This window comes from Cololabis saira, chromosome 21 (assembly GCF_033807715.1).
Source record: "Cololabis saira isolate AMF1-May2022 chromosome 21, fColSai1.1, whole genome shotgun sequence".
Classification (NCBI taxonomy): Eukaryota; Metazoa; Chordata; class Actinopteri; order Beloniformes; family Belonidae; genus Cololabis; species Cololabis saira.
The window spans coordinates 29,225,403-29,456,706 of NC_084607.1; the positions used below are offsets into that span (position 1 = coordinate 29,225,403).

At 42.3% G+C, this 231,304-nt stretch overlaps 9 protein-coding genes across 14 annotated transcripts in view; 4 read left to right on the forward strand and 5 right to left on the reverse strand.

Moving 5' to 3' along the window:
• The window catches only part of LOC133422240 (WW domain-binding protein 11), a 6,826-nt gene extending 1,724 nt beyond the window's left edge, over positions 1–5,102 (forward strand). Inside the window, exons 6-12 of the mRNA XM_061712189.1 lie at positions 88–221; positions 324–490; positions 584–802; positions 1,366–1,491; positions 1,584–1,862; positions 1,957–2,142; positions 3,936–5,102. Of these exons, the coding sequence (XP_061568173.1) occupies positions 88–221; positions 324–490; positions 584–802; positions 1,366–1,491; positions 1,584–1,862; positions 1,957–2,142; positions 3,936–4,561 (1,737 nt within the window). The 3' untranslated portion in view covers positions 4,562–5,102. The remainder of the gene's footprint in view (positions 1–87; positions 222–323; positions 491–583; positions 803–1,365; positions 1,492–1,583; positions 1,863–1,956; positions 2,143–3,935) is intronic.
• A 1,848-nt stretch (positions 5,103–6,950) lies between these two features.
• On the forward strand, positions 6,951–14,909 carry ddx47 (DEAD (Asp-Glu-Ala-Asp) box polypeptide 47). Its single transcript, XM_061711514.1, has 12 exons — positions 6,951–7,121; positions 7,322–7,415; positions 8,451–8,639; positions 8,729–8,800; positions 9,523–9,641; positions 10,731–10,802; positions 11,179–11,295; positions 11,391–11,537; positions 12,328–12,465; positions 12,554–12,624; positions 12,758–12,887; positions 14,551–14,909. Exons 1-12 carry the CDS (start codon positions 6,990–6,992, stop codon positions 14,737–14,739), a joined length of 1,470 nt encoding a protein of 489 aa, XP_061567498.1. The 5' UTR covers positions 6,951–6,989; the 3' UTR covers positions 14,740–14,909.
• A 536-nt stretch (positions 14,910–15,445) lies between these two features.
• LOC133421757 (myosin-10) lies at positions 15,446–95,905 on the forward strand. Of its 2 annotated transcripts, XM_061711512.1 has the most exons (42): positions 15,447–15,618; positions 17,542–17,919; positions 24,901–25,057; positions 45,135–45,162; positions 48,418–48,517; positions 50,219–50,248; positions 55,416–55,508; positions 57,035–57,098; positions 57,612–57,710; positions 59,575–59,718; positions 59,852–59,947; positions 64,553–64,671; positions 65,403–65,555; positions 65,683–65,856; positions 65,939–66,112; positions 67,202–67,316; positions 70,544–70,737; positions 71,681–71,802; positions 72,193–72,262; positions 72,413–72,573; positions 73,442–73,550; positions 73,636–73,767; positions 74,267–74,473; positions 74,641–74,778; positions 76,808–76,931; positions 77,031–77,202; positions 78,741–78,953; positions 79,030–79,174; positions 80,500–80,706; positions 81,901–82,005; positions 82,096–82,248; positions 82,326–82,574; positions 85,894–86,106; positions 86,196–86,408; positions 86,522–86,683; positions 87,581–87,709; positions 87,793–87,881; positions 88,709–88,832; positions 90,656–90,864; positions 90,975–91,083; positions 92,120–92,292; positions 94,501–95,904. In XM_061711512.1, the coding sequence occupies exons 2-42, from the start codon at positions 17,575–17,577 to the stop codon at positions 94,652–94,654; spliced, it is 5,967 nt and encodes a 1,988-aa protein (XP_061567496.1). In that variant the 5' UTR covers positions 15,447–15,618; positions 17,542–17,574; the 3' UTR covers positions 94,655–95,904. The 2 variants fall into 2 exon arrangements, with proteins under 2 accessions (XP_061567497.1, XP_061567496.1); XM_061711513.1 differs by lacking the exon at positions 50,219–50,248 and having other exon boundaries at positions 15,446–15,618; positions 94,501–95,905.
• Positions 95,906–97,441: 1,536 nt separating this feature from the next.
• Positions 97,442–101,447, forward strand: LOC133421525 (serotonin N-acetyltransferase-like). The gene is made up of 4 exons (XM_061711178.1): positions 97,442–97,745; positions 98,177–98,422; positions 98,815–98,969; positions 99,577–101,447. Exons 2-4 carry the CDS (start codon positions 98,266–98,268, stop codon positions 99,943–99,945), a joined length of 681 nt encoding a protein of 226 aa, XP_061567162.1. The 5' UTR covers positions 97,442–97,745; positions 98,177–98,265; the 3' UTR covers positions 99,946–101,447.
• A 2,497-nt stretch (positions 101,448–103,944) lies between these two features.
• LOC133421527 (envoplakin-like) lies at positions 103,945–124,339 on the reverse strand. The gene is made up of 23 exons (XM_061711184.1): positions 124,122–124,339; positions 120,232–120,331; positions 120,001–120,155; positions 119,792–119,915; positions 119,570–119,698; positions 119,448–119,489; positions 119,199–119,360; positions 117,984–118,091; positions 117,798–117,893; positions 117,610–117,720; positions 116,413–116,559; positions 116,177–116,331; positions 114,507–114,604; positions 114,254–114,426; positions 113,999–114,177; positions 112,307–112,445; positions 112,004–112,197; positions 111,776–111,926; positions 110,377–110,460; positions 110,155–110,280; positions 109,987–110,079; positions 105,722–108,727; positions 103,945–104,660 (listed from the first exon to the last, which is right to left on the reverse strand). The coding sequence occupies exons 1-23, from the start codon at positions 124,160–124,162 to the stop codon at positions 104,199–104,201; spliced, it is 6,075 nt and encodes a 2,024-aa protein (XP_061567168.1). The 5' UTR covers positions 124,163–124,339; the 3' UTR covers positions 103,945–104,198.
• Positions 124,340–128,854: 4,515 nt separating this feature from the next.
• On the reverse strand, positions 128,855–134,795 carry ddx5 (DEAD (Asp-Glu-Ala-Asp) box helicase 5). Of its 2 annotated transcripts, none has more exons than XM_061712647.1 (13): positions 134,634–134,795; positions 133,699–133,882; positions 133,485–133,581; positions 132,852–132,985; positions 132,683–132,748; positions 132,287–132,428; positions 132,035–132,195; positions 131,745–131,917; positions 131,527–131,637; positions 131,378–131,439; positions 131,238–131,297; positions 129,744–129,965; positions 128,855–129,591 (listed from the first exon to the last, which is right to left on the reverse strand). In XM_061712647.1, exons 1-13 carry the CDS (start codon positions 134,687–134,689, stop codon positions 129,212–129,214), a joined length of 1,848 nt encoding a protein of 615 aa, XP_061568631.1. In that variant the 5' UTR covers positions 134,690–134,795; the 3' UTR covers positions 128,855–129,211. The 2 variants fall into 2 exon arrangements, with proteins under 2 accessions (XP_061568631.1, XP_061568632.1); XM_061712648.1 differs by having other exon boundaries at positions 129,425–129,591; positions 129,731–129,965.
• Positions 134,796–136,224: 1,429 nt separating this feature from the next.
• On the reverse strand, positions 136,225–191,348 carry smurf2 (SMAD specific E3 ubiquitin protein ligase 2). 2 transcript variants are annotated; one of them, XM_061711031.1, is made up of 19 exons: positions 190,890–191,348; positions 167,101–167,139; positions 165,583–165,691; positions 160,288–160,427; positions 156,624–156,689; positions 156,260–156,344; positions 155,965–156,048; positions 155,351–155,565; positions 152,206–152,290; positions 148,697–148,855; positions 148,555–148,602; positions 144,396–144,597; positions 143,038–143,141; positions 142,746–142,860; positions 141,806–141,984; positions 140,491–140,749; positions 140,210–140,411; positions 138,798–138,873; positions 136,225–138,698 (listed from the first exon to the last, which is right to left on the reverse strand). In XM_061711031.1, the coding sequence occupies exons 1-19, from the start codon at positions 190,939–190,941 to the stop codon at positions 138,599–138,601; spliced, it is 2,319 nt and encodes a 772-aa protein (XP_061567015.1). In that variant the 5' UTR covers positions 190,942–191,348; the 3' UTR covers positions 136,225–138,598. The 2 variants fall into 2 exon arrangements, with proteins under 2 accessions (XP_061567015.1, XP_061567017.1); XM_061711033.1 differs by having other exon boundaries at positions 136,226–138,698; positions 160,294–160,427.
• Positions 191,349–195,616: 4,268 nt separating this feature from the next.
• kpna2 (karyopherin alpha 2 (RAG cohort 1, importin alpha 1)) lies at positions 195,617–198,727 on the reverse strand. Its single transcript, XM_061712837.1, has 11 exons — positions 198,696–198,727; positions 198,362–198,473; positions 198,138–198,278; positions 197,687–197,775; positions 197,320–197,588; positions 197,142–197,236; positions 196,759–197,022; positions 196,429–196,662; positions 196,158–196,340; positions 195,922–196,071; positions 195,617–195,834 (listed from the first exon to the last, which is right to left on the reverse strand). Exons 2-11 carry the CDS (start codon positions 198,416–198,418, stop codon positions 195,745–195,747), a joined length of 1,572 nt encoding a protein of 523 aa, XP_061568821.1. The 5' UTR covers positions 198,419–198,473; positions 198,696–198,727; the 3' UTR covers positions 195,617–195,744.
• A 2,253-nt stretch (positions 198,728–200,980) lies between these two features.
• On the reverse strand, positions 200,981–230,072 carry bptf (bromodomain PHD finger transcription factor). Of its 3 annotated transcripts, none has more exons than XM_061712431.1 (31): positions 229,248–230,072; positions 227,209–228,031; positions 225,493–225,713; positions 224,003–224,182; positions 223,636–223,785; positions 221,470–221,682; positions 221,282–221,361; positions 218,936–219,288; positions 218,682–218,813; positions 218,453–218,582; positions 217,291–217,426; positions 216,907–217,167; positions 215,398–216,817; positions 215,123–215,247; positions 214,768–214,896; positions 214,362–214,515; positions 213,419–213,542; positions 213,077–213,332; positions 211,930–212,060; positions 211,765–211,840; positions 211,462–211,676; positions 209,516–210,626; positions 207,146–208,518; positions 206,986–207,068; positions 206,665–206,890; positions 204,930–205,444; positions 204,654–204,833; positions 203,792–203,984; positions 203,443–203,527; positions 203,036–203,222; positions 200,981–201,822 (listed from the first exon to the last, which is right to left on the reverse strand). In XM_061712431.1, exons 1-31 carry the CDS (start codon positions 229,765–229,767, stop codon positions 201,783–201,785), a joined length of 9,822 nt encoding a protein of 3,273 aa, XP_061568415.1. In that variant the 5' UTR covers positions 229,768–230,072; the 3' UTR covers positions 200,981–201,782. The 3 variants fall into 3 exon arrangements, with proteins under 3 accessions (XP_061568415.1, XP_061568414.1, XP_061568416.1); XM_061712430.1 differs by having other exon boundaries at positions 216,907–217,170; positions 229,248–230,071; XM_061712432.1 differs by having other exon boundaries at positions 200,981–202,622; positions 216,907–217,170; positions 229,248–230,070.
• Positions 230,073–231,304: the final 1,232 nt, after the last annotated feature.

Genomic DNA, 231,304 nt, shown 5'->3' on the forward strand with positions numbered 1-231,304 from the left:
CGGACTTAATATTCTAGTTTATTTACGTTATTTAGTCTTAGCAGTGTCTTTACTCACTCTAATATTGCAGTGTGTGCTCTTTTCCAGAATGCTGAATCAGTGGAGGTTGATAGTATCCCTTTACCTGACATGCCTCACGCCCCGTCCAACATCCTCATCCAGGACATCCCATTGCCGGGGGCTCAGCCTCCTTCTATTTTAAAGAAGAACTCCACTTTTGGGTAAATTTAGTATATTAAATGTTTTTGGACCTGAAGTCGGTAGGTGATGATGCAAAGAGTTTCCGTGCTGATGAGGTGATGTTGTCCTTCTCTATATTTTAGAAAAGGAGCTTTGACCGCATCGTCTAGACCGGCTGTGATAACAGTGCCAGGTGTCCCACGCTTGCCTCCGGGGAGGAAGCCCCCGGGGCCTCCACCCGGCCCCCCACCTCCACAGGTCCTGGCGCTGTACGGGATTCCTGCTCGACGAACTTTTGGTTCAGATGCAGGTAACGCATGCACTCAGTTTCCAATCAATTTGACTCTCCACTTTTCTACCTGTCGCCCATTATCTTTTATTTATGTATTTTTTCCCTGAACAGAGCCTTCCATTCCTGGTTTGGAACGTGAGCTAGGAATGGATTTTGGAAGAGACCGGGACAGTGGTAGTGACAGCGACAGAGATCGGGACGATGTGGATGATGACGATGACAGTGACTCTCAGGAGGACAGTGAAGAAGAAAGAGAGGAAGGAGCCGATGCCAAACTGAGAGCACGTGTAGACGATAAGAGAGAAGATGACAGAAATGAAAGACATTCAAGTCAGTGTGTCACAAGCCCTATGGCATGTTTATGCATCATTTCTGAACTTTATACTTTACATGCTCTTGGTTTTGTCCTTTTTAGTAGTTTCATTTTGGATAAGATAAGATAGTCCTTTATTACTCCCTCAGTGGGGAAACTCACATGTTAGCAGCCGTACACTTAACACACACACACACACACACACACACACACACACACACATGCAGGGATGGAGGTAAAAAAGTAAAAGATATATATAATTACAAGATATAGACAGTATATACATTGCGGTGGAAATAAAAAATAGTGCGAAGGGGAAAAAAAGAACAGTGCAAAAAAAGCAGGTAGAATGAGTGTGAGGTAGAAAGACAGATATTGCATAGATATGCCACATTCTAGATAACTGGGTTAACTTTTGAATTATATTATTTTACTCTTCTTTTGGACTGTTGTGCCATTTTTATCTGGCAAATGTTTTGGCACTCTTGAGCATCTTTAATCAATTTATGAATTGGATGTACATATCACATATTTTGTTAACTCATTATTGTATTTCTGAATGTGTTGATGTCTACTGCAGGTCGTAGTGTACGTTTTGCAGACATGCCTGCAGAAGCAGGACAAGATGGAAAAAGAAAGAAAAAAAGACTTGTGAAGAAGACCAAGGCCATTACTCCTCTGCAGGCTATGATGTTAAGGATGGCAGGTACTGTTGTGTGCTTATGTCACTGCAGCATAGCTCTCACACTGTATTATCTAGTCTGTTAATGATGATGCATGCCATCGTTTTTCATCCAGGTCAGTCTATTCCCGAGGAGGAGGAAGAGGAGGTGGAAGAAGAGTACACGGATGAATCTGACACCTCTGACACTGAGGACAAAGGGCCACCGGGCGACACTCAGGCCAGTGTTATGGCCAGCCAGCGTATGCCCCCTCCGGCTGGGCCTGTGGTCCAGCAAGGACCTCCACCTTTGCAAGGTCCTCCAATGACCGGGCCTCCCCCGATGGGTCCACCCCCAGGTCCTCCCATGAGGCCTCCTGGTCCTCCCTCGGGCCCGCCCCCTGGTCCCCCACCAGGTTTGTTACATTTATTAGAAGTATTGGTGTTTCAGTTCATCGTGTATGGGGTGATTTCTTCAGAATATGAAGTTAATAAATGTGTTTCCATTAGGTGCTCCTCCATTCCTGAGGCCTCCTGGTATGCCTGCAGGAATAAGGGGTCCAGTGCCTCGTCTTCTTCCTCCTGGTCCTCCACCCGGTCGACCACCTGGTCCTCCACCAGGTCCCCCTCCCGGCCTCCCGCCAGGCCCTCCCCCACGGGGACCTCCTCCAAGGCTGCCCCCTCCTGCACCTCCAGGTTGGTACAGTGGCAGAGACAAAAATAACAATAATAATAATGCAAACCTTCTGGAATTAGGATTTTTCCTGCATTCATTTGATTCAAAATGCGTTAAAATCTTTATCCATGTCACAATATTCTGTATAATATAATAACACATAAACAGTTGTATGTGTTGAAGGAGTTTTTTGCTGGTTGAAGCTGCTTTGGCAGCAGTGATGTAAAAAATGCTTTTAGTAGCTCTGGTTCTGGACTGTTACAGCATCTAGGAGGAGTAGTTTAAGGCACTTCTTCTAAAACACGTTTGTAAGTTATTTTGTGTGAACGGGTTGCCTGATTCCACACAGCTCCTCGGGGGTTTAGGTCTGCAGTTTGACCGCAAAGTTTGATTGTTTTTTTTCTGAGGCCATTCTGTTATAGATTTACTGGGATCATGCTTGGCGTAAATCTCCTGGTGCATCACCCAACTACTGCCACCCTGACATTATACTGTAAACTATTTTAGCACACTTAAGCCTGAATTATGGTTCTGCGTTAAATCAATGCAGAGCCTACGCCATAGGGTACGCGGCTACGCGGGAATCTCTCCGTAGCCTACGCCATAGCCTGACGTGCACCTCCCAAAAAATGTAACTACGCTTCGAAGCGACGCAGACCCAACGCAGACCAAGAGGGCTGTGATTGGTTCGCTTGGAAGCAACGCATTTCCGGTTCCGGTTCGTGAAGCAGTAGTGAACTTTCAGAAATCAGTCCTTTCAGCGCTCTTTTCTTCGTATGTGTGTGTGGTTTTGGATTTGTTAGTTGTCCTTATCTCTTTGATTCACTGTGACTGGAAAAGCCGGAAACTAAACAAAGTATCAACTAGCGCTCTGGGGGGGTATTGCATCGCGGCGGAATGGAGTAACAGAGAAGTAGGGTTCACGACGGCGTCACGGCAACGGCGTATGCTCTGCATTGGTTTAACGCAGAACCTTAAATCAGGCTTTAGGAATTCCTGTTCTCCTCAAGTGTTTCCAAGCCCAGAGGCAGCAGAACAAGCCTCGAGCGTGATGGTCCCTCCACCATACTTCATTATTGAGATGAAGCTTTGGTGGTGGTTGGCTGTCGTTTTGCACCAGAGGTGTTGTGCTCAGTATACTTCTCAAACAGTCTGATTTCTGTTTCACCCCTCCAGGATCTTCACAGTTAATCAAAGTTATTTAGCAAAATTTACATGTGCAGCAGTGTCTGTTGTAGAGCAGCAGCAACCTTTAACCATGAGCACCCTGTCTGTTCACTGAATTAAACATTGGTAGATTTGAGAACAGAGATGTTTTAATATTATCTTTAAGCCTTTAACTTAAGTATGAAATCTATGGGTTCAGTTTTAACTCTAGCACTTTCAATGTATAATAAGTGTCTTCAGTGCAGTCACACATTATGTATTTCTGAACGTTAATGGTTTAAGCACCTCTGGGTTTTTTTAAATTGTAAACATCTGAATTCCAATGGTTCAAGTAGTTTTTTTTGACACTGTAAATGTTTTATTTTTAAGTCTTCATAGTTGTCTAAAGCAAGCCAAAGATGCAAGAGAATTTTGTTATTTAAAGTATCCATAATGGCCCGGTTTCCCAGATCAGTTAAGTAGTTCTTAACAGCGAAAGACTTCTTTCACAGGCTCCTTAAGATGGTTTGAAAGAAGTCTTTCGCTGTTAAGAACTACTTAACTGATCTTGGAAACCGGGCCAATGTCTTTTCATAATATTTAGTTTTGAATTAAAGTCTTTCATAAATTCCTTGTTAAAATATATCTGTTTGGTGATTCCTTGCAGGTATCCCACCTCCTCCGCCGAGAGCAGGGGGCCCTCCACGCCCTCTCGCTCCACCACTCTCCCTGTTTCCTCCACCCATCAACTCCAATGTGCTCAGTGCTCCACCCAGCATTGTCCAGAGGCAGAAAGGCCCGGGATCCGGTCCCGATGTTTCTCAGAACAGCATGCCACCCCCAGCCATACCCATGCGACCGGGTGTCATGCAGATGCCTCCTCCCCCCGGAACGGCAGCTGCGAATCCCGCCACCATCGAGAAGCGCGCCAACATCACTTCTGTCACAGCTGCTGGAGGCGGCTTGGCAGCAGGTGGAGCCGGTGGCGCTACCATCTCTGCCAAACCTCAAATTATCAATCCCAAAGCAGAAGTCACCCGCTTTGTGCCCACGGCACTGAGGGTACGAAGGGACAAGATGCCAGGACCGACTGCTGGGTCCCTGGAGAAAGCAGGGGGAGGAAGGAGGGGAGATGACGGTTTGGGACCGGGCCAGTGGCAGAAACAGCAAGCAGCTGCAACCACGATGGGATTGCCCAACGCAGTCCAAATGGGTGCCGTGTCCCAGTCTAACATGAAGACTAAAGACCAGGTTTATGAAGCCTTTATGAGAGAAATGGAGGGACTCCTCTGAGACTGAGAATGTCGCTGGATGTAATGGTTTTCCATGGGGCTCTGTGAATAACGAGTATATTCCTTATGTGTTTTATGTGCCGAGTTATAGAAGTAGCAGTTTTCAGTTTCTCTCTAGCAAAGGACAGGCTGCTACACCTTCAACACTGGCTTCAGCTGGCTTTTCTACATTTGTGTCAGGCTGCTTTTTTTCACAGAAAATGTGAATTTGAAAAAGGTAAATGTCAGTATATATGTTAATTAAAAAATGTTTAATTGGCCGATGTTTCTCAAGAAGACTGAACACTATGCTCTGTGCAGAAGTGTGTTGTGGGTGTTTTTTTTTATATATATAACTCAGCAACCCTGTTTTTTTTCTTCAACCAAACTGTATGTCACTAGGCCATAAAAAGCATTCAGTGTTTGTTTTTTTTCGGTGACATATTTAGATTATCAAATAAAATATAAATGAAAACAGCATTTAGAATGTTTTCTTGAGCAGAGAAAAATCCATGTTTGAGACTGGTGGATCCGAAATAAATACTTCAATTTTTGTAACTTTATCTATCTTCATGTTTCAAATTCAAAACACTTTATTAGTCCCCCAAAGGGAAATTAGTTGTTGCAATAGTCATGATTTCAGTCTCCTCAAAATCCTTGTAGAATTGTAAAATTGGTTTGATTCACCGCACTAGTCGGCACACATTACTTTTGTAATACTGTATATTGAACCGGTCTTTGTACATTTTGACCGTATAGATTTTTTTTTTTTTAACACTAGAAATACAACTTTTATCCATTTGCCATTTAAAGAAAGAGAAATTTAAATGCAGGTAAGCTACAGCCAGATACTGGTTAGGTGTGTTGACACCTGGAGTGAAAAACAGGCAATTGTTTAGAGGCATTTATTGTTTCACATCAATGTGGAAATCCTTCCTGAATAATTTCCAAACAATTTGGAGGTTCAACATTCATACAACGTGATTGGGGGGCACGGTGGTGCGGCTGGTAGAGTAGCCGTCTCACAGCAAGAAGGTCCTGGGTTTGATTCCCTGTGGGCGCTGAAGTGTGTGTTAGTTCCCCCATGACTTCAGCGCCCACACCCTGGGTGGGGTTGGTGAAAGGGCCTTTCTGTGTGGAGTTGGCATGTTCTCCCCATGTTCCCTTGGGTATCAACGTGAGCTACCCTCACAAAAATATGCAGAAATCCTGGGTTACACAAGTCCCATACTGTCATTGAGTCAATGAGTGGATGTGCCAGAATTTTCTCCAGCTAAATGCAGAAAAGACAGGGGTGATCATTTTTGCCCCTAAAAATGAAAGGGAAAAGATCAGCACTCATCTTGGCTCCATGTCATTGACAGCTACAAATCAAGCCAGAAATCTTGGTGTAATTATTGACTCCAATATAATGATGATGTATATAATAATAATGACTCCATTATTAACTTCAACAGCCATCTAAAGTGTATCACTAAATCTGCCTATTATCACCTGAAAAACATTAGTAGAATTAAGGAGTTTCTTTCTAAACAAGACATGGAAAAACTTATTCATGCATTCATTTTCAGTAGGTTGGATTATTGCAATGGCATCTTTTCAGGCCTTAACAAGAAATCAATCAGGCAGCTGCAGCTGATCCAGAACGCTGCCGCCAGAGTCCTTACAAACACCAGGAAACTGGACCACATTACACCGGTCATGAAATCACTACATTGGCTCAATCAAAGGATAGAGTTTAAAATCTTACTGCTGGTCTACAAAGACCTGAATGGTCTTGGACCAAAATACATGGTTGATCTGTTAGTTCCTATGAAGCTCCCAGACCCCTGAGGTTCATCTGGATCTGGTTTGTTGTGGTTCCCAAGAACCAGAACCAAGCAAGGTGAGGCAGCGTTCAGTTATTCTGCTCCTCACCGGTGGAACAAACTTCCTGTAGACCTGAGGTCTGCTCCAACTGTAGATCCTTTAAATCAGGCCTAAAAACATTACTGTTTACTGAAGCATACTTTTAAATTAAGTACTCTATTTTTTAACAACTTGTGCTTTTATTATTTTACCTCTTTTATCATTTTATTTCATTTTGTTATTTAAGCGTACTCTTAAATTAAATACTTATGATTTTTTGAAAACCACGCAAAGTTATGGATAAGCCCTGAATGCAGGCATTGTGATGTAGGGGTTTGTGATGTATTTACTGTGATGCGGTACAACAAATGATATGCATATAAACAAGGTAATTTTATATCTGGGAGGCTTCATTGATATATTAAAGGCCATTCCATCCGTTTTTAGCTGAAAACTCATTTTATTTATTACGCTTTAGCAATATTAGCCACAAGGGGAAAGAGAGTCGTCTCTACGAAACTACAGTTCCCATGATTCCTTGCGACTTTAGCCTAATTTCCGCGTCTGCGCGTTCCAGTGCCGACGACACGTTGGGAGGAAGCATGGCGGACGACTCTGAGCAGAGCGAAGAGAAAAACACAATAATAACTCCTGAGGAGTCCGGTGATGAAGATGATGACACGTTAATTAACAGCGGAGAAACCCAGGAGGCAGCAAAGACCTTTAAGGACCTGGTAGGTTCAAATCCCAGAGATCTAGTTAGAAAAGCGGCGTTAAGAACATTCACCGCAGCAACAACACTGTTTGAATTTTGTAAAACTAATAAAACTAGATGTATTAACTGAAACACGTTTACTTCCTAGTCGGTGTTAAATCCGATGATGTACATTTGTAGCAATCATAACCATTTTACAAATGCGTCTTCCTCCGGTAGGGTGTTACTGAGGTGCTGTGTGAGGCATGTGATCAGCTGGGATGGAAAAGTCCGACAAAGATTCAGATCGAGGCTGTACCTGTGGCCCTGCAAGGTGAGACTTTCCTTCACTGGCAGTTTTCTCTCTGTACAGGCCACGTGGGGTTTTGTAATGGCATTTAAAGTCGATTTACGGATGTGCAAACCTCCCACTCTGTTCCCACTAACATGTCTGCATACCATGAGAGATGCAGCCCCTTTGGCTGAGCTCTGATCACCTGGTTAAGTCTGGAGGATGCAGCATCCATGATTTTCAATATGAATTTCAAATTTCTATTTGTCTGGCCATCAGACTTTTTTTTTTAAACTTTCCCCCAGTCCGTTTTAACTACAATTTAAGGTCTTACTTAAATCGTTTCACACGTGGCTTCTTCTTTACACAACATATATTTAACCTGCATTTGTGGATGACATCAAATTGTGTTTTTAGACAGGGATTTTCAGAAGTATTGAATAGCCTATGCAGTCATTTCCAACACAGAATCATGCACCCCCCAAAACACTGGAAACTAACATCGATGTTCAACCTTGTCTGATGCACACAAAGATTTGGTCAGGTTCAGGGAATCCTTTTATGATACATTTGAACTCTACGGGATAAGATAAGTATTCACAATTTTATGCTTAGGTAAAGCATTCCGAAATGGTGTCTAAATGTGTAGAAGCTGCTTTTTGCAGATCTGCAAATTGCTGCATTCTCTCTTTATGACTATTTTATACCTCATCTCAAAGTTTAGGCCCTAACTCAAGGATAGGGCCTGTTAGAAATATTGGTGTAAAAAAAAAAGTGCTTCCAAGCTGCTGTTATTAGATAACTGTTTGCTGGATTGTATGTTTTTGTAATATTATGGCTATTCTATGAAGAGTTACACTTATATGATCGCCTATGCGCTGTATTTTTTTCTGATTCGGAACATGAAACACTGTTGTATTTATCACTTGATTGTATCCGCAGTTAAATGAGTGTGCTGGATTCAAAAGAGTAGAGCTCAAGTACATTCTTCATAAAGTCCCTAGTAAATTCAACTCCTTGTAATATCTAACTACAGGACTCTGTGGCTTATTTCGTGCTTTTCTCTTTGCGCTGCAGGCAAGGATGTCATTGGCCTGGCAGAGACTGGATCAGGAAAGACGGGCGCGTTCGCTCTGCCCATCCTGCAGTCGCTGCTGGCTTCCCCTCAGCGGCTCCACACTCTGGTCCTGACCCCCACCAGAGAGCTGGCATTTCAGATCGCTGAGCAGTTTGAGGCTCTGGGCTCCAGCATCGGCGTCAAATGCGGTATGTGTGGAACAGATGTTATCTGGTCCGCAGTCGGAGCAGGGACTATTTATGCTTCTGTATTTTAACTTTTCTCACCTCTGTTGCAGCTGTGGTCGTTGGCGGGATCGATATGATGTCCCAGTCCTTGGTTTTAGCCAAAAAGCCCCATGTCGTTATAGGTAAGATGTTATAGATGCACGTTAACTAGAGATGAGTGGTTATAAACAAAAAAAAAACATGTCTATCTTTTTAATATATGGTGGTAAAATATTTCTGCTTTGTTTCTGACATAGATCAGACAGTTATTAGCAGATAAAGACTGAAAACAAGAGAAAATATTCCTTCTACTTGAGCAAAATGCTATTTGAAATAAAAACAAAAATCAGATGGTAATAATTGTCATATTACCAATGAAGCATCTTAAACAATTTGTCCATCATTAATCGGTCCACAATTTTCGTTTTAAACTGAAACAATGTCAAAATTACTTAAATTTTTTTTTTAAAGCAAATATATTAGTAATAAATTATATAAATATAAATCCAGCTGCAGAGTCTGACGCTGCAACTGGTTTTAACCTCAGTTCATTTGGGTATTTTTTACTTATTTTATGCCAATAATCAGTTTTCCTTATTTAAAACCACCAAGAGTCAAATCAATTGAAAGTTTTTATTTATAATTGATTCAGAACATGTGAACAGATTTCCTGGTAAATAGTGCTTTTTTCATGTTTTACACCACACAAACGAAAACTGACTGCAGCTGTTTCAGACTCGTGATTTGGTAATATCAAAATCTCAAATGTTTACTCGCATCAAGAAGCGATTAGAAATGCCACATTTTTCTGTTTTTGTGAATTATAAACGACTTTTGTAACAAGGCTAATCGATTGCATTCACAGCCACCCCCGGGAGGCTGATCGATCACCTGGAGAACACGAAGGGCTTCACCCTGCGAGCGCTGAAGTTCCTCGTCATGGATGAAGCCGACAGAATCCTCAACATGGACTTTGAGACTGAGGTTGGTAATCGGAGCTGGTGGTTTCCTCAATCCCGCTGCACCGGAGCGTTTCATCACTAACGGTGTTGGGTTATTTAGTGCCGGCACACTCTTCAGGGTTTCAGGATCAGCGAAGAGAACCTGCAGTGCATAGTCAGGGTGTCTGGTTAGAGTACTTGTGGTAGTGTTATAAGCCCGGACCATCACCCCTCCACCACGGGGCATGACAGTTGACATGACTTCAGTACGCTGACCTAACCCTCAGTTGCAGGTGAAATCTGGTCACTGGGAGTGTTCTCACGTTGAACGACAGGGTTGATCTGTGTTACATGACATCACAGTTAGTTTCAGGAGGACCAAGCCAATGTTGTAGTTTGATACTGTAGCACGTCTCGCTGCTACGGGGTCACCAGACAGGACAGCGGACACCGGGTTTCGGGGAGAATTCGTCTTTTATTTATACTGATCAGACATGCTCGGTCTCAGCCAGGCACACAGCACTCTCAGCTCTCTTCCTCCAGCAGAGCTCCGCTCTGCCTCCTTCTTTTCCCGTCTCCAGGCCCTGCACACTACTGAAATACACAGAGAGTGATTAGACACACCTGTGTACCATCAACTGTTCCAGCCGCGTCACCTGTGCACCACTCCCCCGCACTCCCTCTCTCCCCTGCAGACCCTGCCCCAATCCTGCACCCTGCCACAGATACCATGGAAAAAAAGATTTTTATCAGTTAAATGTAGCTTGTACAGTCAGACAAGATGCTCTGCTTCTGAAATGCGTCCAGTGGAGAATGAAGGGACTCCAGGGCCAAACGAATTGCTGACCGTACTTCAGATATTTGCAGAGATTCAGTGGAATCTTGAGTAAATGGACCGTGAATTGACTATTTATATAGGACTTATCTAGTCTTGTTGACCACTCAAAGCTCCGCTCAAAACTTAACACCATGAGCCACATTCACTCATCCACACGCACACACGTCAGTCTTGTGGCCGAGATCAAATACTGATTTCTTTTCTGCACAATGCTCATATACGGTGGGAAAAACCTAAGTACCCACTTGTGTGGATCCATTTTCCTTCCTGAGAATGTATTTGTCCGTTTCCCAGGTGGATAAAATCCTGAAGGTGATTCCCAGAGAAAGACGCACGTTCTTGTTCTCTGCCACCATGACCAAAAAGGTAGGCAAACCTTTCTCAGATCTTCTGATCAGCTGGAGCGCTCAGTGCTTAAAGTCCTGCTTGGATTTGATTTCCAAGTGCCTTTCCTGCAGAGATATGTTACCATTTTTAACTGTATTATTTTGATCTGATCTCAGGCTTCTATTTTTTTCTTCCAAACTCGATATTCCGTTCTTTTCCTCCAAAATTCATACTTTATTCTCAGAAAGTCCTTATTGCTTGCAAATATGCTGTGACATAAGTAAGAGTGAAAACGCAGCAGAGCACATTTCCATGCAGCCTGTTCACAAAAATAAGCGCTTTATCAAATAATTAAAACCTGTAGCTTCCTCTAAATCCTCTGGCACTAATATTTTTTTTTCTCTTTATCTATCAGGTCCAGAAACTACAGAGGGCAGCTCTGAAAGATCCTGTGAAGTGTGCAGTTTCAACAAAATACACCACGGTAGAAAAGCTGCAGCAGTACTACGTCTTCATACCGTCCAAGTACAAGGTGGGTTCAGGGTGTAGAGTTCACGAGTGTTTGTTGCAGAGTTCTGCTTGTACTGGGTTAGTTTGGATCTGAAACAGTGATCTGCTCTGCCGCAGGACTGTTACCTGGTGTCCATCGTGAACGAGCTGGCCGGCAACTCCTTCATCATTTTCTGCAGCACGTGCAACACCGCCCAGCGGGTGGCGCTGTTGCTGAGGAACCTGGGCATCACCGCCATCCCTCTTCACGGACAAATGAGTCAGGTAGAGCTGGAGAGCACCAGTCCTCACCTACTGTTCTGCTAAACCTCAGTCGTTTTAGCTCTCAGTATGAGATGTTGGAGTTTGCAGTCGTCCTCGGTACGAATTCAGATGTTCTGCAACTCGCTGTTTCACATGTTCCAGTAAAAACGACCTAAACATTAAGATCTTTTTACTCATCGTCCATCACGATGACACTTGCTGTCTCAGTGTTTTGAGCTGCATTCTTGGCGTAGGATGATGTTATTTTCAAATCAGTGTTTGGTGCCAAGAAATGTGATTGTTGTTCCCTTTTTTCCTGCAGAGAAAAGTCACTGGTTTGGTTTTAGGTTTATAAAAGCAGACAAATCTCTGCTTGTTCATTGTAATGATGCCACTGCATATATTCTGCGTACACACTCAAGCACTCTGTTAAAGGAGACGTAGGATGAATAAATTAAAAAGTGACATAACATTGTCCTGACACTTTGTTTGGGTCGGGTTTTTCAGTGAGATGTTCAAATTAGCAGGATAATGAGACATAACAGACCTATATTAGGATTAAACCTGTGTTTATTTTGATCCAGTTTCTCTTGCTGGATGATGTGAAAGTGTTGAGAGGCTGAGCCCGCGCCTGAAACCATGAAAAGGGGTCTTTTGACCCTGAGGGGTTTTGACCAAAGCAGTTCACAAACTTTTCATCAAGATCTCATGAAACTGTGTCAACTTTGGAGTAAAAGGACAGGATTTGCCTTTTTTTCAAGCTTGCAGGACATTGCATCACTTCAACACTCTGTGTCCATCTGTTTCTAAGAATAAACGTCTCGGAGCGCTGAACAAGTTCAAGTCCAAGTCTCGGTCGGTGCTGCTGGCCACTGACGTGGCGTCCAGAGGACTGGACATCCCTCACGTTGACTGCGTCATCAATTACGACATCCCCACTCATTCTAAGGTACCGTAGAGCCGATAAGCACGCTGCTGGTGGTTCAGGGGTTTCTTTCACTCTTTGTGATTCGAATGATTTCCTCCATCTGTCGTAGGACTACATCCACAGAGTCGGCCGGACAGCCAGAGCAGGGCGCTCTGGGAAATCCATCACATTTGTCACCCAGTAAGAAAAACTTGTTTATCTTTTGCTTACATGATTGGTTTCTTTTGAATGTATGAATGGCTGAATGTTGCTTTACGATGGTGCGCTCGGTGATTGCTAAATGTAATAAAGTAACACAACTCTGTCACCCAAGGTATGATGTGGAGCTTTTCCAGCGAATTGAGAGCTTAATCGGGAAGAAACTTCCCGCGTTTCCGACGCAGGAAGAGGAGGTGATGATGCTGGTGGAGAGGGTGAGCGAGGCTCAGAGATTTGCCCGTCTGGTAAGTCGTCAGCACTCACTTTTCTCAGTTTTTCTATTTAGATATTACCTCAAACATATTAAACAAATTTGCTTTAATTATCAAAGAGATTCTAACAGAAAAGTGACTCATGGTCAGCAGTGAAGAAACCTCCTTGTTTCCATCATGCAAGATGTTGCCTTTTTCATTTTAAAGCCAAGGCAAAAAAACTCATCTGAGTTGATCGCCTGAAGTAACAGAAAAATGTCAGAATAGGTTAAGATTGGATAAACAGCAAGGTCCAGTATTAAGGTCAACGGATTTGAGAAGAGATTAAAATAAAGTCATGTCAAAATAAAAAGTACACCCTCTTTAAATTTGAAGATTTTCATGTCGGGATCATCTGGTCTTTACAAGGTCTTAAAAGTAGGTAAAGATGGTGTTTTAGTTGGATTAGTTTTAGCAGATATTCCTTTCTGCACCGCTCTCTCAAGGTCCCTCCACAGCATTTCAGTCCGGTTGGGGTCTGAACTTTAACGTGCAAGACAATCTGTTGTATATTCGTTGGTTTACTCGCGCTCAGTTTCTTGTTTTATGACTCTGTTATGGACCAACTTTAGATTTTGGACATTCACGTTTGACTCTAGACTGTTCTGCTGTGCAGACGAGATCAGAGCTGACTGCAGGCTGTCCAGGTCATGTAGCAACAAGACAAGCCCAGACTATCAACCCTCCACCTCCGTGCTTTACGATCCCTCTGATAAGCTGTGTTTGGTTTCCTCAAAATATATTTCTGTGCGTTTAAAGCCAAACCTCTTCACTTTGGTCTTGTCTGTCCAATGAGCTTTATTTCAGAAAGTATTTGTTTATTCTAATGCAGCTCTTTAGAGATGAGAGACTGTCTCCTGGAAGGGCTTTCAATCAAGCTATACTTGTTTTTTAATGATACCCACACTAACTTTGACATTTAATGCTAAGTGAAGCCTGTAGCTTAAGATGAGCATTGCACAGGCATGCACCTGGATTTTCTAGACCAGCAAACTAATAAAACCTTCTACTTAAATCAAGGTCTGCACGTCAGACGATGATCAGTTTATCGGGTGCATTTGATTAGCAGCACCTGGCTGTTTCTTACTCTCGTAAAACCTCTGGGAGCAGGAGGAATGTGCGGAGTCTTTCAATGCACCGATTCTTCTTTTTCTCTCAGTTTTGATCTAATTTAACCTTCATTTAGGCAGGAAGATTCCTTCGTGAGGAAATCCACCAGGGCAGTTAACAAAATACATGTGAAAAAAACTTTTTTTCAAAAAGTGAAGAAAAAAAGTCAATCAAAACATGTATTTTGCTTTGATTTTGTGAAATAAACATCACCATGGTGAAAAATACAGCCGACATTTAATAAAAGAAACTATTGCTCCGCATCCAGCAAAGGAAGACAGTCAAAGAGATTGCTGAAACTACAATACTCCCAGGAAGCTTTTATAAGCTGTATTTATCATCTACCAGGGATAATTTAAACATTTATTGAAATGGAAGGAAATCACCAATTTGAAGTTAAAGGACTGTTTAATGGGGAAGTTAAGAGCATTTCCATAAGCACAGGGTGAAGAGAACTCTGTGTAGCTTGAAGAAAGCCAGTTATTTATGAGACTAATCAGGGGAGAAAAGGCTTTGAATGTTAAAAATGATTGACTCTCTTCCTTAGGAAATGAAGGAGCAAGGTGAGAAAAGGAGGAGACCCAAAGGAAGAGATGCTGATGATGATGACACAGAACAAGCGAGCGGAGTGAGGAAAAAAGTCAAAGGAGGACCGGGAGGAGGAGTTGTCCTAGGAGGAGCAGGAGGAGGAGGGGGGAAGAAGAGGGGTGGAGCGGCCTGGAGGGGAAGACGCTGATGCATCTACCATTAATACCATGTACATAACCACATACCCACAACACACAATGCCTCCAAAATTCAGTTTTAAAGTTGATGCATATTTAATTATGGAATAATGCTGTATTTGCTCTTTTGTGACACCCCCTCTTCCCCCATTTGTAATAAAACTTCACTGTTAAACCTAAAGCTTTGCATTTGTGTGAGTTATTGGGCTCCAAATGCTGCAGTTTTTCACACATACAGGGGAGTTAATGGCATGGAAATTGGCTCAAACTTATCAATAAAGCAAAGGTCTCTTTTTTTTCTTTCTTTCTTTTTCTGAATCAAGAAAAAGTTTAGTATTTTTTTCTTTTCATGCATGTTACGTGTTTTAAATAAATTGAGGTGTTGGTGTCCTCCAGCCTATCATGAACTAGGAGTGGGAAAAGACCGCAAAGTGTGGGGGCCAATTGTTTCTAGGCTTTTCCAGCGGGGGTGTGGGTGATTCCTAGATATTGGAGTGATAGATTTAAAGGGACATCTACCAACAGCAACGTGTCCTGTATAAGCTGCAATGCTTATTTCTGTCCCTTGTTTATATGCAAGAAAAGGTCTCCGACAGAGATATCAGTTTGCAGGGGCTCCTATTTTGATTCCCGCTGAGTCACCCGCGGCAGTGTGGTAATGTGGTAATATTGATCTGCATGATCGGTATCTAGGTGGGCGGGAGCGCGCGGCGGGCGGGAGCGCGCGGCGGCCACTGCGCGTCCAGGAGGAGCTCCAGTCCCGAGCAGCTGCGGGAGCGCGCCGGAGCCCACATACATGCCTGCATCTCCGCCGCGTGGAGCCGCACACAGGGTCGATCAGGGGGAGCTCGGAGAACAGGATCTGACTGCAGAGTCACTGACAACATCAGGTCAGTGGTTTAGGACTGTTAATATTATTATTCTGGTGATTATTATGGGCGCCGGAAGGATGGAGCGCACTGGAGTAGATGAAGGGACCAGTGTCCAGGAGGGACCAACTTACTTTCACCACTATTTTGCTTTTTGTTTTCTTTACTGAAGAAGCAACATTTTGGTATATTATAAATTACATTGTTGACATATTTTTACCTGGGCAAGTGTTTATAATGAGGGTTTACTAGGGCGACCGAGTGACTGTCAAGCCTGAGTTATGGTTCCGCGTTAAATCGACGCAGAGCTACGCACCGTACGGTGCGAGTCGCCGCGAACCCTACGCCGTAGGCCAACGCGGAACCATAAATCAGCCTTACTTCGCTTGTTGTCAGCTCCGTCTACCAACATCATTTTTTCAAGGTGTAAAAACAAAAAGGTCTGACTCTAACATTATTGCCTCTGATAAATATTATACCGTCTCTGAACTTTTTAGTGCACCTATACCTTTTCTGCAGCCGCCGTGTAACGGCCGACTCATTCCTGTCACCTACTTTAAATCAGCCTGCGACGTCATCTGCGCACGTCCACATATAAGCCCAATGCACGAAAGCAGGACCTGAGCAGGTTTATTTTAACGTTAAAGTGATCATTTTCTATGTATCCCAGTATTTGCGGGGGGTGAATTTATAGGTGGGATCTGTATGAATCGATCCCGACGTAATTTAGAGCCGCTTGATCTGCTGCAAGAGCGCCGAGCCTACGCAGTATGCGCATTGCTGAGAGTCCAGCAACAAGCAAAGATTGTGTGGTTTTTAAGTCATGCAAATTATGAGAAAAAGGACCAGACCCGTCAGAAAAATGTCTTCCAACTGTTTGATATCGGGTCGACTGTGCCCTCTGTATTTTGCCTGCATGACGTGTGTCTCACATGATTTTATAACTGTTATTCGAGCTGTTGTCTGGTGCTGGACAGATTATTGAATGGACCTAATATATCCTGCACGAAGAGCTCTGAAAGTCATAAAATAGCCATCACGAGAAGCTAAATAAACCTAGTGAAATTACATAATGAGATTTAAAAACAAAGTCACAAAATGCCAACAGCTACAAATAAAATGAAATTCAAAATAGGCACATGTAGGGTGAATGAGTGCAGATACATACAAATGATCAAAAATGGGGTTCAAAATGATTTCAGACACACACAAGGGCTACAAAGAGGTGTCAGTCCTACACTACAAATGTATATAAAAACCTGTCTGCACTTCACAAGGACATATAACAATCATCTCAACAATCACATTTTGTGCAGACTTGGTCTTCAGATGGTTCTAGATGAGAGTTTAGAACCTGTAATGTGTATGTGCATTCTATTGTATATTTTTTGACCAAACAACAGTTATTACATGGGAAGAAGCACAGAAATGGAAAAAGACCAACAACAGACACAAACAACCAAAATGAACAAAAGAAAAACAAAACAAAGCTATGAACCCTAAAATAAGAAATATGACACATGCAAAACAAGACACATGATAAAAAATACACTCGAAGCAATAAAAGTGAAACCCAAAATGATGCAAAAATAATCCCAAACACAAAGACTCACTAAATGAATTTTAAAAAGAAAATACATTTTTCCGGATACATGACTGGAGAACCAAAACAACCACAAATGTGGCATTTATTTTTTTTATTTTATTGTATTTTTTTCATTCTTCAGTGTTGAATAATATAAGTAATTTATATATGCATATACAGTAAATAAATGCAGCTATAACTGGATAAAGATGAAATCTTAACTTTATTCAAATGTGTGAGTGAAACCACTTAAGATACATTTAAGATGCACATCATTTATTCTTCAGTGACCATGAAGTGGATAAGAAGTAAACTCAGATATGTCTAAACTACTAACCCTGCATTCCTGTCTGTTGCAGGTGGCCACATTGCTCTGGTAAATCCCAGGTAAGATGTCTCATCGGAGTGGGCAAGAGGACCCAGAGCGGTACCTGTTTGTGGACCGGGCTGTCGTTTACAACCCGGCCACGCAGGCCGACTGGACAGCCAAAAAGCTGGTGTGGGTCCCGTCGGAGCGCCATGGCTTTGAGGCCGCCAGCATCCGGGAGGAGCGCGGGGAAGAGGTTCTCGTGGAGCTGGCAGAGAACGGAAAAAAGGTGGTGATCAACAAGGACGACATCCAGAAGATGAACCCACCCAAGTTTAGCAAGGTGGAAGACATGGCTGAACTCACGTGTCTGAACGAGGCGTCTGTGCTGCACAACCTGAAGGACCGCTATTACTCTGGACTCATCTACGTGAGTGCTTGAACCTAAAACTGCTCGTTTTGAAAACATCTTAAACTTCCCACTCTGGAGCATGATTAACCTTAAACCTCAAGAGTTTCCGTGGTTTACATTTGACCTTTACATCTGTTCTAATTTCAATATAATGAACAGATATTTTACTTGTGTGCAAGCAGTTTTCTCATCTTTCACCATCTGTTCTTTGCATGAAAGTTTGTGTGAAAGTGAGATCTGATATACATGAATGTTTGTTTTTGGAAAGTGGTGGGGGGGGCTCCCGACCACAAAAGCACGCAGAATGACTGGCAGATATTTTAACCATTGCCAGACCTGCTCTCCTTAGTGCCCCCTGGTTACATATCTATACCTCCCCTATGATTTGTGTCTCACCTCAGGCTCAGGCAGCTCTACCTGTTTGTTTGTCTTGACATATTCTCCTACTGGCAGAGCTTGTTTGATCACATAGATGACATGACTCCTCTGTTTAGCACTGGAGGGGAAAGAGGAATTATTTTGTCAACTTATCTTTTAACCTTAAACTTGATTTACTTGAGTTACATGAACAGAAACGATACAGTTTTGCAGTGAATGTTCAGGATTTCCAATCCACAAGGGATCACCTTTTCTATTTTAAGTATTCAGTAAATTGGTAAAGCATTAATATCGTTATCTCAAACTTTAATCCTGAATATTTTTATACATTTAAATGTATTTGTATTATTATGGATAGGCAAGTTTTTTATCTTATTTAAGATTAAAAACTTTCAATGTTATACATTTAATACTAGTGGTTTTCATCACCGTGTTGCGTCTGCCCCCATAATCTAATTTTAGTTGAGACGACGCTGCTCTTTGATGTTTTTCTGCAATCCCGACCCATTTAGTGACATGTTTTCCAGAAATAGAAAGTGGGTTATCACCTGAGAGACTCTGGTTGACGGGGGGCAGCGTGAACGGTTGCACTTATCCGTTTAACTTCCAGAAGACGTGATGAAACATTCACACCGACCGTGAAGAAGTCATGAACTATGTTACTACGTTATTACAGTAAATCGTAGAAAAGTGCGCTGCTTTCACATGTGAAAATGATTATGAGGACTTGTCAATACTAAACTGGAAGAATAGATCGCAGCAGTTTCCCATATGGCTTGAATTTTAGTCTCATTCCAGCAGCTCACTATTTTCCTCTTCAGTTTCTCTCTAATACCATTGTGTCATGGATTCTTATTTATTTATTTATTTATTTTTTGTTCAAAATTGGCCGTAGAGCTTGTTAATCGCCCCCCTTGCTTTAGAGTAATTGAAAGCATGTGTCTGAGCGTGTTGATTTTCTACCAGCGAGACAATTTCCCCCCACTTGGTTCACTCTTAAGAAGCCCTGTGTATTCTAACACCCCCCTGCCCCCCAGAGCTCCACCACATCCACTGCAGAGGTGATATAATGCTTCCCTCAGGCTGGGCTCTTACTTCAGACTTTTGGGGGGGGGCGATTTTGATTTTTCGAAGTCCTGTTGCGATCACCATGGATTTCTAAGAGTCTCCTTTAAGTTAATGTTGTTGCTGCGGTTGTAAACCCGTAAAATCTTTTTATAAGGGCTGGTTTTTGCTGGACGTGGCTACCATCGCCCACAGCTCCCTCGCTTTTTCTCGCCATTAAATTAATTCAGTACTTCTCAGGCTTCTAAAATAATAGCACATTTTAAGAAGAGAAAACATAGATTACTGGATATGATCCAGGATTCCTGGCGCTAGAATAGACAAGTTCAGTGCCGTCCAGTTAAGTGCAATCCAATCAGATATTCAAATCAAACCCAATTTGTTATAATTCACTTCCTTCCAGTTTAATCTTATTCAAATGAATCTAAAAAACTGAAGTGACTGTATCATGTTTCCAATTCAATCCCCGATCCCTGCCATGCGCTAGAGCAGGAGAGAGGACAGACGTTTTATTAACAGGACCAAACCTTCACCACGAAGGGTGGCCGTCGTCTTCCATGGTTGGACGGTGAGGCGTCAGGAAAGAGGTGCCAGCAGACGTAAAGGGATTAGTCCAGGTTTACTTGCAGCACAGTTGATGATAATAATAATTGTACATGCTCACAAGAGGAGTAAATCATAGCATCATAGCAGGTCCCCAAACGTAATAACCCTATAGAGGTATAACTAAAGGACTGACCCGTTCATTCAGCGTCATCTCAGTTCACCCTAACTATAAGCTTTATCAAAAAGGAAAGTTTAAGCCTAATTTTGTAAAAATGTAAAGCAGGTGTCAGTATCCAGCACACAAACTGGGAGCTGGTTCCACAAGAGAAGAGCCTGATAACTGAGAGCTTTGCCTCCCAATCTACTTTTAGAAACTAAGATCTCTAAGAGATCTTGCAGTCTGAGAACTGTTAGGATAATGTAGAACTATGAGATCTTTAAGATAAGATGGAGCTATCCCCTTAATATATGATGATGGATTTCATATTCAATCCTGTATTTCATGGGAAGCCAATGAAGATAAGCTACAATGGGAAAAATATAACCTCTTGCTGGGCTTAATCAGAAATAGTAATAATGCTGATAATAATAATTACAATGGTAAAGTTCCTTACAGTAGTACTAGATGGCAAATTATTGTTACCCAAGCTACTTTATGTTTAATACACGGTATATCTTACTGAAGCTGTCAGGGTTAATAACAGCAAATTACAAGATATCCAGGCTTGTATGTCACTAAGAAATGCTTGCTGACTGTACTAATCTCTGTGTATGTGGATAGTTATAGTCGAGTATCATCTGCATAGCAGTGAATATGTATGCCTTGTTGCCCAATAATAGTATATAATGGAGGCAAATACTGAAAAATATTGGTCCCATCACAGAACCCAGTGCAACACGGTGACTAACTGTTGTATGAGGAGTCTGTGTTTCTTTCTGCTAATGTTGTCCAGAATGGTGCTCATGAAGGCTGTAGCACTGTCTACAAATCACACAAAAAAACAATGACAAGGCAACCGCTTGTTAGGTACCTGCGTTATATAGGATGCCAAGTATTTATAAATGTATCTTACTACTCACATCATTTGCCGGAGAAAAAGCTTAGCTGAACTTTACCTTTACCATGAATTTCCCTAAAAATAGTATGTTCAGCAGCAGCAAAGTTCAGGTGAGTCAGTGGATCAGTAAATAAATTACTCTTTTAACTAAACAGTCTCTCACAGAAAAGAGATGTAAATATTTGACTTAAATGTTCAATAACTGCTTGAAAATAATATGAAAAGCACAATCACTCATCATTTACTTACCAGGAAGTCCATTAGATTTGTGATATTTCTGTCATTTGCTGACTTATTGTCTAAATCTCTTCCCATTTGATGACTTCATCCGTGTGAAGTCGTTCAGTCTGTTGGGCCGAGTCATTTATTGTTACAGCTTTCTGTGTGTGAGGTTGTGAGTCACAGACAGGCCGCGGTGCTGCACACTGGGCCACAGGCGAGTGGTGGGGCTACAAGCAGGCCTTTGTGTTGCTAGATAAGCTTCAGCTGTTAGAAAGCCTCAGCATTCTTCCACAGCAAAGAGACCGTCCGTCTGTCTGTCTCCTGCCGCCCACTTCAGCTCTGGTGCCGCTCAGCGTCTGTCCCATCTTCATCACCTCTATTCCCCCCCCTGCCTCTGTGGCTCTCCTCCTTCCTGACTCACTGGTCCTGCAGATAGTTCAGCAGCTTCCTTTCTTCACATGCATCTTCACATCTTCATATTTTGGCTTTTCAGATATTGCTTCCTCAGTTTCTCTGCTCTAGGTTTGGTCTTAAAATGGATCCACTGCAGGGCAGACAAACAAACATGCACAGACGGATTTCTTGCTTATATTGTGCACATACAGGACTGTCTCAGAAAATTGAATATTGTGATAAAGTTCTTTATTTTCTGTAATGCAATTTAAAAAAAAAAAAAAAAATGTCATACATCCTGGATTCATTACAAATCAACTGAAATATTGCAAGCCTTTTATTATTTTAATATTGTTGATTATGGCTTACAGTTTAAGATTAAGATTCCCAGAATATTCTAATTTTTTGAGATAGGATATTTGAGTTTTTTTTAAGCTGTAAGCCATGATCAGCAATATTAAAATAATAAAAGTCTTGCAATATTTCAGTTGATTTGTAATGAATCTAGAATGTATGACATTTTTGCATTACAGAAAATAAAGGACTTTATCACAATATTCAAATTTTCTGAGACAGTCCTGTATAGTTTCATGTGTTTATTTTAAAGGCTCCTACAGAATAAGAACTTAATTATTTTAATTTTCTTTAACACTGTTGGGGTTTTATGTCTATAAATATGACAGAGAAAGGAGGAAGACAGTCATTCTTATAAGGAATGAGATGATCTTTGCAAATAAACTGGACCGCTGATGAGGACACGTTGAAAATAACAGGAATACCCCTGTTTTAATGAGAAATGCCTGCAAGAGGGTTCAGCTTGTCTCAAACAGGCTTCTGGACAATACAGGCAGACAGAAAATGAGAGAGTAGTAAGAATAAAGCAAGAGCAGTCTCTGTTAACAGCACAAGTTTTAATCATTGGTCACGTTACTCAGCATCTGTGCGGTACATTTGTTAAACTGTTAGCTTTGAGCTTTTGTACATGATTTCTAACAAAAGAGTTCACCTGTGTTACCTGCCAAAGCAGCTCGTAACTTCATCAGCTGCCTTGTTGCCAGGTTACCAACACAACAGTCCAATGGAGATCTCTGGAGATTTCAACCACACTTTTCTCTGCTACTCTAAATGCAAAATTTTAATTCCTTTAGGGCATATATAACATTTTACTGAAATTCAAGCAACAAATCTAAAGCATATGTTAGTTTTCACACAGATCCACAGCGCCATGTCAGTTGCTGCACGCCTGGGCGGCCTTTGGCGCGGTGACTGGTCCCTCACAGTCGGCCCGCTGCCTGGCTGATCAGAGGCAGCATATGGGCTCGGCTGTTGTGTCTGCTGTCGTCTGTGTGCCTCTCAGCTGTTAGCGGGTCATGGCATACCCTTCCCGAGATCTGATTTCACAGTGGAAATATCACTATCTCTTTCCTGGACTGGGCAGGCAGGCGTTGGTGTTCAACAGGCGCCGGCGAGTTAGTAATATGTTCTATTTGCTGGCATCAGGGTTCATGAATCTAGCTGCAGATTCTCCAGCTGCTTGCATTTTTCCAAGCTGCAGAACTGGACTCAGAGAAGAGTACAGGCTTCCTATTTATAGCAGCACCAGTTTTTCTTTTAAGTGGGAATCAATTTTTCATCAGGGTAAAAAAAAAAAGGAGAGTGGGGAGTTTGAATTTCGGCTTGTCCTCTGTTCCTGAGCTCTCTGCGTCTCAGGTAGTGAGCAATTTAGAGAATGGCTGAGAACATGATTCAGTGTTTGGTATACCTCTTCCCCTCCACTGAATTGGACCTCGGGGACCTCCGTCAGCTGGATCCACTCTCCTCTTTTGTCAATCTCTCTCTCCCCCATTAACCTTCTTTTTTTTTTAAACTCCTTTTTTCTGTATCAGCAGTTCAGCATCAGTTGCTTAGTGCTGACGGAGGGCCCTAACTGAGCTGTTACGTAACGGCTACGGTACGCTCGTCTGCTCTCCGGGGCCCCTTTGTGAACCTATGGCTGCTGAGTCACGCTCTTGTTCCAGTTCCTCACTCGGCTCTGACTGCAGTTTTAATTATAAAGACTGATGTCATTACGTTTCATGCTTTGGTGTGAAATAATCAATGTAATGCTTTTAGAGTCTACACATGTAGCTATTGATTTTACTTTTTTACTATCATGGTAGTATCAGAGTACAGAGCTCTAGTTATAGTTAATTCAGTTTTAAAAAGAGAGCCTCAGTTATTTATAGCAGATGAATGAATTCCCAATACCATGTTGAACCTTACTGCCAAAGAGGTTTTTTTTTATTAATTAGCTTAAATAGATTCTCATTTACTAACTTTAAGTTTATTCTTCTTAAGTTACTTAATGAAACAAAAAATAAATGTAAATCTACCTTGTAGGTGGCAGAACCTGCCTGTATAACATCCTTGATTCTTACATTCATATTGACCTGTCTGACTGAGTTGTAACAGATGTTTTACACTTGTTTGTACGTGTGTTTTTATTTTATTTGATTGGTGACAGTTTAAGATCTCTTTTACATCCAAATATTAGCATTCCTATGCATGTATTTGTTAGTAATGGTGCAGATATTTGCTGTATGTTCTCTGTGTCAGGCTCACTAACAGGCCAGAGATGGTTGCACTAGTACCTGCTTTATATACGTGTCATCTACAGGGACAATATACAAGCCTGTATGATGAGAAGAATGAGCCCTTGACCCTCTCAAAACTAGCTGCGTTGTTTTGTTTCAGTCTGCAGTCCAGTAGAGAAACCTTTCTACCACACACTTTCATTCCCACATATTCTACAAGTTAGATAGTAAATAAACCATTTTTTATAAGCACGTTATTTGTTGCTTGTACACATAAAGAGACCATATCATGACAAAAAAGATACAAAAAAATCTGAAAATGTCTAATTCAGTGAGGTGGGCAGATGTGGTTGAGAAAATAGCTGTTGTTTTTTTGTTTTGTTTTTATTTTATTTGTTTTACCAAAGCATGATACAGACATTTCATTGAGACTTCAAGAAAAAATATTTGATATTTTTTGCATTTAGTCCCTATTCTCAATCTCTCACAGTGTTTCATGGCTGTTGTTAGATCATAAAAAGTAAGATAATAAAAAGTGTGCAATCATAAGGGTCGTTAAACTCCTACAGTTATTTACAAGGATGGTGCATGAGTGCTTTAACATCTAAAAGACACTTGTGTTGAATATATTCTGTTGATATATCCTTCACTGTTGCAAACAGAACTGGATTAACAATGTTTTCTATTTCTTAACCTTCCATTGCTACTTACTCATGTTCATTTACCATATTTTTGTTTGTTTTTTTTATCTTGTAAAATTGCAGACATACTCTGGCCTTTTCTGTGTGGTCATCAATCCCTACAAGAATCTGCCCATCTATTCAGAGAACATCATTGAGATGTACAGAGGGAAGAAGAGGCATGAGATGCCTCCACACATTTATGCCATCTCTGAGGCAGCATACCGCTGCATGCTTCAAGGTAAAATTAAGACATTAACATACCTTTATAAAGTGCTTTATTATCATTCTTGGTTTTGACAAGTGCAGCAAAATATCACGGGATTCAACACTGAGGTTATGTTCAAGTCTAACATCTAAAAGTAACGAGTCATCTTTGTTTGGGATTATTTATAACTCTGGTTCCAAAAACATTGGGAAATTATGTAAAAGTTACAGTATGTGGTTTAACGTTGTCTTGCTAAAATAGAAGATGCAAACAGCATTGTTCAGGTGGGAGAATATATAGCATTTAAACTTGTACCTTTTAACATTGATATTTCCATTCCATATATGCAGATGTTGTCACTTTCTTGAGTCCGGAGAATGTGGCAGTCACTGTTCCCAAGAAGAATTTTACATTTCTATTTGTCCGACCACTGGACAGTTTCTTTCACTTAATCTCAGTCAATTTTAATTGAGCTTAGTTCAGAGTAGACACTACAGTTTCCGGATCACTTATGTCTTCCTCTGTGCTTTAATTTGCATATGTAAGTGACACCGCAAACTCTGTTCTCTGGTAATTCCTAATCTATTACTGAGCCACTGCCTTGATTTCCAGCCCAGAATAATGTCTTTGTGTGATCCATTACTGTCTGAAGGCCTAAGGATCACACGCATCCAAAACTGATTTTCAGCCCTGTTGTACATGGCATATTCCCATCCCTTGCATTTTTAAGCTGAAGAATGGTACCGGTATTCTGTAATTATTTTGTAATTTTTACATGCAATTTTCTAAGGATTAGTGGAGGAAAATTGACCAATAATGTAGCTAATATTAAAATAGCTGATAAAACATGTCTCACTTTAAACATTTTCTACATTTTCCGTGTCATTTTCTTATTGAAATATGAGTTTATGAGATTTCCAAGTCATTGCATTCTGTTTTGTATTTACATTTTGCACAGAATTCCAACATTTTAGATGGTAACATGCTCTTGCTTCCATTAAAATATATCTGCCATTAACGTGAAGCAGAAGCTGAACTGAATGTTTACTTCAGTTCGGCATGGGTTTAGCTGACTTGCATGCAGCATGAGGTTTGACAGCATGACACAGGAGATTAGTGTGTGAAGGGAGTGTGTAAAGTGTGTGAACGGTCTTGAGGTCAGAGAGGATGTACCGTGTCTCACTAAGTCTGAGAAATCAGCTGTCATTAAGGAGGTCAAGTAGCAGATTAACTATCTGGCAGATCTCCCTGCAGTAGCACCAGTGCCATGTGGTTAATTACGAGGAAACTAAGCACATGGTAATGGTTTATGAGCTTGCTTGTCACAAACGTTACCTCTGCATTATAGGTTAATGTGGAATTGAAGTGTTCACTGACACTAATTCTGAACTTGTTTTCAATATTACTAAGGACTGCTGTAGCTTGATTGGCATGAAGGGGTGGGGCTGGACCAATTAGGTAATCTGGTAGGTGTGGCAAAGAGCAGGAGAGACACACGGTGGAGCAGGTGCAGGCCCGACTCCTGCAGGAGGTTCTGCACATATGAATTTACATTCATAATAATCTGGACCAGCAGAAGGGAAACAAGGAAAATCATCGGCTGCAAAAGTTGGCCAGTGGTGTAGTTAGATAATTGTTTGGCTCTACTGTGTGCAGTTATTTTTCCAAACCATGCTGATTTCAACTGATTTGTTTCCTAAACCCTTTCAGCTTTTTATTTTTCCAAGCAAACAAGTTCAGTTTAAGACAGAAGTCTAGTTTTTATTGATGGTAGCAATGTATACCTACCGTATTTAAGAGGTATACATTCATTTCCCTCTCAGAGTTATCTTTTATATTTATATACGTTTTTTCATGTCGGATTTGTTTATCCGTGAAGCCTTAAGGACACGTGTTCCTATTTTACATTTGTTTCTGCAGTAAATTAGCACATTATACCAGTAAAGAGAGAAAACGATGGAGGATAGCTGTAACATGCTGTATGTGGAGCATCCTGCGATGAATAGATCATAAACTGACTATTACGCAGACCTTGATAACAAGCTGATGGTGATCTATTTGAATCAGGTGTGTTCAAGCAGGGAAACATCTGAAGCATGCAGAGCATTTATTAGAGACTCTCAAGGACCTGACTGGACAACGATGTCTTATAGCATGCATATTAGAGGAGAGTCGTGCAGTTAATTTTGGTGGACTTTCATTGAAGCCCACACTAATCTGAACCTTGAATTCAAAAAAATGCCAACATGTGAGCATGATTAAAAAAAAATATAGATCCACAAGACACAGGACTTTGACCCACTTGTGATACTGGCTGCAGATTGTTTTGAATCTCTGATGTAGAAGAACCGCTGTGTTAAGCAGAACCTTTATTTGAGTGTATCAGTGTTTAGACAGCTTTAGCCTGTCTGCTGTGTGCCATCACTGTCACTAAAGCCGCAGCTTTGGGTTCTTCCTTTTGTTTCTCCTGAATGCTCGTTTGCATGTGTGTGATTGGAATGTTTAGAAAACAGTTTGTTTTATTTGTAGCAATATATGCACTGTCTGGCAAAAGTAAGAAAAAACTCCTCCAGTCCACCCTAAAGGCTCTCAAGGGCATTAAAGTGTTGGAGTCTGGCTCTGGATACATGTATGAAGATTATGCTGTCATCATTTTATTGGGGGAGATAACGTTGTTGAACCTAGACATGAACTCCAGCTCATTATCCTACCACCACAGCCCTGCACAGTAGACAGCAGGATAATGGTGCATCACGTCACCTACCACTCATGCTATACAAATTGAGGGCCTTTTTTAACTATAGGGTCAATGATGAATAGTTTCCTTAAGGCTAAACATCTGTTAAGTCGCAGTTTCTTCAGCTCTCTTTATAATGTCAGAATATTGTTGTATTGAAATAATGTGGACTATTTAACATCGCTTCAAGTTCAGTTGTTTATTTTCTATGATCAGATATTCCCAGACATTTAAGTGATCTCTGATAATGATCATTCAAGATTTTTTTTTCCCAGCCATATGTTCTCAAGGAAGATGATGGATCACCTCCGTTCTTCCAGGGTCAATTATCCGGCCCTTCTGAAACAGAGTAATATCTTTTCCAGAACCACACAATGTTTGTTCAGACATGGTTGTTTAAGGAATTATAAGCTACTCACTGCATCATGTAGGGTTAAGTAACTTTGTGACACATTAATGACTCTAGTAATACTCAATGGGATGCTCTCACATATTTGCTTAGTTAAATCAAGATAAGTTTTCCCCCTAAGCATTAAAGTTGGGCCTTGGTGGGACTCGCTGTCTGTTCCAGGGTTTGTGTATCTGTCTGAATCCGTGGGATTCCTATCATTATTTGTCTCTGGCCATTTCTGCGTAAAGCTGGGACCTGTTGCGCTTAACTGAGCAGAATGAAGCACGTTCCTCAGGTTTTTCAACAGCTTTAAGATGTCTAAAGGGACATTATTCCCTCTGGTTTATTCACCTTATGCTCTAGATCAGGGATATTCAATTGGCGGCCCGCGGGCCACATGCGGCCCGCCAGGAGCTTTTATGTGGCCCCTGGTCATATTTCAAAAAGGGGGTGTTTGTTGAAAAAAAAAAAACTTTTTTTTTTATTTATTTTTTTTTTTATAATATTTTTTATAACTGGCTACTATGGACTAAAATGGTTATTCTCAATGCTTAATATAATATTCAAATAAGGAAATCTTGGTGTTTTATTAAAAGTAGGTCAATATCAATTTCATTAAGTTTGCACAATGCATGGTTTCAAAATGAACTTGCATTCAAAATAATATTTCTTTATCTGAATATTATATTTAATATTCACAATTACTAAATCTGGAGACAATTAATACATAATTCATATGTAAACTAGATATATTCAAATGTATAATACAAATTAGGGCTGTTCGATTTTGCCCAAAAATAAAATCTCGATTTTTTTCTTTCTAAATCCGATTTTCGATTACGATTACGATTATTTTGTGAATTGACAAAAGGCAAAGAAATGATTTAAAATATGCTGTTTTTTTATTGAACATTTGCCCCAAAATGAAGATACACAATATTCTTCACTGCAAATGCAACTTCAGATGAAACCGCAGATACACAAAGAACAAATACCCCCGGTGTACCTATTATCACTGTGGAAGATTTTGTTCTTGGTATTTGGGGCGTCTCTTTTGTGCCACCATTCCCGTCTCTGACCCCCTTTCCCCCTCTCATTCTTTCGGACCCCTCACAACAGGCAGGTTAAAGCAGCCAGTGGAATGAGGTCACCACTGTTCCCGCTTTCCATACCACACTGTGCTAAATTCAACAAGCTGAGTAATTGTCAGGTTGTCATAGTTGTCTAAGCAGCCTGTTACCCTCCGCCGGACTGCTGTTAGTCAGGATCCATCACTATGGATACCTATGTGTGTATCTGTGTGCCAGACCAAAATAACCTTCCCCATGGGTCTTGAATAGAAGTGTCACTTGGTGAGTGACTGTATCCTAGCTAAGGACAGGGAGGTACTTTTAAATTAGGGATTGTTTCAGTTTCATTGACTCAGCTTGATATGGTCTCGGTCTTGTTCAGATTGTATCCTTGAACACTTCGCATCTATTGCAAACTATTTGGGATGTCCTACTGTTTTGTAATTGCTTTCTTTCTTCTCTGAGTGAGTAGAGCTACTGGCCTCTCTCATTTCCACAGTTTCCTCTCCTTTACTTTTGAGCTCATGTCTTTGTCCTCATTTTGGTTCTTTCTCTCAACCAGAATGTTCTGGTTTGAACGACACCAATTCTAAGAAGACATTTTGGTCACCTTTCACTTCACATAAAAAGAAACCACAGTGCTACTGGAAGCTCTGCAGTAGTTTGTGTTTCTTTTTCTTAGTCTTTGTTCAGAAAACACAAATTGACAAGTGTGTGGGAATGTTCCCCTCCTCGTCATTTTATAGGTAGGGTTTATGTATATAAAATCATTTATATATATTTTTTATATTTTTTTATATATGTTTATATATATATATATATATATATATATATATATATATATATATATATATATATATATATATATATATATATATATATATATATATATATATATTCCACACACAATGAATGTTTAAAATCAATCCCAAAAGTTTTCCAATGGTTCTGCAAAAAGAGTTTAATTCTTTAATTTGTTTCTGTCTTGCAACACAAGCTACAGAAAAACTCCTAGATATGAAATATCTATCCAGCACAAAAAGTGAATATAGGAGACAAGTGATGAGTCAGAGAAGGGGTAAGAGCATTGTAAAAGGCCGAGCAAAGGTCTTACACATAAAAAGAAAAGAGTTAGAGTTAAAAGCAAGACCCTACTGACATCAGCAGGAATAAGAGGGTGCAGAAGGGAAAGAGTTTTGGGGGGAAAGAGTAGAGGGTGCAGAGGAAAGGCAGAGGGGACGGACAGTATTGTGTCTTACAATGGGGGCTTTGTGCAGTCTGAAGGGGGCTGGGACTGTGTGTGTGTGTTTCTGTGTGTGTGTGTGTGTGTCTGTGTGCACGGTTGCAGACACAGTGGGCTGCAGCTACAGAACACTTCCTAGGGAAATGAGGCCGCTTGTTGGGGCAGTGAGGGCTGGAGAGCAGGGCTGGTGAAGGGCGCACCCAGGATCTGAGTGACATGACAGGTGTGAGGGTGCTCGTGTGTGGGACTTTTTCCTGTAATGTCAGAGCCTGTACATTCAGGGTATGGTTCAGACAAATGGGAAGTGTGTCCAAACAGCAGGCTTTTATGAGTGTACTGCACATTCAGTCTGTCTCCAAGAAAGACACATGAACAGATTCATCTTTAACAACTGGCAGTTGTAGAGTTCATGGAGGGAAATAAATCATATTTCTCTTTTTGGATCATACACCAGTTCTGGTTTATGGTTAGGGTCCCTGTCACAGGTATTTTCTTACCTAAAATGGTCAGGAAGTTGATCAGGATAGCTTTCATGAGTCACTCATTGAGCCATTTGTGACAGGTTCATAGAAATACTTAATATAGATAACGGGGCTTCACAAACTCCAGGATTTCAAAGGTGAAGGCCTACAATTATCCAGTTAGCTCATGGTGCAGTCAGTAAGTTATGTTTGTGGACCTCCTGGGTGTCTGTATCCATATTTGTGTCGTCAGTCATCATTGGAACACTTTTCAGCATCACAGATCAGAGTGTGATCTATGGGATTAGATGCATATCTGAGGCATAACACATAGAGACTGTGAGGACATGAGTTAATGTGCAGTCATTGTCATGCATTGCTCTTATTCTTGGATGGTGTTGTCATGGGAAACACATAGCAGGGATGCCAAAAGCCTCAGCACATCAGAGATTTACCTTGGTGATGCTATCAGTCCTCTCACTGAAGGTCAGGAAGGAAAACAGCAAGCTGAGTGACTCCCTCATCCGTTTTGTCAGTGATGATCCACTGATTAATCTGTTTGTTTAAGGATCATTAAATGACTATATAAACAAAACTCTGTATTGCATATCCTTGCTTTATTTTGGAGGCAGTTATTGGCTTCATAAATTGTTAAGATGGGCGGTATGAACTAAAAAATGTATCACAATAATTTCTAGCATTTATCCCGATAACGATAAAAATGATGATAAAAAAAATACCAATTCAACTCCACCTTTGTAACTATTCATCTATCACCACATTCAGTCTTTGGAGCCCCCAAATCACTGCTCTAAAAGAATACTAAATGTTACTAAACTACACCAATTAAATTGAATTGATGAAAACCGATTAAATGAGTCCACCTGTACTGCAAAACTGGAATGACTCAGATCCGCCATGTTTGTTACACAAAAACCTCATCAACGGGAATTTATCTTTCTTTCTTTCTTTCTTTCTTTCTTTCTTTCTTTCTTTCTTTCTTTCTTTCTTTCTTTCTTTCTTTCTTTCTTTCTTTCTTTCTTTCTTTCTTTCTTTCTTTCTTTCCTTCCTTCCTTCCTTCCTTCCTTCCTTCCTTCCTTCCTTCCTTCCTTCCTTCCTTCCTTCCTTCCTTCCTTCCTTCCTTCCTTCCTTCCTTTCTTTCTTTCAGGCTCATATCTTTCCTTCCTTCCTTCCTTCCTTCCTTCCTTCCTTCCTTCCTTCCTTCCTTCCTTCCTTCCTTCCTTCCTTCCTTCCTTCCTCCCTCCCTCCACAAAAACGTCATCAACGGAAATGTATCATTTTTACAGCGAGATGACAAATTCTTACCGTGGGGAATTTTTTTGTTTATCGTGAACGGTAAAATATCACCCATTCCTAGACTACGTTCACCTTTACTTGTTGGTGCTTCTGGCTTCAGTTTGACTTGTATTAGTCATATAAACTAGATAATGTGTACAACATATGGTATTTAGTGAATAGCATAGCATCACTGTGACACATTTACCTCCTCTGACTAGTCCCTGCTGCCCTTGTGTGCCTGGAATTCCTGTGGGGCTTCAGAGCTTAGCACCCTGATGTTAGAGGTGCCGCAATAACACTCACACCGATTTACAGAGGGAAATCGCCTTGTCCTGCTGGATTACAGCAGGTCTATGGCTCACAAAGAACAACTATAGACCAAACAAGTCACCCGAAAACCGACATCTGTAGTCAATTACGCTGCCAAATACCTTCTGTCATATCTCCCGCTACAGCTCTCTCCCCCTTTCATCGGGGTGGAGGCAACGCCCAGCAGCACACGGCTAATTTCACCCTTCCGGCACATTTTCAGCACCTATATTTTATTAATACAAACAAACCTATTTTACAATGTGCTGTACAAGATATCCAATGTCTGCATTGAGTTTAAGAAAAAAACAATAGGCTAGAGGAGGCACTTTATAATGCGTATTGTATCCCCATATGTTACCTTGGACAGGTCATATTTTCTGACAATGGCAAGCAAGCGGAGTGGCGTTGAAGCAAAACAGCAGCAATGGGGGAGTTATCCATGATGCAGCACTGGGGAACTTTGAATTAAGAGTGACAGATTTGGGTCTTTTATTGTTTTCAGAATAATCGCTGAAACATGAATACAGAATTTGGCCAAAAGAGTCCAGTGAGTCTCTTATATCAATATCCTAGTGTATCATGTATACTTGAATTGTAAAGAAGTGTGGCTGATGCATGGAGACTCAACTTATTTCATTGGTCCTCCTAGATTTCTTAATATTTAGGATGGTGATCAGTGTGTTCATCACCCAAACCCAAAGTAATAGAGACTGTCTCTCATTTCTTTGTTTTTAGCACATGAACACGTTTGTTTGTAGTCTGCGTTTGTTTCGCATGAATAATGACAAGAAGTTGTGAGGATGTTCATTTATGTCATTTATCTTTAATCAATTTCCAATCCATTATCAACACAGGTATCTTGTCTCTTTGCTTTGCTGCAACAAGTTAAAGCAGGAAAATAGAATCACTAGATTTCAAAGCGTGCTTTAATAACAGCAAGGATCTGCACCTCACCAGCCTAGCACCCCATGTGGTTCTCGCTCCGCTCTCTTACTCCCTCTGTTGCTCCCTCTGTCTTGTATCCCCTCTTTTTTCCTCCCAGACTTTTCTCATTTCACCCCTGCATGAGAAGCATGTGAAAAATGTGCTTTGTGGGACTTGAGCGGGGAGCGACTCCAAAAACATACGTGAATGTGCTCTAGACAGAGTACGGCTCAGGCTTACAAGTCAAACTCAAGGCGACAGAAATGAATGAACTCAACATGCCAAAGTCTCTTTCTGCCATGTGTGCAATAAATCTTTTCCTTATTCTTTTGATTAACTCTTAAATTGTGCTGCTTTTTCAAGAGAAAGTTCAGACCCAGCATCACATTTCCATTTGTACCAAATTAGTTTTTCTTCCCTCTTGCTATGACATTACACTGTTTTTGCAGGGTAATAGAATCTGCATTTCTTATGTAAAAGTCTAATTGATTCTGCTTGCTGTGACATGTTCACGAAAGCGTAGATGGTAAATCATCAGTAATAGTACTGATTTTTCTTTGCTACCAATATATCACATAAAGTTGGTACCCACAGCTACAAGCTGCTATTTTCTCTGATTTCCCTTTTTTATGCTCAAAAGTTTGAGTCTGTATTTGATAGATCGACCCCGTGACCCTGCAAAGGATAAAACGGGTGGAAAATGGATGGATGGATGAAAGATCGGATCCTGGGAGTTCATTTTTAGCAATTTTACATAATACTCCTCTCTCTTCCTGTGTTTCCTTTTTACAGTCAGCCTTTCCAGTTAAAACAAACATACTTGAAAAAAAGATGCTTTAAAAAAAGCAAGGCCCAAAAAAAAGATATTTCCCTGATTTATATGGTTCTAAGGAGAAAAGAAAGGGAAAAGTGAAGAAAGGCACACCAAAAGAGGTGAAAAAAGAGGAAGCTGAGGGTGTAAATGACAATAAAAGCTTTTTTCCTGCCTCTGTGTAAGAGATCTATCCCTACAAATACACACACACACACACACACACACACACACACACACACACACACACACACACACACACACACACACACACACACACACACACACACACACACACACACACACACACACACACACACACACACACACACACACACACACACACACACACACACACACACACTCTCCCAGGTGGTCCCTCAAGCTTTGCTGTCATTTCCGATGGGGTGGAGACATTCCATGCCCCACCATGACATCTATTTATGTGTGTGATCTCAGCTGCCAACTGTTATCACTGCCTCGCAGCTGAATCAGAATCCCTGGAACATCCCTAACGGTAAAGCATGTCAGCAGTCGGACTTGACAATATCTTGCTGGAAAATTGCTTTTTCAACCTGGGCTTTTCTCTTTGCATCAGGGCTTAAATTCCCCACTCATACCTGTTTTACGCCTCTTATCTCCTCTTTCCCTCTTGATTCTGCTATCGGATCCCTTCCCACCACACCCTTCCCCGTGCTCTCTTGGGAAGTATTCACTTGGCTGTCGGTGGGATTTGTTGCAGCCACCAGCCATTTGTTCCTTAGCTGATGATGTGAAAGTGATCCATCACCCCAGTCCCAGCATACACTGCAGCTACTTCAGACATTTCTCTCCTAATTGGCAAAGGGGTTACTCTCTCTCTTTAATATCACCTTTGTTTTTAGTACCAATAGCCTGCTGAAAACATATTATGTTTCACATAAATGCCACCAAACACCTAGCCTGCACACATGCAACCACACTTGTGCACAAACTGGTTCCTGCAGAGAGTCAGGCGTCTCTGTGGGGCTTCCTGCCCGTCTGTTCCTTTGCATGTGAATGCCCATTTGACAGGTGTTTGGACAGTGTTACAGTGAATGCAGCTGAGCTATTTAGTCACTCAGTAGTTGCTTATGAACACACAGTAAGTGAACACATGTACAATGTTGTACCTCCTGGGTGAGCCAGCACATCTTTACATGCTGCAGTTAGCTTTTTTCCCTCAAATGATATTATAAATGTTTCTAGTCTTCTGAAAATTAACAGTTTCCTGGTATATATTGTGTGGTTTGTCCAGATTAAAAGTAAAAGTCCTTTTTCAAGTGTAATCTCTATTTTAGAAATGTTGCTGACACGGCTTTCACCCATCCTGCAAAGAACAAAGTCCATATTCATCTTTATGTTAATGTCGTGACGTTGTAGGCGACAAAGACATTTACTCTCATGTCCATGTTTAATTTGAAATTATTAAATAATCTCTAATCCTCTAAAAGTTGTGTTCAGAAGGAGGGCAAAGCCGATTTCCAATGTTTTGGGACTGCATATTGTGTCAGTGAAATGTGCTGATTAGCTGTAACCCCCGGGTCGCACCAGCCCCAGCAGCAGCTGAACTGCACCAGCCACTGTGGCTCACGGATCAGTTCTGAAGTATCCCAGAAAACCAATTAGAGATCTATGTTGCTGTTGGGCTGTGGCTAAGCCGTGTTGATTTACCCACAGTGGAGCGAGCTGGCAGGAAGTCATGCACGAGTGTGACATCGTGAATCCAGTGTACTTTCAAAATAAAACAACATGAACAGGGTCTGACTTATACATTGACATTGCATTAACCTGAGGAGGCTTTTTCAAAGCTCTAAACCCCTCTGAACTGTTTTCACACAATGTACAAGGAGAATTCAAAATTATTTTTTTAATCCCCAAAGGGATTGCACTTGCAAAAAGTATTTGTACTTGTAGATACAAAGCTACAAACCTTTTTACAAAAGCTACAAACTTTTTACAAAGCTACAAACTTTTTTTACAACTACGAGTTATGGCAGTGTTTTGACGTGCCAAAACTAAGAGCCAATCAGCGATCTTTAGCACGGGTTTCAAAGCGTTTCTGGATAGCCAATCAGCACATTGCATCACTTACTGACGTCACCGCCATATTGGATGTGGCAAGACTGGGCTGCAAAGTAATACAAGTAAATTGACTTATTTTCATAAAGCACCTTTCTACAAAGAAATGTACGTTTTACATCTCATTTATTCATTCATTCACGCACGCACTAATATACTTGGGAAACAGTTAGGCACCAAATATAATATATTTAATTTTCTCAGACGGCAAAAATAAGAACTTTATTGATCCCACATAGGAGTAATTCATGTCAGCTATAGAGAACAAGGTAGTGCCCGAAAAACAATATATATCCCCCCTCACAAAAATAGAGACATATTTTTTCATCAACAAAACAATTATTTCAGTAGTTTTCAGTATTTCTTTCTGGAGGTTTATAGCTGTGGGTGGGAAGGATTCCTTGTAGCCGTCTGTGTAAGTCGAAAAGCTGAAAAGCACATTTAATTTAACACCACTCATCCTTTTTACATATGTAATTCCTGAAAAGACATGACCTGTCCAGCTATATCTCTTTAAACCAAGCTACTCACTATGTGAGTCTCATGCGATCTTGCAGCCTTCAGGTAAACTCATAATGTCACTAATTCGTCAAAGAAAGCACTCTGCCTTTGAAATGAGGACGGAGCAAAACCATCCCACTCCCGGTGGGACTCGGGGCTATATCTGTGCATACTTGCAGTGATAATGTTGATATGGAAGAAAAAACATTTTAACACTTTATAATCTTGCATCATAAACCTTCAGAGGTCAAGAGGAAAAGTTGACTTATTGTAGAGAAATGACAGAAGTATCTGGATCCATGAGCGATTGAACTGTTGACAGAGACATTTAGCAAGTCTGTTTCTTTTCTGTCTTACAGCTACATGTAAGGTCTGTTCATTTGATGCATTAGCTTTAGTGAGTAAAACAACAGAGGTTTCAAAGATGGATGATTGTTGAACACTGTAGACTGCTTTTAATCAGTACGTCACTGCAATAATGAAGGTGATATATCATCCAAGTTTGTTCAAGTTCTCAAAACTACTGCAGGAGGATGTTATGTATTACCCCTTAACCTGAATCTTATCTCAGTCAGAGACTTTAGGTTGACATTTATACAAGGCAGGTATCCACAGACCCTCGACACTGCCCAGATCACTACTTCCACTGTCTGGGAATGTGAATGAGCTCGGCCGCGCTCACACATATGCACAAACACACACTCACAGCTTTGTTCCTCTGGGTTTAAGTAGCTCTGGGGTCTGGTCTGCCTCTGCTCCAGCTCTTTATGGGTAATCAGGGCACCATTGTTGTATCACCGTTGCACTAATACAGCCATCATATTCTGCTGTGGCTGCAGAGTTGTGTTTGTATGAACGTGGGTGTTTGTGCAGAGGTGTGGGTAGCCCTAACTATATATATAACAGTTCATAAGAGGGCGGCCCACTGGCTATCGCTCAGGATTTCTCACGTCTGTGAAGTGGTTACCATGACGCCTGAATTTTTACTGAGCGCTGTTGCCTTTTAAGACTTCTTCCATGAAGCAAATTGTGAGTTTGAACCTCAGTGTGGAAAAAATGTGTTAAATCCAGTTTCAAAGATCCCAAAAGGCTGAAAGTAAAAGTAAAGGCAGCTTCAATTTCATATGTATTTTTAAGATGTATATTCCTGCGCAGAATACAAGATTTCTCTTTTCTCTTTATCATCCACATAGTTACGTTTTTGGTTTTGTTTTGCTAATGTGATCACAGGTTTAAGATAAATGTAAATCAGTGAATATGGCTGTGGGTCAAAGGAGGCTCATTTGCATCCACAAAGCTAAGTTTGCAGTTTGCAGCAATTAGAAGTACATCGAAGTTGGACTGCAGCCATGTTGCTGAGGATCATTGACAATAAATGGATGTAATTATGGTCCTTGCATTACGAAAGTTTTGCACACTAGGGTCCAGTTACAGCTGGAGATGTGGGGGGATGTTTTTGGTGCCTGTGGTTGGGAACCCTCAAACCTTTTCAGCCTGGAGCTTAAATAAGAATATTTGTTCCACACAAGTGGCTATGACCCAGGCCGTCCAAAAATTTCAGTCCCAGCATTTATCAACAAATCAAAAGCCATAACACATTACCAACAAATCATATATAATTTAAACCACTTCCAACTAAATGCTTTTGCTTGTTTAATGTTTCCATCTGCAGCGGTGTTGCATAGTTTTAAGAATATAGTCAATTTACCTTTTTGTTAAGCAATGCCATACTTGTTTGAACCAAGGAGGTATAGGCAAATATGTTTATAAATAAAGAACTACAACATACTGGCAAAGTAAAAGTCTGCTACGGCTGACCAAGGTTAAATCAGGTTGATAAGAGGGGGCTATGGTAATGATTGGGGCTTTTGTGGAGAGGCAGAGGAGGGGGATGCTCTGGAATTTGAAGAATGAGGGTTTGTTTAATCCTCATGGGGGATAAATTATGAGCAGAAAAGGAATCCCACTGTGCCAAACAGGCCCATTTTGTGTCACAGGGGCCTGAAGTTAGATTAATTCATGTGTACAGCTATTGTACGTCCATGAGACATGGGGCTCGATGGGAAGTGAAGCATTTCACAACTCAGTTAAGTATGATATGTCAGTGCCGAATTTTGGATTTGGAACGATTTTTGTTTTATACCCATTTCATAAAATAAATAATCTGTAGGGAGGTGTTGTGGAGGAAAATAGCAACTAAAAGTCATGGTGCGATCGTTAAAATGCCCCATAACTTACAAAAGAAGCCAACAAACCCTCGGGGGAGTAATCTGGCTTTGCACTATGGATGAGGTGGGAAAAGGGGGGAAATTAGAGCAACTGAGAGGAAGAGGGAAACAAAAAAGGGTAAAGATTTACTGAGGCAGTAACAAGCTGCTAGACGGGAAGAGCACGTACAGTTTGACTGGCCCACCTAGGCCGAGCCAGCGTGGCATCCTGGGTAAATATGACCTGGAGTGAGTTGCTGTGGAGATATAGGAAGCATCAGCTGCCAAGAGGTGATGCCACAAACCAGATGGATCACACACTTGTGTGCTCTAAAAGCTCATGTCACATTAAAAAGTTTTATAGAACAGTTCCCCTCAAAAGCCTTTACAATCAAAAGTTTTCACAAATAACACACCTACAAAATCTACACGCCCAAAACAGTTCCCAATAGCAGGATGATGCATACAACCACTGAACAGCTAAAACTACAAGTTTGCTCGTTTAACCCTGAGAAATATGTGAGATGTGAGGCCCTTTAAAGAGCAACATCACTCTGCTTAGTGTACACCCGATGAAAGGAGACTTTTTACAAACCTAATTTTCACTTCTGCGGAGTGAAGGAGTTGAACTCATATTTACTCACTTCCACTCTCCAGAGGGAATAAATCATGGGGGCAGCGGATGAAAAGAACAATTGTCAGTCAGGCTGACAGTTGAAGTATTGGCTATTACAGAATATAAAATTGGTCAAATGAAAAAGTCCAAGAAGGTATGATGGGGAGATAGATGTATAATGAGCAAAGACTGAGGCGATTGAGAATCTAATAGAAGTTCAAAGGTGTAGGAACTTCTATTAGTGTGTGTGTAGTTTGTGGATATGGAGTAAGATAACTTCCAAAAAGATGTGTCCATGTTATAACTATTCGTATTCGTAATTATAAACATTTGTATGTAAATAAAAAAGTTTTACCCAAAATTCTGCTGTCACACACATGAGTCTGATAAATTATTAGGGTTAGGATTGTTTTTATGTGAGTATGAATCTAAAAGCTGTGAGTGCAAAGTCTTGTGAATACATAGGCTATATATTGTTTTTCGGCACTACCTTATTCTCTAATATAACATGAATTACTCCTATGTGGGATCAATAAAGTTCTTATTTTTGCCATCTGAGAAAATTAAATATAATATATTTGGTGCCTAACTGTTTCCCAAATCAGTGCGTGTGTGAATGAATAAATGAGACGTAGAAGGTACATTTTCTTTGTAGAAAGGCACTTTATGAAAATAAGTCCATTTACTTGTATTAGTTTACAGCGCAGTCTTGCCACATCCAATATGGAGGCGGCGTTGACGTATCGCAGCAGCGGGCAAGAACACTCGATGCGATGTCTACGTATATATGTCTATGATTTCAACAGTTTTTCGACTTCGTACCCATAGACTTGAATTTGTGTTCACAGTGAAGACTCGTAGTCGTAGAAATTAGAGTTGTATTCACAAGACTTTGCACTCACAGCTTTTAGATTCATACTCACATAAAAACAATCCTAACCCTAATAATTTATCAGACTCATGTGTGTGACAGCAGAATTTTGGGTACAACTTTTTTATTTACATACAAATGTTTATCATTACGAATACGAATAGTTATAACATGGACACATCTTTTTGGAAGTTATCTTACTCCATATGTGGACAGCATGCGTTGCTCCCTCCCATCACAGGCCTGTGCACTTCTCACTTCTCTGAGAAAACACCTTCACACATGTCAATCACCGTTTCAGTTCCCTAGTTATTCTTTTCTTTACTTTATATAGACATTTGCTAGAAAAGCCTGTGCACTGTTTTACTATATCAGATGGGCTCGGTGTGCAGGTGCTGAGATCATCTTATTCTTCAGCGCTGACAGGGGCTTTGTTTGTAACCGTAAGCAGACTGGAATGTGTTGGATATATGACAGCTGCGGCCAGAGGGTCAGGAAATAATTCCAAGTACCTAAGGTTTATTTTTTGTTTGTTTCAGGAAAGACTTACCTCTCACATGCTGTTTATTACCAACTGTGTTTGTATGCAGTCATTGTGTTCTAAATACATCGTTTGAATAGAAATACAACATTTACATTTGTCCAAGGCTTTTTTTTCTTCCTTTGAATATTGGAAACAGGTGTTAATATCAAAAGGATGAAGTCACAATACTCTGCTTTATCACGTATTACTGACCTGATGGAGCTCAGAAGCCCTGAGATAAATGTGTGTTTGGTTTTAATGTTCATGGTGGATTATAGTGTTTTGTGCTTTTGTTCACTGGACGTTGTGAAAATCCATCTTGGGTACATGTGATAAGCATCAGATCTTAGCAGAACTGGCTGAAATATGTAAATATGAAGAGTAATCGTGCTTTCAGAATGAAGTTTCCATCATCAAGAGAGACCACATCATTAAAAATGAATGATAAAGAACAGCTCTTTGACATTTCACACTGTTAAAGTAAATATAATCTGTACAAATATGCATACACTTCATTTATCCCTGCATTTCTGTGAATAATTAACCATGTCTGTCTTACAGCTGGAGTCTAAACTTTTAAATCAGTAAAAATAGACTTTCACTACGAAAAAGATGCACAAACTCAGGCGAGATTACTCACCACCAGCTTTGGACATTTAGAGGAATTTTACGCCTGAGTGCACAAACAAAGGTAATTTCCTTGGTGACAGATCACACCTTAAAGGTTGTCAGTTTCCATCAGTGGAAACTGATCCAACGCAGCGCAGTGTTAACACATTTTTGTGGCAAGCCCCTTCGGCCTAACTCTTCATCAGTATAGAATGCAAAGCTTTTACAGAGCAGTCTGCGAGAGGAAGTTTACATCTGGACCAAACGTTAGTCTCCACAGGTGTTCGTCTGTGTTCATACCCAGACTGTGTTACAAGCAGCGTATCCGAACACACACATCTTTAGCCTGTGGTATTTGTTGTTAACACATGCGATGATTTCATTCCCACTTATCTACTCAAATATGTGATGATGTCAGGCTCCAGTCATTACACCGAGCATAAGCAGAAAGGCTTACAATTTTATGTCATGACTTCAGGTTGCAGTCATACTAAACACCGACTACCAGACATGGTTTATATCGGGCGCCTCCACTCACATGAGCCACTTAATGTACAAATGATTACTCCAAGTTCATTTATGAGGAAATTGGTGTAATATTAAGTTGTTTGTAAGCCAAACTCCATCAATGTTAATGGAGAGTTGCAGCATGGCCAAAGATTTTGGTGGGGATTTCAACATTTTCCTAAAAGTTGGTAAACATGCTGGCTTGGCATTGATGGATGTAATTCCTGGGTTCACTTGTTCTGAAGGTGCTTTGAGTGTAGAGCTGTTAATCCCAGGCAGTTGGCTGACCTCCCTGAGCCTGGCTCTGCTCAGGGATTTCCTGGTTGCTGGGAGTTTTCCTCTCCACTGTCACCTTGTACTTCCTAAGTGGGGTAAATGCATCGATGTGACAATTCACTTCATTCTGCCAGGTTTCTTAGTCAGGCTTCTTTTTTTACAGCTGTCTGTGTATACAGTATGTTAATAGTTTAAAACCTTTTAAAATTAAATCAATATGCATTAGATCCATTTTGAAGCCAGACTCAATTAGCATAAATGAGATCATTATGTTTTCCCTGTAATATTGTTCATCTGTTTGGCATTTTTACTTTATTTTTCTTTTTGTTTTTAAATAGCAGGCCAGATTTCCAGCCTCCCAAGGTTACCTGCCCCTGCTAGTTCACGAAAATGTCAACTGAATTATTAAAAACTAATATAAACTAAATAAATTCTCAGTAGATGAAACATGTAAACATTGTTCAGAATTATTACAGGTCACATAAAGAAAACCACTCAGTAAATTATTAAACTTTAGCTTTTACCACAACATCTGAAGCTAAGATTAGTTTCAGACACAAAAGTTTATTTGCAAAACCGTTAGATATAAAAATCTGACCTTCCAAACAAACCTTTAAATACCGTCAAAACAACACTTACCATCATTCAGACTCGTTTGTACTAGTTGGGAAACCTCAGATCACCTGTTTCTGTGGCCTCTTCTATATTCTCTGGCTGCTCCTCTCACCTGTCTGGCCAGCTGGCGCTTCTCCATATACAAGTGCACATTTCAAATACATCCAGCTCTGTCACCTCCATCTTTGAGATATTCTCTATGATTTTATTTTTTTATACTTTACTTAGAAATGACTGATTGTTAAATCTGCATTGCCAGCTTAATTGCATGACCTGTTCAGGTTTGACTGATGTTTTGCTGTACCAGCAAAGATGACGGATATTCTCAGAACCTGGCCTTCAACCTGGCCCTGAACAATAACGTCATGTTTTTCTTTTCCTGAAATCATTTAAATCTATAAATCACTTTCAATTTGCCTCAGTGCAGTAAATGTCTCTTTTGTGGAGGATTTCAACAAGTCCGTCACCGATGACAATGTCCTGTACAATGTCAATGATCTGGAGAGAAAATTCATGCTCAGCAACACCAGCCAGTAGTTCATTGATTTCATTTCACTGACATCTCTTTTTCCACATCTGCTGCATTCCTGAATAAGCGCTTTTACAGATTGTGATACTTTTATGTCAGTGATCCATGGCATAGCGATTATATTGATATTTATGTTACCACACCATCTAGTGTCAAACTGCCAAACCATCTGCTTCGTTTAAGGCTCGACCTTGAACTCAAGCAATTTCCGATTTTCTTTGATTCATTCTCAGTAAAGGATTATTTATTATTACCGTACTTTTGTCAGTTTCAAGTTATTTCTGTGACGATTGTGGGCTTTTCTTCCTATAACGGAAGGGGACAGACATTTGTCCACATGTGTGGAAATGGGATTTTTCCGCGCATAAAAAAAATCACGACATCTAAAGTGGGGAATGCTTTGATTGTAGCAACATGATAAATAATATGGAGATGATAAACCTGTCAGTTTCTTGCTGGTTCTCATCTTTAAGATTCTCTGTTGCGCGTGGGAAGAATTTCAAAACTGAGAGGTCGTCAACTTCAGCATGTCATCTGGACCTGGACCCAACTCCTCAGTGATGAAGCTGTTGGAGCCTCGGTTCTTACTGTAGGTGTCAGTTTCAGGCCGTTACACAGCACGGTGCAGGAGTAGCTGTGAAATAGACTTTGAACACTCAGTAATTTGATTTTGGTGCACAGGAAATGACGTTTTCTCAGGAAAAATATTCCATGTTGGTCCTGTGAAAATTACTCTCATGTGCTATAACCAAGTACCTGTTTTTTTTTTTGTTTTTTTTTTAACAATATCTTTATTGATTTTTCATTCACACACAGAATATTGTAATAAAGGACATTTCACATCTATTTCTGACTTAACAGTTTTAACCCCCCCCATCCCATCCCACATCCCTTCTCTCTTTACATCTTTCTTGTTTTAAGATCCAAAATTGGTACAAAATAACATACGGTACTATTGTAAATATAGTCAGATGGTACCTCTAGCAAATTAAAGATATACATAAACTAAACAAATAACCAAAAATTACACTTTTACTGTCGCCCTCCAAAATCCTTCCCCTTCCTCGGTTCACCACTACTCTGAAATGTAGGTATCCTGCCCTGCATTTTCCTCCCGTAGAAGCTCCCCTATATCTCCTTTTTTAATAAATTGATCAAATGGTTTCCAGATTTCCACGTACATCCCGAGTTTGTTTTTTAATGTAAAGTTATTTTCTCCATTGACCTACATTGTGCCATATCCTTGACCCAAGCACCGATTGTAGGTGCATCCGTTTTCTTCCAATTGAGAGTAATAATCTTTTTTGCCTGCAATATAGCGAAATCAATAAATGTATGTACTTGGGTTTTCAAATTGAGATCTGTTGGATATAAATGCAGCAATAACAAGGCAGGCTCCAGTGGAACCCAGTACCTGTTGATGCAGAAGAACTGATGAAGTTGTGAACTGTTACGGTAAAGCAGTGGTATTTAATAATGCTGCTTCCTCTTCTCTTTTCTCTGGACAGATCGTGAGGACCAATCAATCCTTTGCACGTGAGTACTCCTGCTCTCATTTTATTTCCTCCACCCTCATGGTCATATCGAGGCTAAGTGAGCTGGGATGTGAAACTGATGCAGGAAAAAGATTACACCCCTCTTTAACAGGATTATTTGAATTCTTCCCCTTAAATTGGTTATGTTTGGAAATCGGTTGTAATAAAAGCACTTGACAAAGCCCATAATTCATAGCCTTCTTTTAAAACAACTTTTTATTTTCCAAAAGCTGCTTTGTGCTGCTTTAAATAAAGTTTCCCTACTACTTTTATCTTTTCCGTTTCCCTCCATGTTTTTCTCATCCTCAGTCATTTCCCATTATCCTGCCTGTTTTATTTAAAGACTCGTTCCAAAGAGTTTCTTTTTTGCGGATGTTGGGCTGTATAGCGGCTCAGCCCAGCGCTGAGGGAGTTATGAGTGTGGTTTGTTGGCCTGCCCTCATCCTATGTGGCAATGTGAGCCGTTAAGTGCCACTTTCCTTCAGCTTGGCGAGGGTTTGATGTTGCCAGCAGAAAGAAAGTTGCATAATCCTTCTGAAAATTACATCCCCTGTTGGCAGGGCTCCAATTGCCGTAGCACCAGTGTTTGGAGCACCAGCACATCATTTTGGAGGAGCAATTAAATTAACTTCAAAGCTGCAGTTTCGGATCTTTTCCATTCTAGCTAACCGTCTTAACAGACTTTGGTAGTAAACGGTCGATTAAAAAGGGAAAAAAAGAAGAAGAAAAAGCCCTTTAACGTTAAATTTAAAATCTAGGAAGATTTAAGTAGAATTTTAAGAGAAAGAAAAACAAAGCATTAAGTTTAACAGTACTTCATTAAGAAATATGGACACCAAACTCTTAAAATGCTGAGATGAACCACAAGTTCTGGGAATAGTCTGCTCTGAACATTATCATTCAGAATCAACAGTGCAGAGAAAAGCATGTATGTGTCCAATTCGTTTATGTTTTACATGGATCAGCTCATACTCTGTTTCTGTAAACAACTGGGGCTAAATGTGCACTGTGAAAGTTATGAATGGCAGATCTTCCTTAACATTGTGGTAAAATAAGTTAAATTATATTATGTCCATATTTCCTGCAGATTGATCTGTAGGGTCCACAGTAACTAATTCAGCCTGTAAAGAGTTTGAGAAAGATAAACTTGTTTGCAAGAATGATCTTCTTTATGAGTCCGTCTTGCAGCAAACCCAAAAAAGCCCCTAACTGAGGGCACAGTTGTTTAAGCACTGTTACTGTATGCTAGAGTATGTGCATTGTTTTCCATTAGGTTTTGCATTTTTATGCAACATTCATCTTTCACAATCAGTTCCAGTGAATCCAGAACAGTTCCCAGCACAAACCCAGCCTTTATTCATTCGATATCACCTCTGATGCTGCTGCACTAACAAATGACTCTCCATCACAGACTTATATTTGCTGTAGATTGCAAAGGACCAACACTTCCCTAAGAATTTTTTAAGGCAAGCTTTTGAAAAGGTTAGAAAATTGAAGGGGGGAGTCTATATAGTTGTTTTTAGTGACTCCTTTCATTATTGGACTCACCAAACCATTTACATGTGTTTTAGGTGCAAAATGAACGTTTCTCGCTGAGATATGACCAAAAAGCGGATTTCTGTGATAACACTGTTTGACCTTCTGATTTTTTAAGGCAAGCTATTGAAAACGTCAGAAAATTGAAGGGGGGACTCTATATAGTTGTTTTTAGTGACTCCTTTCATTATTGGACTCACCAAATCTTTTCATAAACAGCATTAGTCTTGTTGACTCCAGCAGATCCCCGTGACCCTAGATAGGAACAAGCAGGTATAGATAATAGATGGATATTTGTGGCTGCACTTTAAATTTAATTTCTAGTTGTATTTATGCAATAGATATGCTTTATTATTTAAAGGAGCATGAGGCTCCTTTTAAGAAATGAGACTCTCTAGCGCCACCCTTCACCACGACGGCCGTCGGGGGTACTGCAGCCAACAGCGAAGCCGGCACGGGAGAACGGGGAGAACGCACATGCAGCGTCGTGTGACGTCACATCCGCAGGACAGCGCGAGAAATTCGGCCCCAGAATTGCAGCACATTTTGCAGCACACAGCCTGTTCAAGGCAACGGAGAGATACACTAGAGGGCTCATTCTTTTTGGTTTGGAACGCTTCATCTGACATTATTACTAGAAAACTTAAAACGTATACACATTTTTTTCATAAATCCTGCCTCAATCCTGCCTCAAGCTCCTTTAAGAATGTTTAGTTTGTTTATTTAAAAAGTGTAAATGAAAAATAACGCTGGTCTCTGATCAGTACTACCTACTATAGACTCCTGGACCAGAATAAGACTGAAAATGGATGGATGGAAACAACAAACATATTACCAAGTTTGAAAATGTAGATACAGTCTCTCTAAAAAATGGCACCGGTCTGGAGCCCTGCCTGTTTGTGACAGTGAGGCAGTTTTAAAACCACAATTATGGTGGTTGAAAGTTCAGAGACGCTGTTAAACTCATTAAGAATAACAATTTCTGGAGAAATACAAATGAAAAATATTATTGGTTTCATGCCGTAATCGCAGCTTCTAGTTGCACAGGTCTGCAACTAATTTGACCAATCCTCCTTTGCTTGTATTCATGTAAGGAGTCACTCTGTGGATTCTAGTGCAGCATCTTAATCTACAGGGAGCAGCAGAGCTAATAACCAGCTCCACTAAAGCCACTGGTATGCAGCCCAACGTAGTGTTGCTGGCCTGCTTTTGCATTTTGCCCTTGTTTTCTGGGCTGCAGGACCTGGCTGTGGGATATGTGGATGGCCCTGCCTGAACACAGCTATCATTAGATACAGCCCGAAAGCGGGGCCTGGAAACTTGGGAGACTTGCCCACCAGACCACAGCATTCTCTGGTGAACTCACCAACAAACAACTGGATAGATGTAACGAACGACAACAAATATACCAGCTGTCGTTCACCCCCTCCATCTTTTGTCTCTATTCTTGGTGTTATTGGACGTTCTCCAATCACTTTCCACCGCAATGGTAATGAGTAAGAGTTACTTTGGTTATGGTTTTACAGAGTTTTGTCTTTATCCTGTTAAACTGTAGTCAGCTTACATGTATTATGTCTTGTAATGTGGCTATGCCTCCCCACTAAAAAACGTGTGACTCAAATCAGGAACAAAGGCTTTTATTTCCCTCTGACTCATCTTTTATTGGTCTTTTTTATTTTTCCACACTGCTTAAGTTACTGTCTAAATGCTTTGTTTGCAGAGGTGAATCAGGAGCTGGGAAGACTGAGAATACGAAGAAGGTCATTCAGTACCTGGCCCATGTTGCCTCGTCACACAAAGGACGCAAAGACCACATTCCTGTGAGCCCCACTGCTTGGATTTCTCCTTGTCTGTCTCTTTACAGCCCCAGACCTCCGGGCTTCTCTTCACCTCTCCTCTCCTTCCTTCAAAGGGGCAGATTTACAAAATCCGGGAAAATTAGAATGGGTTGCAAAAATAAAAATAGCAGCGATGAGAATGTCCAGCTCTGTGGGTGAGGTTCCCAACACTGATCCACAATCACAGGGCAGTAATGACCAGAGCAGCGTACCAGCACGGCTTACACTCGTAAACCAGCAGAACTGTTTTAATCAGCGGCCTGCGTTTCAACAAAGAAGCATGCATTTCTCTTCGTGTCGTGTGCCGCAGAAGCAGGAAACTAATTACCTCCTTCATGGGTCGTTCACTTTTATTCTTGACTATATTGAAATGATTTATTTTTTTATTTGTTTTAATGGCTCAGGAAGACTATACAGGACACATGTGAAGAAGAATCATTAAAGCCTCACATCTGGCCGAATAACAGAAATGAGAAAAACCTTTTGTTTTTCCTACCAGTGAGCCATTAGTGCAATCCATTATCCGCCGGTGGAATATCATAAACAGCTTATGCACCAGAAAATAAAGCCTTATGAATAAGTACAACTGCAATACGCCACTTCCCCTTTGGCTTTTGGTAGAATTATGTTCATCTGCCCACAGGGGAAATGTGGGCAGTGATATCCCTGCTGAAAACAAAGCAAAACCAACAAAAAAGAATCAAGAATAGCTGCAGAAAACCTTTGTGGCAGCAAATACTGAGTAAAAAAAGTTAGAGATTCCTGATCATCCTGAATTTCCTCTTTAGTTTGACAATTTCTTCAGGCTTTCTTTGAGAATTTTCATGAATGGAGAGTCTCCTCTCTCTGCTCCCAGCGGTTTTACTTGGCATGTGTGCATCCTCCGCGCAGCATCTGCCAGTCACCACAAGTGCAAGATGTAAAAAGTGACGTCAGTTGATACAATTATCAGTCAATTGCAAGTGCAAAGCTTAATAAATCACTCTAGTGATTTGTTTTTAATAATCTCCTGGAATTTTGTTCATTTAAAGGAACACGTGCAAACAGGACCAGGTTAAAAAAATAAGAAAATAAAAATGCTTATATCCAAGCCTTTCCGTTCTTACCACCAAAACTAATATGCAGTAGGTACGTAGGAATTGTAAATCTGCCCCTAAACATCTTCCTATTTGATCTATCTTTTGTTCATTAATCCTTTTTCCCACCTTAAATGGAAAACTGAATGTTTTTATTGCTATTTTGATAACATTTTCATATTATTATTATTATACCCGACCATGAGAAGACTGATACCACTCTCATGAGATTAAATTACCTTAATTGAAATGAGCAGTCAATTAGTTTAGTGTTGTAATTTAACAACACTCTTTGCATCGATGGATTCTGGCTATAACTTCATATTTAAACATGAAAGTTGTGTCAATCTTCTCATGTAACTCCCAGCTGAAAGTAAAGAAGCTTCAGGTGTTGAAGTTAAACCTGAAAGACCAAGCTAGGTTGATAATAATTGTCATAGAAAATGTTTTGTATTAATCAACACCTAGTCTAACCCGTGTTGACGTAGCCTGGCTGGACACTGATGCTCCATGCACTGCAGGGCTTCTCCTTTTAGACACTTGTGCTTGTGTTTGACATATGCGCTTCAGGTTTTAACCCTTCAATTTGTTTATCCATAACAAACAGCCTGAATCTCCCAAAGCATTCAAGCTCCAGGCAAGTGTACCTCCCTCTTCCTCTAAAGAAACTGTGTTGTCCATTTTGATGTTGTGCGTTTGCATGTCCCTCGCTCTAAACCTATGCAGCTTCCATAACATGATGACAGACTAATCTGAGCGTCTTTCTTTATGAAGTATTTGTTTTTGCTGGCTCAATCGTCTCACAGGATTATTTAAAACCCGGTGAATCTGCCATTAAACCAGCAGGCTCTTGGTAATAAAGCCCTTTGTTTTATCAGATGATTCGGGTTTATTAGAGCAGTCAAAGATTGAGACATTTTATTAAAAACACATGTCAGTCAAAACCCTGCTATGAAAACTGTTCATTGAGTTGTAATGGAGCCTGCAGCTTTAGTTTTCCGCTATGTGCAGATCAGATCACATCTTTCCTCAGGTTTGATATTTCTCATCATTGGCAAGTGAACATTTTTCACACATCAAGGTTTAAAAACCAAATATTTGACATAGTTATGCATGTTTTGTGTTCCAAAAACATTTCCAATGCATGTTTATGTTGTTGCTGAAGAGCATTCCAACTGATTTTGTTGTCTTATTTTTTTTTATCACATATTACCTTAGGTAAAGCCAACCAACTTCTTCTGACACTTTTCCATCTTGTGATCTCTACAAACCTAATCTGCCCAAATCCGTGTCCAAATATTTTCCTGTCAGCTGTAAATCTAATAACTATACACACACATGGAGTCTTATGGATCTTATAACCTGAAACTTTGAGTAAATGCCAGTTTGATACGCTTTGTTTCAGTAGCTGAGAGTGAAAAGCTGTAGCTCAGTAACTCAGGGCTCTTTGAACCAGAGTGCAGCATCCACGCCGACCTCCTTAATGCTGCTTTCCTTCTGCGTTGCATTACAGCTGCCTCTGGCACAGGCCAGAGGAATGCAGGGCCTGGGAGCGAGGGAAAACAAAGATATAGTGCAGGAGAGGTGATTGGAAGAAGGTGAAAAGGACAAAAAAAGAAGTGGAGAAGGCTTGAAGCCCATAAACAGCATTAGGCTATGCCATTTTTTCTCTGACACTTTACGTGATTTACTTTGGTGTTACAGTACAACCAGTACTCGAGTTGTAAAAAAAGATCAGGGGGGATGGTGGATTTTATCATATGGGGACAGATAATTTGTGCTGATTACAAATAATATAATATATTACAAATAATAGCAGTGACCAAAACACCTGCAGAAATACTGCAGGAATGACATAGCAGCAGTTAAATGCAGCCTTCTGTAAGCTTTAAATATCCACTGGGCTTACATCAAATACATCAAAACACAACAATAAAAAACACTTTTCTGAACTTATCAATATGCCTCTGTCCTTAAAAGGATACGTAAAATGGATCACTGCAAAAACTCAAAATCTTAACAAGAATATTTGTCTTATTTCTAGTTAAAATGTCTCATTTTAGTAAAAAAAATCTCATTACACTTAAAACAAGACTCATCACTGGAAAAAACAACAATTTTCACCTTTTTTTAAGTAGATTTTCACTTGAAATAAGTAGAAAAATCTGCCAGTGGAACAAGATTTTTTTTGCTTGTAATGAGAAGATAAATCTTGTCCCACTGGCAGATTTTCCTACTTATTTCAAGTGAAAATTTACTTAAAACAGGTGAAAATTGTCAAATAAGTTATTTTTCTGGTATTATTTTTCTGGTGATGACTCTAAATGTTGAAATAGCAGTAAAACCACATTCATTGATGAAATGACATAAGGGATGAAAAGGCGGGATGGCAGTTTTACAGGGGGGATGATTTGGACCGTTTTTATTTCAGGGGGGGATGCCATCTCCCCTCATCCCCCCTCATCCCCTCTCAACTCCAGTACAACAGCTCCCTTTTCAGCCATGTCTCCACACCTCCACTCAGAGCAGCTGGTTTTAGTGGGAGGAGTCAGGTGGAGACACTTGGCTCAAGGTCAACTCAGTACCCATGATATGTGTCATTATAATAACCAAAAGCATTAGTAACCAGCCTGTGAGCTCACACTGGGACACACAAGGCACTTGCTTACTGGCGGTCTGTAACATTTACATAAACATATGCCACCATGTTTTATTTAGTTCCTCTTCAGCTCAGCCATAGTCAGCAACTCAAAACTTCTCTACGTGTAGTTTATGTGTCCTTGTTGAACACACTTATCAAACACTCCAGTTGCTGGAGTAGTTAGTGAGGGAACTTTTGGTTATTCTTCCTTTAGCAGTAATGACTTCAGTCAGGCATTTCTGCAGCACATTCAGGATTATTTTATATCACAGAGCTTCCTCAGCTCAGTCACGTTTGTGTGGTGTCTGCTGTGCAGCTCTCCTGATGTTTTTGCTTTCTCTGCCCTTCTGTGATAGATTTACTTTGACACTTGGGGTCATTGTCCTGCTGCATCACTGGACTTGCATCAGCAGTCCTTCTGCTGGCCGACGGCCACCCTGACTTTATTGTGCAGGATATTTGGGCAAATTTGGGAATTCGTTTTCTCTTCAATGTAGGCAATTTGTCCTAGTAGTGCTGCAGTGCAGAGCAGCAGCTCCTTCTGTCGGGTTCCACCACAGACACCCTGCCTGTTCAGTGATTTATATGGTAGACTCGTGCCTGAGGTTTTAGGAGGAGCAGGCAAAGTACCAAACTGTCTCTATTAACATGTGAACCTGTTATACGTTCACAAAAACATAAGTTGAGCAGATAAACAAGCGGTTGGTTCTGACCGGTTGACCCACGTGATCAGGGACATCTGAGGGAAAACTGTGGATATTTTATTTGATACTATTTATCCCAATTTTTTATAAACAGGCTCTTTTTTGTTTTGTTTTACAAACTCAGGAACCTTTTTTTTTTTAATCTGTAACCTGTGAAAGAGAATTTCTGGTTTCATTAACTCACAGATCTTCAAAGGAAACCTGAGAAGTTCTGGGTTTTTACTCAGGTTCTTTACCTTTATAGATTTTACAGTTTGTAACAGTGGAATAATGGATGCCTTAACTCTTTGGCTTTTTAACTCTTTCCAGTCTTATGCAGATTAACCACTCTTGATTGTATGTCTTTGGATATCTATATCTATATTATCTATTACATGAGCATGTTTTGGTCTGAGTGCCTTTTATCAATCAAATAGACTCTAAACTAACCTCTTGATTGCACTCCAGGCGTGCAAACTGCTGATACCAATGACATTTCATTTAATTGATTTGTCTTTTGCTTGACCCACTTTTTGTCCACCGTTGTGGATGTTTGATGTGTTCAATAAGGAAAAGGTTTGCATCTTATCAGCTTAAGTAGACGGTCTATTATTGTGGGTTAGATACAGACACATACTGATGAGAATTTGCTGTTAATAGCAAAGCAAAAGAGTTTAGACTTCACCCTTATGGGGGTATGGATGATGGAGGTGAAGATGAGGAGGCTGAACAGTTCTGTACAGATCTGAAGTGACAGCACCCTACAAACCTGAAGGGCTCTTTAAATTACATATATGTCAGCAAACCTTGACAACCCCAAACAAAGGGATGATGTTGTGTTATGACGGAGTTCAGACACCCAAATATATCCTGCAAATATGCTGCATAGAAAGGAACTAACCTTGGTAACTGAGTCTGTGAGAAAGTCAAAGGGGAAAGCTATGTGTGCAGGCAGGTTTGCACTGCTCTCTGTCTTTGACAGCCTGCGATAAAAGGAAGTAAAAAACAGGAAGAATGAGTTCATTCTCCAAGTTGGGAGATGATGCTCCTCTTCATTTAAGAATAAACACGTTTAGATAAAGTACACATAAAAACAAGGATGGTTGTTAGTAATCTTTTTATTAATAATGCTGCCCACTGTATTTCCATGGGTGGCCCATGGAGTATCTTTGTATTTAGAGATGTAATACAGGACTGTCTCAGAAAATTAGAATATTGTGATAAAGTTCTTTATTTTCTGTAATGCAATTAAAAAAACAAAAATGTCATACATTCTGGATTCATTACAAATCAACTGAAATATTGCAAGCCTTTTATTATTTTAATATTGCTGATTATGGCTTACAGTTTAAGATTAAGATTCCCAGAATATTCTAATTTTTTGAGATAGGATATTTGAGTTTTCTTAAGCTGTAAGCCATGATCAGCAATATTAAAATAATAAAAGGCTTGCAATATTTCAGTTGATTTTTAATGAATCCAGAATGTATGACATGTTTGCATTACAGAAAATGAAGGACTTTATCACAATATTCAAATTTTCTGAGACAGTCCTGTATAGCTCAACATCCATCATTTTTAAAATAAATAAAAAACTGTGGTATCTACATCTGGAACATGATCAGACATTGACACTTTTTCTTTTGTAATAGAAAGTTATTTTTTTATTTACTCAATAGGGTCACTTGAGATAGATGCAAAAAAAAGAGTAGAGGTCGTGCAACAAGGTTTGATGGCTGGGAGCTGCACGGTGGGCGTTGCACTTATGTGGCCTGGGCCTTCACCGTCATGGTACTGAGCACACGTCTCACTCTATATCACAATTATTTTCTGGTATTCTGTTGAACAACAGATTCAAAGAAGAAAAAAGGAGATACCAGTTTTGTGATGACGGCCAGCAGAGTTCATGAAAACTTACTCTGTTCCCGCCGGTCAGTCTGAAGAGTATCCTCCTTCACTTAAGGACGGGATCTGATCCGCACTACGGGCTATTTCCGTACTGCCAGTGGCCTGGATAGAAGAAAGTGTGTCATGTGCTCAAGAATTTCATGTTGCAGAGGCCAGAACGCTGCATCTGCACATCGTCCCAGGGTGCTGGATTCTGCAGGAAGGCACCAGGCCACCATGTGGATTCACCTTTTGGGGATGTTATATGGGGTATATTATCAGAACCAGAGGAATGTTCTTACTCACCAGTCCAAACTAAACACACCTATAAGACATGTGGCAAAACACATTCACTTCGGTCCTTTTGTGGTTTCACAAGATTTACCGAACTCTTCAGAAGTCTTGACCCCTTTAAATTGTTGAATCACATAGCCAACTGAAAGATTGATATAGCATATTGAGTTTACTGTAAATGATTTTGCCTTGTTGGCTTGTGCATGTCTTGGAAAAAACGGTGGAATGTGAAAATAGTGTTTTCCATGTGTGTTACCTGGAATTAGAAACATCCCCTTACCTCTCCATCTTTCTTACAGGGCGAGTTGGAACGCCAGCTCCTGCAAGCCAACCCCATTCTTGAGTCATTTGGCAACGCCAAGACAGTGAAGAATGATAACTCGTCTCGCTTTGTGAGTGACCATACTTTCTTTAAAGGATCATTCTCTTAATCAAACATTGGCCCAAATACTATCCACAAGGGACATTGATTTATTTTGACTTCACACTAGGTATGCATCTGGCATACCTAGTTTATATAAACAAGTAGTCATAATCCTGACCCAATCTGTACTACACAATGTAGTATTTGTTAGTAGGCAAGGTTTGTTTGGACTGTAGTTATAAAATGTGTTCAGTTTATATTTTCAAGTTATCAAGGTTAGAGCTTCAGAGTAAAAATCTTTGATTGGGGAAGCTTTGTCCTGCAGTGTTTTACTTTTAAATCATTGTTTTTGCATTTGTGTTTAGCATGAGTTAAACTCACTTAGATTAAGTTATAAAGAATCTGAACTCTGGTTAAACAAAATCATGACCTATTATGAAAAACTTAATATAAGGTGAAATTGGAGCTGCGTCATTCTAGCAAACTTTTGTATCTCATAGAGACATTTTATTTATTTGTTTAAACTTCTCCTATAGTTTTACTAATTGATGTCTGTCTCAGTTTGGTAGCCAGCAGCTAGACGTTACTGCTCCCTTCAAAGAAATAGTTTGGCACTTAACTCCTGCAGCATGTCATTTTGTATTGATCATTAATGGGTAGTAAATTAAAATGACCTTTTAATTTGTAAACTTCTGCCAAACAGATGTAACAAAGTCTGTTCAACAGGCAGATTTAGATACGTTAAAACCTTGCTTTGGGGCTATATTTCCTTATTTAACCTTTAAAGTTGCTCTGTTCATGGGCCTTTTTAGCATATGCTTCTTATAAATTAGACTAATCCAAATAAGAGACCATGCTTTTGATGTTATCTTTGATCACATTTTAATCACAATAATTCATTCTCAAAGCATTTAAGATGTCTCTGTGACTGAATAAACCATGTGGTTAATGTTAAGCACCATGATCATCAGGCCCTCATGAATCACTGCTGCTCCAGAAGGGAAGTGGACACGACCAGCACACAGATGGGCACTTGTGTTACCACACACTTGCACACATTCACTGCCAGGAAACCGCAGACATGCCTCAAATTCTTTCTGACCTGTTAACCTGGCACTTCCTAATATAGACATGTTGTTCCTCCCTGCATTTCTGTCATCTGCAAGAACCCACAAGGTGGTATGTAAAATGCAGCTGAGCCCAAATGGAGGATAAAAAAAGATGACAGTTGCAAATGCATATTCACATGCATACATGGGTGTGACTTTGGCTTGAAAGTGGGGGGAGGGGGTGCACAGGATGGAGAGTCGGGCTTCTCTGGAAGAGGAACAAAGTGACTTAATGCATTTTTACGCAGTTTTGTTGTTTTTGTGTCACTATAGTGACAGAAAAACAACAAAATAATTAACCATGACATAATCATACAGGTGCCAAAGAGCATGGTTCAAGCAGGATTTTGAAAAGTCCCCAGTGGAAATTACTCCTGTGCACGCACATGCACAAAGGTGAAGGTATCAGGTTGTTTTTAATCTGTTTTCATGTTGTGTTTTGCAGGGGAAGTTCATCAGAGTCAACTTTGACGTGACAGGATACATTGTCGGAGCCAATATTGAAACCTGTATCCTCATAATCAGGTCATTCAAAACAGCAGGGGTGATGCATCAGTCTTTAATACACATCAAAGAGAGATAAAAAGAGAATACGGAGTTTAGAGAGCAGAGGGGTGGTTGGACAACTCACCACAGCTTGAGCTTCACCACAAGAATTTCATTCCCGTTCTGCATGTTCAGCTAGAGGGCACCGAGCTGTAAAGAAACAAAGCTCTCTTTGTTAATACTCATTTGTATTCTAGTTGTTATTTCTAAAACATTTTTATTATTTTATCTGGTGAGGAAAAGATTAGGAAACATTTCCATGATGGAATTACATTGTCGAAACGCGAATTGTAATAGCGCAGATTGAATTTCCACCAATTTGTAGGGTTCTATGGGCATCTCCACTTTGGCTTCAGCAAACCTAAAATACATTTTGTGTTTGTCTTGATTTGGCACCTATGTTTACTTTTTTCAATACAGATTTTTTTTAAATTAATTCTGCCACTTCCTTGTCAGTCCTTAACCTTTGTTCTCAGATCTCCTGGAGAAGTCGAGGGCCATCAGACAGGCCAAAGATGAGAGGACTTTCCATGTTTTCTACCGGCTGCTGGCGGGAGCGGGAGAGCATCTTCGGAGTGAGTGCCTGGACACGCTACACACATCAGTCAGGATCAATAAAAATATCAAGGCCATGACAGCGAGAGTTCATTTGTGAGCTAATTTGTTTCAGGCAGAGAACAGAGCTTCAGAGCGCCGGCTGGATCAGAATCAGTGCAACAAATCTTTCTGTGTGGTTTGCTTTTAATTGACCTCATTATGACATTGTTTCAGCATGATGCAGAATAAATTCAGACACAAGTCCTCGCTGCAGCAGGTCCACACTACAGCATATTTATTCTTTAAACTAGAGGCTATTAAAGGTGATGTAATCCCTAATTGTTCCAAGTAAACAGTAAAGGTAAACTGTAAATGCTTTAAAAAAAAATGGCTCTTAAACTGTTTCAACCTTCCCCTCTTTCAGGGAAACACATTTTCAGAGCTGGCAACCCAAAAAGGTTGTTATATTTAATTTAATTAAATATAATTGTAATTTAATTACAAAAAACAACCAGTTTTTATGATATTTTGCTAAATTCAATTCAATTTCAACTCAGTTTTATTTATTATTTATTGTATTACAGTTTCTACTGTTAATTCTTCAGGAGTGAGAAATTCCATCACAGCAGCTCTGTCAAAGACAATCTGCTGTCCTATTTCTGACCAGAAATGTAACAAATGAGCATGCCATTGCGTTTGCTAAGTTGAGATGGAGAGCGTTGAGGGCGTGAGGTGTGCAGCTCTGACTGTACCGTCCAGGTACTTGCAGCTCACTTCACCACCACAGTGTTCTCAGTGTGAACGCACTTATTTATTTTTTTTATTTTTTATTTTTATTTTTTAAGATTTTTTTGGGCTCTAGAGGCCCTTTATTGAGATGCAGACTGGAAAGGGGTAGAGAGAGAACGGGGAAGACACGCAGCAAAGGTGCGCGGGCTGGATTCAAACCCGCGACCGCTGCAGGAGGAGGACTGTAGCCTCAGTATATGAGCCACCGCTTAACCCACTGCGCCACCGAGCAGCTCGTGAACGCACTTATTATACTCAAAATAGTAACTGTAAGTGCACAACTGGGCGGTTAGGGTTATAACCATTTGTGCCGTATCTCACCGTTTTCTGTCTGTTGATGTAGGATATAGAGCTGATGGAGAGCTCAGGCTTTATGATTAAAACATGTTCCTTTTGCTGAATGTGATTATAGAAACATTCAATTCAATTCAGTTTTATTTATATAGCATCTATTACAACAGAAGTTGGTGCTTTCCAGAGACCAGAACATGATCCCCGTGCAATTATTACATAAACAGGTAAAAAAAAACAAGTAAAAAAAGATTTAAAAAAAACTCCCTTAGTGGGAGAAAAACCTTAAGCCAAACAGTGGCAACAAAATCTCCCCTGTGGGAGGGAAGAAACCTTGAGCAGGAACAGGATTATAAGGGGGGACCCTCCTGCCGGAGGCCAGCTGGGTAGACCAGGAAAAGAGAAAACAGAAAGAAAGACAATATATATTACTATTAATAACCCAAGAGCTGGAAAACTAAGAGCTCATGTATGACTGATACATTGTTAGTTGGTGCACTGCAGGGATGACTGTATAGACAGATGTAGACAGCAGACACTATGATGATACAATAACATGACATAAAAATGATACCAATAAACTAGACTGATTAATCATTATATGTTCTTCCAAGTTAGAGGAAATAAAATAAACTTTATAATCACTCTTTTAGAATGACATAAAAACAATGTAATCTGTGCAAAACAAAATATTGAACACCGTTACTCGGTAGTGCTCAGGTCACTGTCTCACAATCGTAGTGGCTTGACAGGTTTCCCACTGCACATCGTCTTTGGTTAAAAGTTCTATATAAAGGCATTTGTATTCCTCTCCTTCTTCAGCGGACCTGCTCCTCGAGGGCTTCAACAACTACCGTTTCTTGTCAAACGGCAACATTCCCATCCCAGGCCAGCAGGACAAGGATAATTTCCAGGAAACGATGGACGCTATGCACATCATGGGCTTCTCCCATGAAGAGATTGTCTGTGAGTACTGGTTCCAGATGTGCCGTGAAGAGGAGTACACACTCCTCTAATACTTCGTCTTCTTCTCCTGCATCCACGTTGCTTTATGGCCTCTGTGGAGGAATAAAATTAAACCTTGTCCTGTTTTTGCCAGGCATGTTGAAGGTGGTCTCCTCGGTGATGCAGTTCGGCAATGTCGTCTTTAAAAAGGAGAGAAACACGGATCAAGCCTCCATGCCTGAGAACACAGGTAGAATACATGAGACAAGAGACGTGTTTACACTGAAAACATTGTATGTGTCACGGCTCAGACAGGACAGAGAACCCAAATGCACAACACCAGGCAGGATCAGAGTCCAAGAGGCTTTAATCTTTGTCAAAAGGCAGGCAGGGGTCAAACCGGGTAGTCAGGCAGATCAGGTAAACAAAACCAAAAACGGACAGGCAAAAATCCATACCCCAAGAATCAGGCAGGCTCAAAGACAGGCAGGCAGGCAGAAACAAAACAGGATATGCAGGCTGGAAAGCGAGGCAAAAACACACGACAATCTGGCAAACAAGAAGGTGGAAATGGGCCGGTATATGAGGGGAACTGCTGATGAGGGAAACCAGGTGTGGAGCTGGGTGGGGAAGCACAGGTGAAGGGAATGAGTGGATCTCTGGCTGATTAGGGTGGCAGGATCTGGAAAAACAGGGGAGTGAGTAAAACTAAAAAACTACACTGGGAAACCATGACAGAACCCCCCCCTCAAGGGACAGATTCCAGATGTCCCAAAACCACCCACCCAGGGCGGAAGGAGGGGGTCCGGAGGAGGGCCCCGGCCAACAAACGGCCAAAGCTCCGGGGCCCGTCCTCGGTGCCGGGCAGACCGGTGAGGCAGTTCGGGGGGTCGCCCTTGGGGCGTAACAGGCGGATCCGGGGGTCGGTCTCGGGGCTTGGCATGCTGGTCAGGGGGTCGGTCTCGGGGCTTGGCATGCTGGTCAGGGGGTCGGTCTCGGGGCTTGGCAGGCGGATCCGGGGGTCGGTCTCGGGGCTTGGCAGGCGGATCCGGGGGTCGGTCTCGGGGCTTGGCAGGCGGATCCGGGGGTCGGTCTCGGGGCTTGGCAGGCGGATCCGGGGGTCGGTCTCGGGGCTTGGCAGGCGGATCCGGGGGTCGGTCTCGGGGCTTGGCAGGCGGATCCGGGGGTCGGTCTCGGGGCTTGGCAGGCGGGTCAGGGGGTCGGTCTGGGGGCTTGGCATGCTGGTCAGGGGGTCGGTCTGGGGGCTTGGCAGGCTGGTCAGGGGGTCGGTCTGGGGGCTTGGCAGGCTGGTCAGGGGGTCGGTCTGGGGGCTTGGCATGCTGGTCAGGGGGTCGGTCTGGGGGCTTGGCAGGCTGGTCAGGGGGTCGGTCTGGGGGCTTGGCAGGCTGGTCAGGGGGTCGGTCTGGGGGCTTGGCAGGCTGGTCAGGGGGTCGGTCTGGGGGCTTGACAGGCTGGTCAGGGGGTCGGTCTGGGGGCTTGGCAGGCTGGTCAGAGGGTCGGTCTGTGGGCTTGGCAGGCTGGTCAGAGGGTCGGTCTGGGGGCTTGGCAGGCTGGTCAGGGGGTCGGTCTGGGGGCTTGGCAGGCTGGTCAGGGGGTCGGTCTGGGGGCTTGGCAGGCTGGTCAGGGGGTCGGTCTGGGACTGCGGCAGGCTGGTCAGGGGGTCGGTCTGGGACTGCGGCAGGCTGGTCAGGGGGTCGGTCTGGGACTGCGGCAGGCTGGTCAGGGGGTCGGTCTGGGACTGCGGCAGGCTGGTCAGGGGGTCGGTCTGGGACTGCGGCAGGCTGGTCAGGGGGTCGGTCTGGGGGCTTGGCAGACTGGTCAGGGGGTCGGTCTGGGAGCTTGGCAGGCTGGTCAGGGGGTCGGTCTGGGGCTGTGGCAGGCTGGTCAGGGGGTCGGTTTGGGACTGCGGCAGGCTGGTCAGGGGGTCGGTCTGGGATTGCGGCAGGCTGGTCAGGGGGTCGGTCTGGGACTGCGGCAGGCTGGTCAGAGGGTCGGTCTGGGACTGCGGCAGGCTGGTCAGGGGGTCGGTCTGGGATTGCGGCAGGCTGGTCAGGGGGTCGGTCTGGGACTGCGGCAGGCTGGTCAGGGGGTCGGTCTGGGACTGCGGCAGGCTGGTCAGGGGGTCGGTCTGGGACTGTGGCAGGCTGGTCAGGGGGTCGGTCTGGGACTGTGGCAGGCTGGTCAGGGGGTCGGTCTGGGAGCTTGGCAGGCTGGTCAGGGGGTCGGTCTGGGATTGCGGCAGACTGGTCAGGGGGTCGGTCTGGGACTGCGGCAGGCTGGTCAGGGGGTCGGTCTGGGACTGCGGCAGGCTGGTCAGGGGGTCGGTCTGGGACTGCGGCAGATCCATCCAGGATCGCCTCAGGAACAAGAGCCGGGGCTGACAGGAGGTGGGGAGCCGGAGTCGGGGCAGACAGGATGCGGGGGGCCGGAACCGGGGCAGACAGGATGCGGGGGGCCGGAACCGGGGCAGACAGGATGCGGGGGGCCGGAACCGGGGCAGACAGGATGCGGGGGGCCGGAACCGGGGCAGACAGGATGCGGGGGGCCGGAACCGGGGCAGACAGGATGCGGGGGGCCGGAACCGGGGCAGACAGGATGCGGGGGGCCGGAACCGGGGCAGACAGGATGCGGGGGGCCGGAACCGGAGCAGACAGGATGCGGGGGGCCGGAACAGGAGCAGACAGGATGCGGGGGGCCGGAACAGGAGCAGACAGGATGCGGGGGGCCGGAACAGGAGCAGACAGGATGCGGGGAGCCGGAGCAGGAGCCGGAGCTGGAGCAGGAGCCGGAGCAGGAGCCGGAGCAGCAGCTGGAGCTGGAACAGGAGCCGGAGCAGGAGCTGGAGCAGGAGCCGGAGCAGGAGCTGGAGCCGGAACAAGCTGGGGCTGGCGCTGACGCCGTCGTCGTTGCCTGCCCTGAAGGCTCCTGGGCCCACCCAGAGCCAGGCGTGTTCCCCAAAAGGGGTCCCAATACTCCTCCTCCTTGGCCCAGCGCATGTTATCAGCCGATTCTCGGGGAGCAGGAACAAGCTGGGGCTGGGGCCGACGCCGTCGTTGTCTCCCCTGAGCCTGCAGGCTCCTGGGCCCACCCAGAGCCAGGCGTGTTCCCCAGAAAGGGGGAAGGGACTGGGGTGGGTCTGGGACCACCTCGGGAACAGCAACAGGCCGGAACTGGGGGCATGTCCCCGTCCCCTTCACCGTACGGTGGTAGAACTCCACTTGGTCCCCATAAAAAAAATCCCACAAATCCTCTTCCCTACGTGGTAGATCCATGTTGGCTGGGTTCAGTCTTTGGCCAGATTGTACTGTCACGGCTCAGACAGGACAGAGAACCCAAATGCACAACACCAGGCAGGATCAGAGTCCAAGAGGCTTTAATCTTTGTCAAAAGGCAGGCAGGGGTCAAACCGGGTAGTCAGGCAGATCAGGTAAACAAAACCAAAAACGGACAGGCAAAAATCCATACCCCAAGAATCAGGCAGGCTCAAAGACAGGCAGGCAGGCAGAAACAAAACAGGATATGCAGGCTGGAAAGCGAGGCAAAAACACACGACAATCTGGCAAACAAGAAGGTGGAAATGGGCCGGTATATGAGGGGAACTGCTGATGAGGGAAACCAGGTGTGGAGCTGGGTGGGGAAGCACAGGTGAAGGGAATGAGTGGATCTCTGGCTGATTAGGGTGGCAGGATCTGGAAAAACAGGGGAGTGAGTAAAACTAAAAAACTACACTGGGAAACCATGACAGTATGTTTCTCTTTCTATAGGAATGCTTGGAATATTTGGATGGTGTCAAAAAGTCAAGTCAAATGCATATCATAGTTAATATTATTGAATTAGCTGTTTCTTTGGCAGATGCAGTTAACGTGCATATTTTAAGAATTCAGTTACAGAAAGTTCTTGACCCATCCTGGGCTGCCAAGATTTGCAATATTTGGGTATATTCCCTAGATGATTAAAACATTTGGAGACATCCATTGTAATTGTAACTGTTTTATTGGATCATAAAACATGGATTCATTAAATAATGTAAATATATTGTATTAAATGTTATCTAGTAATCTGTTGAAGTTTGGGGAAATGCCTGTAAAACATATATTCAATCAATTTTCATTCTGCAAAAAAGAGCCATAAGAATAATCAGTAGAAAACGATATAGAGATCCAACAAATCCATTATTCCTTCAGTTAAAATTGTTGAAATTTCATGAATTAGTAGATTATAGTATTCTGCAAATTATGTTTAAAGCTCATAAAAAAACTTTACCAATCAACATTCAGAAAAGATTTGAAAAAAGAGAAAGCAAGTATAACTTAAAAGGAACACAGATTTTTAAAAAACCAAGATTCAGGACTAAATTGATGGAACGTTGTGTTTCTGTGAAAGGAATCAGTTTATGGAACAATCTGAATAAAGAAAACCAAGAATCCAAATCAAACATTACATTCAAAAGAACAATTAAAGCCTGTATGTTAAGTAAATATAATGAAATGTGTTAGTTAAGTTTGATTGACATACCCATAGACGGCGATCATTTTATTTATAGTTTTTTATTTACTTAGTTGTTGTTTTTTTTTTTTTTTATTTGTAATTTATGTCATTTGTGAAATTATTTCTTGGAAAAAGGGGCAGATTAGATAAGATTCTTCTTCTTTCTGCTCCCTTTTCATTCACAATTTATGAACATTTGTATTTGTATTGAATTGTTTGTTTTATTTTTTGAATGAAATAAAGAATAAAATGAAAATGAAAAAAATGAAATAGTATCTACTGGTAAAAACTATTTTTTATTTGTTGTGTTTATTCGTTACTAAATAAAGCTCTCTCCTCCTCTCAGCGGCACAGAAGCTCTGCCACCTGCTTGGGATGAACGTGATGGAGTTTACTCGGGCGATCCTGACCCCGCGGATCAAAGTGGGGCGAGACTACGTTCAGAAGGCACAGACCAAAGAACAGGTGAGGCGTCATGTCACCTCGTTGTTTGGGTTCAGATCATCTGCAGAGATTAGCTGAACCCAAATCAAGATTCAAGATTCAAGATTCTCTTTATTGTCATTGTAACAAGTGCAACGAAAAGTAGGGTGCAGGCCTTCAGTACAACAAAAAACAGAGTGCAATATTAACAATAAATATATAAAACAATATAAAAACAATATACAGACTTACAGAATGTTTGAGGCATTTATGGCTCTGACAGCGCCACGCCAGCCAAATGGTCCTGAAATTATGAAAAACACCCTCTGAAATGTTCTAAATTCACATTTATATCTTGAAATGGTTTGTTTTGTATGACAACCTGCCCAAAACCCCCGAATGACACAATCGAACAATTTTCACAAGAGGATGCTGGAATGTTTTGATTGGAAAAAGTTCCCAAATCAGTTGTGAGTTTGGTTGAAACTTGGATTGTGATTTTTTTTTTTTCTTCATCTGTTAAACTCTATTTAGGCTTTTTCTTACGCTAGATGTTGGAAACTCTCAACATATCAGGACAGGTCATCTGCTCCATCTGGTTATTAGATTTTCCATTGGAACCCTGCTGACTGATGTCATACCGGCACAAATTCAAAGCTCCCTGCAGACCGAGGCAACATCACAACCTTTAGATTTATATACTGTGCTAGAATCTCTTGGGGTTAGGCATTATTAATGGTGTCTTACATCTGCGGCTCTTTGTTTTACTCCAGGCTGACTTTGCCATTGAAGCGCTGGCCAAAGCCACGTATGAGCGTCTGTTCCGCTGGCTGGTCCATCGCATCAACAAGGCCCTGGACAGGACCAAACGGCAGGGGGCCTCCTTCATCGGGATCCTGGATATCGCCGGCTTTGAGATCTTTGAGGTGTTTCATGTGGTGCTTTGACCCTGACTGGAAACTGTTGTAGTTGCGTTGCTTTACACGCACAAAGACAAGACTTGTCTGAATGCTTTATCGTCTCCTGACTTTAGCTTTTCTTTTTCCCCTTCAGCTGAACTCCTTTGAGCAGCTGTGCATCAACTACACCAACGAGAAGCTGCAGCAGCTCTTCAACCACACCATGTTCATCCTGGAGCAGGAGGAGTACCAGAGGGAGGGCATCGAGTGGAGCTTCATCGACTTCGGCCTGGACCTGCAGCCCTGCATCGACCTCATCGAGAGGCCGGTTAGCACGCGCCGTACAAACGTCTTACCATGGGTTTTCTTGATGAGTTGTCCTTCTTTGATGAATGGAAATGTCCCCTTAGAACAATCCTCCAGGAATCCTGGCTCTGCTGGATGAGGAGTGCTGGTTTCCCAAGGCCACAGACAAAACATTTGTTGACAAAGTGCTGCAGGAACAGGGCACACACACCAAATTTCAGAAACCACGGCAACTCAAGGACAAAGCTGACTTCTGCATCATGCACTACGCAGGACGGGTGTGTATGTTTTTCTGTTTGTTTTATTGGGAATATTTACTATTCACAGGGGACACATATATAATGAAGGAAGGTTTAATAAATGATGATTAATTCTAAGATATATTTATACTGTGTAGGGTTCTTCCAGGGTTTTCATGTACAGCAGCATGGACCTGTGTTTCTCCCAGACTCTGCTCCTCTTGTGGTGTCATTAGCCAGATCACAGCATAAAAACAATAGCCCAGTTGTTGCACTGCTGCTGCAGGAAAGCCACATCTGGTTCAGATCGATGCGAGTCTTTGAAGCCTGGCGGTTACATAACCACATTTTTGCAGCGTTCACCTACAGTATGTGTGGGGATCTGGTTTTTGGAAAGAAAAACGATCCACCTCAACATTCCTGAGGAGATGTCTGTCAGTCTCAGCATGTAATCTAATGTTACCTGCATAATTATATTTTAGGTCAGGCTGTATTTGCCTCTCGGTCTTTACTCAAATGAACATATTTGTGAAAACAATCATTGATGGATCCGTACCATTTCATATGTGAAAACTACAGGATCAAGAATTATTTCTGAATTTATTTCACTAAATAATTCCTGCATGAAAGTCAGCTGAAGAGGAAAATAAGTATAGATATTATGAGTTTCCAGGACTGATGAAATACACATGCAGATATTCATCTCGTCTTACTGAACATGTCGGGTACTTCATTTCCAGTCTGTCCTAATCTAATGATCTTCTTTGCAAGACAAATATTTGAAAAACACATACATCATCATCATATTTCAGAGAATTAACCCCCCCACCGCCAATCACATAATCGTTTCACCAGTGAAACATCTAACTTTTTACATTTGTCAATGCCAGCGTTTGGCACTGAAGAAAGTTTGTCCTAATGAAATTCTGTACTGAGTTGATTTACTTTCCTGCTGTCAGTTTGCCATCTCTTGTGTAACCAATTTTTTTTCTTATTCGGGTCGCTGTCCTAGTAATTTTTGCCATTTACCGCAATTCCGTCTCCGATTTTTGTGGATAATGGAAACGCTGGAGAAAATGTTTTGCTGAATAACTGCTGAAATTGTCCTGAATCCCCGTGTTTCTACAGGTTGATTATAAAGCTGATGAGTGGCTGATGAAGAACATGGATCCTCTGAACGATAATGTGGCCACGCTGCTTCACCAGTCAACTGACAAGTTTGTGGCCGAGCTTTGGAAAGATGGTGAGTCTCATCACTTTTTCTTTTAAATTTGACAAGAATATTAAGATTTTAGCTGTATACAAAAGCTTTGTGGTGAATTTAAATTATGATTTTACTTTTTTTGTTTTGATATTTTATCGTACAAAGCATCCACACTTCCTGGTGTGAAACCAAGACACGAATCCCTCAGAACTGGAGGACTTTATTTATAGTCGCTCTGCTATGATGGTCTTTAAAATCTCTATTTTGGTGTAGACTGGTTGAATGTTTACAGAACACTTTTCAAACTAATATTTTACCCGATTAATGAGAGGCTTTCAGAGCGTTCGCTTTTAAAGATGCACATAACACTATAATGTTGTAGTCAATGAACTAACATCTACTCTTCTGTCTTCTTTTCAATCTGCTCACTGTAATTAATATTGGTGTCTGTGGGAGTTTGATTGACGGGTTTTATGTGTGTGCATGCCTGCTTTCTTTTCCTTTCTCACTCTTTTGTCTTCTTTCTGTCACCATAGACATTCAGACGTTTCAGAGAGCTTCTTTCTATGACAATGTGTCTGGGCTCCAGGAAGCTCCAGGTGAATGATACTAACAGCCTTCTTGCACCACTGACTGCTTCTCATCTTCTGCACTGTCTCGTCATAGCTGCACTCATCTGAAAGCTCTAGCTCTGCATGGCTCTGCTCTTGGTTTATTTAAACTCTCCAAAACTAAAAATACACTTTCTTCGGTTGATGATGGTGGTTTATTGCCTCCCTGATTATTTCAGCTGCTGTTGATTAAATATCAAGACTAGTGAGGTATTTATGTCATTGTTCCTTGAAAGGTGGAACTAATGATGAACAGATTCATAGCATAACTGCCAAAAGGCTAAAAAAGGCTGTAAATATTTGTGATGAATGTTTAATCGGATGGATGCTTTTTAATACTGATTGTAGGTTTTAATATTTCAAGGGTGACGCGCTCAGCAGCAATGTCCATCTCCTTCTGTCGCTTCTCAGACTCATTGGATCCAAAAATGATCCCTTTGCAAGAACATTTGGGATGTTTTCTAAGATGTTGCAAAAATGTTATTGCATTCAAACATTAAAAGACAAATTATGTGAAAGTGTGTAGAGAATTCAAGCACTACTAGATTGTAGATTGATTAGTGCCGGGTTGAGACGTCAGAACTGGATATTAAAGTTTTAAATTAAAGTTTCCTTCAAAGACGTTGGGGTTGCGGTTCCCCTCTCAGCGCCACAGTGGTAGAGAATTATTGATTAATTAAAAAACGAATGCGGCGATGCCTTCCGGGTGCATATTATTGTGTGAAGACTTGAGTTCTTCTCTCTGCCGGAGCTTGGTAAGTAAGACTGAATGCCATCTTGATGAGTGCAGACAGAAAATGCGTGTCACTCAACAGAATCCACTGCTGGATCCAAAAATGTAAGCTGAAACTGTGCTGCACAAGAGGGTAGACATACATCAGCTCTGCACATAAACGCTCCCTACCTCCCTGAACAAGGCCAGCTCAGACAGGGAGACAGTGGACACTTGTTCTGGGGTCGGAGGAGTGCACAATTCAGCTTTCTCGTGGGAGAAATGGGTGTCCGGTTCTACGTGACAAAGTCCATACATCAAAAGGGGCAAAAGTCAGGATCTGTGATGGTATGAAGGTGCATCAGTATCTGTGTATGTGTAAAGTTAGCACTGATGCAAAAGTATTCACTATTAAATTGGCATCTTTTCCCAGTAGGTCCGTGGTTATTTCAGCAAACATGCCAGACTTTACTCCACATGACTTAACAGAGTTCTTGTTTTTGATCTGACAGTCCAGACCGGTCACCTATTGACTGTGTCTGGTATGTAATCAATTTCAAAAAGTATTCTCAATTCATAAACAATTTAAAATAACAAAAAAAATACATAAACATCTGATTTGTATATTTAGATAAACTAATGATAAACATCTTTTTCACTCAAATGATGAAGATGATGAATGATGCTCTGGGTGCACAGCTCAGTTAAGGATCCACTTGCACATGTAGATGTGACACAAAGATACAAAAGAAATCCACCGATGAATAATTTGACATCATTAGCACACATAACACAAACAAAGGAACTATCAGACGATCTTTAAAGTTCAGCATCCCAAATAACTTGTGTGGGAGAGAAAATTACTTTGAGAGCTCAAAAATACAAACAAAGTAATTTTAAACACAGAATGTCATAAAAGAGGGACCTTTTATGTTGCAGTTATTGTAGCATTGTTGGATAGTTTGCAGGTAAGTAGGCAGAAAACCTGAAACTTTGGATGGCGTGTGGAACTGTACTGAACAAAATGGACAAAGAAACTCAAGATGGTGTAAGATATCTCAGTAATTTAAGTAGTTTAAGGGACCATTATGTAACTTTTATGAAGTACACTGTTGTTAATACAAACATCAGGTTTCTGCATCTTCGGACTGCCAGATTTGCTTTGAACACTGATAAAAGATGTTACCTTTTACTGTTGCCATCGTGCTCATGTTGGCACAATGAATCACTTCTATCCAGAGGTGTCAAGTAACGAAGTAAAAATACTTTGTTACCTTACTTAAGTAGAAATTTTTGTTATCTATACTTCACTAGAGTAATTATTTTTCAGACGACTTTTTACTTTTACTCCTTACATTTTCACGCAATTATCTGTACTTTTTACTCCTTACATTTTAAAAACAGCCTCGTTACTCTATTTCATTTTGGCCTTTAAAAATAAACTATCCAGTTAAATTGCTCCATCCAGATAGAGTGAATTTGGTTGTGGTTGGATGAGAAGTATAAACATAATACCATTCCGACACCCTATTGGTTTTTACGCGTCTTCTCTCTGAAACACATGTTAATGCTCAATAGTACACTTATATGCTTCTTTAATATATTTGCATTATACTAAGATGCATTCATTTTCAATGGCTTTTGTCCTTAATGGCTTTTTCCCCCTTACATTACTTTTACTTTTATATTTTAAGTAGTTTTGAAACCAGTACTTTTATACTTTTACTTGAGTAAAAAACTTGAGTTGATACTTCAACTTCTACAGGAGTATTTTTAAACTCTAGTATCTATACTTCTACCTGAGTAATGAATGTGAATACTGAAGACACCTCCGCTTCTATCCACTGTGTCAGACCAGCATCAGAACAATAGATCTGTTTGCTCATCTTATCCTGACTGCTCCGTCACCTGTCGTCCTTGTCGTACAACTCTCCTCCAACCAGTTGATCGGATCGTGGGTCTGGACCAGGTCGCGGGCATGAACGAGACAACATTCGGAGCCGCCTACAAGACCAAGAAGGGCATGTTCCGCACCGTGGGACAGCTGTACAAGGAGCAGCTGTCCAAGCTGATGGCCACGCTCAGGAACACCAACCCCAACTTCGTCCGCTGCATCATCCCCAACCACGAAAAAAGAGTGAGGCTCCATGTAGAAAGTGACTGAGCTGATCCTTTATATCTGTTCACCAGACACGTACAGTTCCCACCTCATTATACACCGTTCTTGTTATTCACACCTGCTTACATGTGCACTGGAGGTGTTATGAAAGTACTGACCACAAGCTGATATTCTCTGTAGGAGCCACACATGTTAGTATCATTATGGCACACATGAATGAATGAATGAATGAAGTTTATTCAGTCATGACAACACAAAACACAACACCAAAAAACATTGTGCACAGCATTAACATTTCATACAAAAACCAAAAAGGTATTGAACAATAACTGAAAAGGCATAGGCTGAAGCAAACTGCTTATAAAAGCCTATCCTATTACCAACTTTCTTTTTGTGGCTACCGACCTCCAGAAAACCAAAAAGAAAATAGAAAAGCAAAGAAACAACAAAAGGCAAAGAAACAATAGAAAAGCAAAGAAACATTTACAGATAGTCAATTGCACTTATAAGCTTCAAAAATAGCTTTACAAACCATTTTCTTAAAAACGAAAAGAGAATGACATGTTTTTAAATTTATGTTGGCGTCATTCCAGAGTTTAACTCCAGTAATGGAGACACATCTCCTTTTCATACCTTTTTTAGCTTTTTGTACAGTGAAATTGCCTCTAAGATTATAGGGAGTTTCCTGAATTGAAAAAAACCTCTGTATTGAGTCAGGGAGCATTTTTGATTTTGCTCTGAAACATAATTTGCATGATTTTATAATAAAACAAATCATAAAATTTAATAACGTGAGAATTTAGAAAAAGTGGATCTGTGTGAGCGTAGTAATCAGCCTTATTGATGATACGTATGGCTCGTTTTTGAAGTTTTATTATCATCACTTAAACTGAACCCCTGCCTCAATATAATCATATTTTTCCTGAATTGTCTTCCTGTTTCCTCCTCCCTCGTGCCGTAGGCGGGTAAACTGGACCCCCACCTGGTCCTGGACCAGCTGAGGTGTAACGGTGTGCTGGAGGGGATCCGTATCTGCAGACAGGGATTTCCCAACCGCATCGTCTTCCAGGAGTTCAGACAGAGGTAACGTCCATCATCAAGTTCCCTGCTGCGGCTTTGGCTTGGACGTAACAGTTTAACTGACCTTCATGTCTTCATTTATATCACAGATCACACACAAAAAAATCACAATGGATTTTATAAAATTGAAACTGACATGGATAGGTTTAACAGTTAGGACAAGTGTTTCTTAATGATGGTGTATGATGTATGGATGTTGGAAGCCTCACTGTGTCCTTTAGCACTTGAGCGAGTGTTTTCCTGGTTTTAATATTCTTTGTGAAGGTCTGGTCCATCTCAGCCTGTCAGTCAGGCGTCCTGGCTGAGCTCTGGCCTCTTTTTTATGTCAAATCCAGTGCAATTTTCCACTCTCCTAATGTCTCCCTCTGTCCTGACACCAAAAACTGTGTCCAGATATGAAATCCTGACTCCGAACGCCATTCCCAAGGGCTTCATGGACGGCAAGCAGGCCTGCGAGAGAATGGTACGGATTCATTCAGTGTTTTGTCATGGCAAACAGCAGCCTGACAGTTAAAGTCACTCAATAAAATCATCATTTCCTGATAGAAAATGGATTTTCGCAAAAAAATGTTCACATTTGAGTCAAGCGTTCCCATCTCCTCCTCTTGCGTAGATTCAAGCACTGGAGCTGGACGGAAACCTCTTCCGTATCGGTCAGAGTAAGATCTTCTTCAGGGCCGGAGTCCTGGCCCACTTGGAGGAAGAGAGGGACCTGAAGATCACCGACATCATCATCTACTTCCAGGCCGTCTGTCGGGGATATCTGGCACGCAAGTGAGGGGCTTATTTTACACAGATATTCCTATATAACCAGTACTCGAGTTGTAAACAAAAATCAGGGGGGATGGTGGATTTTATCATATGGGGACAGATAATTTGTGCTGATTATAAATAATATAATATATTACAAAGACGCTGACCAAAACACCTGCAGAAATACTGCAGGAATGACATAGCAGCAGTTAAATGCAGCCTTCTGTAAGCTTTAAATATCCACTGGGCTTACATCAAATACATCAAAACACAACAATAAAAAACAGTTTTCTGAAATTATAAATATGACTCTGTCCTTCACAGGATAAGTAAAATGGATCACTGCAAAAACTCAAAATCTTAACAAGAATATTTGTCTTATTTCTAGTTAAAATGTCTCATTTTAGTCAAAAAAATCTCATTACACTTATTATTAAAACAAGACTCATCACTGGAAAAAACAACAATTTTCACCTGTTTCAAGTAGATTTTCACTTGAAATAAGTAGAAAAATCTGCCAGTGGAAAAATATTTTTTTGCTTGTAATAAGAAAATAAATCTTGTCCCACTGGCAGATTTTCCTACTTATTTCAAGTGAAAATTTACTTGAAACAGGTGAAAAATGTCAAATAAGTTATTTTTCTGGTGTTATTTTTCTGGTGATGACTCTAAATGTTGAAATAGCAGTAAAACCACATTCATTGATGAAATGACATAAGGGATGGAAAGGGGGGATGGCAGTTTTACTGGGGGGATGATTTTGACCGTTTTTATTTCAGGGGGTGATGCCATCCCCCCTCAACTCCAGTACTGTATATAACTGAAAACCTGCTTTTACCACTGTTTCACCGTCTGTTTGTCCTCTCCCTGCCTGGTGGTGATTATTCAGGGCATTTGCTAAGAAGCAGCAGCAGCTCAGCGCTCTGAAGGTCCTCCAGAGAAACTGTGCTGCCTATCTGAAGCTGCGTCACTGGCAGTGGTGGAGGCTCTTCACAAAGGTTTGCATTTGTGGTTTTTGTCATAGTCCGTGGCAGCGCCAAGATTCAGGATGAAAAATAAACATCTGTTAATTCATGTGTGCAGGTGAAGCCCCTGCTGCAGGTGACCAGGCAGGAGGAGGAGATGCAGGCTAAAGATGAAGAGCTGGTCAAGGTGAAGGAGAAGCAGACGAAGGTGGAGGGAGAACTGGTGGAGATGGAGAGGAAACATCAGCAGGTCAGCCACAATTACACCTATATTCTGTTTTTAAATGACAACTAACTACACAGATTTGTTTGCACTGCAAAAACTCAAAATCTTAATAAGAATATTTGTCTTATATCTAGTTAAAATGTCTCATTTTTAATCATAAAAAATCTCGTTACACTCAAAACAAGACTCATCACTCGAAAAAACAATAATTTTCACCTGTTTCAAGTAGATTTTCACTTAAAATAAGTAGAAAAATCTGCCAGTGGAACAAGACTTTTTTGCTTGTAATGAGAAGATAAATCTTGTCCCACTGGCAGATTTCTCTACTTATTTCAAGTGAAACAGGTGAAAATTGTCAAATAACAAGTTATTTTTCTGGTAATGACTCTTGTTTTAAGTGTAATGAGATTTTTTGACTAAAAATGAGACATTTTAACTAGAAATAAGACAAATATTCCTGGTAAGATTTTGAGTTTTTGCAGTGTGGGTGTTTATTTGAGACATTAACATTGTTTTTCTGCAGTTAATGGAGGAAAAGAACATCCTGGCGGAGCAGCTGCAGGCCGAGACAGAACTGTTCGCAGAAGCCGAGGAGATGAGAGCTCGCCTGGCGTCCAAAAAGCAAGAGCTGGAGGAAATCCTCCACGACCTGGAGTCGAGGCTGGAGGAGGAGGAGGAGAGGAGCCAAGGCATGCAGAACGAGAAGAAAAAGATGCAGTCCCACATCCAGGTGTGTCCCGAAATCACCGACACAAATAGATGCAGTACAGTAACACTACGTCTGTGTCTGTACAGCAGCTAATACCAGATGCTTGAAATGAAAAGGAGATTTTTTTAGATATATACTTGATACAGATGTACGGTAGTCTTGATTGCTGCTTTGATTGGTTGTTGTAGGATCTGGAAGAACAGTTGGATGAGGAGGAAGCTGGCAGGCAGAAGCTGCAGCTCGAGAAGGTCACAGCTGAAGCAAAAATGAAGAAGTTCGAAGAGGATATTTTGCTACTAGAGGACCAGAACTCCAAGTTCCTGAAGGTAAGAGGCCGTAAATAGTGCAGTTTTTTTTAAACTGACACTGAGCTGAAAGTTTCAGATTATTTTTACAGTGCTACCTGCCAGAGGTGTCAAAAGTATTCACATTCATTACTCAGGTAGAAGTATAGATACTAGAGTTTAAAAATACTCCTGTAGAAGTTGAAGTATCAACTCAAGTTTTTTACTCAAGTAAAAGTATAAAAGTACTGGTTTTAAAACTAATTAAAGTATAAAAGTAAAAGTAATGTAGGGGGGAAAAAAGCCATTAAGGACAAAAGCCATTGAAAATGAATGCATCTTAGTATAATGCAAATATATTAAAGAACCATATATGTGTACTATTGAGCATAAACATGTGTTTCAGAGAGCAGGAGATATGATGACTAGTTGCCTATAAGTATTGTAATGGTGCAAAAAGTCAAACTTCAGAGGCATGTTATCATTTATCCTAACCTTTATTGGAATGTACATCCAAGTTTAGTTGCAGGAATCTGAGGGAACGAATGTAAGAACAAAACTGGACAAGAACATCTGAAACAACCACAACCAAATTCACTCTATCCGGATGGAGCAATTTAACTGGATAGTTTTTTTTAAAGGCCGAAATGAAATAGAGTAACGAGGCTTGTTACAACCAAAAACGTAATAACGGCCAATAACGTAATAACTGCCAATAATGTAATAATTTTCGCCATTTCAAATGTAATAAAGCCAATAGTGTAATAATGTGCCAATAATGTAAGTTTTATTACATTATTGGCAGTTATTACGTTATTGGCCGTTATTACGTTTTTGGTTGTAACAAGGAGGAACAGTTTTTATTTATTTTTTTCATGTTTTTGCTGTATGTATATTATATATTGCAGTTCAGATTTTTTGATTGGAAATAAACAATAATAAAAACAAGAAGAAGAAGAGAGAAGAGAGTTAACCAGTCAACAAATAGATCACTACTGAGACCAGCTGTTGGAGAGAATGCTCTACAGGGTTCATATGTCTAACTTTGTTTTTCATGTTTGAAAATTAAAAACTACATCAACACATTGAGCTTACAGGCCCCATGTTGGCTAAAGTGACGTTTCAAAGTTGTTGTTGTTGTTTTTTAGTTTTTTTACAGTAATGATAAAGCAGCTGTGTAGATTTTTGTATTGCTCCATATTTTGTGAATATGAGTGAAAGCTACTTTTCATTTGAGAAGGAACAGTTTTAATTTAGTTCTATCCTATGTATTGTACACTGCAGTTCAGATTTTGGGATTGGAAATAAATAATAATGCAAGTCCAGGAAAATATATGGTGAATTCATTTGACACCTCAACACCCTCAACGAGACACTGATTTTATGGTATATGCATGATGGTACACATGAAAAATTGCCTGTTTAGACAAGAACATCTATGAATATCTATTTGGCTAAAGAGGGGAAAGACCACACAATTATGAGAGAGAGACAGAGAGAGACATATCTTGGATGAATAAATATGGCGACTATATGTCATCCACTAACTGCCCAAAAACTGCAAAAAAAAACCTTTATTTCCAAGACCTGCTGTCATATTTATGTGTTATTACATTATCGGCACCAGTTATTACATTTTGAAAGGTTTTTTTTAATGCCAGGCCAATAACGTAATAACCAGCCAATAATGTAATGCCTTATTACATTATCGGCAAAAAGTTATTACGTTATTGGCTCAAAAGTTTTATTACATTATTGGCACATTATTACACTATTGGCTTTATTACATTTGAAATGGCCAAAATGATTACGTTATTGGCAGTTATTACGTTATTGGCCGTTATTACGTTTTTGGTTGTAACAAGGCTGTTTTTAAAATGTAAGGAGTAAAAAGTACAGATAATTGCGTGAAAATGTAAGGAGTAAAAGTAAAAAGTCGTCTGAAAAATAATTACTCCAGTGAAGTATAGATAACCAAAATTTCTACTTAAGTAAGGTAACGAAGTATTTGTACTTTGGTACTTGACACCTCTGCTACCTGCTAACCTGGCTGTGCCTTTGTCCTCTTAAGGAAAAGAAGCTGCTTGAAGACAGAATCAATGAGATGACGGTGATGTTAGCTGAAGAGGAGGAGAAGGCCAAAAACCTGGGGAAGGTCAAGAACAAACAGGAAATGATGATGGTCGACTTGGAAGGTAAATGAGTGATCTGAAATTACGTAAATACATCTTTTAACACACTGCTTTGCTCTTTCATTAAACCATTATAATCTGTTTGTTTTTTTTTCGATTTAGAGAGACTGAAGAAAGAGGAGAAAACCCGCCAGGAGCTAGAAAAGGCTAAGAGGAAGCTGGATGGAGAAACATCGGACTTCCAGGACCAAATAGGAGAACTGCACTCTCAGATAGAGGAGTTTAAATCTCAGATGAGCAAGAAGGAAGACGAGCAGCAGATGATGCAGGCTCGGTAGGAGACGCTGGCACGACCACACAGATGAGAATATCTCTGCTTTCAAACCACAACAACTTACATAACTGCATGAGCTGAATGTGATTCACTTACTCACTTTCACTTAACTTATCAACTTATTACAATGTGAATCAGTAAGAAACACATTTATCACGGAACAGCTTTTCACTGAAACTTCATACTGAAGTACATTTATCTGAAACATTTTTCTAAAATGGAATCACTGTAAATAAATGTGGTGATTTAATGATGTAGAAAAATAGTTGTAATATTTTGTGCTGAATTGTGGCTGAAATTAACAGCCTAAAATAAACCGACCTCTGCTGCCACCCAGTGGAGACTTTGTAGAACAGCACGTGGTTTCCCAGGGAACTGGTTTTATTTTCATTTTATTGTTTGTCTTTTGTCTTAAGGGATAGTTTATTAAGTTTTTAAGTCTTTTTTAGTTTTTTACTAAAATATAGTTGTTTTTGTTCTGTGTTTTTAACGTATTCAGGACTTTAATATTATACATAGCTTTGTTTTAGGACATTATATGTCCTAAAACAAAGCTATAGTTTGATACATCTATAAAAAGAAAAATAGTTCAACTTTACTTTAGCATTTCTTTAAGAAAAAAATACAATATATAAATAAAATAAATGTAATAACAACATATTTTTTTAACGCAGTAGAATTACATGTCATCAATCCATTTTCTATTCTCATTCTTCATTCTGTCCAGGGTCACAAGAGTCTGTCCCAGCTGTCAAAAGCCCACACGAAGACAAACAAAACAAACACTCATAAAAAAACAAAAACAAACACTCATATCTCATTTCAATTTAATTAAGCCACGTAACAAATAAATCCTCAAAATAAATGCGTAATGGAATACAAATTACAGTATCTTAAACGATGAAATGTAATTAGTAAATGTGCAACAAACAGTCACAACATTAAAACCAGGGTGAGCTCTCTCTTGTTTGAATGACTTGGTCTCCTCTGTGGAGAGGGAAAAAGATCCAGCTGGAGAAAGACTAACTATATCATTATGATGGTTTGAACAACTAAAATGTTTATTTGGAACAGGCCAAATATTCAACTAAACTTTACAATAAAGGTTGAAAAAATTACATTTATAACTGCCAATATTTGCTAAAAACCTCTGAAAAAAGCTAAAACAATGTTGCTTATCGTAGGCATACCTGATGACATCACACAAAACTAGTCCTTTCTTTGAGTCTTTAGAATCAAACTTTAATCTCTTTTTGCTCGGTGATAAGACATGTGTACACACCAGTTTTTAACTGGATATTTGATAGGATTAAAGCAAAGCCAGATATTTTTTTCAAGTCACACAAGTGGCACCAGAATATGAATTATTGACACTGACTCAGAAAACGCCTGGTGATCTGATGTAAGTGAGTCACCAGACTTTATATTTATGATTCAAAATATCTCATATTGTTCTGTGATGCCATCGTACCAATATTGTTATGAGCCCCGGCTGTGATGCTGGTGACGTGCTCACCAGTGTTTTCTGGTGTAAACAGAGGAGAGGACGAGGTGACCCAGAAGAACAACGCCCTGAAGCAGGTGAGGGAGCTGCAGGCCCAGCTCTCCGAGCTGCAGGAGGACCTGGAGTCAGAGAAGCAGTCCAGGAACAAGGCGGAGAAGCTCAAGAGGGACCTGAGTGAGGAGCTGGAGGCGTTAAAGACAGAGCTGGAGGACACGCTGGATACCACCGCAGCCCAGCAGGAGCTCAGGTAGCGCACCCTGCTGTTCACACATTTTCATTGCAGACGCTGAGCCTTTTGCAGATCCTGTTATTGTTCTCTGCAGAACCAAGCGTGAGCAGGAGGTTACAGAGCTGAAGAAGGCCATCGACGAGGAGACTAAAACCCACGAGGCTCAGATCCAGGACATGAGACAGAGACATGGGACTGCTTTGGAAGAGTTGTCTGAACAGCTCGAGCAAGCAAAGAGGGTATGAAACGTTTCTTTTGTTTTTTTGTTGTAACTTTTGTATTGATTTTCCATCACTTGAACAAGCAATTCACATGTCCATAATATGACCGTTTACAGCAGGGGTGTCAAATGTGCGGCCCGAGAGAGGTTTTCATGCGGCCCGCGAGAAGTTTCCAACACAAAAAAACGAAATGTTAATTTACTAAAAAGGAAGGCATAAATAATTGCCATGAATCGCAGCATATCCGATAATATATTTCTTCTACAAATCCATCGTTATTCCACAAATAGAGCAGCCAATTTTTAAAAATAAATACACTTAATTGTACTGGAAAAATCTGTAAATCACAAAGAAACACTCTCGGATGTAATAAGAAAGATTTAGCTTTTAATTAAATATCCTATAAAAAAGTGAAAATAAAAAAAACATACTTGTTTCTGTTTATCTTTGTAAAATTATATTAAAAGTATCTTACATAATTTGAAAAAAAAACGAGAAATTTCAAGAAAAGATCCTGAAGAAATATATTTTACATAATTAGAGTGTAAACAAAGTGCATATTTCCTTTAAAATTAACTAAACTGATATTGGATTAGATAACAATAGTAAAAAAAAAAAGAATTAGAGAAAACATTTTCCGCACCGTTTTTGTTATTTTGAACGTGCGAGAAAAAAATTGGTCAAATCCGGCCCGCCAAGCAAAATGAGTTTGACACCCCTGGTTTACAGCAATACAAAACCAAGCTGTGAACACAACGAGAAAAGAAAAGACAAAGAAACCATACAAAACAGAAAACCAACAGAAAACAGAGAACATGCACATTCCTCTTGACACCATATGCAACACCGCATTTCCTCATACAACATTGCACTTCACATTCATCTACCGCACATTATATAATAATACACATACATCAGGGATATGACACACAGATTTCAATTATCATGGCTAACCTCTCCAATCATCATTTCCAGATAGGGGTCCCAGACTTTTCTGAACACACTTAGACTGTTGTTAACTCTGTGAATAAGCTGCTCAAATGCAGCTATTTTAGCCAACTCATCTCTCCATTCCTTAAAACTGACCTTCTTTCTTGACTTCCAATGCCTAAGTTTTATCCTGCTTCCTGTTAGAAGGGCCAGTTTCACCCAAGAACACTTATGTGCAGACAAGTTAGCTTCTGTTGGTAAGATGTCTAATATACATAGTGCTGGATCCTCTGGGGTATGAAACTTTTCTAAAAACAACAATCGAATATCGCAGCTTTATCAGAGAAACCAAGCAAAAAGAATAATTTCACAATCATTTTATATGTCAAACATGTATTGTGGTGTCTATCTAGTTCAAGGCTAACCTTGAAAAGACCAAGCAGAGCCAGGAGAGCGCCAACAAGGAGCTGGCCAGCGAGGTGAAGAGCCTGCAGCAGGCCAAGACGGAGTCTGAGCACAAGAGGAAGAAGCTGGAGGCTCAGCTGCAGGAGTTCATGGCCAGGGTGACGGAGGGGGAGAGAGCCAAGGGAGAACTGGCCGACCGCTCACACAAGATCCAGGTGAGGAGAACCAGCACGACAGCTTCTCTGCTTTCTCCAAAGTTACATGAAATGCATATTTAATAACTGCTTACTGAGAAGGGCTGTTCTTATCAGAATTAACTTTGGCTTGTTTTCAAGAAATGTCAAGACTAGCAGGAGTGTTTGTTGAGGTTAGAATGGTCTTATCTTTGATTTATACACCCTTGTACACACATTTGAGATGGACTGCAACTAAAAATCCTGTAATGGATCATGATTGCAGCTTTTAGGTAGATTTAAATGCAGAATAATCGTCTTGTTAATGTTATGTTTGTATTACTATCAACATTATAGTTTGATCATATCTAAATGGAAGCTCTTTCTAATTAGGGCCCGAGCACTTACAGTGCGAAGGCCCTATTGTATCTGTAGGAGTTCTCGTTGTTTTTATTTTTCCGACGAAATGAGGGCCTTTTTGCCCCCCTAAACTTGCCCCAAAAGTCACCAAATTTTGCGTGCAAACCAGGCCTGGCGAAAAATGTGATATTTAATGGTTTGCATTAATGGGCGTGGCCTAATGGCTCAACAGCGCCCCCTAGAAAACTTTGTGCCTCAACCCCCACAATACGGTTTGACGTACATGCACGAAAATCGGTACACACCTGAACACACCTGAACAAGTCTCTTGGATCCATGGCCGAAACCGAACAGGAAGTCGGCCATTTTGAATGAATTGTGTAATTTTGGCGCAATTTATGCCATTTCTTCGGCAGTTAATACGGCCCGAACCGTAACGTGCACCCAGGTGTGTTATACATCAAAATGTGCGTCTAGATCCTGCGAAGATGCGCATTACTTTTCTCAGTCAAAAGCGTTACCGTGGCAACGATAGACGCCAAAAAGCTCGCCCCCCCTTCATCTGATTGGTCGATATTTGATAGTTCCTACTTTCTGCCATAACTTTTGAATGGTTTGACATACAGAGTCGTGGGTGGTGTCATCGGACTCGGTTTTGTGTCCTTCACCTTAATTGGTTCAAATTATCCCCGCCCCTTCTTCTGATTGGTCGATATTTGATAGTTCCTATTTTCTGCCATATTTTTTGAATGGTTTGACATAAAGAGTCATGGGTGGTGTCATGGGACTTAGTTTTGTGTTGTGTTGTTTCTTATTTAAAACACGTATTATTATTGAATTGTTTGATAAATGACGGCTCTGAACCTCTTCGTTCAGACTGAGTTGGACAACGTGTCCTCCATGCTGGAAGACGCAGAGAGGAAGGGCATCAAGACGGCCAAAGATGTTGCTGGATTAGAAAGTCAGCTGCAAGACACACAGGTGACGTGCATTATTTCTTTGCATCAGTTATTTCTCGTTTTTCATGGTTTCAACCTTTTCATGTAACCAGAGCCGCTCATCTTCCTGCAGGAGCTGCTCCAGGAGGAGACCCGCCAGAAACTGAACCTCAGCAGTCGAATCCGCCAGCTGGAGGAGGACAAGAATGCTCTGCAGGAGCAGCAGGAGGAGGATGAGGAGGCACGCAAGAATCAGGAGAAGCAGCTGGTGACCCTGCAGGCTCAGGTAAACACGACCACCGCTGCACAGGCCGCCGTTCGTTCAGGACGTGACACTGACTCAGCGTCTGTGTGTGTTTATAGCTGTCAGAGAGCAAGAAGAAGCTGGAGGATGATGTTGGAACAATAGAAGGCCTGGAAGAAGTGAAGAAGAAGCTGCAGAAGGACCTGGAGCTGTCCGGCCAGCGTCTGGAGGAGAAGACCATCGCCTTCGAGAAGATGGAGAAGACAAAGACCCGTCTGCAGCAGGAGCTGGATGATCTGACTGTTGACTTGGATCACCAGAGGCAGATCGTCTCCAGCTTAGAGAAAAAACAGAAGAAGTTTGACCAGGTCAGAATCCTGCCTTTAATATATAAATACAATAAATATAAAATCTCTTTACAGTTTAAAGAAGACAACACCACTGGCTCCAACTCATATTCAAATGTATCCACTTTAGTTATCCTTCTTACTTAAAACAATATCTGATTCCATATACATCCTCATATTCTCTCAGAAACACTCAGCAACCCCTCTTTTTCGTTCCTTTAACCTTTAAAGAAATTGGCAAACGTGCTTTTAAGTTTAAAGCCCCATCAGACTGGAACAACTTACCCATTAATATAAGAAAACTTAATTTGTTACACGTCTTTAAAAACTCACTATATTCCAACCTCAATAAACCATGTAGTTGCCTCTAGTGGTATTGCCTTCTCATTTTATTCTTATTTATTTATTTTATATACAATATATCTATTTCTTCATATACTGTATCATAATGATGATGATAATGACTATTATTAGGGCCCGAGCACTTGCAGTGCGAAGGCCCTATTGTAATTGCAGGAATTCTTCTTCTTCTTCTTCTTCTTATTGTTCTGACAAAAGGAAGGCCTTTTTGCCCCCCTAAACGTGCCCAAAAAGTCACCAAATTTTGCATGCAAGTCAGGCCTGGCGAAAAATTTGATATTTAAGGGTTTGCATTAATGGGCGTGGTAAAATGGCTCAACAGCGCCCCCTTGAAAACTTTGTGCCTCAAGCCCCACAATGCGGTTTGTCGTACATGCACGAAAATCGGTACACACCTGTATCATGGGACAACTTAAAGAAAAGTCTCTGGGCGTCATGTCGAGAAACCGAACAGGAAGTCGGCCATTTTGAATTAATCGTGTCACTTTGGCGCAATTTATGCCATTCCTTCGGCAGTTAATACGGCCCAAACCATAACGTGCCCCCAAGTGTGTTATACATCAAAATGTGCGTCTTCATCCTGCGACAACACGCATTACTTTTCTCTTTCAAAAGCGTTACCGTGGCGACGCTAGACGCCAAAAAGCGCGCCCACCCTTCATCTGGTTGGTTCAGACCGAAAAAACTTTGCGCCTCAAGCCCCAGAATACGGTGTGACGTACATGAACGAAAATCGGTACACACCTGTATCATGTCGCAACTTAAAGAAAAGTCTCTTGGCGCCATGGCCGAAACCGTACAGGAAGTCGGCCATTTTGAACATTCTGAATTAATCACGTAATTTTGGAGCAATATATGCCATTCCTTCGAGAATTAATACGGCCCGAACCGTATCGTGAACCCAGATGTGTTATACATCAAAATGTGCGTCTCCATCCTGCGATTACACGCATTACTTTTCTCTTTCAAAAGTGTTACCGTGGCGACGCTAGACGCCAAAAAGCACGCCTCCCCTTCATCTGATTGGTCCATATTTGATAGTTTCCCAAAAGGCACCAAAATTGGCACGCAAGCCAGGCCTGGCGATAAATTTGATATTTCATGGTTTGCATTAATGGGCGTGGCAAAATGGCTCAACAGCGCCCCCCGGAAAACTTTGTGCCTCAAGCCCTAAAATACGGTTTGACGTACATGCACGAAAATCGCTACACACCTGTATCATGGCACAACTTAAAGAAAAGTCTCTTGGAGCCATGGCCGAAACCGAACAGGAAGTCGGTCATTTTGAAATCTGATTGGTCCATATTTGATAGTTCTCCAAAAGTCCCCAAATTTGGCATGCAAGACAGACTTGGCGATAAATTTGATATTTCATGGTTTGCATTAATGGGCGTGGCCTAACGGCTCAACAGCGCCCCCTAGAATACTTTTCTCTGCCATAACTTTTGAATGGTTTGACAAAGGAAGTTGTGGGTGGTGTCATGGGACTCTGTATGGAGTCTTTGAGCTTCGTTGGCCTTAATTAGCCCCACCCCTTCTTCTGATTGGTTGTCCCGATTTTCTGCTATAACTTTGGAATGGTTTGACATAGAGAGTCGTGGGTGGTGTCATCAGATTCTTTATGGAGTCCATGACCTTCATTGGCCAGAATTAGCCCCGCCCCTTCTTCTGATTGGTTGTCCCTTTTTTCTGTTATAACTTTTTAATGGTTTGACATAAGAAGTCGTGGATGGTGTCATGGGACTCTGTAATGAGTTTTTAAGCTTCGTTGGCCTTAATTAGCCCCGCCCCTTCTTCTGATTGGTTGTCCCGATTTTCTGCTATAACTTTGGAATGGTTTGACATAGAGAGTCGTGGGTGGTGTCATCAGATTCTGTATGGAGTCCTTGACCTTCATTGGCCTGAATTAGCCCCGCCCCTTCTTCTGATTGGTTGTCCCTTTTTTCTGCTATAACTTTTGAATGGTTTGACATAGGAAGTCGTGGGTGGTGTCATTTCTGATATGCTTATGGGGGGCGGTGGCCGTGAGTGCGAGGGCCCGTTCATCGCTGCTTGCAGCTTTAATTAATATTAATATTGTTGTTCTTGTTGCTATAACTGCATTATATGCAGTGTTTACCTGTGTTCTTCAGGTGTGTACGTCTTAGGGACTGGTGTGTGAGAGCCTTATTTATTATCTATGTTGTAGGGCTGGGCGATATGGACCAAAAGTCATATCTCGATATTTTCTAGCTGAATGGCGATACTCGATATATATCTCGATATTTTTTCTGTGCCATAATTGAGGTTTCCCCCAAAGCATTATAGCATAGCATCTCTGTTAGCTTAATTTTTTTCTGAGGCAAACCCTTAAAAAAACAGTCAGTTTTAATACAATGCCTCGTGCCAAATGTCACACAGGTACATTTATTAACAGAGGTCTGCACAATATCAAAATGTATAAAACAAATGAAATGAAAATAAACTACCTGCATATATAGAATAAAAATGCTTCTTGAATAAAATAAAACAAATATCCCTTTCCTGCATAACAATTAAATTAAAATACACTGTGCAATTAATACAATGTAGACAGTAACAGGCAGACTTTTCCACTGAGGTTGACAGTTGTGCAAATAACAAAACCTTTGTGCAAATCTCAAATAAAACATTCAAGTCAATTTGTAAAAAATAAGCTATATCAAAATCATTTTTAAAAAAAATGTAATTTTTTTTTTTTTTTTATCGATATAAACGATATTGTCTCGTACCATATCGTGTTTGAAAATATATCGATATATATTAAAATCTCGATATATCGCCCAGCCCTACTATGTTGTATGGAACTGTTTTGTATTGTGTTGTATGTTTTTTGTCTGACCCTCTCGAAAACGAGATGATTCATCTCAAGGGGCTATCCATTAATACATTTACATTGATCTTCAGAAGTCACAGATGAATATCCTTTGGCTGAAACACCAGTGTGAACTCTGCTGTGCAGATGCTGGCTGAGGAGAAGAGCATCTCAGCTCGATACGCGGAGGAGCGAGATCGCGCCGAAGCCGAGGCCAGAGAGAAGGATACCAAAGCTCTGTCCATGACCAGAGCTCTGGACGAGGCGCTGGAGGCCAAGGAGGAGCTGGAGAGGACCAACAAGCAGCTCCGTGCCGAGATGGAAGATCTGATGAGCTCAAAGGACGACGTGGGCAAGAATGTGAGTGTCACTGTGATCACGCCGGCTCTGGAAGACCAGCTTTCTCCAGCATCCTCATCTTTTTCCATCCCTCCTCATTTTCTGCTCAGGTCCATGAGCTGGAGAAGTCTAAGCGTACTCTGGAGCAGCAGGTGGAGGAGATGAAGACTCAGCTGGAGGAGCTGGAGGACGAGCTGCAGGCCACCGAGGACGCCAAGCTGCGTCTGGAGGTCAACATGCAGGCCATGAAGGCCCAGTATGAGAGAGACCTCCAGGGCCGGGACGACCAGAACGACGAGAAGAAGAGATCGCTGGTCAAGCAGGTGCAGAATAAAGCTTAACATTCTTCTTTAAGTCCTAATAATTGAGAACTCTAAATCCCACCTGTAGCTCTCTGTCGTGTTTGCAGATGAAGTGTAACACCTCTTCCTTTCAGGTGCGAGAAATGGAGGCGGAGTTGGAGGACGAGCGGAAGCAGAGGGGCTTGGCCGTCGCTGCTAAAAAGAAGCTGGAGATGGACTTGAAGGACATCGAATGTCACATAGAAGGAGCCAACAAGGCTCGAGACGAGGCCATCAAACAGCTGCGCAAGTTACAGGTACGCATTCCACTACGTCAGTTTTGATTGATTTAAATTATTTTTTGATTGAAATTCTTTATTCAGTCACATCACTCTACAAACATTGAACACAAACGTTATCGAAAAATAGTGACTGAAAAGGCACAGGCAGAAGCAAAGTGCTTATATTAATGCCTGCCGTACATACAAACAATAGCAAAACTAAACCAGAAAACCGGAAAAGGAGGACAAATAAGGTTTACACATATAATAGTAAAGACTTTTCATATATATATATATATATATATATATATATATATATATATATATATATATATATATATATATATATATATATATATATATAAATATCAAAGAACAGCAGCAAACGAAAACAAATAAATATTAACCTTTGTAGCTTTGAAAGATTGCTCTACAAATCTTTTTTTTGTAAACTGAAAATGTACATTTGTAAATCTAGGTTAGCGTCATTCCATAATTTAACTCCCACAACAGATATACATCTCCTTTTAGTCTCTTTTCTAGCTTTTTGTATAACAAATTTACAAACATCACGCAAATTATATTTTGACTCATATATTGAGAAAAACCGTTGTACACAGACAGGGAGTAACTTTAATCTAACTTTATACATTATATGCATTATTTTATAATAAACCAAATCATAATATTTCATAATATGGGATTTTATAAACAATGGATTTGTATGTTCATAATATCCCACCCTATTAATAATACGTATGGCTTGTTTTTGTAAGAGAACTATAGCATTTACTGTTGTCTTATACGTGGAGCCCCAAACTCCCACACAATACGATATATAAGGTAATATTAGTGAACAATAAATTAAATTCACGCCTGACCAGGTGTTGCACTTTACTCTGCTCTCATTGTGTCTGACGTCGGCTCCTTCAGGCCCAACTGAAGGACTATCAGAGGGAGCTGGAGGACACCCGCGCTTCCAGGGACGACATTTTTGCCATTTCGAAGGAGAATGAGAAGAAACTGAAGAGTCTGGAGGCCGAGATCGTGCAGCTACATGAGGTCGGGGCGGGCTGATGTTCCAGCATTTCCTGGTGATTGTTGGGGTGTAGATTTTATTTATCGTGGGTTTTTCTGTTCAACAGGACCTGGCAGCGTCTGAGAGAGGCCGGCGCCACGCTGAGCAAGAACGAGACGAGCTGCAGGATGAAATCTCAAACAGCACTTCTGGAAAGTAAGGCGAGATCCTCAATGTGCTCCTCCCTGATGCTTGAATTATTTAAAGCTGTCTCTACGTAGCAAAGTCCCCACTGATGGACTAAGGTGTCAATTAAAATTCAATTCATAAATCAAGAATCCAATGATATTGGATATATATATATATATATATATATATATATATATATATATATATATATATATATATATATATATATATTAAATTCATAGACCAACAAAATAAATATAGAAATTAATTAATCAACTAATCTAAATACATAGATAACTGATATAAATAGGAAAAAAAAATTTTGTTAGATGCGTTTTTCCAGCCGGCAACTTAAATTTATCTTTAGTGGCTTCTGCTCTCATTTTCTCAGTTTATTTGAGGAAAGTTTAATTTTTTCTATCATTTTTACATCTCAGCTCTTTTTCATTAGGGGAATCTTGTATTCAAATAAGCTTCAAATAATAAAATGATGAATTAAAAAGAGGAAATTGGTGGTGTTTTTAATTTTAAAACACTTGAAACTTAAATAAAAAGTAGATTTTCTGAATATTTTTTTATATGTCAGGCATTAAAGGGTTAAGGAGTTTAGATAAATGGTTGCAGACTCAAAAGTGGAGGCTCGCTGCTGCAGCGCAGAGAGCAGTGCAGTCACAAGTTACCCAGCTCAGCGGAGACAGGTGCAGTTCCTCTGGACACCGTCTGGACGCGACTGTTCGGCTCCATGGGAAACTTCCAGCCCTCCTGCACGATAAATTGTACATATCTGTCCAAGACAGTGGCCTGTGTTTACAAGCCTGAGTCTTCATATGTTCCTCTCATTGTGTGCGTGTCAGGGCTGCTCTGATGGACGAGAAGAGGAGGCTGGAGGCTCGCATCGCCCAGCTGGAGGAGGAGCTGGAGGAGGAGCAGGGCAACATGGAGCTGGTCAACGACCGCCTCAGGAAGACCAACATGCAGGTGTGACAGAAAACTGGTTACTGACGCTCTATTCTGCACTAAAATGATGTCCAGTGTATTTTTTTTTTTTTTTTTTTTTACTTATTTTTTATTGAAAACAAACAGATTAATACAGATTTACACTCTTCATCCATATTAACAGATACTAACAGAACAGGTGCAATCGTGTACAATGAAATAAAAGACATGAAAAGAAATAAAAAATAATAAACCGAAAAAATAAAATAAAAGACGAGAGAGAAAAACAAAACAGGAGGTGTTCATAGCTTTGTCAATGCTTCTGTTTACTAGCGACCAGCGGCCACTGAACTGGTTAGTGTTTAGCCTTAATCTTGCTGTCATTTTCTCCATCATATACACATGTCTTATCCTCTCTCTCCAGTGTGTCATGCTTGGGGACTGTGGTTTCAACTGTTATCATTTTCAGCAGAATTCAGAATTCAGCAGAATTCTCAGTAGAGAAGCCAGATCTCTCTCCGTTATATCATCTGGAAGTATAGCTAGCATGACTAGGGCCGGCCCCATCGTAAAATCAACATGCAGAATCAGTTTAATCTCCAACTCAACCTTCTTCCAGAAATCAGCGAGCTTTGGGCAGTCCCAAAATATATGTGTAAAGTCTCCAATCAGACCACAGCCTCTCCAACACAGCTCAGACATATTGCTATATTTTGATGTGATGACAAAGGCGTCAAAGTACCACATCTTCACCTTCCAGTTAAATTCCCTCCATAATGGGCTATTAGTCAATCTATGTCCTTCTTTAAATGTTTCCTCCCATTGGCAGAGGTGGGTAGAGTAGCCAAAAATTGTACTCAAGTAAAAGTACTGTTACTTCAGAATAATATGCCTCAAGTAGAAGTAAAAAGTAGTCATCCAAATAATTACTTGAGTAAAAGTAAAAAAGTACTTGGTGAAAAAACTACTCAAGTGAGCAACTGAGTAACTGTTGAGTAACGTCTGATTTATTTTTTTAACACAACCATTCAAACAGACAAAAGTACAAAATAATCATCTTCAGGAAAATTAAATCAATAAAATAATAAAATAAATTTAAAAATAGCTTAAATTACAATAATCTTAAAGTAAATTCAATTACTTTAATAAATAATAAAATAAATACAATAATAGAATAAAAAAATAAATTAAGCACAAAATTTCAAGCCTTTGTACTTTTCTTTTTTAAGAACAAGCCCATGAACTCATAGAAACTCTGTGTGTGTTTGAGTCTGTGTAAATGTGACAAAACATGCAAAAACAAACATTTTTCCCAAAGAATCACTCAGTGATGTCATGCGTACGTGGATAAAAGGGATAAAAGAAAAGTAACAGCTCAACGTAGCCTAATGTAGCGGAGTAAGAGGAACAGTTTCTTCTTCACAAATCTACTCAAGTAAAAGTAAAAAGTATAGTGATTCAAAAATACTCCTAAAAGTACAACATTTCCCAAAACTTACTCAAGTAAATGTAACGGAGTAAATGTAACTCGTTACTACCCACCTCTGCCCATTGGTCATCGGTTATTATAACGTTCACTTCCAATTCCCATTTTTCTTTGACCCCCATATTATCACCATCTGATTCCCGGTTTAGGGCTTTATAAATCCTTCATATAATCCCTTTTTTAGTCTTTTCTTTTGTAAAGGATATGAATATCTCCTCTAGTTTAGCTGGATCTCCACTAATAACTGTCCATTTCTCATGTTTGTCCAGTGTATTCTTAAGTTACCTTTTAAATAAAGATGCTGGTTCTTGTATTGGCTCACCTGCACCTCCCAGCAGATCCACTTCCTAACCCTCCTTTCCCTGCTCCCTCCGTCCAGATGGACACCCTGACCACGGAGCTGAGTGCAGAGCGCAGCTCGGCACAGAAGAGTGACAATGCCCGCCAGCAGTCGGAGCGTCAGAACAAAGACCTGCGGTCCAAGCTGGCCGAGCTGGAGGGTTCTGTGAAGAGCAGGTTCAAGGCCTCCATCGCCGCTCTGGAGGCCAAGATCGGTCAGCTGGAGGAGCAGCTGGAGCAGGAGTCCAGGTGAGGAGAACCAGTCACACTTCCGTGCTTGCCGGAGCTGAAGATCCTTCCTGGAAGATGGTTTGATAACGGTTTGAGCCATGAAATGTTTATAATCTGTCCACCCGAAGGGAGCGAGCAGGAGCCAACAAGATTGTGAGGAGGACCGAGAAGAAGCTAAAGGAAGTCTGCATGCAGGTGGAGGATGAGCGTCGCCATGCCGACCAGTTCAAAGAGCAAGTATGTCCATTGCAAAGTTCTGTGAAGTTTATAATTTGCGAGCTTTCCATGGAAATGAGTAGAATATATGGGAACTAATGTGAATAATATGTAAATTTGTAAACTTTCAGGTAAGACTGTACCGAGCAACTTAACTGTAGCTAAAGGAAAAACCTTATTCAGGATATTCTTGGTGAAAAGAGTCAGTTTTGATAATAAATTCAGCTGATTTTCAACCTCAATCACATGCAGATACTTTCCAGAATTTGACATCAAAAATATTTGAGCCCAGAGATTAATTCCTGATTATCTTTCATCATTATTTAGGACAAATACATTTAATTTATGGTATTAAAGCTTTTTTTTAACAAATACAAAATGTTTGTTTACAGGACTGTCTCAGAAAATTAGAATATTGTGATAAAGTTCTTTATTTTCTGTAATGCAATTACAAAAACAAAAATGTCATACATTCTGGATTCATTACAAATCAACTGAAATATTGCAAGCCTTTTATTATTTTAATATTGCTGATTATGGCTTACATTTTAAGATTAAGATTCCCAGAATATTCAAATTTTTTGAGATAGGATATTTGATATTTGTAAGCCATGATCAGCAATATTAAAATAATAAAAGGCTTGCAATATTTCAGTTGATTTTTAATGAATCCAGAAAGTATGACATTTTTGTTTTTGTAATTGCATTACAGAAAATCACAATATTCTAATTTTTTGACACAGTACTGTACAGTAGAAAGCAAGACAGTAAAACGAACATGTCAAATGGAAACTACCTAAAGATTTTTGACAGTTTGAGTCTGGTTACCGTGGTAGCAGTTCATCATATCATTTAGTATTCATTATGCTGATTCAGGCTCATCTGCTGAATTTATAGTCATTTTGAACTTGTTAAACTAACAACACAGTTGCAACGAGGAGATTACCTTCTCAAGGTTTACCAACCCCACCCCCTTTTCCAACCTTTGTCTCCACCTGTCGCCCTTGTTGCGCTGAACAGCAACTTCCAGCCGTGTTTTGTTTCTCTGTGTGTGAAGGTGGAGAAGGCGTCGTCCCGCATGAAGCAGCTGAAGCGTCAGCTGGAGGAGGCTGAGGAGGAGGGAACCAGGGCCAACGCCTCGCGCAGGAAGCTGCAGAGAGAGCTGGACGACGCCACCGAGGCCAGCGAGGGTCTGAGCCGGGAGGTGCACACGCTCAAGAACCGTCTCAGGTGCAGCACAGGGGACTCAAACACCCCGTACACGTTCACCAAACTCACCGTTCACCTGCAAACATCTCAAACATTGTTTCATAAAAAATACAAAACGGATGTCATACATACAGGTTTCTAGCCAGAGCTAATTTGCAACGCCTGTCCCTGGTTAGTCTTTGGGTCAAAATGACCTAATTCTCCTGTCCTTCTTTCCTCCTGCTCTCTCCTTCCTTTTTCCTTTCCTCTTTTCTCCCTTCCTTCTTTCCTTCCTTCCTTCTTTACTCCTTTCCTTCCTTCTTTACTCCTTTCCTTCCTTCTTTTTTCCCTTCCTTCCTTCTTTCCTCCCTTCCTTCCTTCCTCCCTTCCTTCTTTCCTCCCTTCCTTCCTTCCTTCTTTTTTCCCTTCCTTCCTTCTTTCCTCCCTTCCTTCCTTCCTTCTTTCCTCCCTTCCTTCCTTCCTTCTTTTTTCCCTTCCTTCCTTCTTTCCTCCCTTCCTTCCTTCCTTCCTTCTTTTTTCCCTTCCTTCCTTCTTTCCTCCCTTCTTTCCTTTCTTCCTTCCTTCCTTCCTTCCTTCCTTCCTTCCTTCCTTCTTTCCTCCCTTCCTTCCTTCCTTCTTTTTTCCCTTCCTTCCTTCTTTCCTCCCTTCTTTCCTTACTTCCTTCTTTTCTCCCTTCCTTCCTTCTTTTCTCCCTTCCTTCTTTCCTTACTTCCTTCTCTCTCCCTTCCTTCCTTTTTTTTCTCCCTTCCTTCCTTCTTTTCTCCCTTCTTTCCTTCTTTTCTTCCTTCCTTCCTTCCTTCCTTCCTTCCTTCCTTCCTTCCTTCCTTCCTTCCTTCCTTCTTTCCTTCCTTCCTTCCTTCCTTCCTTCCTTCCTTCCTTCCTTCTTTCCTCCCTTCTTCCCTTCCTCCTTCCTTGACCCGAAGACAGCACAAGGGTTAAAATACGAAAGCAGAGTTAAAACAGTACAAAACCATTAAAATACAAAACATGCACAACAGAATAAACAGAATAAAGACAATACAAAGACAAGAAGCAAAAACACAAACCAGTTAAGGACAGAAAACTAAAATAATACAGTGGTACAGTTATGTTAAAGTCAATGTTCACAAGCTTGTTTCAGTTTCAGCCATTGTTTTACTGTGTGCTAAAAACCTTGAGCTCTGTCAATATTTAGATTTCAGGTTCAGTGTATTCCATAATTTGGTACCTATTGCCGAGAAGGATGACTGTCCAAATGTTGTTCTGCGTTTTGTTATCCTACAATTACTGCTTGTTGCACCCCTAGTTCTAATTCCACTGTTTTGTTTGTTTACCAATTGGCAGAGTATTTCTGGGGCAAGGTTATTCACACATTTGAAAATAAGTTTTAAAAATGAGAAGCCTACAAAACTGTCAAAACTTAATAGATTGTATTTTTTGATAATTTGGCAGTGATGCCATGTAGCACCCTATAATGTAATAATTTCCTGAAAATGTAATAACGCCTGAAAATGTAATAAAATTTGCACTTAACTCAATCGAAAATGTAATAAAACCCAATAATGTAATAACTTCACCAATAATGTAATAAAATATCCTGACTGATATTGTAATAACATTCTTATCAATAATGTAATACCTTATTACATTATTGGGATTTTATTACATGGTACTCAAAGTCTGCAATTTAACCCAATAGTCATTCTGGTGTTTTAAACCCAGCATATATAACATTCTTAGATACTTAAAACACAAAATGTAGAACTCTGGACTAAAGATGAACATATATATTACATTATTTGTCAAGTATTACATTATCAGTTTTGGAAAAAAAAAAAAAAGACCCACCTGAAAATGTAATAAATTCCCAATAATGTAATAAGGTATTACATTATCGGTAAAAATGTTATTACAATATCAGTCAGGATATTTTATTACATTATTGGTGAAGTTATTACATTATTGGGTTTTATTACATTTTCGATTGAGTCAAGTACAAATTTTATTACATTTTCAGGCGTTATTACATTATAGGAAATGATTACATTATAGGGTGCTACATGCCATCTTACAGGTTTTCGATCCATTACTTTCAGTGCCTGTTTATATAACGACCTAATAGGTGTAAGTGTTGTCCGATTAGCTTGGCCCCAAAAAGTTATACAATATGATAAATGATAAAATATCATTCATGGATTGATGTCTGACGAGGGCTCCTTCCTCTTGTTTCCTTCCGTTTTTCCTCCGCAGGCGCGGCGGGCCCATCAGCTTCTCCTCCAGCCGCTCCGGCAGGCGTCCGTTGCAGGTGGAGGGAACGTCCTTGGACCTCCTGTCTGACGACGAGCTGGAGAACAAGATCACCGACAACAACGCCAATGAGACCCCTGCCCCCCAGCCGGAGTAGAGGAGCAGAGAACAGGAGCGCTCAGCCCCAGCAGACACCCCCGGACCCCTCCCGCTTCTCCCTTTCACCGAACTTCATCCCTCGAACAGACCCGTCTCCTCCGACTACACGCAGCTGGATCGCAGCCACGTCTCCCCTCCCCTCTCCACCCTAGCAGCCACCAGCACCCGGACTCCCATCAAGCACCTCTCTGCCTTACCCCTCTGTGTCCAGCTTCAGGGCGCTTTAGAAATGAGTAACCCTGCTCATAGCGCAGCACGTGCATGTGTGTGTGCGAGCGATAATTATCCTCTGCTGGAGCTGCAGTCAGCCGGTTAAAACGCTTCCAAATGCTACAACAATAGCCCTGCAATATGAAAAGAGCAGATTGGGATGAAAGCAGACGAGTTTCTGACTATTTTTCCATCAATCTACAATATCCCGTTTGTGCGTCATATGAATCAGTTTAGTCGTGTTTGCTAAACAGTAACTGAATAGTATTTTTCCGGCCTCACGCTTGCATATGAATCTAGTAATGTGACTGTGAGCCGCCTCGTTGCCTCAGCGCTGCAGAGCGCCGCTCTCTTGACCAGTGTTGGTTTCTCTAAAGCTCGACTGAAGGGTCAGTGTTGACTTGTCATTTTCCGGTGTGACTTCTGAAATCATTCTCCAGTTAATTTGCTTTCCTTTTTCTCCTCCTGTGCCTTTCTTCTGCTCACTTTAAACCGAGAACCCATTTATACGCCGCATTTATTGTTCATATATTGAATCATGCGTAAACTCGAAATTATATTTTCATTTAAAAGATTAAACATTTGCATATTTGATGAGATATTAGAGGAAAGCTGATGTTCTTTGAAATGTGTGTCTTCCTCCAGCTTTTATGTCGGCGTGAGAATGGAAACGTCAGCAGGGCGGGATTCTTTGTAGATGGGTGCTATGACTTTTCTTATTGATAACTTTTGTACTTTTTGAGTTGTTAAGATTGAAAATCCAATCCAATAGACGTCAAATGTATTTATATCTCTGCTATTGTATACAATACAAACTCCATATCTGAAAATCCTCAGTGTTGGCCAGTGATCCTCTGTACCTCTGTCATCATCCTGACGTGTAGGAGTCTCTAGATCTCTAACACATTAAAGTCTACGGAGCCCTGTTCCCTCCACAGGTTCATCGCTGATGTCTTCATTCTGAAGTTTCTGAAGAACAAATCTAAATTAAAGCTTTTTTTTTTATTATTTCTTTTAACATTATTTTGGTCTTTTACCAAGGACGGTGAATTGATCCACCGATCAAACTGCAGAGGCAGAAACAACAGTTTTAACAGTGAATCTTATTAGAAAACGTCACTCTGATCCTGGTATTGATACATCTGCCTTTGAAAAAGCTGCTACATCAGAAAACACAGTTTAAATGCCGCAGAGGACATGTACGACAACGTGGTTTATTAAGCTAGTTTAAGAATGAGTGAATGCTTAGAAATTAACAGTAAAACATTAAAGAAGTAAAAACCCCACTACAATCATTGAAATAACCTGAAACCGACAAAAGTAGTCATCAATTATACAGTAGTTTTAGAAATATATAGATATATAGTTATAGAAAACTGATTACTGAAAAAAAGACAATTATTTTGAGTTGTGGTTGGAAAATAAAATACTAATAATAATACATAAACCGGCCTGGACAAATAAATTGGTATCCTCAACGTAATATTTTGAGTCACTGCAATAAAGAGATGTCTGTAACTCATGAAATGCCTCCGGCTGTAGACGGGTTTGAGGAGTTTCTCCTCCAGACGTCATGTTTCAGATCTCTGCAGATGTTCAGTAGGATTTAGATCAGGACTCGTCATGATCATGACACGTCAGAATAATGTGTTTTGGGTCATTATTCTGGAGGACCTGTGACTCACACCGAGCTCTCTGAACCCGGGCAGAACATTCGTCTCCAGAATGTCTTGAGATTTCTTTGCACAGATTCCAGACACCCTGAACCAGATGCAGTAAAGCAGCTCCAGAACAGAACCGAACCTCCATGTTTCACAGGAGCTGCAGTCTTTTCTGTGAAGGCTTCGTTTGTGCATCTGAACATGGAGCTTATGTGACTCGTCAAAGAACTTCTCTCCTGGCTCATCTATCCAGACGACGTTCTCCTGCTCTGTGGCTCCAGTCTAGCTTGTTTATGATTTTCACCCAACAGTGGAGTCCTCCGCGGTCGTCCACTTCGGCTCAAACAGAGAGCGATGGTGTGATCTGACACTGATGGACCTTGACCTCTGAGCTCACCTTGACCCTCTCTGGTTGTTCTGGGCTCTGGGGTCACCACTCACGTTCTCCACCTCTTCAATTTGGGATCAGTTTTCCTCGAGTGTCCACGTCCAGGGAGGTTGTCTGCAGACCTGTAAACCCTGAACTTCTGGATGAACTTTCCAGCTGCAGTCAGAGGAAGATCCAGCTGCTTGGAGATGTTTTCTAACCTTCACCCTCGACATGCTGGTCTGGGATTTCCTTTCTGATCTCCTTTTACTTTCTCTGGTTCAGAGTGGTGAACACCACGATACCAAACAGCAGAGTGACGACCTTTAACCCTTTAAAGAAGCAGACCGAAGACTGGAATCAGCTGTGGTTTTCATTACATCACACACTTTGGTTCAACACGTCACCAGACCATGGTGACATGTTGAACCAAAGTGTGTTTTCTAGGGACCAACTAAAATTGTCTGTTTGTATAAGAGCTTATGCAGTCATGATTTTTATTATAAAAAGATTGCATGTTGCTATATAATAATGATATATAATATGTAGGCTACTTCACAAAAACATAAAAACTGGGTTAAAATAGGCGGGTAGTAAAGGTTTGCAGGTCTGTAGGACCCAAACAACTTGCATGACTCCCCTGAGGAGCGGAGAGCAGTGAGAGTCAGAGAGGAGATAAGGCGTCTAATGCGCCGAGTTGTGGAAACAACTTCTGTAATCCTTTATCATGTGACTCATAGTAATAATCAGCACATAATGAAGAGACAGGTGTGTGGTGGAGCAGGAGAGACGCGGAGACAAGCGGAGCTGCTGCTGGAAAAGTCCTGTCTGCCATTCGCCTCCTATCTGTGGTAAGTTTCCCCGCGGCCTCGATGCTTTTGGAAAGTTGCGAGCGGCACTTTTCCCTCCGGTGAGGCATTTGATTTCATTATCCGGTGGTAAACATGTGTTTATTCCACGCGTCGTATCATTTTGGCTTGTTTAATTGTAGTTCAGTATAATTAAAACTGCTGCCACGTCACATAAAGCCAGTATAAATAGGGCCGGGAGTGATGGCTCACTGTAATTATTGTCCATTTATCAGTTTTTTTTATTTGCTGAAACCAATTTGGCCACGGTGCACATGATTAATTGCAGGGCTCAGAAAACTGTTGTGACTTTCATTCATTCACTCCACAAATCATTCAAATGCAAATCAGCCACAGTAGAATAGCAGCCGGGGGAAATGTGCGCCATAAAAGCGCACACTCTCTCTCACGCGTCCTGTGCTCCCGGCATGCAGGGCCCGCACAGGTGATCCTGCTGAGCGGGGGAAGACGCGGAGCCAGCACCAGTTCCTGATCTATCCTGAGACGAGCCTAACACCGGAGGATGTCAGTCGTGGGCGCGCAGACTTTCATCAAGCCCATGCAGTCGCCCTCGCCGTCGGTGTCGCCGGGCATCCAGCGGAGACACACGCTCCCCGCCAGCGAGGTCCGGCCGCTCAACACGCAGGACGCCATCAGCGTGTTCGAGATCGAGCGAGAAGGTGAGTGAATGAGCCATTCTTAAAGGATGATTTATGCTTCTGCGTCAAATCGACGGCGTAGGGTACGCGGCGACGCGCACCGTACGGTGTGCGTCGCCGCGTACCCTACGCCGTCGCTTTAACGCAGAACCATAAATCAGGCTTTACAGGTCACATATTGACGCAGCAGTCGACTCTGCCCTGGCGCGGAAATCCGCTCACAAGGAGGTTTTTTAATCCAAACACCCGAGTTGTCGTGTCATTTAGTCAGACACATTGTGTTAGATGTATTCTCTGCATTCAGAACCATTTTACTGACAGCAACTAGTCTGGTCGAGCGTGCGTAAAAGCGGTGCCAAAGCGTTTTTACGCACGGGCCAACCTCTCTCCCCGTGTCTCTGTGTTTCTCTCAGCGTTCATCTCGGTGTCAGGTGAGTGTCCCCTCCACCTGGATGAGGTGCGGCACTTCCTCACGCTGTGTCCGGAGCTGTCCATGGGCTGGTTTGAAGAAGGAAGGCTGGTGGCGTTCATCATCGGCTCCCTGTGGGACCAGGACCGGCTCACCACGGTAACCCCAGGGGCCGCCGTCCACATTCACTGCTTAAAGGAGTTAAATGAATTAATGAATTATATTTATTTTTTTGTCTTGTACAAGTTTTTTACAAAACAAAATGAAAAAGTAAAATAAACATTGCTTTTGCCGAAAAGGTGTAGGCTGAAGCCGTAGCTTATACCCTTTTTATCTTATGATCAGCTTAAATATGAAACATTACTCCATGGAAACAAACAATGCATAAAGAAGACAAAAAATAAAATTGACGTTTCACATTCTAGAATGTTTTTGATAATATAGTTATAGTGTTTTATATTTATTTACAATATTTTCTTTAAACATTTCCTTAAACTTGAAGATAGAACTGCACATTTTTAGGCCGTTGTCACAACTATTCCATATTTCTCTTGCCTTAATTGATATACATCTCTTTTTAATATTTGTTCTTGCTGTCATCATCTCAAACATGAGTTTCTCCCTCAGGTCATAGCGGGTTTCTTTTATTTGGGAGTAATATAGTCCTTAATGCAGTTTCTGCTGGGCTTTAAAGGCAAATAAAGTTAGTTAAAGCCAAACTTACTTCTAAACTTCTTATTACTTCTTATTTTTCTGTCTTTTCAAGGACGCGTTGACCCTCCACAAGCCCCACGGCTCCACCGTGCACATCCACGTCCTGGCCGTGCACCGCACCTTCAGGCAGCAGGGCAAAGGCCCCATCATCATGTGGCGCTACCTGCAGTACCTGCGCTGCCTGCCCAACGTGCGCAGGGCCATGCTGATGTGCGAGGACTTCCTCATCCCCTTCTACCGCAAGTCCGGCTTCAAGGTGATGGGCCGCTGCGCCATCACGGTGGGCAGCCTGACCTTCACCGAGATGTGGTACCCCATCAGCGGCCACGCATACATGCGCCGCAACAGCGAGGCCATCCGCTTCCCGCAGCACCCCCTCACCCTCCCACTGACAAAGACTGATGAGCAGGTTGATGTATGACTTTTTTTTTTCCTTTATTTATTTTTTAAAAGTGAAATCAGACACCAGCACGGGTTGTCTTGGATGTCTGTCCCTTTTTTTAATCCATGATCCGGCTTACTCCGATTTATTGGACTATTTTCTCACATCTCTACTCAACTCCATCAACTGATCTTGTGTGAAATCTTTTAAGTGTGAAATAAATACAGTCGTAGTCTACTATACCTGGAATGTTAAATGTTTCTGTGTAGTCGTGACTAATAGCGTCTTTCTGGCTATAAGTGGAGCTGCATGTTTTATCTGTGGTGGATCTGTGGTTTTACAGTAAGCTGTGTCCTGCTTAACACCTTTTGGAACTTCTGGCAGTATGAACTGACGTCAGCCAGCAGGCTTTAGCAGCTCAATAACAGCTCCTCCAGCTTTATTAGGAGGTGTTAGCTGTAGTAAACGGTGGGGGATTTATTTCCACTCATCAGTTAGCCTGCACATCCAATGACCTCACTTAAACCTGCACGTACATGGACGGCACGTTTTGTGTTGTTGTCACAAAATTTCAATAAAGGGTTTTGTACTTTTTTTTTTTTAATTTCTTTTATTTTTAAATATTGATGAAAATTTCTGTTTTTGATTGTCCTTTTGCCAAAATGATTAAAGTGTTGCACTTGCACTCACTGACATGGTGATGAAGTCAAAGCGCTGCCCCTGATTTCCTTGACTGCCTTGTTTGTCGTTAGCAGTGTGTCCAGATCTCCCTCCTGTTGTGATGGATGCGTTCAGCCGTCTCTGAAACTAGGCTGGAAACACGCGGCGCTCCTGAGCGGAGCTCTAATCCATGACACAGTCTCCGACTCAGGTCTAATCCACTCACTGGGTGAGCAGCGGCTGCTCCCCTGAAGGGCAAACTGGGCAGTTAATGATCACCGCAGATATGACCTCAATTAACTCTAAATTTAAGTTCAATTTCAGTTTAGTTGGATTCAGCTTTATTTATAAAGCTCCAAATTGCAACAAAGGTCATCTTTCAAGAATCCAACTTAATCCAGTCCAGTTAATACAAAGCCAATGCAGAAACGTGACAAGCACAAGGCGACTGTGGGAAGGAAAATCTCCTTCTTAAAGGAGCATGAGGCTAGGACAGGGGTCGGCAACCCAAAATGTTGAAAGAGCCATATTGGACCAATAACACAAAAAACTAATATGTCTGGAGCTGCAAAAAATGAAGTCTTGTATACATTTTAGAATGAAGGCAACACATGATGCATGTATCTATAACTATAACTTTTTTATCATTATGCATTTCGAGAAAAAAGTCGAAATGTCGAGAAAAAAGTCGAAATGTTGATAAGAAAGTCGAAATGTCAAGGAAAAAGTCAAAATTTCGAGAAAAAAGTCGAAACTTTTCGGACACTGTTTTTTTTCCCCTGTTTGTATTACGTATTTGTTGTTGCTTTTTTCTGTATGTTTTGAATTTGTTTAAAAATGTTATATTTTTTTTCCTTATGTGTTCGAAATAAACAATTCAATCAATCAATCAAAATCAAAAAAGTCAAAATGTCGAGAAAAAAGTCAAAATGTCGAGATTAAAAAGGAAAGGAAAAACGAAGAAGAAAAAAGGAAAAGAAGAAAAGAGAAAAAAGGAAAAAAAGGTTACACATTTTTTTAAAAGCTCCAGGAGCCACTAGGGCGGCGCTAAAGAGCTGCATGCGGCTCTAGAGCCGCGGGTTGCCGACCCCTGGGCTAGGATAAGAAATTAGACTCATTAGCGCCACGACGACCGTCGGGGTTCCTGCAGCCAACAGCGAAGCCGGCACGGGAGCGCCGTTCAAATCAAGCTCTAAATATGATTTACAATGTTATCTTACCTGGTCAGTAGGAAATGAGCCATGTCAGCATCTGTTTTCAGTCCCAATTCAAGTTGAAGCTGCCTCCATGACTCAAACGCGTATCCAATGTTTACTTGTGCGCCGCCGAGAACGCGCATGCAGCGTCATTTGACGTCACATCCGCAGGACAGCATGGGAAATTCCGGTCTGGAATTGCAGCACATTTTGCAGCACACAGCCTGTTCAAGGCAACGGAGAGATGCACTAGAGGGCTCATTCTTTTTGGTTTGGAACGCTTCATCTGACATTATTACTAGAAAACTTAAAATGTATACAAATTTTTTTCATAAATCCTGCCTCAAGTTCCTTTAACAGAAAGAAAGGTAAGCAAAGTCTTAGTCCGAATTCTCCTGCAAACGTTCCCTTAAACACGTTCTCACCTAGAAATGTGCGGAACAGAGATGGCTTGCAGTGTTGCTGGTTTGGGCTGATGCAGTCAGCTGGGATCAACATGTAACTCTGAACTTGAGTTGTTTTCATCTGGCAGAAAGTCTAAACCAAGAACGAGGCAAAGAGAGTGAGAGACATTGAAAGGTTGATGTCATTACTTCATTAAAGTGAAGTAAAGGTATCATGGGACATTGAAGAGTCCACGCTTGCTGTTGATCTGAGGTATACTGGTGCTTTAATGTGATGATCCGTGGTAGTACTGACCATCTACCTGACAGATACTTATGTGTGTGTGTACAGGGTTATAGTAGCTTAAAATAGTTGTGGTTTTTGGCATCAGTTTGGTTCAGAAGGCGCTGTCCTCATCGATCGTGGTGCGATTCAAAGACACAAAAGTGCAGGTGGAGGTTTGAACCATCAGCACTGCAAGCTACAATGATGACAGTAATTGCGCAAAACCAAACCAGACCAGTCAGTTTTGAGCCTTCATCACTCAGGTGAGGCAAATGTGCCATGGATGGATCATTCAGAAGACTCCACCTCAGAACAGAACACACAGCAAACAGCGTCCGTCCTTCGCTGGAGTAATTTGACCTGACCATCAGGGGACACCCCCTCCTCCTCCTCTGGATGCAGTGGGGCGACTTCAGCCTCCAGACAGGCTCATGGCCAGTAATCCTGCAAAGTCCTTTCAGCCAGCGGGTAATCTGGCAGGCAGACATCCCAGAGCAGAGGCCACACATTCCTCCCACTCCAGGGTCTTTCCCCCTCAACTCCTCCGATGATCGGCCGGGCTGCTCCGGACACGTCCTCCACCAGTAACACACTTGAACCTCTATCAGGTGCACTGTCACCGGGACAGTATTTGTTAGTTTTGTCCTTGTTAACCTCATCACACCAGTCTGCCTGTGAGTCATATCTAATCTGCATCTTCAATCCATCATTTCCAAGCACTTGCTTCTACTGGACTGTATCACGTGCACTTATGTTGCCATCAGATGAGTTTGTAGTGACAGAGGAGGAGTTGTTTAAAGGACAGGTACCAGAGAAGAGACCCGTCACACTGATATTAATGAGTAAAAGTCCTGCTGACAACTGCATCGTGTCTGCATTCAGCAGCTGTAACACTAACACTGTAACAATTGTTTTGTTTAATCTGGTTTGGATGCTGAGATTTCCATCCAGACATACAGGACTGTATCAGAAAATTTGAATATTGTGATAAAGTTCTTTTATTTTCTGTAATGCAATTAAAAAAACTAAAATGTCATACATTCTGGATTCATTACAAATCAACTGAAATATTGCAAGCCTTTTATTATTTTAATATTGCTGATTATGGTTTACAGTTTAAGATTAAGATTCCCAGAATATAAAGATAGGATATTTGAGTTTTCTTAAGCTGTAAGCCATGATCAGCAATATTAAAATAATAAAAGGCTTGCAATATTTCAGTTGATTTGTAATGAATCCAGAATGTATGACATTTTTGTTTTTGTAATTGCATTACAGAAAATCACAATATTCAAATTTTCTGAGACAGTCCTGTATACTCAAAGCCATAAATACTAAATTACTAAAGGATCTTTTCTGGGCGACACGAGTGCAGGTTTTAGGTTTCATGACAAAACACTTGATGCTGCAACAGTTGCTGACCTTATCTAGTTTCTATTTCACTTGATTTATTAAATGGAAATGTTTATAAAAATGGCAAAAAAAAAACAATCGTGAAGCTCTTGGGATTTAATAAAACACTTCTGAGTGATTTTAATTTCACAACGTCAAGAAGTTTATTTTGTGGAACAAAAATTACCCATTTTTTAACAGCAGACCCAAAATAGTACAGAGAAGAAACATCACAACTTTAATTATCTCCATTAAAAGGTTTTTTACTTCAAAACATGAGAACCAGGAACCTATTTTCCTTCAAGCGTAGCACCAGTGAGTTGAAGCAAACAAGGCATTTCCCATCTCCACGTGTGTCTACATCTTGTAGGAGGATCAGAAGCGGTATTTGGAGTATGACGGGGCGCTGGCGGCGTCGGTGGAGGCGGCCGGCAGCAGCAGCAGCCCGGTGCTCACGTCCTTCCTGCAGCGCTCCATGGCCTGCTTGTACGACATCTTCTCCCCCGTGACGGGGTCCCGCAGCTCCTTGGAGTGGGACGCCTCGTCCTGCAGCTGGTCGGCCGTCTTGCTGTCGATCAGGTGCTGGGCGGCGGCCTCCTGCACGGTCAACCGGCCGGCTTTGGCCGGGTCCACCAGCCCGCCGGTCAGGTACTGCACCTCCATGTACCTCCGGGCGTCGTCCCGGGTGATGTAGCCCTTCTGCGCCGCCTGGCCCACCGCCAGCCGCACTTTGGTGACGGGGTCCTCCACGCCGGTGAAGGCCTTCTGGGCGTTCAGGAGCTTCCTCTTGTAGCTGGAGTCGATCAGGCCCTGCTCCGCCGCCTTGTGCACCGACACCTGGCCACATAATATTATGTTACAATAGTGTATTAGAAAACTACGTTAAGGGAATCCATTCATGTTAATATTTCTATCAATCAGGTTACTTATTCATTTACCTTGTACTCGGTACATTACATTCTACTCTGTAATTTACATTCATTTGCATTGTATTATTCAATGTTCATATTATCATTATTAGTATTATTTAATGTTCATATGCACTGAGAAATTCATGTTAATATTTTCAGGTTAATTGATCCATGTAATTCTTTGTATAAATTAGGCCTGTGTTGAAAAAATTGATTTCCCAATTTTAAATCGATTCTCATATTAATTCCCAAAAATCGATTCATATGTCTAAAGATCGATTTTTTTAATTTTTTATTTATGTATATTTTTTTTTTCATCATTACATTAAAACTTTTGGTTATTTTTTTGTTTATTCCCAAAAAAGGAATGTTTTGTTGGATACGAGAATAACTGGTGCCATGTTTTTGCCTTTAAATATGTTTAAAGGTATAAAAACATTAAAGTAGTAGGTTATAATTGCATAAATTGTCTATATTTCATTACTTTATTTATTGCCTTGGGGTTACATTTGCAAAAAATGCTAAAAACCAAATGCTCAAAAACATATAACAAACAAATAAAAATGGAATGTGGGAAAAAATAAAACCGATTTCATCCGTCTCTGTTTCCTCCCTGGATCTGTTTGGTAATTCTGACCCACATGATGTTTCCTAAAGCAGTTCCATCAGCATTCTGGGAGCTGATTGATCCTTACAGGATCATTAGCTGCCAATACTTACTGTTTAATCTCAATATAATACTAGTAGTAATATTTTGCATAACTACAGTCATATAATTCATGCAACAGCTCAAAAAACAATTTTAATAACACTAACCCAAATCAATATCGGAATCGGATCTTGACATTTGAATCGATCCCCAGCCCTAGTATAAATGCTGTATTGTTGATTAATTGTTTGATTTAATGTGGACCCCAGGAAGAATAGTCTTCATATTTATGAGGACTATTGGGGATCCAATAAATGATAAACAATAAATAAACAAACCTTGTCCTTGTTTCCGATGTCCACGATCCCGCCGGAGGCCGCCTGCGCCTCCAGCAGCCTCAGCGCCGTGTCGGCGTCGATGAGCTTCCGCGTCAGCGCGCTCCTCACGGACATGCGGCTGTCGGTGGTGGTGTCGAACACGCCGGAGATGGGGAAGTGCTCCTCGGCCGGCGGCACGCTGAGGTTGCTCAGGCTGCCCAGGCTGCCGTTGTGGTGGGACCTGAGGTTGCCGTAGGACGACCTCAGGGACGAGGGCGTGGCGTTCAGGGGCGAGGACGGCACGGCCTTGGTCGGGGACAGTGGGGGGAGGTACGGCTTACTGACGTCGCCCGCGACCATCAGGGCGAACTCGGAGATGGGCATCTTCCCCTCGCGGTAGCGGGTCAGGTCGTGCGGCGTCAGCCGACGCTCCTTCAGCGCGTCCTTCACCGAGTACTGCTTCCCGCTCTTCCGGTCCTGCAGGATGGTGCTGTCCCCGTCCGGGCCGGTGGACGTGATCTCCTCCCAGTCGCACTCCAGCTCCGACAGGTGCAGGTAGTGGTTGCGGTCGATCAGCCCCTGCAGGTACGCGTCGTACGGAGACATGTCTCTGCCGGTGTCCGGGTCCAGGATGGTGATCTTGGTGGACACGTTGGTCTCCCGGGTGTGGGTTTCCGAGTGGTCCTCCTTCCTGATGCTGTCCTGCAGCTCGGAGATGAGCGTCTCTCTCTGGTGGATCCGGTCCTTCTCGTTCAGGATGTCCTTCTCCAGCCGCTCCATCTCCGTCGAGGCTTTCAGGCTCCGGGTCCGGGCCAGCTGGTTCCTCTCGCTCATCAGCTTGGACTGGTGCTGGAAGGTCACGCTGATGTCTTGCCTCTGGGACTCCAGCGCCCGGAGCTGCTGGAGCAGGTCGTCCTTGTCCCTCTGCAGGGAGTCTCTGCTGAACATGAGACTGGTCTCCTCCTGGGACGTCATGGTCTTTGAGGTTTGCAGGTGGTTCAGCCGGATGCTGGTGTTCTGAATGCTGTCCTCCATGTCTCGCCTGACGTTCCTCTCCTGCGTCACCAGATCTCTGAGACGGTCCCGCTCGGCCTCCACTGCCGGGTCCTTCTCCACCCGAACCACCTCCCGGTACACGACCTTCTCAATCGACTTCTCCCTCTGCAGGATTTCCAGCTTGATCCGGAGGTTTCGCACTTCTCTCTCCAGGCGGCTGATGTCGTTGCTCTCCGTCTCCAGGTTGGTGCGGACGCCGTCGGTGAGTCTCTCCAGCTTGGGGTCCCGTTCCACCTTCAGGACCTCCTCGATGATGATCTTCTCCTGGACGGGCGCCGGAGCGTTCTCCAGCTCGAGTATGCGAGCTCTGATCCGCCGGAGCTCCGCCTCCACCTGGATCTTCTTCTGCCGGTCGTCCATCTGAGCCAGGTTGGCCTCCTTCTCCTGCACCAGGCCCCTGAGCTGCCGGACCTCCAGCTCCAGCTTCCTGCGCAGCTTCACCTCATCGTCCAGGCTCCGGTTCAGCTTCTCGTGCTCCAGGATCTGCTTGGGGTCCTTTTGGAGACGAACCACCTCCCTCATCACGATCTTCTCCTCGGGCTTCTGCCTCTCCAGGGTGATGTACTGGTTCTGCAGGTCGAAGACGCACTCCTCCAGGCTGCGGCGCTGCTGGATCTCCTCTCTGACGTCCCTCCGGAGCCGCTCGGCTTCCTTCAGCAGGAGAGGGTCGTTCTCGTACTTGATGACCTCCTTGGTCACGAGCTTGGTCTCCACCCTGGACTTCTCCGCCTTGAGCAAGTCCCTTTCCCGGCGCAGACGGCTGAGCAGGTCCACCGTGGTGTCGTAGTTCACCTGCAGACGGCTGACTTGGCTCCTCAGCCGCTGCAGCTCCCTGACCACCTCTGGACTCTTCTCCTCTTTGATCACCTCCTGCGTCACCTCCTTGTACTCCACCTTCGGCTTCTGACCTCGCACGGTCGTCAGCGACGACGTCACCGCGTAGATCTCCTTCTCGAGGTCGGTGCGGTTCCGGCTGGAGTCCTGCAGCTCTCTCTTCAGACGGACCAGCTCCACTTCCGTCTCCGGGTCCACTCGGTAAATCTCGTTGATGATCTCCTTGACCTCCACCTTGGGCCGGAGCCTCTCCACTTCCCCGTAGCGCAGCTGGAGTTTGGTCAGGTCCTTCTTGAGGATGATGTTCTCGTCCTTCTCCTCTTCCAGAGACATCTTCAGCTTCCTGGACTCCTCCAGCGAGTCGGGGTCTTGCTGCACCTGCTTGAGCACCTTGGTGACGACCTTGGGGTGGATGGTGGGGATGATTCTCTCCAGGGCGTTGATCTGGCTCCTCGTGCTGAAGATGCTGTCGTTGAGAGACTCGCCGCGCAGCTCCTCCTCGGCGATGTCGTTCTGGAAGGTGAGGACCGCTTTCAGCATCTCCGGATCTTTCTCCAGCCTCACCACCTCCTTCTTCACCACCATCTCCCTGATTTTGGGTCTCTGCTGAGCCAGGACCGTGAGCTCGGTCTTCACGTGAACCTTCTCCGTATCTCTGGTCTGGAGCTCCTGACGAATCCGCCGCATCTCGTCCCTGATCCTCGCCGCCTCCTTGTCCAGTTTGGGGTCTCTCTCGTACTCTGTGAGAACTTTAGTCACCAGCTTTGGCTCGATCTTGGTCCGCTGCAGTTCCGTCTTGACGATCTTCTCGTTCATCACGTGTATCTCGGACTGGGTTCTCGACCTCTTCGAGCCTTCGTCCTGGATGCGGTTTTTCAGAGACTGGAGCTCCACCTCCAGTTTGGGGTCTCGGTAATACTGCACCACCTCCTTCTCCTCCAGCCGCTCCACCCCTCTCCTGCTCTTCAGGGACACAAATCTCTTGCGGTAGGTTTCCAGGTCTTTCTCTGCATGAAAGCGTCTGCTGGCCTCCTCGTTTAACTCCTTTTTCAGACCGTCGGTTTCCACCTGGTCCATCTTCTGGCTCTGCAGCTGCCGCTGCTGCCGGACGACCACCTGACTGACCTGCTCTTCATTCTGCACGTGGATGAAAGGACGAAAAATAACTATACACGCGCACACACATCAAGATGGTCTTAGGCCGTGTCCCAATACTATCACTACCCCTCCTTTTCATCACTACCCCTAAATTTTGTGCGTTCCCATGAGGGTAGTGGTGTCCCAATTCCTCTTTTCACCTAGGGGGAGTGGAGAAAAGTAGTGTAGTGGCTATGAATCTGTCACTACGGATGTAGGGATTTCCGATCCTCACTAGCTGATCTAGGGACAAAAAAAAATTTCCCAGAATGCTTTTCGTCGTCATTTGCGGACTGAATCCAAAAAAAAAAACATGGCGGATATTTCTAATTTTTTAGTGAATAAAATCAATATTTTGAGTTAGTTTCTGCATAAAAATGCGTTTTGATTACATTTCTAGTGAGAAATATATATTTTACTTTCATAATATTCACTCAGTGAATGTACATAATCACTCGTTTGCCCGTTGTTGCAAAGATCACGCCAGAATAAAGGCTGATTTATTGTTCCGCGTTACACCAACGCAGAGTAGGCTCTGCGTCGATGTTACGCGTCGGCGCGCGCCGTACACCGTACCCTACGCCGTAGGCTCTGCGTCGATTTAACGCGGACCCATAAATCAGCTCCCGAAGCCGGCAGGCAGGCAGAAATCTCAAAATTTTCGGAGCAAATTTCTTAACAGGCGTAGCTACAACTGTTAAGAGTTCATCTATTAAACCAACATTTATCTTCCTAAAGGATTTATTTCAGCCAGCGATAATTCTCCACAGAGCTGCAGGTTTCTCCCCGGGATGACGGCGCAGGTTGACCTGGCGATCACGTCTGTACGTGACCTGCTGCTGCTCCAAGCCGGCGGCTCTTCTCATCTCCGAAAACATCGGGTCAAATTTCTTAACAGGCGTTATTTGGATAAACTGAGCCCAGGTTGGGGATCTTAACGGTTACTTTTACACCTGAAAAAATATTAAAACTTAATAAAGTGGCATATTAACAGCGCTACAGCTGAAATTAAAACAGCTTTTGGCTCTCAGCTTCCTGATTTTAGGGGTGGTGCTGAAAGTAGGAGTAGGGGGAGTATTGGGACAGGCCCCTGGGAAGATTTCAAGTGCCCTAAAATCTGTCCCTTCTTTTTTAGGGGTAGTGGTAGTGAGGGAGGGCTAGTGGTAGAAAGTAGGGCTAGTGAAAGAAAGTAGGAGGAGTATTGGGATTGGGCCTTAGTAGTAATGGAAAACACTAAAAATGATCCGGGACGTGCGTACCCTCGCCATCATGTTCTTTGCCGTCCCCAGCTGGTTGAGTCGCTGGTTGTTCTCTGCAGAAACCTCCGAGAAGAGGTTCAGCATGTCTTTCTCCTGCAGAAAACATTAGTTTAAAACTAGTTTTGTCATTTCTTTGTGTTTTTTTTGGAGTGTTGCCTAAAACCTTACCGTCCTCTGTACGCTCTGAGCCAGAGGGGAAGCTTGACTCTTCTTTGGGGCTGTTTCCTCATCGCTGTCATCGTCCTCATGACCATCCAGAGTGCTGCGGTAGGTGATTGACTCCCTCTCATATCCCTGAGAGTAAATGTGTTTAAAAGTAGAAGCATAAATCATCTACTATGGATGGATGGATGGATGAATGAAGGAATGAATCTCATTCCCCAAACTCACGTTTAAAACACTCTGCAGATCTCGGGACATATCCTTAATTCGGTCTAAATCATCAGACTTCTTCTTGATGTCCTCCACCACTTTCTAAACATGAAACCAGAAACACATGAAATGTTAAAAGCGAGACATTTTATCATTTCATGACAAAAATGTGCTACTTTGTAATTTGATGGCAGCAATATGTCTCAGAAAAGTTTGGGAACGGGTAACAAGAAGGTTTGAAAAGTAAATGGAACAGAAAAAGACACATCTGGAGGAACATCTTGCAGGTCTACGACTTGATTGGGTAAAAAAAGGAGCATGTTAGAAAGGCAGGGTCTGTCTTTAGATACTGTTTCTACAAATTAGTAAATTTCAGAATAAAGTTCCTCTGTCTCAAATTGTGAAGACTTTGAATATCTTGTAATCTACAACGTGCAACATGAAAGCACTATTCTGAGGATCAGAAGAAATCTCTGTATGCTGTATGTATTCCTTAAATAAGCAGTATTTATGAAATAGTAAAAGTAAAGTTTGACCGTGGCCTCTACTGGAATGAACTAACTGAACTAAAGTGAATGAGTCTCTGACTGGACCGTACTGGACCTGTCGTTAGGGTTGCCACCCGTCCCTTGAAATACGGAATTGTTACGTAATTGCAAATTAAAATTTGCGTTACGTAGTGAACCAATGACATCTTATTTATTGATGTGAATCTACAGGTGAAGGTTGGAAAAGTTGAATATATCGCAAAACTTCATTCGTAGTAAATTCAACTAAGGTGAAACAAATATCTTATTTCCCACTACATTCAAAGTGAGATATTCCAAGCCTTTATTTGTTATAATTTTGGTGATTATGGCTCAGTTTATGAAAACCCCAAATAAAAAATCTCAAAAGATTTGAATATTTTATGAAATCAATAATTAACAATTCAACTGATGATATGAATGATAACACATTTTTGCTTTGCATGTAATGAGACTATATAATATATTACTTTCACCTTTTAAATTGAATTATTGAAATAAATTAACTTTTACACCATATTCTAATTTTCCGACCTTCACCTGTAACTATATTCTTCATCTTGCCTGATGAGGACATACGTAGCATAGGAGGCTAGTTCAGTTGCTATATGGTTGGCTGTCTGTACAGTCGTGCAAGTTCGATGCTATTAAAGCACTTTAAACTTTAAAACAAAGCATTTTGTTTTTTCATATAAAAAAAGGATGTCCCTATTTTTGGCGTCTGCGCTGCTGAAATCAGGCGTTCCTTATTTCTATTTCTGAAAGGTGGCAACCCTATCTGTCGTCTGTGAGTTAATTAACTTGGAGGTTATAACAAACTTTCCAGTGTCACATGTTTCTTTGGTAAATAGGGTGCAGAGGTCAGAGAGAGAGTGTGTGACAGTAATCACCCTCTGGGAGCGCTGCTTGGCCGTTATCTGCGCCGGGTCATCCGTAGGCTTCACCGTGTTGTTCGGCACATTCAGCAGGAAAAAGTCCAGCGACTGAGTTGCGTTCTGGAAGTCCTGGGTCTTGTTGGTTGCTTGCTTCACCAGGGCCGACCTGAGGCAGAAATCAGATGTTTACAGTAGCACCTCGGCTCCACCGGTGACAGGTTCAGTCGTGTTTCTTCTTCTCACCTCTCCTGGAGCTGGTTATTGACGTTTGCGTAGCGGTTCTTCAGGTGCTTCACCTCCGTCTCCTGCCGGCGGATGTCGGGGCAGTACTCGTTGAAGTTCTGCTTCAGGGAGCTGCACACTTGCTTCGTCAGGTCCAGGTCTTTGCCCAGTTTATTCAGCTCTTCCTTCTTTGAAGCAGCGTCCTTTTGCATCGCCTGTCAGACAACATAAAGACGAAGGATTAGGATAAAAACGCTCGTGCAGCTGCGAGGAACCTCATGTTCTTCACCCCCTCTAGTTTCTCTGTTTCTTAAAACACAACACCTGCAGGTTTTGCTGGCGACTTTGGAGAGCGCCGGGTTCATCCAGCACGGCTCCATCCTCAGCCAGCTGCTCCTCAAACCCAGAAACAATCCCCTCCACCTTCTGGATCTGTTTCTCCAGGAACATGGAGGTCGTTGCTCTGATGAAAGAAGACACACCATCCAGTTAAATAACAACAAAACTGTGGATAGAAATATTCTTCAGACGAGGACAAATGTGTCGGTACCTTCACAGATCATTGAAACAACTTTCCCAAAAAGTGATCAGATCAAAACTATTCGTCTCGTTAATATAAACACTTATGTGTCTTAAAGGAGCTTGAGGCTCCTTTTAAGAAATGAGACTCTCTAGCGCCACCCTTCACCACGACGGCCGTCGGGGGTACTGCAGCCAACAGTGAAGCCGGCACGGGAGAACGGGGAGAACGCGCATGCAGCGTCATGTGACGTCACATCCACAGCCCAGCGCGGGAAATTCGGAGTCCGAATTGCAGCACATTTTGCAGCACACAGCCTGTTCAAGGCAAAGGAGAGATACACTAGAGGGTTCATTCTTTTGGGTTTGGAACGCTTCATCTGACATTATTACTAGAAAACTTAAAACGTATACGAATTTTTTTCATAAATCCTGCCACAATCCGGCCTCAAGCTCCTTTAAGTGTGTGATAAAGTATGATAAGAAAGGACTAACTGTTTATTTTTCAAGGATTCTATAAAATAGTTTGGACAGATTTGCTGTTACATCTAAAAAAAATAATTTTATTATTGTCATGAATATAAATGTTAATATACAGGTCTATCAGCTATTTGACCCATTTAAAGGGACTGTGTGTAGTATCTGTGTCATGGACCAGAGAGAAAAGGAGAGAAACATTTAGATGAATATGTTAAATGTTAGACCTCATGTTAATAATATTTCTAAGAAGTATAATATCCATGGGGCGGAGGAGGAAACTCAACCCCAGCGTGGTAGCTAAAGCTATGAGGATAAGATCCAAATGTCTGAAAACTGAAGCTGTTTCAAAGACAATCAACGGAGAACCAAATCTGAGACGGGTGGAGCAGTTTGTCCAGGAATTGGAAATAAAACACCTGCAGGCTAAAGCAGAAGACACATACCACAATTCACCTGCTGGAGCTGTAACTGCTGCTAACGCCTTTTTATATTAAATATTTACTTTGGTTTGTGTTAAACTGAATAAATACACTCAAAATCTTACCAGGAACATTTGTCTTATTTCTAGTTAAAATGTCTAATTTTTAGTCAGAAAATCTCATTACACTTAAAACAAGAGTCATTACCTGAAAAAATTACTTATTTGACAATTTTCACCTGTTTCAAGTACATTTTCACTTGAAATAAGTAGAAAATTCTGCCAGTGGGACAAGATTTATCTTCTTATTACAAGCAAAAAAATCTTGTTCCACTGGCAGATTTTTCTACTTATTTTAAGGGAAAATCTACTTGAAACAGGTGAAAATTGTTGTTTTTTCCAGTGTAATGAGATTTTTTTTACTACAACATAGACATTTTAACTAGAAATAAGACAAATATTCTTGTTAAGATTTTGAGTTTTTGCAGTGTAACACCAGATGTCAGTGTCTTTGGTTCATTCTGGGTTCTTTCATCTTCACGGTACCAACACAATTTCCATGTTGTGTATTTTCACATTTCACAAACTGAAATTCTCACTTCTTGTTATAAAGATCCATGAGCGCGTTGAGGTTGTTGATTTTGCCGTCGGTCTCGCTGAGTTTGGGGGGCAGGCCGGAGGCGGCGGGTCTCAGGGGTTTCCTGGCCAGGATGGGGTCCATCTCCCTCTGGACGTCCGACTTCTGCGACTCCAGCTTCCTGACGGTGCGAGCAGATCTCTGCAGGACAGAGTTGGCGTTCAGAGGAGGGACTGGGTCGTCTAGTGAAGCCCACGGAGCGGCGGCTCCAGCTCACCTCGTTCTCCTGCTGCCTGCTGGCCAGGTCCTGCGTGGGCTTGCGCTGGTCCAGCGGGCTCCTCAGCCGGTTCAGGACCCCCGTCTCGCTCTCATCCAGACCCTCGTTGATCCTGTTGAGCTCTTTGACTAGCTCCGCAGCTTTGACATCTTCTGGAGAACTCTGGAGGACGGCTGATGCAGAGAAAACAAACATCTAGTCTGAACCTGTAAACGGACCAGAAGAGACGTCCGGCTGGGTTTAGTCCACTCACCGGCCTTCTGGGGGAGCGCCACCTCCACCACGGGGGTCTTCACAGACGCCAGCACCTTAGCTCTGCGGCTCTTCAGGTCCGCCAGCTTCCTGTCCAGGCTGAACACACAGACACGTTTACATCCCATAATAACCAGTCAAAGCTTAGACTTCATCAGAAGAAGGGTTCAATACCACCAATACCAGGGGAACAGTATCAGTTCTGTATGTACAAATACTGCAGGCATCTTATAAACTAATGTCAATTCAAACATATTGGCAAAGTGCATTTAATTGGGAGGAATTCCTCCCTGCATTTAACTGCAGGGAGGAAGGACCTTCTGTAGCGCTCCTAAATGTGTGAAGGAGCGCTACAGAAGGTCCTTCCTCCCTGCAGCTGTGAGACTACACAACCAGCACTGCTCACAGTAGACCACATACAACCTGACAATAAAGGTACATAAGAGAAATAATGTGCAATATCTTTCACTCACTGCAACGTGCAATTATGTAAATATCCATCTGTAAATATCCGTCAGTTATCTTTTTCATATACTAGTATTTCTTATTATTTATCTTTCTTCTTATTATTATTATTGTATACCAGTTACTGCTTATAGTGTGTTATTATTATTACTGTGTTATTACTTTTACTTTTTCTATTGATGCCTCTTGTTTTTGCACTATCCCCTTTGCTGCTGTAAACTGCAAATTTCCCCTCTGTGGGACTATTAAAGGTTTATCTTATCTTATCTTATTCTATTACTTCTGAAATAACATGGAAGGTAGTGTGGAATAATATCATTCAACCTTCAAAAAATCCTAACCATCAAACTATACACCTAAATATTGTTGACAGAGCTTACTTTACTCCCAGACTTAGACATTCAATGAAGCTGGAATCATGTCCCCTCTGCCAATTATGTACACAATGTTGCTTAGGTACTTTTACACGTATGTTGGGAATGCCCTGGAGTACAGTTGTTTTGGTTACAAGTCACCAAATATTTAATAAGGAGGTTCCATGCTGCCCCGTACTTTGTTTGCTGAATGATAATTCTCGATTCTCGATGTCAATACAAGAAAAAAGAATTTGGCTTTCCGGCCTAACTGCTGCTAAAAAAATGTTGGTAGTACGGTGGAAACCACCACATAATCTATCACTGGATCACTGGTGGATCTTCTGATGGATATTTTAACCCTTGAGCTCTCTGTTGCACAGTCTCATGGAGCAAAAGAAAAGACCTTCAAATCCTGGTCAGAAGCATCAGAGCTGTGAAGTCTTGCCTATAAAGGGGGGAACGGGGAGGGGATGGTGCAGATCACTCACTGGTGTGGTGTGCTACTTTTCTTTTTGTTTTGTTGATTAATTGCTAGTATTGGGATGTGTATGCGAGGGTGTGTGTGTGGATGTGAATGTGTGTTTGTGTGAGAGCGTGTATGTGGGTCAAGGTGGAGACAGACAAGTATAAATATGTACAGTATATGAAATGTTTATGTTTTGTTCTAACTTGTAATACATTTTTGCCCCTGTTTTTTGCGTTTGTTCTTTTCAAATGTATAGTGGACATGCTGCTACAACAAAATGTATAGAGCTGTGCCTGTGACTGTCTGCCTTTTTTTCAAAAGTTGACATAAAATTAATAAAAAAATTGTTACCAAAAAAAGAAGAAGGGGAGAAGAAGAGCGTACCTGCTAACCGTGTCCAGCGCCTCAGCGTCGGGCGGCGGGACCATGAAACAGGCCCCGGGGAGGGTCCTGGTCCGGCCCCCGGGGTCCTGCAGCTCCCAGTTCCGCGGGTCAGAGGTCGACTTGAGGGTGAACTTCTCGCCGCGTCGCACCGAGTCCTGAAACAGGCGGAGAGGATGGTGACTGAAACATTGTCCTCATCTCGGTGCGTCCTCTAAGTGACCTTGACAAGCTCCCACCTCTTCATCCGCCCAGTCACACAGGGCCACGGCGGGCGTGCGTGGGGGGGGTTTGGTCCTGCGGAGCTTCAGAGGAGCCACCTCGCCGCTGCTCTCCCTGAGGGCCGACAGACGCTGCTCGTTCCTGCGCAGCGCCGGCTCGTCTCCCTGGAGGTTTCAGGGAGTTACAGGGGTCATTTCTCATTTCTCAACGTCTTTTTTACTCCTTCTCAGTGTAAGTTCATTTAATTCATCGTCCTGTCTTGAATGAAGTGTTTATTTACTAACGACTACCTTAGAAAAATAGAAACTGCAGATTGGATTCTTTTCATATTTACATCTTTCAAGATTTCTGTTCAAAGTCAGGAGTTAACGCCCACTAATATAACTGTGGTTTTCAACAGCTTGGAGGTAATGTTTAATTATAACTGGTTCTGTTTATCTACGTGACGTCATGAGAGTTCGTTTGAGCCTCACACGCGGATTAATCTTAAGCCGCACCTTTAAATACATAAAACTGTTGGACGACATCATGGGAAAAAGCCAAAGCAATAACACATTAGGAAAAGTATTAAGGAACAAATCTGATTTACTCTGTGTCCCCAATAAATAAACATGATTTGGTGCAAAATGTCCAAATGAATCCAAGAACCCCAACTAACCATCAACTTCCAACAAAACCAGCATAAAAAAACCACACACACCCACAGATTACAGTTTGTAGCTGCAGATGGGGACACAAACCTAGAGATATCTAGAGATAATACTAAAACAGGACTGCAGATACTTCAATATCAGCTGTAAACTGGTCTACGGACGACAAAACAAAGGTCAAACCCTGACCTCGATCATCTGGGAAATTTGTATCACCGAAAAGATGTGCCAGTAGGAAGACTAGAACCGGACTCCACCAGTCCTGTCTGGAGGACTGGGCCACAAATCCAGTGAGATGTTATAGAAACTGGTGAAAAGGCTGAGCTTCCTTCTACAATATACTGACCAGGAGAAAGTAAAGTTCTGACTTTAAAGACACTGATTAATCAATCAAAATGATGTGAGTTCAGCTCTTCATCAAAAACATCATCACCTTGAGTTCTCCAAGTTGTTGAAAACCACAGTCACCTTAGATTGCAGCACTAAACTCTGTGGGGAGCTCTCTCTCTCAGTATTTTGACATCTGCACACACTGATAACTGATAACAGATAAAGGGTCCGAACCTCGATCGCCAGCACGATCTCGGGGTTGCTCTTGTTGCTCAGCGACTTGGGGTCCAAAGTGGATCCGAGCCTCTTCAGGGAGTCGGACAGCGTCTCTGCGTCCAGCTGGAACTGGATCAAACAACGCAGGCTTCAGTTTCACTCAGGCGGGAGGATTATTTCAGCAGCTACTGCATTCTGGCCTGTACCTTCCTGTAGTCGTCGATGTTGTCCAGGTGAGACTCCTTGGCCAGACACAGGTTGAGGAACACCTGCCACTCGGCCTCCACGGTATCCCTGTGTGCCTGGGGGGGGTGAAAGGTAAGCCGTGGTTCCTGGAACTAAATCCTGCTTAAGTGGGTTCCTACTGACGTGTCACAGCTGCGGTCGTGTACCTTGATGGTGGGGCTGCCGGGGTGCTTGGCTTCCACCAGGCGATCGGCTTCCTCCAGCAGCTGGTTGATCTCCCGCTCGTGCTGCTGCAGCCCGCCGCTTTTGAATCTCTGGTGACACACATACGGGATGAAGAAATCACGAGGGATTCATCCTGATTTCTCCCTGAAGTCAGCAGGGTTGTTTCTTTACAAAGATTCAGATTCAGACGTCTTTACACTGCAAAAACTCAAAATCTTAACAAGAATATTTGTCTTATTTCTAGTTAAATGTCTCATTTTTAGTCAAAAAAATCTAATTACTGGAAAAAACAACCATTTCCACCTGTTTCAAGTAGATTTTCACCTAAAAGAAGTAGAAAAATCTGCCAGTGGAACACGATTTTTTTTGCTTGTAATGAGAAGATAAATCTTGTCCCACTGGCAGATTTTTCTACTTATTTCAAGTGAAAATTTACTTGAAACAGGTGAAAATTGTCAAATAACAAGTTATTTTTCTGGTAATGACTCTTGTTTAAAGTGTAATGAGATTTTTTTGACTAAAAATGAGACATTTTAACTAGAAATAAGACAAATATTCAGATTCAGACGTCTTTACACTGCAAAAACTCAAAATCTTAACAAGAATATTTGTCTTATTTCTAGTTAAAATGTCTCATTTTTAGTCAAAAAAATCTCATTACACTTAAAACAAGACTCATCACAGGAAAAAACAACAATTTTCATCTGTTTCAAGTAGATTTTCACCTAAAATAAGATTTTTTTGCTTGTAATGAGAAGATAAATCTTGTCCCACTGGCAGATTTTTTCTACTTATTTCAAGTGAAAATTTACTTGAAACAGGTGAAAATTGTCAAATAACTAGTTATTTTTCTGGTAATGACTCTTGTTTTAAGTGTAATGAGATTTTTTTGACTAAAAATGAGACATTTTAACTGGAAATAAGACAAATATTCCTGGTAAGATTTTGAGTTTTTGCAGTGTATTTATCCTTTTGGGAGGTTCCATCGGGGAAATTGACATCTCCATTTCACCCACTCAGCACTGTCATATATAAATAACCACCCCCCCCCCAAAAAAAAAAACAAAACACCCATATAAAGATAAAAATATAGAAAAATAAAAACAAAAATTAAAAAATAAAAAGCTCTCCACTCTGAGCTCCTCAGATGCAGCAAAGGCAGGGGAACACCGGCCTGACCTCTGACCCCCTCTCACCTCATACTCCATGCGGACCCCCGGGGGGTCCACCATGCGGTCGCTCCAGTCCCTCTGGAGAACCCTCTCCTGCTGGCCGGACAGGTACACCAGCTCCTTGCTGCAGCTCTGCATGTACTCGTACAGGGAGGCCAGGTGGAGGCGCCGGCGCCGGGAGTCGTCCTGCAGGTGGAATACAGGACTTAACGTTTATTTCTGGAGTCGCCAACAAAACAATGTAAAAAAAGAAATAAATAAAGAAAGACTCACGAGAAGTTGGGCATATTTCTCCCTGAGGGCGGCGTACTGCTCCTGGGAAGAATCAAGATGAAGGAGCAGGTCAGTGATGAGGCCTGACGGGGGCGTGTACGTGGTGCAGGGTGGGGGTTTACCTTGGAGCTGACGGTGCTGGGCTGCAGCTGGTCGCTGTACGCCTCCACCTCCTGGTGGTGGATGTTATGAGCTGCGATCTGCTTCTCCACGTCGGACAGGTTGGGCCCGTACGGCCCGGTTATCTTGCTCTGCAACAGCACAAGACGCAGCTGGTTCAGCCTCATGTGGGTCAGAAAATAGAGACCTGTGAAGGAAGGAAGGGACGGCGGGGATCAACGGACCAGCTTTTCATCCAGCAGAGGGCCCCAGTCGATCTTCTGGGTCAGCTCCAAGTCCTGGACCTGGTCGTACACGTCCCTGTAGCTGGCGCACTCCTGGGCCCAGCGGTCGTGGAGGTTGCTCACGCTGCAGACAGAGACAGACACGGTTCCTCTCCAGACAGGACTCAACCTGTCTAGTTTAGGTGGCAGACGTTCATGAGGAAACTCACTCTTTCTCGATCTCCTTGGCCTGCGGGTGCTGGAGCTTCTTGGATTTGGCCACGTCTATGAAGAGGTCCTTCAGCAGCCCCTCGGCCTGGGCCAGGTTGTCTGCGTTCTCCTGCTGGTGGACGGACTGCTCTCCCCTCTTCTCTCGCTCTTTGTCCTGCAGGAGACCACAGATCAGGATCATTTCCCAGCTCACAGGAGTGAGTTGTGAATTCCCTGTTTTTGGTTCTCACCAGATTCAGCAGCTGCTCGGCCTTCAGGATGTTCTTCTCCACCTGATCAGCATTCTTCTGCATGCGGAGGATCAGCTGAGCCATGTCGCCGGCTTGACTCCTGCACACAAACACACACGACCACATTCACCATATGGAACCTCTGTGGACACTCCTGAATCCTTGCAAGCATCTTTGTACGATGTACACACTTCTTAAATACTCATAGACAGTACTTGAGTTGTAAAAAAAAAAAAATCAGGGGGGATGGTGGATTTTATCATATGGGGACAGATAATTTGTGCTGATTACAAATAATATAATATATTACAAATAATAGCACTGACCAAAACACCTGCAGAAATACTGCAGGAATGACATAGCAGCAGTTAAATGCAGCCTACTGTAAGCTTTAAATATCCACTGGGCTTACATCAAATACATCAAAACACAACAATAAAAAACAGTTTTCTGAACTTATCAATATGACTCTGTCCTTCACAGGATAAGTAAAATGGATCACTGCAAAAACTCAAAATCTTAACAAGAATATTTGACTTATTTCTAGTTAAAATGTCTCATTTTAGTAAAACAATCTCATTACACTTAAAACAAGACTCATCACTGGAAAAAACAACAATTTTCACCTGTTTCAAGTAGATTTTCACTTGAAATAAGTAGAAAAATCTGCCAGTGGAACAAGATTTATTTTTGCTTGTAATGATAAGATAAATCTTGTCCCATTGGCAGATTTTTCCTACTTATTTCAAGTGAAAATGTACTTAAAACGGGTGAAAATTGTCAAATAAGTTATTTTTCTGGTGTTATTTTTCTGGTGATGACTCTAAATGTTGAAATAGCAGTAAAACCACATTCATTGATGAAATGACATAAGGGATGGAAAGGGGGGATGGCAGTTTTACAGGGGGGATGATTTTGACTGTTTTTATTTCAGGGAGGATGCCATCCCCCCTCATCTCCCTCATCTCCAGTACTGCTTATAGCCTTTAAAGACATATCTAAAGTGTTGGCATTTAAATATGACGTTATACACTCACATGAAAATGAAAGTACACTTTACAGTTTTACGCTTCTACTCGTCAGGACATAATAAAACTAATCATCTGCTCCTCTCAGGTGCTTTACTTGTCTTCATAGGACTGTGCTTAAGCTGTAGTGATTCTCAACTGGGGACCAAAAGGTCAGGTTCAAGTTCAAGTTCAACTTGACTTTATTAGTACCCATAGGTAGATTTGTTTTGCAGTAGATGGAAGAAGGTATCTCACACACAATCTTTACAGTCATTAATTTGACACAGGACAAATACAGAGAACAGGTTTACGACAGCACAAGACAGACATTGGCAGGTACTCACAATACTGACTGGACAGGATAAAAGTAGATGTTGCCCACAAGGCAAAGAACAATAAATAAAGGTAGAATCAAATAAGTTAAAAGCAGGATAGACCTCAGCAATAAATAAAATGCGTTAGGATTTGTTTAAAAGAGAGGCAGCAGCAGGGACGAAGCTGTTCCTGTAGCGTGTGGTCCTGGTTCTCAGGACTATGACAGTGGGTCTTTTTCAGCAGGTGGCAGGACTTTGGCTGAGATCAAGGAAATGCCCTCAGGTAAAGCTACATATCTTTTATTCTTTTTGAAAGCTGTTGCCCTTTTTTATTTCATGTATTTTGCAGAAAAACACAGAAAGAGAGTAAATATGTAATGGCTGTTACACAAATGTTTACAATATTATATCACTTTATAAGCTTGATTAAGTGACTATTTTACTAGTATGGCGCTTTTTATATATTCAGTGAGTGGATATTCAGCTAAAGCTGTGTATTTTTGAGTCCTTTTGAAACTACTCAGTAGTTGCACATTTGTTTTACATTTATATTTGAAGAAACAGTTAATTTAGTGCAGTTTGAGGTTCAAACTGCAGCATCTTTTCATGAGATGTATTTGAGAATTTGAAAGGTGTCCTGGATTGAGATGGTGGCTCTTCATTGATGGTGGGTCCTGTAACATCATATCTATGTTCATTGATCATCAAAATCATTAAAAGAAAGTAATTTGATCTGACTATATGCTTAAACAGGAAATATTTTAATCACTTGTGTAAAAGAACGCCTCCCTCAGTCATCGGCACCCCGGACCAGTTTGGCCACTCCTGCGGGTTTGTTCTGAGATTCCTCCTCCGCTGAAAAACGACAGACAACTATGTGGTGCCACGCCCGCCTGACGACAGGGCACCCATGGGTGCAGGGAGTGTCCCCCTGTCCCCTTCACTGAGCACAGGAATGCTGCAGGAATGAGGTCACATGACTCAGGAGCAGCAGGTTTATGGCCGGTGTTAGACATTATGGCTTTCTGGAGGCGCACTGATGCAGGATGATTAGATCCTATAGGTGAGTTAGTTTTTATTGCTCCCACGTCACTAACTCCCCAGAGAAAATACATGTTTGCTATGAATTTATATTTATCCCAAAGCAATAACTCTGGACCAGAAGAAAGGATCAGAATAGCTGCTTTAACACTGATTTTTATTTAAAAATCTCTTTACTCAAACAGGATCTTATCTCTGCTCCAGAAACGCGTAAAAGTTGACTCGAGTGTCACATCACAGACGCACAGGAGCCGCGCGCCCCCGAGAGCAGGCGCGGCCCCGCCGCTCCCTCGGGTCCACAAACACACCCAGCCGTGGAAGAGAAGAAACACCTGATTGTAGCCCAGGGACCATTGCGCAACAGTCCACACATTTCTGTGTGCAAAACTTCATATCCCTCAGCTCCAGTCAGTCAGCTCCAGTCAACTCCAGTCAGCTCCACTCAGCTCCAGTCAGCTCCAGTCAGCTCCTGCTGCACCGGGCTGGGGCGTGATGATGCTCACATCAGTTCATTCACTCTTACACAGAGCCAATCCACGGCAGATGTCAGTGACATCCCACCTAAACAGCCCACAGCTGCATCCATAATGTGCTATATCCATTTTATCCTGTTCAGTGACGCCACGCGTCAGAATCACCTGTAAATCTACAGGTTTGTGTTGTTGGACTCTGGGAGAAGGCTGGAAAGCAGGAGACAAAACAGGAACCAACTACAACTACTGGGATCAGCACCAGGAACCGCCCGTGGGTTGAGAGTGGACACCTCTCAGTCCCATCCACACATCCCTTACTGGGTCACGAGGGTTCCTGTTCAAACCCCATTAATAACCCTCTGATTGCTGTTTATCACACAATACCATCCAGTTAAATGCCAGTTTGTAATAAAATAATATAAAATAAAATAAATGATTTCCAACTGAATAAATCTGGTCTCCACTTTGATTGGGTGTCCGTGGACAACAAATGTCCCCGTCCCTCTGAGCAGGCTGAGATCTATCAGGTCAGGGCCACTCAGCTGATGTGATGTTGACCTGCAGCTTCATGACTCACAACTTTGACTGATTCAGTGGCACCAAGTGGATTTAACAAGTCAATAAATATCAATGACACACCCCGTGGGCAAAGAAGGGACAAAATAAGAGTAATGTGGTTATGTAAAGGTCCAGTGAGGAGGCAGAACGTGTACATGCACTAACATACATGAGGGTAGTTATTATGAGTAAACAGGAAAACGTTTAGAAATGTCACCAGACTTCATTCATGTATAGAGTCCCTCGGTTTAACTCTCTGTTATAAGTCACTTTGATTGTTTTTGCCTTCATGTGGCGCCATGTGACAAGTTTTATTTGTCCATAATGATATAATAGTCCTGCGCAAACACAGATAGGATCATAGTACACACAAACACAACTTCGTGGCTGGTTGCGAAGGAAAACATCATATGAGAGATTAAAAAGAAAAAGAGACAGAAACACAGGAGGAGGAAATCTGACACGCACTCACTCACTCATATATTCAGACTCACCTGCTGATCTTGGCCGGGCTGTATTCCCTCCTCTTTGACATCTTGGGACTGTTTGGACCTGTTCGGGTACTAATGTGGGTGCAGGTGTTTCTTCCAGCTCTCCTCTCCCTCCCTCTCTCCCTGTGACGGGCGGCTCGGCCAGATAAGCAGCTCCGCCGCCGCGGCTCCTCCCAGGCCGGCAGGTGTGTCGTCAGCGGCGGCTGCAGGGCCGGTGTGAACAGGTGTTCTGACAATTTCTGCTACCTGCCGAGAAATGCTACTTTGTGGTTCTGCGCATGCGCACAGTCGATATTCAAAGTTTGATTGCCACGCCAATCATTTCTTGCACGATGTAAAATGGATAATATGGGATGTTGAGTATTTGCTCCTTCAAATACATTACCCATGACATGAATTGCATTACACTTTGTGAACATTATACGATAAAGAGAAAAAAAACAATATTAATAATAATTATTATTATTATTATTATTGACTGAATATTCATTCAGTCATTCTCCTTTATTTAGCCAGGCAGGTCATTAAGAAAACATTCTTATTTACAATAACGGCCTGGCAAGAGACAAGGACCACTTGGGGCAAAAGGAAGTGGTTTAGGGAGTAAAACACAGTAAAATTGTACCTCTACAACGGCCCTTTCCCCCCAAGTGGTGCTTGTCTCTTGCCAGGCCGTTATTGTAAATAAGAATGTGTTATTAATGACCTGCCTGGCTAAATAAAGGCCAATGACTGAATGAATATCAACTAAAGCCATATAATAGTTTTTTTTCTCTCTTTATCATATAATGTTCACAAAGTGTAATGTCATGGGTAGTGTATTTTGAAGGAGCAAATACTCAACATCCCATATTATCCATTTTACATCGTGCAAGAAATGATTGGCAATTAAACTTTGAAAATCGGCTGTGCGCATGCGCAGAACCACAAAGTAGCATTTCTCGGTAGGTAGCAGAAACTGGCAGAACACCTGGGCCAGACCGGGCCGACCTGTTCCTGCCGGATCCGCTCTCCTCTCTCTCTCTCAGGACCCACTTCTGGGTCTTCCTTTATAAACCTGCCAGGATCTTTTTTTTTTTGAAAATTATATTTATTGGGTTTTCAGATTTAACATGGCATATACATTAATGATGGTTTACATGCCCACATTCATAGAGAAAAGAAAAACCAAGAACTACTGAAAAAATATATAAATGAATAAATAAAAATTCAATAAAATAAAATAAAAACATAACCCTGCGTTTCCTATAGAGCTGATGTGTTGAATATTACATTTTCTTTATACACTTCCTGATTGGTGACTTTTAAGATATTCAATAAATTGTCCCCATAAATAAACTTTGTATTTTCCCCTTGGTGGTAGGGTTAACTTCTCCATGGCTAAAACGTTGGAAAGACTGTTAAACCAATGTTTAATTATGGGAGGTTCAGTGCTCTTCCAGTAAATTGCTAAACAGTGTTTAGCCTGAAGTAAGCACAAAATGACAATCTTTTTATTCGCACCGGATACTCCTAACTCATCTGAAAATAGTCCTAGGATAAATACCCGAGGTTAGACCGGTAGTTTGATAGAGATAATATCAGATACAGTTTGTATGACCTTTTCCCAGAATGTTTTAATTTTGGGGCAACTCCATATGGCTGTGTAATAAAGTTCCTTCTTCTTGGCTACATTTAATTAAGAAATCAGGATTATTGTTATCAAAGCGATGTAACAGGGCAGGAATAATGTATGTGCGCATAATCCATTTAAATTGTAATAGTTTCAATCTGGTGTTGATAGTCTGACGTTGTGCATCATAACAAACTGTCTCCCAGGCAGTTTGAGAGATTTCTGACCTGCCAGGATCTTTGATTAGTTTATGGATCTGAGAAGTGGCAGGCAAATAAAACCCTCAGATTAACAGCTCGTGTTCTTCTTACACCACATCCTTATTTAATGAACAAATACTAGGCCAAAAGGAAAAATAAATAAATAAAAACTACACTGTTACAGTGTCCATGGGAACTAAATGACACATTGAAGCCAGTTGCCTCTCACAAAATGTGCATCGATTACCTGATAATTGGCAAATATTAGAAAAGGAATGTTTACTCTTTACTGGTTTGAAGTCCTGAGTCAGGTGTTAACACAACGCCAAAAGAGGAAAGACATCAGCAGGGATTTTTAATTGACCCACTAACCTGGGCGGAGCTACAAAGCTGCAATGGGCCAGTTTAACTCAGGACCAGAACCAGACTGGAGAGATAAACTAATGCCTGCAAACCAAACTTCATAAAGAAAACTGTTATTTCAAGTCATGGCTGCTAAAGAGGGTTAGTTAGTGTTTCCACACATTGTTTCTTTCTTTTTTTAAACTAAATGTATCATGTCATGTATCCAATGTTGTTCACATAAGTTTCCCATAAGTTTGTATGTTCCTGGTAACAACCAGATTGTTTTATTATTATTATTATTGTTGTTATTATCACGTCTCACAACAAACAAATGACAAGATCCTCTAACCTAGATTTTTCTTTGTAAACTACCAGAATAAAAAGTGAAGTTTTTCCACCTTTGAAACTTCTTCACAACACATCCGTAACAGTGTGTGAGGAACAGGTTCAACTGTGCACGTGAAGGAATGTCCACGTTTTCATTATCAGCTAGCGGTATTTACACATTTATGCACTTGAAACCCAATCATTGTGCACCTGACAAAACAAGAATGGGAGACCAGATACATTTCCCATTATCAGCACTTATCGTACACACGCCCTGTGATATTACCCAAGAGCCAAGGTGTAACGCGAGGAATGCAAAGTCCAGCTGAGGGGGCGACAGAACTGAACGGCTGATCTGAAACAGCGTGAACAGAGCAGTAAATGCTCAGACTGAAGTATTTGTTTTGGAACAGAGGGAAGAATGTGTTATAGTAAACTGGGCTGAAGGGCGGAAAGCACATCAGATCGAAGTGTCAGACCTTTTTGAGTGTCAGTGGGATGAAGCTGGTTCAGCATGCTGCTCCGTCTCATGCTTTCCGTGGGTGTGTGTGATGCACGCCCAGCGTAGACACTCTTCAAACCCACACCCACATACCTGCCAGGCCGAGGAAAGGAGGGAAGGGAGGCAGCAGGAAGGAAAAGAGGAACCGAGATCCTCTGAGACTAAAGAACAGAGGGATGTGACCCGGGGTCGTGGCAGCTGGCCTCGGCCTCCAGGCACACCAGACTCAGAGTTTGAAGAAGTGAGAAACTGAGCTGACGCTTAAAGGAGAACCTGCCACCAAGAGTCATTACTTTCACATCATGTTGAGCCTTAAAAACAGCCACATGTATTTGATTCACTAAACACTGTCAATGCCAGAATGAGAACTCTGTGATGTTGATATCCAAATAAAATGTCTTTAAATGATCAATTGATAAAGATAGGACTGAATATATAACAGGACACAGCTGAACACTCCAGACCAGGAGTGTTTGATGTGGAAAAGCAGCTTTTATAACACAGATGAAGTGCTGATACTAGATACTGGGTCTAATGTGTCATATTCAGTGATTATTCATCCATACATGACTCATTAGATTACTAAGATGCTATTAAGCTTTAAAGTTTTGATTATATACAAATATTGTTTCCACCAAGCTACTTATCTGATTACATTTATCTGTCATTGTCACTTTGGTTTCTTTATTTCACAACACAAAGATTCATTCAGGCTCAACATGTTTTTAAAAGTGTTTTGTTCTTCTATCAAGGTGCTGTCAGCAGCAGGGTGGAGCCGTCTATTCAGTTGGAAAAAAACACCTGTCTCAATCATTTACACGGCCTGCGTTCCAGGCATATTTCCAGGCCGAGGTTCTGTAACTGCAGGGTGACCTGGGCCAGCCTCGCCCAGAGCTGCCGGCAGCAGGTGGGGTCTCACTGGGGGCAGCAGAACTGTGACCGGGTCAGGCTTTGGTAAAGTTACCTTGTGGAAGTAAATGTGCCCAAAAAGTTTAAGTCACATTCTAAAACTACATTTCCCACCAATTATTTGAGCAAATGTGCCGCAGAACCATGTTCCCTGTATTTCACCAATTTGAGCAACTCTTCCCATCTTCACTTTTAAAGGGGAGGGAGGGCATCTTCAAATGTGAATTACTTTTAATTGCCTCTTAAACCGAGTAGGGAAATGAGTTGGACTGATTGTAAATTGTTGCTAAAGTGAAAGTATTGATGAAAACTATACACTTGTACAAAGATATGACTGTTTAGGTGAGGATCCATCTCACTCCTCCCACATTGATCATGTTGAATGTAGGCCTGAGTTGGGGGAAAAAAAAAAAAAAAAAAAAAAGATTTTCTGATTCTAAATCGATTCTCATATTAATTCCTAAAAATCGAAAAAAGATAGTTTTTTTTTTTTACTAAAACATTACATTTTTGCCTGGTGAACTTTAAAAAAAAAATGTGTTTACTGCTTGAGCTGTTGCAATTTCTTTTTGCACTTTAAATGGATATTGAAATGCCTATTTGAGTTATTCTTGACATTTGAATAGATTCCCAGCTCTAGTTGAATGCTCTGAAAACATTTAAACCTAATTAGGGATGACACATTAAGTGTCCCAAAACAAAATCTTGTTTCAAACAGCAGACCATAAAGAGATCGTGTAGTTTCCCGGACCTCACTACAACTGTTTGTAAAACACGACCCCTGCTGGACAGTAAGAGATTTGCAGCAGAACTTCAGAGAAAGTTGACAAACCAAACCAGGTTATTTTTTCAAATAGGGTTTTATTTGAAAGACATGCAGTGCACTTCCAATGTAGCTCGTTGCCTTCAACAACATACATGAAAACCAATACACTTGCAGTTACCTAGTACAAAAAAAAGGGAAAAGAGGAAAAAAAAAAAAAAAAACTCTAAACATTGAGGAATATAAAAAAAAATTAAATATGTGGAGGAAAACAAGTATGCATTACTACTATTGCTGCACCGCAGATCTTAGCACTGAGTCTTACATTGATATAACCCTGTTAAGCAAATACAAAAATGGGTTAAGCGAAGAACTTGGGGGAAGAACAAACAAAAAAAAAAGCAAATAAATTACTTTTTCAAGTGTATGGTGCATTTACTGAGAGAACTGAGGAGGCATGGGATACGGCACCAGAGGTGGAGGATGCTGCTGTGGAGCCTGTCCCTGAGGGAAGGGGAATGAGGGATGGCTCATACCATTCTGTGCAACAGGCTGAGCCTGGAAGTTGTTCTGGTTACCAAATGATCCTGTTTGGTTGAAGTTGGACTGTCCATTGAAGCCTGCTGCAGCATAGCCGTTGCCGCCGGCGCCATTGCTGCCTCCATAGCCTCCGTTCTGTGAATTTGTGCCAAAGGCCTTACTTGGTCCATTGTCAAAGCTTCTACCACCATCCCTGTTCCTACCGCCGAAGTCACGCCGTCCGGATGAAAACCTGTCCCGATGGAAGTCACCACCTCTGCCGCCCCTTGAACGACCTGTAACGGGAAAAGAGAAACCAAACCCCACCCCCCTTTAAAAAGACTACACGTTTTGAAAGTCATTGTATTACTTGATATTGAAAAGTAGCAAGAAAAAATGACGGCCATACTTCATGGCACAGTTTCTGCGTCTCACCAATTAGATTTACCTCCTCTATCTTCTGCCATTTGGAGGAGCTTGGGGTTAATAGCCTGGTTGGCCTCGCGCAGCACAGAGATGAGGTCGCCAGCCTGCCTCATGTTGTTTGGGGTGAAGAAGGTATAGGCTGTGCCTGTCTTTTGGCTACGGGCCGTTCTGCCAATGCGGTGGATATAGTCCTCAGAGTTGTTGGGGTAGTCAAAGTTGATGACAAATTTGACGTCTTCAACATCTGTAAGATTATGTTGCAGTGTGGCAGAAAAGGGAAGGGCAGCACAAGGAAATGTGTGCCAATGCCACCACAACAACCAGATCAAAACAAGAAAAAGCAAGTTAGTCCACTCGTGAGGTGGAAAGACTGGTTAAGTGACGCTGAAAGAGACTGGCATTGCATTAAAACAATCCACAGGGAGACTACAATGGGAAAAGAGAAATGATGCACACTCCCTTAAGATTCTAATCCAGTGAAAATAACTGACACTTGCATATAAATCATGGTCAAACCAAGGGGGGAAAGATGGATTAGCAGCCTTACCATTTTCAGAGTATGCATTCACTAGTCCATTCCCACTGCAGCACTCAATCCTTACATTATCAAGTGACCCTCAGTCACTACCCAATAGGCTGCTTATGAACTTTAAAGACCCTACGTTGGTCAACTAGCACTTAACCAAGGTCCCTTCTTCTTGCACACTTGTCTGCTGGCTATAAAGCTCACACTTGTCTCTTTCCAAGAACCCGTAGACCTGAACCCATTTGCAGGATGTCTACAGTGAAATCCCTTGGTAAGCTTTATCCAGACCCAGTGTTCACTTGACCATAATGTCTCTCGTTGGCAGGTCTCGACATGACTTTGAAACGCAGGCGAGGGAGGAGTGCGAGCTTGGATTTTGTCCAACTATTGTGTCCCACTGTCACCAAAAGCGCCAGTAGCCATGTCATTACAGAGGTGAAGGCATGCCTGATAAAAAGGACTGCTCAAGGACAAATTTAGTAAACTCCATTAATAAACACCCATGCTTCACAAATCTAAACAGAAAGCACCTTATAAGAGTAACTCACATGACTTGCAATGCAATGACCAAATATACATGCAAGACTATAGAAGTGTAGCTGGGCTTTGAACTAGGTCCGTTTGACTCTGGGTGTGTGAAGCAGTCCAAACCATGGCCAGAGAAGACGCGAGCGTTTGGGGGAGGAACTGCTGCCAGCCCTCAATTCTCCCCCTCGTTTTAGGCAGGCCAGCGTGTTACGCAGCACATGGGCCTGGTCACCTCTGTACATCGGCATGACTGTGAGACCCGTGCCTCGCCAGTCAGGACACCTCCAAGAATCCTCCTTCCCTCTCTGGATACCTGGGCTTGTCATGCCAAGGCCCTGCCACACAGACCGCTCCTTCAGGTCAGGGAAGAAACTCAGAAAGAAGCAGAAAAGTTAAAGAAAGCAAATACACTTTCTTTTTGAAATATTTTAAAGTATTAAGACACTGTGGGGAGATACTGACCTAGACCTCTGGAGGCAACATCTGTAGCAATAAGGATTGGGGCCTTCCCAAATTTGAACTCTAGAAGAGGGAAAAGTGGCACATGGTGAGAGGGAGAAACATCCTGGTGGAAGATTCAGACCAACTGAACACAAGCTTACCATTGAGAACCCAGTCTCTTTCCTGTTGACTTTTATCTCCATGGATCCCCATAGCAGGCCATCTGAGAGATTAAGATTTCAGTCAATTCACTTTAGGTCTGTACAGCCGACACATCACATTGAATGGCTGCTTTGAAATAAATACCCACCCATCACGTCTCATCCTGCGCGTAAGGTCATCACACCGCCTCTTTGTCTCTACGAAGATGATGGTCTTGTTCTCCTTCTCACTCATGATTTCCTCAAGCAGACGGATGAGTCTACAAGGAGACGATCATTCAATAAGCTTAAAACTCTGCCCAGCCATCCATTTGTGTTAAGACCTTATCAATGTTCTCATCGTTTGTCCTGTAAACTCAATACTCACTTGTTCTCCTTCTCCCCATCATTGCAGACATCCACTATCTGGAGGATGTTGTGGTTAGCGCTGAGCTGCAGCGCCCCAACGTTGATCTGCACGTACTCCTTCAGGAAGTCCTCTGCCAGTTGACGGACCTCTTTGGGCCAAGTAGCACTCCACATAAGAGTCTGCCGATCAGGCTAAGAAATAAAAAAAAAAGTAGTCAAGCAACTGATAGAATTGCACAGTTTATCCACCAACTTTAACATTTAGCAACACATACAGCAACACACTTCCAGTAAAATTAAGGGACATACTCTGATTTGGTCAACGATCTTCCTGATCTGTGGCTCAAAGCCCATGTCCAGCATCCTATCAGCTTCATCCAGCACAAGGTAGGTGCATCTGCGAAGGTTTGTCTTTCCTGCCTCAAGGAAGTCGATGAGCCTGCCTGGAGTGGCAATGCAGATCTCAACACCTGTAATTAAAAAGAATACACGTATATAAGAGTGAGACAAAACTATCAAGTTGTGGAAACGGTGAATCATTCACATTCAAGTTTCCATTACCTCTCTCCAGGTCTCTGATCTGGGGTCCTTTCGGGGCTCCTCCGTAGATACAGGTGCTCTTGAGGCGAGAAGCTCTGCCGTATTCTGCAGCCACCTGTTGCACCTGCTGTGCCAACTCACGGGTCGGGGCTAGCACTAGACACTACAATGAGAGAAAAAAAAACAAAACAAAACACAATTCAGAAAAGAGTCTGGGAAATAAACATGCAAGTTCTATGCTGCATCAGTTGTTTCCCGTATTTCCAATGTACATTAGATAGCGACTGGAAAGTTTGTCAACTTCAGAAATAAATAAAATATCACTTTCAATGCTGAGCTAAAGGCAATCTTACTTTAAAGTATCATGACAAAAGATTTCTCATAATATAGAATTTTAGCCAAAAATAATGAACTTACAATAGGGCCATCTCCGCGCTCCAAGAACGGCTGGTGATTAATGTGGACAACGGCTGGCAGCAGATACTGTCAAGAAGAGGGGGAGAAAGTAAGTTAAGCACAGCACCAATTCTGACTAGTTTATTCTCCTCAGTAAAGCGACATCCTATAAATTAAGTGCCCAACTTACAGAAAGCGTCTTGCCAGAGCCGGTCTGAGCAATGCCAACCATGTCCTTGCCGCTTAGAGCCACGGGCCAGCCCTGAGCCTGGATGGGGGTTGGCTCAGTCCAGCCCTGTTTATTGATCACCTCCATGACATAAGCTGAAAAAAAAGCATGGTGTTAATTGATATACAAGTCAGATGTTCTTGTCCAGTTTTGTTCTTACATCCGTTCCCTCAGATTCCTGCAACTAAACTTGGATGTACATTCCAATAAAGGTTAGGATAAATGATAACATGCCTCTGAAGTTTAACTTTTTGCACCATTACAATACTTATAAGCAACTAGTCATCATATCTCCTGCTCTCTGAAACACATGTTAATGCTCAATAGTACACATATATGGTTCTTTAATATATTTGCATTATACTAAGATGCATTCATTTTCAATGGCTTTTTTCCCCCTTACATTACTTTTATACTTTAAGTCGTTTTGAAACCAGTACTTTTACTTGAGTTGATACTTCAACTTTTACAGGAGTATTTTTAAACTCTAGTATCTATACTTCTACTGAGTAATGAATGTGAATACTTTTGACATCTCTGGATATACAACCCCCCCCCCCCCCCCCCATCCACCCCAAATTGTTTTAAACTTACTGGGGAAGCTTGCTTCGTGGAACTGCATTATGGGATTGGGACAATCTCTCCCCTTGATGGTAATAATCCTGGTCCTTCTGTATTGCTCAACCTCTTGCTGCAAAAGGAGCACAGTAGAGACAACTGTTGGGGCCGGTTGCATAACAGCCAACACGTGCGGGCAGAGCTCATATTTACAGTGGTTACACAACAGGCGGCAGACAGGCCCACGTACCGGCGATCTGCGGGTGGCGTCGGGGTGCTGCTGGTAGAAGTTCTTCTCGAACTTGGGCAGCTCGTCCAGGTTCCAGTGCTTCTTCCGCAGCCGCTCGCCGGGATTCCCGAACTTCCCTCCTCCTCCTCCACCTCCTCCATTACGGCTGCCACCGAACCGGGGCGGGCCGCCGCCGCCGCCATAGCTGCTTCCACAAAAAAAAAACACAAAGAAAAAGGTTTTATTAGAGAAATTATATAAGAAAAGGGGGGTTAGGGTCAGCATGGACACGTGGTCCCGTTCTGGGGGTGATCTGGTCGTTAATGGACCAGACACCGAGCAGAAAGGAAACAAAACACGTGGCCACATGGCGGCCGGCCGACTAGCCGCTACGTTAGCATCACTAATATTCCTCCGCGGGGATTTCGGTAATAAACACAAGCACATGGTGAAACTCACACAGTATTAACAGTGAGGGGGTTTGGAGCGGCCTGGGCCGGGGATTTGTTGGTGAATCTGATTCGGATGTGCTCGTGAAAACGTCCATTTTGAATCAAACGTGACGCCGGTAAAGCCTTGATTTATGGTTCCGCGTTAAATCGACGCAGGACCTACGGCGTAGAGTACGCGGCGACGCACAGCCTACGCCGTAGGGTCTGCGTAGGCGTAACGCGGAACCATAAATCAGCCTTAATGACGGCCCCGGCTGGGCCGCGCCAGACACGACGACCGGCTCTTTTACCGGCTTCAGCAAACACATCCGCCCACAAACTCGACAATATACCAATAAATAATAAAGCGTTGCTGGTGTAAGATTCGGAAAAAAAGCCCAGTTTCTGTTCTGCCGCGTCGTCGTTTTTAAAACAAGCGGCGTCTTTTTCCTGCTTTTCTTCGTCAGCCATTTCACGCCGACGACGGTGAAAAATCACTCGACAAAACAACAGGCTTGTACTTACCCCCTGTCTCTGCCGCCACGGTCTCTGTCGCGGTCTCTCTCGGGGTAACCAGGCATGGTGTAAATAAAGTGATAAAAAAGCGTTAAGTATGAAGTGGTTTGGTCGTGGTCGTCGCGGAAAAGTAACCGGTGCTGCTGGAAATGCCGGCAACCAGAAACGAGACCCGGCTTATATGGGAAGAGGAAGTCCCGCTGCAAATGTATCCATCCGCGGCGAGAGGTTCAACCAACCGCATTCGCGCTATCACGAACAACATCGACACAAAACGATTAAGTTATCCTTTTTGTTTTTAGGCAGCCAGTTCTCTAATCAAAATACTGTATAAGGCAAATCTTGATGAATTAATAAAAACTCATTCTTGATATAGTTGTTAAAATAGCCGAATCGCAACAAAATAGCTTTGACTCAAATGGCATTAAGAATGCTTTGTATTTACACTTTCATTGAAAACAAAAACAGTCATAAAAACAACAATAAGTACAGGAAGCAAAAGAAAAACGTGTTTTATTTTTAAACTTTGGTTAATCTAGGGCTATTTGTTAACTGCGTTGAAGTCGGCGGATGAATATGTACGAGTGAATGTACTAAAAAGAAAGCGGTGATTCGGCTCGCCGCCGAGTCACACAGGTATTACAATAAGTGACGTCATCACGGGGTAGCCAACCACTTTTTTCTTTTACCTATTGTTTTATTTTTTTCTAATAAATAAGACTAATTTAAAAAAAGAAAATCCCTTACAATTTGGAAATGTTCATGGATACTTATGATTCTTAAAGAAATCTACAGGACTGTCTCAGAAAATTAGAATATTGTGATAAAGTCCTTTATTTTCTGTAATGCAAAAATGTCATACATTCTGGATTCATTACAAATCAACTGAAACATTGCAAGCCTTTTATTATTTTAATATTGCTGATCATGGCTTACAGCTTAAGAAAACTCAAATATCCTATCTCAAAAAATTTGAATATTCTGGGAATCTTAATCTTAAACTGTAAGCCATTATCAGCTATATTAAAATAATAAAAGACTTGCAATATTTCAGTTGATTTGTAATGAATCCAGAATGTATGACTTTTTTTTAAATTGCATTACAGAAAATAAAGAACTTTATCACAATATTCTAATGTTCTGAGACAGTCCTGTACACTTGAGCTCAAGAAAGAAAAAATAATTTTATACAACTAGGTTTTTATTGTATTCGCTTTAAAAAAAACAAACTTTGTGAACCCTTAAGTGCAAAATAGGTTACTATTAGCATGTAATAATTTGATATGGTCAATGTTTGACCTCATATGATTGAGTTTAACATCTAGGAAACAATAATTGGACTTTACATCCTCCTTCCCACAAAAAAAGGCCATGGACAATGCACTTTCACCCTTTACTCCTGCCCGCTGCCTTCAAGCCAGGTGTTTAAATCTGGGATGGTATTGGGGTGGACACGGCAAGTGGTCTGTGGAATGCTCCATGCTCCATTCAGATGTAAAACCTGAGCTTTTGCAACCCCCACCGTACATCATTGGCTTATTGCAGTATCTACAGACCTCTGAATAAAGCAAGTAAACCCCCCCCTCAGAAAAGACATGACATGCATTTGTACAAAGCCTTACATTGTTAGACAAAGGCAAGTTTAATTAGAACTAATGACACACAAAAATAAAATACTCTTACAAAATGATAGTGTCAACATACATAAAATTGCATCAGTCAAAGATATAGTCCTGCTAGTGTATCATGCTATTTAAAAAAAACAAAACAAACAAAAAGAAAACGTCAGCATCCCTCAAATGTGACTTGTTTCGTAAAAACTTTAAACAGAAGGGTGCTATGAGCACTACTGAGCACTGTAGTGTAGAAGGAAACAGTAGGGCGATCGGCTTGTGCACTGGACTTAAAGGTGAATCGATATCTGGTGCGGGAGTCACCGTTAAATACACACGGTGACCTCGTTCTGTTCGTGTGCAACTCCTCTTTGCAGTTCAACAACTTTTTTTTATTCTACTTAAGTTAAAAGATAAATTACAGTTTGTTTGATCCACATATATGAACAATATCTTATAACTGTACAAAGCACCATCTGAGGACACTTTCACTATGCATACATATGGAAAAGAAACTTTTTTTTTTCTCCCTCTAAGTGTATGCAAATGTTGAGAACAGTCCACGATCTCAGATTGCTAGACAGGCAGCATCTTTTAAAAACATTCAAGAATTTAAATTTTTTTTTTTTAAATCATAGAAAACAACCCCCCTTTCTGATAGGACTGTAGCAGGCTTAAAAAAAAAAAAAAAAATCAGTTCTCTTTCCACCCAAACTACACATGCAACATCTACATGTTAACGCTGTTTGGGTACAAGACTTGGAGTCGAATGGTCGGCATTAGTTTAAAATCAAACTGACTTATATAAAAAAAACAAAACTGCATATGGCATCTCCTGAGAATGTGGCCAGGTAGAGCTCTTGTGACCACATACAGGTGGGATCACGAGTACTGAGCTGTGCACTTTAAGCAGTAGTACGTCAGTTTGCAATGTTGTTAATGGAAAACAAAAGTAAAATGCTATTTAGCACCACAAGGCTTTTCTCTCATCTTCTTTATATAGAGGCAGCACAAAGTAGGTAGTGATGGACTTTGGGCTGCTTCTTTTTCTTAAAAAAAAAAGAAAAAGAAAAACAAACCCATCATATTAACGGTAGGCTTCTTGTCTGTGACATGAATATAGTCCAGCTATAAACGACTGTTAGGAAAGGGCACCGGATGAGTTTACTGTACATTACTTAATGCAGCTTCACAAGAGAATCTTTTATCATCTTAAAGGGTCAGCTGAATGTTTGATTAATTCTTTCAAAAGTGATTATGGCACTCAGTGGACATCAAGATTTGTTGCCTTTAGGCCAACGCCCTCCCCATTTCAGGGTGAGAGATGGTGTCAAAGCAGGAACCACAGCATTCGTTAGTGAAACCCAGTCAAGCTTAAATCTGCTCTCATAAAATGTGTCCTATAATTTAAACAGCTAACACTCAACATGTAAAAGGTTTTATTTTCTTAAAACAATGGAAAGGGGTTTCTGAAATATAACTGCAATAAATTAAATATATTATATAGAATTTTATTGTTTTTCAATTTTCCCTGTTGTACAAAAATATCACATTTCAAGCTATTCATTCATTTACTCATTTTCAAACACAAACTAGCTATCAAACATGTGAAACAGGGTTGGTAGGAATGCAGCGCTAGTTGTTGGGCAGTGACTCGGAAGCAGAGGTCCCCCGCTGCTGTGTGTCTTTGGAGAAGGTTGGAAACAGGTCTGTCGCATCCCGGCGTCTCGTCTCCTCATCCGCCTGCATCCCGTCGCCGGTGGTAACGGCAGGCCCGGCGTGATGACGACCACGGTCGTGCACATTCTGCATCCAGATGTAGTGTTTCCAAGTGGCGGAGGTGGCCGATAAAAACCCTGACTTCTAGCAAACGAGCCAGTCTTGTAAATGTGGTTACAGGTTCAGAGTGGACCGACTGACTGACCTCACGTTTCGTGTGGTAAGAAGGAGCATTGCTACATGGAATAAGGTCTATTTCTTTTCTTTTTTTTTTAAATGCTAAAATAAACTTAGAAAAAAAAAAAAAGTTAGAGCCAGCTAATTTTGCTGGCTCCACAAGTTAGTAAAACGTCTTGGTTATTAGCAGCTGAAGAGATCTGTTTCAATGATTAAAAAAAAAACAAAAACAAAAAAACACTAAGGAAGGTTTAACAGCGATCCAGTCAGATAGTATTTTCTGATCTTCCTGTCATCCTTCCTTAGTTCAGTCACGTGTCCCCTCAGAGTACGAGCATCGCTGGTTGAAGCAGCCGCCGCTGACCCCGACCAGCCCCGCCGTCCCGGTAAGATTGATTTGTAGACGGCGGCTGGTCGTGGTCGCGCTGCTTCTGATTGTTGGCGAGTTCAACGTGCGTCAGGAACTCACTCCACGGCGAAGCCACACGTCTCCTCAATGGCCGTGAGCAACTTGTCATACAGTTTGTCGTAGTGCTCATAAGGCGGGATGTCGATCCGGTTGAAGCTGGAGAAACAGAAGGGGACAGAGATCTTTAGATCAGGTAACAATAAAAGGAAACGCTTTGATGTTTGCTGGTACGCTTCATTTTCCCGGCGGCCTCACCACGTGTGGGCTTTAGGCAGGTTGTTGGTGCTGGCGTCGATCTGGTGGATGGTGAAGAGTCGCGGGCCAGCAGCACCTGGGAAAAGCAACGTTTTGTATGTATTCTGCACTTAGGAACAAATACAACTCATAGTTTCGGTATAGATGAGCATTTGTGGACAGTACAGATTAATATTGACTGAAATGAACCTGCATTATATTCAGGGAACAAAGCAGTGGCGGCTGGTGCTAAAAGTTTTTGGGGGGGCGCAATTTAACTTGGCATACATAGGTGTGTAACGGTACACAGAAATCACGGTTAGGTACAAGCTTGGTACAATGGGAAAAAAGAGAGGTAGAAAATAATATTTTGGTCTTTTAATTTTGAAAAATGTAACCATCCAACAATGGCTTATTGGTCCTAAGTTTTAGTGAAGCAGTTCAGTTCTGCTGCCGTGGAAAAAGAAAACTGAACTAGGGGTTTCATTTCAACAAGTCCACTGTTATTTTGAATTGTTTCTTTCTTCCTGGTTCGGGTTCATTTTATTTTACACATTAGAGAGAAGAAAAACATTAACATTTCCATTGTTCTGTTTGAAATGTATATTCATTGAAAATATAACGTTCCTTTCTTTCAGATATTTGATAATATACAAAATCAACAAATATTATTTCAAAAGCAAGTGTTATTTAACTTATGTAAAACAAACATAAAAATCTGGTTTGTGTAGTTCAGTTTGATTTTCTAAAAAAGATTTAGATTAGATTAAAAAAAAACAACATACGAGTACGTCATGATACTGTTCGCGGATTCGTTGCTGATAACTGAGTTTCTGGGACGCACACGACTGCGTCCCTTTACAAATCCAATTCAAACCAATTAAAAGATCCTCAGGTCACGTGTTTATCAAATGTTCAAGAGCTTACACTGGATACTGTTTGACCGGCGTCCCGTACTTCTGGAAATATTTATTTGGAACCAAATAAATATTTAAACAACATTTAATTACTATTGAAAGTCACCCACAGACTGAAATAACAGCTTCTTTTAATAATTATATGCATCTCACAGCATGTTTTTTTATTTTATTTTTCATTTTATTCTTCTTCTCTTGATTTGATGGGGGCGGCACTCCAGCGCCCTCTACTGACCAGCCGCCACTGGAACAAAGCAATTACATGGATCATTTAAAATGATTAAAATGTAACAATTAAATCCCAATTGTGTAAATAAATGATTATAGAATATCTAACATATAAATAGCACATAATGCTCAACTCTGAAATACTTTCTAGCAAATATCTACTGGGGCTATCCATCTGGATTTATTTAATATGACAAAATTATCATCCTCCTGATTTGATGAGAGCAGTTACCCCCAACAACCACAGAGCCGGGATAGCATCTATGTTTTTCCCTCAGATGTCGGTACCTTGGAGGGCCTTGAAGCCCTGAAGGGGAACTCTGGAGGAGCCTGTGACAAACTGCAGCAGCCGCGCTCTGCGCTCCTCGTCGAAAGACTCCACAGCTTTCCAGAACCATTTGACGATGTTGCTTTCGGGAGTGCAGTGTTTGAGCCGCGTGTTGGACTTCCAGTCGTGGATGTCGATTTTACCCAAGCCACACACGATCAGCTGCGGGTGAGGAAATCACGTCAGTGCGTTGCTAGTTAAGCCAGGAAGTGGACATGAGAGTGTGGAGACAGCACGGCACCTCTAGTTCCTTCTCGTCGAAGGCCTTGAGCAGGTGCTGGGGGATGACCTCGTTGAAGCCCTTCTGCAGGGCCAGGAACTGGGCCTCGATGCCTCGCAGGAACCGCCAGTTCACATAGAGGCGGACGTACTCTTTCTTGGTGTCTTGGGTGACGGGGATGCTTTTGCCGTTGGGCTTGAGCTCATGCTGGATGATCTCCCCGAAGGCATTGTGCTCTACACAGAAGGTGTGGTCCAGCACACCGGTGATGTCGTTATCCCTGGTGGCAGAGAAACATTTATATATCCAGTACTCGAATCGATCAGGGGGGATGGTGGATTTTATCATATGGGGACAGATCATTTGTGCTGATTACAAATAATATAATATATTACAAATAATAGCACTGACCAAAACACCTACAGAACTACTGCAGGAATGACATAGCAGCAGTTAAATGCAGCCTTCTGTAAGCTTTAAATATCCACTGGGCTTACATCAAATACATCAAAACACAACAATAAAAAACAGTTTTCTGAACTTATCAATATGCCTCTGTCCTTCACAGGATAATTAAAATGGATCACTGCAAAAACTCACAATCTTAACAAGAATATTTGTCTTATTTCTAGTTAAAATGTCTCATTTTAGTAAAAAAACATCTCATTACACTTAAAACAAGACTCATCACTGGAAAAAACAACAATTTCCACCTGTTTCAAGCTGATTTTCACTTGAAATAAGTAGAAAAATCTGCCAGTGGAATAAGATGTTTTTGCTTGTAATAAGATAAATCTTGTCCCACTGGCAGATTTTCCTACTTATTTCAAGTGAAAATGTACTTAAAACAGGTGAAAATTGTCAAATAAGTTATTTTTCTGGTGTTATTTTTCTGGTGATGACTGTAAATGTTGAAATAGCAGTAAAACCACATTCATTGATGAAATGGCGTAAGGGATGGAAAGGGGGGATTGCAGTTTTAAAGGGGGGATAATTTTGACCGTTTTTATTTCAGGGGGGGATGCCATCCCCCCTCATCCCCCCTCTACTCGAGTACTGTATATATCTCTCTTGAAGCACAAAGGCCTCTCCACGTGGATGTGGATGTAATGCTTGAATTAAAACACTGGGGGGCGCTGTTATCAAGAAAAGGAAGGACGTTTAAATTCACATTGCAAGACTTTTCTGATCACTACAATTACATCTTCTGCAAACTCACAAACATTAACTCTCGCCAGAACAAAGAAATGCGGAACATAACATTGGGAGAAATGTGTTGCAACGATTCAGATTTGATTTATAGTTATACGCAAAAGTCAACGTGTCTTGTACGTACAGGATCCAAACGAGGCTATTGTGCAGGTCGGGGTCCACAGACTCCATGTCGTCCAGGGTGATGGGTTTACCCAGCAGCTGCTTGTAGAAGGGTAAAGTGAAACCGCCGTCTATGTAGTGGCCGTGGAACACCGCCATCCCCATGATGCGCCCCACGAAGTGGAAGTATGACAAGTGCTCCTGCAGGAACATGAGAAGGCTTTTATTTTCTAAACAGTGACTGCGCTTGAGTTACCAGCGAAAGCTCAAAGCGTGATTTGATCATTCATCGAGACTGGGCTGAACACAAACTTCTGCCTCTGAGGAATTCACTCGGATGAAGACACAATGTGAAGCTCCTTTCTACGTGATAACAGCACTAAATAACCAACTAGGAGGAGTCCAAACACAATATTTAAACAACTGCTTCACTCGCAGACGTCTTTCCACAACACTAACTGTGCAGCTACAGTTCAGCGGCCAATTTAAACAGAATGATGAAGCTGCGTAAAGCAAGACAAAATATTGTGTGGCCTCTGATGGGGTCCGTTCTACTACTCCACACTTTAGAAAAAAAAAAAAAGAAAAGGTGGCAAGGAGACATTTTAATAGACGCCTTTCCAGCACTGGCATGCAATGTTTCCAGTCTGCAATAACAGTGACTGTGAATGTTACGAACCTAAAGTTGGTGCCAATAAAAGAAGAAAGAAACACCTTTTCTGAATAAAGTCAGAGCAGACGTGTTGGTTATTCTTGCCTGGCCTGAAAGAGTAATTACACGGCTATATACTGGTTTACAGAAAAGAAAAAGAAAAAACCTTAGGGACTTGTCTCTGTCCTACTATTTTCCTACTGCTGCGCGTCTTTCTGGTGCAGCACAGCTCCAGACCTGCTACTGAAAGTGTCCCATTCTCTGAATTTAGTCTCATAATGACGCTGATATGGAAGCACGGGCGACTCACGGGATTGACAGCAGAGTCGGGGTTGATTTGCAGCGTGTAGATGTCGTCGCGGGAGTACTGGAAGAGGCCGTAGTACGGGTTCAGCATCTCGTGTGACAGCAGGTAGAGCCACTCCCTGAATGCAGGAGGTGATGGGAGGGAAGAGAGAAGATGCACTTTACATCCTCTACACTGCAACTCTCAAAATGTAGACTTGTAAATAACAGCAAGTTGTGTCCTTTGTGTTCTTATATTAAGAAGTCAATCAGCATTTACAGAAACGTCTCTGTATTTAAGAACCATGGCTCCTTACCTGGCTACTCCTCCGTAGTCCAGCCCCTCCTCCCCTCTAAACTTCACCATTAGCCTCTTCCACAGGTCCTTCGGCCTCATCTTCATCACCTGCCGATACGATTCCTGCATGATGGGCACAAACGGCTAAGTCAGCTGGTGTTGCTGAGCGTTCTGCTTTTATAAAAAAAAGGTCCTTGATAACCAGACGGTGGACAATAAAACTAGTATTAGACCGTCTACCCACCTGCCTTTCATTTCAACACCAAAGAAAGTGACAACTTCAAGGCTGAGATAGTTTTAGGATGCTCCACGTGAACGGTGATGTGAAAGATTTGCGTGTACTGAGGTGTTAACATCTGTCATTTCCAATTTTTACCCATGTTGCGAGGCCTTTCCCCCCTGGTCCGCGTTTGCCCCGTGTGCACACGGCTAAGAGCATCAGGGGGAGGGTTCATTTAAAGTGGATTAGGGGCAGTTATAATAAACACATCCACAAGACTCTAATAACACAGCCTCTCCTGCTGCCACCGTGCCCTGGAGACGGAGCAGACGAGTGAGGAGGGCTGTGGGAGGAACGGCAACGTCTGCACTGAACTGAGAAAGTGCCGGGAGACGCCTCTGAGAGCACACCCGCTCACACTTTCTTATTCAGGCATAATTTAATGCTTCAGCGGGTCTGGAGAAGCTATGCAGTTATGTCTCGTTCAACCTCAAGACGTCCTCTGCCCCCACACCCGCCCGCCCTCCCTCCATCCTCCCACCCTCTCCAGCGTTGAGATCAGCCAACAAAAATGTCTTCGTTCAGATTAACAGACACCGCCGTTCCAGCACATTCCAGCACATATTTTATGAGGGTCAGGCAGTCTGTTGCAGGTGGTGTTGTTCTCATGAAGACCCTGCACCTTCAAGATGCAAGGGAGGGGGGAGAACAAAAAATCCCCCACTGAGAAAAGCCTCATCTACAACAAGAGGTCTGCTTTAGATTTCAAGCAGGAGAACTTTCACACGTCATAGATAACTGCGAGGGAGAAAAAAAAAACGCTCCAACCACCTCTGCTGGAGAACGTGAGGAGAACAGGAACAAGAAACCCATTAGGAAGTCTATAAAGTAACTTGGAGAACTATTATTTTGCATCTACAAGCAGATTTGCAGGTTTGCTTGTTTAAAAGGCAATCAGGGTTTTATTTATAGTCTGAGAACTCAATTTGTTGGATGAAAATTTTGACCAAGAGGGGTCAGGTGCTTTCAAACGCGCTGAAACTTCCCTGTGGGGTAAGGTACGTACCACAACTTGTGGATATTGTTAATAACAGGGACCCGTTATGAGGTTTGGATGGTATGAGGGCATGACTGAGCTCGCAGCGCTCCACGCTCACCTCAAAGATCTCTTCCCGGGACACCTCGATGCGGCAGTGGCCAGCCTGGGGCTGCTGCTGGGACAGCTCCTGGCGGAGGATCTTCAGCTTCTGGACAAGATCCCGCTTGTACTTGGGCACCGTGAGGCACTCGGCCTCGTCGGGGAGCTGAGCGGGGGACACCAGAGCCTGCTGGGCCTGATCCTTCATCTGGTTCTGACGACTGAGAGCCGAGGGGAAGGGAAAAGGAAGGGAAGGGAAGGGGGGGAAAAAAAAAGCAAAAGTAGATAAGTCTCAGATTCTGATCACAACAAGGACTGTGGAGAGAAACAAGTGAGCTTGCTCTAGTGGAAAACGTAAATGGAAAGCCAAGACCTCAAAACACTGCTCTCTAGTCAAGACCTCTTTCACTTTCCTTTGCAGAGAGCAGAGAAAAGCGAGAGTAAACACACTGAGGTCATCTGGGAAGAACATCAAGTCAAACAGCTGCCTTAGCCCCTCAGACAAAAAAAAGGAAAAAAAAAAGAAAAAGGCGTACTGTAGGTGGGATTACTGAAGGTAAAACATGTCTCACTCACTCACGACCGCAGGCGCACGTCCTCCTCTGTAATTCGCTGATCCTAGCAAGGACCTGGTGGTCTGAGAGCAATAGCTGAACTAAAATAACACCTTAATAGATGCTCTGCTGCTTTAAACCCCTGTACTCAAGGTAACGCAGGGTCACTGAAGCCCCTCTCACGGGCACAATTAATCCATCTCACCAAAAAGTTAAAAAAGTCAGCACAATACAAGAACAAAAGCAACTTAACATATTGATATGTAGATCTAACCACGCCCAAATCGTCTCAAAGACACACCCTGACACTTGGCAGCTGCAACAGAGACTTGTTTAAGAGTCACAGTTTGTCCTCAATAATTATTGAATTATTTATTTCCTGGCATCATAGGAATAATGTCTAGTTAAATATGATATATAGACATGATTCAATTGTTAATTTTAGTAAGAGTTATGGCTGAGAGAGAAACAAAAAGGTTTTTGTTTTTATTAATAGTAGACATGAATCACAGATTAGTGAGAAAGCTGAGAAATGAACCCCGCTGTGTCTCCAACCGCTCTCTCAAAAGGCCTGTAGAGGGCAATTCTTCTTTACCAAGTAAAAAAGTTAAAAATATCTAACTTGTTTCCTGATTTATTACCTTTGTAAACATTTCCTACAGGGTCCCAGGGAAAATAGATGATATAACAGGGTATTCTTGGGGGATTTGGTAATTGACAAGTCTGTACCGCACTGGAGTGTGAAGTCTCTGCTGCTTCTGGATCAGATCCGTCAACACTTGTAGTGGCAGCTTTTCAAAAACAAAATGCCAAACGTTGGGCATCAAACCGATGCTGCACAACTCATTGAAAGATGTAACTGTACTGTTGTCTGTGCCTCCGTTTAGGTCTAAAAATTGCATGTTTACCCTAAATGTCTTTAACAGATTTTCTCAAAGCTTCTGTAGTTAGCCACGATGTGCATTTGTGCAGCCGCCACGATGAATAGCACAAACATTTAACCACTGCAGCGCTTAAATCTATTTGTGATGACATAATAATAATGGGGTCTTGTTTGCTTGATTTGAGGATAATAATGTCATAGATCCAGACGCTGCTGCAGACTGTTACAGAAGACTAATTAAAGTGGTAAAACTGGGTCCAAGAACAAAGTAGTGCAGGGTGGGACAGCAGGGACAGGGCACAACACACACACAAACACTATCAAAAGAGCCTTTATGGGGCCAGCACTAAAGGATTATATCCACAGTGGCCTTTTGCACTTCAGTGGGGTCATAAACACCAGACTCTTGGCCTGAGCACAGAGGCGTACACACACCAGCGTGTTCGTATGCATCACACGCATTTAGGAAGTAAATACTCAAAGTGGTAAAAAACGGCTACAGTAATACATTCTCATACAGATTTTTATTAAATACTTATGACCAGTGAGTTAAAAAAAAAAGGGAATCAAGCAGGAGGAGCCAAAACTGTCCCGAGGAGTTTAAACTGGAGGCTACTACTTAAAAGTATCCACCCAACAGCTTGCATTCTCCTTTACCACAATGACCATTTTCTTGTTAGTGAAGTGACTGAGCTTGGTTTCTGGTGTCTGCGCAGAAAAATCCAATTTGGCTTTTCAGTCACTTCCTGCTATCCCAGAAAGCCACAGGGCCCCATAGGACGCCCGAGACCTCCTCATGAATCCCTTTATTTCCTGCAGACTAGACTCAAAAGACACAGACGGGAGGCAGGAAGGGCACCGTTCTGACAGCACCCAAACACGGCAGACAGTCCAGAGGGTGGGAGCCAAGCAGGGGGAGAGGGGGGGGGCACACAAAGCATCCCTCCCTCCACTTTCACCTATAAATCAAATGTTGCTTCTCTGTCTCTCTCTCCCGCTCCCCGATGGTTGCAGGACCCGCAGCGCTCTGTTCTCCTTCCAGCCGGTGATTGATGAGTCTGGTACACGTTACCTGAAGACGCTCGCTAAATAGATATCGCAATAAAAACAGACTTTTCAACAAACGTGACAAATCCTAAACATCTACAGTTTTCCTTCTCATGCAACTCCAGAAAAAAGGCAACCCTGCAAGCCAGGTCTTAAAAGCAGACACAGATTCAGTTACCTATTGGACAGTGACCCCAAGCAGTCAGGGCGTCTAGTTTCAACCCGAACACTGCAACAGCTCTGGGAAACTTTAACAAAAGCCATGCTCCCCGATGCTCAGGCAGTGTCTTCAGCAAATAAAAGAAGGGCAATAAAGTGTAACTATGATAGACATACATATATATCAAACATTTTTGTGCCATGACGGCACAGAAGGGGTGAAAATGTCTGAAATCGCTGGCCTGATAAAAGGCAGATGTCTTGATAGAGATCCACGAGCACTGATATACTTTCCAGACTTTTGTCACAAGCTAGAGCCACTCCAAAGTTAGGACAGAACCCAAACTGGAATGGACCATAGATTATATAGTTAACGTAAACAGGTTCAACCTAAACCGTGTAAATCTTTTCAATCAGGCTAAGATCTACACCTGTAGATCTTCACCATACGCTGAGGGAAAAAGATGTAAATGTGCTTAAAGAGAATCTACCAGCTACAGAGAGGCACGTGTTTTCTGTGCAAATCTTGTTCCTGCGACGCATTAATAACAAACAATACCTTGAGAGAAAGAAAAAGAACCCACTCCCAGACTAAACACACGTAACACACGCACCATCAATAATCTACGCGTGGGATTTTAACACATCTGGCCATGATCAGGCTCAATTCCTACATTAAAACCAAATGTGTCGTGCCAAGCTGCATTTTTAAGAGGCTTTACAGAGGGCAGCGGGTGAAAAAAGAGCAAAACAAATACAAAATCCAAAACACGTACTTTGATCCATCAGGACGGGGGAAAAGGGAAACCTGATCCCCGCATCGATGCATTCCGTCTCTCTGCACGGAAAAGCAATGAGGTCAGGTGGGGGAGGCCCACCGAGACAGCCATACGCTTTCTCCAGCATTTATGTGCGAGGATCTAAGGGTAATTCTGTTGCTATCGCTGTGTGTTTGAACAGCTGCACATGGGAAGACATTCTGAGCATGTGCATCCATGCATGTGCCAAGCGCATAAGCATATAAGCATGAACCAGTACACAGGGATCAAAATAGATGGACACACACACACACACACACTTCATTCATTGACTTGGGCAGAGAATTTATGCTCCGTTTCCTTGACATAAGACGCTCCTAAGCCACAAACACACCAGCCTTGGTTTCCACTCCGCTATCTGATGTCTGGCCAAAGACAGCTTTGTGACGGATTGTGTGCTGAAACGCCTTCATGATTAAAACCTCTGCAGGGCCGAGGAATGTTTGAATTGTTGTGTGGAAAGAGAGGGAGCGAGAGGGGGGGAGTGCACCATGTATATATTTCTGCGTATGTGTTCTCGCAGACATTTACTTAAAAGGAGGAGTATGCTGCCGGGTGTTGAACCTCGGCAGGTGGCGAACACACTTTGGCACAGTTTCCCAGAGTAAAACACTGACGGATGGGGAAGCAGAGTAACTTTGCACGTGAACGATGCCAAACTGCGTGTGTTCCAGTCTGAGTGTGGAGTGTGCTGCTGGCGTCAGGCCCGAACCTTACCTGACATTCTGACTTTCGATGGCTCCTCGGGAATCATTGGGGCTTGGACTGCAGATACGAAAATAAAGATTTTAAAAACTGCTTTTGTGCAAAATCAGCTTCACACTTTGATCTGTCAGGTACGGTGGAGCTGAGCTCTTACTTTAAGACTAGGTGCAGGTTAGCGGAGAGGCGCGGGTCGGTGAACTGTGTGGTCCGGTTGTTGTGGTCGACGAAATAAACCCTCCCCGTGGCAGTGTTACGAATCTCCCATCCTGGTGGTAAAGGCCCGAGCTCCTCACAGTTCACATTGCTCAGATCTCTGAGGCGGGAAAGATGGAAAAAAAGCACAATTAATATTATAATTTTTATCCTTGAAAGGATGCATCTGAAAAAATACTTAATATACTCCAACATAACACAACCCTGTCACTTTGAGGTGTATCAGCTGGGGATGTGAGCTTTGTGCAAGACCTCGGCCCACTGTACGCTCTTTCTCTTACAGTAATAACATACTTTCAAGGGTATCTGAGTGCAATTAGTGTCCAAAAATCAGTTTGCATGGTAGCTCAAAGCTTTAAAAACGATCAAGCATTAGACATCCCCCGCAGAAATGAGGGGTAGAGCTGGACGGCTCACTTGATCCCCTACAATCTATGAGCAGAGGTGTGAGGACGTGGTTGAAAAAGAGAATTTCTCGACTTTATTCCTGTGGTATTCTGACCAAACCATGTCACAGACATTTCATTAAGACCTCAGGAAATTGTTTCAACTTGTGGGGAGAAAAAAAAAAAAAAAAAAGAGGCCATAATATATCTCCTTTAAGCAAAAACAGAGGCAACGTAGAAGGGGACAGGGGAAAAGACAGAGCAGGCTCACGCGTCCAACTGTAGTTATAGAACATACCAAAGCACTGACTAACTGGACAACAATATTCAGGGATGTCTGAAAAATAGCTTTTATTCTATTTTCCCCTCTTCCTCCCATCTGAATTATTTACTACCGCCTTGCAGTCCTTTTTAGGTGAACTCCATCAAGACTGAAAGGCTCAGAGATTACAGCAGGTTTGCTACCTCTCTGTTTCAGGGATTAAAGCTAAAGTGACCAGACTCTAACAAACTTTGAGACATTGGCAGCAAAGGCTTCAGCAAATGTTGGATTCTGAGGAGCGCTTGCAAAAGGCGTGGTGTGACAAACAGCCTCTATCTAGACTCATAAAAATGCGATCCATCTCATACACTAATAAAGGGCAGAGGAGAAGTGATCAGTCATGTTTATTAAGCGAGCTAAAGGCGCATGTTGATAGTATGCATGTGCATTCTTCTGGAGTCTGGTAATCAATATAAAACACAAGGTTTAGTGCCTCTGCTAAGGCCATCTGAGACCTGCATGCTATTGGTCACGATTCCCAGAGTGAAGCTGGTCTGAGCTCGTGCCAGAAGGCTGGACTCCTCCGAGAGCCGCATGACATGGGTCTCCTCGCAGCATGTCAGATTCATAATCGGCTGCAGGTTTACAGCCATCTACAAGGGAACACTAGAAAAAGTCTACCATGACATCGTCTATGGGCGGTGTCGGTAAATTCAGGATGACCTTCGGGTGGCCTTCTGCTTTTCCATGTTCTCTCACTCATGTACCGTGTTTTTACGACGAACTGTCGTCTGAGACGTCTTTGGAGGGACAGGAGAAATAAAGTATATGTTGAGTACCTATGCACAGCGCTGAGAACGCTCCCTCGTGGAGACTCTTTTTTTTTAGTTTTCACACTGATGTCATAAAAGGGTGGAATTTCCTTTTATGATCGTAGTCTACAGGAAGTGCACATCTACGAGAGCCAGGGCTTCAGTGGTCCGTTCAAAAGCAGAAGTTAACCAACAAGACCCACTTGGCTTAGTGCATGTAGCTTATTTTTCCCCAAGTCAACAATCACACAAATATAATTATTTTATTTTTGCAACTCAGCCAACCCGACACTGGATTTGTAGAAACATTCAGGTTGAGAGTCGTGTTTTTCCAAAGCTGGAAGCCCTTGAGTCTGACCTGCAGGTGCTGAGTGAGACTGTGTTGTGTCGGCAATCATGTTGTGGATTTGAGTGCGAACTCCAGAGAGATTGAGTCTCACACTTTCATGTTCACACTTTTAGGCCGTCTCACACTTGCGATAAATATCACGCCATGACAGCCTCAACTGTCGTCAACTGTTGAGTTAAAAAGCTTTTTCATCTCTTGCGTAGCATTTCCTAACGTAATGGCCTTTTTTATCGCACTTGTATATAAGAGACTGACGGAGCGATAGACAAAATAATCTCTAACTTTACACAATAGCAGGTAATGAGAATAGTTTAAACAGTTTTTCCTCAACAGAGATGTCCAGGTGTAATCACTGATGCGCTTTGTTGAGCTGTCCACTTTCACATCCCCCCGTGATGCTGTCTGAACACGTCTGGAACGGTCTGAGGTGTTGAAAGGTTGGAAACGTGCGTGTCTGACCAGTACTGAGCGTCAGCTACAAGAATTCAACCAATCACAACACAGTTGAACCCAATCTGCTCATTTTCTCAGGAAAAGCATCTCCTTGTGATTCAGAACTAATGACATGATTCTGACGTTGTACTTGTACTCATTTTTATCTCTAGTAGCTGCTTGATTAAAAAGGCTGTTTGAAGTATGCGGACAGCTCATTTCTCTCTTGGATCCAGTTCAGATTCGTACGAGCCGCCTCTGCCTCTGTTTCCACACGCTCTTAATACTTGTGCAATCCACTCAAGTATACAAAAGACCACAAAATATTTGGCAAGCCACTCATGTGTTTATATTTGACCTTATTTTTGCCAAAATAGTGAATCCCACTACTGCACAGCCTCAATTCAGCCCTTTGTCCTCCCCTGCCTCCCATACACATTAATACACATGCACACACACACTATCATCCACAGCATCCACTGGGATGCCACCTAGACTCAACTACTTTTGCATTCTTTCAAAACGCTTAGCAATTTTATTTAAAGGAGACCTATTATGAAAAAACACGTTTTTTCTTGCTTTAACATATATAAAGTGGTCTCCCCTCAGCCTGCCAACTCAGAGAAGGAGGAAAGAAACCAAATTCTGCAGTGTCTGTACAGCCGCCCGGATGAGCCGTCCAGTGTGATGTGGCTTCTACGAGCCGTTCAGATTCTGCTCCCGTCGTTACGTAACGACATGCAAATTACTCTGTTGTTGGTTATTGTTGGTTGCTTTGTGTCCTGCTACGCATCATTCAGGCAGCCAATCAGCACAGTGCCCCATTATCACCTCATTATCATAGCCTCCCCGCCCTTCAGAATCCCGCATAGATAATGAGGTTAGAGAATAGGATACTACAGAACTTGGCTCAGAGGCTGAATTTCTCATTTATTTAGCAAAAAAAATCAAAAGCTTGTTTCTAAGACATTCAAGGCCTGTTTAAAATAGGGATTAGATGCCATAATAGGTCTCCTTTAAGAAAAAAAATCCCATAATTACTTTCTGTAAGAGCATGCTACAAATTTAGTGGAAACTAATTTGACCAAGTAGGCATGGAGACCGAGATCTCAACTTCAGTCTCTTCACTGAGGGGAAAGATGAGAGAGAGAGCAGTACAACATCATCAAAATTAAGTAATCCAGGTGAAGATGTGTCTGGGGAACGTACCTGGGCACCCTGGGGTCGTGCCATGTGCTGACACCTGTCTGAGTGTGCAGGAAGTAAACCTGGCCTTGCTGCGTCGTCCTTTGCTCTGAAACGAGAAGAGCGTTGCACGGGTTAAAACGCGTGGCTTCAACATTTGGCGTCAACCAAGACACTGAAACAAATCTCAAAATGGAAGAGCTTTATTTATGTGCCACGTGTAGACGGATTGAGCAGAATCTGTCTCTGTGAGAGTGATTAGACAGATGGAAGATGAAAGCGCTGCTCGAGTCAGTGGAGATCCCTAAACGCAGCCAGGAGGAGGCAGAAGAGGGAGGGGAGGCGGGAGACGGGGCGAGGAACATTGGAGAAGAGAGAGGAGACACGGAGAGGATGTCTGCCTTTTTCAGTTGGTGAGTTCATTCATCACAGCTTGTTGTCACATATTTCCATGGAAAAGCCTTCCAGACGGCTCTTCCCTGGCACGGCTTCGGTTTTACCACGACGCTTTAGCATGCATGCACACGAAACCCTCCCAACCCATGCTCCGCTGATGAGCATGTTACATGTTCGACACGTCTTACTCATTAAAGAGCTGCTGACGGCTTTTACTGAAGCTGCAAGAGTCGGCGTGAGGACAGAACTCAGCCGGAGGACGATTACACAGAACAATTTGTTTCATTCAGTCACAGAAGCGTTTTACATTAATGTCCCTTCCTGCTTTATTCCGACATGCCAAAACAATCATGCAAACTGCCAAGACATGCACATGATGTTTGGTGTCAACACCTGAGACTTTGATACACAAAACAGCTCCATGAAGGCATTTTTCCATGACAAGAGAAAGCTTTTAATTTTCCACTGTAAAAGCAGCACAACTTCCAGTTTGCCTCATCACTGTGGCGCACAACCACTAACCACAAGTACAACATTCCTTCAATATCCTCCGATGCTCTGTTTGTTTGTTTTGTGTCAAAATTACAAGTTGGAATTTGCAGATTGCACTGCCACAAAAAAAAAAGAATATATATCACAATATCCTGCTTTATTCAAGGTGATACTGCCTGCTGTGGACAATAAACGGCCTCGTACTCGCACCAAGACGTTCTGAGTCATGACACCTAATGAAAAAGCATCAGCTGGTGCGTTTACATCAAGCCGTTTAAATGAAAGCATGGGTTTACGCTAACAGCTCATTCAGAAAAAAAAACATTTGCAGGAAAAACCTTTTCGTAATTGGATCAAACGAAAACAGCCCCACCACTTAAAGAGATGTTCTGATTACTCTGGCTGCGTTCACGCTGCTGCTTAATTCAGACTTTTTGCCCACATGTGACTCATCCTGGGTTTTTTTTAATGACGGTCTGAACGGCATGCATCAGATTTATTTTTTTTATCCCACATTGACGTCACAGAAGATGAGTGTTTTGTGTGGAGGTGCTGACAGATATATTCAAAAGTCTAGCTTGACAGCCTGAAATTATGGATGAGGTCTGTATGAGTGAAGGCCCTCAGGTCGCGATCCCACCACTCCTAGTTCCGACAAAAGGCCAAGTTGACATTTATACACTCCTTTCTCTCAATCTCCTCCTTTCCTTCATCAGTTGGGCATCATTTTGTTGGTTCTGACTGTGCAAGTACTTCCAAATGGCTAAACAAACACGTAAAACATTCATATTTACTTTTGTAAACCCCACGCACCTCACAACGTCGCGCTTTCCTCTGCACATGCGTACCGTTTACACTTATGTGTGATGAAGGTCGCACTAAAATGATAACATGAATAACCACGCAACAAAACCAAACCATTTTTTCTATTTATTTATTTTTAAATCAGATTTCAGTATAAAAAAATAAATAAAATCTGATTTGAGCAATAAGAGCTGTAGTTATGTTCTTCTGCAAATTTGACATAATTTCCTGGGAGGCCAGATCACATATAATGAGATATTGTGATCCATCAGTATAAAACAAGATGGTGTTGAGGTCTAACCAGACAATGAATGAGACTTATCAGTTAATGGTTTCAATGGAAGGAAGACGAGGAAGGCAGGGCACTTTACTTTAAAGGTTGCTGGCTTTTAGCCATAACGGTGCGTAGTTGTGCTATTACTTCATTACAATCAAGTAATAACAATTATCTCCCTCAAGTAGTAGTTTATCTACATGTTGATAATATTAAGAAAATAAAAAATGCGCCATAAGAATCTGGCTTGATGCAAACGTCATAAATTAATTCATATTAGTAGGTTATATGTAAAGAGATCAGATGAGGCGAACAATCAGAACAAACTTAAGTGGGACGCCACTGAAGTTGGCAGGTGGTTGTAATCCCCCGAGAGAAATGATGTATTCTAAAATGAAATAGTAAATATGTAAATCAGTTTTGGAGGCCAAGTCGGCCTTTCTGCATGATACCAATACGGTGAATATTAAGCAACCCCAACCTGCAAAACCTCCTTTATCACTTCTCCAGAAGTGTGTGTTCTGTCACGAGTCCAGCCTGTAAAATCACAGATTCACTGTAAAAGAGAAACTTTCTGAGAGACTGCATGGAGACAGGGAAGAAGAGCGATAGCGAGATAAGCACCGAGATGTCATGAGACTCCAAATCCGAAGGACTGAAGGCAAAGCTGACGTACACGTCTATAGCTCTGGCTCCTAAATCCTACAGAAGATTTTACTGAGAGGATAAACAAAACTCCCTGGGGCTGTGTGGGAGGACTGCGGCTTGTGTGTGTGTGCGCGCGCTGCCTTTTACATGAATGCTCCTGATTGTTTGAGTGTGCAGAAAAAGGGAAGACAGGAGGCGGTGAGTAGCTGCTGGCGGCTCTGACAGCTAGATCAGGTCAATTAGATTGTCTAAAATGGAGCCAGTGGTTCAGGCTCCGTGTGAGACGCTGGTCTGGATGAGCACGTCGATTAGCCGGGTTACCAGGAGGGAGCGGCAGGCTAAGTGAAGCTCCCCGGGACATTAACTTATTTATTATCGTTTTTTCAGGACAGATATTTATTTATTTATTACTGGTATTCAACATTTTTCATTTTTTTTGGAAGATTCAGTCAGGTCTGCTTTTGAAACATTAAAATACTACATGTGGTAAAGGAAAGTACCGTCTTAAATGACTTCTACATGTATAAATACGGTGCATATTTGCCTCCCACTCACCGTATCCCTCGGGCAGGTCCGGGTGTGTGTGCAGGTGGGTTCTGCTCATGTAGTTGCGGTGCCTCTGCGATCGGACCCGTCTCTCCTGGACGCGCTGGTCGCCCTCGGCAGGGGACGACACGATGGTGGGCGTGGCGCCGTTGGTGCTCACGGGCGTGTTCTCGTCTACGATGCAGCTGAGCGGCCGGCCGGGGCTGGAGTACTCCGACGCGGGCCTGAGAGGGACAGAACAAATACTCAGTAATAAAGAAGTCATCATCTGGAGGAAAGAGGAAGTTTATACAATGCAACAGACAAAACTTGCCTCCGGGAGGGGGGGAGAGTGGTAAGAATAATAAATATAGAAATAGCTGGTTGAGGAAGTCAAATGGAGCCGTGAGTAGATGTTTTCATGAGTGCTCTTGTCAGCTCCTCTGCCTCTCTGTGTCTCCCTCGTTATTAAAACCCACCGTCAAGAGTAATCTGTCTGGCGGTTTATTTTCCGAGGAGAAACGCTTCACTTCTCCGGAGCGTTTTCACCAGTTTGGGAGCACGGGGGTCAGAGACGAGGCGTTTCATGGACTTCCTGGTGTTGTTGATGTGCGAGCTCTGCGTTTCTGCGTCTGTGTGCTCACCTGGTCGGCCTCTCCCACTGCGTGGTGCGCGTGATGTGGTTCAAGTACTGGATCCGTCCAGACGCGGTCCTCCTCTCCTCCCAGCTGGCAGCAGAAACACACACACAGACGGGGGGATCTAGTTAAGCTGCAAAAGTATCCAGGCAGACTCGCCGCTTTGTTTCACCACATGCTAAAAATCATATTCTGATGGGCGTTTTAAATCGTTATCTCTGCTGCTCGTATTTATATCTGTTGTCTGGGATTTGCGACGGCCGCAAAAAAAAACAAACTTAAAAGATTTCCTGCGACTCACCCATCTGGAAGATCATTGTCAAACAGCCGGCTGCAGTCGACCACAGGACCTCCTGAGCTGATTCGATCCCTCGACTGGAGGCTCACTGCAGGAACACATGGTGGACAGATGCACACACACACACACACACCCGCACACACACAAGTGTTACTAGACAGAGGATCACAGCCAGAGCACAGATATTTCAATAGCAAACATGAAATAAAACCATGTATCTTCTTGAAGAATACAAAAGGGTTAACTTTTATCAGAGGCCCAGTAGTCTAGATTGGATGTTCATACTCAGATTTTGTTCACTATATCGTCAGCTGTGCGTCAACTTATTCAACCAAAGCATGAAGACCTGTCAAAGAGAAGCACTTACCCACTATTTGGCCTCTGACTGTGTCGCTGTCATTGGGACTGAGCTTGTTCAGGTCTAGTCTCTGGTCTGTTTAAGAAGGGAAAAAGAAGAAGAAGTGAGGAGTGCACCGAGTTAAAAAGGAGGTTAAGAAAAGAAAGAGAAAATACAATCAGGTAGGGAGGAAAAGAAAACAGAGATGAAAGAGGGTTAAAAAAAAAAGTTGGGAACAGGCGGAGGAATAAAGCAAGAGAAGATAAGATTCTGATGTGAAAGATCCATGTAAACCAGCACGTGTTTGGATGCTTTTTCCCTACTTGGACGAGACCCACTGCTCTGTATCATTTACATCACTCAGAGTCAGTTCCTCTCTCCCTCATTATCTGTCTCTCATTCTTCTGTCTGCAGACCGCAGCTTGGCTGTGCCCTGGAACAGATGGTCTGGTCTGCTGAACAGCCACAGGCTGTAAAAATCTCACTGAGCATCGGTACAGAGCCGGCTTCAGTTCAAATGCAGGGGTCAAACATTTGACAAATTTCAGTACAAAGCCCGCACTATTCCGCTCGATCTTAGCGTGGAGATGAACTTCTGCCAAAGTCTGGAAACTCTTTGTCTGAACTTCTTAAAGTCTGTGGAATTTGAGAGTGAGGGAGAAAAGAAAGAGATCAGGCGAAGGAAGAAAAAAAAAAAAAAATAGAGCAAAGAAATGTCCAAGTTTTTGCCTGCAGACATGAGAAATGCCACTATCTGCCCTCTGTTGTCTGGGTGTCATGCAGATCAGCTCAGGATCTCCGTCTAGACTAAACAGGGACCAAAACAGGCAGCGGCCAAAGCGTTACAGGACAGGCGGGAGGTCAGCAGTCGCAGAGAAAACAGTACACGCTCAGTACACACTCACAAAAAAGCCAACACAGTATACAATAGACACGTAAATACAATATAAGAGAGCTAAAAACACGGACACTCTGCAATTACACATAAATGTTGCAGTCAAGCCAAGACACCGCAATTACACACAAATCTTGTAGTCAACTCAATGCCCACTCCGAGCCTTGTGGAATGGCCTATATGGCAACTGGTGGTGAAAGCAGACAGAAAAAAAAGAGAATGACAGAGACCACAACAGAGAGAACGCTACAAATTTAATCTATGCTTGCACTTAAAAAGCTTTACAATTATGTATGTCTGCGTGAAATGACCGGTTGTCTAGATCGGCAGACGGAGATAGAGGGGGGTTAGTCACAATAGCATTTTTTGATGTGTGTGTGTGTGTGTGTGTGTGTGTGTGTGTGTGTGTGTGTGTGTGCACGCTGCCACTCGGTGGAGGAGGCTGAAGGGGAACCGAGGGGTGAGGAGAAGGCCAGGAGAAAAAGGAAATGCAGAAGCAAACCACTCACAGCTGTGGCACAAGCTTCAGGTTTCCTGTGTCGCCCCAGGAAAACAACAGTGTCAGGAGCTTCTAGGAAAAGTTGCTGGGATTCTTTCCCGGTTCTGCCAACGAGACCGCAGGCACACAGAGCAGGTACTGGCTCCCCGCTCGGGAGAGAAAAAGGGGGGAAAAAAAAAAAAAAAAAAAAAAAGGCTCCAGACTGCGGTGCTGCAGCTCCAACTGTCTGGCACTGCTTTTACTAGGGGCCATTTACTCCAGCCTCCGTCCCATTTATCCAGCTCCTTTCTGACACAAGACATTTTTTTCTGTAATTGCAGGGTGAAGTTGATTGGCTCTTCCTGCTCTGGCGGGGGCAGAGTGCGGACCCCTCTCACACTCCGGTCTGGCCTCTGTCAGACTTAGTGAGACAGAGGGGGACACTAAATGGAGCTACTCTCCGTTGTCACTTTAAAGGAACTCGGACTAATAAGACCCACAGGCCTTAATGTGGCCACTTCACCCTCTCCTGTTAAAGGACAGTGAGAGAGACAGACAGAAATCTTCAAAGTTTATCACATACTTTGAAGTCCGGACCTTTACTTTATGTATGCCATGTATTCTGGGTTGAAAGTCGTGTCATCTGGTAACACTTGACAGCTGCCGTATCATTAGTGTCACAGCTTTTTACCAGCCAACAAAGCTGCAGATTTTAACATCCAGATCCGTTTTGATAGCTTTGTCATCTTGTGTTAACGGGTAACAGCTCACCTGATGGCTGTTGTCATATGGCCCTTTAACAATTTAGCTCCAGCCACTTTTCTGGTGGAGTTTTCAGCATCATGTGAGCTTTTGCGGTGGAGTGAAATCTTTTCCACCACAGAGTTGGAGTTCGCTAGTGTGGTTGCAGATTCCTTTTTGATAAAAGTGCTGTTTTATAATGGAAATGGACTCATGTGGACATGGCCAGATTTTTCAACCTCTCAGACAGTTCAAGTGTCGTCTCGTCGACCGCTAACACTGCAGAAGTTAAGTTTATCTCCAGATCGGAGCCAGCTGGTGCCACCGCTACTTATAATACTCTGCAATGTCAACAATGACTGACTGCTACTGGAATGACTTGGTCTATTCTTATAAAATCTGGCATCTTGAATCTCGTAAAAATACTATCTTGATGTTGGTATGTAGATCACACAAATGTTGATGTTATTTATCATTCAAGCCCAGATTCCTTTCAACTCAGACAGATTATTCACACTATGGGTACTGCAGTACCTTTATAGGTACAGCTGCAATAGAGTTGTAAAGGTAAAACAATAACTAAATTAATCATTTAAGAATATAACTATATAACCTGAATTTGTGGCTATTAACAGCTCAAATAATCTTTCATTTTAGTTTAAGCAGTAAATATGACTAGAGTGACTGCATGAGAGCACTGCTTCTTGTGAATGAAAATATGTAAATATTCATCTTTTTTTTGTTGCCAGGATAGGTGGTACAAATAAAGTCTTACACAACTCATAATTAAACATATGACATAAGTATTCCATATCAGGGTTCCCAATCATTCCCTGAAAGTATTTCCCAGGACTTTTCCAGGACATTTTAAGCCGACATTGTAATTAAGGGAGCCCGTCTTCCCCGTGGTCTCTGTGAGCATATCACTTAGTAGACAACTACTTTTATTGGAAATTAATGAGGTTAAGTCTACATGAAAAGTCATTAATCTCTCTAGTTTCTTCTCCTGTGCACACACAGTATTTTAATATAACAGAATTCCTACTTTTCTTTTTTTCACTTAATTTCTATTGTCGGACAATAAAACAAGTGTGAAAAACTGACCATTACTAATGACACTTTTCAACTTTCAGACGCTAGTTTTGTCTCTAAGGCTTTTAGTCCTTGACGGCGTCTGAAAAGTCGCTAAATTTGGCTATAGTTAACAAGAAGCACCGCTCTAAGCAGGAAATTTGATTGGCTGGTAGCGCTACGTTTTTCAGCTAGAAGCAGAGAAGCGCTGTGTCTTCTACTCCATGACTCAGCATTAATGTTATCCTGATCGGGTGACGATAGATGAACGTAAACAGAACTTTTAACCCATTTACATCCACTAACAAGGCAGGGGAGAGGATACTTTTCCATTTCCAGACCTTTTTGACCTTTTTTCCCCTCATTTTTCCATATGTTTTCCAGGACTGGAAAATTGACCAATCATTTTCCAGGATGCGTGGGAACCCTGATATGGATGATCATAATTGTAAAATATACATTCAAAATGCTGTTTTCAGTTAGATGGACCCATGAAAGGAGATACTGACACTTACAGCCCGTGTCTTTAAGGCGGTTGATGGCGTTGGACAGAAGGCGGACACAGCCGAGGAACCCCGCCCCTTGCTTCTTGTGGATCTTCTTATGATTCCACACGCTGATGGTGATGGAGTCGGATTTTCCGATGTAACTGTGGAGAAAAGAGCGAAAAAGTCAGTACCACTCCGTTACAGATCAAACCAAAACAGCCAACAGTTAATTTGTTATCAAGATGCAACAGGAATCTCAGGCGATGTCAGGATGTCCTCGGCCGTACAGGGGATACACACACACACCCACGACGCTACCAAGGACACATGACAGGACACCCTGCAGACGTGGAGGCGCGAGTGGACGGGGAAGGCGTGGCGTCTCCCAGGGATTTTCCAGCCAGTGTGTGTTTGTGTGTGTGAATGTGTAAATCTTGACCCTGAGGATGTGACAAAGCAACACAATCCAAGCGTGACGCTTTGAATCATTTATGATATTCACAGCAGCGCTCCTCGGTAAGAGCAGGACAAGACCGCAGGAACAAAGACAACAAGGATTCAGTCTGGTGTTTTACTTTGGTAACATAGCAACAACAACACTCCTTTTATGATACGTCCCTGTCTAACTAACAGTCTGTCACATCGTGGAAAAAAGGGGTTAACTGCTCCTATAACTCTCCCTTTTATAGTCTTCAACTCTTAGGCCCCTTTTGGTTTCTTCAGTGTAGACACAAGGTATTTTAAGAAAAATGACCATTTTTCCCAAATGTACGGCGAGCCGGATTAAACCGGTTTAGCAGAAAAATATACAGCACTTGGACATAAACAATCATCCATCATGCTGTCAAATGCAGTCTGTTGCAATATTGGTTATATCATCTGAAGGCTGTTTGCCTGCTGCCTAAAAGGATAAATGTAAGGCATTAAAACGTCATTTGGTTTTAATAAACCAATTCATTAGAGCTTGAGAAGTTAATTAAGCATTTAGAAACAACATTTGTAAAATGTCAGGTAGCCTTTTTGACATGTAAATCCTGATCTGAATATGATTACAGCAATTTGTAAAAACTTGCACAAACAGTCCATCAAATGTCTAATAAATCCATAAATAAAATGATGGATTAGTCAGTTATGACAAAGACTGTCCACAATAAGCCAGTTTTACTATTGTGAGCCAAAAAAAAACAAGATTGACAGTGGATCAGAAGGGACCTGCTGATGCTATAATCAATCATACACCTATGAGCATATTGGGACTGAATGTTGGGTTTTAATCTGTCACTTAAACACGCTTGAGCCTGTTAGTGCACTGAAATCATGAGCCTTCCTGTTGAAGGACGCCTCGCTTCACCCACTGACCACAACATTAAAGGATCAACTACTCACTGAGTAAGTGAGAATATGATCGGGATATTGTGAAGCACCGAGACCGAATGAAACGTCTTGGAACAGTCAGATTAGTTGGAAGCCGTCTACATCTGCCTCCCACATCTGCTCTCCTCTCAACTTAACCGGTGTGTCCATCCAGAGTCTGATAAAAACTCAGCACGTTGTTGTGACACATCTGCTCGGGTGGGCTGCCTCCCTCGGCCTAAAACCAATCATCTGAACGATTCGCAGAACTGCATCCCACCGTAATTATCATGCTGCTTACCAAAAGGATATGAAACAATGGGGCTGTGAGTAAGACGTCTGGACATTTTGAGTCAGTGCCAAATGCCTGTCTGGGGTGCGATGTGAGAGCTGCTGTGTCAGACAGACGTGACGGGAGGAAGGTATTATAATGAAACCCCAGTCATCTGGGGTAACGGCAAACAATGGGAAAATTGCAATAAAAAAGGGAAAAAGCAGCAGATTTAAAGACTTAGACGTGCTTTCTAAATACATTCTTTCAATTTTGGCACTTTGTTTACTTGCTTCTCGCCGGTGTTTCTCGGCACCGGCACTGCCAACATCATATGAGCAAAGTAGAGGAATTTTGCAGCAACAATAAAACAACAGCCTGACATTCAAATAAAAGAAAAGATATCGTTTATACTAGATTTATAGCACATAAGACCATGCCATTCTTCCTAAATTGAAACATTCATAGACACATGCTACTAAATTGTTAAATCTATTTGCTAATGTTATGAAAATGTAGAGCAGTAACATCTTTGAGTTGTATTAACCAGAATCTCCTGGGGTAATGTAACAATGTAAGCATGAAATATAACAAAAATAAACATTTCTGAATCAGCCACTTGCTGTAAGTTAATGGAAGACCGAAAATCAGAGAAAGGGGAGTTTTCTTTTTTCTTTAAGGGGAAATATATGACTCAGGAAATTACTGTAAGCAGCCGTACCGCAGACTAAAACAGCAACTAAAACTGAAGGTAAAACCTCAGATGCAGCCTTTCAAAAAGCCCATAAATCTCCCCTTATCGGATAAAACTGGCAATTTTGTATTTAGATAACATCCATAAACCAAAGAAAACGAATTTGTCCTTCACTAAGACCACCGCAGAATTAAAGGATTAAGTGGTTTTCGATGTTGAAAGTTGGCTCCCCTGTGGCTCCTGTTAGCAAAAGGTCCCCCTCAGAAATGAGCCTCAATTTTCAAAAATTACCATCCATATTTCAGCAAATACAGAGGTCACGGTCATTTTAATCCAGTGCAAATGCCTGCCTCTGTATTTCAGTGATTTGGGATTTATTTCTTATTTTTTTTGCTTTCTCTGACCACCTTTCTGCCTCTTTCCTGGCAAGATGGACACAATGTTGAATAATTAGAGAAAATTCTGGAAAATTGCCAGAATTCAGCCACATATGGAGACACACGCCAAATAGAGAAGCAACGATGAGATGAATGAAGAAGACCATTTTTCCATCTTTCACCAGGCTTCACACAAAGACAAGCCTGACAGCCTAAAACCTTTATTACGACGTAAGCCCCAGCTGCAGTCGGTGTTCCAGTTACTGTTGCCACAGCAACGTATGACAAAAGGCGACCTGGTGTCACTGACATTCAACCCTACGGATCATTATCAGAGACTTTTCAACTCCATGTTATAATATACGTGGGTACTATCCAGCTGGCCAGCCATCTCTGCTTATCTAACTCTATCTAAGCAGAGACACAAACCTCCCTGTCCACATCTACCTCCTCAACTCTTCAGGAGGATGCTGAGCTGAGACAGCTGGGAGGAAAAAGCCAAACCAGATTCCTTCCACCACTTGGCTACATCCTGGAAATTCTGTCCATAAAATTTCAGAACAGAATTAGTGGCAAAAAGGCAGCGCTGGCAAAGCCCGACTCCCACCTGGAGAGAATCCCACTTAATACCGACAGCGTGAATCACCCTCCATCTACGTAGGGCCTGAAACAACAGGTGGTGTGCGCTCCGGAGTCGGCCCAGTGATCCACGGCCAGGGTGGAATCTGCATTGTTCTTCTGGGATCACAAGTTTGATTACTGACCAGACTCTTCTCCAGCCCCCGGATATTAATGTCAGTAAAAAAATGTAGTAAAACACAGGCTTCATTTATTCTGTGCAAATGCAAATGTGTGAATAGCAAAGAGTTTACGGGATGGGGGGAAAGGCTAAACAAAAGCGGGCAGTTCTCATCAACATTATGGCGAGGTTGTGGAGGGCAAGACAGAGACAATCATTGACTTGTCATAAAAATAATCGACAACCTAAATACCAACCCTTCTGGATTTTGCCAACAAATGAACACAATAAATCTCTTTGTCATTTCATCTCTTACTCATGTTCATGATGGATCTTTTCTTTGACCATACCTCATTTTTATTGAACATATCTCAGCTATATTCCCAGCTTTTTTCCCTCTTCTTTACTTAGAGCAAAAATTAAATATCAGTATGTAGAGCGTGATGGTCAGATCTTTAATGCCAGGTGTGAACTTAAGCAGTAAGCGATTGTGTTTTTTCAGGATGCTTGTTAATGCGAGATGTGAACGAGGCCTTAAATGACCTCATGCGGCCGAGTGCACACCAACGGGAGTCTGGATAACAACTCGTACAAGACAGTCCTCCCAGAAAGGATTCAAATTAAAAAATTAAAAGTAATTGCTGTGTCCTTTTCCTCCATAAACTGACAAATAGGAGTGTTTTTCCGCCAAGATTTAGTTAATCTCAACCATTTCCTGTAGTTCTTTTGTGATGTGAGGAATGAGTCTGACAGGCAGGCAGCCAGATAGACTGTCTACTATCCTTGGCATGCCAACCACATCCTGAAACAATGCGGAAGGGTCACAGTTCACAGGCCAGTTTGCTGGAAGTAGCACAGTAAAAATGAAACCAGACAGCACTGAACACACACAGATACAAACATTTATACATCCTCACATAGCACATATAACAAAGGGGGAAAAGGACTAGTTGCCAGCAGTTTAAAGCTCAGGGCTTTATTCAGAACACCAGGTGTTAGAAGCTATTTTAATAAGTGCGAGGCGGCCAGGCTGCTCACAGTCAATTAAAAGCCTCTCTCCTCCAACACGCCACCTGAGAGTCCTCCTCCCGACTGTGAGCGTAAACACCGACAGTAAACCGGGGGACATTAATGGTAAACGCATCACTGGCACAGAAAAATACAAGCCATTTTCACATAAATTCCAGTCAACTGTATCTGCAGACCTTTGGGACAAATTAGATCAGAGAAGTTCCACTGTGTGCTCTCTCTGCCGGATCATCCCTTAAGGTGTGTATACGTGCGCGTGACTTTTTCCCTCTTGTCAAATGTGACAAGAGCGGCTAATTTAATGGCTGTGCAGAGAGAGGGTCTCGTATCCACGGCAACCAAACAAACGCAGACACGTGCTTCCTCTCGCTGTTGGCTGCCGACGACGGTTTGGATAAACACTGGGTGAATACTGGAAACTTTCACTCTCACATTTTCACTCACACACTCTAGCTGTGCTTTTTTTCCAGGTTACTTTCGCAGGACACACCATCTATGGGAAAATGCAATCAGGGTACAACAAGACAAGCACGTGTTCCAGTCAGTGGAAGAAAACGCTATTTGGGGATGCCGCCCTCCCCACCTCCTTGGATTCTTCAAATCCTGCTCCAGATGACATTTCTACACCGAGCCATTATGTCATTTTAGAGTATCGAGATACTGAGCAGCCAGATGCGTAAGCGGTTTGCATCTGTTACTGTTTAGACCCCGTTAATGACAAAGCCTGAAACCCATCAAGGTTAAATAAAGAGAGACACACAAATTGCGAGGCATAAACCGAGAGGGACTTTTTCTTTCATCTCTGATGAAATAACAGATGTGAAAAGTCTCATAAAAAAGAGCAGGGACTCACAGATCATAGTGCTGGTTCCACTTGGGGTCAAGTGTGTTCCTCACAGTGTCTGTTGAGTGGCATTGTCCTGAACCGTCCACGACTACCTTGGCAAAGGGATCTGGGAGGCCTGGGGGGAAGAAGACAAAGATCTAAACAAATGCACGAAGAACAAACAGTTTCACCAGATGCATAACATTTCAAAGCATTGTTCTTCTTCTGCATGGCAGACTGTCGTCAACAATAACAGGCGCCGTGTCTACAACACTTGTCTCTGTTATGGAACAACAGATGTAATGTAGTCACTCTATTTATTCAGCAAGAATTTCATGAACTTGTCATGCAAAAATCAAGATCATTTTAGTCAATAATAATGTTTTTCATCCAAGAAGTACAGCTGAGGTCCACTGCTGATAAGTGGAACCTCAAGAGGAGCAGAGGTGTCAAGTAACGAAGTACAAATACTTTGTTATCTTACTTAAGTAGAAATTTTGGTTATCTATACTTCACTGGAGTAATTATTTTTCAGACGACTTTTTACTTTTACTCCTTACATTTTCACACAATTATCTGTACTTTTTACTCCTTACATTTTAAAAACAGCCTCGTTACTCTATTTCATTTCGGGCCTTTAAAAAAAACTATCCAGTTAAATTGCTCCATCCGGATAGAGTGAATTTGGTTGTGGTTGTTTCAGATGTTCTTGTCCAGTTTTGTTCTTACATCCGTTCCCTCAGATTCCTGCAACTAAACTTGGATGTACATTCCAATAAAGGTTAGGATAAATGATAACATGCCTCTGAAGTTTGACTTTTTGCACCATTACAATACTTATAGGCAACTAGTCATCATATCTCCTGCTCTCTGAAACACATGTTAATGCTCAATAGTACACATATATGGCTCTTTAATATATTTGCATTATACTAAGATACATTCATTTTCAATTACTTTTACTTTTATACTTTAAGTAGTTTTGAAACCAGTACTTTTATACTTTTACTTGAGTAAAAAACTTGAGTTGATACTTCAACTTCTACAGGAGTATTTTTAAACTCTAGTATCTATACTTCTACCTGAGTAATGAATGTGAAAACTTTTGACACCTCTGAACAGGAAACATTGTGGATCAGCTGGCCCGCTGACAATTACACCCCGGGAAGTGAAAAAAAAAAAAAAAGGACACAGAGATTTGTTGGCATGTTCTCGGTGCTTCTGCCCACCAGTTCCCTGCGTGAATGTTTGCTCAGCTCCTGAGTTTAGGAATGGGAGGAATGGGCACCACAGAAACCCTCCCAGTCAGCGCAGGGCCTTCATATAGTCATTCACCATGACAGCCTGACCCAAACACACCAAAACACAACGCCTCACGTCCAATCTGAACACGCTCCATCACCACAGGCGTTTATCAGTGAGAGACAATACATGAACATAGGGATCTGTAAATCCTGAATTGGCTAAAATCTGCATTTTCGATGGGAAATGATGGAACAATACTGACAGCTCTTAAAAAGTTACAAAACGTTGGCGGATACTTACGGAAGAAGTCCTTCTTTGCAAGGTTTTTGGCACACAAAACTGGAAGAGAAAGAAGAAGAAAAAAATCAGCTCTCATTGCTTAATGGTTGGGATTCTTGTAAGTGAGCACCATTTGGCTGAATAAATTAAAAAGGCAGAGTGAAATAGCCATTAAATAACTCTGAAGAACTTCAGGGTACTCAAGTTTTTATGCTTTTTTTTTTTTTTATGAGTCAAAGTTCCCATATTACGCTACTTTAAAAGCTATTCAACTTGACAAGAACTGCAATTAACTTCTTAGACAAAGGCTCAAAGTATGAGAAAAGGAGAGCCTGTCCTCTCTATTTTTACTTTGCCTCTTTAAACAGCTTCCTCCACCACTAAACTCACCCCCAACATCTCCACTCTGCAATCTGCCATACATCTTGGCCCTCAAATCTGATCCAGACAGTGTCTGTGTTCAGTTTCCAGAACTGCCACAACAATGACTGCTGCAGGACACTTCTGAACGGTGAATAATTGGTTTCCTGCTGGTAGTTTAAGTGGCTGGACGAGTTCATCCTTGAGTCAGAAAATGCTATTATTACTTTACAGAATTAAAAGGTGCCTGTGCTGTACAGAGGTAAAGCAGGTAACAGCAAAGCACAACCTTGCACCTGCTAAAGGAGAATGATTATTAAATGCATAGATTTCTATACAACTCAATTCTTTCACCTTTTTGCTAGCATATAAATGCAACAGTACTTTTTTGACATGAGTACAAAGTTAAATTGCCCCCTCCCTCCCTTCCCTCACCACATATTGGCAAGCGTTGCGTCTCTTAACAGGCTGGCCGTCTCCAGCGTTTTAATTTTGATTTCAGTTGTGATTTCATAGGAGCATGTGGGGTCCAGGTGCAGGTGTTGCTCTGTGATTGAACTTCAGGTTCATCTCCACATCATGACAATGAAGTTTGGAGGAGAAAGAGCTACTAAAAACCTTGCGATCTGAGCCCACTGAAACATGCGTACGGAATATTTTGCGCTTCATGTGCCATGCAATTAAAAAAATAGTTATAAAAATTCAACGACTGAATATGAAACATGAAAAAATATGATGCTACAAATAATTTTCCAACCCATTTCAAGTTAGGAAAAGTATAATAGGGTGTCTAACTTTTAATTCTTGGTAATGACACAGAAAACCAGCAGTAAAAGTACAGCCAGTCACCCCAAAAGAAGTTCAGCGAGTTCAGCGTTAGTAGAAACACATTGTGCTGAGAACAACAGCAACAGAGCCACGATCCAAACACCGGCCAGAAACGGGTACAAGCTGCAGAAACCATTTCTCCCCATTTACATATTTACACCACAGCCGCCTGATAATGTGTGTCTAGACACTTGATCAACAACAGCCCAGGAAAACCACACTAGCTGTAAGTTTCAAGTGAAAGCTTTTATGCAAATAACTGTTATTTCATCATTAGAAAAAAAAAGAAAAACACAGTTGGTGGCAGGAGAAAAAAAAGAAAAGTCACAGACATTCTTCATTATTCATTCTGACTTCAAGCGGGAGTTGGGGATGTTTAGTCTCCATCCCAACGAGCCCGTCAGCAGCAGAGAGCCTGATCCTGCTGATGTGCAGCGAGAGATGTGGAGGAGGCAGTTACTGGGGTGATGAGGCAGAGCCACTCACACCCTCCTTCGCAAAGTATGGATGGAAAAGGAAGTTTAGTAACCACCTGGGCGTCTGGAGCTCGGAGTTACAGCCAGTGAGTCAGGCACATGGAAACAGTTTGGTGTTTTTTGTTTTTTTAAAGTCCTTCTGAGGAACAGCCGCTCAGTGGTCTGGATATCAGTGTGGCTGATGCACCGAGGACGACGACGCAAGACTGCATACGTCATGCAAACCTAAAGCAATGACGGCATAGTCGTGTTTAATTACAGTTATTGTGATCTGCGAGGAAGAACAAGAGGTCTGAGATTTATATTTTGAAGCAACTGCACTAAACAAAGGTTAGCTGCTGCAACGTATTTGATCAAGCTGAAGTTTGAACATCTGCTCACATTTGAAACCGCAGCTGGAATGATTCAGGGCAGAACCACAGAAAGACAATATTAATGATCTCATTGCTGCCATTCCATTATTTTGTTCAACCAAGTCTACACGATACCCTGCACATGTTGCTGTTCAGCCATCCTTGTTCTCTTGCCAAGACTGGTGTTTTCAGTGATAATGGCCACCAGAGTTATTTTAGGTGCACATCAGCCCCAAAGTGTGTTTTCTTCGTCATCACTCGTGCTAGTAAAATAATCAGGCAACAAAGCATTCAGCGGAAAAAGATAAATAAGCAGCAAATGTCTTCAGTGACTAGTCATGTAGGCATTCATCAAAATAAATACGTATGAAAGCAGAGCCAAAGGATAATAGAAGAAAGGCACGTTTCTTTTCTCTGGACTGGCTTGTCCAGTCCAGTTATATGCAGGTGAGAGAGCGCTCCAACTCCACAGACATAAATAGACAAAAGGCACACCCATAGTAGCATTTTGCAGCTTAAGCCGCTCAATCGTCAGCCGCTGCTTTTCCTCCAGCCTCCGTTTCATGCCGTGCATACTCAGACATACACACCATGTCAAATGTCGCTCTGAATCACTTAGGGCCTTGAGCCCGAACAATTCTGACCACATACCTTTTTAGTAACCATGTCGTCAAAATACATGAAACGCAGCCTCATGCACCAACATCTGCATGGTGTTTACAGACCCGCGAGAGGGGCAGGGAGCAGCAGAAACAACAGACCCAACTGGAAGTACGGGGGTGACGAGGGTGCAGAACATGCTGGAAAGATGAGGAAGAATTTCTTTCCACAAACATCCCTGGGAATGTGTTACGTTCCAGTGAAAGCCGCCTCATTTGTAAAACATCTGGTACGCATCAGTATCGGTCGCATTCTTCGAGATCGGAGGCGAGCACGTGCACCCGCGCGCAAATCCAGCAATCCAATTAATTATCAACAAGCACAGGAGAATACGTCATGTTCGTCTGTGGTTTTAAATGTTGAACTTTAGGGTGGCTGACAGCAGAACAAATAGGTTGACAATTTAGATGTTCCAATCATGCATTTTGGCTACATCATCGTAGATGTTCAGGACTGAGCTCAATTCTTGACACCAAAAACATACTTAATAGTCAGGAGTCATTAAAAACATTCTTAAGCGACAGCGGCAAGAAGGATTAAACTATTCGGAGAAAAAACAATTGAGACAAAATGTGAGCAACTGCTGGGAGAGGCAAGACATGATAGGGCCATAAACAGTAGCCAGCTAAGCTCAGACCAAGCGGAGCAGAGGGAAAAATGCAGACCCTCCTGTGAATACATTTGCAGTCCTCAGCTAGCCACACAGCAGGAAGGCAACACTACAATTATACCTAAATAAACTCCTTAGGAAAACATACAAGGGGCAGAGTTACATCTGAAAACAGAAAGAAAAACTTCTGGAGTGGTCAGCGCAGAGACAATAGCAGCAAGGAAGTCAATTAGGAATTGGGCAGATGTCGAAAGATGTTTAATAGTCGTCTCATGGAAAGAAAAATAAATTCAGAAGCATACAAATGTTCAACTTGTGACTACACGGAAGACTGTCATCTTTAAGTGAAGAATATCAGTAATGTTGAAATACTTGGAGACAAAGTCATTTGAAATAGAAACCACACTAATCCTAAAGTTATACATATGAGGACATGATAACAAGTCATGTTAACAGGTCTTAAAATATGTAAATACAACCTCGGCTGAACCCTAACACATGACAGTACATCACTGTTTATTAAACAAACGCTGTTGCAGTTTGGCTGGCGTGTTGTGGGATCATTGCATGTGTTGTACGATCCAGTTTTGGCCAACAAATAGTTTCACTCATGACTTCAGAGTCAGAACTTTCGTGTTCAGATGAGTTCATGGCTGATGACGATTGAAGGAGCCAAGGTCCTGTGGTCACTAAACAAATCCACATCATCCTCGGCCTGCCTGACAGATGGTATGAGGCATTTGTGCTTACCGGCATGTGCCGTTTGTAGATTTCACTGAAGATAACGCTCCACTTTGGTTTCGTCTATTCAGAGAATTTCTTTTCGGATGCAGCTTTACAAACTTAAGCTGCTGGGTTTTTTTTCTTGAAAGATGAGACCTCTCCCTAAAACTTTTCCAATCAAGTCACATTTTTGATAATCATAAACTTCATGAGGCCGGCAGAATCTGACTTATGGTTTCTATTGTTTTGCAGTTTCCCTGAACATTGAAGTTTGATTTTGGTGGGATGTTTACTCCCGAGAGCATCAGCAGCCAACTTCAATGTTTTCCACTTGTGAATAGGATTTCTCAATTTTGAATAAAGCATTATAAATGTATTAGAAATTACCTGGCAACCCTTCCCAGATTGTGAGGCAGCAGTAATTGCTTCTGTAAAGATCAATGCTGACTTTGACCATTGGGATTTCTCCTAAAACACACCTGAAATAGTAAAGTGACCAAACTCTTGCTTTTGTAGATTCTCCGACATGCTGAAGATCAATGAATCAAGTGCATCTGATGTGCAGCACAAAGCTGCTACCAACCCTCTTAATTCCAGAGGAAGCAGTACGCAGTTTATACTTGTAAAGTTTTTCCACACGTTTCTTCATCATTTTGGTTTAGTTTTAGTTTTTATTCACCAGAATGTTCCCACTCCGAATTAGAAAAATGTAACACGTTGTTCACCAGAGGCTGCAATTACTAATTTCATTACCTGGTAAAGACAACAAACTTTTTATTTCCTGGGCCTTCCAAATCTAATAATTTACTCACATGACTATCTTGAATAGCTAAATGACCCTACATATAAGAAATCATTAAAGTTGGTGTTGTGATGCAAAACTAAACTGCCAAATGTGTGTCTTTTTTTATAACTGGGTTGATGACATGTCAAAGAAAAATTAAATTTGCAAACTTGCACCTTAAGGATAGGATCATAAAACTGTTGTTTAATTGGTCACCCTGGACACAACAGCATTCCTCGTGTTAACAAATATAATTACATGCTCTCTCAACCTCTTTATCTACATTAAGACACAAGACAGATACATGTCAACACAGAGAGGGAGAACCGAAGAAAGAATCCCATTATTTGGTGGAACACATACAACCATATAATTAAGAAAAATACAGGAAAAGTCTTTTGCTTCTCTGCTTTTCCTATAATTTTCTTCTTTTCAGAGGCCAACTACAACCGCATGATTCTGTAATGAGGCTACACTGTAAAGGTTTTCAGGAAATGACAACTTAAGCAAAAATAAATAGTTTAAACTGTAGATACAGCATGATTAATGGGGTGAGGTCAAATTCAACATTTCACACAATTCCCTTTTCCATTGTCTTGATGGTGTATAGGGGTTGGGAAAAGTGGACATAAAAGTATTACTTGAGGGCACAGAATCGTGGAACGGCACATTATTTCAAAATAGACCCTTAACTCTTTTTTTCTTTTTTACAGTTAAGTCTTGCCTGGAGCGATTTTAAACACGCCTCAGACAAGTAATAAGCACCACTTTCACAATCACTTTTTCCGAGACTGACAGATATTTTCTAATCTAACCCCATGTTTTCTGACATCAGTCATTCCCACAAGATAGGACAGTGCCACAAATCCATGAGTACAAAAACAAAGTTCTGATAAAGTCCAACATTTCTTCGCGTCAGTCTGGCGCAACAGCTGATGTCTGCTTTTACCGTCTTGCGGGTCTGTGAAGTCTGCTTGTGGTTGGTTGGAGCAGGGGAAAATAATCTTCTTCAGGCTTTAAGGTTGCTGAATAAAACAGTTGCAGGCTGATCCCCCATCCCACACACACTTAAACATGCTAAACATGCATCCGGAGTAGGAGATTTGGGGAAATTACAGCAAAATAACCTCAGTTTTATGGAAACATGACGACAGTTGAACACTTCCCACAGAAATCTAGCACCATGAGACAGATTACTTGATTACGTTATGGGGCTACGGGAAGTGAGTAATTGGCAGAGATACAAAAGACAGAAGCTGATTTGGAGATGGAGGTGATTAAACTTTCTTTAATAAGGCATTCAGTGTCTAAATTGATCAAACTTAATTACTATAATCTGATTCATTCTGTTACTGTACAGCGTCTCAAAAATAACTCGGAAAATGCCTTTGTCCAAATAGTAAAAGCAAGTCATCTATGAGCAAGCAGTACTTCATTTCAATGTTTATACATTGCAAATTTGTGACAAAAATCCCAGAGGTTCAAAACAAGTTCAAAACAAGTCAAAAACCCACGTACTAAACCACCACAAGAAATCATCAAGTCAGCGGAGCGCCACAGCTGGTCTGCTGAGAGGTAATATTTTGTGCAATTTTACGGAGCGGTGTTGAGCAACATCTGTCGCACTGTACCGGGGATTACGCCGCTGGTGTTTGAAGTGTGCGTGGCTGAAATGTGACTTCATTGGGTGGATGTACGCCAGCGAGAGGTCAACTGATTGTCAAAGAGCATTGAGTAACTTTTTCTTCCTTTTACGTGGCGGTTGTCAAACATAACTGTGGTGTATTACTAACATCCAATTAAACAGTCACTTCTTCTTTTTTTTTTTAAACAGCAATATTTTTGTGCCATTATCTAAGTGGCTGAATTAATTATGAGTTCTGTGATTAAATCTATGAAGAGAAACGGCAACTTGTTACAGAACCACAAAAATATATGCAAGAGACACAAAAGAGGAGCTAAGATCTTGCGCGGTGGTAACTCTCCTAACGTGGGTTTATGCTGTGCATCCCGTCGTAAGATGACTGAGTCTTTGCATTCAGGGGGTTTCCAACTATCCCCCTCCTCTATCGCATAAAACACAAACGCTCATTCTGGAAAAGCATCACATAACCCCCGTGTATCTCGGGGCCCATCAAAAAACCTCTGTCGTCATAGCAACAGCGAGTATTGAGGCAAAGCTAAGAGAAGGGTGTCTCTGTGCTGCCTGTGTTTCTCATTCCGGTCGCAGCGCCTCACACAGCCAGGGACTGCGGTGCGGACCGATGGGGCCAAGGGAGGGGAGAGACACCAGTGCAGAGACAGACAGGAAGAGCACCACTGAGACGCTCCAGAGACCAGCGGAGACATTTAGAGTCACAAGAAAAGAAAGCAACATTGAATTGATGGGGGTGGGGGGGTTGTTCCCACTTAAAGCCATCAGCTTTAATCATTTAACCATCTTTCTAAGATTTGATTTGGATGACAAGTCAGCGTACAGTTCAACAGAAAAAAAAAGGGTGCCAACTTAGTTTTCACTCAGGATTCGTAGTCTAAACAGACTAAAGAGTAAACCCACCATAAGGTTTAAACACGTCAACAGAGACAAAAAGCAAATCTGTCAGCGACCCACAGAACATACAACAGTGGTGAACTAAATTGTACAATCCTCATGGCTTCAGCTTATTAATCACATAATGGCTTTTTACATTAGGGGCCAAACAGGGCCATTTCCCTGAAGACAGCTGGGAAAGCCAAACAAAAAAACCACACAGAACTGATAATCGGCTTACATTCGCTTAACTACTTTCTTTGCTGTCTCTTAATAAAAATCAATTCCTCTGAGTAGCAACAGGAGCTCAGCGCGGGCAGAAAATGAGACCTCGGGGTGAAGTTAAAGTCCCACCTGTGGGGAGAGGATGGGCAGAGTTTCTCACAGGCTAACACACAAAGAGCCCTACTGTGCAGGCGAATCAATGAAGTCTGCCAGACGCAAGCCAAACACCTGGGGAGGGAGTGATCACATGACAAACAAGGGAGCGAGAGGAAGGGATGTCGCCATGGTTTCAATTCCTGGTCAACTTGAGATTCAAGTAAAGAAATCCACTTACATTTTCTTTAACCAAATATATTTTCCACTTCAGCAGTCACATTAACACTTCCTAACCAAAAAAAGCACAGAGAAAGAGCAGAAAGTCGTGGGGAAAGCAGGAGCTCAGACGGCCTCTCGTCTGCTGCTCTGTGGTTAACCATCACACTGGAGCCCATGAGGTGGAGGAAGTGGGGGTGTGGGAACTGAGACACCCGCCTGGTAATAATCCACCATTCCCACCACTGTCCCCAGTGAAAACTATCTGACAACACAACCTAATAAGTGGAAGATGGGGGGTTGACGGCACATAAGGAAGGAACATCATTTTAAATTAAAATGTCTCCCATCTCAAGCTGAATGCATACTGGTCCCGACAGTCCAGTGCAGTGTACCGGTCCTGCCAGACAGTCTGAGACATCTTCAGGCAACCTACTCCCCCGTCCCATCCTCACTCCTCCAGCCCCCGGCCTGTACGCTGCCTGTCTGCCCGTTTGTCTGCTCTGTTTTGACTCCAGGCCCAGAACGGTGCACTTTCATATGCAACATTGTTCTTCTATAAACAAAGGGCTTCCTTTTCCTCTCTCCACTCCTCCCTGACCTTTCTAGGACCTAAAAACTTGAGGAAACCTAAGATGGAGAACTCAGAGTTGTGGCTGATAAGTCAACCTGCTCTTTATCTGGTATTAATGTCTTTGTCGTCTCCTGATCTGACTCCAGGTATCTGTAGAACGCCATCGCTGGGCCTGATGTTAGAGCGGGAGCTTCCATCTGTGACACATTCACAGACATCCAGCCAGTCATGTTGACACAGGACAGAAATGAAGAACTCTTTTCTTTTCTGAGAAATAAGTTAATTTATAATTGAAACTGACACCATCACTCACCAGCAGCCCTGAAGGAAAAGTCCCCATTAAAGCAGACAAACCTGTATAAACTAAAAAATCCCTTTGATAATAGCTCTCATATGCACCTGGACATTATGTAACAGCAAGAACATGTGATGAAAATTTCCTGCTTACATAAGCATGCAAACATCCTGGTAGTTTATGCGAATTTTTAAAATATGTGATGACTGTGATGTCACTGATCAAGATCAGATTTGCAGGAGTCCAGACCCCTGTAGATCTCAATCATTCACTTAATGAAATTCCCAGGCAAAGAAAGTTTTGTTTCCCTCTATCTATCTATCTATCTATCTATCCATCTATCCATCTATCCATCCATCCATCCACATACAAACACACATACGCCCCATTTCATGCATATATGAGGGCATTGAAACAAGAGTTTAATTCCTAAATCTCATAAAAAAAGGCTTTTGGTCCCACGAGAAACTCTAAATTCAACTTATCATATATCTACTTTTATATCTGCTTGTGAAATGGAACACAAGTGGAAGTGTGGGAAAACCATAAAGATCTCCTAAAAGTGGTGAGAAAATAGCTCACACCTCTCATTTACTTGCAGCACTCCTTTGTTCAATAAAAAAATCTTGGTGGGTTACTTTTTAAAGATTTCCCTACATTACTTAACTTTAGCCCTTAAGCTGCAGTCGAGGGTGAGCGGGGTTGAGTTTCAGGACCTCAGTCTGCCTCTCCACACAGCACCAAGTTACTTATAGGTAGAGGGAAACATCTCACCTTCGGCTACTTGTAATGTGCTGGCAAATGCGCTTATGTAAAGTGGAAATGAGAAAATCTGATAAGACTTCTCTTTGTTGCATTGCACAAATATATTAGAATCGCTGGAGCTTTAATGATGATGGAAACACTAACTGCCAGGAAAATCTTTTAATACCACTGTACAGACCTGCAATTTCCAAGATTTACAAAATTAGAAAGGAAAGAGGGCAACGATCTCCAAGTGCATCTTTCCTTTTTTAAAAGCACTGAAAACAGAAGAGAACTGTGATCGCTTCTTTCCAGAATTAAAAAAAGAAAAGAAAGCGTACATTCAAAGACATGCTTCATCTTCTCTTGCATGTGCCTTCAGAGAGGAGGGAAAAAATCATGTCAACAATTGAGAAGTGGAGTGGGAACCAGCAATGTTAAACTCATAATCCCTGTGACGTCCAATAAATACCACAAAGCAAACACAGAAAACTCAGAGCCCCAGTCCTGCTGCAGGAGGAAAGGAAGTCTGGGGAAATCTGGTGCACCAAATCTCTGTGACAAGGACCATAAAATAATGATAGCATTAGAGGAAAGAAAAGACAGAGAACTTGATATATCCCCCACAGATTCTTTTAATAAAAGGCTAAAAGGCTGTGAAGCCATATATCATTAAGAATCACATTCTGAGCCTTTATTAGAAATCTGATGAGAGATCTCGTGTGATGTTGAGCTGCCCAAAAAGGAAGCGGAGACCTGTTCTACCAGGTGGTGTGAAAGTATAGATAACATACTGGAGCTAGAAAATTATGCAGTGGGAAACCCCTGTGATAAAATCTGAGTAAGGCAGAAATAAATATGAATTCTGTGTTTGTCTTGGTAAAAAAAAAAAAAAGTCTTTTAAACAACCCAGCCAAACACAAATGCAAAATATATAAAATTAGGTTTCAAAATGATGAGAAAATGAGCAGGTTTCTCTGCTCTGGGACTCTGGGAGTTTGTCCACCAAAAACAGTGTTTAACAGATCTCAGCTCTCTTAAAATTAATTGCACTAACTAGGTACACAGAATGAATTTTGCTTTCTTTTTTCTTTAAACTCAGAAACACTCATTGCAGATAGTAATATTTTGGTGACTTTTCCAGCTGTGGTCTGAGGTAATTGTGCAACTTTCATTAAAAATGGCAGTTATGACATCACAATGGCAAGGTAGCAATAGAGGGAAAGTCGGTCATTGAAGGTAATCATCAACTCTCCTTTAATGTGGTTTTGCACATAGACCCAGATAGAATCTACTGACCACTTATACCTCTAACTTTCTTTTGCTGAGTTGGTGCTTAGCTCCTTTAACCTCTACAGTGAGCTGGCTGCTATTCATAAAATTAATATATAGTCTGCAACTCACCAAAAACACACACGTGCACACCCATAAGAATCAAGGTACAAAAACATCAACTTGGCCCTTCAATCTGATGCTTACAATCTTGATTATCTGACCTGATGCGTCATATGCAGCGCTAGGCTTCATCTTGGCTCTTCATAAACATAATCAAAGTATTCTCATCATAAATCCTCGTCATTTAAGTAGGCAGCAGAGATTTTGTAAACTTTTTCTGTGACAAAGACAGAATAGTTAGCTTGCCGGAGTCCAAATAGACAGCTAGATGACAGTTAGATCATCCAGTGTTAAATGCAGCATAGTCGGCCTACGTTTTTGGGTTTGGATCATATTTTCCTTGTTTTAAATACCGTCGAACTGCATCATGAACCCCCGATTTTTAGACCAGGTCTAAAAACCCTGAACACATCACCAATGAAAATAAAACTCCTTGTCAACAGTATAACTTAGTACTCAGCTATGTAGGTAGCCTCCACTAACATCTGAATTTGCTTTTATGCTTTGCTGAATTTTAAAACAAACTGGTAGAAATTTTCGCTTGTTTTGGATTGACCTCAAGGATGAAATTAGTCTGTCACAGGGATGGTATGAGACGGCGCAGAAGGCCGTCTGAGAGCAGTCAGAACGCTCAGCCAAGTGACACGCAATCTATATATACACAACAGTGCTTTCTACAACGGTGGTCAGAGAGGCAGAGACCAGCAGGACTGGCCGTATTACAAATGTTGTCATTTGACTTAAGGCAAGAGCTCCTTGGCGAGGCCTACCATGCTTAGTAAACTGGATGAACTTCCACCTGGTGAAGCTGTGCTTGCCTTTCCCTCCTGCAGCTGCAGTAACACTGCAAGATCCAGTAATGACGGGGAGACTGAGGCCAGCTCTGCTAAGTGTGTTTCACAAGAATCACCAGGTATAATAAACACATACGCATGTTGGTTTTTTTAAATTTAGCTTTTCTTTAGCACTGTGTTTTATTCAGCATCAACTGCATAAAGCTGTCAGTGACCATTAACATTGGAGACTCTTTTCTGACTGTGAACCGCAAAGTAGAAGAAAGGACAGTCTTCATACGGTTGAATGCCATAATGGTTTGAAAAGCACACACTGGGGAGGGAATATCGTGCCTTCGTGGGATCACTGTGACTGCACAGCTGGAGAATGAGTGAGGAGGAGACGCGTGCATCTTTGTGTCATCATTTCTGTGTGAATGTGGGTATAAATCAAAGCCTGTACCTACATTAACCACATGACCAAATCTTCAACAGAGATAATTATAAACACTCAATGATCAGACACCTACGACATAGCTAAGCATAACTAGATGGAATCAGGAACAATTCAAGTAAAAAGTTCATATAGTCTCTAATTTTTTTAGTTAATTTAGTCTCTGGATTTACAATTTCATTTGATAGTTCTTTTTGTCAGACAAATAATTTTATTTTTTTTTTAAATTACCTGACATGTTTCGGCAATCCTTTCGCGAGTCACAAGATGGTGTACGTGACCCGCCATTTATCAGCTGATGTTGAAAGGGAGGCGTGACTCTGACTCAGGTAATTAAAAAAAAACTAAATCATTTGTCTGACAAAAAGAACTAGAAAATGAAAGATAAAGCTTAAGTATTTCATTAGTCGAAACCCAGCCTTAAGCATTGAAATGTTAAGATCGAAGACCTGACAAGATGCGAGTGTCACTATTTTGAAATACACCTGCATTCCTATCACACCTGTATCTAAACATTGAGAAGGTGCAGATGCAAAGATATACAATAACAAAGAAAGTTGCTTACTGTGACAGGCGAACTAATTCCTGCAAAACAAAACCTGTCTAACAACATCCACATACGTGACGGGAAAGAGGTTGGCAGCATTCTCTGTGTGCAAACATTTCATCCACCTCACATCACCGTTTCCCTTCGTGATACAGTTCACCGTAATTGCATAATAGAGGAGTCCTTCTCTCCTATTTTCAGCTGCAAATAGTGGGAAACTATGCCACAATGGCAATTTTCAGTGGCATTCCTGTTGTCCCTGCGTAGTACATCACTCCGTCTTTCCACTCTGTGCGATACAAGGTGCTTGACAGAGAGTCATTCAAGCGAGTAAAGTCTTCCACAGTTCCACCGCTGCTAAGTGAGAAGTCAAAACGGTGAGCGAAGCAGAAGCCGAGCTTAGGCTTCTGCAAGCTTGCAGCACTGTTGGCTGGGACCCGGTCTCTTTTGGGTGGCTGCGTCACTTTCCGAGCTTCTTGGCTCCTCTGCCCTCTCTGATGTAATGGAGGAGAGTAGAAGAAAGGCCTGGATCGAGCCTCGGTAGAGGGGGGCTGATAGTATTGGCCTGGTGAGCCGAAAACTGAGGACCACCAGACGTCTGTGCTGTTTGACTGAAATACTGCTCCCCCTCCTCCAAATATTCTCGGGAATTTTCAGTGCAAAAGTTATTTCACAACATCATCTGGGAGCATGATAAACCTTCAGCCAATTTTTTGCTTTTAAATGAAAAAAAAAAAAAACAAAAAAAAAAACATCCACCTTGCCAATAAATGTGTTGGACCGCAAGTTCCTTTTAAGAATGAGAAAAAAATAAAGGGTGTAATCACAGCTAATAGCGCTACAAAGTAAATAATGCATGTCCTTCCTCCTACATTTTCATCAGAAGTATTCACTAATAGTAATTGTCATCATTATATAAACCACTAAGGAGGTCCCTTGATCAAAAGCCATGTTTGAATGCCGCTGTGTGCAGGTGCATGCAATAAAAAAGCTTTTACAATGTGCTCAGACTCATGTTTAAAGTAGCTATGGGACGTGTGTCATGTCTGACCAAAATTTAGCCGAGCTTTGATGAAGTCACTTGCCAGAGCCTGGGCTGTCGCTTCTGCCAAACCATCAAAACCGAGGAAGGCGTAAAGGTGAAAATATGTTCTTTAAAGACATGTGATCTTCACATGAGTGAAATTAGAGCTGGCTTACACAAAAAAAAAAAAAGAAAAGAAAAAGTAGTTCCTGTCAAGTTGTGCCTGTGAATTTGCACATTTGCCTGTAACAATATTGTCTGTAAGAAAGAATATTCAACCACATCCCTGACTGATGACAGCATCTGCGGTATCTGCCTCAGAACTGAATCATCAGACACTCCTAGTTTCAGTTTGATCTGAAGGTTAGATTAGCAGCTAACTTCCCGCTGAGCCGACCATACTTTAAGTTACGCATCAAAGCCAGTCCCTTTGCACTTTCAAATTTAAGGAAAGCATCTCATTTAGACATACAGGACTATCTCAGAAAATTAGAATATTGTGATAAAGTTCTTTATTTTCTGTAATGCAATTAAAAAAAACAAAAATGTCATACATTCTGGATTCATTACAAATCAACTGAAATATTGCAAGCCTTTTATTATTTTAATATTGCTGATTATGGTTTACAGTTTAAGATTAAGATTCCCAGAATATTCTAATTTTTTGAGATAGGATATTTAAGTTTTCTTAAGCTGTAAGCCATGATCAGCAATATTAAAATAATAAAAGGCTTGCAATATTTCAGTTGATTTGTAATGAATCCAGAATGTATGACATTTCTGTTTTTGTAATTGCGTTACAGAAAATCACAATATTCTAATTTTCTGAGACAGTCCTGTACAGTCATTTCCTTACTCAAATGAAACGGGTATCATGTATTTAGTCAAATTAAGCAAAAAGATGCCATTTGCAATGCGATCTGGTGTGAATATAAACCTCTCTCTTCTGCTCTGGTCCCCTCAGATGACTGAGGGGGTTCAAACGTGAGGTTGAGGCAAAGACAGACGTCTCGAGTCAGCTGTTGGCGTCTTGCGGCTTTTACACCAAGACCCCTTCAGCCGGCAACAGCGGGACTGCAGAAACCCTCATCTGCTCGAGGTTAGTCAGACTTAAATCGCATCAACCCATGTCCAGGTTTGAAGCAGAGCCAGCACATCTATGAATTCATCTCATGTTACGCTCCTCCATCAGACAGCTGGACAGGAATGCTCAGGCCACCCTGCCTCCCCCTCTGTATCAAGAAAATGTGAAATGACCCTTGTATGTATTGATGTTTATCGGAGCAAATGAGACATTGAGCAAACTTGCTGGATCTGGGCATGCTCCAGACATTGGAGAATAATCACAGACATCCTTACAAACAAATGCAGGAGGAAACAGGCTTAATGCCACAGTTTACGGCCTGTATACATCAACTCTATTTATAATCAGCTGTCAGGAATGTCAAGGGTTGAACGTCTGCTTCATCTTGTTTCAACCATCGGTCCCAATTAGGTTTTTTTTTTCATCCAATTATGAATGTTTCCTTCCATATTATGTTGCTCCATATATAAGAACAACTGAAAGGAACTCCGCTTGGGTTATACTGTTGCATTTAACGCCTTTTCAGACCCTTTCAATCTTCCGATGTAGGAAAAAGGACAGCTCACCGCCCCACACTGATGTGCTCTTAGAACATTCAATCATTTTCCCTACGACCTCAATCCTATTCATGGTCACGGGGGTCTCAAAGACAGGAAACATAAAGGGATGTTTATGTTTTAACATTCAGTCCCTCTGGAATATGTCTAGAGTACTTTGTGCTGCAGTGACATTTTAACTATAAAGGAAATGGTGATGCCATGTGAAATCATCTTCAGCCCCGATGGCACTGCGGACAACTAACAGAAAGTGACAGATTGACAACGATATGCACGCCGTCGTCTTAGATAGGAACTCTACTCGGAGGGTATTTTTGTCAAGTCAAAAAGAAACGTAGTTTGAGAAACAGGAAAGAAATTGAGGGGTTTCCGAGGGTTGTGGATGTTACAGCAAAGAGACAGACTGTCAGGCAGGAAATATGGGAGAAGTGCCTAAAGGAAGGAATCAGTTTAGCGTTCTCTGCAGCCCCCTCCCTCACATTCACCACTAATCCAATTCTGACCCATTAAACGGCACAGCCAGGTTAACAGAAAGGCCTTTGAAGAGGGTCTTCTTAAACCACACAGGAGAATTAGCAATGCAGCAAAACCACAGGGATGTTCCCATTATGCGCTCTCAGACAGAAAGGACCCATAAAGCAGTCTGCATAAATCAAAGTGATTAGCTCTTGATCTCATTCATACTGGACATTTAAAGTCTTTATGAACTGTAATCAACCACAGCTTCCAGCAGAGAACGGAGGACAGCAGGAATTCTCCACTTAACGGATGGAAAGGCAGACGATGATATCTCTATTTATGCTTATTTTAGTTTTTTTTTGTTTTTTTTTAAAGGGTATACAGTAGTTACATTAATTAATATTCTGGTTTTAAAGCACTATGCAAATGTAGCAGAATTAGCCATACAGACTAGTTTTCATCTACGGACCCTGGCAGATTGAGGTTTTGTTTCATAAAAAAGAAAGATGACTCTGACAGAAGCTGTAGCAAACCCAGACAGTAAAGCTTTATGTGGAGGATAACACACAAGCTTGACAATGGATGCAAACACAATGCAGGATTACCCTGAAGTCCCACAGGGGGCGAAGGCGCCATGAAACGGCTATGCCTCGCCAGCCTGCGAATCCCAGCTATTCAGGTCCAAGGGTTGTCTCACTAGAGATGGCGCGGAGCAGTTTAGAGCCGACTTAGAAGCGCCAGTCCAGTTTGCTCTGCTAAAAATATGCTCCAGGTCCATTTTGGCACTGGGCGGTGGCAAAGCCGTTAGCCATGGCTAGACAGTTTGAGCAGGCAGAAAGTCAGAACTGAGAATAGCAGAGAATCGGATGATTTCTTTGAAATGGGGGGGAGGGTCCCAATTCAAAAATTTGCAATATGAACACGTGGAGGCTGTGGGTAAAAAATTCAGAGGGTTTTAGAATAGGCTCAATTTAGAGGAAAAAACAACAAGACGTGTCCAGATATACTGCTTTAAACAAGCAGATTACCAGGATTCTCATGTGATCTTAAAACCCTGAGGTAAATTTGTGATCTTGTGAATCCATTCAAGCAGGCGGCGCTTGCAGGTGCTCTACTTCCGACATGTACTGTACCAGAAAAACGCAGCAAAACCAGACCTTCCAGCTGGGACTTAGGGGTTAGTGACACTGGTTCAACACATAGTGGCCTTGCTGGCATAAGAGATGTGGACTCATTGACACAAATTACAGTTTCACTAAAGCTTCTCTGCACACCTTGGTGCCCAGCCAGGAGGAGTTGCATCTTAATGTTGCTTTCAGCACTTTGAAGACTGTCAATCGTGCACAACTGCTCCAGGCAATCTTTTACAAATCACTGCAAAAAAAAGTAGGGTGTGGAGCTGAGATCATTTGTAACAACGTTGGTATGATTAAGTCTTAATACTGCTCAAAACTCAGCCAATAAGAGTCCTGAATGGCAACTAGCATCAAAAACTCTATGGTTAATTCATTTAAATTATGGTAGATGAATGCAGATCTTAAAACCATATTACCGTATTACTAAAGATGTTTCTTTGCCTCCGTTTTGAGCTTCTTTGTGTGCCTTAAACAATATAAACTGGATGCATCTCCTGTTTTACAAGTTTGTGGGGAGCTAATAGCTGTTGAACGACAGTAATGTCAACTGGCAATACAAGAAGAAAGAAAAGAAAGAAAGAAAGCCTATTTCCACCGGTTGCATTTGCTTGTGCAAGGTTGTATTTGTTTTGTTACTGAATGCTTACATATTTTTATTTAACGATTTTAATCATTTAATAGTTTTAAACTATGAGAAAGTAGTTAACATGTACTTCTTCAATGTGCTCCACTTGCAAGTGCAAACGTTACCGCCTATTATACAAACATGCGCTTGGTTGGTACATCTCAGCTGTAGGTGGTTTATTTTCCAGAAACCAAACAACAGGGTGTGAGGGTGGAGGAAATTATTATTAATGTTCAAGTTAATACAACAAAGCAGCCTTTATGAAGTGTTGATATTGTACTCAGCAGGAAGAGTCAGCCTTCACTAACCACACATGCCACCCACTCATCGAACTCTTGGCACGCTCTTCATGACAGGACAAATCTGGTAGCCGCGATGCGGCAGAAGTAACACACTCAGCAGACCTTAAAAAGTAACGCCAACCTGCTATTATTGGTATTATCATAAGAGAGGCTCTGGAGAACTCTGCCTTCCATGTGTCAGGGGTAACATTTGGACAAGTGTTCAGGTCTGGGGAGCGCTTCCTCTCTCAGGAGCTGCCCACTCTCTTCCCCCCCCTGCTACATCTGGTCTCCTCCAGGCCGTTGCCGACGGCGGTTGAGGGTAAAGCGACTACAGAAGGCTTTGTCCTCACTGGAGAGCAGCTGAACCAACAGGAAAGCCAACTCTAGCCACTCCATTAATTGATGGAACAATTTAAAATTATGAGCGGCTCTCAGCAGGGGGAAGGAAAATGTTTACAAATCATGTGCCATAATTGCTCGTTACATTCCCGTTTTGACCCCCCCCCCGCCTCCCTTTTTTCCTTGTCTTTTGCAGTTTTTCTGTTTACATTTACAACTTGTCAAAGCAAAATGTGGAAATGTTTTCTCAAAATGCTTGCCCGTGATTGGCCAGCAGAGTCAACAGTTCGCCACATGCAGCTAATCACTGTGTATTTACAACGTATCCTGTCTGAACAGCCAGATGAACCCAAATCACTTCCATACAGCCACTCTGTAAAAATGGCTCTGACTGAGACCACATGAATGTACCGAGAGCTAGTGCAGACCACATTAAAACTTTCTTGATCACCAGGTCTTGTGCCTTCATAGCCCCATCTGTGCACAGCTGCGGCCATTTCTTCTTCAATTAAGCAACAAACATGCAAAGACCTCCCTCTGTAGACTACAGTCGGAGCGAGCGGCACAGAGAAAGGAGAGGCCTGAGCCTTTCACTCACAGCCACACAGTGATCGCAGTGTGATGCCCCAGGGGCCTTTGTTGCATCATTTAAAGAAAAGTTTTTTTGTTTTTAAGCAGCATCTGCATCCATTTCAGTGTCGGCCTTCTAACACGGGAAGGAAGTTCCGCACATTATGTTTCCATCGAAAATAATAGTGCTGGCACTTCTATCTATAGAAATAACTGCAGAATCATCAACTGTTAATCATCTGAAATTAAACGAAAAGGAACAAACCCCGACCACAGAATGCCTCAAACAGAGACAGAATCAGAGTGCAGAAAGGGCTCAGTCAATATGGGTGGGAGTGAAATATGCTTTGGTCTGAAAGGGAAGAAGCTTACGACTCGGAAAGAACAGGAGTGACTCAGAGAGGAAGAGGTGGGAATGCAAATGGAGAATTCTAGGGAATCCCACTGAGATAGCTCTCTTCGCTCGTCTGCACTGCGCCAAAGAATTCAGATGAGCAAACCATATGCTTGACAAGTCACATGTAAAATCTTAGCTGAGACAAAAACAGCAATAAACGTCAAGAATCTGAAAAGGAACTGAAAATCAAACAAACATCAGTTTGTTTATTATTCTGCTGCACATCTGCCAGAACAGACACGTTATTCACCCAGCATCTGATTTTGCACATCTCTGATTTTATGGCTGCGATTTCAGCTCAGACTACAGACAGCTTATGACTCTGCATTTGTGGAAGACTGCAGGGACGTGTTCTCTTTTCTGCAAAGTCTTAATCACATTAGAAGAGGCTCTGCAGCTTCGCATTCAGCCGTGCACTGTCACATTTATGGTTGCATGGAAAGTGGTCCGAATTACACCGAGAGCTATGTATGTGTGACAGAATTTATGAATGATCACACAAAGCAATGAGCCGTGCCTTCGTGGTGTAATTTATGCCTCGGTGGATGGAGCATGTTAAGCCATTAGCTATGTTTGTGTGTGACATAATATAAGAGCGATCAGCTGTAATGTATAATGGAAATCTTTACTGTGTTGTCAAGGACCAATTCCCACCACAAGTGTCAGTTTTAGCCGCTTGCTTGTGATTTTTTTTTTTTCCCCCCTCAGTTTAATTATTGGCAAATGTCTGCAACATCTGGTTCAAATGGGCAGGTTTGTCAGAGGTTGTCATCCGTTACAGATTCCTACAACACAAATAACTATAGACCTCTTTAGATGTAAGAAGTCATCTTTCACAACCTGTCTGGGGCGCCAAGACACACCAAATGTAATTTTATATCCAAAAAACATACTTCTTTTAACTTCTGCCTTTGCAAGTGTTGGCAATGCTAGTCATTGTGTTCCACATATTGATTTGGCATAGGTTTTAGATTGACATTACACCTGTCTACTGTAACATTTGCATTTATCTATACTTGGAAATTCACAGGATGAGTGGTCGGGTCAATGCAGAGTTCAGCGTCCTGCCAGGGACAGTTTGGCATGAGATGGGGATCAATGAGGCAGCTTTCCAGCTGGAGGGCAACCAACTACCCACTACTCTGTGGAAACCAAACCCCAGGTAAATGACATTTTTTTAAAAGGTTTGGCCTACAGATTTAAGTGGGATGTCATTATATGACCTCAACTACAATTAACATGCTTTTTGATAAAAATGCAGCTAGTTACAGACCCTACTTCCTCCATCACTGGAAATCTAAGGCTGCATCCAAACTTCCAAGTAAATCTACCATGGTAGTGTGCTTGCCAGGTGTAACTATAGTCACGTTTCCATTACACTCGCAAAAGAAAAGCTCTGAATTTAGCGATAAAGGTAGTGCTGTGGGAGTCGGTGTTCCTTTTGAACTGTGTTTTTCACTCCTGATGTCGTCCTCCCTTTTCAAATCAAAGAAAAAGAAAATCTCAACTTCGGAAAAGATGCACAAAAACATCTTTAATCTTTGACACATTACTGCGATTGCTGCCACCGCTGTTGAGAAGATAGTCAGATGATGAAGGCAGCAGATGGTCGTTCAAATGATTGTTTAGAGACAAAGCCCTCGTGTAATGCAGAAATTAATAACTACATCGTATTAATGAGGCCAAAAACATTTTGATGACTTCAAACTAACCAGCACATTCAGTGCTCATCAAAAATGTACAAAAAGCATTTCCATTACACTTTTGCGATTCACCGGATTATTGAAACCTGCCTGAAAACCCACCTCATTAAAGTGTGAAAAAAGGGTTTTTAATGTATTATTGTGAGAAAGTATATTGGAACTGTTTAGCCACCAATGACACCGTCCAGTCTGTGCGGCTAAAACAAGTCTTTATAGGTTTTACGGTAATATTTGCCAGCACTGATCAGGGCACTAAAGTTGACCGTTCTTGCAGGTTACAACCTCTTTGCTGTACAAACACTCGTGCAAACTGAAGATGTGTGGAAGGGACTGATAAATCGTAACCCTTTAGTTTCATAAATGTCCAGTTAAATCACTCTCATTAATACATTTACACTTCCATAAACGGTAGACTTAGGTTTATTCAATTCAATGATTCTTTATTAATCCCCAGTGGGAAATTACATGTATTAAATTGATTAGATTATACCCTTTATCATCTGTTCAATCAACACAAGCATTAAAATCTCAGATTACTACGTAAAGCATTGAAATGCCCAGTAATCTGTGATGGGGGGTGCATGCATATATATATATATATATATATATATATATGAAAATCTTGGCAGGCATGAATCGTAAAATCTTTGTAGATTGATAACCTCAACACTCAAGAGCATGTGTGTGGGCAAAAAGCCACATTAATACTGATGTGTCTGTTCTCACTCATGTCTCATGGCCATAAATAAGATATATGCTTCCTCTGACATCATTTTTGAACGCCTCAAAGATATTACAAATCCCCAGCTTTGAGTTCCTCGAAATTTGTGATAGAAAAAAAAAACATGTGCAAGAACATACAACGGTCACTAAACACACGATGGTCACCAGTCGCAGGTGGTCAAACTACACCCCAGCTGATTACTGTCACCAGCCGAGCGGTCGCTGCAGCCCTGTTGGAAACTAATCAACAGCAATGTGGAAGAAAATTAACTTGACTACAAATGGAAATATGTAGATGTGAAGTTACCCTTACACCACTACTCACTTTGTGGCAAATATAGTTTAGTATCGGAGCTGTGCAGGGCCACACAAGGAAAAAACACAAAAGAGTTTGGTGAAGTTTTCCTAAAGTTAGGACTTCACACAACCTGCTGTAGAGTTTCCCAACAGGTTGACCTACTGATGATGTGAAAGACGTCTCATAATACTACCCAACTGTGAAAGAAAGTTTTCTGTGGAGAGACTCCTGACGATACGTAAAAAAAAATGTTTAATCTAGAAAGTAAACTGGGAAATAAAAGATATAAGGTAAGAGGCAGCAGCTTGGAGAGCTAGGTAATATTAAGTGTTGAGTGGGCGTCTAGAGTCAGTATTGAGAGGGGAGGTGGTCTATGGGGTCCTGCTCTCACAGTTTTTCACTGTGGACTTGCATTCTTTGCATACCACCAGGAGACTTCTGTGGTTCATCTCAATTCAATTCAGCGTGAAAGTTGTGTCAGTGAAACACCGTGGTGATATGTCCCTGAGGACAAGACGGAAGATTTTACGCACAATAATCATGCTTTAACAAACCAGTGTGTCAAGATTTTACACATCTATTTATCATAACCATTAAAATCCTTGATTTAGTCAAACGTTCCAAGGCAAAGCAACTTCAAAGTGCTAACATTTCGACCATCTACCGCCCATTTTAAAACTACTATAAACACAGTGCCGAAAGCTTGCTGTCCTTGGCTATCTTGCATCTCCCGTTCATTAAAACCCACCTCATAATAAAAAATAAAAAAAATCCCTGCTTGTTGTTTCCACTTGTCCCTATCAGAAACAGCACCAGTTTAAATATTTAACTTGGCCGTGGTGGTGGAATGAAACGAGCCCTTGAAATCAGATTCAGGTCAGATCCTGGACATGCATCAAAAAGGGCCAGCCGTCTGACCTCTCTCGCAGTCAAAACACTGCTCGGCTCTCATGTAAACCTTCTCTTTTTTTCCTCCTTTTTTTACTGTTTGTGTTGAAAAGACAAAAAGCAAAACAGCTGAGAGAGAGAGGGAGAGAGATGTTCAATCAGGGCAGACCTGCTTCACAACACCAGTGTGTTTTGAGCAGTGAATCCCAACGTGGGGAGAAGAAAAGTGCTGCAGGAAACGCAGTTAATGCTGACCTGCTTTCACAACAATAACAAACAAAGGGGGGCAGATGTACATCAGGAGACAGTTACAGGACACGGCTGGCTGCTCAGGGGCGGCTGTGAACGGTGCTGTGAACTGTGGTGACCCGCGGGGCTGCCTGGCGGCCCCGGCAAGAGCTTTATGTCGGCATAAAGGCGAAATGTGTGTGGACCTGAAGGGTGATTTATGGTCCGCGTTACACCGACGCAGAGCCTACGGCGTAAAGTACGCGGCGACGCGCACCGTACGCCGTCGATTTAACGCAGAAGCATAAATCAGGCTTGAGGGGTCCGGCTAGGCTACAGAGCTGCTGCTGGGTTTCCCTCCAGCCCTGCAAGCGTTTTATTTGTTTCACACCCTCATTTCTTTTCAAAGTGTGGGCTAAAATCTCCCCTTATTCGCCTGGTTTTAGTCAAGTCCAGCCAGAACCAGTGCATTTGAACGCAGCCACGCTTACTAGTATGGGGCACCAGTGTTTTGGCTGGTGGTTTTTGGCTGGCGACAATCACAAGGCTCAGACTATTTCCAGGAACAATAATATCACAATGCAGCGTTACTTTCTGTTTCGCCTGGACCAACCTCCCCCATATCAGGCGGTTTAATGACACAATAACAATAATATACATGGCAGCGCTTGAGAAAAGTGTGGAAATGACATGAGCCAATGCCCATGGGAACTGTCCCCGTCCAGCACATAGACCCAGCCCTGTGGCCAGTGTGTGTGTGTGTGTGTGTGTGTGTGTGTGTGTGTGTGTGTGTGTGTGTGTGTGTGTGTGTGTGTGTGTGTGTGTGTGTGTGTGTGTGTGTGTGATATCTACCTGTTAACCGCAGCTTCACAGGACCGTTCCGCCGAACCCCCTGGTTGGACATCTCTTCATCCGAGGAGAGACTCTAGCAAACTGAAAATGTGTCGTTTTATGTTAAAAAAAAAGAAGAAAAAATGAAAAAAATAAATAAAATAGGTTTATCAACCTCTCCACCAGTTTCAGACTATAATGGAGTCAAAGCATTGTGGCCCGGATGTGGACCGAACTGCCATAGCATATGCTCAGAAATAGGAAAAATGTAAAAAATTAAAAATCAAACGTAAGAAAAGGAAAGAAAAAAGGGGTATAAACGTGGGTCGCAGCGCTGCTGTGGATCATCTACTACAGGGCTCCCCGGTGGAGAGAGTAGACGAGCTGCTGCTGGTCCGTGCTGGTCCTCACATCTCCGGCTCTGCTCGGACCGGTCCTGGTCTCAGCTCGTCCGGAGCTGGAGTGGAAGCTCCGGGGGAAGATCCTGCTCGGGAGAGAGCAGAGAGCCGGGGCCGGAGCTGCTGCAGCTGCAGCCAATGACGACAGCGCTCTCTGCGGGAGGCGCGCCGCTCCAACATGTGGCACATCAAGCCTGATTCATGCTTCCGCGTTAAAGCGACGCAGAGCCTACGGCGTAGGGTACGGCGTAGTTGCGCGTGCCTCGTACCGTACACCGTAGGCTCTGCGTTGGTGTAACGCGGAACCATAAATCAACTTTACACGTGAGTGGGTCAGTGTGTCTGTGCATTAGACGGTGGCGTACTTTCCCATTTTTCTTTAAAAGCAGAATGTAACCGTGACTGTTCATGTATGAATTTTTACAGGGACGTAACATGGATCCATACAACCAGTACTCGAGTTGAGGGGGTATGAGGGGGGATGGCATCCCCCCTGAAATAAAACTGCCATCCATCCCCCCTTTCCATCCCTTATGTCATTTCATCAATGAATGTGGTATTACTGCTATATCAACATTTAGAGTCATCACCAGAAAAATAACTTATTTGACAATTTCCACCTGTTTCAAGTAAGTTTTCACTTGACATAAGTAGAAAAAATCTGCCAGTGGAACAAGATTTATCTTCTCATTACAAGCAAAAAAATCTTGTTCCACTGCAGATTTTTCTACTTATTTTAAGTGAAAATCTACTTGAAACAGGTGAAAATTGTTGTTTTTTCCAATGATGAGTCTTGTTTTAAGTGTAATGAGATTTTTTTTTACTAAAAATGAGACATTTTAACTAGAAATAAGACGAATATTCTTGTTAAGATTTTGAGTTTTTGCAGTGCAGGGCCGCTGCTAGGGATTTTGGGCCCCATGAAAAGAATCTTTACAGGGCCCCCAATATAGCAGTGACTACGTTTACATCCAGTCAAAATTCGGGTTAAGGTCAATATTCCAGTTACTGAAACATTCGGAATATTCTGTTTACATACATGAGGGTTATCCCTGTATACATGGTGATTAATCATTTGGGATATCTGGATCAAACCAGCGACGCACAGAGAACGTCATGACACAATTCCCGTCATTTCTGCTTCTTCTTCCTGTATCCAAATTCAAAACAACAACAATGACAGCAGCAGGGTGGATAATGAACAGCGCAGTAGAAGCGCAGTTTTGTTTCTTGGCCCTGTAGTTCGCCTTTTTCAGCGTCTTCCAGCGGAGCTTGATCTGGTCTGGCATTCGTACAAATCCTGCTTCGCGTAACTTTACGCTCACCTTTTTGTAAATCTCGCTATCCCGGTACTTTCTACCATCTACAAATGCCAAAATGTTCATATCTTTCATTACATTTATGAATAGATAAGTCTGCTCCTGGTCTTGTGTTTCGCCATGTTTATAAGAACTTCCTGGACTCAAAAGACCAAGATTCCTTGCAAGAGAACATGCGCAGAAAACAAATTCCTGTTCCTTTTGATGGGGAAATCCCGTTAGGCTATACATGACCAAATATTCGCGTTAGAAAAGGAGTAACCCAGGGGTCATATTCGGGTTTTTAAAAACCGGAATATGAGCAAATTCCGGTTATTCAAAGGGGTTATTGGTGTTTACATGGCCGTGCAAAACCGGGTTATTGCTAATATTCCGGAAAGGGTTATTGACTGCATGTAAACGCAGTCAGTGACATTTTTTATGCTATTTTACACAATTATGCATTTCAATGGTATTTTTGACTATCATTACCATATTTGTGGAAGAAAAACAACATGACAGTTGACATCTACAGTAGGGGAATAACAGCACTCTGAATACTGTCTGTGACACACCGCCGGTGCGTGACCTGCGGCTGATGAAAATAAAACATTTGTCATTAGTTAATAACTCAGTGTCATTATTTTTTCTGTACTCATCATTTGATTAACATTGGGGGCCTCTCTGGCCCCCCTCAATCCTGGCTCCCTAGAATCCGTCTCCTTTGCCCCCCCTTTTGGAATCCCCAAGTCACAGGACATTTTCATCCAGAGATTGTTAAAATCAACATTTGTGTTTTTTTTAATTTTTTTTATTGATTTAGACTTGGATTGAGATCATAGACTAATTATTATGATCACACAGCAGCATTGGAAGCGTTCAGTGCGTCACCATCCATTCACTTCAAATGAGAGAGATCAAATCAAAGGTCGGTCATGCTTTGCAGCGGAGCAATGCCTCTGTCAAAAGGTAGGACCTTTTAAACTTTCTACACTTCAATGCAAGCATCAGTCAATCAAATCAGCAGCAAGTGTTTGCCAATTAAATTATAATTGGGGCTGGGACATTTTCAAAGTATCTAGCTCAATGGCAGAGCAAAAAAGGAAGAGTATTGATTGGTTGTTTTTGATATGATAAAGGCAGGTAAGAAGCACAAAACGTCTATGTAAATGTACTGTTACTGTACAGACAAGCCGTTACATCCCCCATAGGTGTTCTGAGGAGGGGTTTTGTGAAGCTACTTTTTCATATGACAGAGCCGTGACGCAAATGGACGGGAGAAATAGACCCAATGTCAGTTAAAGTTACCCTGGGTACCAGGGTAACTTGCAGACTAACATTTGAAGCGGAATATCCTGTTTCAGATGTTTTCGGTGGCAAAAGCATCAGCTGTACTTAGCCGACGCTGGCTCAGTATAACTGTTGATTACAGTGTGGTTACATGTAGATCTAAATCAAGCTATAGGCAACAAACAGCCCGACTAAGGTGTATACATGGCTTTTAAAAATGTGATATCAGTCGGATTAAGCCAACAATTGTGCTTTCTGTTAGTGCATGTAAACGTACTGACTGATCAGGAGGTGATAATGGCTAAGCCCCCTGCCAGTTAAAATGATACACCCCCTATCAGACATACATTTATTTCTTTGAAAAGGTTTACCTGAAGTGTTATACTAAGTAAATCCACACACACACACACAGTTGATGTGGCTGTGAAATCTAGCGATGGATACCGAAATAATTATTGAACCAGGCTGTAAATATGTTTAGTTGGATATGGTCAGTGATTGACTCACTTTTGGAGACAAACCCCAGATGCCACAAAAAAATAAAATTCTTGTTATGCATTGGTTTCAACTCAAGTTAGGGGGGCGGTGCTTGGAGATTCTCTTTATCTTAGGGGGGGGGAAAAAAAGAGCAAAATGTTAAGACACACGCATATCGGATTCACATGTGGGGGTCACCAATTACATTTAACATGCACTTTTGTTTCCTCCTCGGACTTCGAACAAACTTAACTCACTTGTTAAGGTTCATCCAGGTTTTACATAGTTTGGGGGTTAAGACATTGGGAGCTTGGTGTGTGATGATCCTCTTTTAACTTCCAACATGTGACTTGGAAACCATGCAAGATGTTACATCCAAGATTGACAAATTGAAAAATGAATATTTCCAAAAGTCAGCCTAACCATAACAGCTGCTCGCCCTTATTTGCAATACTTCTTCCCAACGGAGCATGTTGGATTCTGAAGCTGTGTTGGGTGACGGTTTCTCTAACGTCAAAGATCTCAGAAAATCTGACTTCAGAATACAACTGAAACACCCTTTTGTTTACCGGAGCAATATATGCTTAGATGTTTTTCTTATGCAATGCACAACATAACATGGACAAGACCCCTTTGGACAGCATTGAATTAAGAGTAACTTCTCATGAACATTGTAAATACACATCTGACAGCAATCATGGATACGATAGATACATAATACGGCTGCACTACATCTCATTTAATCCCCCAAGACCTGGAGTACTCATGTCTCAGATTTTCAGATTCTTTTTTCCACTTTCTTAGAGAATTTAGACTGAACACACTTAATGCCCATCTTCCACAAATAGAATCAAATTTTTTCCCCCAAAATGTTGGGATAACCAAGTTAACAGAGCCGTTAAACTTTCATGGAAGCAAAAACAACCATTTCAAATGTAACCAGTTATCACAATACCTCAACCGTTTCCCTCTGGTGAAAGTATGCAATTACAAAAAAAAAAAAAAAAAAAAAAAAAAAAAAAAAAACACTTCTAGTAACTAATTTAATTGTTATTACCCTTAAGGGATTTCTTACACACAAAATTCTAGATATATTTTTTAAAAATGTTTAATTTGATAGCCCTAAGTAGTTTGACCTTAAAACTGCATCAAAGTTGTCAGCTGGAGTAAATTACACTTGCTTCTCTTTCTTTTTGCTACGAGGCTGAAAACATCTGACCTTCTTGGCCACATCACTTTGTAAAATTTTTATTCAATAGTTGATGACCAAATAAAACCAGAGATATTAATAGTAAACTTTATTTACAAAACTCGTATGTACAATACATACAAAAGACAGCGACAGCACATGAATAAGGGACAAACACAGAAGTCAAGAAGGTACAGTAAAGTACAAAGGGATTAGAAAGTCTTCTAGAAATTGAAATTGCTCTCGGCTTCATTGATCTGGAACGCGTAACCGTTCTCAGTCGTTTCAGGGGCAACACTCTGCACCACCTCCTCCTTTAAAAGAAAAGAAGAAAAAAAATATAAGTATCAAACAGAAGTTAAGTGATGGAAACATTGTATTTTAGACGCGTCTATGCCCACCTCCTCGGAGAAGTACTTCTCAATCAGGTTGAGGGAAGCTTTGTAGACCATCTCGTTCTCATGAGACTGAAGTGACTCGATCTTGTCCAGGCCGCCGCACTCCTCAATCATCAGGGACAGCTTGTCTGACTCCCCGATTTTATCACCAGCCTGTCAAGAAAAAAAACAAAAGAACCATCATGACAAGGACATGGACTCTGGAATGATGCAGGATTGTTGTGGCTTGATGCACTGACCATGAAGATATTGGTGACTGCGTCCAAGATGACCAGGACAGTTTTGCTGTCCTTGGAGGAGAGCAAACCCAGAAGAGGTTCAAGCACATTGGCCTGCACGAGGTAAATCACCTGCTGCACAGTGCCCCCACTGGTGAAGTTTGTTACCGCCCAAACAGCCTCTTTCTGGGTTTTGTAGTCACCCTGCAGGAAGGAAAACCATGGTGAGTCAAATTCAAAACGCCAATTTTCATGCAGTCAACCATTTGATGATGTTGCAACTTCAACTCACTCGCAAGAGCAAATCCACCATGAACGGGACGAGGCCTGCGTCGATGACCGCCTGGATCTGAGAGTCCTTCCCCGCCGTGACGTTGGACAGGGTCCAGGCTGCCTCCTTCTGAATGTTGGCTTTTTTGTGGCGCAGCAGCGTAGGGAACATGGCCAGGGCCCCGGAGTCCAGGACAGCCTGCGTCTGCTCGTCGGTACCAGTCACAATGTTGCCAATGGCACGCAGCGCTGGAGTCTGACCAAGAAAGAAGAAGAAGAGTTTTACATCCCTGCAAGAAGCTCATAACTTGGTATGAAGCAGAAACATCTCAAACATATTTATCATACGTACAACTACAGGCAGCTCGTTAAAGCCGAGCAGGGCCACCAGGCGGGGAATTAAACCGGTATGGACCACCACATCGATGCGGTCGTTGCTGCCGTCTGTCAGGTAGGAAACAGCCCAGCAGGCGTCGGCCAGCACCTCCAGGTCGTTGTGGTGCAGCAGGCGGATGAGGGCAGGTAGGAGCTCCTGGATGGCACTCATGGGCGGGGAGGGGTTCTTGTTACGGCACAGGTTTGACAGCGTCCATGTCACATTTCTCAGGTAGCCCGGCTGTGAAGAAATTAGATTAGAAATTGTCAGTTTAACACACACAAAAAAAAAAAGAAGATTTTGTTGAGTTTGGACGCCACCTAGAGGCCGATGAAGGAAAAAAAGAAATGAAGCCTTACAGTGAAAGCGTTGAGGTCAGGTACAGCCAGCAGACTGAGCAGAGGGGCTATAGCTCCGTACTTGATGACCTTGTCTCTAAGACCTGATCCATCACCTAATGAGGAAAGAGGAAAAGGTGAAACCTAGGCTACAAAAAGCACACAATCTAAGCAAGTCAGCCACATGCCATTAAATTACCAGCAATGTTTCCAAGTGCCCAGACGGCCTGCTCGCTGATGTGCTGGTGGGGGGATGTGATCAGGCTGATGAAGGCAGGAATGGCCCCGCCCTCCACGACAGCGGCCGTCTGCTCCGATGTTCCAGAGGCGATGTTGGTCAGAGCCCAGGAGGCCTCGAACTGGATGGGGGGGCAGTCCGGCAGCCCCAGGAAGGCCACGAACTTGGGGATGAGGCCAGCGCTGATCATCTGGTCAATGGGAGGATGTTTTTCACGGGACAACAGTTTCCTGCACAACAACACAAAGGGTCAGTTGTGTGGTTTAAAACACACACACACACAAAAAAAAAAAAACACAACTTGATGACTATTGTGTGACAAATTTACCGTGCAGCTTGTGTGGCAGCGACCTGGGAGTCAAGATTACCACTGTTCACCCCCGAAACAACCTCCTCAACCGTCCACTGCCTCAAACTCTGTAGAGAGACAGGATGGATAAGGAATTAAGACATGCATATTCATTTGTGTGGGGTTTTTTTTACGTTTCAAGGCCCAAATATGCTGTTGTGTCAACTCGACCTCAGCCAGCTCAACAATAGATTCAGTTATATGGTCTTCCTTCCTCTTAAACAGATCCTAAAATGGTTGCAAATCCCCACTACACTTTAATTTAGCAAAATATGGGCCCTCTTGAATCAGAAACTATCAGGATTTCATATTAAGTAACGTGAAGAGTATTGATGGCCTTGGATATGTCTAGAAATATACTTTTTTCCCTTCCTTTTTCTAAAGAAGCTGGATTAAAAGCTGTATTCCGGGTACCAGGAGCTGGACTGACCTGGGAGTTCTGCGTCCTCTCCTGCAGGGGAGACGTGGCCTCGTCGGGCAGCTCAGACACGTTTCTGCGTTTGAAGATCTGGTCATCTTTCTTGGCTTTGCGGAGCTCCACGTTCACCTCCACCCTCCTGCGGCGAAGCTCCTGCGTTCAATTCACACCAAAAAGTCAGAAAAACCGTATCCTCTTTTGAGTCACACGTACATGTGTTCGGGTATTAAACTCACGTTGGCATCTTTGCCTTTGTTCTTGAACTTGTTCAGACGAGCGACGTTCTCAGACATTTTCAAAGATCTGGTTTGCAACGACAGAAAAAAACCCTCGTGTGTGGTGTCAATCCTGCAAAGACAAATTGTTTTAAAAAGATTAATCGATGTGGTCGGACCGGCCACTTGGACAGAAAGACAGATGGTAAGTGAGTAAAGTTAATATTTGACATTTAAAATATCCTGCCGCGGGTAAAGTGACCACGTGGAACATAAAACAGAGACGAGAAAACCTTTACAGAATTCTAGAATCCTTTAGAATTTAGAAACGAGCAAGCGGTTGACAGATACATACCCGGCTCTCGAGATAGTGCAGCACTGTAGAGGAAAGCGCCGCACAGACCTTTAAATTCCTGCTAAAAAGTGCTCTGATTGGGTTGTTCGAGCCGGGGCATCCAGACAGCTCCGCTCATTGGACTGTTTAAAGAAATCACGAAGGCAAACGAAATATCGCGAGACTTGGGTGATTTGTTTAAACTTGGGTCCTTTATGTTTTTTTTACAGAAAAAAATAAAGTGTTCCCGTATCGACACATTTGAGCTATAGTTTAAAAATGCTCAAGCAGGGAAGTGTTCAGAATATAAATGTTTATTTATATATTTATATATTTATATCCAGGCACCCACTTCCGACTTGGTGCAAGAAAAGCTGCAGTTCTTCTACCGACCACTAGGGCTCCGATAATGAGTCAATGTCCACTGACCTTCATGTTGAAATGTTCAACTTTGCAGCAGAAATAAACTTGAAAAATCTGTTACAAATCAAACAAGACACAATATGTATAACTTCTATATACATACGATGTCTATAACTGGGCATTACTATGTAAGAATCAGAAGAGCAAACAAATATAAATGACTAAATTAGCAAATATAAAATATAAGTAAAAAATAAGTGAATAAATACAAATTACACAGAAGAGCAAGAGGTTATTTGCACGACATATTGTTCATGCAATCAATGGGCTTTTGATCATTGAAATCTGAATAACATTTTTTAAAAATGTAATATTTTGTAAAAAAAAATTTAAAAAAATACAACAACCAGACATTAGAAATGGCAGTGGTTTTAAAAGTTTTTATGTATACCTTTTCATAAAAAGTATTACCGCCTGCAGACCAATGAAGTTAAGTGTCTAAACAGGTCGGTGACATGAGAGAAGCCGATGTGAAGATGGACAGAAGTTCACAGGTCTGTTGAAAAGCTACACTGCTGTCAGAAAAAAATGGTCCTGGGCACAAAGTTGCTAATATTTTGAATACAGTATTTAATCTTTCATAGTAAATCATTTAAAAACAGAAAATGTGCGCCCACATGCGATGAGACTGAAAATCAGTGTTGTATGCAGCTCTTCAGGGCCTCATACTATTAAAAGCAGCCATGGTTCAGTAATGGAGATCTTTGCATGGGCTCAGTAACACTTTCAGAAATCACTGTTTGAGAACAGTTTGCTGTCCCATCCACAAATGCTGGTCAAAACTCTATCCTGCAAATTAAACATGTGAATGTGATTAAGAAGCTCTTCTCTGAGCCAATGTTCATTTAAAAAGGAGGCAAAGTGGAAACCTCTTCTGTGGTCACACAAATCCTGTTAGAAATGTATTTTGTGTGCCGCCACTGCTAGACCAAACGGGGACTCAGTTTAAAAGCTCCATCTTGGAGGATACAGGACTGTCTCAGAAAATTAGAAAATTGTGATTTTCTGTAATGCAATTACAAAAACAAAAATGTCATACATTCTGGATTCATTACAAATCAACTGAAATATTGCAAGCCTTTTATTATTTTAATATTGCTGATTATGGCTTACAGCTTAAGAAAACTCAAATATCCTATCTAAAAAAATTAGAATATTCTGGGAATCTTAATCTTAAACTGTAAACCATAATCAGCAATATTAAAATAAAAGGTTTGCAATATTTCAGTTGATTTGTAATGAATCCAGAATGTATGACATTTTTGTTTTTTTAATTGCATTACAGAAAATAAAGAACTTTATCACAATATTCTAATTTTCTGAAACAGTCCTGTATATGTGCAGCATGTTAGTGCCCTTGGAACAGGAAGCTTACTGGAAGAGGCACAGAAATTCTAGAAGGAATAAGCCTATACACTTTTGGTTTCATCAAGACATATTTTCAAGGGAAAGCCTTACATTTTTCAGCTGAACCGAGTACTACATTCATTAGAAAAGCTGGACATTGGAGTAGAAGAGTCCAGGAGCTGAACTTACCTGTCCTTTCACAAACTGAAAACATCTGGCGCATCATGAAATGGGAAATACAACAAACCTTCAAAACAACTTGAACCCCATATGCTCAGTTCCCAGACTTACATGAACCATTCTTGATACTGAAAGCAAAACTACGCATTGCTGAACCTTTTTTGTTTTTTACCGTGTTGCTCCTATCAAATTCAGTTTGACATTTAATCTTTTGCATTTCCTCAGGTCCCAGTCTTTGTAGACTGTTTTTTTGGACATCAAAGTTTAAGATGTTACTTTAACATACATAAATATGTGTCTAATTTATAGCAAATACTTTTCTTGCCTTGCACTTCCACCAAAAATACACAAGAAAGGAGTCTTTTCAGTTTTATTAAGTTCCATATACATCAATATTTCTTCAGCTGAAATACAAAAAAAAGAAATCAAGTCCAAATCTCATGAATATTTTACAAACGGGGCAGGAACCTTCAAATATATCGTTTCATATGTCTCAGTCAGCCACTACTGCAAAGCAAATCATTTACAATAGCTTATTACCATACTTTCAGTAGGTTATATAGAAGTTGAACCAAACAGACTAACGCTGTCCGGGTGCGGACCGACTCTCATGCCACTTCAGACTAAACAATGGGTGGAAATGGATGAAAAACATTGTTTCCACTGTGATATCTGAATTCAGACATAAACACTTGATACATGATGCTCAGTAAAACTCAGCCATTGTACGTCAGTGTTCAGGTTCCTGTTTCAGTGGACATGACAACCACAATGGCCTGAGGAGGGTTTTTTTTTTTTCTTCCTTCCAACTAAGTAAGAAAACAAAAATGCAATGAAAGTACAAAAAAATAAAGTACATGGAAATATAAGATCTCCTTAAGAGTTTTTCTCAGAGGTAAACTTTCTTCTGAAATGCCTCAGTTATTCTCGCTCCTCTGCTCAGGCCCGCTGGTGAAGACGGGCCCTCCTCCTCCCCCCCAGTAAAGGTCGCCCCCTTGAAGCTTTAAAAACGGCCAGAGGGCAGCTCTGCCTGAACGATCCTGTGAAAGCAGCAGTGCTGGTAGCCCCAGTCGCACGGAGGAGCGTCAGAGTCACCGTTCAGAAAAGCCATATTCTTGGCAAGTGCATTTTGTTTGCGATATGTGCGATGCTTTTTTTTTAAGATGCTGAAGAAGACTGAAGCTTGTTGTTATGAGACCTACAGGATGCGGAGAGAGGGTGAGAGTTGAGAGCTCTTCACATTTCGTTTATTGTTGTACACCTCAATAACGATCAGACAGAGAGGAGGCAAACACGGTGGGACGTAGGACCCTGCAGCCACGTCGCTGTAATTAAGGAGGAATTCCTCGTTTTAGTGAAGAAATCCTCTACAACTTCCAGCTGATGTTACTTTGCAACATGAGGAACAAAGTACAAAAGTTCTCAACCCTTTTTAGTAGATTTTAGAGTAATAAAAGAATATTAATCTAAAAAAAATGATTGGTTCCATCAGTATTTAAAACAAATACAGTCAGATATCTCACAATCACTGTACATGATAAAACGTATGTACAACCACTTTAATACCCACTGGAAACCAAATTGAGTGCAGTAACATACAAAAGTTCTCATAAATATATTTCTTTATAATAAAATATGCAGCTTTGTACATTTATGTCAACATTTCCAATCCAACTAAAGATGTTTAACAGAAATAAATACAAAATTGGAAACTCATTAAAATCCTACTGAACACGACCTAGTGAAGATGCACATGATTACTGATCATTACTGCCAACTGTGACCATAATTGCTTTATAAAAACTAAGAGAAAAAGAAAAAGGAAAAAAAAAGAAGCACATTTGGTGTTTGTTTGTGCATGTTCCTGTGTCTGCTTTTCTTGATTTCTTTTGCTGTTTTGAAAACAAAGTTTGTGTTTTGTTTTTTGTTTAATGTCATGATAAATCAGCATCCAGTCCAGACTCCAGCTAGACTGGCCCCACTTAAGAATCTGACAATCTGGAAGAAAGAAGAACATGGGATGGCTTAAATCAAAAGGCATGCAGCAAAGGTGAACACATAAATGCAAGATGATAACACGCAGAACTGATGTAACACGGCACAGACGTCTGAAGAGACAGCGGACGGATCAGCCGTCACTCTACCGAGGTTGCTTCGTACAAGCAAGCATCCTCTACGGTCCACAAGTAATGCACAGTCTACTGCAAAATACAATTACTACACACATGCAAGTGATAGAAAGAGAACCTATAAAAAACAAAGACGGGCATAAATGCACATATATGAAGAAAAGAACAGAAGAAATAAACGTGACAGACGTTCTGAATAAGTCAGTGAGGCCAGTCAGAGCTTTACAGGGAACCGAAACGCACCGGGTGGGGGACAGAAACGCGGCCACCTCTCAACCTTACCTGCTCGCTTTGAAGCCTTTCAGCTTCTGTACGAAGAAAGCTTCAAGCACCTCGGCACACTGAAAGAAGGGCGTGTCATTGGGGTTGTAATAGCGGCAGTTGTCAAAGATTTTGGTCACGTCTGCCACAAACTCTGTGAGCTTCTGGTAATGTCGCTTCTGCAAACGCGTTTCCATCGTGGAGAAATCTGAGAGGCAGAAACACGAAGCATGAAAACATAACTACACAGTATGGAAAAGTATTGGACATGGTTAAAGAAGCAACCGTGTGACTCTGAAGCCTAGTTTGTGTAACTAAACACAAATTAAAATGCGCAGAAGTCAGGATGCAGCCAGTTTGGATCATGAATAAGTGCAGCTGCCCAAACTGTGCTGCTTTACTTCTTGCAGATGACATTTTTCGCGTACCCATTGGCTCCTTGATTACTCGATAGTAATCTGGCGCGTCGTGGGGATCCACCGGTTCGAGGAAAGGCCATGCCATTTTGTGCGACTGGAGAAAAATCATTTAAAAAAGCAAAGTTGAGTACTCATGACACACACGAGGAATGGAAATGCACGTCCTGCTTTATCGTCTTACAAGTGATATCAAATGACAGGTGACTTGCTCCCGGGTTAAAAAAAAATACATAAGCTCCTTTACTTTCATCAGTGTAGGATTAAGCCTTTTAGATCACAGAAAAGTTTATAATTCTCATCACTAAGTTGTTATATCTATATGTAGGTGCAAAGAATGTGACCTGCAGAGGCTTCGTACCTGCAACGAGCGTAATATTCTTTTCAATCCCTCATAATCTTTGTCGGTGAGCGGCGAGAGGACCGTCATGGCGTCTTCTGTCGACTGACACTGCGGACACACGTACAGGTCGATGTGAGTGGCTTCGCTCTGCAGAATACCCACACAGCGCCCGTGGTACCAGTTCTGGCAGCGATCACAGCCGATGTAGAACCTGCGGGCGAGAAACACACGCAGTTAAGACCCTGACGAAGTGATCCAAGGGAAGAGAGCTCGCTGAAGAGAAATAATATCATTCTTGTATTGTCTCCCTTATTCCGAGACAATACAAGAATCACATCAGAAAGGAGGTTCATACTATCAAGGGTGAGAACAGGTATGATTCAGATAACTACTTTTTTTTTTTTTTTTTTTTTTTTTTTTTTTTACAGAGCCATGGTTGGCTGGAACTCTATACCAGTTTATATTTCTCATGCAGGTAGCAAAGATTGGTTTAAGTTTCAGTTGAAACAATATCTTTTAAAATTTAATGAATGATGATTTGTCATTTAGAAGGAACAAAGCGAAGGTTGAATAGAATTATAGGTAGTGTAAACCCTATCATAATAAAGGTGAAAAGTGTTCAATTAATTCTAAGATAGTCATTCCAGGCAGGTATTGGTTATGAAGGCGTTTTATTTTATTTCATTTCTATGTATGTATGTCTGAGAATGATGGTGATTTAGTTATTCTCTGTATAGATTGTGATTAAGGGAGTTGTGTTTATTATTGTTTTGCTAATGCTGTGGTTAATGCTAATGGGGATCCTAAATAAAACAAAAACAAACAGTTCAAATACATCAGGCAGCGATGAAGCCGACTGCCGCAGCGTAACGAGACCTACTGTGATTCGTCGTACGGAGTCCGACAAATGCAGTACAGCTCCTCGTTGCTGCTGTCTCCCTCCTGGCCACGTTTACAGTCATTACACACAAAGTCCTCCAACTTCTTGGCTTCTTTCTCCGTGATGCCGACACACACCCCGTGGAACCAGTTAGAGCACAGGTCGCACCCGATGTAGAACCTGGACGGAGGGAGAGACAAACAAACGATGATTTAAGTGATTAACAGACAGCACGAAATGTGACCAGAACAATGGAGGCCTTTCCAATCAGCGTACTTGGACTCGTCGTAGGGAGTTTTGCAGATACAGTACAGTTTGGTGTCCTTGGGATCCTTTGAGGTAGAACACATCTTCTTTTTCTTCTTCTTGTGTTTTAACAGGCTGGGGTCTCCCTCCTTGCTTTTTTCCCTGTCTTTGTCTCGCTCTCTGTCCCGATGTGGATCCGGCTCTCGGCCCGGCTCCCGCTCCCTCTCCCGCTCTCGATCCCGGTCCCTGTCTTTGTCTTTGTCTCTGTCCCTGTGTCGGTCTCTGTCCTTGTCCCGGTCCCGTTTCTTGCTCTTGTCATGATGCCTGTCTCTCTCCCTGGTTTTGTCCTTGTCTCTCTCCTCCTCTCTCTTGCGTTTGTGGGATGAGGAGGATGAGGGCGGGGCGTGGCTGCTGTGAGAGGAATGTGTAGAATGGGGGAGATGGGAGGAGGCTGCCTTGACCGTCGCTGCAGCAGCCTGGGTGATGGCGGCTCGAGCTTTCTCCTTCTCTCGCTGTAGCCGTGCTAAGTCCCGCCTCAGCTCCTCCTGACGGGAAGAAAAGACATTTAATGTACAACCACCTTGCTTTTAAATCCCCTTTCTGAAAGGAAGACTAGTGATACAACGCTGTAAATGAGTGGTATTAAGTCATATGAGTAATAATTAGGTGTAATAATATAACGTGCCACGAAATTTCGCGATACAAAAACGTCACGATACGTGTCGTGGAGGTGACAAACTGCATGGCGATATTGGGTTATTTATATTAATCTATTGTGTTGACTAGTAATGCGCATACGTTGCATATTCTAACGTGCATACACCTCGACCCACGGACCAAAATCTCACTCCGCTCAGAAGAAACTAGTCCCGTTTTGCGGTCCCGTTATGAGCTCTGAACTTTTACTTATGTAAGGCTGGTGTAGAGTTAAGCCTTACCTTATTAAATTAAACCTTTTTGGGGTGGTGAGTAGGATAAACACGGGGACAACTTCTGCTGAGTTCCAGTGTACTTTAATGTCCCTCAACAGTGTAGGATTTTAGAACATCAACACAGCACCTAGTGCCGTACTGTGGCGTATCACTCCGCCCAATCTAAAACATATTAACAACTACAGATAAACTGACTAGTGTCATTATAGTCCCTGATTTACATCAGAATATAAAGAATATATTTATAAAATAATGAACCCTGAATTACCAAAATAACCTTCTTAACAAAAATAAATCTCCTCTTACACTTATAAGGTGAGCATGAATCAATCTTTTTTATGATGTAAAATTGTATGTATTTATTTACTTTTATTTATTTATTTATTTAATTTTAGTTGTTAAATTTCTGGAAAAGAAAAAAGTCAAATCATACATGAGAGAAACTATTCAGTTTGTGGTAAAATATTTGTACTTGTATGAAACTGAAGATGCATAATGCAAACCTGACATTTACTTTTAGTTCAGTTTGTGGAAACTGGTTGGCCTGGCTTTCTCTTTAAAACTTAAACAGTTATAAAGCATTACAAACTGTAACAATAGGGCAAACGCACAGTATTGTTTTGTATTTTGTGTCTTTCAAATAAAAGACCATTTTTTCCAGTCATATGTTCCTCATTCAAGGTTGTTAAAAAATACTGCTATAATATCGTACCGTATCGTTATCGTGACCTCAATATCGTGTATCGTACCGTATCGTGAGATTAGTGTATCGTTACACCCCTAGTGACAATCCATCTAAAAGTTTCTCTAGGCATCTCTGAAACATGTCTAACCTGTACTTGCAGCTGCAGCTCCTTGTCCAGCAGAGCTCTCTTCTTCAGGATTTCGGCCTTCAGCTGCTCTTTGTGCTTGTACAGCAGCGCCGTCAGCTTGGTGGCGTTCTGCTTCGAACGTTTCTGCTCCACCACCTCTTCCTTTTTCCGCTTCTTAGCTGCCTGCTTCTCGTCCTTCTCGATCTTGTCCAGAATGAACTTCATCACCTGGTTGCACACAATCATTCTGAGGACAGAAAACAAAAGTTTAAGTCATGGCTTTACTTCAGACTTCTTTCCTTTTTTTCGTTTAAAAGGTGCGATAACCGAGACTGCTCCAACCTCTGGTTCTCCTCTCTCTCGGCTGCAGCCAGGGTCTTCTTCTGCTTCAGCTGTTCTGCTGAGGCGTTCTGCTTCACCACCACCTGACGTGTTGAGATATTTCCACATTAGTATCTTGAATGTCGAGCCACTTCATGTGTAAATGCTGTCGGACGTTTACCTGTTTCTGGACTCCGTCCTTGGGACTCACCACCTGCATGTTGGGGTCTTTTTGCTCCCTCTTAGATTCACTTTGTTTCTTCTTCTTTGGTTGTTGCTGGAGCTGCTGCTGCTGCTGCAACCTCTGAAGCTGCTCCTGGACGTTGGCTGGAGCCTGGATGGTCACCATGTTCTGGATCTGGTGGGCTTGAATTTGCCCCCCAGTTTGCTGGATCTGGATGGGGAGCTGCAGCTTTATCTGCTGGGGAACTGTACCGCCCTGCTGCTGGGCCTGCGCCTGGATCTGGGCCTGGATCTGGGCCGCCACGTGTGGCGGCAGCGCTGAGAGGAGCTGGACCGGCTGTTGGATGCCCGGAACGGTGATCAGCTGATGCCTGATGGGAGACTGGACCTGAATCTGAGGCTGCGTTTGAACTTGAGACTGGGTCTGAGGTTGGAACTGGACCTGGAGTTTTGTTTGGACCTGGGCCGGCACCTGAAGCTGTTGAGAGACTTGGGTCTGCTGAGGTGACTGGACCGAAAACTGGGCTTGGCTTTGGACTTGAACGTGCGGTTGGATGTGGACTTGGGACTGCTGCGATGCCTGAGTTTGGATCTGGTTTTGCTGCTGAAGCTGGACTTGAACCTGGGGTTGGACCTGGGTTTGGATATGGGCTTGTGTTTGGGCCTGAGACTGGACCTGAGGCTGCGTCTGTACCTGAGGCTGCTGTGGAGCCTGAAGTTGCGTCTGGGGCTTGGTTTGAAACGAGGCTTGTATCTGCGGGTGGTACTGAGGCTGGACCCTGGGCCGGATCTGGGGCTGGGTCGGGGACTGGACCTGGGGCAAAGTCTTGGTCGGGGACTGAAACTGAACCTGAACCTGAGGCTGAATATGAGCGAGGGTTTGCACTTGAGCTTGAGGTGATTGCTGAGCGTGCGGCTGAATTTGTGTCCGTGGCTGAAACTGAACTCGGACCTGCGGGTGGATCTGAGCTTGCCCTTGGAGCTGCGCTTGAGTCTGGATGTGCGGCACTTGCTGGACCTGAACCTGGGCACAGATCTGGGCTTGAGTCTGGGGTTGAAGTGGAGAGTGCGTGGGCCTCACGGTGGACACGACAGACGACACCGGTAATCCCTTCATGTGGACCTGCACTGCTGAGACGGGCGACTGGGACAACTGCTGCATGGAAACCACAGCGGTGTGCTGGACTTGTGCTGGAGGCGGAGACGACAGGGATGTCTGGGGCAGAGCAGTGACGGGGGAGAGCGTGGGAGCCGGTACGGGGGCGGAGAGGGGAACAGTCAAAGCAGGAGTGGCCTGAACGGGAGTCTGAGCCGGAGACGAGGCTGGAGGAGTCCACACCTGGGGCTGGGCTGCCTTCTGCTCTATCCGAGCTGCAACGAGAGAGAAGAGACACATCTATCAAACAAAAGCCAATTAACTCTTGGTGCCAGTTATTTCTCTGTGTTATTATTGACGAAAATCTCACTTGGAAAAATCATATTGCACTCATCTCGAACAAGATTGCAAAAAATATTGGAGTAATCAGACGTATACGGCATCTATTACCAAGAAAAATCTGTATTCATTTATATTATACTATGATTTATCCTTATATTTCATATTGCAATGTCATTTGGACAAGTACCTTCATGAGCAACCTCAACTGTATCTTAATCCTGCAAAAACGTTTTATCAAAATGATTACATTTTCCAATCGACTTACTAGATCCACCCCATTGTTCCAATCCCTAAGTATTCTCCCTATTTCTGCTGTAAATGTTTTTCAGATTTGTCTTTTTGTCTATCAATCCATCCACAAGCTACTTCCAACCTGTTTTCATTTATTTCAATTCAATTCCCAAATTCATCACTTTAATATAGGTCTGCAAACAATCTCCATCCCACCTTTTTCAGGACTACGTTTTCTCCATTTTAGGTTCAGAGGTTCCTCTTTATTGGAACACCTTACCACTCAATATTAGAGAACGCTCGAGCACAAATAATTTCAAAAAACAAATCACAACATTTTTGCTAACCCAGCTTAGCAAAGCTTAACAACTAATTTCCAGAACTTCTCTGCACATCATCAGATTCCCGTTTTTCTAGTAATTTAGCTTATTCTCCTTAGTTGTCCTATGTTTTCCATATCTCTGTAAATATTGTTTGTTTCATTATAGGAGGACCACTCCACAAGCCCTTATGGGTTTTTTTGGTTCCTCCTGCACATTTTTTCTATTACATTGTATTTCTTTTTTTGTTGCTTCCTTTTCTACATACTGTTTGTCTGAATTTTTGGTGGTTGTATATTTTTTATGTGCTAATAAAAAAAAAAAAAAAAAAAAAAAACTCTCATGTGGCCACAAACAAAAGCACAGCTGGTGGTTTTACCTGGCACTGACGGTGTCGTACAGGTGGCGGTGACGGGTGTGACCACGGCATTGGCCACAGCTGCATGGAGGGGACCTGGAGCCGCAGCCTGGATGTGGGTTAGAGCTTTGGCCGGGGATGGCAGAGCCATGTGGGTGGACACGACAGCAATGACGGGGGCGGACACCGGGGCGAGGGCAGAGGTCGGAACTTGGACAGGTGAAGGGAGCGAGGCAGCTGAATTAGTCGCAGCTGCCGTAGCAACAACTTGGGCAACTGATGTGACTGAAAAAGCAGATAGGGCAGGTGTGGGAGCAGCAACCTGCACCTGTACAGGACTGGTGGTTAGGCCTGGAGCCGCCGTGATGGGTGGGGGTTGGACAGCCTGCACTGGTGTCGGTGCTGAACCTGCAGCTGAAGGGAGCGAGTTGGACGTCAGATTGCAGACGTGGGTTTGTGACGGGGCAGAGATGAGAACTTGTTTATGAGTCACCCCTGGGCTTGTACTTTGTGGAAAGACGGCGACAGATCTAACCACTTGGGGCTGTGTGACATTTGCTGGGGGTGTGGAGGATAAAACCTGTGTGGAGTGGTGTGGGAGGGCGGGAGCTGATATCTGTGACTGTGCAGGGATGGATGATGGAGCCGTGGCTGGAAACTGTGTGTGCAGGGGGGCCTGGGCGGCAGGTGGTGGTGGAGGAGCCGCAGGACCACCCACATGGGTCTGGGTAGGAGCAGGAGCTGGGCTGGGGGCGATGCTCCCCTTCTGTGACGAGCTGGTAACGTGTGTGGGGACAGGCAGGGGGGCTGTCATCTGTGTTTGTGCTAAGGCAGAGGGAGTTGTCTGGACTTGAGCGGGGATTTGCACTTGAGTTGGAGTCGACACATGAGTTTGAGGGGTCTGAGGGGCTGCGGCCGGTACTGTAGGGGGAGATGGAGATGCAGCTGGAGCGGACGAGGAGGGAGGTAACGGAGTGAAGAGGAAGCGCTGGACCTGGCCATTGGGCATGGCTGCCTGCATTAGCTGCTGGCCAGGGCCAGGGATGACGGTCACACCCTGGGGGATGATCTGGAGCTGGCCCTGGGTCTGGCCTTGACCCTGGATCACCACCGTCAGGCCCGGGTTTCCTCCCTGCAGGATTTCACACAACAATCATTTCAACTTGAGCTCATTTAATCATAATGTCTGAGTAACAGCTTCTTCCCCAGAGCTGTTACTCTTTTGAACTCTACCCCCCTCTGATCCTCATTACACCACTCTATATGCACGGTAGACACTTTATGCCTTTTGTTTACACTCCCAAGTCAATATGCACTGAATATTTGCACTAGTTTAGCAGCTCAGAGAGGTTGTTTCTATCTCTGCATTATTTAATTTATAATCTGTATACAGGACTGTCTCAGAAAATTAGAATATTGTGATGCAATTACAAAAACAAAAATGTCGTACATTCTGGATTCATTACAAATCAACTGAAATATTGCAAGCCTTTTATTATTTTAATATTGCGGATCATGGCTTACAGCTTAAGAAAAACTTAAATATCCTATCTCAAAAAATTGTAATATTCTGGGAAGCTTAATCTTAAACTGTAAGCCATAATCAGCAATATTAAAATAATAAAAGGCTTGCAATATTTCAGTTGATTTGTAATGAATCCAGAATGTATGACTTTTTTTTTTTTTTTAATATAAATTGCATTACAGAAAATAAAGATCTTTATCACAATATTCTAATTTTCTGAGACAGTCCTGTATATACTGTATTTACTATAATACTTTCTGTTGCACTTCTGATTGGATGCCAAACTGTATTTCGTTGCTATGTACTTGTATAAAGTTGACTCTAATCTAATATAGACCATAAAAGGAAATAAATATACTTTTTTTTTTTTTTAATATTGTGAATCTGATGCATGTTTTGTGATAAAGTGCAAAAGGACGTTATAATGAAAAGGGCCGTGTACCTGCGCCCCCTGCGTCAGCTGCATGAGCTGAGCCATAGTGAGCTTGACTTGGCCCTGCTGCGGTCGCGGGGTCTGAGCTGCAGGTACCGGGGACTGTCCCGGAGCCGCGGGGGCAGCTGGTGATGCTGCAGGACCTCCTGCTCTGGGGGTTGAAGGAGAGCCTGGGACAGCTGCAGTTCCTTGGACCATCTGGGTCACACCTGGCCGAGGTTGACCTGGGGGGAATGAATATTAGTTATGGTTTTATTTTCCCAAGGTTTGAAGGGAAAAAAAAAAGAGGGAGTGATCAGTTGAACAGAACACCTTGCTGAAGCATTGCTGAGGTTCTGACCATCGCTGTGCCCACAGAGGTAGGTGTCGCTCCAGGCTGTGCAACGGCCTGGAAAACAACATTGAGAGTGAAATCATCTGCCATCGTGCAGTTAAGGCGCTTCAAAGTAAACAAAGGTAGGGTGCCGGTAAAGAGACCTGCGTGTTTGAACCCGAGGTTGTAGCTCTGAGGTTGAGGTTGCCCGTCGTGGGATGGAGTGTGCTGTACGTCCTCAGGTTCGCAGGAGGCCCAGAGGGGAAAATGCCCAGAACTTTCTGTTGACCTACACCTGCCAATCAGAGCAAATTATGTTAGGAGAAAAGAAGATGTGAACTAGTTGCACGAGTTGCAGGTCAAAGATGTGAAAAAGTGGAAAGTCATGCAAGTGTGAGTGGGGTTCCACTTCAGCTCAGTTCACCAGGTAACTGACGATCATGCAACTGGTTTTACAGAGGCTGCACCAAACAAACAACGCTAGTAAGACACAGTTCTGGTCAAAAAAAGCATTTCACTTGGGAAAAAGACAACTAATGGACAAAATAAATGATAGATAAATAAAAATCCATCCATGCTCGGTGCAATACGTTATCAAAACGCAGATTTATGCCTTCCACATGACTCAGTCATCGACTTTGGCAAGTGCAAAACTTGCCAAAGTCGATGGCGCTCATGCTCCCTACCTCCTGGAGTAGAAGGCACGTTGAGCGTGACAATCTTGCCGTTAGCGGGCAGCGGTAGTTTAGCAGCGAGGACCTGGCCGGCCCCAGTGGCCGGGCTGCCAGGGATGTGGCAGGTTTGCTCGGGGGTCCTGCCCGCCACCGTGGCCACTGGGCCGGTAGAGGCTGCAACACACACCACGCCACCTACAGTCATGTGCACCCACAAGGCAGGACAGCTGTTTCCAGCTGTGGTGTCCACTATGAGCTTCATCCATCCAATGGGCCAACATTAAGAAATAAAGATCTGATATTTGGTGGTTCCTCATGCTGATGATAACAGTATCGCTTAGCCATATCGTTTATAGAAGTGAGATTTGTTTTGTTTGATTTTGGATTGAAAGTGGACATCACAGCCAATCAAATCATTTTGTTCATCATATGAATCAATGTGGAATATGATTTAAAGAAAAAAAAGAGGATGAAAAGACATGCAGATGTTTTGTCAAACAGAAAAAAGGAAGTCAGAAGGAAGAAATCCAGGTAAAAAAGAAAAGATGTAAAATGCCCTCCTTCGTTTTTCCTCCTAACAGATGATGGGTGAAAATGTTCATAACTCCTGAACGCTCCTCGTCCTCCGCCCGCTCACCTGAGCTGCTGCTGTTGTTGTTGGTGGTCTGACCCTGTTTCACCCAGGAAGCAAAAGACTGGTGGAAGTTCTTGTCCTGCTGGAATGATACCGGAGAGCCCAGTTTGGAGGCCAGGACCATCTTGGCTCCAGGCGTTACTGTTCCCGGCCTCTGGGGGGTGGAAGATGGAGTACCAGGCGTGCTGGCAGACGTGGGCGGGGGGGTCGTTGTGGAATTGGTGGGGGGTGTGATCAGTCTCTGCTGCTCGAAACGTTTCTGAAACAAAGGTGTAGCATCATGTTGAGTTAAGAGAGTGTTTGACCGTCTTCAAAGCTTCAACTGTCCGACTTCAGGGCTCTCACCTGCTGGGACGCCAGTCTGGCCTGTTTCAGCTGGTTCTCCAGATGGGCCTTGACTTCTTCTGCCGTCCTCAGAGTGCTGCCAGTTTTTGAGGAATCTGAACCCTGCGACTTCTCTCTTTCCAGTCTGGAACAGAGACGAAAAAGGTGAAAATGAGAAAAAAATGTTGTAAAGGACCATATTGAGTCAAGATTTGTTTAGTTGATATATTTTTTCTTTATGATAATATTGGATTTGTTATGAGTATAATGTCAGTTGGTTATTCTTTAGATATGTCTTAAAATTGTGATTCATTTCGTATATATTGTATTTTGTATGTACCGTATTTAATATGATTTGTGTGTAAATTGACCGGAAATCCGCCTGCATTATTGAAAAGGTCCGGTGGGCCCCGCGGCTTTGATGATCAGTTAAAACTTCCCTGGGCCTTTCATATAAGATTGAGTCTTCTTTGAAATCTGTGGCTCTGTCCTGGTCAATCCATACATTATCTATAATATTGATGGTGACGAACGGACAATCACCTATTCATCTATTCGTATGAGAAAAAAGAAGTTCCTTGTTTGCATTCCTTGGAGAGCGCAGCGAGGTACGATGTTTGTTTGTTTTCTTGTTGTTTTCTTAACATTTGGATATAGTTTTGTATGTTTTTAGTATTGTATAATTTAATTAGGATCTTTTTCATTCATGAGTTGTTTGTACGTGCTGTGGAAATTAGTTTTATGAATTGTTTGTATCCCTTTTTTCTTTTTTATATAGTTTTCACGGTGTCGTAAGGACTTATGAAAGAAAGTCGTCATGTTTCTCGATGCGACCTGAATAAAGAAACCTTACGCATCAGTTGAGACTCTATTGTCTTCAATCTAAGGTCTGCTACAAACGGCTTTTTTTTTTTTTTTTTTTTTTTTAAAATAGCACAAAAGAACAGCCGCCTGTTTTTGTCACCTTTCTGCAAAAGCTTTGATCTCCCACAGCTCCATTTCCTCCTCCGGCACCCATGTCTCCACAGCGACCGGCCCGGTCAGCTTGGCCGGTTCGTGCTTCTTCGGCCTCAAGGCACTTGAGCGCAGACCTTTCCTCTGTGGCGTCGGGGTTTCTGCTAATAGAAAATAAGGACGCAGCACTGATGTTTATTAAATGTTTCAGAACTCAAACAACATTATTTAAGGAATTTTCGAAGTTGGACAAAATTTACAGAATATAAAAACAGAAAAAGTGCAGGTTACACTATAACAAATTACTTATGCTATTAAAGTTTCTAAATTGCCCATCTTAAATTTGTATTTAAAGTAAACTGAAAGTTTATAAAGATCTACCGCCCCTTTGCAACACCATTCCGACCGATGCTTACCTTTGGGAGTGTCCCTGTTTCCGAGGGGGCAGATGATCTTCCTGATGCAATATTCTGAGCGGATGCCGTAGTGCCCCACGTCTCTTCTCTTAATGATCTCTGTGGTGATGATGTCCGTGTCCGTCGTTTCTTTAGTGAGAATCAGACATGGCTGTCAACCCTCAGTCATACACAGTTAGGTCATCCTAATCCTAAACTTCTTTGAATCTTGTTTTAGTCCTCATTCCTGTCCAGTTTTTGACCACTTACTAAGGAAAAAATCAAATCATGTTACTGCCGTTGGTTATATGGACTGAAATGCAGATTAATGCTTTCATCAAATACAGAGAAAGGAAAAATTGCAGGATTTTTTCACCTTTCCGCGTTGTTCCTACGGCAGCAGAGGGTTTCACGGCCATGTCGTCCCACCTCAGGCAGGCCCACAGCAGCCGCAGCATCAAACTGACCCCGGCCAGCGACCTCACAGTCTGCAGACGATACCTGAACAGCCATGACAGACAAAAGTATTACCAACATTAGTAAATATGCAGTTTAATTCACCATATTGGGACTGTTACAGTCTAGTGGTGACACATTGTTCTCAACAATAACAAAAAAAGTTAAAAGAAAACCTCTAAATGTGCGACAAACCTCCACGTGATCGCGAAGGTGGGCCGGGGTGACGGGTACGGCCAGATATCCAGAGCAGGCTTGGCGTTGTAGTTGAAGATGGGAACTTCTCGAATGCCCGCCTTCCTCGCCATCCTCTTCAGGTCGTCGTTCGGCAGGACGAAGATGCTCTTCTTGCTGCTCTTGGTTACAAACTTGCGGTAGGACGGCAGTGCCGTGCCCGAGCGAGCCTTCCTGCACTTGGAGAACCTGAGGAGGCTGACGCGGTCCCGCGTGGTGTACTCCTTACTGACCATCATGGAGCTGGCTGGTGTGGCCGAGGAGACGGAGGAGACGGAGGAGTGTTTCTTCCTCTGGGACCCCGCTGCCTCCGAGCTGGACTGGCTGGTGGAAACCGGACCGGAGGAAAGGGAGCTGCTTGCGGCCTGGGATGTCCCGTCAGGCTTACTGATGTTATTTTCTGTACTATTGTGGACAGAGGAGCTCGTGGATTCAAGCTTAACAGGCACCGGCCCGTCACTGTTGACAAAATCATTGCTCTTCTTCAGAGAGTCTTCCTCAGCTCCCACATGGTTCTCTAATTTGGGGACTTTGAGGGGGGGTTGATGATCCACGGCGGGGATACTTTCTGAGAGATTTCCATTCAGCAGAGACTTCACAGACTCTTTATGGGGCTCTTTGGTCTCATCTGGGCCTCGACTGACGGGATCTGAGGGGTCGACAGGCGCCGTTTTTCCATTAACCTGTGATGGACTGGTGTTTCCCTGGTCTAGCTTGATGCTCTCCGCGTCGTTCTGCCCGCTGCTTTGCTGCATTTCGTCATACCCACGTTTCTTGGCGTTCTCTCCCGCTCGAGCCGGCGTCTGCGTTACCTCACTGTTTTCAATCGTATCCGATACGCAATTGCTGTTGGTTTCAGGTTCTCCGTTCACCTCTTTGTGGGTACCGGCCTCATGTGCAGCTTTGTCCTCAGCGCGTTTACTCTGGCCGGGCGCAGCGGCGTCCGATTTCAGGTCAGCGCCGTCCGCCTGTGCTTTCACGTGCTCCTGGTCGAAGTCGAGCTTTTTAACAATGTGATCTTTCACTTTTAGGTTGTCCTCCGTCTCCTCTGCTTTGACGGCAGGCTGCTTGTGTAATGAGGGTGCCTCGGTCTTGACCCCGGACGCCGGCTTTGCGGCAGCTAATTTGGCCAAGAAAGCTGCCTGCCTCAGTCGCTCTAGTCTCTGCTTCTCCTCCAGGGTGAACTGCTTCACCCGACGCTCCAACAGGCCGTCCAGTTTGGACGGCTTCACCTTCTTCTTGTAAGCCGTCCGCAGCTGGAAGCCCTCGCTGACGTTGACGACGTCATAGAAGATTTTTGAGGCTTCTTCTTTTTTTACGGGTTGATCAGAGATCTGGGATTGCTCCTCAACAGACGAAGAGTCTTTTCTTTCATCTTCATCTACAACATAAGATGACGGATGTGTAAATCTGATCACAAACACCATCAAACAAATGCACAGATGAAGGAGGGAAACTTCTGATGTTTACCTTTCTTGTCGGTCGAAGCAGAATTGTTGAGGCAGGAGTCGACCGCCATTTTTTCCTCTTCTGTATTTCTCTCCTGCTCTTCCTCTGCAGATGTTTCTTCCTCTTTGGCGGTCTGAGGTTTGCCGTCATCTGCTGAGGAAGCGCTCAGAGACGACTCCGTGACAGGTGCGGGCTCCTTATCGTCGGCCACCTGCTTCTCACTTTCTGTCACCTCTTTCTGCTTATTCGTGTAAACTGCTGCATTTTGTTTTGCCATTTTAGCTGCTAATAAGAGAAAAGATGAATAAAAGGAGAGAGGAGCTTAACTTCATCCGTCCATCTTCTATTCCAACCTTCAGCACGTCACGATACTTTATTGAATTCAAATCAAAGCTCAGCCCTCACCTTCCAGTTGTTGGCGGTAGTTTACGTTGGTGTTCCCCGGCAGCTTCGGAACAAAACGTGGCACGCGCGTCTTACTGACCCAGCTCCAGCCGCCGTACCCCGTCACCCTGTACTCCTCTCCCTTCTGCTTCCACACCTGGAAAAACACGACGATTACGTCAGGAAACACTGGACTACATCAATATACCGTATTTTCCGGACTATAAATCGCTCCGGAGCACAAGTTGCACCAGCCATAACATGCATAATATAGAAGGAAAAAAACATAAGTCGCACTGGAGTATAAGTCGTATTTTTGGGGGAAATTTATTTTATAAAATCCAACACCAAAAACAGACATGTCATCTTGAAAGGCAATTTAAAATAAAAATAGAATAGAGGCAACAACAGGCTGAATAAATGTGTGGTATGCTTCAGTTACATGACAACGTGCCTGGTATGTTAACATAACATATTAAGAGTTATTCAGATACTATAGCATAAATAACATGCTAAGAAGTTTACCAAACCATCCGTGTCACTCCAAATAACTAAAAGCCAATGAAATCTTCATTCTCTGTGTCACTTTTAAACAACTCCGCTAACTCCGGAGGTAGAAGATGCGGCGCTTCCTCTTCTACGTCGCTTACGTCAGGTGCAGTTCACCCTCTTGCGGCTTAGTGTAAAAATAACATGTGAAACTTTTTTGCTAACCTAGCTTAGCAAAGCTTAACAACTTATTTCCAGAACTTCTCTGTACATCTTCATCAGATTCCTGTTTTTCTAGTAATTTAGCTTATTCTCCGTAGTTGTCCTATGTTTTACATATCTCTGTAGATATTGTTTGTTTCATTATAGGAGGAACACTCGACAAACCCTTATGGGTTTTTTTTGGTTCCTCCTGCACATTTTTTTTTCTGTTACATTGCATTTCTTTTTTTTTTGTTGTTTCCTTTTTTTTTTTCTACATACTGTTCGTCTATATTTTTTTATGCGCAAATAAACTAAAATGTATACCAGTAAAAATGTGTTAATAATTTCACATATAAGTCACTCCAGAGTATAAGTCGCACCCCTGCCCAAACTATTAAAAAAAAAAAACGCAGCTTATAGTCCGGAAAAAACGATACATGAATACCACCTTCACACGGCTGAGCGAGGGATGAAGGTAAAGACGTCGTACCTGGTGTTTGATGGGGATGGTGTACTTCACCCACGTGGCCTGCTGCAAGATCTCCTCGTCCTCGAGTTTTTTCTCTCGCTTCTTCACTTTCTCCTTATCTTCCCGCTCGATGGAGGTCATGCGATGCAACCTAAAGCAGAATTACACCGTGAAGTGGAGCCGTTTGTTTATCTCAGTCACGTTGTGTTACAGACAGACGCAGCTCCCGCTCGTGTCTGTATCCTCTCACCTTGTGTGTCCGAGAGAGTCTTTCCACACAGGCAGCATCACCACCGGCTTGATAGCACACTCCAGTATGGCCAGAGCCAAAGCAAATTCCCGGGCTTTGCTGCACATCTGCACCGCTTTATTCCAGTTTGTTCTACAAAACCCAAGAAGGATGAACTTAAAATCACTCCTCTTTGTATTTCTGCTGGAACAGTTTCAAACTAATCATATATTTCCAGTGCTGCAGAAGTCGCAGGACTCTGATGAGAGCTGTACCTGTGTGACGCCCAGTTGGGGTGCATGAAGGGTCCCGGGACGTTGGTCTCCAGCTGGATGATGGTGAGCCGCAGCGTGGAGATGGTCAGCGTCCGCGAGCCGTAGATGTTGCCGTTCCACTTGAACTCGGAGGTGGTGGTCAGGCTGAACTTGTGGGAGAGGTGGCGTCTCTTGTCGTGGTCCTCGCGATGCTGGTGTTTGTTGAGCGCCAGCAGGTTGGTGCTGTACTGGTTGTGGTAGACCCTGTATTTACCCTCTTGACCCAGTTTGAAAAAGTTATTTAAATTCACCGTCAGCTCCCTTTTCAAGAAGCTGAGCTTTGCAGTGTCGCCGCCAGAGCGCACGGGAGACGACTGAAACACAAGAGGGGACAGAAACCGTGGCTTTAATAACCAGAGATTATGATGGAATCAAGCAATTGTTGGATGGATGAATATTATTCTGTTTAAACCCATAAACACCTAAAACCACAGGGATATAATAATTAAGCCATCAGTTGGAAACCCCGGTTACAACATAGACAATCTAATTTTTTAACTAGATGACCTAAAACCCTTTCATTTTTAACTTCAGTAGTACATCAGGCCGCTATCACAGTATATACAGGACTGTCTCAGAAAATTTGAATATTGTGATTTTCTGTAATGTAATTACAAAAACAAAAATTTCATACATTCTGGATTCATTACAAATCAACTGAAATATTGCAAGCCTTTTATTATTTTAATATTGCTGATCATGGCTTACAGCTTAAAGGTATTGTGACATGAAAAACACATTTTTCTTGATTTTTTGTGTTTTGTTGGGTGTCTTGACATCAATTACATCCAAAAAACAACAAACTTTTAACATTCAGTGTATTGTGTGCTTTCTGGGATTTTCCGCATAACTGTGCAAAAACGGCGCACCTGGTTTGGTGGCGGATCGTTACGTAACGATCCGCTAAATCACCGCCCCCTCCACCCAGCTCCCTGCCTCCTCTCTTCTCCAGCGCACCATAAAGACTGATTTATGGTTCCGCGTTACACCGACGTAGAGCCTACGGCGTAAGGTTACGCGGCGATGCGCACCGTACGCTGAACCCTACGGCGTAGGCTCTGCGTCGATTTAACGCGGAACCATAAATCAGGGTTAACACGGAGCTGTTTAGAGCCCCCTCTGTTCTCATCACCGGAGGAAAACTGCTAAGAAGACCCGCGGCCACTGACTGGACATAAGATAAGGGGACACTTTATTTACATGCCTTTATTTTTGTGATTGTTTGCTGTGGACTGTCTGCTTCGCCCGGCTGCTTTTCCGTGCATGCTTCGCCTGTCGCTCCCGGCTTAACTCTCCGACGCCGCTGTGAGCGTATGGCTTGCGGGGAGCTACGGTCCTCTGGTCCCGGTTGGACTTCATCCCCGGGCTGTAGTCGCCCTGTCTGGGCTGTGTGTCGGTGTTTGTGGTTTGGTGTGCGCGCGTGTGTGTGGAGACGCTGGCAGAAGTGTGTAACGGTTGGTTGGAGGAGGTTTGGAGGAGGAGCGGCGCAATGATTGACAGGAAAGGGGGAAAAGGACCCATTTTTCACGGCGCAAAAAAACACTGTCATAAAAAGCCAGGAAAAGAGTACTAGAGTGAAGTTTTTCTTGTTACACTCTTTTAGACACATTTAAGGGATGTTGGCCAATACTTTTAATAGTGTTAAAAGCATGTTAAAAATGATGTCACAATACCTTTAAGAAAACTCAAATATCCTATCTCAAAAAATTTGAATATTCTGGGAATCTTAATCTTAAACTGTAAACCATAATAAAAAAATAAATAAAAAAAAGATATCTATATATATCTATATATATATATATATATATATATATATCTTTTTTCTTCTTTTTGTTTAAATACATGTGCAAGATTATAACATAGTTTATATACAGTACAGGAAACTAAACTACCACTAATGTACCATGGAGACGCTATTTGGTAAACCTAAAAAAGACGAAATGAGCAGCATTTTCAGAGAATATTACCATAAAGTTTGTTAAACTACATGCTAAAAAACCCTGAACCCCTCTGACCTCATCGAGCGCATAGATCCAAGCTGAGATTTATAAAAGAAAACGTGAGGAGTGGCGTAACAAAGACACAGCTGCCTATTAACACACTGTTAAACCCTAAGTATGAGCGCAGCTCCCAGCCTGCAGAACTGTGCTAAATATGAGCACAAATTCATGTTTTTTCACCTTTTTGCACAACCTATCCTAAAATCCTGCCCGGTGATGTACCCCGACACACTAAATAAAAAGTTCACCGACTCTCCTGTAAAACTGTTCGGAGTTAATCCTCTCACACTAAAATGACAGGCCTTACCTCTTTGCTGCCTCTGGGTATTTGGGTTTTCACCTCTTGTCCTGCCGTCCTCTCGTTCTTCATCCTTTCATTATAGTCCTCTGTCATCCAGAAAGCAGACGGAAACATCAATGTAACACTGCAGAACTGATTTCAATTGCATCACCTTATATCGTCTAACAGAGATCAACATCTGCACAGGCGATTACCTGTTTTATCCTGGCTGGTAAAGGACGACTGGGAGGACCTGTCAGCCAGGTCAGGTGCTTCCGGTTTTTTGAGGCTCCCAGACCCGGGAACTTGGCTGCCGTCACTCGCTGCTTCTGGTTGCGATGACTGCTGTAGTGGTTGATCTTGAGAGGGTACACGAGAGTCATCACAGGGAGAAACTTCACCGCCAGACTCTGACTTCTGCTGTTCGTCTACGATTAAGAAACACAAACAGGACAAGAAAGACTGAGTGCAATTATCAGTAATCGTGAGAATACGATCTGAGAGTTGAAACTGCAAGGAATTGAGGTCGTTCTTAGCAATAGCTGTTTGTTAAGATGCACAACAAAAGAACAAGACAGCTGCACACAGGACTGAAAACAAATCTGTTATTCCAAATCTTCAGTGTAGCTTTTTAGCTTCATTTCGATTTCACAACAAAAACAAAAGCTGCAGCTCTTCTGCAAATTTAAATGAAGACTCTGCTTTTGAACAGTGACAAGGGAGCCTTGGATATTTATCCGTTTTTTGTTGAGGAGGCAGCAGGTGGAGCTTCCAGGCAGAAAGCCTTTTGTCTGAGCAACGGGAACCCGCCCAAACGTCCAGAAAACTGGGATGAGAATAACGAGCTGCTTGTAGCAGACGTGGCGTAGTCGCTGCTGCCAGGGACGCCCCTCGCCACTGTGCCAAAAACTTGCTTTTCAAGACCAAGAGCACGAGGGGCAGTTAAGATGCTTGGGGCATTTAACTGCGGTTCAGTCTGAATTCGATAGCTCTAGTTTTATGACATCGGGACAAAAACGCACGGCCTGCAGTTTGATTTAGGTCTTGGGTGAGCAGAAAAATATCCTCCAACCATCTCCAGGTTTTTAAACTGTTGAGCGTGCTATGGAAAAGTTTGAATTTTAAGAATTTGATCAATTTGTTTAAGAAGATGCATCCACTTAAAAAAAAGCAACTATTTAACCCCACTGCAATGTCACACTTGAAGATTTAAAAGACTTCATAGATGCAAGTTCAAATAGTCACGATATTTTGTGTCAGAGTGAAACGTCCACAGAACCAGATTCATCTTACAATCCTCCACTAGAGCATATGTAATATATCCCAGCATGACCAGGGACAGGCACACAATGATCTGACAGCTGCAAACCAAACCATTAGCAACATACAGGACTGTCTCGGAAAAATATTGTTATAAAGTTCTTCGTTTTCTGTAATGCAATTACAAAAATGTCATACATTCTGGATTCATTACAAATCAACTCAAATATTGCAAGCCTTTTATTATTGTAATATTGCTGATTATGGTTTACAGTTAAAGATTAAGATTCCCAGAATATTCAAATTTTTTTAGTTTTCTTAGGCTGTAAATCATGATCAGCAATATTAAAATAATAAAAGGCTTGCAATATTTCAGTTGATTTGTAATGAATCCAGAATGTATGACATTTTTGCATTACAGAAAATAAAAGGACTTTATCACAATATTCTAATTTTCTGAGACAGTCCTGTATGATGGTCGGGGAAACAGTCCCGCTGATCTGACAGGACGTCGGTGAGATGTGTGGACCGTATGAGAGAACACAATACTGGCCGTGTTCTGGAGGTTTATCAGAGATTATATACAGACATTGCAGTCTACATAATTCAAACCTGGGACGCCCCCTGAACCTCGTCTACAACAATAACACATCTGTCCTTCATGAAAATATAAACTCCTTCAAGACGACACATTTTTCTGTCCCTATAAACAAACTGAAACATCGGGGGTCCACTTCCTGTCATTCAGTTTTGGCTGATCCTTAATATGTTAATCCTGTATGAAATCATGATCAAACACTTAGGGGTTTGGTGCACATTCTCAACAGAGTAAAAGATCTTGAGCTTGAGCTGAATTCAGAAAGGATAGTCACACAAACATTCAAACTAAAAAGACAGCAAACTCAACACAGGAACACTACCTGAAAGACTAAGAAATTAAACGTGTGTTCTTTGTGTATTTAAAGCTCATATCTTAAAGATGGAGTTTTCTACAACATAAGTGTACAAGACAGAGCTACAAATACAGAGATAAAGATAAACAAACAGAACAAATTTGCAGCAGGTAATGAAGCAGAGGACGAGATCCGGAGAACGTGAGGCGGCTGCTGAATAAAGCTTACCTGTTGGCTGGCGGGTTTCCTGCCCCCCCGAAGGAGCAGCTTGTGTTATGTTGTTTGATTCAGGTGATTCTGTCTTAGATCCAGCTACGTTCTGGGTGGCGGAGGTAGCTGACACACATCTCTCTTCTGTAGCGGGCTGAACCGTTGCGGCTGTTGTGACAAAGAGAGCGAAGAGCACTGGCAGTCAGGACGGTCACATTGTGTAATTAGAACATCAAGTAGAGATAAAAGCAAATTGTCTTGATGCTGCTAAAGAAACATTCCTGATACAAGTTAGTCAGGCAGTGTCACAAGCATCCAAATGTGGGCAAAGCGCACCAGGGTGAGCTACAGGCACAGCACTGTGAAGCTTTCCAAAAACATTTACCTTGTGAACCAGCGTCTTCCGCCCGGTCAGCATCCTTCGTCTTGTCGCGCTGCACCGAGAGCTCAGCGTTGTCCTGGGCTGGATTTACAGAGCCGCTTTCTGCTTCCTGCTTTGACTCCTCCGTTTGGCTGTTCACTTCCAGCGCCTCTCGCCTGACCTTCAAACGCTCCGTGATTACATCTGCCAACGAAACAAAACAGCCATTTCAAACATGAAAACAAAAAAAGACATTTCTGTGGAGCACCTTAAAAGGACAATGCAATGAGAAAGCAATTGGTGAAGGAACAATTACACAAAGAGCTTGAGATACAGTTATTTATCCAGAAATGTGTCAAAATTGCCACAGCAGGATTGCAAGAGATCTCTTAACTCTGTGCATCTTTACTAAATGTATAAACGTTGCAATAAAATCAATTTAAGTATCACAACTTCTTAAAGTCAGATGCAACTTTGAACTTCGCTGTTTCACCTGTCAATCATAGATTTACCAACTCAAATTTAAATACCTGACAAAGTCCCGATTGAAGAAGCTGACTGCTGTCTTTTTGTTAAGTGACTGACAATGTTTAAAGTAGTTGAGAAGCTTTCCTTCACCTCTCACAAAATTACTAGAGGCTTCCAATGTTTAGGTTTCAGGTGGTTAAGTAATAAGTAACATACTAAGATGTTAGTAAAGCCTACGAAGGAGTGACACAGAAGCACTAACATCAAATCTAATACTAGTTAACCATGTCAAATAAAATTATTGTCGGATGTTCAGTCTCCAGAGGATGGTGGTTTACAACAGCAGCTTTTTTTCTGGGACACAAGCAACTGTCTCCACCAGATAACCTGAATAAAAACAATGTGCAGATCCGTGCAGCTGCAGCAGCAGACCTCGAAACAATGAAAGTGCCAGCAAACCCATCAATCTTACTTTACCAAGACTTGCCTTGAAAAAAAAAGTTTAAAAAAAATTACATATTGTTAGATTTCAGACAGCAACCTGTGCAGTCAAACCTCCTGCTTCCCAGAACCCCAGAGACACAGCCCCTTGTTGTCTCAAAAAACAGGAAACGGGGCAGTTTGTGGACGTACAGGAGCGTTGTGATGCACAAACTGCCTGCCGGACTCGCTGGCTAAGTATTAAAAAAAAGTTTTGAAACTGCTGTGCCTCCTGGGAGGAAGAACGAAGGGGAAAACAGCTGCTAACTGTGTGAGAAGTTGAAGCAGGAAGATAAGGCATCACCCAACTGTCTTTGGTGCAAAATAATGCTGCTCGAGGGGAAGAGCAATGGTTTTTGAAGCTTAAAAAGAACATGTCAGAACGTAAACATACAGGTGTGCAGACACAGTTTGTCACATGAGACACGTGCTCAAGTCATCAAACGTCAAATAAATGATTTCCTCACATGAACATCAACACCAGCAATCACAAATACCCAAACTCTATCAATCAGAACCAGTTTACTTCTACGTAGGTGCACGGGGGGAGCAGGTCTGATCCGTACCGTTGAGAGCAGTGAGGTAGGCTTTATTGGTTCCACGGGCTTTGTTGGTGAGGTCCTCTGTGATGTCCATGTGGGCTTGCACTTCCTCCTTCATCTCCTTCAGGGTGGCGTGCAGGTCCATCTCCCAGTACTCCTTATCCAGAGACTCCATGAGCTCCTCCAGCTGGGCCTTGGTGCTGTAGTACCAGATCTTTTTCTTCTCATGTTCCCCATCTTCCTCACTGAGGAGAGAACAGAATAGGTTCAGAGATGGTTAAAGATGTGGCTTGAAATCCAGATTATCCCCTCCAAAATCACCACAAAACATCCTACAACCACATAGTCACAAGCCTTGAGTGAAAGAGTGTTACTGGTGTCTACGACAGGTTAACCTGGGACAAGATTACTAGTCTACTCTATTTGTACAGTTTCTCTTCCCCTCCCAAATCCAACCCAGCTCTTGTGAAAAGAAATACCCAAACACAACATAATTAAGGGATGGGGAGGGACTCAGGAAAAGCACAAGTGCTGTTGGCGATAAAGGGCCTGGTTGCAGACTTCTTCTGTAATCCCTTGACAAACAAATGTCTCGATTCAGGGGAGCTTGCAGCATTCTGCATGCCAAGACGGTGACTTCCATTTTCACTTTCCACCGGGATTACATTTTAGGCAGGGCAACCACATACAGAGCAGAAACAAACGCGATACTGTTAGACCATTTTTAAAGAAACAGATGCCTCAATTTGATGTAATTATGTTCGTAAGTATATGTTCCCCTCATCCCGCAGGCTCAGTGACTAAAGAATCAGGTAATTCAGTCACGAAGGTCAGGAAAGTTTTAACTTTTTTTGTGTTGGAAACTGATTTTTTTTTTTTTTTTTACTTGTCGTTGAAGATTTGACTGAAATCACCCGGTCATAAGAACAGTAAAATGTGATGTGTCAAATGTATGTGATTAAATCATGCAATTGTGTTTCACTTAGGGCTGGGCGATATATTGAGATTTTAATATATATCGATATATTTTCAAACGCGATATGGTACGAGAAAATATCGTTTATATCGATTAAAAAAAAAATAAAAAAATATATATATATTTTTTTTTAATGATTTTGATATAGCTTATTTTGTGACAAATTGACTTGAATGTTTTATTTGAGATTTGCACAAATGTTTTGTTATTTGCACAACTGTCAACCTCAGTTGAAAAGTCTGCCTGTTACTGTCTACATTGTATTAATTGTACAGTGTATTTTAATTTAATTGTTGTGCAGGAAAGGGATATTTGTTTTATTTTATTCAAGAAGCATTTTTATTCTATATATGCAGGCAGTTTATTTTTATTTCATTTGTTTTATACATTTTGATATTGTGCAGACCTCTGTTAATAAATATACCTGTGTGACATTTGGCACGAGGCTTTGTATTAAAACCGACTGTTTTTTTTAAGGGTTTGCCTCAGAAAAAAATGAAGCTAACAGAGATGCTATGCTATAATGCTTTGGGGGAAACCCCAATTATGGCACAGAAAAAATATGGATATATATCGAGTATCGCCATTCAGCTAGAAAATATCGAGATATGACTTTTGGTCCATATCGCCCAGCCCTAGTTTCACTGGTTTGTTTTTTTGCTTGTGATTCTCAGTTGATGCACATCTAGCTGTTGTGTTTCTTCGTCGGCACGGTGTGAAAGGTAACTGCTGAAGCAGAAATGTAGCGAGGGTCTTTCACTTACACAATGATCCTTCGAATAAGGAACCAATATTTCCTCTGGTGGCGGTCGTATCCGATGGGCTCCTGGCGGACGTAGGGTCTGTTTTTCTGAGCCTCAGTGACACAGTCTGTGACCCCAGGCACCTTGTGTGCCACACAAATTTCACACTGCCACTCCCCTTCAGGAACTGCCTCTAACGGGGGTTTCACACACTCTAGGTGATAAACCGCCGAGCAAGTCTCGCAGCACAACAGCTCACCGAGCCGGTGGCACACACGACAGTGGTCGTCATACTGCATGCTGCCGTCGGACATGAGCTCCTCACGGGCAATGTTAGTCGTGAGGAACTGATCCACCAAGAACTGCAGCACCTTGACCTTACTTTCAAGGGGACTGTAGGGATATTCGTCCGTCTCCAGGAATGGCAGCACATGATGGTATTCCCTGTCGCTCTCACAGTAAGCCCGCAACACCTCAGGCCATGCCATGCCGTCAATAAAATACAAAGTGGAGTTGACGCTGTCCTTGAGGTCTGCAGGGCCGAAGGTAGTGTTGGAGGAGTCCTCCTCGCGTAGGATGGCCTTCAGAAGAGCACTGTGGGTCTCTGCTATCAATGTGCATTGTTCCTGGCCAACCAAGGCCGCGCAGAAGTCCTCAAACCGGAAGGGAGAAAGCCGTAGCACCACGCTAAAGTTCCTTAACACCTCGTAGATGGAGGTGGCGTTGAGCAGCTCTTCGTTAGGCACCATGATGTCCTCGGATGTGTCTGGAAGTTCAAGGAGAGGGATCTCCTTCTCCTCCAGGATGGGAGTACGGGGTCGGGGAGCTCGTCCTTTTTTCTTCCCTGTGGACAGACAAAAAAATATCATGAATCATAACTAAAGCCCAAGAGAAAATAAAATACACTTATACCATAATGACAAACATTTTGTGGGAGCCATCAGCAGCTCCTTCAGCCAAAGACTGCTCCACCCGCTGCAAGAAGGAACGCTACCACAGGTCCTTCATCCCCACAGCCATCAGACTCTAATAAGCAACTCTAGCCACGCGAGTGCAATAACCTTTTTTTCTGACAATAATCTTCTCTTTCTAAATACCTCACTGACATTTTTGCACATATTTTTTTGCACACATGTATATATTGTTCGGTTTTAGTATTTCTTGAGAGTGCGTATGGTTGCTACTGCACAAGCAAATTTCTCCTCTGTGGGATTAATAAAGTTCTATTCTATTTTAATTCACCAAGAATACCATTGTTATCTGTACTTTTACTGATGTATGACCACTTATTTGAACTTTTCCCCAAATATTCATGAGCACCTATTTGCAAGAAACATTAAATAACATAAAAAACAACATGTATGCCTAATGAGAAACTTTTATGTTACTCTGGATGTGACTGCACGACTGTGTTATTATCAGCTAAACGAGGCTGAACATCTTCCTGATCCAGCTCAACTTCAGCTCTAATGATGGCCATGGACGGCCAAACTGTCAAACGTCTAACCAGAACCGTAAAGCACCACGGAGACTTAACTCTTTTACTTTCAGGAATCCTGACTTCATAATTTTACTATAAAAACTATAAAAACAGTGAGTGTTAAAAGCATGCTAATCAGGCTAAGTGGGCTATCAGTCCATCTCGTTCTGGTCATAATGTTTGTTTACATAAAGTCTAACGTGACATATTCCCCTACAAAAGCAAATTAACGTTGGAAAAAGGGATAAAAAGGTTTGATAATGTTCCCACCAGAATGATAGAGCTGGCCTGGCTGAGCTACCTAGCCGCTAGTTAGCAGCTACAGCTAAGTGTTTAACAGGGTTTTCTGCAGCTACAGATGTTTCCATCAGTTTATTAAAGCGTTTATAAGCCACTAAAGGCCGTGTGGGGACGGGGACCAGCCGCCCCCCCGGTGGGGCTGCTGGGGGAGCTGCTGCAGCCTCGCTGGGCTGGACGGATCTCCAGCTCCAGTCTCCATCTTGGACAATAACACCGCGGTGTTACCACATGTGCTGCCCGGGGAAGCGCGTCCTCTCCCGGGCGTGATGGCGGGAGTTACCGGGGGTGCTGGCGCGGGTGCTCTGGCTCCTCCAGCTGCTCTCGGTGCAGACGCTGGCGGCATCCTCCTCCTCCTGGTCCCCCTGCAGGTCCTGGTCCTGGTCCTGGTCCAGGTCCGGGCCGTCGGACTCCCCCCGCAGGGCCTCGTCCTCCTCCTCCTCCCCCAGCTCGTCCTCCTCCGACCTCAGGCTGACGGCGTCGTCCTCCTCGTCGCTCTCGTGGTCGTCGTACACCACGGTCTTGCAGGCGGCGGGCCGGCGGCCCCCGCCTCGGCCGCCCCGGCCCCCGCGGGCCCCGGCCCGGCCTCCTCTCCCCCGGCCCCGCGCAGCCCCGGCCCCCGGAGCTCGCCGCCTCCTGCCCGGCTTCGGCGGCTCCCTGCCCGGGCTGTCCGGCTCCTCGTCCCCGCTGTCCCTGAAGCGGGGCTTCAGGTTCCTGCGCGGCCGCAGGCCCCGGCTGGAGCAGGAGGACTCCCCGGCCCCGGCGAGCGGGGGCTTGGGCGGCCTGCCCCGCTTCCCTCTCATGTTCGGGAGAAATCTGCTACTTTACAGTCCCGGTTTCTGCAAGGACTCATGCACGTACAACCGCTGCAAAAAACAGCAAAAGCCGCGCCGCTGCCACCACGCTGAAGCGCCGTAGATGAGTGAAACGGTGCGGTAACCCGACCCCGTGCAGCCCCGCTGTGGTTCTGGGGCATAAAGGGCTCACAGCGTCAGCCCGGCGGGAGCAGGTTTGCCCAGGGCCGCCATTTCTCTGCTCTGCTCCGGCTGCACAAACAGCAGGCCTGGCGGGGAGTCACGTGGTGTGCTCCGGCGCACTGGCAACAATCACCCAATTAGTTCCTCTGTCATTTACATACAGAAACATTTATTCTGGCTTTGCTCTCAATCGAAACAACTATGGGCAGATATTAGCGAATTTATTATTGACTCTTTCACTATAGATTTTAATTTACATTGGGAAAATGTTGTTTTTGGTTTCCATTGTTTCCCTAAGAAAGAAGGAAAATGTTACTGTTTTTATTTATTGCCAAATTTCATATTCATAAGAGTAAATTTTCAAAGAAAACCCCCTGCTTTTATGTTTTCCAGAAAGAAATGTAACTTTACTTAAAACTAATCACTAAATCAACAAATGAAAAGGCGTAGACTGTGTAATAATCTTCTTGAATAACGGACATCACCCCTGGCACATGTTCTGTATTCTATTTGTATACTGTTCCCACTATTCTATGATAATTCTTTTAAATAAAGTTTAAGAAAAAAAAACAATCACCCAATTAAGGCTGATTTATGGTTCCGCGTTAAGGATGATTTATGGTTCAGCGTTACACCAAATAGTTACGTGTTACAGAAAAGAGCGGAGAGGATAATAAACAGATCTGACTATTATAAACCAACAAATAATCTCTTTATTAAATATAATACTTTAAAATTCCATGATATAGTAGAGCAGAAAACTGTTTTAATTGCCTTTAAAGCCCAGCAGAAACTGCTACCAAACTACATTCAGGACCTGGCTGTTCCAGATAAAAGAAACTCATGTTTGAGATGACGACAGCAAGAACTAATATTAAAAAGAGATGGACATCAATTAAGGCTAGAGAAATTTGGAATAGTTGTAATAACAACCTAAAAATGTGTAGTTTTATCTTCAAGTTTAAGGAAATGTTTAAAGAAAATACTGTAAATGAATATAACACAATATGAATATAGAGTACATACTATCGGGTACATTCTAGAATGTGAAACGTCAATTTTGTGTTTTGTCTTACTTATTTTTGTCTTTTTATGTATTGTTTGTTTCAACGCAGTGATGCGGATGTCCTATATTTAAGCTGATCATAAGAAAAAAAGGGTAGGCACTATAAGCTACAGCTTCAGCCTACACCTTTTCGGCAAAGGAAATGTTTTTTTTTATTACCTTTTCATATTGTTTTGTAAAAAGTGTGTACAAGCCGAAATAAAGATTCATAACATAAATAACTAACCAACGCAGAGCCTACGCCGTAGGTTACGCCGTCAATTTAACGCAGAACCATAAATCAGGCTTTAACCAGCG

Bases quoted from the DNA above. Each gene is read 5' to 3' on its own strand.
- kpna2 (XM_061712837.1), bottom strand. From the start codon at position 198,418: ATGTCTGAGAACGTCGCTCGTCTGAACAAGTTCAAGAACAAAGGCAAA. The intron at 198,279-198,361 runs GTGAGTTTAATA...AATTGAACGCAG, and splicing joins ACAAAGGCAAAGATGCCAAC to GAGCTTCGCCGCAGGAGGGT. The intron at 197,237-197,319 runs GTAATTTAATGG...TTTCCTCATTAG, and splicing joins GGCACTTGGAAACATTGCTG to GTGATGGATCAGGTCTTAGA.
- ddx47 (XM_061711514.1), top strand. From the start codon at position 6,990: ATGGCGGACGACTCTGAGCAGAGCGAAGAGAAAAACACAATAATAACT. The intron at 7,122-7,321 runs GTAGGTTCAAAT...TTCCTCCGGTAG, and splicing joins CAAAGACCTTTAAGGACCTG to GGTGTTACTGAGGTGCTGTG. The intron at 7,416-8,450 runs GTGAGACTTTCC...TTTGCGCTGCAG, and splicing joins TGTACCTGTGGCCCTGCAAG to GCAAGGATGTCATTGGCCTG.
- LOC133421527 (XM_061711184.1), bottom strand. From the start codon at position 124,162: ATGTCAAAGAGGAGGGAATACAGCCCGGCCAAGATCAGCAG. The intron at 110,281-110,376 runs GTGAGTTTGGGG...ATTTACTCTCAG, and splicing joins ATCTGCAGAGTGTTTTAAAC to GGATATGAGAGGGAGTCAAT. The intron at 108,728-109,986 runs GTACGCACGTCC...ATCCACGTGCAG, and splicing joins CAAAGAACATGATGGCGAGG to AATGAAGAGCAGGTCAGTCA.
- bptf (XM_061712430.1), bottom strand. From the start codon at position 229,767: ATGAGAGGGAAGCGGGGCAGGCCGCCCAAGCCCCCGCTCGCCGGGGCC. The intron at 207,069-207,145 runs GTAAACGTCCGA...TCAACACGTCAG, and splicing joins AGGACGGAGTCCAGAAACAG to GTGGTGGTGAAGCAGAACGC. The intron at 201,823-203,035 runs GTAAGGTTGAGA...CGCATCCTGTAG, and splicing joins AAAGGCTTCAAAGCGAGCAG to GTCTCATAACAACAAGCTTC.
- LOC133421525 (XM_061711178.1), top strand. From the start codon at position 98,266: ATGTCAGTCGTGGGCGCGCAGACTTTCATCAAGCCCATGCAGTCGCCC. The intron at 98,423-98,814 runs GTGAGTGAATGA...TGTTTCTCTCAG, and splicing joins GTTCGAGATCGAGCGAGAAG to CGTTCATCTCGGTGTCAGGT. The intron at 98,970-99,576 runs GTAACCCCAGGG...TGTCTTTTCAAG, and splicing joins ACCAGGACCGGCTCACCACG to GACGCGTTGACCCTCCACAA.
- ddx5 (XM_061712647.1), bottom strand. From the start codon at position 134,689: ATGCCTGGTTACCCCGAGAGAGACCGCGACAGAGACCGTGGCGGCAGA. The intron at 132,196-132,286 runs GTAATGGAAACT...TTTTAATTACAG, and splicing joins GATCAGAGACCTGGAGAGAG to GTGTTGAGATCTGCATTGCC. The intron at 129,592-129,743 runs GTAAATCTAATT...TTCCCGTTACAG, and splicing joins AATGGCAGAAGATAGAGGAG to GTCGTTCAAGGGGCGGCAGA.
- LOC133421757 (XM_061711512.1), top strand. From the start codon at position 17,575: ATGTCTCATCGGAGTGGGCAAGAGGACCCAGAGCGGTACCTGTTTGTG. The intron at 86,107-86,195 runs GTGAGTGTCACT...TTTTCTGCTCAG, and splicing joins AGGACGACGTGGGCAAGAAT to GTCCATGAGCTGGAGAAGTC. The intron at 86,684-87,580 runs GTACGCATTCCA...CGGCTCCTTCAG, and splicing joins AACAGCTGCGCAAGTTACAG to GCCCAACTGAAGGACTATCA.
- smurf2 (XM_061711031.1), bottom strand. From the start codon at position 190,941: ATGTCCAACCAGGGGGTTCGGCGGAACGGTCCTGTGAAGCTGCGGTTA. The intron at 167,140-190,889 runs GTAGATATCACA...TTTCTCTTCCAG, and splicing joins TGTGAAGCTGCGGTTAACAG to TTTTGTGTGCCAAAAACCTT. The intron at 156,690-160,287 runs GTCAGTATCTCC...CTTCTTAAACAG, and splicing joins TAAAGACACGGGCTGTAAGT to ACCAGAGACTAGACCTGAAC.